The sequence below is a fragment of the Hippopotamus amphibius genome, chromosome 9, assembly GCF_030028045.1.
Source record: "Hippopotamus amphibius kiboko isolate mHipAmp2 chromosome 9, mHipAmp2.hap2, whole genome shotgun sequence".
NCBI lineage: Eukaryota > Metazoa > Chordata > Mammalia > Artiodactyla > Hippopotamidae > Hippopotamus > Hippopotamus amphibius.
In genome coordinates, this window is record NC_080194.1 from 117996518 (window position 1) to 118281449 (window position 284932).

At 45.6% G+C, this 284932-nt stretch overlaps 10 protein-coding genes and 1 long non-coding RNA gene across 26 annotated transcripts in view; 4 read left to right on the top strand and 7 right to left on the bottom strand.

Moving 5' to 3' along the window:
• Positions 1-3281: 3281 nt before the first annotated feature.
• Positions 3282-86149, bottom strand: COG7 (component of oligomeric golgi complex 7). Of its 2 annotated transcripts, XM_057748326.1 has the most exons (18): positions 85782-85911; positions 81241-81400; positions 80493-80641; positions 80086-80202; positions 76722-76890; positions 61885-61967; positions 60987-61109; positions 49978-50176; positions 45888-46015; positions 44771-44925; positions 40411-40527; positions 38282-38347; positions 32694-32880; positions 30955-31095; positions 26062-26145; positions 22555-22669; positions 6269-6412; positions 3282-3587 (listed from the first exon to the last, which is right to left on the bottom strand). In XM_057748326.1, exons 3-18 carry the CDS (start codon positions 80613-80615, stop codon positions 3421-3423), a joined length of 2118 nt encoding a protein of 705 aa, XP_057604309.1. In that variant the 5' UTR covers positions 80616-80641; positions 81241-81400; positions 85782-85911; the 3' UTR covers positions 3282-3420. The 2 variants fall into 2 exon arrangements, with proteins under 2 accessions (XP_057604309.1, XP_057604308.1); XM_057748325.1 differs by lacking the exon at positions 81241-81400 and having other exon boundaries at positions 85782-86149.
• Positions 86150-86190: 41 nt separating this feature from the next.
• On the top strand, positions 86191-90899 carry LOC130860297 (uncharacterized). The gene is made up of 3 exons (XR_009055400.1): positions 86191-86239; positions 86786-86904; positions 90880-90899. It is a non-coding gene; the product is annotated as an uncharacterized LOC130860297 (long non-coding RNA).
• Positions 90900-96273: 5374 nt separating this feature from the next.
• GGA2 (golgi associated, gamma adaptin ear containing, ARF binding protein 2) lies at positions 96274-127173 on the bottom strand. 2 transcript variants are annotated; one of them, XM_057695226.1, is made up of 17 exons: positions 127010-127173; positions 119984-120068; positions 119153-119228; positions 118175-118273; positions 115916-116039; positions 114577-114680; positions 113126-113206; positions 112456-112593; positions 111522-111603; positions 108751-108876; positions 107870-107992; positions 107544-107572; positions 107009-107142; positions 105094-105251; positions 102256-102425; positions 101180-101290; positions 96274-100670 (listed from the first exon to the last, which is right to left on the bottom strand). In XM_057695226.1, exons 1-17 carry the CDS (start codon positions 127107-127109, stop codon positions 100560-100562), a joined length of 1851 nt encoding a protein of 616 aa, XP_057551209.1. In that variant the 5' UTR covers positions 127110-127173; the 3' UTR covers positions 96274-100559. The 2 variants fall into 2 exon arrangements, with proteins under 2 accessions (XP_057551209.1, XP_057551210.1); XM_057695227.1 differs by lacking the exon at positions 127010-127173 and adding an exon at positions 120172-120297.
• Positions 127174-133417: 6244 nt separating this feature from the next.
• On the bottom strand, positions 133418-159107 carry EARS2 (glutamyl-tRNA synthetase 2, mitochondrial). 6 transcript variants are annotated; one of them, XR_009047457.1, is made up of 10 exons: positions 158832-159107; positions 156196-156351; positions 151649-151838; positions 149034-149506; positions 147839-147947; positions 145218-145371; positions 144970-145100; positions 138866-139001; positions 138188-138414; positions 133418-137395 (listed from the first exon to the last, which is right to left on the bottom strand). XR_009047457.1 is itself a non-coding variant. In XM_057695229.1 (9 exons), the coding sequence occupies exons 1-9, from the start codon at positions 158968-158970 to the stop codon at positions 138331-138333; spliced, it is 1572 nt and encodes a 523-aa protein (XP_057551212.1). In that variant the 5' UTR covers positions 158971-159107; the 3' UTR covers positions 133419-138330. The 6 variants fall into 6 exon arrangements, 1 of the variants encoding a protein (XP_057551212.1); XR_009047458.1 differs by adding an exon at positions 157466-157556 and having other exon boundaries at positions 133418-138414; positions 138707-139001; positions 158832-158937; XR_009047455.1 differs by having other exon boundaries at positions 133418-138414; positions 138707-139001.
• A 43-nt stretch (positions 159108-159150) lies between these two features.
• Positions 159151-170617, top strand: UBFD1 (ubiquitin family domain containing 1). 5 transcript variants are annotated; one of them, XM_057695230.1, is made up of 8 exons: positions 159151-159398; positions 159583-159912; positions 160796-161004; positions 163571-163636; positions 163785-163890; positions 167708-167790; positions 169039-169118; positions 170236-170617. In XM_057695230.1, exons 1-8 carry the CDS (start codon positions 159374-159376, stop codon positions 170375-170377), a joined length of 1041 nt encoding a protein of 346 aa, XP_057551213.1. In that variant the 5' UTR covers positions 159151-159373; the 3' UTR covers positions 170378-170617. The 5 variants fall into 5 exon arrangements, 4 of the variants coding, with proteins under 4 accessions (XP_057551213.1, XP_057551215.1, XP_057551216.1 ...); XR_009047460.1 differs by having other exon boundaries at positions 159152-159398; positions 169039-169190; positions 170236-170360; XM_057695232.1 differs by lacking the exon at positions 169039-169118 and having other exon boundaries at positions 159153-159398.
• Positions 170618-181155: 10538 nt separating this feature from the next.
• On the bottom strand, positions 181156-189802 carry NDUFAB1 (NADH:ubiquinone oxidoreductase subunit AB1). The gene is made up of 5 exons (XM_057695632.1): positions 189615-189802; positions 184150-184272; positions 183226-183313; positions 182102-182201; positions 181156-181316 (listed from the first exon to the last, which is right to left on the bottom strand). Exons 1-4 carry the CDS (start codon positions 189780-189782, stop codon positions 182110-182112), a joined length of 471 nt encoding a protein of 156 aa, XP_057551615.1. The 5' UTR covers positions 189783-189802; the 3' UTR covers positions 181156-181316; positions 182102-182109.
• Positions 189803-193852: 4050 nt separating this feature from the next.
• On the bottom strand, positions 193853-218235 carry PALB2 (partner and localizer of BRCA2). Of its 4 annotated transcripts, XM_057747725.1 has the most exons (13): positions 218023-218235; positions 216175-216234; positions 215935-216037; positions 211929-213392; positions 208970-209799; positions 208541-208612; positions 206665-206826; positions 205490-205575; positions 205075-205236; positions 203916-204032; positions 199420-199507; positions 196683-196831; positions 193853-194352 (listed from the first exon to the last, which is right to left on the bottom strand). In XM_057747725.1, the coding sequence occupies exons 1-13, from the start codon at positions 218095-218097 to the stop codon at positions 194145-194147; spliced, it is 3576 nt and encodes a 1191-aa protein (XP_057603708.1). In that variant the 5' UTR covers positions 218098-218235; the 3' UTR covers positions 193853-194144. The 4 variants fall into 4 exon arrangements, with proteins under 4 accessions (XP_057603708.1, XP_057603709.1, XP_057603710.1 ...); XM_057747726.1 differs by lacking the exons at positions 193853-194352; positions 196683-196831; positions 199420-199507; positions 203916-204032; positions 205490-205575 and having other exon boundaries at positions 205081-205236; XM_057747727.1 differs by lacking the exons at positions 193853-194352; positions 196683-196831; positions 199420-199507; ... (1 more) ...; positions 205490-205575; positions 206665-206826 and having other exon boundaries at positions 205081-205236.
• Positions 218236-218346: 111 nt separating this feature from the next.
• DCTN5 (dynactin subunit 5) lies at positions 218347-242199 on the top strand. The gene is made up of 6 exons (XM_057747729.1): positions 218347-218504; positions 219267-219335; positions 229507-229625; positions 233649-233760; positions 237576-237678; positions 240832-242199. The coding sequence occupies exons 1-6, from the start codon at positions 218457-218459 to the stop codon at positions 240927-240929; spliced, it is 549 nt and encodes a 182-aa protein (XP_057603712.1). The 5' UTR covers positions 218347-218456; the 3' UTR covers positions 240930-242199.
• Positions 224896-225988, bottom strand: LOC130860021 (mitochondrial import receptor subunit TOM22 homolog). The gene has a single exon (XM_057747730.1). It carries the CDS (start codon positions 225972-225974, stop codon positions 225552-225554), a length of 423 nt encoding a protein of 140 aa, XP_057603713.1. The 5' UTR covers positions 225975-225988; the 3' UTR covers positions 224896-225551.
• Positions 242200-254462: 12263 nt separating the features above from the next.
• Positions 254463-264680, top strand: PLK1 (polo like kinase 1). The gene is made up of 10 exons (XM_057695051.1): positions 254463-255017; positions 255714-255882; positions 256640-256784; positions 257763-257856; positions 259199-259418; positions 262095-262250; positions 263239-263316; positions 263525-263679; positions 263781-263963; positions 264167-264680. The coding sequence occupies exons 1-10, from the start codon at positions 254610-254612 to the stop codon at positions 264371-264373; spliced, it is 1815 nt and encodes a 604-aa protein (XP_057551034.1). The 5' UTR covers positions 254463-254609; the 3' UTR covers positions 264374-264680.
• Positions 264623-284932, bottom strand: part of ERN2 (endoplasmic reticulum to nucleus signaling 2) — a 21020-nt gene continuing 710 nt past the window's right edge. Inside the window, exons 2-22 of one of the 2 annotated variants that reach the window (XM_057695050.1) lie at positions 283821-283926; positions 283432-283465; positions 283131-283203; positions 278544-278616; positions 278298-278405; positions 277910-278011; positions 276749-277013; positions 274464-274542; positions 274222-274369; positions 274004-274125; positions 273166-273321; positions 272728-272896; positions 268342-268426; positions 268014-268203; positions 267824-267923; positions 267535-267734; positions 266110-266260; positions 265892-266019; positions 265239-265362; positions 265088-265155; positions 264623-265003 (exon numbers count right to left, since the gene is read on the bottom strand). In XM_057695050.1, the coding sequence (XP_057551033.1) occupies positions 264791-265003; positions 265088-265155; positions 265239-265362; positions 265892-266019; positions 266110-266260; positions 267535-267734; positions 267824-267923; positions 268014-268203; positions 268342-268426; positions 272728-272896; positions 273166-273321; positions 274004-274125; positions 274222-274369; positions 274464-274542; positions 276749-277013; positions 277910-278011; positions 278298-278405; positions 278544-278616; positions 283131-283203; positions 283432-283465; positions 283821-283926 (2694 nt within the window). In that variant the 3' untranslated portion in view covers positions 264623-264790. The remainder of the gene's footprint in view (positions 265004-265087; positions 265156-265238; positions 265363-265891; positions 266020-266109; positions 266261-267534; positions 267735-267823; positions 267924-268013; positions 268204-268341; positions 268427-272727; positions 272897-273165; positions 273322-274003; positions 274126-274221; positions 274370-274463; positions 274543-276748; positions 277014-277909; positions 278012-278297; positions 278406-278543; positions 278617-283130; positions 283204-283431; positions 283466-283820; positions 283927-284932) is intronic. The other variant, XM_057695049.1, reaches the window with a different exon arrangement.

A 284932-nucleotide genomic window follows, 5' to 3' on the forward strand; every position in this document is an offset into this window, starting at 1 on the left:
GTCAGGCGCGTCTGCACGCTGGAGTCACAATTCTTGGTAATTATGACACTTACTGCTGAGACTAGGACTTTTATTGTTAGCAATGGTGGTTGCCACCCCCTCACTATTATCAGTTGTTGTTTTTAAACACACACTGGGTATATTGCATCAAACACCACACGCCGGGCACCAGGCCGCGTACTTTCAGTCTTATTTCATTGAGTTTTCATAACCACTGAGAAATGTGACCATCCCGTTTTACAAGTAAATAAATTGAGGCTTGGAGAGGTAGAGTAAGGGACTAGACTAGATTGCTATTTCAGTAAGTGACAAAGGCGCGACTCCAGCCTCACCCTCTTGCCGCCAGTTCCTCAGAGGAGCCCCGGGCTTTCACATTTATTATCTCATCTGAGGCTATGGGGCAGCCAGAGCAATGATTATCATCTCACTCCCTCTGCCAGCCCTTTGGTCGCAAGTTACTTTGAACTGCAGAGAAAGAGGGAATTTTCTGGTTCTTGTAATTAAAGCCCAGGGATTTCAAGCACGGCTGTATCCAGGGGTGCAGCTACTGGCTTTACTTTCTTCTGTGTTGATATCCCTCTCAAATAGTTTCCCTCCATGCGCTACTTTTTCCTCCATAGTCCCCGACGCCAGTCCCTCAGCTCAGCAACCACGGTAGGAAGGACGCTTTTCCTTCACAGCGTCCCAGCAAAGGCCCCGAGAATGAGGCTCATCTGGATCCGCCTGGGTCACGTGCTCATTCTGAACCGATCACTGTGACGGGAGGATGGGAGATGCGGCCTGGCCAGCCTGGGGGGAATCTACGGCAGGCGGCCCCTTACAGACTCCTGTGAGAGGTTTTTCTGAGAGACATATCGAAGCAGGAGCGGGAAGGAGCTGCCGGCCCCCAGAGCTACTTGTAGACGGGCGACGGCGACCAGGCTGACGGGAGCATCCGTTGCTACCCCTCTCTTGGGGAGTATTGAGGGCTGGGGTAAAGATGGATGATGGCCCCACCTCTGAAAGCAGGCTCTGGGTCCAGAAGACAGGCCTTCCTCTCCCCTCTGGATCTAGAGGAGAGAAGGGCTGTCCTATTCCTACTCTGGGGTCCCATTATAGCCTTTTAGGACTGAAAAATTAGGCTAGCAGGGCCAAAATGCCCAGGAAATGGCATCCTTTAATTCCCACCTCTACTCCCCAAAGGGAAGACAGATGACAGATACTGGAGGACTACGAAATTAGCATCTATTGTGCACTTACTACATGCTGTTGCCCCCACTGTGTCTCAGCGGCTCTTCAAATAACCCTGAGTTAGGCACCATCGTGAACCCTGTTTTTCGGATTAGGAAATGAGGCTCAGAGAGGTGAAAGACTTTCCCAAGGTCACGCAGCTGGAAGGCAGCAAACCCGGGGATCAAGCCCAAGCCTGTCCTAGTGGCTCTCACCGACACTGGCACAGAGGTCGCTGCAAAGAGGTTTCCACTTCAAAGCAGCACTTTTCACCTTCCAGGTTTCCAGCTCCCACTTCAAGGCAGGAGCCAGGCTCGACCCCTGCATAGGACAGTCTGTGATCCACCACGAGAAACCAAAATATTTTTCTTGGTGACCATTCGCAGCTGATGCTTTTTCGGGGCCAGCCAAACTGGTTCCAAAGATGTGGGGACAGAATGTGTGGGAATCCCTGGGTGACAGACACAGAGAGACACGGCCCTGGCAGCCCTGGTTCAGAGGCCACGGTCACGGCAGTGCGCCTCCGTGGGGCTGGCACGAGCCGGCCAACCCAGCTGGGATTAGGTGAAGCCAGTGTTCCCGGGCTTGCTCCGCACCCCAGCCCTGCCCCGCGGTGGCTGAGTGACTCTGGGCAAACCCCTGAGACCGCTCCAAACCGCAGCTCCTTTGTGTGTGAAACGGGGCTCGTATCCTCGGGCTCCAAGGCCGCTGTGAGGCGTGGGTGGGAGACAAGTAAAGCTTGTCCAGGCCTGGAACACAGTGCCCTTCCATTCAAAAGGACCTCCTGAGAGACGCAGCTGCCTCCCCTTCTCCCAGTCTGTTCAGGCGGCAAGAACTCCTGCACGGTCTAAGCCAGGGTTTCTCTGCCGGAGGTGATTTTTGCCTCTGGGATCACGTCTGGGGACACTGTTGGTTGTCACAGCTCGGGCAGTACCACTGGCACCCAGCGGATGGAGCTGAGGGATGCTGCCAAACATCCCACCGTGCACAGGACGCCCTGCGACAGGGCCGTCCAGCCCAGACATCGGCGGTGCTGAGGCTGAGGAAGCCTGGCGGACGTCAGTCCCGTTCCCGCGCTCCCAGCCTCACGTGCAGAAGGGGGATGCCTGGTGACCTGGCATGGCCAGTGAGGCCTAGGAGGTAGCCACGGGGGGCTCTGGGAAGGCATCTGCTTCCCCACTGGGAGGGGCAACAGAACGGCTGCCCAGCCACGCCCTCTCTGCCTCCTTCCTCTCTGAACGCGGATGCCGGACCTACAGCTGAGGGAGTCTCCCTGTGAGGATGAGGCACTAGGCCCACAAGGGGAAGGTCAAGATCACAGACAGGCTGGTCCTGACTCAGTCCAGCCACTAAATCAGTGCCTGTAACCACCACCACTTGACTTTCTGTTATTGAGAAAAATCAGTTCCTATTTGTTTAAATAACTCAAATGACATTATTCTGTTACTTATAGTCAAGTACAATCTTAACAGATACAGAAGCTATTGGCAAAAAAATCCCTGATAGAATCTACATCATCCTGTGGGTTGTAAAAAAGGAAAAGCGAAAAGCCAAAGTCCTTACCATGCCCTGCAGGACCCTCTACGACCCACACCCCTTTCCTCTCTGACCTTGTCTCCTAATTTCCACTTCCGCTGCTGACCCTGGACGTGCCCAGGGCCTGGTCTGCCTTTGCCCTCTGCCTGAACACGCCTCCGTAGCTCTTTGCCACAAGACTCTCATCCTTTAGGTCCCGGGGTTGCCCGCCCAGCTTTTCCAAGGCTGCCAACACCTGACACCCTCTTTGCCCCCAGCACTAACATTGGGCATGATCTCTGTCGGTTTACCTGCCAATTCTCCCTCCCTCCCTTTTCCACGGACAGCCTCCTTCCCAGCTGAATCCCCAGTGCAGACAGCACAGTACATGGGAAGCACCCGAATATTCACTGAGGAAAGAGAACAGCCTTCTTTCATTTCACAGTATTTATTAATTGCACTTTCACGATGGGATCATTTAAAAAAATCATCTGAAAATTCCTCCCTAATAAATAATATACCTCTAATTTACAGTCTTTTTCTTTTTTTTTTTTTTGATTACAGAAATGAACCAAGTCTTTGTGAAACAAATTCTGCCCAATCCCAGGCAGATGTTTAAAGCAAATCCATTCTGGAGAGTTCTATGGCCCCATCAACTCCGGCCCTGACCCCTCTCGTCAGCCGGGTGCGCGGGGGTCAGTCGTCCACACTCCGCATGGCGGCCACCGTGCTGGTGAGGCGACGGGGCAGGCCTTTGCTGACCTGCCTGTAATCCTCGGGTTTGGCCTTCAAGAGCGTCACGATGTTCTGGAGGCTGCGGGACGGCTGCAGGCCCAGGGCGTCCATCACGTTGATCAGGTAGTCTGTGGGGTGGGAGCCGATGCACACAGATCGACAGACTCAGCGCCACGCGGACGAGCCCCAGAGGCCTCCCCCGGTAAGAGACAGCACGTGCGCCCAAGCCCCCAGACGCCGGCTGCCAGGTCTGCCCTCAGCCCGCAGGCCTTCACTCTGAAGGTTTTTCCAAGGGGGTCAAACCTGACTGTGAGATCAGCCCAGGTCCAGGAATCCTAATTTCATAAAGGAGCTGCCAACATCGCCACGTCCCCACCACTCCCACCGCACACTCAGCTCTCCAGCCCGACCAGCGGACCTCAGCTGAAGCCCTGCACTGGGGACGCCTGGCTTCCTGGCCCTGCTCCCCAGTGGCCCCCACTGACCAGGTGGAAAGCCCAAGGGATCAGGAGACACAGGGCTTTTCTAAGCAGCTCCTGAAGACCTCCCAACACAAGCTCCTGCAGGGGGGACTCGGAAGGTGCTGGGGGCGAGGCCTGGTGTAACGCAGGTTCCTACACCTCCCAGATAACCTGCTGGGGTACCAGTCAGGGCAGATTCCTGAGCCCACCCCCAGGCCAAGTCGATGAGAGCTTCTAAGAGAGGGTCTGAGGCTCCTGTGCTTCTGAAAAGCATCACCACCCCCGCTTTCTAACCGGCAGGCAAGCTTGGGTGGCACCGGCAGAGTGGAGGAGAAACCGGGTTTCCGCGGTCAGGGTGACCTCAGGGACTCCTTCCACCTCTCGAGTCTCTACTTCCACCTGTGGATGTAGTTAGTACCCATCGGGCAGCATTGTTCCAGTGACGAAGTGGGACAAGGACTGTGAACACGCCCGACGTGACGCAGGTGGTAACTGGGTGCTCCTTTCCTTCCTCCTTCCCGGGCAGCACGGCTGGCCGAGCCCGGAGGGGCGCTCTCCGTCTCCTCCCTCTCCCTGCTCTGAGGGTCTGGGAGACGCCTCACCCAGCAGGTCCCTCCCTGCTAGCTGACCACCACCTGCGTTAATCTCTCCTACCCAACCAGGCTGGAGCTCCAGGCACAGCTCTGTCTTCCCTGTGTTTTCTTTCTGAGGCCTGGCTCAAGGCAGAGCCCGCAGGAGATGCCTGCTCTAACTTGGCTGCCTGACTCACGTCCCACTTGGACGAGCTGCTTCCCAGGAAGGGCGCCACCAACCAGTCAGGCACCTGCCTCCGGCACACGTTCACCTATCAACCTGTGAGCTCCCCTCGACTGTAGGCCAGGACCTGCGGAGTGGCAGACCATGACCTACCATGACATCTTCTATTCAGACAGCGGGAGTGCTTTTGGTTTTGTTACGTTTTAACGCTTCATCTGAGCATCTTTAAGGTGGCCACGCGCTGCTACAGACCTCGCCGCTCTCCACTGTGTTACCACCTGGCAGCTTCCTGGCCCCTACTCCCTCACAGCGTAAGCTCAGGGAGCACAGGAACGGTCCAAACCTCTCTTGTTGTTTCTCATCTCCTAGCACAATGGCTGGCACATAACAGGTGCTCAGTCAACGCTGAGTGAGGGAACAGATGGATCTGGACAGGAGCTTAACAGGGAGGGAGACGTGATGTGGACAAGTGAACTCTAGGGGCCGCCCCCAATCTCACTCACTAGTTCCACCGGTTCTCTCCCCAGTGCTCCGCCCATGCTAACAGGGACCACCGATGAACTCTGGACTCTCTCATCTCTTCTCTGAACACGTGCCCAGTGAGACGACGAAGGCTGGCTGCTGCTCTGTAACTGCTGAGAGCTGACCAGGAAGGAGCACAGTGTGGGGGGTCGGGGCAGCTGGGTTCCAGGCCTGGCTCCATCGTTCACTGTGCCGGGACCCAGAGGAAAGCGCCTCACTTCTATTTCTTCTTCGGCAAAACAAGAGGCTGGCCTGGCCCTGTGGTCAGCCAGGTCAAAGCTCTGGCCGAGCCCCCAGCGAGCTAATCTTTAAGGCTCCCACCACCCTCTCCGTTGACTGCTCCAAGAGCTGCCTCCGGCTAAAGAACAGGCCGGTCAATGGAATGCTACCAAGAGGCTGGGGAGACGCCCTGACCACCTGCCTGCAGCACCCCAACCTCAGAGCACCCCGGGGCAGCAACGCCTCCAGGGACGTGTGCCAGCGGCAGCAGGTGGGCACCCGCCCCCCTGACCTGGGAGGCAGGGAGGTACTCGGATGGAGACCATGGGGTGACCCTGGCCGGGTGGCCCCCATTTCCTTATCAGTGTGAAGGCAGGAGTGCTGAGCTCACAGGGGAGCTCTGAGGATTGTGTAAGACAGTGGGTGCGAGTCCCTGGCTCAGCACCTGGCGTGCCCCGTGCACAGTGAGCGCTTAACCGACGTCAGTTTGCAAGGTGACTGTGCTGATGAGCAGAAGGCAAGGCGGGGCAAGGCGGCAGCACTCGAGTCTGCCGCACTCATCCCAGCGCGTCTCACGAAAGCTCCCCGTAATGGCTCTCAGCCTCGGCAGCGATCAGAATCCCCAGGGACATCTGTCACAGTAATGGGTGTCTAGGCTTCGATCCAGACTTATGACGTCAGAATCTCCAGGGGCGGGGCCTGGAGAACCTGCATTTTTAACAAAGCTTCATAGACAAACCCAGAGCTGAAGCTGAGAGGAGACCTGGATGACCTTCCGGGAGGGTAGGGGGCCTGTCGGATGCCGTGGGCCAGAGCTGACCCCCCGCCCCCTGCCTGTCCCGGGGACCCACCAATGTCGGTGGCCAGCTGCTTGGTGGAGTGCGGGGTGAGCGCGGGGATCTGCAGGATCGCGTCACAGTAGGTCTGCATCGTGGCTCTGGCGATCGAGCCCAGCCAGTTGTCAGCCATGTTGTCCAGCTCGGGCAGTTCATCCCCTGGAGAGGGAAAGAAGGTCACCAAAGAAACAGAACCTTCAGGGAAAACCAACAGCTCTTACGGGGCTCTTCGGGGTGACCGGACCCATGACAGGTGCCACATGTATACACAGACTACAGTCTCAATGGGCAACCAACAACATCTTAGGTCAACTGGTACTGACTCAGTACCATGAGGGTTCAGAAAAGAAAGCAATTAGGTGAGGCACGACAAGCTCCAGGGTCTCAAAGGCTGGGGGCGGATGTAGCCGCGCAGGCCAGGAGGAGCTCTGCAGACAGAGTGAGAGGGAGGGGAGCCCACGCTACACGTGAGAGGGTGGAGAGCTGACGCAGCCCAGCAGGAGACAGACGGCAGTGCTCGAGGCACAGGCAGCACACAAGAACCGAGACATGGGTTCAAGACCAACTCTGCCACTAATGAGCCAGGTGCTGCCTGCCTGGTTCCTTCATTGGTAAAATGGAGATAACCTGAGTCCTGGCTTTTCAGGGCTGCTGTGAGAATAACACGGGGCCCTCGGCATGGGGCCTGCCGCACGCTTAGTGCCACGTGCATGGTAGCTGTCGGTGTCAGAATGACTATGGGGTGGGGGGAAGAGTATGCACAGGGAGCGGTGGGAAATGTGTCAGGGGACTGGGCTGGGTCGTGGAGGGCACCCTGAGGACCATGTGCACCCCATGTGGTAGGAAACAGGCGATGACTATAGGTTCCCCGCAGGACTGGGACAAGACGAGTTCGTGTGGGGAGGGCCCGCCAGGCTGGGGTGAAGGAGGGAGATGCAGCAGCCAGCCGGGCGCGAGAGACACGGGCCTGATTCCTGAAGGCAAGAGGGACACCTGACAGCAGGAGTGGAAAGAAAGGTAGAAATAGGAGCAACATTTTTTAAAAATTATGGGACCAAGCAATGGAAAATTAGGAGAAAATCAGCAAAATGCTACTACCACCACCACTAATAATAATAATAACAGAGACTATACAGTTACTTGTAAACACCATCTGCTCAGAGAGGAGCCCAAAGGGCACGTGGGAAAATGGCAACACCAGTGAGTGCAATGGTGGGACGACGTGAACTCTTTTCTTTCAAAATTGTGACCTGTTTTACATAGAGCATCTGTACAACAAATACAAACCAGAAAGCTAAAAACCAAAACAGGCTAAACACAAATGAGGACAAGGTGGGGCTTCCCTGGCGGTGCAGTGGTTAAGAATCCACCTGCCAATGCAGGGGACATGGGTTCAAGCCCTGGTCTGGAAAGATCCCACATGCCACAGGGCAACTAGACCCGTGCACCACAACTACTGAGCCTGAACTCTAGAGCCTTCGAGGCACAACTACTGAGCCCTCGTGCCAGAACTACTGAAGCCCGTGTGCCTAGAGCCTGTACTCCAGCAATAAGAGAAGCCACTGCAATGAGATGCCTGTGCACTGCAACAAAGAGTAGCCCCCGCTCGCCACAACTAGAGAAAGCCCATGCACAGCAATGAAGACCCAATGCAGCCAAAAATAAAATAAAACAAACAAACAAAAATGAGAACAAGGACAATAATGTGTGATCTAGCATTTCCACCTTGGAAGCTGACAACTGGGCTGGCTATAGTGTGGCCAGAAATGGAGCTGGGAGGGAGGCTGGTTTGGGGGATAAACCTTCTCACTGACTCTGACTCAGAAAGGGCTGAACCTAACAGGCCAGAGCACCAAATACCTAGATTCTAGGGTTACTGGATAGAGATGAAAGCTGATAGAAAAGGATGAGAGGGAGACATGAAGATGAGTAAGAGACTGAGGCTGGTGCCCTGGGAGACACTCCAAGTCGGGGGAAGAGGAGCCCAGAGACACAGACATATGGACACGGAGGGCGCTGGGCAGTCGTGTGTGAATCGCATAAGTCCCATTTGTGGAGACCCCACTGGGTCTGGCGCTGTCCGGGGTGGACAAAGACAGCCCTCAACGAGGTCGGTGCTGCAGCAACTGCACATTCGAAGACCAGTGGGATCCCACAACCAGGAGCAAGTGCCTGTGCTTCACTTGGACAGATGGGCAGTTTCGCAAATGCATGCGAGGAAAGAGAGCATTCCGTGCAGAGAGAGCAAAACTTGTTTTTAAAAAGTGCCCATGGTAAACAGGGCACACGTGAGATGACTCTGTTTGTGAAGAAGTGCGTGTACATGCAGACCTGCAGAGAAAAGCACATGGGGAGAACAGTCCCTCGGATGCTACCAGCGACTATCTCAGGGAGCAGAGTTTTAATCCAAACCTTTTTAATTTTAAAAATGAAGAAAAAATCCTTCTGAGTGGCTGGCATGTGAGCATGTGGGACACAGGAGAGCCAGAAAGGGAGGCAATGAGGCTGCAGGTGCTCCCTGGGCAGGACTCAGAAGGGTCCCCAACACCAGGCCGGGAGGGGTTTGGACTTTGTCCTGTAAGGTCTAAGGGGCCACCAGAGGTTTTTAAGTGGGCAGGGAATCATTAGTCAGAGAGTGAGGGCAAGAACCAGGGAAGAGAAGCGAGACAGATAAAACGCAGGGAAGAAAAGAAATCTGAGAGGGGTGTCAAAAGGCCAGGCTGCTACTTTTGCCAAGGCTGCACTGTATCTTAGACACCATAAGTAGTGTCTGGTGCACCTACCCTTAGCTGTAATGCTTTCGTTTTTTTATACTCTAATATGTTTTTGCATCTTATGCTGTCTTTCTTTAAAATAATGCTCTTCAACATTTAATGCATTTATATATTTTTAAATGTCAAATCACAGTATAAGATTCACAATGATAAACGATAGGACCACTTCTTTTTAAATAAAATTTCTACTCCTTGGTCAAAAAAAAAAAAAGGGCAGGCTGGGCTTGGCAACACTTGAGCCTTTGTGTTGACTTTGGCAATGGCCTGGACACAACCACTTTCAAGTCGGCAGATGGTGGCCCCTTCCTGAGCCACAGTCCTCGCAGGGCTGGCTCTTCCCGAGGACCCACCACGCAGCAGCAGTTATTCACAGAGGCTGCACCTGCTCATCGGATGACCTGCCGGGACCAGGAGCTGCGCCCTCTGCCTGTAATCCAGGCCAGAGAGAGTGGGGGAGCCCCCCGGGGCCCAGCGCCCACACCTGGGCAGCACCTCCCCTCAGTGCCCAGAATCACGCCTCCGTGGCAGCTCCGGCTACCTCCAAAGATCTTCCAGCTCCACTGCGGCCAAATCTGGTAACTCCAGCGAGGAAGAGGACCATGACACGTGGAGACTGGAGTTTTCCTGCAAATGCCTCTGCTCTAACCCACTGTGTTTGTGAGCCTTGGACACATCACTTGACAATTCCTGGAGTTCAATTTCCTCACGGGAAAAAGACATGCAATGATTTGTAAATCTTCCTCCTACTTATCGTTATTCTAAGCCAAAAAGTTCCTATTGGCTGTCTAATCTGCTTCATAAAACTTTCAATGTTAAAATGGTAGAAAACTAGAACTAGTGCAAACTATTACATACAGGATGGCTAAGCAATGAGGTCCTGCTACTGTAGAGCACAGGGAACTATATATTCAATCTCCTGTGACAAACCATAATGGAAAAGAATACGAAAAAGAATGTATGTATGTATAACTGAAATCAGTTTGCTGTACACCAGAAACTAGCACAACATTATAAATCAACTGACTTAAAAAATACTAAAAAATAAAAAATAAAAGAATAAAAAATAAGTAAATCAACTGTACTTCAATAAAATTTTTTAAAAAGAAACAAAACAAACTAGAACTAGAATGCTAGTTCACTGGGTAACTCTTTGCAAGTTTCTGTCTGCTTGAAAATTTTCAAAATAAAATGTTGAATGAAAGGTAAAAACAAAAAAAATGACCCAGAACAGCCGCTTCTTGTTGTTGTTATGTTTTCAACCATCGTTACAATGTCACTTTATGGCTGGGAGGTTTTCCCTCGTTAACAACGCTCAACCCAGAGCCTAGCTCATAGTAAACAATAAGCATTCTTTTCTGGCTAATTATATTCCTTTTATTTATTTGTAATTATTTATTACTAAACATTTCTTAAGTGAGTGAATGAATGAATGAGTGAGCAAATGAAAATAATCACATATTCACTAAATCTACTAAATCTCTCTATATATTTATCTGCAGTGGAACAATAAGACAGTATGCTCTTCCTGCTGTAAGGCAGGAAGACAATAAACACAGCACCACATTTTCTTGCCAAGAATTTGAACCTGAATTTAACGCTTGTCAGCAAGAGATATATAACGAAGTATTTACAGATGAAATACCATGATGCCTGGGATTTGATTTAAGTACTCTAGGAAAAAATGTGAGCAGAATATATGAAACAAGAAGCCTGTTCTTAAAGCCAGGTGATGAGTGTCTGGGGTTTCATGGTACTGTTCTCACTACTTTTGTGTGTGTGTGTGTGTGAGAAAAGTTCTGTGAAAAGTTAAAAATTTTTTTTTAATTTAAAAAGTATATTAAGCAGTTGGGCTTCTCTGGTGGCTCAGTGCTTAAGAGCCCGCCTGCCAATGCAGGGGACACGAGTTCGAGCCCTGGGCTGGGAAGATCCCACATGTCGCGGAGCAACTAAGCCCGTGTGCCACAACTACTGAGCCTGAGCTCTAGAGACTGTGAGACACAACTACTGAAGCCTGTGCGCCTAGAGCCTGTGTTGTGCAACAAGAGAAGCCACTGCAATGAGAAGACCATGCACCACAACGAAGAGTAGGCCCTGCTCACCGCAACTAGAGAAAGCTCATGCGTAGCAACGAAGACCCAACGCAGCCAATAAATAAATAAATAAATAAAATTTTTTAAAGTATATTAGCCAAAAGATGAAAATAAAAATCACTTAGAGCCCTTGGGTCCAAGATGGCGGCACAGGAAGACCCTGAACTCACCTCTTCCCCCGACATACGACATCCACAGCTACATATGAAATAACCCCCACTGAATAAGAACTGAAAACTAGCTGAACAGCTTCCTCCACAGCAAGCGGGAAGAGGGCCATATGGAGATGGGGAGGAGGCAGAGATGCAGCCTCACCAAAACCCTCACACAATAGGGCAGGATCTCACCGGCAGAGCCCCTCCCTGAGGAGCGAGGGGTCTGTCTGTGCCCCACTTCGGACATCCCAAATCTGGGACCCGTGCCAGCCAGACGACGCCCCCAAAACATCCGACTTTGAAACCAATGGGGTTTATGTGCAGGGGACCCAGGGGTGTGTGGAGATCTGAGATACTCCTGTTGAGGAGTTTGTGTACAGACATCCTGGGAACCAGCGCAAAGGCAGCAGTTTGAGAGGTGACTGGATTCTATGCAAAAGAGATTCAGTTGCTAATCTTAAAGCACCTGTCAGCGGGGCAGGGAGTATCTGGGACTGTCCTCGGGGACAAAGGTGCTGGAAAACACCATTTTGCAATCTCCCTCTCCCTCGGGGGGCAGGCGGGCATGCTCAGATGTGGCCTTGAGAAAGCTGAGGGTGCGCCCCACTCCACGCTCTCCTCCCACATCACTGAAAGCACAGGTGTGCCCTGCCCTCAGCTCTCCTTCCCAACCTTGTGACACAGGTGGGCAAGTGCAGTCCACACAGGGCACGCCCGACAACCAGAGGGGCTGTGCTCCTGGGCCCCACAGGACCGTAACAATCAGAAAGCCGGTTCCGGGCAGGATACCACACCCAGGACACTACACAGCAGATTGAGACACATCTCCTGTCTGCACGTGAAACAGGTTCATTTAACTGTCCCAGAGCTTCAACCTGAGGGACAGGCTTCAGGTGTGCCATACACCTAAGGGCTACAGAGGTGCTCTCAGGGAAGCAGGCAGGGAGGCACCATGCTTGAACCCTCCCTTGGCCTCACCACTGCTCACTGGTCCCTCCCAGCAAGGAGCTTATATACTCATCTGAAGGCCCAATTCTTGAAACTGTTGCCCAAGAGACACCTCCAGATCTCCCGGTCTGGGGGTCAGTCAGGTCTACGAATTGTACTCCTACAGGACTGTATACATCTGTGTACTTTAAAAGCTGCTGCCTGAGGATCTGGCTTCCAATCAGCCTGAATCTGGGTGCTGGATGAGATCATTCCCTTTGGAACACTGACAGGTCTTGGTACATCCTCAACAACTGGGGTCTATCAAGAATGAACCAGGCTGGGGCTTCCCTGGTGGCCCAGTGGTTAAGAATCTGCCTGCCAATGCAGGGGACAGGGGTTCGATCCCTGGTCTGGGAAGATCCCACAGGCCCGTGGGGCAACTAAGCCCGTGCGCCACAACTACTGAGCCTGTGCTCTAGAGCCCGCAAGCCGCAACTACTGAGCCCACATGCCATAACTACTGAAGCCTGTGAGCCTAGAGCCCGTGCTCTGCAACAAGGGAAGCCACTGCAATGAGAAGTCCATGCACCACAATGAAGAGCAGTCCCTGCTCCCCGCAACTAGAGAAAGCCAGTGTACAGCAACGAAGACCTAATGCAGAAAATAAAGAAATAAATAAATAAAATTTTTTAAAAAAAGATTAAAAAAAGAAAAAGAATAAACAAGGCTACTTGGACAATCACAAAGGTTTGAGAGACAACCAAGAGCTAGGGAAAAATTGAATGATAAGGCTCATCTCCTACACAAGGCCACTCCTTCAAGACTGAGAGAGGTGACTCTTCTGTCTATTACATAGAAGCCAAAACAGAGTCAAGCAGAATGAGGAAACAGAGGAATATTTTCCAAATGAAAGAGTAAGATAATACCTGAGAAAAACACCTTAATGAAACAGAGATAAGTAATCTACCTGATAAAGAGTTCAAACTTATGGTTGTAAAGATGCTCACCCAACTTGGGCAAAGAATCAATGAACACAGTGAGAACATCAACAGAAAGACAGAAAATATAAGAAGGTACCAAACAGAAATTACAGAGCTGAAGAATACAATAAGAGAATTGAAAAACACATTAGAGGAGTTCAACCGCAGACTAGATGAAGTAAAAGAACAAATCACTGACCTGGAAGACAGTGCAATGGAACTCATTCAAACAGATCAGCAAAAAGAAAAAAGAATTTTAAAAAGTGAAGATAATTTAAGAGACCTATGAGACAACATCAAGTAGAATAACATTTGCATTATAGGGGTCCCAGAAGGAGAAGAGAGAGAGAAATGGGCAGAAAATTTATTCGAAGAAATAATGGCTAAAAACTTCCCTAACCTGTGGAAGGAAACAGACATCGAGGTCTAGGACACACAGAGTTCCAAACAAGATGAACCCAAAGAGATCCACACCAAGATACATTATAATTAAAATGTCAAAAGTTAAGGAGAGAATCTTAAAAGCAGCAAGAAAAAACAACTTATACCTGCAAGGAAACCACTGTAAGATTATCAGCTGATTTTTTGTTTTTAATCAGCTGACGTTTCAACAGAGACTCTGAAAGCCAGAGGGACTGGCATGTTATATTCAAAGAGCTGAAAGGAAAAAACTTCCAACCAAGAATACTCTACCAGGCAAGGCCATCATTCAGAATTGAAAGAGAGATAAGGAGTTTTCAAGACAAGCAAAAGTTAAAGGAGTTCATCACCACTAAACCAGGCTTATAAGAAATATTAAAGGGTCTTCTTTAAGCTGAAAAGAAAAGATACTAACTAATAATGAGAAAACATGAAAATAAAAATCTCTCTGGTGAAAGGTGAATATATAGTAAAGGTAGTCGATTAACCACTTATAAAGCTAATAAAAAGAAAAAAGTAGTAAAATTAACTTTACAATAATTAGTTAAGGGATACTCAAAATAAAAAGATGCAAAATATGACATCAAAAACATTTAATGTGATGGGGGGAGTAAAAATGTAGAGTTCTTAAAATGCGTTCAAATTTAAGTTGCTACCAACTGAAAATATACTGCCATATGTGTGTGTGTGTGTGTGTGTGTGTGTGTGTGTATACTGCCATATATATATAGAGAGAGAGACAGACAGACAGACACACTTATATGTGAACCTCATGGTAACCACAAAGCAAAAACCTACAGTAGATTCATAAAAGATAATGAGAAAGGAATCTAAACATAATACTAAAGACATTCACAAAACCACAAGGGAGGAGAAAAAGAGAAGAAGGAACAGAGAGGAACTACAAAACAGCCAGAAAACTGAACAAAACAGCAATAAGTTCAAACCTATTAATGATTACTTTAAATGTAAATGGACTAAACTCTCTAATTGAAAGACAGAGTGGCTGAGTGGATAAAAAAGAAGCAAGACTTACCTATGTTTCCTACAAGAGACTCATTTCAGATCTAAGGACACACAGAGACTTAAAGTGAAGGGATAGAAAAAGATCTTCCATGCAAATGGAAATGGAAAGAAAGCCAGTGTAGCTGTACTTATATCAGACAAAATAGACTTTAAAATAAAGAATACAATAAAAAACAAAGAATGTCATTACATAATGATTAAGGGATCAGTCCCTCAAGAGGATGTAACATTTGTAAACATTTATGCATCCAATACAGAAGCACCTAAATATATAAAACAAATAATAACAGATCTAAAGGGAGAAACTGACAGCAATATAATAATAGTAGGAGGCTTTAATATCCCACTTACATCATTGGATAGATAATCCAGACAGAAGATCAAGAACATATCAGCCTTAAATGACACATTAGACTAGATGGCTATCTATAAAACATTCCAGCCAAGAAGTAGCAGGATACACATTCTTCTGAAGTGTACATGGAACATTCTCCAGGACAGATCACATGTTAGGCCCCAAAACAACGCAGTAAATTTAAGAAGACTGAAATCATATCAAGCATCTTTTCCAATCACAATGGTATGACACTAGAAATCAAGAAGAAAACTGGAAAAATCACAAATATGTGGAGATTAAACAACATGCTACTGAACGACCAATGGGTTAATGAAGAAATTATAAGGGAAATCAAAAATACCTTGAAACAAATGAAAATGGAAATACAACCACCCCAAATTTAAGGAATGCAGCAAAAGCAGCTCTAAGCAGGAAGTTCGTAACAATACAGACTTACCTCAAGAAACAAGAAAATTTTCAAATAAATAATCTAACTTAACACCTAAAAGAACTAGAAAAAAGAAGAATAAATGAAGCCCAAAGTTGGTATAAGGAAGTAAATAATAAAGATCAGAGTGGAAATAAGTGAAATAGAAACTAAAAAGACAACAGAAAAGATCAATAAAACTAAGAGCTGGTTCTTTGAAAGGATAAACAAAATTGACAAACCTTTAGCTAGACTCATCAAGGAAAAAAAGAGAGATGGCTCAAATAAGTAAAATCAGAAATGAAAGAGGAGAATGATACCACAGAAATAAAAAGGATCTTAAAAGACTGCTATGAACAATTATACACCAAAAAACTGGACAACACAGAAGAAATGGATAACTTCCTAGAAACATACAATCTTCTAAGATTGACTCATGAAGAAATAGTAAACCTGAATAGACCAATTACATAAGGAGATTGAATCAGTAACAAAAAAACCTCCCAACAAACATAAGTCCAGGACAATACAGCTTCACTGGTGAATTCTACCAAATATTCAAAGATTTAATATATATCCATCTCAAACTCTTCCAAAACATTGAAGAGGTGGGAATGTTTCCAAACTTAATTTACAAGAATAGCATTATTCTGATATCAAAATGAGGAAAGACAGCACAAAAAAATAAAATTACAGGCCAATATCCCTGATGAACATAGATGCCAAAATTCTCAACAAAAATATTAGCAAATGAAATTCAACAATACATTAAAAAGCATATAACCAATAAAAAGATTATTGATGAGATTTAAAAAATTGCATTAAAAAGATCATACACCTTGATCAAGTGGGATTTATACCAGGGTTACAATATTCACAAATCAATGTGATATACCACATTGCCAAAATGAAAGATTAAAAATCATAGGATCATCTCAATAGATGCAGAAAAAGCATTTGACAAAATTCAACATCCATTTATGATAAAAACTCTCAACAAAGTGAGTATAGGCTGAGTACCTCAACATAATAAGGACCATATATGACAAAGCCACAACTAACATCATAATCCTTGATGAAAAGCTGAAACTTTCTCCTCTAAGATGAGGAACAAGACAAGGATGCCCACTCTTGCCCCTTTTATTCAACTTAGTATTGGTAGTCCTAGTCATGGCAATTAGGCAGAAAAAAGAAATAAAAGGCATCCAAACAGGAAAGGAAGAAGTAAAACCGTCACTATTTGCAGATGACATGATTCTATATACAGAAAACACTAAAAGACTCCAGCAAAAACCTCTTAGAACGAATAAATGAATTCAGTAAAGTTGCAGGATACAAAAGCAATATACAGAATATTGATTGGGTTTCTGTACACTAATAACAAACTACCAGAAAGTGAAATTAGCATAGAAATCCCATTTACAATTGCATCAAAAAGAAAAAAATATCTAGGAGTAAATTTAACCAAGGAAGTGAACCACCTGTATACTGAAAACTGTAAGACACTGATGGAAGAAATTTTAAAAGACACAAATAAATGAACAGATATTCCATGCTCATGAACTGGAAAAATTAATATTGTTAAAATGTCCATACAACCCAAAGCAATCTACAGATTCAATGCAATCCCTATCAAAATTTCAATGGCATTTTTTGCAGAATTAGAAGAAATAATTATAAAATTTGTATGAAACCACTAAAGACCCTAAAGAACCAAAACAATCTTGAGAAAGAAGAACAAAGTTGGAGATATCACACTTCATGATTTCAAACTATATTACAAAGCTACAGTAATCAAAACAGTATGGCGACTTTCCTGGTGGTGCAGTGGTTAAGAATCCACCTGCCAATGCAGGGGACAAGGGTTCGATCCCTGGTCCGGAAAGATCCCACATGCTGCAGAGCAATTATGCCCATGCACCACAACTACTGAGCACTCTAGAGCCCATGAGCCACAACTACTGAGGCCTGCGTGCCCCAGAGCTCACACACCACAACTACTGAAGCCCATACACTCTAGGGCTTGTGTGCCACAACTACTGAAGCCCATGCATCTAGAGCCCATGCTCCACAACAAAAGAAGCCACTGCAATGAGTAGCAGCCTCCACACTGCAATGAAGATTAGTCCCTGCTCGCAGCAACTAGAGAAAGCCAGCGTGAAGCAAAGGAGACCCAACACAGCCTAAAAAAAAAAAAAAAAAAAAAAAGACATACGCACCCTTATGTTCATCACAGCATTATTTACAACAGCCAAGATTTGGAAATAACCTAAGTGTCCACCAATGGATGAATGGATAAAGAATATGTGGTATGAGGCTTCCTAGGTGGTGCAGTGGTTAAGAATCTGCCTGCCAATGCAGGGGACAAGGGTTTGATCCCTGCTCTAGGAAGATCCCACATGCTGCAGAGCAACTAAGCCCGTGTGCCACAACTATTGAGCCTGAGCTTTAGAACCCATGAGTCACAACTATTGAGCACATGTGCCGCAATTACTGAAGCCCACACGCCTAGAGCCCATGCTCCACACAAGAGAAGCCATGGCAATGAGGAGCCCATGCACCACAAGGAAGAGTAGCCCCCACTCCCTGCAACTAGAGAAAGCCTGCGCGGAGCAACGAAGACCCAACACAGCCAATAAATAAATAAATAAATAAATTAATTAATTAATTAAAAAAAAAGATGTGGTACATATACACAATGGAATACTACTCAGTCATAAAAAAGAGAAATCCTGCCATTTTAACAACAGGCCCTTGAGGGTATTATGCTCAGTGAGGCAAGTCAGTCAGAAAGACCAGTACTGTATGATTTCACTTATATATGGAATCTAAAAACCAAAACAAACGAACAAACGAAACAAAACTCACAGATAGAGAACAGATTGATGGTTATCTGAGGGGAAGAGAGTTAAGGGAGTAAGCAAAATGGGTGAAGGGGGTCAATTGTATGGTGACAGATGGTAACTAGACTTCTTGTGGTGATCACTTTGTAGTGTATACATATATCAGATTATTATGCTGTACACCTGAAACTAGTATATGTTAATATTATGTCAATAAATATATATATAGAAAAATTGAATTTAAAAGAATCACATAAACTCATTGCCCTTCAATAACTATTACTAGTATTTCAGTTTACATATATTTTTAACATACAATGGAGAAATATATTCTAATTTTAAAATTTCAGACAGTACAGAAATATAGTGAGTAAAAACTAACCAAACTTCACATCTTTCCTCCCACTCCCTGCCCAGAGATGGCCACTGATACCAGTTTGGTACGTATTCTGCCAGACCTGTTTTCAATGCTTTTACATGCATATGCAAACAAAGAAATACACAGGGTGGGTTTTTTTCAAAACATAAATAATACTGTATGTATTATTCTGCATCTTGCTTTTTTGTCTTAATAAAAGATCTTTTTGTCTTAATGTAAGATCCATATTTTTGAAGATCTTATTGCTAAGTACAAATAGTTCTACCTCTTATAAAAAAAGTCAGAAAGAAATTTTCTACATCATGGATACATCACAATATACTTATCTATTCCCTGAGTAACAGATATTTGGGTTTTCTAATTTTTTGCCATTACAAACAGTTCTGCCAGGAACCTCCTCATGTGTACCTCTGTGGGCACATAAACTTGGATTTCTCTAGAATGGGCATCTAGAAGAAGAACTGCTGGGTCAAAAAGGATGGGTTTACTTTCACTCTCGATAGAAACCACCATCCAACAACTTTTATCAATTTAACCTCCTAGGGTCTTATCTTTGGTTTTCTTCTTTGTTTAAATCATGAGATCTGTCACATACATGGTAGAATATATAAAACACATTAACGTGTTTTACAGGACGACTCTAAAGCCAATGCCACTGCAACCACCTCTGTGTTCAAGAAAAAGGCCACTGCCAGGACCCCAAAGCCCTCACATGCCCCTGCAAGCACATGCAGCAGGATCCCAGGTGCTCTGCTCTGCAGCCTCTTCCCACGTATGCAGCTCCCAGCTAGCCTTCTGGCTTTGGCTGTTCAGATTCTTTCTGTCTTATTTCTTTTGCTCAGTCACGTGACTGTGAGAATCATCCATGCCATTATGGAGAGCTACAGCTTGTCCACTTTTTTTTTTTTTTTTTTTAGCTTGTCCACTTTTAATACTGCTACTGTTTCATCCCATGACTGTACCATAATGTAGGTGTCCACTTTACTGCTGATGGACATTCGGGTTGCTTCCAGTTTGGAGCTATTACCAAGTCACCACAAATATCCTTCTAGATATATATGGGGGCACATACGGAAGAGGTTCTAGGATATATATCGGGGAGTAAAACTGATAGGCCAGAGGGTATACACACTGTCACTTTTACTAGAAAATGCCAAACTGTTTCCAAAGTGAATATACGAATTGCTAGTGGTGGTGAACGTTCTCTAGTCTTTTTTTTTCGGCCTTGCCTCAGTGGCTTGCGGGATCTTAGTTCCCCAACCAGGGATCGAACCCATGCCCTTGGCAGTGAAAGCTTGGAGTCCTAACCGCTGGATCACCAGGGAAGTAGCCCAGTCTTTTCTCCTTACACTTATATGCAAAGTGGTTTTTTTTTTTTAAAGGGACTCACACTGCATACATTATTTTATAACCATTCTTCACACTCAATATGCTGAGACTATATGTATGTCATTAAATATTTTTCATAATATCATTTTAATGGCTGTATAGCATTTCACTATACGAATGTACCAAAAAATTTTTAATCAAAATTTCTACAGTTTCACATTTATTTTTCTTTTTAATGTTTTGCTTTTATAAACAATGCTGGGGATTTCCATAGTGGTCCAGTGGCTAAGACTCCGTGCTCCCAATGCAGGGGGCCCAGCTTCAATCCCTGGTCAGGGAAGTAGATCCCACGTTCATGCCACAACTGAGACTTTGCATGCCACAACTAAAGAACCTGCACATGGCAACAAAGATCCCATGAAGATCCGATGTGCCACAACTAAGACCTGGAGCAGCCAAAATAAATAATAAATAAATAAATTAATTAATTAAAATTTTTTTTAAAAAACAATGCTGGGATGAACATTCATGGAGTTACACTCATGGTTATTTTATTAGCATAATTATCTAGCAGTAGAATTCCTGATCTAAAAGGCACATCTCTAAGGCTTTGATCTTATGCCAAATAGCCCTTCAGAAATTCAAACTGTACAATTTAAACTCTTTTCCTCCATCTTAACAATATTAAGCATGAACACTTAAAATACATGCATGTATTTATATAGTCAATCTGATAGGTATAAAATGATCTATCCTACTTTCATTTGCAGCTCTTTGAGGATTACTGACATTAAACATTTCTTTATATGTTTTAGCTTATTTGAATGCTTTCATGTTGTTTACTCATTTTTCTGTGGGTATGCATCTTTTTCTTACTGTTTTGTAAGAACTTTCATAAAATGAGGATATTAACCGTCATCTATCATATATGTTGCTTTTTTCCCCATTTTATCATTTACCTTTCAATTTCCTTTACAGTTTCTTTTTTTTTTCATATTTAGTTTTTATTTACTCGTACTTGGCTGCCCTCGGTCTCAGTTGCAGCAGGCAGGATCTTCTTTGCCACGTGCAGGATTTTCATTGTGGCATGTGAGATCTTCTAGTTGTGGCATGTGGTATCTTTAGTTGAGGCATGTGAACTCTTAGCTGTGGCATGTGAGATCTAGTTCCCTGACCAGGGATTGAACCCACGCCTCCTGTATTGGGAGCGTGGAGTCTTAGCCACTGGACCACCAGGTAAATCCCCTCTTTTACAGTTTCTATCCTTCATTTCAAAAAGTCTTCCCTTCCCTATCCCTAAGATTAATTAATACTCACTCATAGTTTAGCTTAGCAGGTTTCACATTTTAAACTTGAATTTTAAATAGAATTATTTTTTTTCAAAAATTATGTGAGTACCATTAATATTTATAATCCTATGAAACTTATGGAGATTTTATGTGTGTTACTTTTACAAACAATTTATGGAAATTTGACAACAATCCCTGTTCTCTGTGGGATAAAAATCTTGAAGTTTTGATTCAACCAAATGTGCTGATTATACGGGACAATTCCTCTTTTCTCTTCATTAATTTTCCTTTTTGATTTATCAAAGCCTAAATGAGAGGTATAAGATATTCTCAGTACTAATGTGGTTTTGTCATCATATGTCTGCCAGCTTCTGTATATACTTCAGTGCTGTGTTCCTGGACACAGAAGGGTACCTGACTACTATAGGTTCACTGTGGAATCCACCTGTTATCAACATAAAGAATCATTTAGTTCCATTTATTATCTTTTGATTTGATTCAAGTTCTTTAACAGTGATGCACTCACCTTGTTTTCTTTTTATTTGTATCTACGTGAGATGCCTCTTAGCAACCCTTTATTTTTAACCTTTTGATGTGATTTTATTTTCCATGTGGTACCTTCTCTTGAGCTGCAGAATCCTTTACATACCAAGTGATTTTTTTTCTGTCTGTTCAGTCTCACAGAGGGAGGCCTATAATGCCAATGTTAGGGAGAAGATGATTTTTAATCAGAGAGTATGTGTCCCTGTTCAAATCCGTGAGGCCCAAACAATGGGAAAAAGGAGAAGTGTTAACGTATTGGATTTTTTTTACCTTGCGAGTTTAGAGACCCAAGAGTCTTGGGGAGTTGGAAGCTCGCTACAGCCAGAGGCATTTGGACAGGAAGTGTTAACCTCTACGCTTAAGAGTTTATTTTTGGCCTGACAAGAAAAACTCTTATGAGGTGCACTTCGCTTGACAGGTGGCCCACACAGACGGGGAGCAGAGAGAGAACAGCTGGCGGGCCCCTTGCCCTGTGAGCTCCCTTCTATCACCAACGAGTGCCTACCACCCCAGGGCCCACCTGCCGCCACCTCCTAGCTGACAGCACTGGGGGAGGGGGTTCACCCAGGGACTCTGCACACGGTGAGCCTTCCCTACTCCGCACTGTCCTGCAGATGTCCCTCAGAGGGTGCGAGAAGAGGACCCCAATCTTCCTCAGTCACTGTTGTGCACTCTGACAGTGTGGCGTGTGGAGGGCGGGTGTGCGGAGGGTAAGGCGCTACAGGGGCTGTGCGATCGCATCCGAGCCCACTGCTCCTTTCTCTGCAGGTCTCTCTTACCTTGCTCAGGAGGAAACGGCAGCTTTCCGGCGTGCAGGGCCAGCTCCAACGCCGAGTCCTCCTGAGTCACGAATGGCTCAAGGTTCAGTGGGAGGGACATGACGTACTGCCCAATCTGAAACAAGAGCAACCACGGTCAGCCCGACGCTGACATGCGTGGCGGTGATCATTTCATGCGGTACGTTCGTGTGACGGCAAACGGCTGACAGACGCAACCGCGTGGCAGCCCCAGGTCTGACCTTCCCTGTGTGTGGTAATACCGGTGAGGCAACATCTGAAAAAAAACCACCAGTAGTTTGCATGTAGATCACAGGTTCCTCCTTCTCGCTAATGGCCTCCATATTTTTGGAATGCATTCAGTGCGAGCTCAACCTCAAATGAGTAATGGATACCGGAGTGCTCTGTAAAATTTAAAGCGCTTGTGTAAATATAAGTTATTAGTTCTGTTCACAGATGAAAAACTAGCAAGATGCTGATGTCAACGCGTGCGGGGTCAAGCAAGAATTTCAATCCTGTCTTCTGGCTTTGGAGCTGGGTCTCTGCCTTCTAGATGATTTAACCAGGCGAAGGAATGAATTTCATTGGGGAAAAAAGCACTTTATGATTATAAATTAATCTGGAGGGAAAACTGTATGTTTTCATAATACAAACTCTAGAAAACAAGCCTTCTTGGTTGGGGAGGAATCACAAAGGGAGGGTCACAAGACACTTGGATGACCCGCAAGTAATCCAGGGTTTGTCATGCGTTTGTCAGATACACATGACTGTTACGGACACGTTTCAGACGCCTGTTTCCACTACAGCTCACAACCGTTTAGTATTTTAAGGGAAGTACATGTTTTGTTTCAAAATGAGGTTGATTTTCAGGTGGCGACAACATAGTATATATTTTCTTAGAAAGGTACTGCTGCCTACTGTTGCTTTTTTTGGTTCCACATGGACTCCACAATTATTCCAACTGAGAGTTGGTACTGATTCCGCAAGATGAAGTCCGAGGACGATTAGAGAAAAATACATCTTCTCCATCTGGCCTCACATATACCTGTACGATGGCAGGCGTCCAGAAGTTAAGACAGACTCCCAAAGCCTACTAGCCCAGAGGACTACAGGATAAACATACCTCCATTTCTAAACATTTAATGTGGTCCACTGTGCTAACAAAAAATTGTTAGTTTGGTCTCCCTTTAAAGAGGTACGTACACAGATGGTAAAATAAATTAAGTTAGAACCTTTTCCTTTCATGTACTTAGCGCAATCTTTCACTCAAGTGGTCACTTACCCACAACCACTGTATATTTCAGCTTGAAATGGTAACAAATTCATCATTTTTCCCCAAGGCTGAAGGAAGAGGATGCTGACTTCCGGGGTTAGAATTTCTCCATTCTAATTCCACTCAGCAAGCACTTCCTGAATGCCTGCCAGGTGCAGAGACTGCAGGCATATTTCTGTATTTGGTACCCCTTTCATCTGTAGCCGTAACCTCTTGGCTAGATCCACAAACCCAGTTTTACTCGAAATAAAGAATCATCATCAATATGCCTTGCGTCTATGTTGTTTTATTTTTGCAAAGGATTTTCTCCTATTTATAATGCTGACACAGCTCTGTGTGGGTGAGGGCAGTCACCAACAAGGCACAGTGTTGGTGCAAGTTTCCAATAATCTGACATCTCAAACTTCAATTCATTGGCCTTAGACTGTGGGGACTGCTGTGGTTCCTAGAGATTCCACAATGCCAGGTTTCTCTTGGGGGTTCTGTCTGTATTTATTTCTTGGAAATCAATGTGGGAAGGGATGCTTCCCTTCACACCTGCAGATGTTTGTCTATTATTCTCACATATTCAATAAATATTCCTTGATGTTCTGTCTGGGTGGGCGCAGTGACTCAGGAAAAATGAACAACGCTGTGGTCAGAAGGACCTGGATTGGATCCTGGCTCCACCACTGTGTGACGCTGGGCAACTTACATAATCTGTCGGGGCCTGGGTTTCATCATCTCTGAAATGAGGGTGATCTCACACTTACTTCAAAGGGCTGTGGCCAGGATGAAATCAACACTGTGTGAGACATACAGAAAGCGCCTGGCATCCTAATAGAGCAGCCGCTGGGTAAATGGCTTCCCCGCCCCACGCCCATGCCCCAGAGCCTCGGTGCTCCCGACTGTGAAACACGGCTGCCACCAATCGGCTCACAAAGTTGCTGTTAAGATAAAATTCGGTCTATACTGTGCACTATCTCACGGCCCCGTAAGAACCCAGCACTGCCTCTGCCTGCAGTGCGTGTTCAACAGGTGTTCAGTTCCTGAGCTGAGGTCATCAGGCCCCAGGTACGATACCTACCTGGCCTGGAAACTCATCCTCGCCTTCCTTACTCCTCTATATTTAAAATCAACTTGATAACCTGTCAAGTCCCTTCTAAGCAACATCGTTTCTGCAATCAACTTAGATTGCAATGCACAGGTCTCAATTCTAAAAATAAGATTACTCTCATTGGTTGTAAAGACCAACCCACATTTTTAGTTTCATCTGTCCAGGATGTTGAATAATGTCCTGAAAAACAGAGGAAAACAACTGCTGTTTTGGACTTGACGCTGCTTGATGAACAGAGAGCGGAAGGCCGTCCTCCTTGCTACCCACCAGTGGGATCACTCACACTTCCTCTAACTGTACAATACCTTAAAATGTCTTTGCATCTATTACAACAGTCATAACTTACATAGGGGTGGGTTCTAAAGTGCGAGCTCAAGGCAGAAATCACCTATCTCAAATTCTCCCCTGCAAATCACAGAACTCTCCCATGGTGCGAGGAAGACACGGTTGGAGTCTATCACTCCTGTGCAGTATTTCTTATGCTCACTGACATTTAAGAGCAACGGAGCCGGACTGCAGGAAGGGGAATGAAAGGAAAGGCCATGAGCAGGTGTCTGGGTGACAATCAGCTCCCAGGGGTGAAAGGTGAATGGGGCAAAGGACTCCAAGTGCCCCTGCTCCCCTGAAGGGCTTATTCTGTTCTTTGTTACTACTCAGCCTGTATAAGTATAATTCTTCTTACGAGATTCACATGCTGCTGTGAAATTAAACATGACAGCACAGGCCTGGCACACAGTAGGTGCTCGTTACATGTTTTCCGAATTTGAATTCAGAACTACAGACACACTGTGCCTCTGAAAAGTCACAGGGAATCTGGCCACCTGCGTCCTGCCTTCCCAAGTCAGAACCTCCTGCTGGGCTCATGCTCTGATGCGCTCAGGTACCGGCCACACCTCATACTGAGAGGGATGGGGGGAGGGCTGGGAATGTGCTAGGCTCTGAAATCGGCATGTATTTCATCAGCTGATTTAAGGAAATCAGCTGCATTTCCTTAGAGTCCTGGATCTGGATGGAGACTTATCCGAAAGCAAAGGTCCAGACAGAACCCACGCAGCCAGGATCCCTTTACCCCAAAGGGCCAGGCAAGATAAGGTCTAGGACACTGTGACCAGTGCCGAGAAAAGCGCACAGAGGCTCTTACGTTGCTGATGTACTCGAGAGGGGTGAGGCTGAAGGTGGGCAGGTCCTCAGTCAGGGTCTCTCCAATGCCAGCAGTGCTCCAGCTCTAGGGGAGGAAGGAGAGGGAGCCATCAGCGGCACAGTGCCCAGGCAGCACGGCAAAGCACCACGTGCTGGAAGATACACAAAGAACCTAGCGCCCACCGCAGGCGCTGTCTCTGCTCAGAGCTGGCCTTCGGAATCATCACCACGCGGCAGACCAGGGATTTCTCTTCTTTAAGTCATCACCTTGAAGCCCGCCACAGAGAAAGTACTCCTCTCTCTGCATCCTTTCAGACCCACAAAGCAGGAAATCCCACCTTCTCCACTTAACTATTCAATGGGAACCAATCTCTTCTGTTTTCACCCCCTCAAAACATGAAAGGAAGAGTTGGATATTCTTGTTCTGAGTTTCTCTACTGGGTGGGGGGGACAACAGCTTAAACAGCTGCTGGCACAGGAGGCCTCACCACCTCCTGGGTCGTCAGTCAGCACTCTGAAGAGACCAGGACCCCCTGAAATCCTCCACAGAGACCATATGTGAGTCGGAAGCCCTGTCTGGTTGCAGGAATATCCGAACCACATTCACCAACACTGCTTTTACTAAGTTAAAGCTGCTGCTTTTAGTCTACCTGCTTTCTGGATCTGTGTCTCAATTGATTCAGAACTCAAAGGGAAAGGGATGAGAAGCAACCTCCAAACTCCGCCAGTGGTCCCTCTGTCCTTTTCAGGACCCCATTAGGAGACCTGCAGCACCAACACGACGACAACATCACCGTGCGACACAACGATGACATCACCGTGGGAGCCTTCCCGGCCTCCTCTACAGAGTTCGGCCAATCACTGGCGCACACGTGCTTACACAGGTCAGCCTGGCACACCTCCGCACAGAAATCTGGTTTCCTAATTCCTACCTGAGTCACCCGAAAGCCAGCCTGGAAAACAAGGCCCTTTCTGGCTGGACTCCTGGAGTGACTCCCGAGGTCACGTGGTAGCTGCTCTCTGCAGCCACGTGATGCCCGATCTGGTTGCTTGATCCTTTAAGTAGCTTTGCGGGAATGTCATGACCACGTCCACCCCCGGGCTGCCAGCCCAGGCCTAGCCTCCGCTGCCCTCCCCACGCTCTCTAGCATCAACTCGACTCTAACTCTCCTGCTCTAGACAAAGCCTTTTCTTCCCCACCCTGCCCCTATAGTTTTCTAAACACCTTGTTCTTTCTTGAGAACCTGCTCTCATTTCAAAATATCCTACCTTTTTTCAGTGAACGCCCACCCCTCGGGGAAGGAACACGCGGCTCACGCACGTGCACTGAGTGCCCCTGCTCTACAGTGCCCTGGGCCGGGCTCCGCAGGGAGGAGACAAGAAATGGCAACCTTGGTTCTTGCTCTCCGTGGGGAACCAAGACCCCCGACATACTCCCGCCCTATACCCCCTACACCTACAAACACACACACGCTTCCACTTCAAGAGTTCTCAGTGGCAGATGTCAGATTTTATACAATAAGAGTTCCGAGGAGCAAGAACCCAGGGTGGCTAGAGAAGGGGCTGGCCACCGGATGAATGAGGTGCAGAGAGGGAAGGCTGGAAAGAGAATGCAGAGCTGTGAACACCAGGCTAAGAAAAGGGAAAATGAGAGAGAGAGGGAAGAGGGAGGGGAGGAGGGAGGGAAAGAAAGAGAGAGAGATGGAAAGGCAACCTGTACAGTTCAAAAGAGACGTGAAAGACATTTCCACTGATCCCAATGTACAGAAGTAATCGGATCCTGATTCATGACATTTATAAGACAACTGGAAATTTGAACACTAACTGATGATATGAAGGTATTGTTTTTAATTGTATTTTTTAGGGATGACTACGGTACTGTGATTATCTTTAGAGTTCTTATTTTAGGTGAGGCGGTCTATGTGAAATGGGATGGCCAGGAGTTGATCGTTGTCAAAGCAGGGTGATGAGGACACAGAGTTTATTACATTCTTCCCTCTACTCTCACATGTGTGTGAAAATGTCCACAGCAAAAAGTTGTTTAAAATAGACTAACACACTGAGTGTGGGGAGCCAGCTAAGGGGTCTGAATGCGGAGAGACGAAATCAGAGAGGTGCTTTACGAGCGTTCATGCAGCAACTCTGAGAAGGACTGTGGGTGGAGAGGCAGATGAAAAGCCCAAGAAACAATTTGCAGATGACGAGAACCTAAACCCGGGCAGTGGCCATGGAAACAGAGGGAGACAGATTTGAAAAGAAGGAACAATGCAACCTGGTGGCAAAGTCTCGGCAAAGACGGGCACGGCGAGGGAGCAGAGGTGGTGAAGGCCAGGGAGGCAGAGAAGGGGGAGGCCAGAAGCAGGGGCTGAGCAGCGGGGAAAGAGCACATCACTGGAGTGCCTCTAAAGGACAAGCACCGTGGGCTGCAGGCCCTGGGGAAGGCTTCACGGAGGAGGCAGGAGGAGCGGAGGGCAGAGGGAAAGAAGAACCAGCGAGGAAAAGTACTTTGGAATAAGGGTGAGTCAGAGCGGACCGGTGAGGGAGGGCCTGAAACAGCAGGCAGAGAGGGTGGACCTGAAGAAGAGGCCGACAGGGAAATGGTGCAGATTCTTTTTCAATTTAAAATCTCCTTCAAAGGGGCTTTTCTAACCATCCGTCACCAGGTAACGAAGGTAAACTTCAACAATCTTTGAAAGGGACTATAGTGTTGGCTTATATTCTTGCACTGTGCAAGGGCAACACAATTTACCAGCAAACATTAAAAACAAACATTTAATGACCAGGGTTTGATTTTTAAATCCTTAAGGCCAAAGTGTTTGCCTTCGTATTGTGTGCTTTCACGTCAGCACTCTGGGAGAATTCCTCCTGATCTCCAAAACTACCTGCGCCCGTGCCCAGCGCCCGTGCCCAGCACCCGAGCCGCGGTGGTGAGGCCTGAACGAGACAGTGAGGTCAGACAACCGAGCACCGGGCAGCACAGTGAGCGTGGAACGCGGACGTAGAGGGGAGAGGACGGCGGGAGGCCCGGCTCAGTGGAGGAGACGACGAAACAACCGACAGGATTACGGTTTCAGAACAGGTCACGATTGTAACCTGTGACAGAATAAAAATCATAAAAAGCACCAAATCTGGGAGGAGGGTGGGGAAGGAAGATGAGAGAGGTAAGGAATGCTAAGCCCATCGGCTTTCAGGGCAGGTGAATCAATGGCAATGTCTATCTAAAACGGAGATGTGATGAACAGAAATCAAAAAATCAACACTCCCATCTATCGGTAGTTTTCATAATCTTTCTTAATCTTGGAGAGATCTTCTAGGAACTAATATCTTTCGTGGTGAAGAAACTATTATCTCAAGTTCAATCATTCCTTTGGTTTCGTTTATCTTCTTTTTCTAGTCAAATTCAAATAAAATTTATATTGTACACATTTTATTTTTTTTTGAAAAACAGCATGTGTAGTACAATTCCACTTCTTTCCATGGCTCACCTATCTACCAATGCCCACCCAGTCTTCAGCAGGACCAGATGTCTGGCTTGATGATTTCTGGATGGTGGGACTCTGAAGGGGTTTATTGCTTTTTTTATTTTGTACTTTCCTATATCGCTTGAATTTCTGAAAATGAATATGTGTAATTTTTATTTTTAAAAACTGTCATTATGGTGTATCCCCCCCCCAAAAAAAAAAAAAACTGTCATTAATCTTAAGAATCATAGAAAAAAAGAAAATCACCACTTATTAAGCATCTACTCTGTGACAGGGGCTGTGCTAAATTTTACCATGTACACAATCTCATTTAATCCTCACATATCCGTATGGTAAGAACTCCTGTATCTCCATTCTAAAGATAAGGAGATGAGGCTCACAGAGGTAACAGCCTCAGCCATGTGATCCAACTAGACCACATGTTGGAGTGCCCGGGTACAGCTACATCACATCACTTCTGCTAGGATGTAACAGTAGTGGCCACCACGCCACCAACCCGACACACACCCCTGCCCCCGCCCATGCTGGAAATGCAAAATCTGGTTAGAGGAGATCTCAGGGCGTTTTGCACAAGACTTGACCAGATCATACAGTGTACAAGCAAGTGGCCCCTGGCTGCTGACCTGGTACACTTTCCAGAGGGTAGCAAAAATCAAAGGACTTCCTTAAAGCATCTCTTGCTTAGTAAAGGCCCATAACTGGATCTTTCCCCAAAGACTATCTTTTAAAAAAGCCCAATCCAGATAGACTTAAGGAGTCAGTGTGAGAAAAATTAATCAGGGGACTGTCTCAGAAATCTGAAAGTCATGAGATCTGGACCTGGGGAAAGTCAGAGCTGGTAGAGCAAACAGGACTGATATGCAATTCCTTGAAAAGGAACAAGGACAACCAGAAAAGAGAAGAGGGTGCAAGGCAAGGAAAGGGAGCCGTTCTAAGGACAGTCAAATAGAAAGAGTCTCAAGGACAGAAAAGAGCAAAACCCTTCAAACTCCCCTCAAAAACACCGGCTCAAATCTGGTAAGGCACGCTCCTGAGTGAAGTTCCAGAACCGAGTCTCCACAAACGTCCGGCAGGAAGACCACTCAGCCTCATCAGACAAGCAGCTCCTCTGAGCGTCCCCGGCTACACGGTGGCACATGATCTCCCTTACGCCTCCCTGAGAGGGCACAGCGAAGCTGCTCCGAACACTGAAAGGTCATCAAGCAAACGTAATAATTCCAAGGAACAGCTTGAAAACACAGCATCACAGTAACTACCATGAAGATAAGGCAGTCTCGCTGCGCAATGCATGAGTGGCAGGGATTTCTAGCCTAGGAGAGTCAGAAGCGGCACCTCCTAAAGCTCGGGAAGGGGGTACTGGGCCTAGGGCGGGGGGGTGAAGGGGCACGTTTTCCAGTTGGTGGGAAACTTACATCCATCTTGGAAATGAGGAGCAGCTGCTGTTTGATGCGCAGGAAGACGGAATCGAAAGCCAGCTGGTGGGCCTGCTGGTTAAGCCGAGTCAGGGCCGCTCGAGACGCTGACAGCAGGTTGTGGTTGCTTGACCCTTTTTCCTAAGACAGGAAAATGCAGAAGGCAGGTTGTCAGGCCCAAAGTCCAACCAAGGTATTAGCTAAACATTTTGAAAAGCCACTGAAAGGAAAATAGTAAGAGGGTTCTCTACAACAGTGGTTTCCAAACCTGGCTGTGCCCCCAGAACCCCCGGAGAACACACTGAGTGACAGATACCCAGGTTCTATCACGGAACTACCGAGTCTGGAATCAGTGGCGTTCTGGAGCCCAGGAAATTACTGATATATTTTAAATTCACTTTCCCAGGTGATCCTGATGCTTGTTTAAGCTAATATAAGCTCATGGATTGGTAGTTTAGGAAAAATTAACCTGTGACTGTCCCTCAAGGATAGAGGAAGAAGGGAAAAATGATCAGAAGTGTCATGTAGAAACAAGAGTGATGGCCAGAGCCCTGATTTCCAGTGAGGTCAGGTCAATTACACTCAGCCGTACACCAGGGTACGCGCCACCTGTGTGAGTCCCAAGGTATTCCAAACAGCCTGAGAAAATACAGGGGTGGAAAATGTAACCTTAGTTTTGCTATTATAGGTGAACTGATTACAGCAAACAGACAGAAATCAGATCAGCAATAAAGATAAACAGAGCTGCTTTAACGTAATTACAGAAGCATGGATGAATGGCCTGAACTTGCAGAATGGCTTCAAGAAGTGTTTGTCAAGTTCAAATGCAGCCAGTTGGTGAGTTGAGGTGCACAGGGATGGGGGAGACCCTGGAGGGCAATGCTGAGGCCTCAGGCACATCCTGAGGCACAGTGTGTGGTCACCTCCAGAGCTAGTGGCCCATTAGGATCTCTGCAGGTTGAATGTGCTGCTGTGGGAACAGCCCTATCTCCTCTGCTTATCACCAAGAGGGTGAGGTTCAAGTCAGACTGCAGGTGGGGGGTGATTCTGGAAAGGATGCTGTGGCCCTCTAAGAATGCTGGGGCCATTGCCAGAGAGTGAGTGGCTCCTTCCATTTGTTGAGAGGCCCCCCGTCCCTGGACCCCAAAGCTCAAAGTCAAGGGCAGCTTTGTGGTAGACAAACTAAGAGTTTAAATCAAAGGCACAGCCAGGAGGGAACACTGATCCCCACGTCCTCGTGTTGCCACGTGGAGGAACCTGCCCTCGAGGGGTGCTCCTGGCTCCTCTCCACCCTCGCTCCTCCCCTGGCTCCTGGGGTGTGGTCCACCTTCCCAGGTCCTGCCCACCCCCAGGCAGCACACGTTCTGGTCCCCTCTCTGCCGTTCAGTACGGGGGGGCTGTCCCTGCGTGGGGGCCAGGCCCGTCCAGCTCTGCCCGTCCTGCCGACGAGCCTGGCTCTGGAAAGAGGAAGAGTGAGCGCCTGTGGCTGCAGAGTGAGCGCCACCTTCTGCAGCCTACCTATGCCAGTCACAAAGCCCCGTTTAGCCAGCTCCTGCAGCTGGGTTCCAGTTGGTTTGGCCCCAGTTTACTTGATGAGCTTCTTAAAACCCCAACATAAATGAGACGGAGACAGACCCCAGGGCCCACACACACAGGGGCAGAAAGCCTGGGTTAGGGAAAGGGTGAGTGACAAGGGAAAAGCTTTCATTTGCAAGAATGCCACCACTCTGGCCTCATACCTTGAGGGTATAAAGTATTTCCATTAAACTGCCATATTCAGCCGGGCTATCTTTCTGGAGGTAATTATACTCTTGCCAAGGGTTCCTGGCAGGGCTCTTCTTGTCTGTCAAGATGCTGTCCTGAAAACCGGTCAGGCTCCGAGGGCTGTAGGAGTCAGAGAGATACTTCCCAGCTGTCGACAAAATCCTGTAATGAAAGTGATGACTATTACGCCCTGAGCTATTTGTATGGAATTTCCTTCCTGGAGCATTCAGACTGCTCCTCACTAAATCCGAAGATGTCCTTAGGAGGCACATTGATTTGGGGTCCATTTTATAAGGAAATGGAGATGTCCTTCATCCTTTAGGAGGGAGCTGGACCTCAGGTGCACAATAAACACCAGGGGTTATTTTATTTTTATTTTTTTAATAAATAAATTTATTTATTTATTGGCTGTGTTGGGTCTTCGTTGTTGCGCATGGGCTTTCTCTAGTTGTGGCGAGTGGGGGCTACTCTGCTGTGTGCGGGATTTTCATTGTGGTGGCTTCTCTTGCTGTGGAGCACGGGCTCTAGGCATGCGGGCTTCAGTAGCTGCGGCACGAGGGCTCAGCAGTTGTGGCTCGTGGGCTCTCAAGCACAGGCTCAGTAGTTGTGGCTCACGGGCTTAGTTGCTCCGCGGCATGCGGGATCTTCCTGAACCAGGGATCAAACCCACCTCCCCTGCATTGGCAGGCGAATTCTTAACTACTGTGCCACCAGGGAAGTCCCCCAGGTGTTTTGTATTTCCTATTTAACACTCGCTCTAACAGAATATGCCACCTTCCTAATGTAACGCACAGCCTATGTGGCAGCTGTCAATTCACTACAATCTGGAATACTGTGCACTTTCTATATATGAGCTATATGAGCATCACTTTCTGGGATAGTCAAAGCCTGGGGAGCCACCAGCACCGCAGTCACAAAGGCACTAGACATGGCAGTCTGGTCCCTGGAGAACAGTGACGGCAGCCCGTTGCACGCCTCTGCCCACAGGACTCACACTCACACACCCTGGGCTCACGTGGGGCTTGTGTTCATCAGCACCGTAAAGTTTACTTCTGCGATTTAGAGAGCTCTACTGGGAGAAGCTGGTGCTCTCCTGAGAAAGAACAATGCCTGGAGGAGGTTCTAGGGGAGGATCAACCTCTAGCGCTGCTCGAGGAGTAGAATCCCTGTCTCCAACGAGAATGACCTCCCTTGATGGATGCTGAAAATCCTCACTCTGTTCCTCCTTAGCCCAATTCACCATTCAGCCTGTTCATTTAAATGTGTACAGAACTCTATGAACCTGTGTAGCCAGGAGACTAGACACTGTAATAACTCCAACTGCACCTAATTCCCCAACCCCTGCTTTACCATAATTTCTTATGAAAAAGATCACTACAGTCATGGCAGCTGGTAGGCACTCTTTGAAAACAAATCCCATGAGTTTGTCAAGAAACGCCTGTACTTGCAAACAAACCCTGGGCACAGGATCTTTCTCCGGAACCGCTACTGACACAAGTAGCCACCTGCCTCCAGCACCAAGGTCAAGTTACGACTCTCCCTGGTGCTTATGCCTACAGGTAGTTTTGGTTGGGTCTTTCCTCTGTGAAGCCGTGGCCGGTGCCTGCCTCAGCCTTCCTTCCAAGTCGTCACTATTTTCTGTCTAGATCACAGTCCTCTTCCTGTCCAAGCTCCACTTAATCTGTCCTCCTAAGGGTTACTGGAATGATCTTTCTAAAAGGCAAATCTGATTTTGTCTTTTTCCTAAAGACCCCTCAGGGCCCCCCCCCCCCAAATAAAACTAAAAATGCACGGCACGACATGCAGGGCCCTCCATCACTGGAGCCCCCATATCCTCACAAACATTCCCGCTACCATGCCAACCGCCCTCAGCCCAGCCCACACACCATGCTTCACGCCCTTGCTCCCACACTCCCTTGATCTGAAATGCTCTCCCCTCCTCGGTACACCCGGGAAAATCCTAGTCCTTCTTCAAGGACCCCTCCCAGGGGCATCTCCTCTGCCTAATCTTCCCCCGCAGGGACTGTATTCTGACCTCACCAGCCTTCAGCTCTCTTACACATTTATCACGTTGTCCCATTCATCTCCCACTAGATGGGGAGGCTAAAACACAGAGTGCTCTTCATCTCCGAATTCCGAGCACTTAGCACGCTGCCGGGCACATAGCAGGTGCTCCATAATTATTTTTTGAATAACAGGTGACCCTGAGTTTGGTGAGCAGGAAGTTGAGAGCTGAGCTTCCGTCTCTGCTCTCCAGGAAGTCAGCTCTTCTTCTCGGGGTTACTGCAATACGTGTCTCAGTCTCAGGCAGCCAGGGGCAAGTGGCATCAGTCTGCCATTCAAGCTCAAGAAAAACCGTTATGTCGGGAATGTTCTGAGTATTAAAGACTACAGTTTGGGACTTCCCTGGCGGTCCAGTGGTTAAGACTTCGCCTTCCAATGCAGGGGGTGTGGGTTTGATCCCTGGCCAGGGAGCTAAGATCCCACGTGCCTGGTGGCCAAAAAATCCAAAACATAAAACAGAAGCAATATTGTAACAAATTCAACAAAGACTTTAAAAATGGTCCACATTAAAAAATCTTTAAAAAAAATTACAGTTTAAAATGTCAGAATCGTGTGCTCTATAATAAAAACCATATCTAATATTTTTAAACGTTGGAATAAATATAGCTCCAACCCTAAGGAACTGATGGCATTTTCCCCCAGCCTCCTCTTCATCCAGTCACCATTGGATGATGTCAGCATTAGAATCTGATTTTCTGTTATATGTATTTCCTAGTATTGTGAACTAAACCACACTGAAATGAACACTTGATTTCCTCCTTCATTGAGAAACACTGTCTCATCATTGCAATGGGCTCTAAGCTAGGTCTTGGCGATATCAGAGATTAAACAGAGCCTGCCCTCAAGAAGCTCAGACATTAACAGGAGAGTCCATGGTACACCAGTGCTGTGCGACCTGCTGGGCCAGGAGAAGGCAGTGAATACACGCAGCAGAGGGAGAGACTAACATTCCAATTCCACCTCCTTCCTCAACGCAGCTCCTTTCCTGAAAAAGCTGCTGCCCACTCCTCAGCCATGGAAACGTGTACATTTATTTTGGATTCCCCAAGCCTCACTGTCCCACTGTCCTAGCGAAAATGCCACTGCTCCAGAAATAAGTGGTGGGACACCGTAAAAGTACAGAGGAGCCATGGCACCCTCCCTGCATGTCACCCAAGTTCAAGAGAAATCCCTCGGGTGACACCCAACTCGACCTTGCTTTACTCAGCCCATAAATCGCAAAACAATCCCTGTCTGCAAACAGGTGATCTTAAAAGCCCGGTAGCCAATGTCACGCTTGTCGCTGAAGTGATCTGGAGTGTTTCGAGCTACTGCCTCTGCCACCCGAGGGGAGCAGTCCTGAGTCGCAGTCTGGGTCTGCAGGTGAAATTGACAGGGAGATAAGACAAGCTTTATCAGTGGCAGCCACACGCATGGGCTCCCTGATGGGAACACAGATGATGACTGTTACTCTTTCCCTTCCAGGCTCAGTGCTTCCAGAATGACGTCACCTCTGAAAAAGGCTCCCTTGGATACACCCAATCTGTTCTCATCTTACACCCACGCTCAGGCCAGGCTCTCAGCCTCTCTGGGCTGCAAAATGCAGTGAGAGGGGCTCACCCTTCATCTATCATGCCTCCATTCACCTTCTTCACCAGATCCTTCCTGCCCCTTTAGAATGTAATGTTCATCTTCACGAAAAGATTAAGGCAAGTCTATGTGTTCTGATATGGGAAGACGTCTGACATATATGTAGAGAAACCCAAGACTGAGGACGGACACTCATCTGTGAGGAAGGACAGGGTGGAGGTGACACTCACACCCTCGGGATGACTCAGCCGATGTCCAGGTTCAAATCACTGCCTCTTAGTTGCATCACCTCAGGCACAGCTATTTTCACAAATAATTTCTTTTACTTAAAAAGTTAGTACCTGTGCCCTTTGGATATATGCAGTTTATTGTATGTCAATTGTATGTCAATAAAAATTCTTAAAGAAAAAAAAAGTTACTACCTGTGCCAAATTCTATGCCTCAATGTCTCCTCATGTGTAAAAATGGGAGTAAGAATAGTAGCTACCTCTTTGGATGCCCTGGGAGGATTAACGAGTTAATTCACATGAAGTCCTCAATGTCAGAGTTCAATAAACGTGATGGGGGCAGAGGGCTGTTAATGTTTCTTCTGAGGAATTTTTGGGTGAGTAGATTTTCAGTTTTTAATACTTTGTACACTTGTGAACTTTTAGTTTTTGCAATGAGCTGGGCCCAGGCTGTAATTACTACTGTAATTAAGAAAATGATAAGCTACATGCCTTTCTTTTACCTATGAAAATGTCAAATTTTCACCTTTTCTTAGGGGCGCTTCTGTGTGTGTGTGTGTGTGTATACACACACGTGCATATGAATGTGAGCATAAGTGTGTGTGGAAGGGGATGCTTACTTCATCATTTGCACTATCTACAGACAGTCCACTGTATGCCTATGGTGCTCTGGTTTTATTCATCCAAGAAGTCACATAACCTCCACGCTGGGCTGTTTGGGAGTCACGAACAGCAACAGCTGCCCATTCCGACCGCCACCCCGACCCCCGCAAGCTTCCCCATAATGAGAACCACTGTGAGAAATCTTGGGACTTGAAAGCAATCCGTAGGTTCAGAAATAAAAGGAGACAAAGAGGGGCGAGAAGAAGAAATAACCAACTCAGAGCCCTGACCCCGCGGCCAATCTGACCTCCTTCCCCAGCAGCTCAGCCCTACCATCCACCCAGTCCCGAGGCCTCAGCTTGCTCTTCACGTTGCACCACGGCCAGAACCTCCCTCCTGCAGAGTGACTTCAGGAGAACCAAGAGTTATCCCAGAAGGAGGTGGAGGGACTGCAGTTAGGCCCTCACACCACTGTAGGAAACAGACGTCTTCCCCTGAACGCCGCAGAACAGAGAAACCAGCAGCCCAAGGGAATGAGAGATTCCGCGGAAAGGAAGAAAGAAGAGCATTTGGGAAGCTGAAGCCCTTTGAGGGGAAAACAGGTCTGAATGGGGTCACTTCGGGGCAATGTAAAAGCTCCGGCAGGTATGAGAATGGAGAAAGGGGCAGAAGGGACCCGCGATGGCAGCACAGACGCCTGCTGCAGAACCCAGGAGGCAGGCTGGCTGGGTTCATCCCCATTCTGTGGGCTGGCCCAGGGGACTCCACCACCGCCTATGACGCCACTTCTATGGCAGAATTTATTTCCATTTCCAATAACTGACTTACAAACATGCAGTGGGAACCCAGCCCACTCATAACTTGAAGACAACAAGTGCTGTTTCTTTGTGCAGGCTGAAACGTCCATATCTCATGAAAATTATGTGCCCGTTGCCAAGCAGGTCAGAGCCTTACTCCTTTTAAGTGCTCAATAAATGTTGAATGGTGACAATACTGACACCCCGTATCCTAGGCGCAGAGAGTCCTCGAGCTCTGCTGTGAACCCTCTCAAGATCTTCCCCGACCCAGAGCCCCGGGACCCGCCCACAGCCCGCTCCTACCTGTTTGCTAGCTGCTGCTCAAAGTCCCCACACTGCCGCAGGAGCTCTCCGCAGGTGGCTATTATCCTAAGCAAAACAAAAAGCACTTCAAGTTCAAGCATCTGGAATGCTGATATTTACAGGACAAACATTGTCTCATTCATAAAAATTCTAACTATGTACCCCTTTCAGTGGCGTCCTGGGTTGTGGGAAAGCAGTTAACCATTTGAGGGCCTACCTGAAACGTTGCACCCGTTAGCAATTCATGTAGGAGGGAAACGCTGGTCCCTCTGAATGTCCGCCCTTCCTGGGTCTCTCTGCTGTGAATCACAGTGCTACCCACCACCATCTCGAGTAACTTCACATCTCCAGAACTACTGAGCTTGCTTTTGGGCTTTGTCCTTAAGAAAAGAGGTTGGAGGGAATTCCCTGGCGGTCCAGTGGTTAAGACTCTGCACTCCTACCGCAAGGGGCACGGGTTCAATCCCCGGTCTGGGAACTAAGATCCCACAAGCCACGTGGCACAGCCAAAACAAACAAAACAAACAAAAAACAAACAAAGTGGGTTGGAAGTTCTTCGTATCTAAAATTTAAAAACCCAAATTCATTATTTAATGTTTAAGAGCTGCCTGCTATTTGCCAGGTTAGAGAAAAACTGTTTTGATGCTAGAATTGTTTCTCTCTGATCACATGAAAGGCAGATGAAGATTAATCCATTTGTTTCTCAGAGATAAGCCTGAATGATCATCATTTCTGTACTTAATAATCCTTTAATTTTCAAGTAATTCTATGCTAGGCCTCAAACTCCAGCCACGGAGTCCTTCAACACCAAACTATAATGTGAGGACAAATCTAAGGATTAAAAACATCTCAGGTCTGGTTAACTTTTAACTTTCCCTAAAAGGCCTATCATCACCAGGATATCTAGGCATTCCATCATAAGAGAGGTTTATGAGAAAGTGAAGTATTCCACTCACATCAGGTACAACAAAACAGCCTTGTGCATAATATTTCCTGGTGTACCAAGCCGCCACAGCTGATAAGGGATGTTAGCATCTAGAGCATTAAATTTCATCAAAAAATAAACGTTCAATTCGGAGCCCATGAGGAATACTCCAAATGGTCCTGGGAGGCCCTGGGTTTACCCTGATTAAAGACAGCTTTTGGAGGGTCTGGATCTAGGCACCCTGCATATACCACCTAGGCCGGCAGTCAGGCAAGAAATGTAAGTGGGGGAGAGCAGCTTGCCTTTTCAGAATGTCTGTCTGCACAGAATGGCTGCAAGGAAGAGAAACCGCTGAACTGCTTTTTATCTCAAGGGCGGCAGCACAGCTGTGAGACCACAGAGCAGTGCGAGCACAAGCGAGGGCACACACCTAGGCAGCCGGAGGCTTCGGGTCATGGCCTTGGGACCACGCAGGCGCAGTGCTCCCAGAGCTTCCGATTTTTTTTTTTTTTTGGCCACTCCATCTGGCATGCAGGATCTTAGGGATCGAACCCGTGCCCCCTGCAGTGGAAGCACGGAGTCCTAACCACTAGACTGCCAGGGAGTTCCCTCAGGCTGGACATATCAAGGGCCAAACTGCTCAGGCCACTGCCAATCATACTCCCACCAGACCTCAGGGCTTAGGGAGACAGGGTGTCTACCTAGTGGCCCACAGGTCACACAGGTTATCCCGGAAACTGTCTGCTGACAATGACTTGGAAGCGTTACCTCAAGGCCTTTCACGGAACTCTTACATGGCTCTCTGCAGGCCAAAGAGCATTGCCTTACCATTCAGTGCTATGGCACGTAGATCCAGAAACAGGATCCAATCAGCTGTGCATTTTCTAAAATAAAAACTCTAGCTTATTTTAGGTCTGTAAAAATGATAGGCAAAGGGGGAAAAAAAAAATCTCAAACCAAGCATAAAAAACTTAAGTCACCAAAGGAGATGAGTTCATAAAGAACTTTTAAAAATATTTTAAGAGCAAGAGGGGCCTTTTTGGTGTTGGTTTGGTTTGGTTTTTTTGCGTATTGGCTTGTTTTCAGTTTAGAGTATTTGCTTTAAAAAAAAAAAAAAACAGTGAAAGAGAGAAAAAAAAAAAAACCCTTACAACACATTTATCATTTTTATATACTACATTATGCATGTTTACCCCTACTTTACCTAACGGAATTCTGAAAAGCCGTCCAATCTTCTTGAAAAAGGGAGCTGAGAGGAATATCATCCAGCCTGTACTTCTTCCGTATTGAGTGGAGGGTACTGGTGAAATCAGACACATACCTACGGGGAAAGAAAGACAGGACAGTGGTGTCATCATAAACTCCTCAGACCTAGAGACACCTGGGATTACACAGCTTTGGACAAACTGCTAATGACTTTGAGAGCACCTTCAGAGGCTATCCTACCACGGGTTGTCACTACTTATAAAGCTCTGACCATGAAAAGGTCTCCTCTATGTGGCAGGACTGTCTTTCTCACCTGGCACAGCAGCTCTAAGAGATGCTCAAGATGAGGGGGAAGGGAACAGCCACCAAGACCAAGACTCTGTGACCAACCAGGTGAGAGATGATGCTGGTAAATTATTCCCTCATCCTCATAGAGGCGCTGCTTTGGAAGCTGATTCAGAAAACTGTTTTAGGGGCTTCCCTGGTGGCGCAGTGGTTGAGAATCCGCTTGCCAATGCAGGGGACAAGGATTTGATCCCTGGTCCGGGAAGATCCTACATACTGCAGAGCAACTAAGTCTGTGCGCCACAATTTCTGAGCCCACGTGCTGCAACTACTGAAGCCCAAGCACCTAGAGCCCGTGCTCTGCAACAAGAGAAGCCACCGTAATGAGAAGCCTGTGCACTGCAATGAAGGGTAGCCCTTACTCGCCGCAACCAGAGAAAGCCAGCGTGCAGCAACAAAGACCCAACGCAGCCAAAAAACAAAACAAAACAAAAACAAAAAAGAAACCAAAAAACACAAGACAAAAAAACCAAGACTGTTTTAAAACATCATGTGGAGAGAAAGGTCATTCAGAGAAGTAGGTGGAGGGAACTTCACTGAGGACGAAGGCCGCTGCTGCTCCCTTCACACAGGCCTGAAAAGCTACAAAACCAAAATGCCATTGACAGCACCTTGCCTCTGCACTGAGAGAGGTGACAGCTTTCCTTGGGGTAGGGGTAGGGGCCTCAAGACAAACTAACAGGGGGCAGTTGAAGAACATAACTGTGCATTAGCTGAAGGACATTAAACAAGAAGAACACCCGGTCCAATGCTCGAGCTCCGAAGACGCTTCTGACAGAGTCCCCGGACAGTAAGCAGTGGCCGAGCATTGGGGGTGGGGGTGGGGGGCTGACTGTTTAGCCATAGTGGGACTCGCACATGATGTGTGTATCACATCACGTTTTTATGGCATTCGTACCAAAACCTTTCGATTCTCACAATACATGTTTCCAAGTGTCTCTACCATGTAAGAGCTGCTGCATTAGGTGCTTTAATTATATGCTTTCACTCAATACTCACAACCACCATGGAAAGGAGATATTATCACCATCAGTTTACTCAAATAAAAGATACCAAGACTCAGAAAGGCGCACTAACCCACCCAAGGTCCCAGCTAGTGAGTGCCTGAGCCAGGATCTGAGCCCAGGTGGCTCCAGGTCCAGGGCCCAGGCTCCCGTCACAGCTGTAACGCCCCTCACCCTGCAACACACCGTCAGCGGCTGTATTCTACGGCTTCAGCCCAGTCCAAGTTAGGCCAATCTCCTCCTGCCCCACCTGCGTCCTCCAACCTCCCTACCCCTGCCTTCCTGAATGCCATCCCCAAAACCTCCCCACTCCTGAACAAGGTCCCACTTGAACCCTGGGCAAGTTAGTGTCACCCTCGTTTCCCTGACTAATTTTATAAACATCAGCTGTCTTGGCAGCTTCTAAACCTTCCCTTCTAGAGCAGTGACTTGGTTTCATCATATATCCTTTTGTACAGTTTGAATTTTTAATATGAATTTGTATTACTTTTTAAAATGAAGTAATTGAAGTAACCAACAGAAGAACTAAAAGTGAAAATATCACCAACAAGAACTGGGAGGGGAGGGGATAAGAAAGAGGACCAGCCTCAAGGAGGATCAGTTCCTCACTTTTCAGAGTTGAGTCAAGACATAATAGTAAGAGGTGATAAACAAAAAAAAATCTTTAAAGTCTGGAGAAAAGACTGAAAAGACTAAAAGCAAAATGTTTAAAACTTGTGACTCCCGAGGAGAAGGACTAAGGATGGGCAGGAAAGGAGGAAGACTCTCACCTTTTTACACCTTTTCGTATTTAAATATATATATATTTCTAAAAGCATTACTTTTTTTATTTTATAATAAAAGTTTTAGATCTCAAAACAAAGTTATTTTATCCACAAACTCCCGGTTGATGGCAGAGAGGTAAATTTTATTTGATTAAAATTGCTGTTGATGTTTCTCTTTCTGGGGGACACGTCTGGGCTCACCTGGCTCCCCCTCGTCTCAGGCAGGGCACGTGACCTCACAGCCCTCAGTGCCTTCCCGTGAGCTGCCCTGGGAAGTGCAGACTGCCCGTGGCAGTGACCAACAGCACTGGGTCCAAGGGCCCTCAGAGCTCACAGGGGCATGCTGAGTATTTCTGGAATGATAAGAGCTCCCTAAACCTGCAGCAGCAAAAGAGCATTCAGTTCAATACGAGGAATTTCTTGAGACTTGGGGTAACTTCATTCTAGAACAAGATGTCTTGGAGAGCCTAAGAATGTATTTGTCTATTAAGCTACAGACTGAAGCATCTAACCTCCCGAGGGCCCTGACACCTCAATTACACAGGTCAGAGAATCCAGCCTTAAATTGATTTCTTTTTCTTTTTTCTATGTAAAACTTCATTTTGGCTCCCCCTTCTTTCTTTCTTTTAACAGCTTTATTGTGATTTAATTCACATATCACACAATTCAAAGGTTTTTAGGGGGGCTTCCCTGGTGGCACAGGGGTTAAGAATCCGCCTGCCAATGCAGGGGACACAGGTTCGATCCCCGGTCCAGGAAGACTCCACATGCCATGGAGTAACTAAGCGCGTGTGCCACAACTACTGAAGCCCCCGTGCCTAGAGCCTGTTTCACAATAAGAGAAGCTACTGCAATGAGAAGCCTGCGCACCGCAATGAAGAGTAGCCCCCACTCTCTGCAACTACAGGTAGCCCGCACATAACAAGGAAGACCCAACACAGCCAATAAATATTAATTAATTATTTTTAAAAAGGTTTTTAGGGTAGTCACAAAAACCAGTTGTGCAGCCATCACCACAATCAACTTAACAACCATTTTCATCATCCCGAAAAGAAACCCCATAACTTTTAGTGGTCATCTGCCATCTCCTCCAGATGCTCCCCTCTCGCCAGCCCTAGGCAGCCACTCATCTATTTTCTCTCTCTATAGATGTGCCTGTTCTGGACATTTCCTATAGATGGACTCATACAACAAGTGGTCTTTTGTTACTGGCTTCTTTCACTTAGCATGATTTTATATATTTTTTTATTTTATATTTTTAATTACATTTTAAATGTACATTAATTTATATTTTTAATTTTTAAAAAATCAGAAAATAACAAATAAAGCTAAATCCCCTATGACCACCACCTTCGTCTCTCCTCATCTCCCCAAAGATAACCAGTCTTTTGCGTGTGTTGCCTAACCTTCCATGTGAGGGCTCAGCAAACTTCTTCTGTTAAGGTCCAGGTATTTTAGGCTTTGAGAGTCACAAGGTCTCTGTCCTAACTACTCAGCTCTAACTTCATAGTGAGAATTTTCAGGCCATAGGTAAGTGAATGGGCATGGTGATAAGTTTTACAAAAACTTTCACCAAAACAGACTTGGCTCATGAGCTAGAGTTTGCTGACCTCTCTGCTACAGGAATACATGATGCGTTTTAAAGTAACAAAAAAGATCCAGAACAGGAATTGGCACTCCTGTTTTTTTGTAAATGAAGTTTTAATGGAACAAAGCCACATCCACTCACGTATGTGTTGTCTCTGGCTGCTCTTGTGTTACTAGGGCAGTGCACTACGAAAGTCTCCACTGACTCCAAGGCCCTTGGCAGAAATCTGCTGAACCCTGCTACAGAAAATAGACTCTATGTTTTGTATATTCCTTTCACACACTGTATGAGACTGTATACAGTAATCTGCAACCTTTCATTCACTCAACAGTATGTGTTGAGATCTATCCAGGTTGTTACGTGTGAATCTAATTAACGCCTTAACTGCCACATAGGGAACTCCCCTCGTACGAATTTACCATATCTTATTTGGCCATTTCCAAACTGATGGACATTCAGCTTGCTTCCAATGCTCCACCATTACAAATGTGCCACAATGTTCTTAACATCCTTAAGAACACCCCCTTGGGCTCAGGTGTAAGTGCCTCTCCAGGGTTCATGGCAGGAATAGCAGGGATAACAGGACACACACATTTTCATTTGGAAGAGACATCGTTCTGCAATGAGGCGGGCCCCAGCCCCACACCCCAGCCTTACTTGGCAAAGAGGGATTTCAGGGCCGTCAGCAGGCTACAGGCTCCCAGGCCGTGGGTGAACTTGATGCATCTGTCGACGGCTGCAGAAGCCAGGCCAAACAGCTTGTTCACAGAGTGGCTCAGCTCCTGCACACAGTCAATGATCTCCCCGTGTTCCTGGTTGGCAAAGAGAGACAAAAAAAATCTGCCTCAGACAGAAGAACAAGTGAATAGACAACATTAAGTTGGGGAGAGCTCCAAACCTCCCTCATTCATGGTAAAAACACTTAACAGGTACATCAGAAATGCAGTCCCAAACTGTGACAGCTCTTTAAGAGCCTGACCTAGGGAAGAACAGTCTAAGTGGCCAGTGAAATCACAGAAACAAACTCCTGGCCAAAAAAGCATGATCAAATCCTTACATTTATCCTTATATTTTTCATCTCTTTCTTCTTTTTCTGTGATTAAGACGGTATCTCTCTCTCTCTCTGGCTCTCTAGCTAGGGTTTGAATTCTCCACGTCACACAGTCCAAAAGAATGTAGTGAAAGGAAAATGCTTCCTTCCAGGGCAAGAACATAACTGAGCGGAACGGACTTTCTAGGCACATCCTTAGAAAATGGGAAAATGGCAGGAGGCAGCAGATTTTAACTACTGTAAGATCTATTCTTAGATGTCAACTCACGTCACGCTAGACAACCTTAATATCTGCAATGGAAATTCCCCTCTGGTGCCCACCTGGTGAACCTGGCCCTAGAGCACCTTCCAGGAAGGTTCAGCCCGTGTCCATTTGCATTTGCCTTAAACAAAAGACTGCATAATAATGACTGAGTCAGGGAGATAATCAACTTACAGATAATCAACTTACTCTCGAGAAGATTTAAGCCTCTGAGTTTTGCTAGGCCTTTAATGGGGATTTTAAATAAAAAAAAACTGGTAGCACATCTGTGGTTTCATTTTACACTGGGATTACAAGAGCCCAGGAAGCACTTACTGCTCATTGTTTGCACACCTGTTTCCACTCTTTGCATTCCTGATGCCACCTCTCACCTTCTCCGATGCATCCCACCCACCCCCAACCACAGCAGCCTGGCAAACGGAAAGATTCCTAAATGGCCAAGGCCAGCACTACGGCATTACCAAAGGCACCGCGCTGATCTGGATAAGGAGGTTCCTCTCTTCCATGTCGCCATACTTGAGCTGGTAGGGTTTGTACGGACCATACACGGCATCCACCAGCTCCGTGACTTTCACTAGGTTTTGCTCATCTTCAAGGAATCGGAAATTAAAAGCAATAATGAACAAGGAATCGGAAATTAACGGCTGGAAAACAACAGGTGAAAGGAATGCTCCTGGCACTTCTGCAATTTCATGTCAGGGGCAACTACTTTCTGTTCATCTGCTTTTACCAGTCACAGAAGGTGCAACGATCATGTCAGCAAATATTTTGATAGATTTCAGCTTTGTGTATTATTTGCCTAAAGCACTATTTAAGATACCGATCCTCTTAATCCCACAACACGTCATAGTCAAGAACCTCCTCAAGTGATAACCCTCTTCGGGGTCAAGTTCAAGAACTGCTACAGAGGAAAGGCTCTGCGGAAAGACCGTTTTCCACCTGGAGCCTTCCCAGGATTTTACAGAATCAGGATACCCCATACACTAGGCATTCCAAAAATCCCTATATTCAATGACGTAAAAATATTAATGTGCGTATTCTATGGCACAGCAATTCAACTCCTAAGAATTATCTCTTCAGTTGGAATCCAAAATCTTTTCCATAGACTACAAGGTTCTGCATCACTTGACCTTGGGAGGTGAAAGAGGGTGGTAGTTAAGGGTGAAGGCTCTTCTACTGAAGCTCTACGGCTTCCTCGTTAGGTGACTGTGTACAAATGACTTAGCTTTTCAATGTCTGTTTCCTCAACTATAAAATGAGGTTGATAATGGCATCAATTTTATAAGGCGTAACTGGAGATTATGTAAAAGAGTATGTGTCTAGCATGTGTAAGCACTTAATAAATGCCAGCTACCCTTATTAGGACTCCTACAGCCTCAGCCTCCTTCACTATTCCCCTAGCCTCCAGCCTTCTTTCAGTTCCTCAGAAGCTCCCCTCTGGCCACCTGCCGCTGCTTCTGTCTGAACAACCTTGTTCTTCCCTAACCCTCTTCATCTGGTTCACGGCTAGTCTTCCTTCAGTACTCACTCAGCTCAAGCCTGCTAGTCTCAATCATCTTTATTTGCTCAGAACCATTTTGCTGTTCATCAAAGTACTCACCTCACTTTGTAAGTATACACTCATTAGTGTGATTATTTGGTTGTTTCCCACTGGAATGTACATTGTATGAGAGCAGGGACTGTCTGGTTTTGCTTAGCACAGCATCCTCAGCATCCAGCACTCTAGAACTAGTCCATTTGTAGCTGAATGAATAAATACATTTTGACCTATTCATAACAGGGTCATGAAAAATAATTGTAGGACTTTCCTGGTGGTGCAGTGGTTAAGAATCTGCCTGCCAATGCAGGGGACACAGGTTCGATCCCTGGTCTGGGAAGATTCCACATGCTACAGAGCAACTAAGCCCGTGCGCCACAACTACTGAGCCTGCGCTCTAGAGCCTGCGAGCCACAACTACCGATGAGCACATGCTCCACAACTACTGAAGCCTGTGGGCCTACAGCTCGTGCTTTGCAACAAGAGAAGCCACTGCAGTGAGAAGCCCGAGCACCACAATGAAGAGTAGCCCCTGCTCCCTGCAACTACAGAAAGCCCCTACGCAGCAAAGAAGACCCACACAGCCAATAAAAATAAATAAATTAAGTAATAAAAAAAAAGATACAGCCTAGTGCTAGTGAGGGGGAATGAACAGCCTCATTTACTACTGATGGACATGAAAACAGGTAGAAACTTTCTAAAAAGCAGAATGTGACAAACATCTTTAAGTTTTTCATTTATTAGCAATTGTAATTTTCAAATTTATCCCAAGGAATAATCAAAGTTGGGATCCAAAATTAATGTGTAAGATTGTTCATCAAAGTTTTATTTATAATCATGGATTAAAAAATTAAAGTAAGGGCTTCCTAGGTGGCGCAGTAGTTAAGAATCCGCCAGCCAATGTAGGGGACACAGGTTCGATCCCTGCTTCAGGAAGACCCCACATGCTGCAGAGCAACAAAGCCCGTGTGCCACAACTACTGAGCCTATGCTTTAGGGCCCGTAAGCCACAACTATTGAGCCCACATGCCGCAACTACTGAAGCCCATGTGCCAAGAGCCTGTGCTCCACAACAAGAGAAGCCACGGCAATGAGGAGCCCACACACCGCTAAGAATAGCCCCCACTCACCGCAACTAGAGAAAGCCCATGTGCAGCAACGAAAACCCAACACAGCCAATAAATAAATTAATTAATTAAAAAAAATTAAAGTAAGCCATAGTTATCAAATGGTCATTAAAAACCAAGTCTTAGGAATATATTTAATGATATTAAAAAATGCTCATTATATTAATTTGGGCAAAAAAGACTATAAGATCATATAAACTAATATTTTTAAATGTGTATGTGCATATACAATTATACGTGTAAATATTTATATGTGCATATATTTTATATATACTTGTGAAAATGTATACTTATATTTGAATTACTGGGAGGAAATAAAATGTTCCCATGGCTCTCTCTGAGTCATGAGATTATGGCTCATTTTTATTCTTTTTTATTTTTATTTTTGGGTGTGTTTCCAAAGTACTTTTAAATTAAAAAATGCATATATTTTTTTGAAAACCTCGATAGGAATCATTAAAAATCTAACAGCTGGGGGCTTCCTAGGTGGCACAGTGGTTAAGAATCCGCCTGCCAATGCAGGGGACACGGGTTCGATCCCTGCTCCAGGAAGATCCCACATGCTGCAGAGCAACTAAGCCCGTGCGCCACAACTGTTGAGCCTGCACTTTACAGCCCGTGAGCCACAACTATTGAGCCCATGTGCTGCAACTACTGAAGCCTGTGCGCCTAGAGCCCGTGCTCCGCAACAAGAGAAGCCACGGCAATGAGGAGCCCGCGCACCACGACAAAGAGTAGCCCACGCTCGCCGCAACTGAAGAAAGCCCGCGCACAGCAAAAAACACCCAACATAGGCAATAAAATAAATAAACAAATTTATTAAAAAAAAAAATCTAATGGCTGACCTCCATGGCTGACTAACAAAGCACGTTCTGCATCTGATTCTTCAGAGGGTGGCTCTCTCTTCTTCAATACTGCCCATCACCAGTGGGAGGAAAGCAACCTGCTCCTCGCCCTGCCTTCATTCCTCTCTGCTCCCGCAGGACGCTCAGCCTACTCTTCAGCCACGAGGACAACAGCACCCAGGTCCCTTGGAAGCCACCCACAACCACTGTGCCTCTCCCACAACCAAGGCCTGACCAGTGAGTGTGCCAAAAACACCGATGAATCATCAGGAACTCGAACGATAAACACACTCCCAGGAATGTACGAGGAAATTATACACGAGGTAATTAAAGAGAACAACTATTAAATAAACCAAATCAGTGACACACAACAGCTAAACGGCAGAAGCAGGCCTTCCTAAAGCAATTTCCTGATTTGACAGCAGCATTCTTCATGAGGTCTGTATGACTTACAAGTGTATGATGCTTTTAACATAGATGGGAAACAGCTAGGGAAATGCAACACACCACGCACTGTTTGCCCGAATGGGAAAAAGGAAAATGGAAAAGGAGTGCTTTGCTCTCAGATGGCAGCTGGGGAAAGCCCATTTTCCCTACAGCCACTCTTAGTCCTAATACAGCACCTCTGCCCTTAAAAGCTTGCTGTTGTCCTATCAAAAAAAAAGCTCCTCTAATCCATTTGTTCTCTTAACTTACTTTTTAGGTTGACTTGCCCGAGGTTCTGTAATGCCTTGAAAGGAAGAGGACACTAATGTCTACCTGCCTTTTAGCTTCTAAGCCCCCGCAGAAGTGTCTAGCACTTCCCCCACAGTGTGTGAAGCACCCAGGCAGCACTGGAGCTAGACAAACATGTTAAGCAACGATTATTTCCACATGGCAATGTTTTCACGGAAAAGGTGTTCATATCTGTTAGGAAGGAAAACACTGATCTCTTCCATTTCTGTAAAATCAGTCACTGGAAAAGGCAAACAAACCCAGGTCCCAGAAGCTTCAAAAAGAGCAAGTAAAGACAAGCCAGAGAGCCGGGAGGAGGGATGTTTACGTGCGTGGGGCAGCAGTGCCATCTCCAACCCCTTGGCGAAGTGGGCGGTGGCGTCGTAGAACTCCAGCAGCTTGACGAGTTCCAGCTCGGGCCCTGCCCTCTCCACTCCGGAGCTGAGGCAGACGGGCAGGGAGGGCACCAGGGCACCCAGGGCCTGACTCAGCAGCACAGTCACCACCTCGTGGGGGTTCTTGAAAACCTGCAGGGAAGGAGAGGCATGTGCATCAGCACACAGGAGCACATCTTCTAAAGAAGCAGACTCCTGGATCACTCAAGAGAATCCCTCCGAGATCAACTTGATGACTGCTGATGACCTAGAGGGGTGGGGTAGGGAGGGTGGGAGGGAGGCTCAATAGGGAGGGGATATGGGGATATACGTATAAATGCAGCTGATTCGCTTTGCTGTACAGTGGAAACTGGCACAACAATGTAAAGCTATTATACTCCAGTAAAGATGGAATGAATACATACATACATAAATACAGGTGCTTATTGCTATGGAAAAAAAAAAGAAAAAAATCCCTCCGAGCTGGGAAGTGGTCTAGTCAAGAGCTATAAGCCCGAAGCTTTCCCCAGCACCAATGTGAAGACGCTCAGAAAGCCAAGTAAACTAGCAACACTTGCACCTCGTCCAGAACAACTGGCTACATCGTGCCTTTTGCTGGTCCCAAATACCTATTTTCAAATCTATCACATGTAGCATTTAGATGGTCACCAAAAATTGGCTAGAGATAAGACGGTGAAGATGAAATGCAGAAACTGGAAGGGTGTGGGTGGTGGGGAACAGACAGACTTAAAGAAGAGCAATTCACCGAGTCAGCTGGAGGATCTTTAAGCATATCTGCAGACCAGCCTGCAGCCACCTCTCCCCTTGACACAGATCTTCAGTAACAGGGATGTATCTGCTATTCTAAAGACCACTGGGAATACCGCGTCCAGAACCTTTTAGAGTACAGATTCACTCAGTCATTAAGAGACTTTTTTCCCCCTTCTACATACTATGGATATCTTGGACCAAACTTGAAAAATGTACATGGTACATTAAGAGTGAGGTTCTCAGAGACCTCCAGTGTTGCTTAAATGCTTTTTTATTATAATGTAACTTAAATATGTACAAATATGAAACAAGATATGACTGTTCTTATGCAACACTAAGGCCAAAAAGAAAGTGTAACTTTAAAAATTATAAAATCAATAAATTCACATTTTTATTAGAAAATATCTTGAGATGAAGGAAAATGAAAACCAAAACATATAGGATACAGCAAAAGCAGTGCAAAGGAGAAAATTTATAGCTATAAATGCATACATTAAAAAAGCAGAAATATCTCAAATCAATAACCTAAACTATACACATTAAGGGCCCAGAAAAGGAAGAAAATAAACCCAAAACCAGCAGAAGAAAGGATATAATGAAGATTAGAGCAGAGGTAAATGAAACAGAGAACAGAAAATCACTGAAGAAAATCAATACAACTAGAAGTTGATTCTTTTAAAAGATTAACAAAATGTCAAACATTTTATGCACTGACTAAAAAAAGATATTAGACCCAAATCACTAAGATTGGATATGAAGCTGAGGACATTTACTACCAGTTTTACAGAAATTAAAAGAGAATATTATGAACAGTTATATGCTAACAAACTGGATAACCTAAATAAAATGGACAAAAATTCCTAGAAATACAATTTACCAGAAATGACTCAAGAAGAAACAGAAAATCTGAATAACTAGTAAGGAGACAGACTCAGTAGTCAAAAATCTCCCAACAAAGAAAAACCAAGAACCAGGTGGCTTCACTGGTAAATTCTACCAAGCATTAAAAGAATTAATACCAATCCTTCTCAGGGACTTTCCTGGTGGCACAGTGGTTAAGAATCCGCCTGCCAACGCAGGGGACATGGGTTCGAGCCCTGGTCCAGGAAGATCCCACATGCTGTGGAGCAACTAAGTCCATGCGCCACAACTACTGAGCCTGTGCTCTGGAGCCTGCAAGCCACAACTACTGAGCCTGCATGCCACAGCTGCTGAAGCTCACACACTGCAACTATTGAAGGCTTTGCACCTAGAGCCCGTGCTCTGCAACAAGAAAAGCCACCAAACTGAGAAGCCCATGCACCGCAACAAAGAGTAGCCTCCACTCGCCACAACTAGAGAAAAGCCTGCGCACAGCAACAAAGATCCAATGCAGCCAAAATAAATAAATAAATTTTTAAAAAATACAAGTAAACTGAATTTAGCAGCATATTAAAAGGATTACACACCCTGACCAAGTGAGATTGATCTCCAGAATGAATGGTTCAACATACCAAACTAGTCAGTGTAATACACTATATTAACAGAATGAAGGGGAAAAAAAATATGGTCACCTCGATTAATGCAGAAAAAGCATCTGACAAAATTCAACACCCTTTTCATAACTGAAAAAAACACAATAAACTAGGAATAGAAAGGAACCTCCTTAACATGATAAAGGCCAAATCAGAAAAACCATCATATTCAATAGTGAAAGATCAAAAGCCTTTCCCCTAAGACTTGGAACAAGACAAGGGTGCCTGCTTTTGCCACTTTATTCAACATAATTCTGGAAGTTCTAGCCTGAAGAACTGGACAAGAAAAAGTAATAAAAGGCATCTAAATTGGAAAGGAAAAAGTAACGTTATCTCTTTTCACAAATGATGTAATCTTGTATGTAGAAAATCCTAACAAATTTAAAAAAAAAAAGAAACCTTTAGAGTTAATAAACAAATTCAACAAAGTTGCAAGATGGAAAATCAGCAAGCAAAAATCACTTGCATTTCTACATTAGCAATTTTATTCAAACAATCTGAAAAGGAAATTTAAAAATTATCCCATTTATAATAGCAAGAAAAAGAATAAAGCATTTAGAAAATAAATGTAGGGCTTCCTAGGTGGCGCAGTGGTTAAGAATCCGCCTGCCGATGCAGGGGACACGGGTTCGATCCCTGCTCCAGGAAGATCCTACATGCCGTGGAGCAACTAAGTCCGTGTGCCACAACTATTCAGCCTGCTCTTTAGAGCCCGTGAGCCACAACTAGTGAGCCCATGTGCTGCAACTACTGAAGCCCACGCGCCTAGAGCCGTGCTCCACAACAAGAGAAGCCATGGCAATAAGGAGCCCGCGCACCACAACGAAGAGTAGCCCCCACTCAACGCAACTAAAAGAAAGCCCGCGCACAGCAAAAAAAGACCCAACACAGTCAATAAAATAAATTAATTAATTAATTAAAAAAAAGAAAATAAATGTAACTAAGGAACAGAAATACTTGTACACTGAAAATGACAAAACACTGCTGAAAGAAATTAAAGAATACACACAAAAAAATGGAGACATGCCATGTTCATGGACTGAAAGACTTAATATTGTTAAGATGGTAATACTACCCAAAGCCATCTACATATTCAATGCAATCTCCATTAAAATCCCAAAGGTGTTTTCTGGAGAAAAAGGAAAACCCATCCTAAAATTCATATGGAATTTCAGGGAACCCTAAATAGCAAAAACAATACTGAAAAAGAAGAACATTGGCTATCTCACACTTTCCAATTTCAAAACTTACATAAAGCTATAATAGTCAAAACAGTGTGGTACTTGCTTAAGGACAGACATATAGCCCAATAGAATGGAATACAGAGACCAGAAATACACATATGTGATCAGATGATTTTCAACAAGGGTGCCAAAACCATTCAGTGGGTAAAGGACAGTCTTTTCAACAAATGGTGCTCAGAAAACTGAACAGACACATGCAAAAGAAAAAAAGAAAAAAGTTGAACCCTTACCTTATACCATATACAAAAATTAACTCAAAATTAATCAGACCTAAATGTTAAAAGTAAACTATAAAATTCTTAGAAGAAAACATAGGCCAAAATTCTCATGATCTTGGATTTGGCAACAGTTGGACCCCATATCTGCAAGTTCCACATCCACAGATTCAACCAGCTGCAGATCAAAAATATTCAGGGGGGAAAAAAAACCCTCCAGAAAGTTCTGAAGAGCAAAACTTGAATTTACTGCATACCAGCAATTATTTACATTGTATTAAGTATTATAAGTAATCTAGAGATGATTTAAAGTACATAGGAGGCTGTGCATAGGTTGTATGCAAATACAGCACCGTTTTATATAAGGGACTTCAGCATCCATGGATCTTTGGTATCCATGGTGGCGGGCAGTTCCTGGATCAATTCCTTGCAGATACCAAGGGATGACTATAGTTTCTTAAGTATGACACCAGAAGCACAGGCAACAAAAGAAAAAAATAGATAAATTGGACTACATCAAAATTTAAAATGTGTTTAATCAAAGAACATTACAAATAAAGTGAAAAGACAACCAATGGAATGGGAGAAAATATCTGCAAATCATATAACTGACAAGGGATTAATATCCAGAACATATAAAGAACTCCTATAACTCAACAGCATAAAACCAGAGACTTCCCTGGTGGCGCAGTGGTTAAGAATCCACCTGCCCATGCAGGGGACACGGGTTTGAGCCCTGGTCTAGGAAGATCCCACATGCCTCGGAGCAACTAAGCCTGTGAGCCACAACTACTGAGCCTGAGCTCTAGAGCCCAAGAGCCACAACTACTGAGCCTGAGTGCCACAACTACTGAAGCCCATGTGCCTATAGCTAGTGCTCTGCAACAAGAGAAGCCACTGCAATGAGAAGTCTGAGCACCGCAATGAACAGTAGCCCCCGCTCGCCCCAACTAAAGAAAGCCCACGTGCAGCAATGAAAACCCAACTCAGCCAATAACAATAAATTAATTAAAACAACAACAGTATAAAACCAAACACTACAATTCAAAAATGGGCAAAAAACTGTAATAGACATTTCTCCAAAGAAGATAACACAAATGGCTGATAAGTATGTGAAAAGATGTTCAACATCATTAGCCATTAGGGAAACACAAGGCAAAACCTCCAAGAGATACCGTTTCACACATACTAGAATGGCTATTATCAAAAAAATGGAAACTAACAAATGTTGACAAGGATGTAAGGAAACTGGAATTCTTATGCATTGGTGATGGCAATGTAAAATGGTCCAGCTGCTATGGAAAATATTTTGGCAGTTCCTCAAAATGTTAAACACAGGATTATGATATGATCAGGCAATTCCACTCGTAGGTATATACCCAAAAGAATTGAAAACAGGGACCCAAAGAGATATTTGCACTCCCATGTTCAGAGCAGCATTACTCACAACAGCCAAAAGGTGGAAGCAATTCAAGTGTTTATCAACAAATGAATGGATAAACAAAATATGGTAAATACATACAACAGATTATTCAGCCATAAAAAATGAATGAAAATTCGGATACATGCAGACTTCTCTGGTGGCGCAGTGGTTAAGAATCCGCCTGCCAGTGCAGGGGATACAGGTTCAAGCCCTGCTCTGGGAAGATCCCACATGCCGTGGAGCAACTAAGCCCGTGCACCACAACTAAGCCTGCGCCCTAGAGCCCACATGCTGCAACTACTGAAGCCCACGCGTGCTCTAGGGGTCCTCGTGCCACAACTACTGAGCCCTTGTGCTGCAACTACTAAAGCCGGCATGCCTAGAGCCCACACTCCACAAGAAGAGAAGCCACTGCCCTGAGAAGCCTGTGCACCACAACGAAGAGGAGCCCCAATCACTGAAACTAGAGAAAAGCCTGGGCACAGCAAGGAAGACCCAACACAGCCAATAAATACATAAACAAGTATTTTTTTTTAATTCTGATAGATGCTAAACATGGATGATCCTTGCAAACATTGTGTTAAGTGAAATCAGCCAAACACAAAAGGACAAATACTGTATGGCCCTACTTAGAGGAGGTATCTAGATTAGGAAAATCACGAGGGGATGGAGGAGGGCAAAATGGGGAGTTATTACTTAATGGGTACATAGTTTCTGTTTGGGGTGATGAAAAAGTTCTGAAAATAGCAGTGCTAGTTAAGCAACATTGTGAATGCACTTAATACTACTTGACCATATACTTAAAAATGGCTAAAATGGTAAATTTTATGTAGATTTTACTACACACAAAAATTTAAGTATAAAACCAATAAAATCCAAAATAACAGGACTGATGAAGATATTTACTGCAACTAAACTGCCTTTTCATCAATAATTTCATCTGACTGCTACGGCACAGGTTCTTTTGAGTTCAGCCTGCCTATACTTCGTTGTGGTGTGTGATGAGAATTTTTACACTGCTTCTATCTCTACTCAAACTACAAACTACTCGAAAAACAACAAGTTGGCGACGGCATTAAACAGTACTCACTTGGTACCAGCACTTACTTCAAGTAGGTATTAAGTCTGTCTGTTTTTTCATTGGCCCCCAACAGAATGGGTGTATCAATGTGACTATCAACACAAATGCACCCACTGAAACCACACAGCAGGAAGGCGGTCATGTACATGATCCAAAATATGCTTACATTTTTTCTTAGGTTATTATCAAAATAGAAGACAAAATTTTAAAATTCTCATAGAGAATTCATAGAAGTTCAGTGAACACCCGTTTAGTTTAACGAACATCACTGGTGGAATCTGAGAGAAAGAAACAGGAAATTCGAATCTAACCCAACAAATACTGAAACGACCAATTTATATTTCCTGAGCCACAGCTTCCAGCCATCTACTGGATGTCACCATCAAGCTGAGCCACACTCACGTGGAATTTAAAAGCGTCCTAAATTGGAATCCATTATTTTCCTGCTGACCTCCCCAGACCTGTTTCTCTCGACTTCCTTATTTCTGTCAGCAGCATTTCCATTCAAGCAGAATAAAAATCTCCCTTTTCACTTTCCTTTCTCTCTGTCCCTTTATCAGTTACCAGGTCCTAACAATTGTTCATTTTTTAATTGGATGCTTTTTGCTACATTACCATCACCATCCTAGACCAAACACAGCTTCCTACCTGTCTTCAGTCATTCCTCATGAATTCACCCTACTTACCACCACCAAATTCATTATTTTTAAATGTTATTTAGAATTTTTCTTACATTTTAAATGTTTAAGCATTGCAAGATTCAACAGTTAATGTTTCGCCACAACTGCTTTCCTTCTACTTCTCTCTAAACCACTGGAAAGGTAATCACAGATATCATGACACGTCACCCCTAAATATCTCAGCATGCATCTCTTAAGAATAAGGCCAGCCTCCTACATTACGACACTGCAGCTAATCAAACATAACCTTGATGTAATACTTTTACCTGCTACTGTCCATGTTCAAATTTCCCCAACTGTTCTTTTCATGTCCTTGATAGCTTTTTTTGTCATAATCCAGGATCATGAAATTACATTTAGTTGTCTTTTTGTCCCCTTTAATCTAAACAATTCCCTGACTTTTTTTCTTTCATGACACTGATATTTTTGAAGAGTCCAGGACAGTTGTTTTGGAAAGTGGTCTTTGATTTGGATTTGTCAGCATGTTTCCCCTTGATAAGACTTTTTGGCAGAGAAACGACATAGGTGATATTCTGACCCCAAAGGCATACGGCCATCATTCTCTCTCTTGCTCCAGACGCCCACCATCTTCTAGAGAAAGCCTAACTCCAGTCTTGCATTCAATGTTCCTCCATCGTATGCTCCCACTCCCTCCACACAAAGCGGCACCAGTACAAACCCTCCTCTGTCTCCATCCAGTGTATTCCCCCCACGATCCCCCAAACATAAGAGAATCATAGAGATCTTTACATACCACCCAGTTCGACCTCCTGACTTGACAAAACAAACATTTTACTACGAGAAAGGATGGGACCAGAAGAGAAAATGAAAACTATTCTTATCTAGAAATAGAAATCCTGGACTCCTCTCCTTGTATTGTGAGAAAGGACTGGACAATGAGCATCTACTTCACTCTCATCTCCTACTTAAACCACCTGGGGCAGAGGGTGGGGGGTGGGAAGAATTAGACTAAACGACTGCGTACCAAAGAGTTCGCATTGGTTGGTCAGCTGAAACTATCAGCTATAATCATCACAGTTTCAGGTCCCTTATGCTCAAAGGTGTCCCCTTTCCTTTAAAGTGATCTGGCAAAAGGGGTGCTCTGGCCATTGGCCAAAGAACAACCTAAAAGTTCAAAGACTGTAAGACCAAAACCTAACAACTAGGGCCACAGAATTAACCCAAACAGTACATGCAAAAACAATCTGACCTTACCTTACACTCTACACAAAAATCACTTCAAGATGGGCCACAGAACTAAATGTAAAAGCTCAACAAGCTTCTAGAAGAAAACAGAGAAGAATATCTTTGCAACTTGGGGGCTGGTGATGGTTTCTGAGGACAGGGAAAGCAATAACCATAAAAGAAAAAAAATGATAAAATCAAGTTCACCAAAATCAACACTTCTACTCAAGCCACAGACTGGAAGGAAATATCTACAAAATATCTCTGATGAAGAACTTATATCCAGAATATATAAAGAACTTCTGTAACTCAATAATAAAAAGGCAAATTACCCAACTTTTTAAAATGGGCAGAAGACCAGAACAGCTCCTTCACAAAGGAAGATATACAAATGGCCAATAAGCACATGAAAAGGTGTTCAACATCCTAAGTGAACAGGGAAATGCAAATTAAAACCACAGTGAGATACTACAACACATCCACCAGAATGGCTGAGACTAAAAGGTGACAACTCCTAATGCTGGCGAGGACGTGCAGCAAGCACGCACTTGCGTTGTGGGAGTGGAAAAAGCACTACCACTTTGGAAAAGCGCCGATTTCTTATAAATCTAAACACAGACCTACTCTATAACCCAGCAGTTCCACTCCCATGTCTTCACCCAAGAGATATGAATGTGTGCTGTCCAAAAAAAACCTTATAGAACAAGATGTTCAGAGCAGCTTTGCTTATAATTGCACCAAATGGGAAATAGCACAAGTGTCCGTCAGTAAAAGGCTCAATAAACAAAACTGTGGTATATCCACACCATCTAAGAGTGTTCAGTAATAAAAAGGGACAAGCTACTGATACACACAACAACCGAATAAACCTCCACAAACATGCTGAATGAAAGAAGCCTCACCAAAAGAACACACACCATATGATTCCACTTAAGTGACATTCTAAAACAAGCTAAACTAATTTACAGTGGGAAAAAAATCAAACAGTGGTTGCCTTCAGGGATGTTGATACCAAGACTGAAGGAGAAGTAACACAAGAGAACTTTCTAGGGTGATCGTCATGTTCTGTATCTTGGTAGGGGATTAGGTTAGACAGCATTTGTCAAAACTAATCAAATGGCATATTTAAGATCATTGCATTTCACAACTTTACCTTAAAAAAAATCTCTGTAAATAAATATTGAACTCTAGTTAATAATATGTATGTTCTGAAGTGAATGATATTTGCAACTTACTTTGAAGTGAATCAAAAAATAAGATGAGTCAATGAACAGACACACATGGATAGATGGATAGATTTGTGATAAAGTAAAGATACCAAAATGTTCAGTGTAGAACACAGGAGGTGGGTACAAGGGTTTTCGCTGTACAATTCTTTCAAATTTTTTTGTATCTTGGAAACTTTTCATACTACAATACTAGGGAAAGGGACTTCCCTAGTGGTCCAGTGGTTAAGACTGTACTTCCACTGCAGTGGGCACGGGTTCAATCCCTGGTCAGGGCACTAAGATCCCACATGCCACATGGCGCAGCCAAAAAATAAAAAATAAAACTAAATCCTGGGGGAAAAAATCTTCAGAGACACATTCACCCTGGCGCTCTTGGTTTCTTCTGCACTATGCTGAGCTTCAGGAGATGACGGTCACCTATCACGCTCACAATCTGAAAAGAAAATGGGCCATGGGACAAAAGTATGAATTAGCATAAACTTACGTCTTACAAAACTTGGGGTGAGGTCTGAGTAGAAGTGTGAGAAGTCGAAATCCTTTTTCCAAGATGCTGAAGGGCATTTGTGCACATGGGCATGAACTGTTTTTATCTTCGATGATGTAAGCAGTGGGTGAGTCAAGGACACAGAAATGAGTGCGGAGGGACAGCATCATTGAAAACCGAGGATTACATAAAAAACGGAAAACTTCTACAAGAAGCTTTCATTTTGTTTGTTTTGGGTTTTGTTTTGTTTTGTCTGAATGAGGTTGGTTCAAGGAGAAAGAAAAGAGGATGGAGAAGAGCATTTCAACCACCTTGAATGACATGACCCTGTATGAGGAATTCTCTCCAATTACAGTTGAGTTCATTCCAGCAAATGACTGACCAACCTTTGAAGGGTGATTCACAACTAATTCTGAAAAAAATATAAGCCACACTATAAACAGGCCCCGTCAGTCATTACTCAGACATAAGACAGCCTTTTCCCCTTCTCAAGAGAAGATCTAGTACACCTCCTGGCATCAAGACAAGGGACCAAAAAAAAAAAAAAAAAAAAAAAGACAAGGGACCAATGGTTCATACCCTTTAAGGCCGAAAATGCCTGGAGACTTTAGGAAAGTAAATGATGAAAAGTTTCTGAAAGTAAATGAAATGAAGTTCCTCTGTCTCACCTCTCCCCTAAATCAGAGGATGCCTTTAAAATTATACCGTTCCTCTAACTCTCCCTATATTGTGAGAACAAGGGGAACTAACTTTAGGCCCGGGTAAATTTTACCCAAAGTTAAGATAAAAACAGCCTTGTTCACTCAAGCACCACCTGACCAAGGGCCTCTTGCTTTTAGATCAGAAGATAACGGCCTCCAGGAATTCCACAGGCTCCCTTGCTGAACAAGCAACATTGTCACATTAGATTCTATTTAAGATATAGATAAGACTGATAAGAAGAGTTTGAACCTAAAGATTTTCCTGCCTTGGGTTTGGAAGCTTATCTTTTAACCCCTTTGGTGATAGCAGCACCTGGCGAGGTTCTCCCAGCAGGGCTCCGGGTGCTCTGCAGGCAAGAGGGCCCGCTCCCAAGGCCGCCACCCTCTCTCTCAGCACCACGGGTGCTGTTCTCCCTGAACCCACATGAGCTGTTACCTGAGTAGCCCACTGGATTTGCGTGTGCCAAGCACTGAGCAAGGCGTCGTAGAGTCCAGTGAGCTGCCGGTCCAGGGGCAGGTCAGTCTGGCACAGCTCCTGCCAGGCTGCTAAAAGCTGCACCTGCAGAGGGAGAACAAAGGAGGCCTTACTGCGTCTGCGGAGGCATGCTGCCTGCTACAACTGCTCTTCCCCCTACCACAGCAAGCGATTTAACACTGCCTACTCTCCCGGGCAATTGGGTACCCACGGACGACCATTCACTTCAAAAAAGGCAGAAAAAAAAATTTACAGTCACCTGCTCCGATCACCATCCAGAGCTTGAATCCGTTGCCCTCCTAAGTGATCCTCTCTCCTTTTAGCTTGCCCCAAAAGCATGCCAATGTACTCAGCATGCTACCATGCTTCTGAATAGACCTCAGAGGTGGGTGTGAATACGTATTTTAGCTTCATGTCCTAACACTACTGCTTAAAAGACACATGGGCACTGGACTTGAAGGAACTAAGTTAGCCCAGGAAGTTGTCAAGATTTTCAGTAACCTCATTTCAATAAACCTAGAAAACAGATAAAATTCTTAAGGCTTGCTGAAGGCATAATAAACCTTATGACACAAATCTCCCTTAAAAGACAAAAACAGGAAAAATTAAAACTCTTCAATCTGTAAAGGAATCCCAGCTATAAATACAAATGAGGCTGAAAACGGATGACTTTTTCCAACTTGCAGTTAAATGAATCCACAGGCTGGGCCAAGAGCACCCCCTACTGCCTCATTGAAAGAGAGAGGCCCGAGGGCATGGAGGCAAGTATTTTTACCTTTGAGTACTAGGATTCGAAACTAGGATTCTGCAGCCCAGTCCTACAAACACTGCACAATGATCATTACTCACAGCTTCTCACCTTGTGACACTTGTAGTAGTATGCAAGAAGTTGGGGCATCCGGTCAATTTCAGTAAAAACCTTCACAAACATTTTGGACTGATCTAAAGAAGAACAATGGAAAACACGTACATACTGTTACCAGGTTTTCTGTTGCAGCCAAGAGAAAGAAGTTGGTGGGATAAATGTGGATTACACGTGAGCTAGTATTCAGAAGTTGCTAGCGAGGCGATGAATTAACCCATGCATGGAGGTCATAAATATGAAAAGCAAGTAAAGGGAAGGGTACAACACGTAACTCAATCAGACACTACGAGCCCTGGCTCACTGAGAATCTTGCATTGATAGGGCATCTCTGATAGAGCTCAGGTCACATGATAGCAAGGTAATCCTTACATGTGAATAGAAAGAAAGAGTTAGCATCGGGGCTGGGACCGGGGGTGGGGCTGGCCTGCAAACACCGGATGAGGCTGTCACTCTCGGGGTCCTACGTACGCAGGCAGGACGAGCGCCTCCTGCAACTTCGTGCTTTTGGCAACTCACCTGCCTCATCTCGCCCTGGCCCTGACGAGAGTCATAAAACGTCAGTGACAGAAAGGCATCTAGAATAACCATCAGTCAACCTCATCATACAGGCAAGGAAACTGCAGCCCAGGGAGCTCCAGTCACTTGCAGGTCAACGGCAGAACGGCTAATCGCGGTACAGGCTGAACCGTACGCTGCTGCTGGCACTCAACTATTTCTGACCTACAAAAACGGCAGTTTCGTAGGACTCGATCTAATGTTTACACGATCTAAAAAATGCTGAGACAAGCAGACCTTCTGTCAGGTGCCAAGAACAAATCATGCTCTTTACTGCCCCAGGGCCTTTGTACTTACTGCCTCTGGGATGATCTTCTGCCTCTCCCTGTGGCTCTCGCCTCATCAGAAGGGCCTTTCCCAATCAGCCAAGTGAAATTAGGTTCCTCTGGCTATTTCCTAGCACATCGTCCCCTTCTTAGAACTAATCACAACCTGTATTATTCTACTTAGTTACGTGTATAATAGTTTGTCTTTCTCAACCTTGGAAATATAAGCTCCATGAGGGCCGTGACCTTTCCTGTCTTGTCTCACTGTTCATAGAAATTAGCACAGCACACGATAGGCACACACAAAAGGCACTAAATTAATGATTGTTTTAAATAGCACTGTTTTTCAGCATTATAAGAAGCATGCTGGTGATGGGAAAAACGGAAAACAGAGAATACGTATGAAGAAAGCACTGCCTGCGATCCTGCCACCCTCTGTTAACCACTGCCAGCATTTTGGTGGACTGTCAGAGAATCTTTTTAGAGTGAAACTGTTACAATGTGCACTAGTCTAAACATATAGTCCCAATTTTTAAAAACTTCTACCCAACAGAGTAGAATTTGTTATTTCTTGATACAAATAATAAAGCAGAATTGGCCAATATAGCAAATCCATTCAGTAAAAGCACTGTAAAAACTTAAAAGTAACAACATATGGATCTCTTGCCCTTATAGAGGAACTCAAGTTTTTCAAGGTCAGCACATTAAATTGAACAGACAAATCTGTAAAACTGAGGAAAGTTCCTGATTTGGACAATAGAAAGAAACAGGAAGCCTATTTTGGCAACCAGAGAGGGACTTCTAAGCTCTTGCCAATACAACCAATTCAAAAACACCAGTGAGCACCCACTGGTACAGGGCTGCCTGCCGGGTACTGCAGGGTCGCGTGGTGGACTTGTTATTCTGGCCACCCCCTACCTGCTACCCTTCTCCTGCTAACGGAACTCTGGACTTTGTCTGGGGAATCACACCCCTGCCTCCCACTCTCCTAGATCGAAATGTTTCCCGTGGAGCTGACTCCACTCGCAGCTCTGGGATGTCACCCAGGCCTGGCGAACCGGGGTGTCAAATTCACCTAATCAAAGTAATTGAATCAGAGGTGCCAAAGCTACACATCAAATGAAACCAAGATCAATCCTGGGACCTCTTCTTGAGCTGTGAGCACAGTGGCCTAGAACCGCAATGGCCACCACATGAAGAATGTCCCTGGAAGGAAAGCCAACACAAAGAAAGACACAGCCAAGAAATGCAAGAGAGAGACACTGGGTTCTAAGGACATAGTTTGTGCTCCTGGATCAAGCCAGGCCTACAGCAACTCTATCCCTGAACTTCCCAGTGCCATAAACCAATACAATCTCTTTTTCCTTTAGGCCAGTTTGAATTGGGTTTTTGTCACCTGCCACCAAAAGAATCTCAAATTGACACAGGTCTCATGTGAATAAGATGTGGTCCCCTAGTCTCTACCTCATATACCCAAAGTGCAATATATGGCCAGTGGGTTATTGTTTCATATCAATAACTGACTTTTAATAATAAACAAACAGTATAACAGTCAAAAAGCACCAAAAGGTAGCAACCTGGGCATTGACAATTAAGAAATAAAGAGCCCCCCAAAAGTCACTTACTGTTGCTCTTACATGTGATTTCACATTTTATTTAGACGTAAGAAAGTACTTCTCACAAAGTGCTCTGGACACAGCAGATATGTCATAATTATATGTTAAGTAAAATAGATACATAGAAAAAAAAACTTTCTTAAATCTGTCCCTAAAATATTCCCCCCGCACTGTCTCAGTCTGCACAACTGCACCCCATTTCCGCCCAGGTGTAGACAGCGGGCGCCACGCTCTGCGGCGTGTGCCGAGAGCTGCCCTTCACTTGGCCCACTCCCTGTTGCTCATTTTCCCTGGGGAAAGAGAACACCTCGTTGAATGTACAGGTAAATATAAATAGCGGTGAGGAGAATATCTAGGGTCTTGGAGGTACAGAGTAGGTGATAAACGTCAAAGTCACCGTGGATAAGCTAGTCTACTTTTCACTCACAGAATTTCTTCCAAAGCTTCTCTGTTTATGTAAGCTCACTTGTAACCTTGGTGCAACCCTCTGAAGTGAGAAGACAGTGAAACAGCCAAGGGAATAAATGAGATCACAAAGCTGGAGGGGCCCAGACATCTCTTGGTCAGGTTCCTGAGACATCATCTAACTCCTATGACTTGTCCAAAATGACAGCTGACAGATGGCAAGATTTCAAATCTGAGCTCTAGCAAAGGATTCCAGGAGCTTTCCTGTCCAGAGCAGAGAGAGAGGCCCCAAAAGGAAAGTCTTTGGGGAACAGGGGGAACCTGGAAGAAAGCATTACTCCCAAGACAGGGCATTTGGAAAGAAATCAGGGAGTATGGAAAGCTGGAAGAATGACAAGGGACAAAAAGGTGATTAGAAACTTCAGGATAAACGTGAAGCTGAATAGGAAAGGGATTTCAACCCTAGTGCTTGACCTGACTCTGCAAAAATCAACGATTTACAAAACTGTGATAATATAAATCATTATGTTTATTGATATAATATATAATATTTATTGATTCAATTAAAATAATGATATAGGAGGATAACGGGGAGGGAAGAGAGGCGTGGTATGAAAGCTAGGTCCTTAGCTGAACAATAGAAGTCGACAGACAATGCCTAAAATTGAAACATGAAGAAATAAATTAATAAGTTTATTATGCAGAGACATGAAGTGAGATACCACAGGAAAACAGCTCTAAGCGTTAAAAGTGGTGACCTTCTGGGATAAGGACTGGGTAGAGAAAGAGGACGTTATTTTTCCCTCTTAGACCTTCAGTACTATTTAACTTCTTCAGCATTGTAGATGATGGGAAAATTTTTAACTAAATTCAAGGAAAAAAAAAAAAAAAAACCACCAATGAACTCATTTGTGGGTCTGGTCTTCCAAATTGTAGATTAGCTACATCTGAGCTACACAACTTTTTAGAAATGATGCAGCTTTCATTTAAACAGAATTTTCAGGAGTTCTTTATTGGCCTCTTAGGAATTATTCCCTTTGGGCTCCTGTAAGAGCTACGAGTCTTGAATGAGAGCTCCAAGAGAAAGGAAGCAGTGTTCACTGAATGCGTCCTCTGGATCAGGAGCTGCGCACCTGTCTTGTTTAATCCTCCCAAGAATCGTATAGTGCGTATCCTACACTCATTTTACTGAGCAGGAAGTAGAGGTCTCTGTTAACATGCAGCAGATCAAAGATCTAAAACTAGGTCTGCCCATCTTCAAAGTCAACAGTCCTTCCACTCTGCCACACTCCACAGCAGACTAAGAAATTGTTAACAGCGACAAAATCACTCCCTGAATAGAAACTCCTTACTCTGTTCAACGCAAACTATGCTCTGTCCCCACCTTCCTTTCCAGCCTCACCTTTGACCATTTCCCAATGTTCATTTCACTAAAATGGGTTTAATTATTATTCCTCAAACAGTCCCTGAGTTTCCTCATTTCTATACCATTCCAGTGTATGTTACTCCCTCTGCCCCAAATGCCTTTCCTCACCGATCAAAATCTTAGTTCCATGAGAAAATGCCCATGCTGCATTGCTAACTGGGAGCAAAACAGATACAAAACTGCATATATTCAATGTATATACTTTCCTTAAGAGATATATGTATATAAAGGGGGAAAAAACTGGAAGAAAATACTAACAGTCATCTCTGGGTGGTGAGTTTACTGGTATATCATTTTCTTTTTTATAATTTTCTCCATTTTTCTGATTCTTAATAACCTATATGTGTATTATTTTGTAATCAGAAACAATTTAAAATTGTTTTAATTCCTCTCTTTCAAGGTTCTGCACATGTATTAGCTCTTTCATAAAACTTCCTCCATGTTCCTTCATCTTTTCCTTCATCCTGGGGATGCCTAGGGCAGTTTTCACATTCCATCTTGTAATAAAATTACCTGTGTACTTGTTTTCTCCCAGCCTCGCCTTCAGCCAAGGTTTAAGGTCCTTGAAGGATAGCAATCTTATCTTTTTCATTTTTGTATTCCCTGCCATTCCTCACGTAGTTAATACTTTAAAATGATATTTACAATTTACGCCTTTGAAAATTCCTACGTTGATTATACCAGATGGGAACTATAAAAAAAAGCAAGCAAACTGAACTACTGTACATTCCCATAGCTAATGGTTTGAGGAATAAAATAATTATTTGCTAAACATCAGCATTCTATACATAGCAACGGACTCTATGGGTCTAGTATCAAGTACTATCTTACATATTTCCCTAAGGACAGAGGAAATGACTAAACAAAGCACTTGCTTCCAGGCTTACTGATGAAAAGACAGGGAGGCAGTTTCACCAGTCTCCCAATACACTGCAGCACCTCTGACTCCCATCTGCCGCCTTCTGGCCAAAACATAGATGCCATAGCCTTAGAATTAAATTTAAAAGAAGGAAAGGAAAACCACACACACACACACACACACACACACACACACACACACGAAACCCTGAGCTAAGCGGTGCCCAATCTTTTTATATCTGCTTTATTTCCCTTCATTTCTGGAATGTCCAATAAGCTTCTGAGAAGGAAAAGCTGTAACAGCAACCACTGTGGAGATGACCCAGTTAAACTCCAGAGACCTGCCAGTAGATCTCACTGTAATGGGCAGGAATCCAGGAGTTAAAAAAATGACTATTTGCTTTTAAAATGCTTACCATTTTCATAAGGTCAGTAAATAAATGAGTATCTCTGCCATATGTAAAATTAGGCTCCAAAAAGTTGCTTCAATTTATCAACTGAATTCATTGGTTGCATAAAATGAACTAGGCATGTATATTTGAAGATTGTGGGTAATGTGCTGGGGATGTACTAATTTATCACATTTCCCTTTAAAAACTGTTAGATAAAGAAGCACGTTGGCCTTATAGGAAAGATGACGCCGATATCATCTTTCCGATCACACTGGTATAAAACTGAAAATCAACAGAAGAAAGAAAGCTGGAAAACTCACAAATATGTGGAAATTAAATAACACACTCCTAAACAATCAATGGGTCAGAGAAGATAACACAAAAGAAATTAGAAAATGACAAATGAAAACAAAACCTAACATACCAAAACCTATGGGATGCCACAGAAACAGCTGTAAGAGCTCATTTATAGCTGTACATGCTTACATTAAAAAAGAAGAAAGATCTCAAGTCAACAACCCAAACTCTACATCTCATAGAACTAGGGGAAAAAAAACAAACAAATTAAACCCAAAGTTAGCAAAAGGGAAGAAATAATAAAGAGCAGAGCAAAGTAAAATAGAGAATACAGAAACAAAACAAAAATCAATAAAACCAAGGGTTGAAAAGATTCTTTGAAAAGATGAACAAAATTGATAAACCTTTACTTAGATTCACTAAGGAAAAGGAAGAGGACATCAATAAATAAAATCAGAAATGAAAATGGAAAGGGGATATCACTACTAATTTTACTGAAATAAAAAGAATTACAAGGGACTTCCCTGGTGGTCCAGAAGTAAAGAATCTGCCTTGCAATGCAGAGGACACAGGTTCAATCCCTGGTCAGGGAACTAAGATCCCACATGCTGCGGGGCAACTAAACCCACACGCCACAACTACAGAGCCCATGCACCCTGGAGCCTGAGCACCACAACTAGAGAGAGAAAAACCCACACATGCCACAACTATAGAGAAGCCTGCGCACCACAACGAAAAATCCCACATGCCACAACTGACCCAATGCAGCCAAAAAAAAAAAAAAAATTATAAGAAAGCACTATGGACAGTAATATGCCAACAAATTGGATAAATCAGATGAAATGAACAAATTCCTAGAAATACCAAGTCTGAATCATGAAGAAACAGGAACTCTGAATAGACCTACAACTAATAATTAAATCAGTAATCAAAAACCTCTCAACAAAGAAAAGCAAACCAGATGGCTTCAGTAATTCTACCAAATGCTTAGAGAAGAATTAACACCAATACTTCTCAAACTCTCCCAAAAAACTGAAGAGCAGTGAACATTCCCTAATTCATTCTATGAGGCCAGCACTACCTTAACACAAAGCCAGACAAAGACATTACAAGAAAAGAAACCTACAGATCAATATCCCTGATGCGTATTAACACAAAATTCCTCAACAAAATACTAGCAAATCGAATTCAACACATTTAAAAAGGATCACACCCTATGACCAAGTGGGATGTACTCTGATGCAAGGAAGGTTCAACATATAAAAATCAGTGAATGTAATACACCACATTAACAGAACGAAGGAAAAATACCCACCCGATCACCTCAGCTGATGCAGGAAAGGCATCTGATAAAATTCAATACTTCATGACAAAAACACTCCAAAAACTAGGAATAGGAGCAAGCAACCTCAACACAATAAGGGTTGTATATGAAAAGTCCCCAGCTAACATAATACTCAATGGTGAAAGACTATTTCAAACCTTTCCTCTGATATCAGGAATGAGACAAGAATCCCCACTTTCGCAATTTCTATTCAACTTAGTAATGGATATTCTAGCCAGAACAATTAGACAAGAAAAAGAAGCAAAAAGCATTCAAATGGAAAAGGAAGAAGGAAAAATATCTTTGTTTGCAGACCATATGATCTTATATATAGAAAAGATTCTATATATAAGATCTCTAACGATTCCACACATAAAAAAACAAAAACCTGTTAGAACTAATAAGTTAATGCAGTAGGATACAAAATCAACACACCAAAACTCATTTGCATTTCTATGTAATAACAATGAATAATCTGAAAAGAAAATCAGGAAAACAATTCCGTTTATAATAGCATCAAAAAGAATAGAACACTCAGAAATAAATATAATCGAGGAGCTAAAAGACTTGTACACTGAAAGTGACGAAACACTGCTGAAAGAAATTTTAAAAGACACAAATAAATAAAAAGACATGCTGTGTTCATGAATTAGAAGATTTAATATTGTTAAGATGATAAAACTACCCAAGCCATCTACAGATTCAAAGTAATCCCTTCCAAAATGGTGTTTCATGGTGTTCACTGGAGAAACAGAAAAACCCATCCTAAAATTCATATGGAATTTCAAGGGACTCTCAAATAGCCAAAACAATCTTGAAAAAGAAGGACAACATTGGTGGACTCACAATCCATGATTTCAAAAGTTACTACCAGGGCTTCCCTGGTGGCGCAGTGGTTAAGAGTCCGCCTGTCAATGCAAGGGACACGGGTTCAAGCCCTGGTCTGGAAAGATCCCACGTGCCGCAGAGCAACTAAGCCCACGCGCCACAACTACCGAGCCTGTGCTCTAGAGCCTGTGAGCCACAACTACTGAGCCCACGTGCTGCAACTACTGAAGCCTGCACACCTAGAGCCCGTGCTCCGCAACAAGAGAAGCCACCACAATAAGAAGCCCACACACTGCAATGAAGAGTAGCCCCTGCTCTCTGCGACTACAGAAAGCCCATGTGCAGCAACGAAGACACAACGCAGCCAATAAATAATAAATAAATAAACGAATAATCACATTCTTAAAAAAACAAAACAAAACAGAAGTTACTACCAAGCTGCAGTAATCAAAACTAGGTGGTACTGGCATAAGGACAGACATATATATAGCCTAATGGAATAGAATAGAGAACCTAGAAAAAACCTTCACATACACGGTCAAATGATTTTCAACAAGGATGTCAAGACCATTCAATGGGAAAAGGACAGTCCTTTTAACAAATATACTTAGGAAAAAAAAATGATGCTCAGAAAACTGGAAGTCCACATGCAAAAGAAAGAAGTTGGACCCTTATTCTGTACCATATACAAAAATTAACTTATAATGGATAGATCAAAATCCTAAATGTAAGAGCTAAAACTATAAAACTCTTAGGAAAAAAAACAAAACAAAACAGGGGAAAAGCCTCACGACCTTCGATTTAAATTTGAAATTTAAAAAAACTTTTTTTTAAAAGAGAGAGCATTTCAAAAGATTTCCCCAATGAAAGAGGAAAAAATTTTAGCAACAACTGCTTCACATTCTCAGGGAAATTACACAAGGTTTTCTTCAATAGGATCTAAGGTATCACAATGAGATATAAAGGGAGGCTGGCAGAGCTAAGAAAAAAAATTAGGAAGTAAATGATACGATGAATTAAAAATTAATTAGAAGAACAAAGAGCAGAACAGATACTTTAGAAAATGCTATTGGTCAAACCGAAGACAAACTTTTGAAAAATAACAGACTAAGGAGGAGAGGAGATTGTTGGCAAAGAGCCAAAATAGACCAGCGTGAACATACATGTGGAGGGGGAGAAGGAGCGCTAATGAACAGATAGCTGATGTTCTCAAAGATGAAACAGAAAACAAATGAAAAGAAGAAAACGTCTTTTAAGAAAGAAATTTTCTGGTACTGATAAACCCAGTGGCAGGGCAAGAATAAAGATGCAGATGTAGAGAACGGACTTGAGGACACAGGGTAGGGGGCAAAGGGGAAGCTGGGATGAAGTGAGAGAGTAGCATTGACATATATACACTACCAAATGTAAAATAGATAGCTAGTGGGAAGCTGCTGCATAACACGGGGAGATCAGCTCGATGATGGGTGATGACCTAGAGGGGTGGGACAGGGAGAGCAGGAGGGAGTCGCAGGAAGGAGGGGATATGGGGATAAGTGTATAAACACAGCTGATTCACTTTGTTGTACAGCAAAAACTGGCACAACAGTGTACAGCAATTATACTCCAATAAAGAGCTAAAAAAAAAGAAATTTTCTAGAAATGAAGAAAAATATGAATTTGCAGATAAAAAAGATACACTACATTCCAGAAAAAGTTAAAAATTCTCAAAGCTGAAAAATAACCTAGTAAAGTAACTAACTACAAGATAAAAGAAAGACTCCCATAAGCCAGAAGTCAGCAAACTATGACCCAAGTTATCAGCTGTTCTTGTAAATCAAACTTTATTGGAACACAGTGAAGCTCATTCATTTGCACATGAGTTTTCGTGCCACAAGTACAGAATTAAGTATTTGTGCTAGAGATCATATGGCCCACAAAGCCCCCAAATTTATTATCTGGCCCTTTACAGAAAATGTCTGCCCATCCTTATTTTAACTATTCAAGGAAAATAAGCTACCTATAAAGAAAAAATTAAGCCGGCCAGTCTCATACTGAACAGCAGAATATAGCTGGCAGAAGACAAGGAAGCAACATCTCTAGATTTCTCAAGGAAAAATAGTATGAACCAACAATTCCAAAAGCAGGCACTGTTTTCTACATGGAAAAGCAATAGAAAGACATTCTTTACTGTATAAATACCAAGGATACACATATTCTCTCCATGGCCTTCCTGAGGGGGGGAAAAAAATCTACTTAAAAATAGAATCCTGTCAATGAAGAGAAGCCTCAAAATAAACAATTAACAGGTAATTCTCTGGTGGTCCAGTGGCTGGGACTCCGTGCTCTCACTGCCGAGGGCCCGGGTTCCATCCCTGGCCGGGGAACTAGGATCTCGCGGGCCCTGTGGCAGGGCCAAAAAAAAAAAAAAAAAAAAAGAATTAACAAATGGGGAACATGTGGGATGAAAAGTCTGGAAATGAGACTGAGTCCACTTAAATATGATATTAAGCATAGACAACCATGGCAATTTTTGGTTATAAAACAGTTACATAAAAATATTACAAAATATAAAAATTTTATAATGTTTAAATTTTAGAGAGGAAAACTACATGATAAAAAACAATTATTAATTTGATAATATACCGTGAAAAAAAATCCTAGACTATACAATATCCTAGAATAGGGCAGGGGGAGGGTGAAGGGTGGGAAGCAGGGAGGGGAGTGTAAATGCACTACTGGAGGGAATCAGATGTTGTTTCATTTATGAGGCTGATAAACTGAGTAAAAAAATTAGTTTATTATTTGAGGTCATAAATCACTGGTAAAACTGAAAAGTTATATATCTTTCAAGTGATCTGTGAGGAAAATAAAAAACACAAAGAAAACATAGCAAGGGACTTCCCTGGTGGTCCAGTGGGTAAGACTCCGTGCTCCCACTGCAGGGGGCCCGGGTTCAATCCCTAGTCAGGGAACTAGATCGCGCATGCAAGCCACAACTAAGAAGTCTGCATGGGACAACGAAGATCCGGCATGCCGCAACTAAGACCCGGCGCAGCCTAAATAAATAAATAAATATATATTAAAGAAAAAAAAGAAAGAAAATTATCATTGAAGAAAAAAAAAGATGATTAAGGTCGTAAAAAAAAATACAAGACTGGAAATTTCTGTTAAAAAATAGCCTAACTGGGATAAAGTCACTGATTAAGAAAGAAGTACCAGGAGTAGATCAAAAAATACAATTCAACTGTGTGCCATCTCCAACAGACAAACCTAAAATAAAACACCTCAGAAAGTTTGAGGGTTAAGACAAAACAGGCAAAGACATGGTAAAGCAAATACAAACAAAAAGAAGGCAGAGGTCCTCATACTTATACCCAAGTTGAACTGCAGACAAAGCCTTCAATGGGGCCATGGCAATATTTGATAAAAATGCTATTTAAATCCTAATAGTAAGAAAGAATGAAACCGTCCAAATTGTTTTTATGAAGCCAACACAATCACGATACTAAAATCTAACAAAGATATTCGCTTACAGGACCTCAATTTTAAAATTCTAAGTAAAATATCAGGGGAATTCCCTGGTGGTCCAGTGGTTAGGACTCTGCGCTTTCACTTCTTTGGGCCCAGGTTCAATCCCTGGTCAGGGAACTAAGATTCCACAAAGCCTCGCAGCATGGCCAAAAAAAAAAAAAAAAAAGGTAAAACATCAGCAAATACCTAGTAGTATATTTACACACACACACACACACACACACACACACAAGGTGAGCAAATGGGGCTTGTTCTTAAATTGCAAGAGTGATGTAAAATTAGGAATGCTATTAATATGATTTGCCATATTGGTAGGTCAGAGGAAATGAAAATAACACATTTAATCTTGATAGATGCTAAAAGGTCATTTAATAAAATTTGAAAATATTTATCTTTTTAAAATTACCTAACGAGATAGTATCACGTACTGAGATTAGTTTCTGTCTCTGGAGTCACTGAACAGCACAGGGATTATAACAGAGATGACGCGCTCCTGGGAACAGACATACAGAACTCTCCAGGGCTGAGTTCCAACAGGGCCCCATTTTGGTGTGACTTCACCACGAAGGCAAGGGAGGCCAAACCTTCAGCAGGCCTTGACTATCGAGAGAAATGGAGTGGGAAGAAGTCATCTTTGAAGGGAAGACAGTGTTACTGTTTGGAATGAGGAGCTTAAGCTGCTCTCACCCACAATGAAAACTCAACTATCCAGAGGGTCATCTCCAAGGGTTCCGCACTGTATGGGTACAGAGGATGACTCTATGTCCCATCCGGCCCAGGACAGTCTTGGTTTACACCTGTTGTCCCAGCTGCATTATTGAAAGTACACCCTTTCCCCTCAAAAGCATCCTAGTTTAATAATAAGTTATATGGTCAAACTCAGCATACTGAAATTTTGTAACATTTTTAGTATGATAAGAATTCACGTGTGCACATCTGCATAATCATATTTAATTATCTAGCTATAGACTTTTTTTTTTAATTATTAAAGCCTAGGCTCACCCATCCTAAGACAAAATAAAACATCAATCAGAACTCTTAAAGATAGCAGCACTTCTCATTGCTGCATTATTTACAATAGCCAAGATATATGACCAGCTTAAATGCCCATCAAGGGGTGAATGGATAGAGAAGATGTGATAGGGACTTCTCTGGTGGCTCGGTGGTTAACACTCCGTGCTCCCAGTGCAGGGGGCCTGGGTTAGCTCCCTGGTCAGGGAACTAGGTCCCACATGCATGCCACGACTAACAGTTCACATGCTGCAACGAAGACCCGGTACGACCAAAATCAATAAATAAATGTTTTTAAAAAATTAAAAAGAAGATGTGATATGTATAGCGGAATACTACTCAGCCATAAAATAAAAAGACGAAACCGTGCCATTTGCGACAACGTGGATAGACCTTGAGAGTGTCAGGCTTAGTGAAATAACTCAGATGGAGAAAGACAAATAACATTTCACTCAAATGTGGAATATAAAAAAATGAACAAACCAAACCAAATAAAACCACTCAGATACAGAGAAGAGAGTCGTGGTTACCAGAGGGGATAGGACAGGAGGAGGGCAAAATGAGTAAAGGGGATCGACTGGATGGTGATGGACGGAAACTAAAGTTTTGGTGGTGAGCATGCTGTAGTGTATACAGAAGTAGAAATACCAGGTTTACACAAGAAATGTATGTAATGTTATCAACCAATGTTACCTCAAAAAAAAAAATAAATTGTTAAATAAACAGAGAAAGAAAAAAGAAATCAGAACTTCTTATGACTTAATTTCATCATCGGAAATGTACTACCATATAAACAAAATGGATGCAACATCTCAGGAGCCAAGGGAAGAAAGCATTCTCAGAACAGGTGGGAGTAAAAAACATTGTTAACTGTTGTTGACAGTGAGAAATAGAGAAGCATAAAGTGATATCAGGCCTTTCGGTTTGGTGATGACACAGTTGTTGGAGACCTTCAACAGAACAGGTTCAGGAGAACGTTAACCCCAGAGTAGAAGGGCTTGCCCGATATATGAGCAAGAGTGCAGGAAGCAGGGCAGTGGATACGGACTAAATTCTGCCAGTACAGACAGTGGTGAAGGTGAGGAAACAGCTTTATTGCTGCTGCTTCTTGTTGAACCAATTTTTGTGGATGAAATGGAAAGAGAGAGTTAGATAAACTTATTTGTTGAAAAAAAAAAACCACTGGAAAATAACATAGCATCATAATGGTCTTGATCAGGGTCAAAACTCATCAAATGGTACACTTAAGATTTGTACATTTTTCTAAATGTAAACTTTACCTCAAAAAAAGAAAGAATCATAAACCAACACTGAACTCTAGTTATGGATAAGAAGGCCAAAGTGTTTAGGAGTGAAGCGTACTGAGGTCTGCAACTTACTCTGAAATATATTAAAAAACAAGATGGATGGGACATCCCTGGTGGTGCAGTAGTTACGAATCCGCCTGCTCCCCACTGTAATAATCAATGCTGTGAATGTAACCACTGTCTATTTCTACCGGTGTCCTTCAGAACCATTCTGTTCTAATTCATTCACTAGCCTAGCTACAACACTAGCTCCCAGCTTCAAGGCAGCTTCTTAGGCAAAGCTAAATTAACAACAGAGTTGAGGGCAGTACTTTCTAAAATTACTTTCAATTTAATAACTTGAGATGGATTGAGGATGTGCTTGTTTTATGTGATTTTTTTTGTAGTGAATGATACAAATCAAAGTGGACAATAAAACATCCAAACACAGAAGAAAAAAAAAAAAAAGAATCCACCTGCCAAGGCAGGAGACATGGGTTCGAGCCCTGGTCCAGGAAGATCCCACCTGCTGCGGAGCAACCAAGCCTGTGTGCCACAACTACTGAGCCCTTGTGCCACAACTACTGAAGCCCATGCGCCTAGAGCCTATGCTCCACAACAAGAGAAGCCACCACAATGAGAAGCCCACGCACTGCAAGGAAGAGTAGCGCCTGTTCTCTGCAACTAGAGAAAGCCCGTGTGCAGTAATGAAGACCCAAAGTGGCCAATAAAAATAAATTGATTAATTAATTAATTAAAATAAATAAATAAATAAGATGGATGGATAGAGAGGTGGACAGGTGGGTAGACTCGTGATAAAGCGATTGTGGCAAATGCTAATGCTAGGATCTAGACGGTGTGTTCACTGACAGCTATTTCAACTTTTCTGTATTTTGAAACAGTTCATATAAAATGTTGAAGAAAAGGCAACCACCATACTGACTTCCAATCTACAAAATTCAATCAATATTAAGACATTCTAAAGACTGAAGGTTCGGAAAGCCTCATCTTCATGGAGAGGTGTCCAGAGAGACGAGAAACGGCCAGCACTCACCGACTGACTGTGCGGTGAATGCAGCTACAATCTGGGGGCTGGCCAAGGCCTCCAGCCTGTTCTTCAGCGCCTCCAAGTGCACACATTTTTCTGAGTAGTCTGGTGTATCGACAAGCATCGTTAAGCTGTTCTGCATACCTGTGAGCTTGGCAGAAATTACAGTGATGTCCTATAAAAAGACCATAGTAGAGGATATTTATGTTAAAACATCCCTGCTACTTCAATTAAGAATGGCCAAAATACATGAAAAAACAATTGATAAAATAAGAACATGGCTCATAAACGTATTATGTCTACAATTATTAGTGTTCAAATAAAAGCAAACTAAAACAAGGAAGTGCCATTTTCCTCCTAACAAATTGGGAAAACTTCTGAAGGATTATAGCAGCTATTGCTGGGAAGGGCGCAAAGGAAAAAGTCTGTCTGAATTTATATTCTTTCTGGAGGGCAATTCAGCATTACACATCAACAGCCTTAAAAATGTTTGCATCCTGACACACTTGGTATGTCCTCTTCTAGAAATCTGTCTAATGAGATAACCAGAGGGACACAGAGATATTAATGCATTTAATTAGTTAATGTGATTTCAGTGTTGTAATAACAAAAACCTGGAAGGAACTAAAATCTTCCATAATAACGAATAAAATATAGATTATTGGACACTCATAATGGCAATGTGGACTATTGGGCAACCATTAAAAATCATGTTTTGAGGGACTTCCCTGGTGGTCCCATGGTTAAGAATCCACCTTCCAATGTAGGGGATGTGGGTTTGATCCCTGGTTGGGGAACTAAGGTCCCACATGACTAGAGCCTGCACACCACAACTACAGAGAAGCCCGAGTGCCACAATGAAGAGCCTGCATGCCACAACAAAAGATCCCGCATGCTGCAACTAAGACCTGACGCAGCCCCCAAAATAAATAAATAAATAAATAAATAATCTTTTAAATTATGTTTTGAAAATTATTAATTACACAGCAAAATATTTACAACTTAGCATTAGGTGAAATAAACAAGAAAAAACATACAAACACTAGAATATATATAAATGGGTATACCTATAATATACGCATATATATAAAATATATACAAAAGTATAAATTTTACGAATAAATAGAAAAATACATAATAGACATAAAAAACATTACTGGGGCACAGGAATAGGATCGTGTTATTCTCTTCCTTGTATTTTTCTCAATTTTCCAACTCTTCTAAGACACATAAATTATGTTTATATTAGGAAAAGAAATGCTGTTCAAAAAAAGGATGAGGAGAGCAACGAGTAACTATATTTCATTTCAGCATTCGACAGGGGCCTGTGACGTGCCAGACACCGTATCAGACGTTCGAGACACAAAGACGAGGAGGGTCAGAGTGCGGCCCCCCAGTGTGCAGTGTCCTGGGGCAGAAAGGTTACCACGCAGTTTAGGAGGATGAGGAGGGTTACAGGAGCACAGATGCGGAGGGGACCGCGGATTCCGCCTACAAGCAGCCAGCAGGCGGAGCTGTGAGAGGAGGGGACCCGCAGCTGGGCCCCGAGCGGAGAGCGGAGGCCCACGGTGCCCTAAAGAAAAGGAGAGGAAGGACAGCTCAGGCAGGGAAGCAGGGAGGAGAGGGGATGCGTGTCAAGAGTCTGGAGCAGGCAGAGGCAGAAATCACCTGGAGGGAGTGGCCGGAGGAGCAGCTGAAGGCACAGGCCGCACACAACCCTGTGGGGAAGGGCAGGCTCCGGCCTGTGAGTGGGCTTAGAACTTACCTGACAGAAAATGGGAAATCGGTACAGGTTAAAATGCGGAGGGGGGGGCGTGAGGGACAGGGAAATGCCACATGCCAATCTATGCTTTAGAAGATCCCCCTGGTGGGGGGATGTGGGGGAGGAGGGGTTGGGGTGGGATGAACTGGGAGATTGAGATTGCCATACATACATTACTAGTAAGAAAACATATATAAAATGGTAGCTTTAAATATATGCAGTTTATTGTATGTCAATTATATCCCAATAAAAGTTCTTAAAAAAAAAAAAGATGAACCCCCCCTCCCCCCGCCCCAGGTCACATGTAGGGGGATAAACTGGGGTGGGGGAGGGCCTTGGCGGCAAGGACGCCGGTGGACGGCTGCTGCAACGGTCTAGGAGCAAAATGATTGGAAAGCCTGCCCAAGGTGGTGGCAGATGGACAGAAAGAACAGATGACCGAACAGGAAGATGGGGGGATGGGGAGAAGGGGGCAGGTGAGGACCACTGAGGTTTCCAGGTAGATACCTGCATGGAAAATGACATATAAACCAAGAGAGGGAGGCCAGAGGAGCAAATGGGGAGTGGCTTTGGGCAGGAATAATAGATTCCATTTTTCAAGAGCCTGGGGGAGTCCAGCTGAATGCATTTGGTCTTGCGGGCAGTTAGTTCTGAATATCAAGAGAGTTGGGAGGAGAAAAACAGGACATACCTTTTAGCTAACAGTAGTTTACCACTATTAAAATCAGAGACCATATTTAAATCCATTCCCTCTCATACACACCTTCCAGGAATTTAGCAAGATTTGCAACTGACAACTATGAAGCCTGGATCAATTAAACACGCCAAGTGCCCTGAGGGGCTCTGAAATGGAACGGGAAGGAGTATGGCTCTATTTGTTGTTCTTAAAGGTAACAATAACTGACACAGAATAGATTGGTGACTGAAAAAACAACGTGCGAAGAAGCAGTGCTACCACTTGTGGGGAAGAAAAAGGGCAAGAAACATATATGTGCATGTGTCATCTGGAAGGACAGGCACAAAGCTGAAAAGAAGGTTTGTACGTAGAAGGGAAATGAGGGGATTGGGAGGGTCAGAGCTACGAGAAAGACTTATTTTTCACTGTTTATTCCTGTTTTACTCAATTTTTCCCATGTGTATTTAGAACTTTTGAAAAACTTCTTAAAGTTTTCTTTTTAATAGCAAAAGAGATAATAAATAATTCATTTTGCTTTACAATTGAAAAAAAGCGTTTTTCATGAGACATGATCTTACTTTATCCTTATCACCATTTTCCATCCTTTGCTGCCCACGGAGGGTAAAGTAACTTGCCAAGGTCTCACAGTCCCCCCTGCCCAAGTTCCACGCTCTCATTGACTCCATTTTCTCTGCCTTTTTAAGCTTTTCCTGAAATCACGTTTGTGACTAAAAGGCTTCAGTCAAGCAGATGATACAAACTAAAGGAGGTGGAAAAACTCAGAGCAGTCTCAGTTCCTCCCCGACCTATGCCTGAACGTTTCCATGCCCAGCTGTTTACCAGCCCTTCTGATTGTGAGTGGCAGAGCTAGCTCCAAACCTCAAGTTCCTGCTTAAAGAGATGTCACAACATCCCCTAAACAAGAGACCTACTTGAGTCTTAAACGTCTCCTCAATATCAGCACTCAATGTGCTCCATTTGTCAGCTTCTTGAAGAGATTCTGCCGCCAGCTGCATTCGGGACTTCACCTGGTCGATTTCTACCAAAACCTAGAAGAGAAGTGAGGGGTCAAACACTAAGGAAGCGGCAGTTCCATGTTCTCTACCCTCCACCAGCGACTTGAAACATAAGTATGGTGGCATGCTCCTGCCTTTAGGGAGCCTCTGTGCTGACCACATAGCTAAATTGTTCGGTGGTGCTGAAGAGACGTGAGTAAGTTGAAAGAACCAAACAAAAGAGTAGTTTGAGTGCTTGGCAGAATCTTAAGTTAAGTTTGGCCTCCCACTAGGAAAGTGAACATTGTCCAAAAATAAGAGTCAACACTTAGGAGCCAAAATACCTGCATCGACTGAGATGTATCCTGTTCAAATTTTTTAATGTCCTCCTTGACAAGTATCATCTGTTCTTTCAGAAAAGATGCCTCCTGTTTAAGGGCTTCGACATCACGGAGCACTTTGGGCATGTTCTGAAGGGCCTGGTGGCTTGTTTCTGCAGCAAGAAGAACCCAAGAACCAAAGGTGAACATCGGACCACTCACCAGTGAACAACACGGATAAATCAGACGACAGGAAGCAAATTTTCCCTAAGGTGTTGCCAGCCACGCGGTTTTCCCAGCCTGTGGCAAGCAGGGGGGGTGGGAAGACCGGCGGATGGGGAGCTGGCTTCTGCTGGGACCCTGTCTTCCCCAGAACCACAGTGAGAGCTCTGTGAATAAACCACCACCCTGACCCGACATCAGCTGTCTTCTTACTGCAACTCCTTTTTTTTTTTTTTTGGCCACACCGCATGGCTTGTAGGATCTTAGGTCCCCAACTGGGGACTGAACCAAGGCCCCAACAGTGAACGCACTGAGCTCTAACCGCTGGATGGCCAGGGAACTCCCCTGCAACTCCCTTTTTGAGGAAGGAGAATGGGGGAATCTGACAGCGGTGAATGCCAGTTGTGCACCAGGTGCTTTACACACATCACATCACTTAACGTCCACAGCAGTCATTAGCAGCCACCTCCGACAGATTAGAACACGAAGGTTCAGAGAGGTTAAACAACTTGCCCAAGATTTCACAGAGCCGAAACAAAGCCTTACTTACATGTGTGGGGACCCAACGTCTGCTTTCCACGGTGTTTTCAAAATGTAGTCCACAGACCACCAGCATGAGCTGGAATGCAGTTAACATGCAGGTCCCTAGGCCACCTGCCAGGGATTCTTATTTAGCAATCCTGGTAGGAGATCAAGTGAGATCAAGGAACCTGCATTTTTTAAACAGACATCCCAAGTGGGGAATAAATTCTGCAAATCCTTGCAGACCATGAGAAAAGGAGGGTTAACAGCATAACCCTTTAGCCCTTTAAAGAGCAATTCACTGGAGAATCAACCAAAGAAGTCCAGAGGCTTCTGCCCCACCAGTGCGCTGAACGGAACCTTAACAGCTTGAAGACACCCTTCAGGAACCTGTTCACGCAGCTCTGCCATAAAAATAATGATCTGTCTCCAGCACCAACTCTGGTAAAGCTCTAAGACTAAGAAAACAAAGGCACAACAAAGATTTCTCCAAAGCACAGAGACTTCACCAATTTTTAACAGCACTGTGATGGCCCCAGCCTGGCCCCCTGCCTGCTAAGCCTCAGAGTCACTCTTGAGGACTGGCTGGTTCTCTGTGAACCTCCTTTTCTCTCTCCACAGCAACCCCCCCCCCTAAATTTAGTTCTTTCTAGCATCCATTTTAAAACTATCACCTCCTGGGGATTCCCTGGTGGTCCAGTGGTTAGGATTCCGCACTTCCACTGCAGGGGGCACACGTTCCAACCCTGGTCAGGGAACTAAGATACCACAAGCCATGTGGTCTACACATATGTATATATATGTCTCCTCCAATGGTTGCCTATGGGAGGGTAAGGGCCAAATCTCCCTGTGAAGGGGGACTGGGGCGCCTCCCAAGGTGATGGTAACATTCTACATCTTGATGGGGGGTTGAGTTAAACACTAGCTGTAGACATTGGTCAAAACCCATCAAACTTATCAGATAAGATCCCTGCATTTTGCCTTATATAAGTTTTATCTACTTAAAAAAAAAAGAGCCGTATACAAGTACTGAAGTCTAACGTTTAGGGTTCTAACTGAAATGTTTAAGGGGTGAAGTGTACTGATGTCTGCAACTTATTTTGAAATACATCAAAAAATAAGATGGACGGATGGATGGATAGAGGGATGGATAGGTTTGTGATAAAGCAAAAATGGCACACTGCTCATTGCAGAATCTAGTTAGTGGGTTGTGAATGTTCACTGCAAATTCTCTTACCATTGCTGTATGTTTGGCACCTCCAACCACAGTGGCTCAGTACAAGAATCTGCCGTCATTCTTGATTTTCTCCCCCCTCACCCCTCATTCCAATCCATCAGCAAGTTCTCCCCTTTCTTCCCCTTAAAAGTACCTTAAGTCTGGTGGGGGCAGCATGGGGGGAAAAATACCTTAAATCTACCCATTTCTCACCATCTCTACTGCCATAACCCCAGGTGAAGCCACTGTCACCTCTCTTCTGAACTACAGCCGTAGTCTCCTGAACAGGGACATAAATCAAACCATCTCCTGTTTAAAAATCTTCCACTACCACAACTAAGCCTGCCCGCAAGCCACAACTACTGAGCCCATGTGCCGCAACTACTGAAGCCCGTGTGCTCTAGGGGGCCGTGCTCCACAAGAAAAGCCACTGCAATGAGAAGCCCATGCACTGCAATGAAGAGCAGTCCCCGCCTGCCACAACTAGAGAAAGTCTGTGTGCAGCAACAAAGACCCAATGCAGCCATAAATAAATAGATAAATAATTTTCTTTTAAATCCTCTAGTATCTTCCCATTACACTCATTTTAAACCAAATCCAAAGTCTTTAATGCAACATTAAAACTACTGCATGATCTGGCCCCTGCCGACCCCTCCAACTTAAGAATAGATTTTGTTCAACACTGTATCTCTGGACCCTGGAAAATAGAGTTTGTGCCCAATAAATACCCACTGACTGAATGAATGAACAAATCGATCCTCCTATAGGGGTCCCTCAACAACTCCTGTTTGAACCTCTGCAATAACTTCTCTTCACTGCAGACTCGGGACCTTGTCGCATCGGCCACAAAAATAAAGCTTTAAAGCTCCGAAGGCTTCTCACCACCAGTGGGATGAAATCCAAATCTTTAGGATGGCCAAAAACGTCTTTCACAATTTGACCCTCATCTATTTTTCTAACTTGTCTCCAGCAGATGTTTCCCCCCACGAAAGTACAATCCTCCAATAATAATAATAACAGTAATGACTAATATTTATTGATGTTATTGATGAAGCTCTGTTTGAACTTCCTGCCTTTCCCTGGACTGGCTAGGCCTTTTTATACCCACATGCCTCTGTGTGTGTTCCTTCTCCCTTTAATACCAGAGAGGTGTAAAGTACGAGGGTGAGTCAAAAATTATCCGCACTCCGGTTATATTAAAATTTCTGTAAATGCTAAGCCAGAGTGCGGATAATTTTTGACTTACCCTCTTATAATGAATAAGAGCCTGGGATCTGGAACCAGTTGCCTGGGTTTAAATCCAGGCTCCCCATTCATTAGCAACATAATGCTGGGCAAGTTACTGCCATCAGCCTCAGTTTCTACACCTATAAAGTGGGATTAATAACTGTACCTAGCTCTAAGGATTGTTGTCGTGTTTAAATTAGATAATCATGGGACTTCCCTGGTGGCGCAGTGGTTAAGAATCTGCCTGCCAATGCAGGGGACATGGGTTTGATCCTAGGGCCGGGAAGATCCCATATGCCATGGAGCAACTGAGCCATGTGCCACAACTACTAAGCCTGTGCTCTAGAGCTCATGAATGACAACTACTGAGCACACATGCCACAACTACTGAAGCCCACGAGCCTAGATCCCATGCTCCGCAACGAGAAGCCACTGCAACGAGAAGCCTGAGCCCTGCAACGAAGAGTAGCCCCCACTCACCATAACTAGAGAAAGCCTGCACGCAGCAACGAAGACCCAACGCAGTTAGAAAGGAAGGAAGGGAGGAAGAAATCAGATAATCATGCCTGGATTTAAACCCAGGCAACTGGTTCCAGATCCCAGGCTCTTATCCATTACAGGAGGGTAAGTCAAATATTGAGGGGTGCAGGGCTGGTATTACCACCCGTTTTCTTTGGTTTTTGTTTTATTTTTTTTGGCACCACGTGGCATGCAGGATCTTAGTTCCCCGACCAGGGACTGAACCTGTGCCCCCCTGCAGTAGAACCACAGATTCTTAACCACTGGACTGCCAGTGAAGTCCCACCACCCCTGTTGAGAACCACTTAGTTAATACATATTAAGTACTTAAAATAGTGCCTACCATATACCAAGGACTCAGATATTTGCTATTATCTGATATTATTATTTAATAATGTCCTTCCCCACCTTTGCCCTGTGAGGTCTTCCTTCAAGGCCTAACACAGGGAAAGCCCTTTATGATTCTCCCAGACAAGAGGTAATTGCTTCCTTCATCCAGTTCTCAGCTCCCAGATCTACTCTCAGTAAAGCCACCATCCTGCATTGTAATTAAGCGGTTGACGCATCCTCCCCACCAGGCAGCAAGCTCCAGAAAGGTAAACTTTTCATCCCCACTACTCATTTCTTGACAGCTGCATAGTAGATGCTCCATAATTACTAAAAGATGCAAAGTACAATAAAGAATCCGCAGTGAAATAAAGCATCCCCCCGCCCCACCTTTTCTTAAACAGTGGACTCATCTATAAAACAAAGTCCTATTTACAGGACCATAAGCTCCCCGTGTGTGCAGTCTGAGCCTGTTTCCCACAGAGCCAAGCAGACAGACTGGCTGCAGTATGTACTGAATAAACACACAGTGAAGTAAATGCAGGTCGAGGAGTTAATGAAATGGTTTCTGCTGTGTATTATTTTTTATAATTCACTATTCTGGCTAATGAACCTAAAAGTCTCCTGTCAGGACAGCCCAGCTTCCTCACTGACAGAAAGACCCACTAAGACAGGGAGGGTGGGGGAGGGTTGGATTGGGAGTTTGGGATTAGCGGGTGCAAACTATTATATATAGGATGGATAAACAACAAAGTCCTACTGTATAGCACACGGAACTATATTCAATATCCTGTGATGAACCATAATGGAAAAGAATATGAAAAAGAATGTGTATATGTGTATAACTGAATCACTTTTCTGTACGGCAGAAATTACAACATCGTAAATCAACTACACTTCAATAAAATAATTTTTAAATCCATTAAAACGATGTTTCCCAGATATGTGTCATTCCTATACACCGTCTATATGCTTTTTGCCAAATGTAAGAGTCAGCTGACTATTATTTAATATTCTTAAAACTCACTCTTCTAAGTTTTAAAAGGAAACTTGACAGCACGGCCAGAGGTGGAAAACCAAGATCCCAAGCGCGCAAGTGTTGCAGAGAGGCGAGCAGCGGGCTGAGACCTTCTCCTGGATGTCCCCAGCAAGCCTGCGGGAGAACCCGGCCGGGACTCGCTCGCCCTCCACGCGAGGCGCTGACATCTGTGGCATTCACTGCCCACTACGTGCACCCCCGGGGGCCCGGGCCCGCCGAGGAGCTCTACCCGGTGGCTCACCCTCCACGGCGTGGTTCACCTCCTGGATGAACAGCTGCAGCTTCATCACCAGGGTGGCCGCGTGGCTGTCCGCCTTCCCGGCCGCCGCCTCTTTGGGGCCGGCCCTGAAGGCCGCGTTGATCCACTCCTTCACGTCGAAGTCTTCGGCCAGGAACCTGGAGAAGTCCATGGCTGCGCCGCCGCACCCCGGCGTCCAGGCCTGAAGGGCTGGCTCCGGGCGGCCACGAGGCTGCCCAAGCGGGCGGCCCTGAAAGAGCACCCGCGGGGGTCTGGGAGGCGGCGGGCCGGGATCGACTGCGCCAGCGACTGCCTCCTACACAGCCCCTCGATCCGCTCGCTGATGTGTACAGTTGAGATTGACCCTCGCCGCGCGCCGTACTTCTTCCGGAAGTAGGTGGCCGTTACTATGGTGACCGCCGGCGCTCCGAGAAATGCGGCAAGCTGGGAGCTTTCCGCGGGTACGTGCATCCCTCTCCCTCGGCTAACTTAAACGCCTTTTACGCACTTAAATGTGTCCTTTCTCTAAAGCCCCTACTTATATGAGTGCGCTTAGTCCTCACAGTTCTATCAGTACTATTATTCTCCCCCAACTTAAAGAGGAAGGACTGAGGCAGTGAAGGAAGTAGTTCAATGTCACGTAGCTGGAAAGTAGCGCTGTGTTTGAACTCCGCCAGACCTGCTACTGGAGCCTGAACTCTTTACGATACTTTACTGCCCTCGCAAAGCGGGCAGATGAATCTACATGATCTGGCCTCTAGCCCACCACTCTTCCCACTCCTCTCTCATGACTGCAGCCACGTTGACCTCCTGTCCTCGCCTGAAACACACCGCTCTGGAATTCATCAGTCTGTACTTACTGTTTCCTCTAGCTTAAAGCAATGGGACACTTCAGAAAAGACTATCTGGGAGGGCCTCCTTTGTCATAGGAACCAAATTAAAACAAACAGAAACATCCTTTGTGTACAGCTGTGCATAATTTTGCCATTTATCTGTTCTCACCCTAGGCATACTCTGATTCACTGCATATGGTAGTTCTTGAAGACCGTATAGCTAAGAACTTAAACCCGCAAATTAGGAAAGATGATACACTCGCCTGGAAGGAGCAAATTGACCAAGTTCCATGGTATGTTCAGAAGCCTTAGGCGCCTCTACAATATGCCCTTTTCCTCCCTTACGAACGGAAGCTTTTTAAAAACATTCATTACTAATTTACAGGACGTACAGTTCACTCATTTCAAGTATGCAATTCAATGAATTTTAGTAAATTTAGCAAGGTGTGCTATTTCCACAGGAACATTTCCATCAGCCAAAAAATCCCTTCCTGCCCGTTTGCACTTAATCTCTGCTCCCACCCTCAGCCCTAGGAAGTCACTAATCTGCTTTCTGTCTCTAAAAATTTGTCTTTTCTGGACATTTCAGTCACATGAAATCATATACTATGTAGTCTTTGCATCTGGCTTCTTTCACGCAGCATAAAGCTTGTTCCCTTATGTTGCTGAATGGTATCCCATTGTGTGGATATGACATTTTGTTTATCCATTTACCAGTTGATGGACATTTATGCTGTTTCTAGTTTAAGGCTATAAGAAATAATGCTGCTATGAACGGTCACTACATGTCTTTGTGTGGACACATGTTTTCATTTCTTTTGAATAGACTCTTAGGTCTGGAACTGCTAAATTGTAAAATAAATTAATGCTTAATTTTTTAAGAAACTGCTAGACATCCCCTATACCGTTTTACATTATCATCAATAACGTATGAGGGTTCCAGTTTTTCATGTGGGATGTAGTGGTAAGTCATTGTTGCCTTAATTTGCATTTCCCTAACAACCAATGATATTGAACATCTTTTCATGTGCTTATTAGCTATTCTTGTATCTTCTTTGGCAAAATATCTTTTCAAATCTTTTGCCATTTTCAGTTGGGGTTGCTTGTCTTCATATTATTGAGCTGCAAAGTTCTTTACATATTCTGTATATAATTCCTTTATTAGAGATATAGTTTGCAAATATTTTTCTCAATCTGTAGCTTGTCATTTTCTTAACGATGTCTTTTGAGGTGCAAAAGTTTTTAATTTTAATAACGTCCATTATCACGTTTTCTTTTTTATGAATTATACTTTTGATATTGTATCTAAGAAATCTTTGTTTAACCCGAAATCATAAAGAATTTCTCCTAAATCTTCTAGAAGTTTTAAAGTTTTAGCTTTTACATTTAGGTCTGTGATCCAGTTTGAATTAGTTTTTTGTGTATGATGTGAGGTAAAAGGTCTAAGTTCTTTTTTCTTTTTCTTATCGTTCTTCCTTTTCTTTTTTTTTTTCTTTGCATGCAGATGTACAATTATCTTAGGACCATTTGTTGAAGAGACTTTCCTTTCTCCACTGAATTGCCTTTAACTCTTTGTCAAAAATCAAGTGACTTATGGGAGGGGGCGGGGGGTGAAGGGGAAACTGAGACAAAGCGAGAGAGTAGCACAGACATATATATACTACCAACTGTAAAATAGTCAGTGGGAAGTTGTTGTATAACAAAGGGAGTCCAACTCGAGGATGGAAGATGCCTTAGAGGACTGGGGTGGGGAGGGTGGGGGGGACTCGAGGGGGGGGAGTCAAGGAAGGGAGGGAATACGGGGATATGTGTATAAAAACAGATGATTGAACCTGGTGTACCCCCCCAAAAAAAAAAAATCAAGTGACTTAAATGTATGGGTTTCTGGACTTTAATTCTGTTCTATCATCTATACACCTATTCTTGTACCAATACCAAACTGTCTTGATTCTGTAGTTTATAGTAAGTTTTTTAAAATAAACTTATTCATTTGTTTTATTTTTATTTATTGGCTGTGTTGGGTCTTCATTGATGCATGCGGGCTTTCTCTAGTTGAGGAGAGCAGGGGCTACTCTTCATTGCAGTGCAGTGGCTTCTCTTGTTGTGGAGCACAGGCTCTAGGCACAAGGGCTTCAGTAGTTGTGGCACTAGGGCTCATTAGTTGCGGCTCACGGGCTCTGGAGTGCAGGCTCAGTAGTTGTGGCACACAGTCTTAGCTGGTCCACAGCAGGGGTCTTCCTGGACCAGGGATCGAACCCGTGTCCCCTGCACTAGCAGGCAGGTTCTTAACCACTGTGCTACCAGGGAAGCCCTATAGTAAGTTTTGAAATTTGGTAGTATAAGTCTGGTAGTGTTTTTTTTTTAATATTTTATTTATTTATTGGCTGCATGGGGTCTTAGTTGCAGCCACACAGGATTTTCGTTGTGGCATGGGGGATCTTTCATTGTGGCATTCAGGCTCTTTGTTGTGGCACACAGGCTTCTGTCTGTGGCATGCAGGTTTTTATTTTTTTCTCTTTAGTTGTGGTGCACGGGCTCCAGAGCGCATGGGCTCTGTAGTTAGCGGCACAGGGCTCTCTAGTTGCAGCTGTCTTTATTATGCTTTCATTTTTGAAGGACACTTCTGCTGGATATAGAATTCTTTTCATATTCAGATCACTGAATATGTCATCCCATTGCCTTCTGACCTCTATTATTTCCAATGAGAAGTCAGCTATTGATCTATTACGAGCCTATTGTATGAGCCTAATGTCATTTCTCTCTTATAGCTCTCAAGATTTTATCTTTGGCTTTGGCTTTGTCTTTGAAGTTTGGCTAGCATGTGTCTGGGTATGGGTTTCTTTGTGTTTATCCTACTTGAATCTTGTTGAGTTTTATGGATGTGTAGCTTTATGTTTTTCAGCAAATTTGGGGAGGTTCTGGATATTCTTTCTTCAAATAACTTTTCTGCCACTTCCTCTAGCTTATCCTTTCGGGACTCCCATTATGTGTATGACACCTGATGGTGTCTCACAGATCTCTACAGCTCTATTTATTTTTCTTATTTTTTGTTCTTCAGATTGGATAGTTTCTGTTGACCTATCTTCAGGTTCACTGACTTTTTCTTTTGCCATCACAAGTCAGCTGTTGAGAGGTTCTGGTGAATTCTTCATTTCAAGTTGTGTACTTTTCAATTCCAGAATTTCCATTTCTGTTTTATACTGCCTTGCTATTGAGAATCAGTATTTATTTGTTGTCACAGGTTCCTATAATTCCTTAAACGTGGTTTACTTTGGTTCTTTGAACATTTATAGTAGCTACTTTGAATGCTGATTATTAAATCATCTGAAGACTTAGTTTCTATTTACTGCTTTTTCCCTCAGTATGGATCTTTCCTTCATGTTTCTTTGCATGTCATTTATTTATTTATTTATTAGCTGTGTTGGGTCTTTGTTGCTGCATGCCCGCTTTCTCTCGTTGTGGCGAGTGGGGGCTACTTTTTGTTGCAGTGCACGGGCCCTAGAGCACTTGGGCCTCAGTAGTTGTGGCATGTGGGCTCAGTAGTTGTGGCTCAAGGGCTCTAGAGTGCAGGCTCAGTAGTTGTGGCGTACAGGCTTAGTTGCTCCGCGGAATGTGAGATTTTCCCAGGGCAGGGATGGAACCCATGTCCCCTGTATGGGCAGGCGGATTCTTAACCACTGCACTACCAGAGAAGTCCCCCACATCTCATAATTTTTTATTGACAACTAGTTATTTTAAATAATATATTGTAGCAACTCTAGATTCTGGACTCCCTGAAGATTGTTCCTGTTTTTGTTTGCTTGTGTAGTAGCTTGCCTGGGGTAAACTCATGAAATTTCTCCCCTATGGTGTGTAGCTTCTGATGTCTCTATTTTTTATTTTTCTTTTAATTTTACTTTAAAATCTGACTTCCTGTGTCTACATAGCTTACAGGCAGTTAACGATCAAACTAAAGTTGGACCAAATTTCTTGAGCTAGTAGGTAGGGCTTCTGTCCTGCCGGTGGATCTGTGGGTGGGCCAGGGAGCACATTCGAAATTTCAGGTCACTTTCAAGTTGGTCCCAGCTTTCCCTTCCCACTGTGCCCCTTTGTGTTTCCTCAGCATGTGAATGCAGCCTCAGTGTCAACTAGGATTGTGTGGTTAGCTTGGGCTCTCTCTGGTCCCTGATGTACCTGTGCACAGCTTCACCCAGGAACAGGCTTTTTCTAATGATGACCACAACATCAAACTAGTAGAACTCTTCACCCTCCCCACGTGCCCTCCACAGCAATTGTCACTTCTGCTACATCATGACAAAGAAGATGCCAGTCCTACAGAGTGCATGCAAGGAAGAGGCTGGGAGTAGCCCCAGAGACTGCAAATGTTATTACTCAAACTTCAGTGGCTTTTCAAGCATAAACACTTCTCAGATTGCCATCTACCGTTGATTTCTGTATCACTGAAAGGGTTGTTTTTGTCAAATTTGTCTAGCTTCATAGCTACTTTTTGGAGAGAGGATTTTGCAGATTTCCTTCCTGGGCCATAGCCAAAAGGTCTGCCCCTGAGCCCACACTTTTTGAGACATGCCAAAACTGAGTCACCCTTCCCTAAATGGGCCTAATGCATGTCCAAGTCACCCAGACTGGCTTCACGTGGGACAGTTTTACTTCTAACCACACCTGCCCATGACAAACTCTCTTATGGACCTGTAGGTAGGAATGGCTGTTGAGGTGCGAGGACATTGAAAGGTCTGGGACCATAATCCCCGCCCTAGACTCACTGGCTCTGGGTCCTTAAATTTGGTTAATACATTTCCTTGCTACCCCATGTGTAGGGAGGTGTGCCAGCACATCATAACATGGTCCAAAGCATAATAGCCCCTGCCAGAGCTATAATACTGTTGTCTAGCAGATGAGTCTGTCCCATGGGCAGTGCACTCAACAGAAGGAAACAGCTGAAAAATAACAGGATGTGAGGAAAATGCCCAGTGATCGGAATCAAGCTGCATGCCTGCTTCACTGGCATAAACCAGGTTTTCTAGAAGAGCTAAGATGTGTGGAAGCCTCTCCATTTCTACTAGACAGATTCATAGGTTGGGGAAGAGTCCAGATTGGCTAGAGCGTAGGACCAACCCATTCACGTGAAGGAATACAGCACTAGATTTTGTATATGTTTACAGACGTTTGTGGATTAAACTAGCTTTCTCTTACACTTCCATTTTAATCCTCACAGCCTTTGGAGTTAAGGCAGGTATTATTTCTATTTTCCAAAAAGGGAAACTGAGATTCAGATGAGGCCAAGATTGCATGAGGCTATACTGTGGAGAATCTTGAATGCTGGGGAAACTGGTTTTACTTAATCCAAAAAGGTATAGGTAGAAATGACCAAAAGGTCATGATTAGAGAAGTAGTAGGGTCAGATCTGTACTTCAGGGAGATTTAGTAGAGATGAAGGTTAAGGATAAAGCCTTTAGCAGCATACCTATATTTGGAAGTTTAGGGAGGGGGAAAGAATTGGGGAAGAATCAGAAAGTCATGGGACAAGAAAGCTTCAGGAGTGTGTGGCAGACACTGCTAGTCACCTCCTGATTCTGTTCTGTTCTCCCCGGCGGGTCCATAGCCTCTCAAGATAAAGACATCTCCCAGCCTTCCTTAAAGTTGTGTGTCCATGTGACTAAGTACTGGCCACAGGGATGTGAGCAGAACCCTCATGTGGGACTTTAAGCAGATGTTCTTAAAAGGGTGGAGTATATGCTACTACTCTCCCTCTTTCCTGCTGGCTGGAAGGTGAATGTGATGACTGGAATTATAACTGTCATCTTGGACCAAGAAGTGTCCTTAGGAATGAAGTCACGCATGGCGGGTCAACAAGATTGAAGGCATCTAGGTGCCTGACCATGGACTGCACACCAATCCTGGTTTCACTTCTGGGGTTCTTGCATTTTAGAGTGTTATGGGTTGAACTGTGTGTCACCCCCTGCCCACCCCTCAGAAAAGATACAAATCCTAACCCCTAGTCCCTCCGAATGTGACCTTATTTGGCAATAGCATCACTGCAGATGAAACTAGTTAAGATGAGATCATACTGAAGCAGGGTTGAGCTCTTAATCCAACATGATCAGTGTCCTTACAAGATGGCCACGGGAGACACACACAGAGGGAGAACGCCACGTGACAATGAAGGTGGAGACTGGCGTGATGCAGCTACAAGCCAAGGAATGCCAGATTGTCGCAGGCCACCACGATTCTCCTGCAGGTTTCAGCCCCAACTCAGACTTCTAGCCTCCAGAACTGCCAGACAGTAAGTTCCTAAGTCACCCAACTTTGCCCAGGAGTGCCGGGCAGCTAATAATACAGAGATCTAAATATCTTTTTAAACCACTGTTACTTTGGGTTTTTTCCATTTCCTGCGGCTGATCCTAATCTTAACCAATATAGAGGGGCTGGTCAGATTTTATCAAATACAACCTTTTTTGCTGCCTCTGTAGATATTAGGTTATTAGTATCCTTAGCAAAATTTCATTGGTTTCCATGAGAGCAGGAGAGGTTTGGGAATGAACACAGTGACGAAATGGAAGTCACTGCAAGTTAAGGTAGTAAAAAAAAAAAGAGAAATCTCAGATGAGGCAATTTGAGGAGAAATAATAGCACCTACATTTAAAGAGTATCTATCATGTCTGGTATTTTGTTGACCACATAAAATACTCACCAAAATCTATGAAGTAGATTTTTAACATTTTTATCATTTAAGAATATAAAAACTGAAGCCAAGTTGTTAAGTGACTTGCCCAAGGTGGTAAAAAAACTAGCAACTGAACCTGACTCCGAAACCCATACCTATTTCACTCTACCACGCAGGGCTGCCAGAAACAAGGCAGGAGGAAGGGGTAGGGTTGCAGGGAAGACTTGAGCAGGCTTGGGCCCACAGGAAGGGGGCCCATGGAAGGGAGAGGCTGGAGCTACATGGAAACTATCAGGAACTTCAAGTGCCAGTTTCAACACAAAGAACTTTCAGTACAGAAGTGACTGATTGATACCATCTGCTGTCAGAAGAGAGGAGAGAGAGCTATTCTTTTTTTCTATTACACAGTTCATACTGATAATGGCATTATCGCCAAGTCATCTATATTGTTACATTAAAAAAAAAAAGCAAAGTGTGGAACAGCCCATTTGTTTAAAAATGCCTAGACTATCTCCAAGGACAGATGAGGAACTATTAATATTGTCTCCTAGAAGGGTAATTGGTTGGTGGAAAGAATTTCCACCCTTTGTTTTCATTTTAAAAAACACTGAGAATTAAAGTTTTTACAATTTAGAAAATTCAGCTAAATTTTAAAGAAGACAAATCTGTAATTCTGTGACCCAAATGTAAACACTTTTGTACATGCACACAAATACTTGACTTGTTTGGTTTTACACAACAGAATAGATTACCATAGCATCTTATGGTAAACAGATAATTGTCACAATATCCAATCTCTCCTTCTTCCTTAGGCGAGTGTGGCATCATATGCAAATATGACAATTTCTTAGCCTTCTTTGCACCTCGATGTGGCCAAACAGCCAATAATATGTGAATGCAAATATCACGCAAAACATCCAGAAAACCTTAAGAATGTCTGCAGTTTTCCTTTATTCCTGCCTCCCCTACTCCTTTCCTGTTGCCTAGACTTCAGCAGTTAAAGCCTGTAACATAATGTTGAGAAGTGCGTCCTTGGGTAGTGACTTAGGGCTGGTTGGAGTTTAGGTCCCTAATTACTTTGTGATGCTTATACCACTGTGGACTAAGAATGTCTCCGGCTACTTCCATAAACAACAAAAGATGTTGCAGCCATAAAGCCATCAACCACTGCAGCTGCCCCTGTGGTGTATGAACCCTGAGAGGAATACAGACTGGAAAAAAATACCCAGGATACTGGCCCTAGATAGTTAAGATGCTATCAAAGGCATGATTTCAGTGAGTCCAGACTCTTCCATCTTTCCCATTCACAGAAAAGCGCTAAAATCATTAACTTGAGATGTTGGTTTTTGTGATTAAAAGTGATCTTTCGATGTTCAAACACATGGCGGGAGGAGGTGGTTCCCCCCGCCCCAGCAAAAACTCCTATATATCCTGGCTCTTGCCTCCTTTTTGGAACAGTCCCTCAGAGCTATGGGTGGCTGTAACCCTGGCTAAAGTTCTCAGTAAGCCTGCCAAATAAAATTCTCAAATTTTAGGTTATGCATTTTTTTTCAGTCAACACCACAAATGGTTTTGAACTATTTCTGACTTTTCTTAAAAAAATAAATTTATTTATTGGCTGTGTTGGGTCTTCATTGCTGCACGCGGGCTTCCTCTAGTTGCGGAGAGCAGGGGCTACTCTTCATTGTGGTGCACTGGCTTCTCATGTTGTGGAGCATGGGCTCCAGTAGTTGTGGCATACAGGCTCAACAGTTGTGACACACGGGCTTAGCTGCTCTGCGGCATGTGGGATCTTCCCGGAGCTGGTATCAAACCCATGTCCCCTGCATTGGCAGGTGGATTCTTAAACCACTGCACCACCTAGGAAGTCCCAACACTTGGCTTTGTTTTAAATGAGAAAACAAACCTTTGTGTTTAAGCCACTGTTGTTATTTTCTTATTAAACATGATGCTGATTGTTTGACTCTATTAGGAATAAACAATGAATGAGAGAAAATGCCTTTCTACATCTATTGAGAACTACATCAAATAGTCCATTTGAGCTATTAATGTGGTTGCCTGAATTTCCGAAGTCTTTACACAGTGTATTCTTTCAATATGCCACTAGCTTTATTTTATTTATTTAGGCCCCACCTCGGGCTTGTGGGATCTTAGTTCCCCGACCAGTGATTGAACCAGTGTCCCCTGTAGTGGAAGCGCAGAGTCTTACCTAGTGGACTGCTGGTACAGTCCCGCCACTAGCTTTAAAATTAATTATTTTGTCCATGCATCCAAAAACAAGAATAGACTAAAAGTTATCTGCTTCAGATATTGGTGATGGGGTTATGAATTTTAGAATTACACAGCCTTGTTTACAAAATTTAACTGAATGTTTTATAGGAAGTGTGATTAGTTTCTAAGTACAGTATATTGTTATGGATTTTTTTTTTTAATTGAATTCATTTCTCCCAAATCCCATGACATTTGGTTTTATTTTTTATTCATTTAATTTTTGGCTGCATCGGGTCTTAGTAGCGGGATGCAGGATCTTTCGTGGTGAGCAGTCTCTTTATTGCAGTACGTGGGCTCCAGAGCATGGTGGCTCAGTAGTTGCCCCACAGTATGTGGAATCTTAATTCCCTGACCAGGGATCGAACCCATGTCCCTTGCATTGGAAGGCAGATTCTTAACCACTGGACCACCAGGGAAGTCCCTGTTATGGACTCCTGCCTTTGACAAGGTTTAGGCATGTGGTTTCCAATGTTCTGTTATCTTTCTATACTTAACATTTACTGCATCTCAATATTAATTTGAACCTTGCCAAAATTTAAAATATTTGCTTGCATTTATTTCATGAAGTAAACTTCAAATAGGTATGGAGACTTTCCTGGCGGTCCAGTGGTTAAGACTCCATGCTTCCACTGCAGGGGGCACGGGTTTGATCCCTGGTCAGGGAACTATGATCCCACAAGCCACGTTCCACAACCCCCAAAAAAAAAGTTATAGGTAAGTAAGGTCTGTTCATTTATTCATGTATTACAAGCCAGGTGGACAAGCAAATAGTAAATGAAATATGAGTCTCAGCTTAATCCTATGCAGTATCAGAGTCACATTTATTAACTCACTTCTCAAAACAATCCTATTATGCACTTTACAGGAAAGGAAGCAGAAGAGGACAAATTACTTGTCCCAGGTCACATGGCTAGGGGCAGTATGTGAAGCTAAAGAATGGAATTACAACTAAGGGTTGATTTAATTTCTTCAAACTGTTGGGGCTTCAGAAGACCTCAAACTTTAAAAGCCTATGTATCTGGAACGTATAACACCGCAGCATGTTTTTCCACTCTTAAAATCATAGCATTACCTCTAGGTGGGATAAAGTAACTATTCAAGAATAAAAGCAGCATGTGTACATGTTTTTAGATGCAAGCTTTCTCAGAATGAACATAGTATAATTGGGAATCCATTGGGCAAAGGGAGCAAAAGGCCTGGAGGTTTTCATTTCAGCTGACATTAAATGTGTGAAGAGATCTCTGGACCTTGGGCTCATCTTCTCCAAGGATACTTCCTGCTTATCTATTTGACCCCACCTCTTTCCAGATGAAAGAGGCCAGGCTGTTGCCTCTTAAGAAAAAATACAAAACACACCTATGACTAGCACTCTATTGTTTTCTTAGTTTAAAAACAAACAAAAAAACTAGTTAGTGGAATTTTATATTTTGGGGCTGGGTAAGCATCTTCTATATTAGATATATTTAAACAATTTGTGATTTACAAACACTGCAGTAAACACGATTTGTATGAGATTACCTTTGCTTTCAACCTTTCATGATTGATCTCCCAATTTACACTATCTCATTTTTAATGGGTAATATTCATGTTTTTGGTCATTAAATAATTTATCCTTTTTTCAACGTTTACTATCTCCACAGCCCATCTACTCTCAAAGAGTGGCTCACAGAAAGAACAGCATTTTAGCCCAATCTTAAATTCACTGAAGAGATAAAAGGAGTTAACTGCAGGTATAGTCCAAGAGATATGAGAAAACATGGCATTATCAAAACATGAAGGGACTTTCTTGTGGCTCTGGCAAACTGTGCTCTATTCTTGACAAGATGATTCCAGAAGGGTAGGGAGCATACAACATTACAGAAGGGCACTGAATGCCAGAGTAAGCAACTTGAATTTGGCTGCATAGTCTTTTAGGGCATTAAGAAGCCATTCACAATTTTTCAGCAAGGGTCAAGTGCCCAGATATGTTACAGAATTCTAGTGGTGGCAAGTATAATGGCTCAGAGGAGAACTGAGAGGCAGGCTACTGCACCATCCAAAAAAAAACAAAAGAGCCAAACCATGGCAGTGACAACGTGAATGCAGGGGGGAGGGTAAGATGTGGTACTATTTAGAAATAGACTACATGAGACAACAGTACTGAGGGGATGGAGATGAAGCAGGAATCAAACATCTATGAAGGCTCGGATAGGTGCTTTCAAATAAAAGAACACAGAAAGAGGCACTACCCTGGTGGTGCAGTGGTTAAGAATCTGCCTGCCAATGCAGGGGACACAGGTTCAACCCCTGGGCCGGGAAGATTCCACATGCCACAGAGCAACTAAGCCAATGCACCGCAACTACTGAGCCCACACGCCACAACTACTGAAGTCTGTGTGCCTAGAGCCTGTGCTCCACCACAAAGAGAAGCCACTGCAATGAGAAGCCCATGCATGCAATGAAGAGTAGCCCCTGCTCGCCACAACTATAGAAAGCCCGCGTGCAGCAACGAAGACCCAACACAACCAAAAATAAATTAATTTAAAAAATAAATGAAGGAAAGAAAAAGAACACAGAAAGAGAGGGAGGCGGCTGGGTTCTATTGCAAGCACTTGAAGTTGGAGGCAACTGTGGAACCTCCAGATAAAGATATCCATTAGACAGCTTGAAATACAGACCTGACATCAGCAAGGAGGTAGAAGCTGGAGATAAAGGTCTACCACCCATCTAGTGGTTAACTGCCCAGAATGCTTAGAAAAGACCTAAGGAGTAAACCCTATGGAAACAAATTTAAGAGACAGAGGAAAAGGAACAGTCAGAGGTAGGTGAAGAAATAGGGAGGAGCAGGACCCCGGAAGGAGGAGTTCAGGATAGGGGAAAATACTGGATCATCAGTGCCAAATCTCCACCAGACGCATTATGGATTCGTCTCTCCCCAACAGAACAGAAGACCCACAAAGGCAGGGACCTTCTATCACTGCTGCATCTGCAGAGCCTTCAACAGTGCCTGGCTCACAGTAGCTAGTCAAGAGCTACTTGTTGACGGAATAAAGGATAAGGGTTGGGTCCTCTTAAGTGGCCACTCAACTTCACAATTAGAAGGCACTGAAAACATAAACCAGGGCCACTTTCAGAATACCCAACCCCCCTACCCCCTTACCCTGCCCAACTCTACCTAAGCAGAGCACCACTGGGAGTCTGTCTCCCAGAAGACAGAAGAATGTTCACACACAGTAAGTCTACCTTTTAACTACAGGATAAAGTCTTTTCATGTGCAGGTCTCATTTACCCATTTTGATGGAAGTTCTTCATAGGTAGGCACTGTCTTTATGAGGGGCACCTCTAGGAGACTTTATGAAATAGCTAGAGCCTATAAAGGCTACATAGAATATTTGAACACAAAATTTTAGACTGAAATGAACCTTACAAGTTACACCAAATGAAGAAACCACCCCATCATACAACTGTTTTATGAGTTTTCACATTTGCTTTAAAAGTAGCAAAGCTTGATTTTTTTTACAGATCCCATCCCCACCAGAGGCTGGCAGATTTCCCACTATATGTAGAAGGTGAAAGATCAGACTGTGAAGTACCAGGTTTTGTGATAAAGAGCTCCAAACAGAGCCTTGCAGTTTCTGAGGCAGAATCCTGCCCAGAGAGGTGAGCTGCTCGGATCTCGCATCCTTTGTCAGGCCACCTCAGCCAGGCTCTCCTCACCCACACATCAGGCCAAGCAGGACCTGTAAAACACGCACAAGTGCCTAGCACGTAGTAGGTGCTAAGTATTAAATGATCATAAGCCCGCATTTTTCCTTCACACCATGACTGTAACAAGAACCCACCGCTCTTCCAGCTTCATTCAGATCCTCAGTGCTTCTCTTCACTGAAGCAGTTCTCAGGTTTCCACATCCCTTGGGAAGTCTTCCCTTACTTCAACAGAGGAGCGATCCCTTTAAGCCTGTATCTCTAAATGCAACAGGCTTTGCATCTGCCACTTACTCAAAACTCCACAAAGTATATTTGCTACACGGGTATTTATTCAATGACTTTCTATATTTAGTCACCACTTTTCATTGCTAAACTCTTTTCACATCTCATTTGCATCACAGTTCTTCATCTTGGATTGTGAAGTCAACAGCCCAGGGCGAACCTGTTAATTATGATTTACAATGACTGGCATGGTGTCACAATCAAAGAGCTCTGGGCAAATGCTTGTGGAGAAAAAGGATGAGGATGGAGATGAGGGTCCTGAGGAGGGGTCCAGACAGGCTGTCCAACCCATGGAACCTGAGGCCTGAGTAAGGCCTGGGATCTGCTTTCCCCTCTGCCCTGAAGGGTCCACCTATGGGCGATTCTAAGGCACAGCGGTGAAGGACATGATGGGCCCACCAAGCGCGGTCCTCTGGTCTAGCGGCAGCCCCTCGCCTAGGACACAGTGCAACAAGCATTCCATTTAGAAGGTCTTCCTGAACACATGCAAGCAGCATTCACTAATGGAAATGGAGACAAGGTCTTTCTTGGAAGAGAGTGTCCCAGAAGACACCCTGCCCCAAGACCAACCAGGTCCCTTTTAAGGTCCCTGAGAACAGCAGCCTGGGAGCAACCAAGACTTTCAAAGGCTGACAAGGCACAGATTGGATGAATGAAAAGATAATAGCACATGGAAAACATCAACAACAACTTTGGCTTATAAAACCTCCAACCTGAGGCAGGGACATCAGTGTCCACCAACATGCAAAACCAGATATGATCGTAGCAGGTGGTTATCAGAAATGCTTTAGCATTTCTCACACTGCCCACATCCCTCCCCCTCAACCCCCTGGCAACACACACACACACACACACACACACACACACACACACACACACACACACACACACACAACATCTGCAGAATAAGTCAGAGGATGGCATCCAGAGCCTGATGTCAGGATAGAACTCTTGGCACTCTGCACTAAATCACCGTGATTAGTCCTATGTAGACAGCAAAACTAACACTGGCCTAAGCTTGAATGGCAGGGTCTGTCCTGTGAGGAGTTAGGCTGCACCCAAGACTGCCAGGTCTGGAAAGTCTTTCACTTCTCCTACTTCGCTGAAAGGCTGTCCACCCTGGTTGAATGTCAGCTTATACCGTAACCGGATGGGCTCCTGGGCAAAGATAAAAGACGTTAAATTAGTGCGGAGCGACACAGAGACAGGCCCAGAATAAAAGCCTTTACCCACCCAGTAGTCACCAAGTAACAGTCTATGTATGTTAACTCCACCCAAGTGAGGTCTTCAAGCAACTGTATGACAGGCACACCCTGGCCTCGACCCTCTGGAGCTACAAACACCAGGGAAGCCAGGCAGACCCTTCTGGGAGCTCTCCCACATGTCTGCAGTCCTGAGGTGGAGACCAGCCATGCAGACAGACTGGCCTCACCCTGTCAGAGGGTTCTGTGGTATTAGGAAGAGTGTGTACCACCCCCTGGTCCCCAGCTGTGACAATCCGGTCAAGGATCTTTCGATAAGTCCCAAAACAAAACACTCTAGCAAGGGACATTCTAACACCATCCCAACCAAAGCCAGACCTCAATATACCTCTCTCCACCTGCCAAGCTGCCTCCCTAGAGCTCAGGGGCCCCCATTTCTCCACTACCACAGACACCAGAACATACTTTGTGTGGATTGTCAAGCAGCAGCATCTGAGAGATCACAGCTGGAGGCATCAAAGGACTGAAAGCAGGAAGCTTGGAGCTGGACGCTGGCTGTAGTTTCACTCTCATTGACTACCGGGGGAAAAATCCAACATATAAGTCATTCTAACAAACTACAGCTTTAATGAGGGAGATCAGGTGAACAGGAGACCTTGGCCTCCACCCCACCAATTGATGAAAGGATCCAAAAACCCTTCCACCCATACACAGAAGGTATCTTTAGTTGTGTGGTCAAAGGTTGGCTTCTGAGAGGCAGCATGAAGAGTGAGAGCACATCTTGGGCTGAATTCTAACTCTGCCTCTTACTAGCTCTGTGATTTGGGGCAAAATATTTAACTTTTCTGAACTCTGGATTGATAACTTATAAGACAGAGGTAATAATAGTACATGCCCTACAAAATTACCATATTAGAAAATGCATGGTTTATTTTTGTCTGCTGTGAATCCTTCCTTTCAGAACAGGCCCCCTGCCCATTTCCTGTGATTCTGGTACAGCTGTTAATCTGTGGGGAGGTACTTCCTTTGAGAAAGAAACATAATATCCAACTTGGCCAGAGTACCTCACATCCCTTAACACAAATTACTGGTCCAAGGTGTGTAAGTAACACCAACAAGGCCAATTTATGAGCACTTTCTTGGGTAATCAATATGCATGCCTCATGCCAGGGGAGTTTCCTTCTGAGATAAAAAGAGATAAGGACCATACAACTCTGGAGCTGCTGGTACCATCTTCCTGCTTTGTGGAGGGAGTCTGTGAGAGAACAGGCTCCAGAGAGGAAAAACAAAGTCAAGAGATGGAAAGTGACAGACTCTTAAGGAACTGTTTGAACCTACCTGAATCCAGCCATATCTGAAGTCAGACGTTCAGGAATCCCCAGTGAAATGAGCCAACAAAATTCCCATTTTATCTTTACACTACTTTGAGTGAAGATTCTGACCCTTCCACCTAATAGATAATGTCCCAGCAAAGGACCTGGTACTCAAAAATGACAGCCTTTATTGAGAAGTTCAAAGGAGCGGGCCAGCTGCTGACTCACCTTTGGCACAGCCACCTGAAACATGATGTCCCAGACGGGCTGGGTGGCCGTGCTCATCATGGTCAACAGGAGCACCTGCACCTCCGGGTGGCCGGGGGCCCCAGTCCGGGAAAAGTGGAGCAGAATTCTGAATCCGTTCCGGTCATACACGACAACAGGAGGCAGGCTGCCTGGTAGAGAAGGACCCGACCGAAAGGATCAGCACTACTACAAACTCCCTTGAGAGAGGAGCCATGCTGCAAAGAGAGGTACACCTCTCATCAAGTCCTGTTGCTTTTCCAGTTAGAAAAGCTCTTGGACTTAACCCCCTGCACCACCATAATCCAAGTCCTCGTTACATCTAGCTGGACTCCAATGACATTTCAAACTGATCTCTCCCCGCCATCGAAAATAAACCAAAAAACCCCACGTTTTTTTGAGCAAGAAATGATTACAATTAAGATAATGTATGAACACTATAGAAAATACAGGATATTATCACAAAGGATGAAATAAAAAACACCCTTAATACTCCCCAGAAATAAGCACTGCCAACATCTGGGCCTATATCCTTCTAGTCTGTTTTGTATGACTACATACATACACATCTCACATTTAATTTTACAAAATTGTAAAGACAGGGGGAGTCAAGGAAGGGAGGGAATATGGGGATATGTGTATAAAAACAGTTGATTGAACTTGGTGTACCCCCCCAAAAATAATAAATAAATAAATAAAAATTTAAAAAAAAAATTGTAAAGACAGTAGATCTCTTCAAATTAATTAGGTCTTGGAAATAACTAACGTGATTGTTCTAGTTTAGCTAAGAAACGATAAGTTAATTTTGGGAAAAGATACATGAGACTAATCATTAAAAAAGGAGGGAGAGTAGGGCTATTTGCATTAACAAATACTCAGGTATGTACAAAACTGCAATTCAAAACAGCATGCAGAACAGACCCAAATATGAAAATGTAACATGTCAAGAGCATATATTTGAAAATCATTGGCTGATTCAATAAACGGCAGACAACTGGCTAACCATCTGGAAAAAATTTTAATGAAGATTCTTATCTCATTCTAAACATCACTTACCAACTGCATATTATAAAAATATAGTTCAGGGACTTCCTAGGTGGCACAATGGTTAAGAATCTGCCTGCCAATACAGAGGACCCGGGTTCGAGCCCTGCTCTGGGAAGATCCAACATGCTACTGAGCAACTAAGTCCGTGCGCCACAACTATTGAGCCTGCACTCTAGGGCCTGTAAGCCACAACTGTTGAGCCCGTGAGCCACAACTACTGAGCCCATCTGCCACAACTACTGAAGCCCATGCGCCTACAGCCCGTGCTCCACAACAAGAGGAGCCCTCACACCACAATGAAGAGTAGCCTCCGCTCGCCGCAACTAGAGAAAGCCCGTGTGCAGCAACGAAGACTCAATGCAGCCAATAAACAAGTTAATTTAAAAAAATATAGTTTAACAATGAAACTGTCAAAGATTTAAAAGACTAGAAATACTCATGAGGTATGGTAGTGAGGTTATGGGGAAAAAGGCAACCTTTCTAGAAGGGAACTTTCTAACGAAGATCAAAATTTTAAATGTCTACGCCCAGCATTCCCACTTTTAAGTATACATCCTAATGAAATAACCAGGAACGTCTCAAAACTGGGTCTCCATTTTTTGCAGTGGGTTTTTCACTGTAACACTGTTTATAACAGTAAACAACTGGAAACAAATTATCCTTCAGAAAGAAACTGAATAAATGAATTACAGTACATCTATCAGTGGCAATAAATATGAATTCATTTTTTAAAAAATCAAGGTTTTGAAGAATAAGGGCATGAAACAATGCTATAGCTTATATTAAACAAAGCAGGACATAAAACAGTGTACATATACTATGCTGCCAATTTATGAAATGTATGTACACGGATAGACAAGAAAATACATTAAGACATTAACAGAACCTCCATCTCTGGGTGGTGAATGGTACAGATGATTATAATTTTCTGCTCTATTCTATCTTCTCTAAAATTATACTGAATATTATTTTTGTTTTTAATTTTGTTTTTTAAAAATTTTTTATAAAAAGTTACAAAACCACAAAGAATTCCCATATACCCTTCGACCAGCTTTTTCAAATGTTAGCATTGTATTTAGTCACAGTAAAATTATCAAAACCAGGAAATTGACACTGAACATTTACTATGTTTAAATAAAAATTAATAAAGTAAGTATGCCAAGGGCCCCCACTGCTGACTTTATTTTCTCTGCCTGGTTCCAGGGCCCTCCGTAATCTGAACTTACCACACAGAGCCACAGGAGGGCCCTGTGCCCAAGGAAGGGGCCCAGGCCCTAGACCTAAAGGCCCCATTGCCTCCTGCTCACATACCAGGGTGCTGACCACAGGCAGTCACCCCGCCCAGCTGGGTGCAGTTTCCTCTCCTCTGTAAGGGAGGTTAACATCTACTCCTCCTGCTTCAATGAGGGTCATCAAAAAGGAAGAGCAGCACCAGCCAAATTCTTCCTTTCCTTCTAACTCCACCTCTTCTGAGTTATTTCAGGTCACACTGAACATTCCCTTCTTGAATTCCAAATGAAGATCATATCCCTAAATGGACTCAAGGCCCCTAATTAAATTCCACCTGCCAATATCCTTCAGTGTCAACCCTAAGACAGAGAAAACTAAAACAAGTATTAGCTTAGAGACCACGAGCCACCCGCCTACTCTCTGTCCCCAGGCAATTTCTTCCCCCACCCATCTTCCCCAATTTAAGAGCCACCTCTACCAATCCAGAGTGGATAAAGCTGGGAATCTAACAGAGAGGGGAAAAAAGAGTGAAAATGTACTCACTGGGCTTAACAGACTCCAAAGGGACAAACACTTGAGCCAGAGGTGTATTCTGGGAAGACGGGGAAGAAGCCAATGGGCCAGCCTCCCAGGACCAACCTGGAGAGGACTTAGTACCTGGTGGCACTTCCTTGGGGATACTTTTCTGTGGAATATAATTCCTGCAAAGAAATAATAAATATCAAGACTGGCAAAAATTGTAGAGAACTCCAGGAATCTGATTAGGCTTTCTGAAGGACAAGGGAAAGAAATAAATATATATGCAGGTGTATATGTATGTATGTATGCATATATTTTATGGGTAAATGACTTTAGACAAGTAATCTAACCTATGCCTCAGTTTTCTCATCTGTAAATGGAAACAATTTAGTATCTACCTCACAGTTGTTACAAGAATTAAATGAGCAAGTGCATGAAGAGCACTGAGTGGAATGTGTGCATACAATAAGGACCCAATTATAATTAATGTTGTAGCTGTCAGGCAGTCTCTGACAATAAGTAGCTCAGTCAGATGAATTTTCCCATACATGACCACCAGAGTGATGTAAGCTAGGAAGATGACAGCACAAATTACACTGAATGCTTCGTTCATTCTTCATGATGCTGTCCATTTGGAATACAAATCAAACACATTTTTGGGAAACCAAAGTCCACACAGAAGTAACCACCAAAATTAGAATAATTACTGATCCCATGTCAAGTGGTTATAAAGAGTAAACTAGGAAGAAACCCCCTTGGGTACAAACAAGAATGACTTTCCAGCGCATCTCCATTTCCATCCAGCCCTGTGGTCTCCACCAGGGGCACAGGCTCTCAGGCTGTTTGGGGGAGGGCAAAGAGCTCCAGCCTTGCCAGAGGCAAAGAGACAGGATCTATGAACATGTGTTTATAGTCACACCTAAGAGCACCTCTACTTTTATAAATCTGTACTATAGAAACTCTTCAAGTGCCTCCAACCTGGAAGCTATGTAAATATCCACAAGAGGGAAATGATTAGATACATATAGTATATGTATATGAATTATTACTCAACTATTAGAATGAGGCAAGTTTACATAAACTGATGAAAATGTATCAAAGATAAGTGATATAAAAAACCACAGTGGAGGACTTCCTAGGTGGCGCAGTGGTTAAGAATCTGCTGGCCAATGCAGGGGACACGGGTTCGATCCCTGCTCCAGAAAGATCCCACATGCTGTGGGGCAACGAAGCCCGTGTGCCACAACTATTGAGCCTGAGCTTTACAGCCCGTGAGCCACAACCATAGAGCCCATGTGCCGCAACTACTGAAGCCCACATGCCTAGAGCCCGTGCTCCGCAACAAGAGAAGCCACGGCAATGAGGAGCTCATGCACCACAACAAAGAGTAGCCCCCGCTCGCTGCAACTAGAGAAAGCCCGCGTGCAGCAATGAAGACCCAATGCGGCCAATAAATAAATAAACTTAAAAAAAAAAACCGCACAGTGGGGTACAGTTTGTAAATTATAATCTCATTTGTGAGCCACAGTAACACATTACTAAATGTATAGAAAAAAAGCAAAGAAGGACCATTCAACATTGTCTTTAGGGAGTGATATTTGGGACTTTCTATACTGTCAATTTCTCTAGTGATCAAACTTTGCTTCAAATTACACCGAAATCAGGAAAACAAAAAACCAACCTATAAAGACCAAAAATATCATCATCATCATCTACTGCTGTTACTCCTTAAATCCCCTCTTGGAGGTCCTGGCCAAAACATGTATTTTCCTGACTCAGGATGTGGAGTAAAAGGAGCAGCACACAATGAACTTCCGGCAGAAAGGAAACAGCCTTTCAGGGAGAGCAGCAGCCCTGGGCCCCCCTGCCTGGCTTCGTGCAGCAAGCGTGAACTGCCCACAGGAGCCACTCCTCCACGCTCCTTGCCCATCAGACTCACAGAGGTCCCAGAGACGGCTGCGGGGAGAGGAGGTCCAGCAGGCTCCTTTCTGCAGAAGGGCTCTGAGCACCACCACCTGGCAGTGTGCTGGTGACGGGCTTCCTCTCTTCCTGACAGCAACTCTGACCCGCAACCTGTCAAACCAGGAATGGCTGAAGTCAGGCCAGAGTAGGAATGACCACGAGCCATGGTAACACCATGGCACAGCTCTCCTGACCCCAAAGCCCAGGCTTACTACATTTCCTGGGCAGGTGGAGAAAGGGCAAGAGGATGCAACTCCTTAGCGGACCTTTATTAAGCAGGAGCCTGGGTGCAACAGAAGAGAGTAGGAATAGAAGGAGAGCAAAAACATGTCTCCCTCCAGGAGTGCAAGCCAGACAGCAGAGGTGAGGAAGAGGCTTTGAACCTCCTAGTCCACAAGTGCCACCTGGCTATGCTGTGGCCTTCCACCCTCCCCCAGGCAGGGCTGCCCTCACGAAGGTAGGTTTGAGGGACTTCCCCTCTCCTCTGGGGCCCCTAGGAAGAGCTTCCTTACCTTGTTGGTAACTGGGGCATCACTGATTCCTGTAAGGAAGGAACAGAGTGAGATGCACATCAGTAGCTCTACCTGATACAAACTGGAGACTGATACCATGCCCATCCTTTCTAGAACATTTAGAAAGCCTAGACAAAACAAATTACCCAAAGTCATTCAACTCATTCATGGCAAATCTGAGACTGAGTACAAGGAGGACCTCTCTGAACTTCCCAGTATACCCAATTCCTTCTAAAAACAGGCATATTCTCCCCAACAGGAATGGGCGTACGCTCCCTGGGAATCAGGACCATTCTGTGCCTGCTCCCCTTAAACACCACCCTCACCTAAGGCTGCCAGGTCCTGATGCAGTAAAGATGGCGCCGCAGTCCCAGCCTGCTCAGACCCACTGTCCACCTCCAAGTCAATCAGAGGGCAGCTCTTCATGCAGCCTGTTGGATTCTGAAAGACTAGAAAACAGACAGGAAAATAAGTCAGTCAGAATAAGGGCAGTCTCTCCACTTACAGGCTATCAGTTTCCCTCAGGCCTCCTCCCAATCAAAAGACATCATATCACCCCACCCTTCAGCATAGCCCAGAAGAACCTTCCACCTCAGCTGAGTGGCTCGACTTACAGCCTTGAGTGGAATCTGAACTATGAGGTAGCCAGAGGAGCTGCCTTCCCACCCCAGCAGTCAGAGTCCTCTAACGGTCCATTCAACTTGGACAGTGGCAGAGCTGACTGCTCCAGCTCAAAGGCCTTTAAGGGTCTAACCAGGGCTAATCAGAATCATCTCGAGTGCTTGATAAAAATGCGGGTCCCAGCTCCAAGTAGCCTTGATTCAGAAGGTCCAAGAATCTGCATTTTAACCGGTATTCCAGATGATTCTGATTTAGCTAGCCTGGCACTAGGAACCCCTGAAGAAGGTCGTCCTTTTTTGGTGTGTAGCGCCCGTAAGTAAGCACTCACGAGAGGTGCAATCCACACCTGGGCACTGTATAGCACTTGCTTCTGTTTACAACCAAAGCCAGTTCCAGGCTGGCAGTCAGCCCATGATGGCACGTGGGGCAAAGACTGGCTAGATAAAACCAATTCTCAGGGAAAAGGGAAAAGAGGGCACACTCTCTCATTTCTATACCACAACCCAGAATGTTCAGGGATCCATTTCTTTCCCGGAATTTGCAGGCTGCCCCACGGCAGATGGCAGGAGAGGCTCTCTGCACATACCTCTGGAGACAGGTATGTCTCCCACAGAGCTGACCACTGTGTTCCCAAAGGTGACACGGCCCTCCATCACCTGTTTGTACAGCAGAACTCCCTGGGTGAGAAGGTCATTTGCCTGGAGGATCTCCGCTGAAGGATGAGAGAAAAATCAGAATCCCCTGGTTTAGCTACCAACAATCTCAATCTTTTTTAAGCCACTCCATAAGGCAGCTGTCGCATGGCTCCACCAGGTTCAGTATATCCAAGCCGCCTGCCCCCAGATCACGAGATCAAGTCCCTGGCAGACCCAGTCACTCAATTCCTGAACCTTAACACTTTCTTCTCAGGATGTAGGAGGAACCAAATTTTTTCACTTTCTTTGTCTTTACTGTCCAATATGATGGCCAACACTTAAAATATGGTTCTTTCAATTGAGGAACTAAAACCTTAACTTTAATTTTAATTTAAAATCAAAACTTAAAGTTATTTGGTCAATGTGGATGCAAATATTAAAAGAAACTTTTAATACTTTATTCAGTTACTGGAAAGTGTGCAGGAAACAAGCTGGTACACGAATCTACTTTTTCACGTATAAATTTTATAAAATCCAAATATAGATTAAGGATTTCTGATGAAAATCTGACATCCAAACTGACACATCCTGTAAGTATAAAACACGCAGTGGATTTCAAAACTGTCAAGAGTATCTCATGATCTGGTTTACTTGCAAGAAAACTCTCTCCTCGGGGAGAGAGAGAAAACAGCACCAGGGCCGGGGACTATGTGTAACACTGCGGGCCACAGGGCTAGGAGAGGACTGCGAGAGCCACCACCGATTCACTTCCTATCAATTTTTAAACAGGATGGAAGTTGTGAGCTAACACTAGGTTGAATTCACCAGGCAAAGTGTTTTATTTGCCATGTGCAAGGTGATTAAAATTTAAATTTCATGACCTTTGACTTCACTGCAACCAGAGAAAGTAACAGGTTTAGACAATAATTACATCACAAAACCCAGAAAACCAGATACCACGGGCCTCTTAACATCACCTGTGAAGTATTCCTGCTCTCCCCACACAGCCCCCCATTTGAACCTGAATCTGAACAAGCCTCCTGGTTCAAATTATAAGAAATCAGGAATTTCAGAAATATCAGGAATAGAGAAACATTAAATACCATGGGAGATACCATCAGAAAATTGAGATCAAGAGAAACTCTGCAAGTCAAAAGACATGTTTTTCATGCATGAAATAAAAAAGGTTGGGTGGCCATCCATTAAAAAAGACTTAAATATCAACCAATTACAAAGCATGGCTTTTCTTTCTCGTACTGGTGCATAACAAACTTAAAAAAAAGAGGGTCGGGGACTTCCCTGGTGGCGCAGTGGTTAAGACTCCAAGCTCCCAATGCAGGGGCACCAGGTTCGATCTCTGGTTAGGGAGCAAGATCTCACATGCATGCCACAACTAAGGAGCCTGCCTGCCACAACTAAGACCCAGTGTAACTAACTAAATAATTTAAAGGGGGGAAAAAAAAAAGAGGGTCAGCAAGGGATAATTAGAGAGGAAAATGCCCAGGAAAATCTGAACACTGACCATTTACTTTGAAATATTTGGAATTTGCTTAAAAATAGAATTGGGAGAACTTCCCCATCGGTCCAGTGGTTAAGACTCCGAGCTTCCACTGCAGGGGCAGGGGGTTTAATCACTAGCTGGAGAACTAAGATCCTATATGCCTCACGGCCAAAAAAAATTTTTAAATTAAAAAAAAAAATGCACAGGGATGTCCCTAGTGGCACAGTGGTTAAAAATCCGCCTGCCAATGCAGGGGGACACGGGTTTGAGCCCTGGTCCAGGAAGATTCCACATGCCGTGGAGCAACTAAGCCCGTGCACCACAACTACTGAGCCCGTGCTCTAGAGCCTGCGAGCCACAACTACTGAGCCCACATGCTGCAACTACTGAAACCTGTGCCCCACAACAAGAGAAGCCACCGCAGTGAGAAGTCCAGGCACCACAATGAACAGTAGCCCCCATTTACCACAACTAGAGAAAGCTCGTGTGCAGCAACGAACACCCAATGCAGCCAAAAATAAAATAAAAATAAATAAATCTTAAAAAAAAAAAGATAAAAAAATAATAAAAATACACAGTCAACAAATGGATATCTAATAAGGTGTCAGCCCCTGTTAAAAAAAAAAAATAGAATTGGGGGTGTAGGGGGGAGGAGGGAGGGAGAAAGCAGTACAGATAAAACAAGATCAAAAGACTGGCCACGAGTTGCTAGTTGTTAACAAAAGGTGAAGAGTACATGGGGATAAAATAAACCCCTCTACGTGTTTTGAGATTTTCCATAAAATACGTTTAAGTGTTTCAATACCTGTGTACAAGATTATAGTTCTACCCTGTGCCTTCCACTCCGCATGCCCACTTAGGCCACCCACCCAGCCCCTGAAGGCACTTTGGGCGTGCAACCTTCCAGAGCTGCCCCTCGCAGCTGCTTCTCAGACCTCTGAGAACGTCCAGCCTTTTTCCACGGCTTCAATGGCAGCCACATCCCCTTCACACCCAATCTACGTGGTAAATTTCCTCACTTTTCTATGCTTTCAGACTTGCTGCTCAGTTCTTGCTCAAGCGTGGATTCCTCTGGAAATTAGAGGAATCAACTCAGGCCACACCCTCCCCAAGACCAACCACACAATACCTAGAGGCCGCTGTCTTGTTTGTGCGTCAGCAGGAAACCGCCCCCTCTGTCTGCGCCTAGAGGTTAAGACTTACCCAGAGGTTAAGACTTACCGAGCGCGTCGTCGTCATCGGTGGTATCGCTCGCCAGCCGGAACAGGGTGGGCCGCAGCTTTTCACATCTCTCATACACGACCTACAAAACAGCTTGTTATATAAACTCTCAATAAGTGTGTTACAAAAAAAGAAAGATCTCAAGATGTGCAAATGTGGAGAAATGGGAACGCTCATACACTGCTGTCAGAAATACAAAGTGTTACAAACACGCTAGAAAATAGTTTGGCAGTTTGTTAAAGAGTTAACTACACACGTAGCCTATGACCTGGCAATCCCACACCGTTCACCCAAGAGAAAGGAAGGAAAATGTATGTACACAGCTGTTCACAGCAGCTTAATTCATAATCACCCAAAGCTGCAAACAACCCAAATATCCATCAACAGATGAATGGATGTACGTACAGCAGCACGTGCGCACACGGAGTACCACTCAGCAGTAAAAAGGAATAAACTATTGGGACTTCCCTGGCAGTCCAGTGGTTAAGACTCCACGCTCCCAATGCAGGGCGCATGGGTTTGATCCCTGGTCAGGGAACTGACACTGCACATGCCAAGGGGCGTGGCCAAAAAAATCAATAAATAAAAGGAATAAACTATTGATACACAAAGCATGAATGGTCTCAAATAATTACGCAAAGAGGGAGAAGCCAGACTAAAAAAAAAACAAAAAAACAAAGAAGGGTTAATACTGTATCATTCCATTTATATGAGAGTCTAGGAAATACACACTAATCAGAACAGAAAACAAGTCAGTGGTTGCCTGGGGATGGGGGGAGAGGGAGGAACAGAAGGGAGGGGAATGAGGAAGTTGTGTGTGGTGGGGGTGAGGGACATGTTTATTATATTGATTGTGTGACTTCCTGAAATACATGCATATTCCTAGGATGCCAGTGACACCCGTCCCACCTGCATTTATTTCTAGAAAGAGCACCTGCAAGGCCGCCTGGTCTGGCGGGGCCTGCCCGGGCTGTCGGTACATGCTCAGCATTTCCTGCAGCACCTTCACATGGCTCCGTACCTCCTCCACAGCACTGACCCTCTTGGACACCTTCTCCGATTTTTCCTGTTCCTTTTGGGAGAAAGAGGACAAAGTGATGGAGCAGAAGCTCTGGATAACGTCTGAACAAGCACCGGGAAAGGGGCGCTGCACTGTGGAGAGCTCGGGGAAGCCACTGAAACACAGAGTGGACGGAGTGTTCACTCAGTGGGTGAAGACACTCAAGGCCCGGAATTCCTGGGACAGACAATGTGGTCTCGGGAGCTGGGATTTACTCCTTTGTACCACCAGCCTTAATCCCTCCGGAAAAGAAATTCCCAAACCTGGATTCTATCCACACCAACACTGGTCACTGGGACAGAAACTAGTGTCTGTGAAATGCTTTAAGTTCCAGGACAGAAGTACTTGGGAAGCACAAGCAGTTTCTGCTTCCAGTCACCGCCTGCTACCCTTCAGGGAGCCCAGAGCTGTTCCCCGGTTCAGGGCTAGGCGACCATCCCTGCTCCCAGCCAACTGTGCACCCACAGCCTGAAGCACACACACATATACACTGTCCAGCCCCTGTCAAATGCTGGTTCTGCAGAACCCACTGGAAAATGCCCACCTCCTTGACCAAACTCTTGATCAGCCGGTTTGCAGCCTGAAGATCCTCAGGATGGTTGCTCTTCAGAAGCCTTGTCAGAAGCTGAAGAGGGAACAAGACTCAGTAAAACCAATTCCCTCTGTGTCGAGTGGCCCAGACTGACGGCACCAGCAATAGCAGAATTAGCCCTAACAACAGCTCGCACATTTTATACACATTACCTTACCCAATTCCCCCAACGACACAATCATGTAAAGATTATGACCATCCCCACAGACCACTGGTTTCTCCATGGGGTAAGGACGTGGATGTCTCTAGGGGACATCTGACAGAGTCTGCAGACATTTTTGTTGTCAAAACTGGGGATACTACTGGCATCTAACAGGTAGAGGCCAGGGATACTGCACACATCCCATCCTACAGTGCATAACAGCCTCCAACAAGAAAGCTAACTGGCCCAAAATGTCAATAGTGCCGAGGCTGTCTTGGACTGCATGCTCTGATGTGACAGACCTTGGCAATCTCGTCCACTTTATTCCCGATGCCTAGCAGAATGCTGGCACACAGGAGTCACTCACTCTTTGTTGGATGGATAGCAGGAAAGATGGAGATACCGAGTGCCAGAGAGTCTAAGCAGCTGACACAAGACTGTCTTTCTCAGAAGTCCATGCCGCACCTCCTCCCCTGCTCCTCCCACCCTCTGCAATGGTGACGCACCCGTGGGAGAGGAGCCAGAGGGAAAGCCGCCCAGAACCTAGCACAGCCCTGCTCGTTCTGCCCACAGCGAGCACCTAGATCCAAGGGGAGTACAGCTGACAGGTGCACTTGGAAGGCAGAGGGTACCAGAAGAGACCCATCCTCGGACTGGAGTCTTCCTGGTTCTACACTCACCAGACCTTGTGAGCTACCAAGAACAGTAATGACCAAAAGCAGTGCCACCTTTCACCGCACCCTGGAGTTATCCCTGGGTCTCGGCCTAGGTTTGGACCACCCTGCTTTTCCCTTCCCTCTCCTTACATCATGATGTCTGAGAAGCAACAATTCTGGGAGGCTGCAATGGAAGGAAAATGGCTGAGATCAAGCTTACTGACACCAAAAATGATCTGAGCCAACATGCAGCCAATTCTTTCCTCCCCACTCTCCCCCACCACCGACACCACACACACTGCGGATATCACCGGCCCCCCACACTACCCACTAGGGTTATCCTTCCATACCTTCTTTCCCTCAGGAACAATGAACAGACAAAGTGGAAGATACGAAGAACAGGGCACTTATTATTTGGCCTATCCATGAAGAAAACATCCAGACTGATGCTACCTTTCTCTGCTCCAGAGACAACTCACAACCCACCTCCCCACACTCTCCCCCACTTAGGTTCAGGATCAGGGGACAATGCAAGAGAGTCCCTAAAAACAAGGGGCCTGGACAGACTCCAGGTAGGCCACCAAGGTCAGGGAGAAACTCCTTACCTTTGACTTTTCTTCGTCAGCATCAAAGATGGAGCTCTTGGGCCAGGGAGAAGGTGGGGGCAAGATTTTATCCACTGGTAATTTAGGGTCTTGCTTTATGATTCCTAAAACATTCAATTCATGAACATACTGATATAGGTACCCGTTGACTACAGGAGGGTCCAGTATAAAGTCCAGAAATCCCTGGTTCCTGATGTCCCACCAGGAAAACACTATCTATGACCTTAAAGGTACAAGCCCAGCATAGGAACAAGGCTCTGTATCCTCCCTTGGGAGAATCCCTGGAGCCAGCACAAAGTCAGGAATGTCAGAGCCAACTAAATCAGAGCACAACCAGACCACAAGGCTAGTGGTCAATGGGCCTTACGCTCTACAAATACGGATCATTTTATGCAGGTACACAACCTCCCAGGGCCCAGAAATTAGTGCACAATCCCTGATACTCCTAAGAACGCTGAGTGTATGTGACAGGGAAAAAAATGGTCCATCCTGAATCCAGGCTCCTCCTTCTACAGAGCCCAAGAAAAGAGGAATATGGACCCCTAGCTTCCACACAGGACACACTCTGGGGCTCGCGACACAAGAGCAACAGGCTCCCTGTCCAAGGGCCTCGCAGAACGAGAACAGGAAAGGCCTGATGGCAGACCGAAATCCTTCTCTTCCCAGAGAAAAGCCGCACACTGCTGAGGGAAGGACACCACACCTGCTACCCTTAGAACAGTGGTGAAAACTTACTGCAGCTGGAAAGAAAGAAAAGAAAAGCCTGTGCCCCTGGGGGAGGGGCAGCAACATGTCCCAGCCCAGACCCGAGCTGGGGCTGGGACAGGACCACAAACAGGTCCCACCAAGACCGGAGACACGTGCCTGCCTAAGGCTGAGGCTTAATCAGAACAGAGCCACCACCACCACCAGGCTGAGGGTGTTGAGGAACAAATAATAAGGGTCTACTGCCAGGAAAGGCAATGGAATAAGACCCCCCTTTGAGGTGCAGAGCAAGAGGAAGATGCAAAACTGAGAGTAGAGCAGATACTGAGAGAAACTCTAACAAATCAGCCCCTGCCATAAACACACGCTAACACCAGAGGAATGTGAAACCTGGTATAGCGAGGGTAACTATGGAAACAACCATCTCGAACCCAGCTCAACTCCTGCCAACCAGAAGGAAATAGGAAATGTCTGCCCACCTCTGGGGATCAAAATCACTGTGTCAGCCTCTACTGCTGTGTCTACTAGACACAAGGTCTCCAGCTTTCACCCCAAAATGACAAAGCATACAAAAAAAGCAAGAAGGAACAACTACTGTGAAAAGGGAATGCAACACAAGTAACGGCAGTCAGACCTTGCTTCTTCAGCATCTGATAAGCATCTCGGATCTTGATGTCTTCTGGAAACCATACTGTCCAACTGAAGAGTATTTCAATGACTCTTCCTTTAACTTTTTCTGTGGTCCAGGAGCCTAGGTACTGAAGAGAATTACAGAGCTGGAAGGGACTTAGTGAGACAGGAGGGGAGGTGGCAGGGCACTACCTTTAGAGAATGACACAGCTGTTGAGGATATGACATAAACTGGTTAGAACTGATTAGGCCCAAGATGGCGTAAGATTCGACTTCCAGTAGACCTTGAGCCTCATGACTGGCTCACTGTCATCCATTAGCTAAACGACACACCCACAGGTGCCATGACAGAGAACGACCATAAAAGGCCAAAAAGAGAGTGGCGGCCCAATTCCTGAAAATCTCTGCCCCTTTCCCCAAACAGCTGGAATAATCCTCCCACTCGTTAGCCTATGAAATTACCCAGCCCATAAAAAGTCATCACCCCGTATTTCAGGGCTACTCTCACCTTTTGGAACACACTGCATCTCTAAATAAACCTGCTTTCCCACTTAGTTCTCAGGGCAGAGCCCCCTTGCCTGCCTGCTTGCATCCCTTGCAAGCGTCCTGTCTTAATAAATCTACTTCTTGCCTATCACTTTGCTGAATTCCTTCTGTGCTGAGACACAAAGAACCTGAGCTTCAGCAAGTCCTGACACCAGGTGAGTGACTTTAACTAAAAGACCCTGCGTTTGAGCCCCTGTCTGAGCTCTGGCTGGTCTGAATCCCATCCGAGTTGTGCAGTTTCACGAGCAGACTGCCCAGCCCACAGCATCACTAAAGAGAGGAGTGAGCTGCCCAAGGCTGCTGGAGAGCTGAGGCATGGCCAGAGGACAAATGACCCGGCAGCCAGTCCCAGGGCTCTTTCTGGGCTTCAAGGAGTCAACCTCCAGAGCCACTAAAATTAAATTCCACCATATATTGGCCTAGGTTAGAGCCACTGGGGACACTCATTTTTTGACTGAGGCAAGTGTAGAATAAAAATATACTTGGAATAAAAATAAGGTAAAGTGAAAGGAATTGTTGAAACTCAAATGTTTTAAATCATTATTTCTTAAAAGATCCTCTTAAGATTAAATAAAAGGATTATGGAAATAAAATATATGTATATTTGACCCTTGTCCTCAGTTCCTCCCAGTACAGAATTTCAAAGACCCTTGGCATTTCCTGAGGGATAGGAACATCTTTTCTTATTTACAATGAGCCCCCATGGTCCATACCTGACTTTATGCTAAACACTCCTGGTGGGCACTCAGTTTCAATGGAGGGGCTCCCCAAGAGGAGAGGGAGGCTGCAGATTGAATTCAATCACATGGCCAGTGATTAAATCAATCATGCCCTCAAAACTCCAGATAAAAACTCCGAAACAACTGGGTCCAGGGAGCTTTGTGATTGAACACATGGCTGTGCTGGGAGGGTGGTGTGCTCAGGTTCCACAGGAGAGCGCGTGGAAGCTCTGCACCCCCTTCACCCCCAAGACCTTGGCCCATGTATCTCTTTCATTTATATCCTTTATAATAAAAGTATATTAGTAAGTATAGTGCTTTCCTGCACTCTGTGACTCTAATGAATTATGGAACCAGGCAGAGGGGGTCAGAGGAACCTCCAAACTTGCAGTTGGTCAGGCAGAAGTGTAAGTAGCCTGGGGACCCCCAAGACTCATGACTGGTGTCTGAAGTAGGCATCGTGTAGGCAGGACTGGAGCTCTAACCTGTAGCGTCTGTCCTAACTTTGAGTACTTATTGTCAGAAATGAATTAAATCACAGGACACACAGTTGGTATCAGAATTGCTGGGAAGCAGCAAAGGAAGGCTCCGTCAACGTCAGCTACCCGAGAACGGTGTCGCTAAGACACGTACCAGGAGGACAAGGAAAGGAGGAGAGTTAAAGCTACGCCGCCACCTCTTGCTCTCTCTACCAGGAAACCTGTGCCCACCAGCTAGGCCCTCTGTGCTCGCCCGTCTAGGCCACCCATCTACAAGGCGCTTTTTAAAGGGAGAATTTGAAAACGCTGACAATCAGAGGGCAGGGATCAGCTGATGACCAGGACCATCATCCCACACCTTAGAGAGGAAAGCTTTCACTTCTCAGCTCTCACAAACCCGAGACAGGCTGGCAGGTTCTAGCCATAAGCAGGCTTGCCTCTGGACCAAGAAGGGCGACAGGAGTTTGAAAGTTGGGGGATGTGCAGAACAGTGAGCAAGGCTAAGCCCAGGGTATTCACCTTTGGGGACAACACTTTGATGAGCTCATTCAGGAAGCGGAACTTGGCCACCTCGCTGTGGAACTTCTCCCCACAGTGGTTCACACACATCTCCAGCACCTGCACAGACACAGGACCCCCATGAGAAGGGGAAACCATTGGCTCCAGGGCTCATTTCAAACCTGCTAAGTATCTGCTGGAACCATGGCTCAAGACTGAGGACACTAAAGTTTGGGAGAAAGGGTGACACTTTCAGATTAAGAAAAAAAGCCCTTGTCTGCTCTTGTTGTAACTGACAGGTTTGTGTCCAGGAAACAGCTCAATGGGGTACCCTGAGGTCACCCCACCTTTTAAGGAGACCCTCAGGGCACATGAAACTGGTCAGAGAATCACTTCCTTCTTTCTCCCAGAGGCAGAAATTGGACATGGAATACTCAAGAACTGTTAATCTATGGGTTACCTGCTGGCACTCAAGTGACAAACTGGGCCTGTAAATGGTTTCTTTGGTCCACACTATTGCTTAAGATTTCAAATTAGTCACCAACACTGAAAAATTCAGAGAATTCATAAAAAAATCTGGATTTCTGGTTTCTCTTAAACAGGAAGTTCTAGCAACAATGGGCCCAAACTTCTGCCTGGCAATAGCCAGTGGGTCCTGCACTGTCGCTGCCCTCTTCAGACTGGGCATGGGCTCTCCAGTTTTTTGGTCTCCACCTAGCAGCTCATTCACTTATGTGACCAATCTGGCCCTGTGGGCACTTGACCTTGTCAACCCTGGTCTAAAAAGGGTAAAAGGAAATAAAGCCTTCCTTTCCTTCTTGAAAAGCAGGCTCAATGCTGTTTTCCACAGAAAGATCTAGGATGGGGCAATCTGAGCCCAGAACTCCCTCCAGCCTGCTTTTTCAAGGCCAGGGAAGATGAACCTCTCCGAGGCTCTTCCCCACAGAAGTGCTACCCTCAGGACAGGAGAGCTTAGGCTAAGGGGCAAGCCAAACTCACCGTTAAGGCATAAAGAGCTTCTTTCTCTTGTGGAGACTGGATCTTGTGAGCCAGCAGCCAGGGCGCATGGGTTGAGCTAAGGGAAAACAAAGACACCTGGACTCTGGGCGGAGAAGAACACACCAGCCCGGCTGAGCACGCTCAGTAAAGTCCCCTCTCCTCCAGCAGCTCCGGTCCCAGAGCAGAGGCGGGATGTGACCGCACACGGCCAGGCACGCGCCCCTGAAGGAGGCCGACTCCCACTCACCCTGCTCACAGCTACGCCTCCAGGGCACGCCGTCCTCTCCCCAGCCAAGCCACCCCTACAACTCGCAGACCTGCGTGTAACTTGGTTGTGGGCAGCACAGACCCTATCTGTCACATGACAGCTGCTCAGACAACACTAGAGCAGAAAACGTGATCAAACTTCTTGCTCGTTTCAAAATGAATATTCAGCAACATGGAGATAAAACATCTGGATGACTGACTGGTTTCTTAAGTTCCTATCCAGACACTTGAGAAACCAAATTGAACAAAATCTTACCCTTTTCCCGCCTTTCACTCTGCTACATACCTTAGCTACATTCTATCCCTAACATTCAGAGATCTCCTCAGCAGTAGTGTTTCATAACACTACTTAAAATTTTTTAAATATAATAACTGTCAGTTACAAACTGACTGTTGTTTAGAAAATCACATAAATTTGCTATTTCTAGGAAAATAATGTACTCGGTAGATCATGGAGGGAGAGAAAAAGGAAGCAGAGCCTAGCTATGTAAAACGATCCTGAGAAACAAAGGCACGCACAGTCTGAGGTGCCTTCAGTCAAGCATGTGTTTGAAGACACCTTACCCATTGGGATCAGTGTTCACTTGGTCACAGAAATTCTGGATAGCTGACCAATCCTGTTCTGACAGGCTTGGGTCTGTGGCTTTATCTGTCAAGGAAATAAAAAATAAAGTATAATAAAGAGAAACATACACCTCTCCACACCCCTGCCCCCCAAAATATGACAACAGCTAAGGACTGTGACATCACACCTCTAGAGCATCAGACCCAGCGAGCAGACAGCTAGCTGAAGGGACAGGGTCTGTACTGCTCCTCACTGCCAGGCACAGTGGCCGGCCCATCATCGGCCTTAGTGACTGCTTGCTGACCGAATGAACAAGCAAATTGGTTAACAAGCTACTGTCCTGAAATGGGCTACATTGCCAGTGCAGGGGTTGGCCTATGTGTCCCTTCTTCATGCCCTGGTCAGGACTCCCCAGCTCTGGCCCTGCAATGAGGACAGGCACGCAACCAGTATCTGGGCGTGAGCCAGAACCTGTAAGCTTCTTAGCCATGTGACAGGAAGACTAGAACATACAACGAAGCCCTGAGCAGCTCCCACCACGTCCTCAAAGTAACAGGCCTAAATCTGAGCCTCCACTTCCTGAAATCCTCTGACCGTCCTATGTGAGAAGCTTCTCCACCTGTTAGTGGCTTATTCAGTCTGACAAGAGGACTTCTTTGCCCTCACTCCTCAAAATGCCATTTCTCTCTGCTACCTCACACATGCCCAAGAAACCCAGATCCAGTCACACCAGGGTCTCCCTGATTAGAACATTCACATTTGGATGAAATCTGAGGACATGGAGCATGAGGCGTACAGGGCACAGCCAGGAGCAGGAGCTGCCTGGAGAAAGGGGGATCATCAGGAGGCCAAATGCGAGACCACGCTCCACGGAGGGGAGGGGCAGTCCCTGACTTCCTGGAGTGAGGGGCTGGGTGCATCTTTCCTGCGCTAGATGGTGGCTGCTTCTTCCCCTCCTCCCACCGCTGCTGCCTAGAATCCCTGTCCAACAACCCAACAAAGACGCCCATTCCACATGCCCCACCCCCAGACTGAACCAGGCCACATTCTCACAAAGGAGTTGCTGAGACTGTCTTTATCCTGCCCTTTCATAACACTTGCCCTGCTCCCCACCATCCAGCCTGCCCTGGCCTACCTGCCTCTCCCATGAAGTATCTTACTGGTGCTGACAGAGAAGCTCTTTCGAGCTCTGCAAATATGTAACTCTCATGGTCATACCTCTGACACTACTCCTCTTGCCTGAACGTCCAGTTCTTTCCTCTCAAGATCCTATCCACCCTTCAAGGCCATGCTCAATTACCATCTCCTCCCAGAAGTCTCCTCCCCCTGCTCCAGCCCCTATGAATTCTCCTCCCTTCTGATTACCTAAGACTCTACCATCAACCAGAGTTTAACTTTTCCAAACTGCAGTCAAATTTAATGTCATGTGAAAGTCACATGCACCCCAGCTCAACGAGATTCAAAGGACAAGCACTCAATCCCCCATTTTCCCGCCCACCAACTCCATCCTAAGTGAAAAAAGACAACAAAGGAGAGCAAAGAAATCAGACTATCAATTTCCATATGCCCCTCACCTTCTTCCTCCTCAAAGCTCTTTCCCTATGTTCCATCCCTCAAAATGCTGCTCACCCTTCAAGTCCCAATTCAAATGCCACTTCATAAAGACTTTCTTAATCTTTTTATCTCCCACCTCCACAAAAGAGAAGCCATTTCTTCCTTCCCAGAAGGCCCACATTCTACCTGCTCTTTTAGGATGGGAATCTCCACTCATTCCTTATCAGTTACATGTCCTTGGGCTCTCTGAGCCTCAGTTTCCTCAACTATAAAATAAGGAAAATAGTACCTTCCTCATGGGAGAGCCAAGAGATTTTTAAAAGCTAGTGTCTAAAGTACTCAGTATAGCAGCAAACATTAAGTAATCAATAAAACATAGCTAATTTTAAAATAGTCTCTGCCTTCTACTTTAAAAATACGTACACATGACATTACACCTAAACTTCAAAACTTTGTTCAAAATGAAGGCAGACGCTGTATATTTCCTACAGTGCTTAGTACAATGCCTTACCCACAGGCACAAAATAATTACTCATGAAATAAACTTAAAGCAGTGATTCTCAGAGAGTCTCATTAATAATCCTATGCCATTTAAGCTTCATGAAGTTTCAGTTCACTGCAAGGTTAAGCTTGACACCTAAAAGGTATTCAGACCTCAACACATGATTCTATGACCTCGCGGCAGAGAAGAGCAGGCAGGATCCCAACTCACCATGCAGAATTCAGCTCTCTCTCTCCTCCCCTATTACAGGGTCACCAGTTTTTCCAAAGAAAGGAAGGGAAAAAACTCTACAAGGTTAAATAATGTTCTAAACCCTTAACCAAAGCAAAGCAGCAAAAAGATTTATAAAGTGTAATAAGTTTTTTTATTTGCTGTATCTTACATCATAAGGATTCCCTCAAGCTTCTTCATAGCTGCCCCCACCCCCTCTTAGTTTTTTAAGAACTTGCTGTGGGTCAGACATGATGTGCAGTGTTTTCCAAGCATCCCTTTCCTGTAACCCTCAGAACAACTGAAATTGATACTATTATCTCACCATTTTACAGATGAAGAAACTTGCCCAGCTACAAAGCTAGAAAATGACAAAAATTCAATCCCAGGTCTGCCCAATTCGAATGTTTCTCACGGCAGTTCCTTGGCAATGGCAGGGCCTCTTTTGGAAGGCTTCTCTGCCTTTCTTACCACTAAGTTATCCACTCCCTAAGGCAGGAAGAAGGCCTGTCTCATTCACCTTTCCATGCTCCAGCACCTAGAACAGTTGTCAGCATGGTATCTACTAGTGAATGAATGATTCATCTTTTGCTATGCAGTCTGGCCAGTTGGCTGGACATACCCCTGACACCAGGAGATGTCTATTCCAGATCTGAAACTGGGTCTCCAAACACCTAATCCCATCCTGTCAAGCTGTTTCAGTAGCCTCGAACAACTCCAGAGAAAATGACCCTCAGAGGACCAGTAGCTTGATCTGACCAGCCCACTGCAACCCTCCAGGTCTGTTTGACTCCAATTTGCTCCAAGGAGTGGCTATGGGCCAGACAGGGGCTGGCCAGGTAGAAACTCAAAAAAACCCTGCATTGCTTCCCCTGATCATCACAGCCCCATCAGAGCACCAAGAATGGTTATCCCAGGCACCAAGACGGTTTATTTAGCTGGCACTTGGGCAGGACTACTGCCATATATTTACTTAATAAAAGCAGCTCCCCCGACCAGAGATCGAACCCAGGCCACGGAAGTGAAAGCAGCAAGTCTTAACCACTGGACCGTCAGGGAATTCCCTGAAATGGTTCATCTAACAGTGACTAATTCAAAAGCCAAATCATCTCACATCAGCTGCCACCCAACCACCAGGGTCATGACCCTGGGCTACAGCAGCCTATGCTAGTAAGGGGAGGCCTGAGGCTGTGGGGAAGCCTTCACCTTGAGAACACTTAGAACTCACTCCCGCATGGGTGAATCCTACAGGAGGTGCACACCGCCCCCTACATCCAGCAATCATTCAACTAAGCACATGATGAAAGCCCAAGACCCACCAGAGCAATGACCTATGCTGGGCTCCAAGATAAAGAAGGAACTCAGTCCTTGAGAAGCTGGGAGAATATAAACAGATCCAGACCACTCCCACCCCCAAGGGAGGCATAAAAGTGAGGCTGGAAGATAGGACTTATCAGCTGGGAGCAGGTCCAGGGGGAAGAAGAAAGAGATTTACTGAGCACCTGACTTTAACTAAGCTACTCCTCCCAGGCAGCACTACCAGAGCTAGAGACCAAGAGGCCCCAGTGCTGCTGCCAACAGCACAAGACTCCCAACAACCCAAAGTGTCCACTAACAAGGAACTAGTTAAACAGAGCATAGCACCGCATGCAATGGGGCACACGAGGCTTTTCATTAACAAGAATGAAGCAGCTCTAAATACAGTCATGTGGAACTGCCCCAAATAAACTAAGTGGGGAGAGGAAAAGCTGCAGAATGCCCAGACGCTGCTACTTGTATTTTTAAAGCATGAGCTTCTGGTGAAACAGCTTCCCGATGTTCCTTTGGGGAATTAAGCCTCCCCAATTCTAGGTCCCATGTTCTTCCTTTCTTTTTTGGTAAAACAATATGAGTTAGTTTTCTGCCACTCCCAACTAAGAGGACAAATGATAGAGCGAACACTGTGTGCCAGGCACCATCCTAAGTGCTTCACGTATACTAACTCCTCTGATCCTCCCAAACCCAAGAGGCACATGGCTTTACATTCTGATCTTCGGAACACAGCTGCCTTGCTTGCTGAGGTAAGATCTGTCAGTGAGCTAGGCGCAGGGGTCCTCAAATCCTCCTAGAGCGACTTCCTTTTCCAACCAGCCTAGACTCACGGTGCTTTCCTTCAACTACACTCCTGTCCTCGCTACATCAGCCCCTCTACCCCTTGTCCTTCCACGAACCACCTCCACTGCACCCACAAGTCTGGTTGAAACACTTCACTTTCTCTGCTCCTACGGAGGGGCAGGGGTGGTGAGGTAGAAATCCCACAACCACAAAGGCTAAAAGATACATTTCTGAAGTCCACTCAATACTCGAAAGCCCAGACTCAGAGGATCTCAGGTGGGGAGGGGAGAGGTGAGTCTGCCCCTCTCCCCTAGGGCACACCTGGTAATGTCTGGAGGCATTTTGGTTGAGACTGGGGAGTGCGTGGCTGATATAGGTTCTAGGCCTAACTGAACAACTTTGGGACCACACTGGCCTAAAACAACTGGAGCTTACGAACCCCCCCCTCGAGCAGCCACAGTTCCCTTTCTCTCCCCTACCTGGGTCAGCCACTAGCTGGCCTCTAACTCAGCCCACTTGACTTTTGCAACTCCACTGCCTCCTAGTCAACCACCTTCTGTCCCCACCATTTAACACTAAGATAACTCAGTAACCTTTTGGTTGCCAAATTCAAAGTTCCCCCTCCTCCTTCCTCCTCCTACTCTCTCAGCAGCAAAACCACCTACCAACTATACCCTCTTTAGAGACCTGCAGCTCCCCACCCTCGGAGTTCCCCACCACCCACCCCACAACCTGTAGGCTCTGCCTTCCATCTCCAGGCTGCTTTCCCCACTTGCTTCTTCCATGTTGAGATTCTCCATGCTCCACCTGCAAACCTCTGCTCTTCCTAATACGCACAGCCTCCCTGGACAAGCTCACTGCCAATGAACTGAAGGTCCCAAGTGGAGCTCCAGCTCTTACCCTCTCTGGAGCCAACACACTGCCCAGAGAGCTTCTCTCTTTCTTTTTTCCCAATAAATTTGTTTTTTATTTTTTTATTGGCTGTGTTGGGTCTTCATTGCTGCACATGGGCTTTCTCTAGTTGTGGCAAGCGGGGGCTGTTCTTCATTGTGGTGTGCGGGCTTCTCATTGTGGTGGCCTCTCTAGTTGCAGAGCATGGGCTCTAGGCGCATGGGCTTCAGTAGTTGCGGCACATGGGCTCAACAGTTGTGGCTCACGGGCTCTAGAGCGCAGGCTCAATACTTGTGGCACACGGGCTAAGTTGCTCCGCGGCACGTGGTATCTTCCTGGGGCAGGGAACGAACCCGTGTCCCCTGCATTGGCAGGTGGATTCTTACCCACTGCGCCACCTAGGAAGTCCCAGAGAGCTTCTCTTTGTGTCACAAGCACCTCAAACTCCACAACTTCCTGAGCCTGAAACCGGGGATCCATCCTAGATTTCTCCTGGTCTCTTGCCTCTATTGTAATGCATCAAGGCTGCTGACTGTACTAGCTACTTATTTCTGCTCTCCATCCCAGTATCTTCGTCCTACTTCAGCCCCAACACACTACAAGAGCTTTTCATCTACTCTCTCTCCCTGCCACATTCCTAACCAATTCGGCTCTTTTCATGGCTGCAGGTGATGCTTTTAACAGGTGTACTTGATAGGAGGCCCAGGCTGAAAACTCCAGCATCCCCTCCCCCACTACATCAGAGACAAACTCTGAACTCCTTTCTGCAGCATACAAGACCCAAGAAGATCTCGCCCCAATTAGCCCTGCAGCCTCTTTAGGCTTTACACTCCTGCAGTACTGACCTCCTGCTTCCCAGAATGCGCCACACCTTCCTGTTCCCTCAGCTTCTGCACTCCTGCATCTGAAATGTTGTCAATTCCACTGTCCACTCAAATGCTATGACATCTGAGACAATCCCCAGGTAAACAAACCAACTCCTACCACCGCACGTTAAACCCGTCTCCCTCCCAATCTCTGTTAATGGAACAAAGTGCCGTTACTGTCCGCTTGCACCACCCACTTAAAAATGTCTTTGTGAGCAAGGACCCTGTGTTGCGCATCTCCGTACTCCCAGCATCCAGCAGAGCCCAATACACGGAGCATATGCTTTATTCTCTTGGAATCTCAAGTCCTCATCGGTAACGCAGGGACAATAACGACCCCTACGACTGCCGTGCGTCTTACAGGAGACAATACACATAAGAAGTGCGGCCAGAACCAACATGCACAAAAGGTATAAACGGCTTGTTTTGACATTAAAGACGGCGGCCAGAGAGAGCTCTTTCCCGGGGGATGGGTAGGTTGCACAACGGAGTACGTCTAAAGGTCCCCATCTTTAAAGCGGGGTTAATAACAGAAGCTGTCGCTTGGGGTCGTGATGAGGATTAGCAGTGGCTGAAAGGCTTTCTAGCACAGTGCTTCGCATAAAAGCAAAGCTCAACAGACCTTGGCCACTGTGTCGTTAACAGTGTTTATGCACCGCGACTGGGGGAGGAGGGGAGGCCGAGCGCCCAGCCTCCGTCCGCAGCCTCGGAGGATTCTCGGGACTCCTCTCGGGGCCCCTCCGGGGCGATCCTCCCACCCGCGCCGGCTCAGCCCCCTTCCCCGGGCGCCGGCCTCCCCGCGGCCAACTGCCCGCCCGCTGGCCTCAGAAGAAAGGCCCAGGGAGGCGGGAAGCCAGGCCTCACGTGGGGCGCTGGGCCAGCGCCGAGGGGCGGCCCCGGCTACTCACTGAGCCACAGCTCCAGCGCCGCCGCCGCCGGCCCCGGGGGCCCCTCGGCCGACTCGGCCCCCGCCGCGGCCCCGGCCCCAGCCGCTACCGCCGTCGCCATGGGCCCAGCCCCCGCCGCCGAGGCCCCGGCCGCCCCTGCCCTTCAGCCGCCGGCGTCTGGCGCGTTCCGGGGCTGCCGACGCGGCAGGCGAGGGCCGGCACGTGACGGGGCGTGGCCTTCAGGGCCCCGCCCCACCACGCCCCGTCTCCGCTGCGGGACCCCGGGGCTCGGCCTTGCAGACAGCCGTGCATCCCGCGCGGGTCTGGCTCGTCGGCTGGTTTTCCAGACCCGCGACCGGGTCACAGTTGGTCAAGCCAACCTCGCAAGGCCTGCCAGATAAAATAGAGGACGCCCTGTTAACTTGAGTCTCAGATAACGAATTCTTCTAGCGTTTTTACTCGAGGGGGGCTTTCCGGACCACCACCTCTGAAATGACACGCGCCGCTTCCTTCCCTACTCTGCTTTATTTTCTCCGGAATACATTACACCATGAGCGTACTATTTACTTTTTCTATCAAAGGATAATTCCACCCCCTCCCCCCCAAAAAAAGTCATGGTCCTCATACATTGTAAAATAAGCACGTGTTAAATATTTTCATTCTAATTTAAAGTGAGGGAACCAAGCAGATGTTATAATCCGTTCAAATGAGAAGTCAGAAAAAGGGCAAGTTTATACAGAATAAAGGAATGTTGGAACAGATGTGCAGATGGACACAAAACTAGCTCAGAATTAACTGGCTTGTTTTTTTTAATTATCTTTTATTTATTATTATTATTGTTATTATTATTATTTGGCCGCGCTGCAGGATCTTAGTTCCCCGACCAGGAAGCACGGAGTCGTAACCAAGGACCAGGGACTCCCCCAATTTGCATGTTTATAGGCAAGAATTATTTGCATTGCTATCGGTTATCTACAACTAACAGAGTGTAAGACACCTCCCAGACAGTGAAAGAAAGGATGGGAACTGGAAAGGTGTGCTCTCTAGACAATATGTAATTTTCCTTTGAAGGACAAAGTATACTCCATTACTTGCTTCACCCACTAACATAAGCAGGAACTTTGTACACTTCCATGTCCCCAATACCTAGGGTAATGCCTGGCGCACCAGTGCCAATAAACATTTGTTGAATGGTCAGATGAACAGTGGAAACAATGAGAGGTAGCTACTTTAAGTCCCATCCCTACCCCAAATAAACACACAACCTAAGTTTCAAAGTACATTTGCTGTGCTCCAAAATATTTACTAAATAAATATTAAGTCTATAAATTGACTTATTTCAGCTCCAAAATAAGTCGTGCCACGCACAGCCTGATCTGACAGATCCTTGCCTGTAGCACCCTCCTATTTGGACATTATCTGACTGAGCTGCTCCCTGTGTGCCAGGCTCTTTTACAGCTGTTACCTGTCTTAGTAAACTTGGGCTGCTATAAAAAAATACCACAGACTGGGTGGCCTAAACAACAGACATTTATTTCTCACTGGAGGCTGGGAAGTCCGAGGCCAACGTATTGCTGATGGGTTCCTGATGACGACCTGCTTCCAGGTTTGCAGAGGGCTGCTTTCTTGCTGTGTACTTACAGGGTGGAGAGAGAGTGCGTTTTGATATCTTCCTCTTATCAGGGCACTAATCCCATCATGAGGGCCCCTCAAGACCACATCTAAAGCTAATTATCTACCCAGCCACCCACATCAAATAGCATCACAGAGATTAGCGCTTCAGTGTGTGAATTTGAATTGGAAGGGGACACATTTCAGTCTATAACGTTATTCATGTCAGGGAAGTTTTGTATGAAGTCAGTGAAAACTACCCATTGTTTATAGCACACCCTTCTGTGTAATCGGATTTTAGTTCCTTGAGAATTATTTTGCACCCCTGTAAACTGTAAATTACTGAAAGCAATGGAAAATTATTCTTGTCTATAGACATGCAAATGATTCTGTCCCAGGAAGACACTACTCTCTTTGCTTTGGCTCCATTTTGCACATTCATTTCAATATCCCCTGTGTCTATTCTTTGGGTTCTCCTTTGAACTGGTTGTAACATCTCACCAGATTCTTCATAAGTTAAGTGAAATCTTTAACATGTGTTTACCTCTCAAAAATGCTAAACATCTGCCAACACTGGAGCTGGGTTTCCTCACTGCAACAAATACCTGCAAATGATTAGAGACTATGCCCTGCCAAGAACCACCCATCACAGTTTCTGATTCAGTAGGTCTACAGTAAAGCTCAAGAATCTTATCATTCCCCCTCCAGGTGATGCTCGAGGGACCACAACTGAAAGGTTAAGGGATAAGTGGGTGGTAAGGAAGTGCTTCAGGAGCTCAGTGTAGTGATTCGGTGCATAGGAGGTGGTTTCAGACCAAATAATCCTGCTGCCCTCAGGAGACGTTCCCTTGGCTCCCTCTTGTGTGTTTACGCAGCCCTTTCCTGCCCAAGCTCCCCTCTGCTTTCCATTTCCTTTCCTATATCATGTGTATGGCCCCGTGGTCTGTCTCTCCTTCCTGGATGAAGAGCTTTCATAAGCAGGGGCCGTGCCTATCTAATTCATCCAACTTCCGGCACTTGATAGGCACAAAATAATTGTTGGTGGAAACTGAATCCTCTGGCCCTTCTTACCCAGCTCTAAGCACCAGATGGGAGCTAACTGTACCTCTGATTGCTTCCTTCCCACTGTGTATCTTTTTGCCTGTTCTGTTTCCTCAGCTTGGAACATCCTGCCTCTGTTGTCTGTCAAACTACCCTAGGATTGGGCTGCCAGAGTTCGCTAGTAAAGATATAGGAAGCCCAGTTAAATCAGAATTTCAGACAAACAACAAATAAGTTTCAAAAATTAAGATATAGTTAACATATAATATTGTCTTAGTTTCAGGCATACAACCTGATTTGATATTTGTATATCTTGCAAAATGATCACAATATGTCTAGATAATATTCAACACTACATATCATTACAAAATTGTTTTTTTCTTCTGAGAACTTTTAAAATCTACTCTCTTAGCAACTTTCAAATATACAATGCAGTATTAACTAGAATCACCATGCTTTGTACATTGCACCCCCAGGACTTACCTATTTTATAACTGGAAGTTTGTACCTTTTGATCACCTTCACCCATTTTGCCCACCCTACACAATTATATTTTTTTTAGTATAAGTATGTCCCAAATATTGCATGGGACAATACTAAAAAATGATTCAGTTTATCTGCAATTAAAAGTAAAAAACAACAATGTGACGCCTTGAGAAGACAGCATTTCCTGACTGGCTCCCCACACCCAAGGATATCCATGTCCCAGTATCCCTTTGCTTGCCCCTCCACCACCACCTCCACACGTGCATTTTTGTAACTGTGAGTCACCTGTGAGTGATCTTTGATCACTGTGATCTCTTTGAGGCAGGAACCTCATCTTTTATTTGTTTTGTTTTTTGGGTTTTTTTTTTTTTTTTGGCTGCGTTGGGTCTTCATTGCCGCGCAGGGCTTTCTCTAGTTGTGGTGAGCAGGGGCCACTCTTCGTTGAGGTGCGTGGGCTTCCCACTGTGGTGGCCTCTCTTGCTGCGGAGCACGGGCTTTAGGTATGGGGGCTTCGGTAGTTGTGGCACACGGGCCTAGCTGCTCCTCAGCATGTGGGATCCTCCTGGACCAGGGCTTGAACCCATGTCCCCTGCATTGGCAGGCAGATTCTCAAGCACCACACCACCAGCGAAGCCCCTATTTGCTTGTGTTTTATTTTTAAAAGCTTAACACATTGAATGAAGGAATGAACAAAAACCTGTGTCCTGAGCCCCCACAATCAACAAGACTTTGTGTAATTCCTCTCCACACCCTCAGGCCTAACAGGGCCTGGCACACAGTAGGTGTTTGTCAAACGAATGAATGAAGACAGGACTGAATGGACTCAGACAAGAGGGGTTCTCTAGATAGAGAAGGCCGCTCCCCTCCTTGGCTGGGCTGTCCTACTGCTCTCAGAGTTGGGGGAGGGGTGGTAGGGGGCAGAGGGGAGGGCACTCAGACCTGGGCTGGGACCCCAACATTTTGCCCACATCTGAAGGCTACGTTGGAGATGCCTAGGGTGTGATATCAAGTTTAATGAGTGCCAAGGCAAGCTTCTAGTGCCTTCTATATTTAAAAAATGCATATCCTGTAACTCACTAATGAAAATAGTCACCACAAACGATGTGAAGTTCCTGAATACTGCAAAACAGTTCCCTAACTAAACAAAGCGACTGTGCACTTGACCGCTCACCCTGACCCCCCGATGCAATCACGTGTGTGTCTGGCCTTTCTCTCCACGATATTCACTGAGCACCTACCAAGGGAACAGGCACCATTCTCAGCACTGGGGGTCCACTGGTGGAGCAAGACAGATGAGGACCCTGTTCTCATAGACTTTACCATCTGACACAAACAAATAACTGCGGAACTAATTACTTACACAATTATTTAAGCAGTCAATTCCCACTGCGTGCTATGGAAAAGAATAGGATGCTGAGGATTCATGGCAGAGGAAGGAGACCTTCTGGGGGGAGTCAGAGGCTTTCCGAATGGAGACAGGTGACCAGGCAGAAGGGCAGAGGCGCAGATGGACAAGAGTGTTCCAGACAGAACAGCGGCATGAAGGAAGGCTTCCACGGCTGGAGACCAGAGACGGGGGCGCGTGTGGCAGGAATGAATGAAGCGAAGCAGGAAAGGTAGATGGGGTTGGGGCGGGGCTCAGGCTATAAGGACGAAACAGGGCTTTACCACGTTTCCCACCAGGGCTCCCTGCTCCTGGGCCAGCCCCACTCCAATCTCTCTTCAGCAAAGCTGCCGGAACGATCGTTCAGAAAAACACAAATCTGATCTTGTCACTCCCCTACTTAACGCATTTCAGTGGCTCCCCACCTTCCACTTCGTGAAGACCCACTCCTTCGCGAACAGACCCCTACTTGGTCCGGGAATCCAGGGAAGAGCTGGCCCCACCCCCAGCTCTGGGTCCTGACTGATCTAGGGGGACTCCCCACCCACTTGCCCAGAAGGGATGGCTTCAAGAATGGGGAAGTCACGAGGCGGGCGGTGGTGGTGGAGAAAAGTTTCCTTGCTTTCAGGGAGGGAGCCACAGAAAGCCATGAGCTCTCTGACAATATGAAGGAGGAAGTGCAGAGGCCCGAACATTTCAGGCAGCCAATTGTGAATGAAGAGAACCAGCCCCAGGCTGTTGCTGATGCTGGGGCCAAATAGAGCCAAGAGAGGGAAAGAGCCCAAGTCCTCACTGAGGTCACTGAACGCTTAATTAACCAACCCCAGAGCCTGCCATACCCCTGAACTTCCTGCTTTGAGGGATACTAAAGCTTCCTATTTAAGCTGGTTTGAATCTGGATGTTTTGATATTTGCATCAGATGCACCTTGATACCCTTAACTTGGCAAAGAAGGGCTGTTTGGATTTCCCCTCTGCCTGGTTTCTCAGCCATTTCTCCAACTTCCTCAACTCCTACCCTTGGCTCCAATCATGCCCAGCTTGGTGAAATTCTTTTTCATCCCTTTGGAATACCCTTCCAAGCCCCACTGATCTGGAAACTCCTACTTATCCCTCAGAACCCAGTTCAAAGGTCACTTCATCTGTAAAGCCCTCTGACACCCATGAACATGAACCCATGAACTTCCCTCTCTGGTATCTGCTCTCACCCAGAAAGTCCTCATCTTCTAAGTATTTATTATTATGGTCCCTGGGAAGGTAGGGAATTTTATCATAAGACAAAAATATTAACTAATCCATTAGACAATTTCTAATTTAGGTCCCATTAAACATCCCTCTATGTTGAACTATTACATCTATCTCACTCTTCACTTCAAAGTCTTTGTCAAAGGCCAGTCTCTCACAGATAGCTGGATTCAATGCAATTTACAGGCAATAGATCAAACAGCTAACTACAACTGCAGATCTTGCAGAAGAGACATGATTCCCCAGTCAACGAAAGTGAAACTGGGAAACTGTCTGGTAGAGTGGGACCATCTGATGATTGCCACTTCTGAAGAAACTGACCTGAGTGATGAAGGCCTCAAACATTTTTTTCATCATGAGAATTTTTTTTGGTAATAAATTTATTTATTTATTTCTTGGCTACATTGGGTCTTTGTTGCTGCTCACGGGCTTTTCTCTAGTTATGACGAGCAGAGGCTACTCTTCATTGTGGTGCACGGGCTTCTCGTCACAGTGGCTTCTCTTATTGTGGAACACAGGCTCTAGGGGCACGAGCTTCAGGAAACACGGGCTCTTGCGGCACAAGGGCTCAGTAGTTGTAACACATGGGCTTAGCTGCTCCACAGCATGTGGGATCTTCCCAGACCAGGGACTGAACCTGTGTCCCCTGCATTGGCAGGCGGATTCTTAACCACTGTGCCACCAGGGACGTCCTCATCATGAGCTCTTTACCTGACTCCCTATTATGTGTCAAGCAATGTGCCAGGTGCTATGGTTACAACCAAGAGTAAGAAAAACTTATTGCCTGGCTCAATCTTATCTTCTTCACAGTAAGAGAGACAATAAACATGTACAAATACACTACGTGATTCCATTTAGTAATAAGCATTATGAGGGAAAAAATAAGCCAGGATAAAGGCAATACGAATGAGATTGCAAAGTTGGCTATAGAAAAAATAGTAATTTTCTGGCAAGGGTACTCTCTAAACTCCACAGAAAGAGAATGTGCTCAGGACTTCCCTGGTGGCCCAGTGGTTAAGAATCTGCCTGCCAATGCAGGGGACATGGGTTCGATCCCTGGTCTGGGAAGATCCCACATGCCATGAAGCAGCTAAGCCTGTGTGCCACAACTACTGAGCCTGTGCTCTAGAGCCTGCAAGCCACAACTACTGAGCCCACGAGCACAAGTACTGAAGCCTGGGTGCCTAGAACCCATGCTCTGCAACAAGAGAAGCCACCACAATGAGAAGCCCGCACACTGCAACAGAGAGTAACCCCCGCTCACCACAACTAGAGAAAGCAACAAAGACAGAATGCAGCCCCCCGCTCCCCCCAAAAAAAAGAAAAAAGAAAGAGAATATGCTCAGGGGGAGGAATAGCGCTCTCCGTCACTAGAGTGGGTCTCCTGCAGCCATGATGGTATTACATGATTCTGTCCCACTGGCCACAGTTGATTGGACCAGGGGTAGACAGCTGACCCAAGCCAGGCCAATCAGATTCTTTCCTGCTATTCTGGACATGGAATACTAATTATTGAATTGGTAGTGTAGCAGAGGGGAGATGATGAGCTTTAGGGCTGGGGTAGTTGCTGGACATGTATAGAGATAAGAGAAAGCCAGCCTGCAGAAGGAAGATGAGAGGAGCAGACACCAAGACAGAAAGGAAGGTTAGAAACTGGAGATTCAGAGGGAACAAAGGTGAGTATGTAGGATCCTAATGGGTTTCTGGGTACAGATTTCACTCTCTTGTAAGGTCCAGCTGGGAGTCCTGCCCTTGGAATCTGTGAGTCCTAATTCTTCCAGTAAATTCCTTTCATGGTTTAAGTTAGTCTGAGTGTGTTTCTATGTTTTGCAACCAAGATCATCATTTCTTTTTTTCTTTTTTTTACTGTGGACCATTTTTAAAGTCTTTATTGAATTTGTTACAATATTGCTTCTGTTTTATGTTTTTTTGGCTTTTTGGCAGCAAGGCACATGGGATCTTAGCTCCCCGACCAGGGATCAAACCCACACCCCCTGCACTGGAAGGCAAAGACTTAACCACTGGACTACCAGGGAAGTCCCCAAGATCATCATTTCTTTTTTTTTTTTTTTTTTTTTTTTAAGATCATCATTTCTAAGACTGAAAATACTGGTGATGAGGATGAGGGTAACAGAGAACATCTGTTGAGAGGCGGTACCGTTTTAAGAGCCTTACATACGTCATCTATTTTGATTCTTACAATTTGTTGAGACAGATATAATTGTTTTCCCCATTTTACAGATGAGGAAACTGAGCTCCAGAAGTTACACAGTGAGTAAATAACAGAACTAGGTTTTGAGTCTAGACAGTTGGCCTCCATGGCCTTCACCACTTCACTATTCTCCAAAAAGACCCTGGGGGTTGAGGTTATTTAAACACCGGGGACTTGAGGTTATTTAAAATCTGTGACGTCCTTTCATACAACCCTTCTGATCCTGAGAAAAACCCCAGAGCAGAGGATACATGCTCCTCAGACAATTCACTCCAACTGAGGAAGCGGCCACAGCTTTACTAACTCAGCAGTCTGATCACTCACTTTGCTAGAATGGTCACATTCCTTAACCGAGAGCTAGAGTTTCTCATAAGCATACTTGATGTCTTAGAAGCAGAGGCTCTGATGTCGCTCAATAGTCAAGAGTTGAGGTTGGACTCTGGGTTGTCAGAAGCCTCAGGCTAAAACCTCAGAGGAGTTGATCAACTTTCCTGAGCCCCAGTTTCCCTATCTAAAACACAGAAACAAAAACAACAACAACAATAATAATGGCTCTCTTGTGGGGTTGTGAAGATTCAAAGAGATGATGGATTAAAGTGTGTACCAGCATGATCTGAAACCCGGAAGTGGTTAAGGCTCATGTAAATGCACAAGAAACTGCAAGCATTATTATTCTGTGTCCCCTTTAGTGCAATACCTGTTGTTTTTATCATTGCCCCTTCTTCTGGGAAAAGCACCCTACTTCTCCTTGGGAACTTTTCCTCTGTTGGATATAATCCCTGAGGAACCACTATTCCTGGACGAGGAATGGTAACATGATCTCAGTTAGCCCAACCAGGCACTCTCTTCTCAGAATCTGAATCTTTCTTTAGCTGAGTCATCCAAAACTGAACAGGAAAAATACAGAGAAACCACAACAGAAAATAATTAAAAGTTCATGTGTTCCGACTGAAGAACATAGACAAGACGGGCCATGAGTTCCTGCTGCCTGGTTCCTGTCTTTTCCAAGACCTGGTTCTTTGGCTTTCCCATAGATTCTTTGACTTTCTCACAAACTTAAACTCCCATAAACTTAAAGTCTTCAATAAACCTAAGTTAGACAGAGTTGGTTTCCACTGCTTGTCATCAAAGAACTTTATTTGGTATACTTTTCAAGCAAAGATTAGGTGTCTATGAAACAACAAATTCTTTAATCCCCTTCCTCTACTCCCCTGGACAAGGAGAATGTATTAGCAATCTATTGCTGGGTAACAAATTACCCCAGAGCCAAGTGGCTTTAAACAATAAATGTTTATTATCTTATAATTGTGTGTCTGAAATTCAGGAGCAACTTTGCTTAGTGGTTCTGGCTCAGAATCTTTCAAGAAGGCTGCAGTCAGCACTATTTACAACAGCCAGGACATGGAAGCAACCTAAATGGCCATCACCATGGACAAAGAAGATGTGGATGGATAAAGATGTGGTACATATATACAATGGAATATTACTCAGCCATAAAAAACCAAAATTGTGCCATTTGTAGAGACTTGGATGGACCTAAAGACTGTCATACAGAGTGAAGTCAAAAAGAGAAAAACATATATTGTAATATATTATATGTTAACACATATATGTGAAATCTAGAAAAATGGTACAGATGAACTTATTTGCAAAGCAGAAATAGAGACACAGACACAGAGGACAAATGTATGGATACCAAGCGGGAAAGGGGGGTGGGATGAACTGGGAGATTGGGATTGACACATATACATTATTATGTATAAAATAGATAACTAATGAGAACCTAGCATAAAGCACAAGGAACTCTACTCAGTGCTTTGTGGTGACTTAAATGGGAAGGAAATCCAAGAAAGACAGGATAAATGTATACATATAGCTGATTCACTCTGCTGTACAGCAGAAACTAACACAATATTCTAAAGCAACTATGCTTCAATTAAAAAAAAAAAGAAGAAGGCTGCAGTCAACTGTCCGCCAGCGTTGCAGTCATCTGAAGGCTTGACTGGGGATAGAAGACCGACTTCCAAGATGGCCAGTTTACACAGCTGTTGTCAGGAGGCCTCCGATCCCTGTCTGAGTGCCTTCACAATGTGGAAGCTGGCTTCCCGTGGAGTAAGGGATCCAAGGGAACAAGACGGAAGCCATGACACACCACACAGAAGTCAGCCCCGTTCAGTGTGAATGCCAGGAGGCACCGATGACTGGGGGCCACACCAGGGAAGCCTAGAAGCCCTGTCGGGGGCCTTTGTAGCCAGCCACCACCCTCCTTTCACGTCAGTTATTCCTACCCACCCCAAGAAGAACATCTCATTTCAGAGACCCTCAGACAGTGATTTACAAATAATGGGTGGAAGGAGGAGGCGAATATGAAGAAAAAGGTGCAGAATAGGCAGGGTGAAGGTCTCCAGTCCAAGGACCAGGCCTGGAGAACTGGAAAAGAGGAAGAGACAACCTTTAGGGAAGGGAGACACAGGCTGCTCTAAGTCCAAGGACAAAGAGTCGCATAAAACCTAAGTGTTTCCCTTGGCAGATGAGCAGGTTCTCCCTTACAAGCCCCAAAGGAAGTCAGGTGAGGCAATTCAGGCCTGCGTGTCAATCACTGCTCCAAAGTCAAACTGGGCCTGAGAACCGGGACCCAGGAGTCCAGGCCGCTGCCAAGCTGTTATGCACAGGCTGAATCGTGTTCCTCTCAGAACTCATGGGCTGAAGCCCTAACCTCCTAGGACTTCAGGATGTGACTGAATTTGCAGGCAGGGCCTTTAAAGCAGTGACTGAGCTCAAACTGGGCCGTTAGGGTGGGCTTTAACCCAATCTGACTGGTGTCCTCTTAAGAAGAGGGCATGTGGACAGATACTGAGGGCACACACAGAGGGAAGCCCACGTGAGCAGAGAGCAAAAAGGCAGCCGCCTGGAAGCCCAGGAGAGAGGCCTCAGGAGAAAGGAAACCTGATGACACCTTGATCTTGGACTGCCAGCCTCCAGAACGGTGAGACAACCATTTTCTGTCGTTTAAGCCACCCGTCTGTGGTATTGTGTCACGGCAGCCCGAGCAGATTAGAACACGAGCCGTGACTATCCTGTGAAGCAGCTCCTAACCTCAGCTGTGTACTGTGGTGTCAGAACCAGACGTGAGGCCTTCCTCTCCAGAGTCAGGGAGGTGAGAGGGGCTGGGCGCCAGGGCCAGCTGATGAGGACGGGCCTGCCACGGAGCCATGAACGCACCTGTGCACCCAGAGGCTGTGTCCGCTCTTGGTTCCTTCCTCAAGATTCCGACGGCCCCAGGCCTCCTGCTCCTCCCCTCTGAGGGCAGGTCCCATGAGTACGTACGGCTCCTGTGGCCACCTCCTCTGTCCTGCACACTCTCTCTAGCTGGAAAGCACCTTCCGTACTCGTTCCCGCACTTCCTTTGATCCCAGGGACAACATCATCTCAGCTACCGGAGGTCCTTGCTAAGAACAAAAAGAGAAAACACTGCCTTAAACTGCCTGAGGAATGAACACCCAGCCTCGGTCTGCAGAAGTTACGCCCCAGGTCAACCCCAGCACTGCTGCCTGCATCCCAAGGAGCAGAGTCTGCATTTCTGGGCTTTAATTTCTGAGGCTGAGGATGGGTCCCAGGAGCCTGCTCTTCCTGGGTTGTGGTGTCCATTACCCCCAATCAACTGCCAACTCCATGAAGGCGGAGAGCATGTGTGTTTCACTCACTACTGTCTCCACGGTACATAGCATGGTTCTTACGCACGGTAAGTCATCAGTAGGTACTGTCTGTTGAATGAAGGGGAGTGGTCATGTTTCATTCATCTTTGTAGCCCCCAAACTGAGCTTCGTGTTGCTGGTGAATGTTAGTTGAGTGGATAAATGAAGGCTCCAGGGCACAGTCCAGCCCAGCTGCCCATCTCACCAGCTGTCCACTGAGGGCCACTCGGAGAAGCTTCATCACGTTACTGTGTTTGGTGCCTTCCAGACCTTCTGACAGCTTCTTCAGTTCTCCATTCAGCACGTCCTGAGTTAAGCTCGTACCGGGTCCTTCTAAAAGCCTAAAAGAGGGCCAGTCTATAAGGGGCCAGCACGGGCCAGTGGCAAGTGGGTGGAAGGGACGACTTCAGAAGATTACCCAACAGCTACAATATAAACTAACAGCACAACCAATGTTCAAGCCTGCCTGGGGTTGGGGGGAGATCTACTACCCCCATCCCCAACCTACTTGGGGAAGAAACAATAACCAAGGCGCTACAAACACAGAGAATCCAAGCAAGTGGGCATAAAATAGGGAAACTAAGAAGATACCATAAGAGGACTTACTAATTACTACCTGTGTCATGTAATCCTCATGCCTCCGTTTTCTCACCTGTAAAGTGGGGATAGTGATAGTGTCTGCACCTCACAGGGCAACAGTGGGGCTAAGTTAAAACTTGTAAAGCACTAAGTACTTGCCTGAACAGATGGTAAGTACTTGAAAGTATGAGATTTATATTTCAATAAAAAGTTACATATTAGCGAATACTTATGACACCTAAGAGCTCAGAGACATCTGAGGATCGGATTGTAAGAGGATCTAAAAAGCAATTCAGAAATGCATTAGACATAGGACGAAAGAATGGAGCCCTCTGGGAAATGATCCAAAATACAGCTTCAAGACTGCTGGGGGCCTTGAAGCAGTTACAGAGGATGGACCATCGCCCCTCTGCTTCCCATAAGAATATGGGAGTAAAATCTCCGAAGGGGGAATGAAACAGGAGGGGAGCGGGCAGGGCACAACCTTTGAAAGAATGACATTGCCCGAGGACATAACATAAACTGATTAGAACCAAATGGCTCCAAGATGGCAGACAAGTCAACTTCCAGGTGCCATGACAGTTCCAAGGCTGACCATGAGGATCAAGAAGTGGGCGTGGCCCAATTCTGGAATACTCCGCCCACTCATTAGCCTATGAAATGACCCACTCTTACAGAAACTGACAACCCCCATAAACTGCTGCCTTTGTCACCTTCTGAGATGGCCCACTGTCTGCAGAGTGTGTTTCTCTCTAGATAAATCTCTAAATAAACTTCTTACCTATCAAAAAAAAAAAAAAAAAAAAAAGACTGCTGGGGGATGCAGCAGAGAACAGCAGAAAGAAGGAACTCAGGAGACCCCAGCTCCAGTAACGGCCCTGCTGCCAACTTGCTACAACCATTCTTTGCCCACAAATGAAACACCTAAGGAGCTACGATGGGCCAGCAACCACTCCCCACTTTCCTGGCAGCCCAGCTGAGACCCTCTCTCAAAGGCATATTTGAGCAATCAGTCAGAGCGGGACTTGCAAAAACTTCGTCCCAGTCCTGATTCTGACTCAGAGCAAGAGACGGGAGCAGGGCGGGGGAGTCATTCCACACGGAAGGCAGACCAAGGCTGGAGATCTTCACTAGTGCAGACGATCCTCGACACCAACCCTGACACCGCCTGCTCCCGAAAGGGCGCAGACACTCCATTCCCCTCATCAGCGCAGGGTGGAGGGCTATGGGCTCAGGGACTGGGTTCATGAGCAACTGGAACAAACAGCCTTTTAGTGCAGATTTCCTTACTCACTCCAGCACTTGAGCAATTCAGTTTCAATTTGAGAAATGTAATAATTCTTATCGCATCTTAAAACTGGACCACGTGATTGCTGTTATTTGTGAAATGGAGAAGAGGAAATATTGAAAATGTAAAATGCAATGTGGCTTGCAGCAACATGGATGGACCTGGAGATTATCATACGAAGCAAAGTCAGTCAGAATGACAAATACCATATGATATCAGTTATATGTGGAATCTAAAATACGACACAAATGAACATATCTACAAAGCAGAAACAGACTCACAGATATAGAGAACAGACCTGTGGTTGCCAAGGTGGTTAGGGTAGGTGGGGAGGGATGGATTGGGAGTTTGGGATTAGCAGATGCAAACTATTATATATAGGATGGATATAAAACAAGGTCCTACTGTATAGCACAGGGAACTATACTCAATATCCTGTGATAAACCATAATGGAAAAGACTACAAAAAAGTATATATATGGGGGCTTCCCTGGTGGTGCAGTGGTTAAGAATCTGCCTGCCAACACAGGGGATACGGGTTCGATCCCTAGTCTGGGAATATCCCACATGCCGAGGAGCAACTTAGCCCACATGCCATAACTACTGAGCCCGCATGCTGCAACTACTGAAGCCCTCGCGCCTAGAGCCCATGCTCCACAACAAGAGAAGCCCCCGCAATGAGACCACAACAAAGAGTAGCCCCCACTCTCCGCAACTAGAGAAAGCCTGCGCGTAGCAACGAAGATCCAATGCAGCCAAAAATAAAATTTAAAAAAAAAAAAAAAATTAAAAAAAAAAAAAAAAAAAAAAGAGTCCGCCTGCCAATGCAGGGGACACAGGGTTCAATCCCTGGGCTGGAAGATCCCACATGCCACGGAGCAACTAAGCCCGTGTGCTGCAACTACTGAAGCCTGTGCACCTAGAGCCTGTGCTCCACAACAAGAGAAGCCCCCGCAATGAGACCACAACAAAGAGTAGCCCCCACTCTCCGCAACTAGAGAAAGCCTGCGCGTAGCAACGAAGATCCAATGCAGCCAAAAATAAAATTTAAAAAAAAAAAAAAAATTAAAAAAAAAAAAAAAAAAAAAAAGAGTCCGCCTGCCAATGCAGGGGACACAGGGTTCAATCCCTGGGCTGGAAGATCCCACATGCCACGGAGCAACTAAGCCCGTGTGCTGCAACTACTGAAGCCTGTGCACCTAGAGCCTGTGCTCCACAACAGGAGAAGACACTGCAATAAGAAACCCGCGCACTGCAACGAAGAACAGCCCTCGCTCGTCACAACTAGAGAAAGCCTGTGCACAGCAACAAAGACCCAATACAGCCAAAAATAAAATAATAAATCTCAAAAAAAAAAAAAAGTATACATATAAATGAATCACTTTGCTGTACAGCAGAAATTAACACAACACTGTAAATCACACATACTTCAAAAAAAAAATGTGATGGGGGAAAAATCCAAACATACTCTTCAATGTCACTGTGGGGAAGCAGGTGGCCGAGGAGCTGGCGAAAGAGTGACAGGCCCCACTCGGCCAGCACTGGCAGCAGGAACATATTCGAGCTGGCCCCGGCCTTGGCATGGGCACAGAGGGAAGCTTCTAAATATTTGGGCATCAGCTTTCGTGCCATGAGTGGGAGCCCCAGAGCATCTCTAAAATCTAATCCCATGGCAGGGGTGGGGAGCTGAGACATTAGCCCAGTGAACTAGAACTAACAGCCTCATGTGGAATATCCGAAATTAAGGGAATATTATTGTTAATAATACCTCTTGGGAATTTATCCTGGACATTTACTTGCAAAGGTGCTTAATTATGTCTATTCAAGGTCGTTCACTGCGGCATTGTTTGTAACAGCAAAATTTGGAAGCAATCCAAATGTCCATCAATGGCAGGTGAGTTAAATAAATCATGGTAAAGTGGTATAATAAAGGAATAGGTGTAGCTGAGAAAAGAATTAGGATGCTCTCTAAGCCTTGGACAGATCTAAAGATAAATTGTTAAATGAAAAACAAGCAGAAAAACCACAAAAAGACACTTAGGGAAATATAGCCATTATTTTGTAAACTTTAAATGGAGTATAATGTATAAAAATATTGAGTCACTATGTTGTACATTTGGAACATAATATTATAAATCAACCACACTGCAATGAAAAAGTAAAAATAAAACAAAAATCCCACCCAAAGACAAAAGTGTTATTGTATTGTACATTTTCTTTTTTTTGGCTGTGCTGCATGGCTTGCAGGATCTTAGTTTCCGCACCAGGACTGAACCTGGGTCCTTGGCAATGAAAGCACTGAGTCCTAACCACTGGACCGCCAGGGAATTCCCTATACTGTATCTTTTGTGTAAAAAAGGTGAAAAATAAGGATTATTTAGATATAACTAAGAATAGTAGTAACATCCAGAGAAGTTCTGGAATTGGGCAGATTGGGCACAAGGATTAAAAATGGGACTCCCGATATATACCTTTTGAAATAATTTCTAGGTTTTAAACTTAGAGGTTCAAGAGGTTTGAATGTATTAACAACAATTAAATTTTAAATTCAAAAAATTAGAAGAATGGAGTTGTATACATATTTCCTTCAATACATGGACATTTCACAAATGAAACTGTTTGGGACTGTTTTTCTGTTGGGGGCTAGGGAGGAGGGGAGGATTATTTTTTGCTTTAAACCCTCTTGTACCATTTGCATTTTTGCCACATTACTTGTATTCTTATCTCTTCAAAATGTATGCTTTAATAATATAGTGATGGCTTCCTGTTATCAGGAGCTTCCCAAGTACTGTACGGCAAGGAGAAGCAACAGCGAATATGATTGGACATACAGCCTCTGGCCCCAGCTAGCTTGAGTTTCAATCTCTGCTCCTCCGATATACTAGCTGTATTATTTTAGACAAGTTCCTTAACCTCTCTGTGCCTTCATTTTCTCGTCTGTAAAATGGGGATAACAACACTGGTTCCTTTATTAGGTTGCTGTAAAGTTAAGTGTATACACACACAGGACACATACATGAGTATGTATCTAGTCTATTGAGTGTTTTATATAACATAGCACACTGTAGGCACACGTGTAAGCGAACACACGAGTGTTTGCTATTACTCTCTAATTTAATCCTTACAACAAAGCTGGGAGGTAAGTAAAATGGACATTTGTGGGGTCTGCGGCTCAGCCTCCACTCCCCTTGCTCCTGATACCAGTGCCCTAACTCTCCCTGTGGAATTACCCGGCTCCATCCTCGGCCCACGTGCTTCGGCTAAGGGTCCATTCAGGGCCCCGCATATGACCTAACCTAAGCTGGTCAGCATATCACATTCTCCAGGTCTCGGTGACTTGTTTGGAGACAGAAAAACCAGGCCCGTCAGGCCCCATCAGAGTGAATCTCAGAACAGGGCTGGAGTCGGAGGCTGAGGTTCTGTCGTCTTACCACCGCAGTGGAGACTGTGAGAGAGGCTGCTTACGACCCCCAGTATCCTTTCTCCCTCTCCTGTGTACGAACACAATTTCCACCTGGACAGCTGGCCACCGAGGTAAAAACTACATTTTCCAGACTCCCTTGTAGCTTGGCGTGGCCCTAAGATAAGCGTTCGGTCCAGCGAGTGGAAACGAGTCAGGTCCCTAAGGGGAAGGAGCATCCCGTACCCCTCTCCCTTTCCTCCTTCCTCTTCTAGCTGAACTGTGAGCCCCCACGGACCATCCAGACAGGAGCAAAACCTAGGGATGGCAGGACTCTCGAGACGTGGAGAAGGCTGTTCAGCCCCGAACTGCCTACTCTGACTGTAGGTGAGGGTGAAATGCGCTGGTTTTGTCTGATGAGGAATCCCACACTCCTCTACCTAATGCAGAACCTCTGCAGAATGTGCAGCAGGCACAGAGGGGTGTGAGGCAGGAAGTCAAAGAGACAGAGGGAGAAAGTAGGCCTTCGTTCCATACGGCCCCTGCATTAAGCTGGGCCTCGAGCTGGTCCTTCCCCTAGCCTCTGTGATCGTACAGACCAGTCATTCCCCTCTTACTTAAGCCAGCTTTGGCTGCACTTTGTGCCCGCATAATCTAAAGAGTTCTGCTACTGTTAACAAGGCCTAGTATCACCTCCACTCTACAGGTGAGGAAATGGAGGCTCAAAGATGTGCAGGAAGTTGGACAAACTGAAGTCAGCTGGGCAGGTGAACGAACTGGGCCAGTGAGGGGTGGCATTAGAATGGAACCCAGGTGGGTCCAATCTCAGAGCCAGAAACACTGCCTCTTCCGGGGACAGCCCGGGCTCCTCGGGGTAAGTCCTTCTGCCAAGAGAGCCAGGAGTGATCATCTCCCCGAGAGCCTCTCACTAGCGCTGGGGCTGTACTGAGGGCCTGACAGCCAAGCCCTGGAGTGAAGGGGACCCTGGGAGGGAGAGAGGGAAAGAGGGGCAGAGCCCCGAGCTCAGCCTGTGGGAACTCACCCCAGCACACGCTTGGCAATGACGTCCACATTCTCTGAGATGGCGTCCAGCTGCGCTCGACTCACGGCAGGGCGAGTCCATAGGTAGGAGTGCACTGGGGAGATCAAATCCTGCAGGCGGCAAAAGTGACCCTGGGGGAAGAGACGCTCACTGAATGCACTGGGATGGGGCGCTGACACAGCGGAAGGAGAGGGGGGGAGTGAGGCACCACCAGCCCCCTGGGTCTCCCTGAGCTCCCGACCCCACACCTGTCTCAGCAGGATAATCCTCTCCACGTAGGCTGCGTCCAGCACCTTCCTGTCCTGAAGCTGGCTCCCGAACGCCTCCTCCACGAGGGCCTGCAGCTTCCCCACCAGCTGGCGTCGCTGGGTCCCATCACTCACCAGCCGGCAGAGGTGCAGCCTGCAGGAGAAACCAAGGGACCATCCCACTGCAGGCATCTCCAGCCCAGTCCACCCTCGTCCCCAGGAGAGCGGGTGGGATCTGAAGAATGACACCTGCCGGGGGCTGCCCCCCCTCCAGCCCGGATGCAGCAGAGGGGAGGCTGCCGAAGGCCTGCCCGTCCCTCTGCTCCCCGGGGCCTCGCACCTGGCCCACTGCCCTCCCCTGAGCTACCTGCCCCTAGACAGGCCCGAGTTTGCAAAGCAGAACCTGGGGGTGCCTGCCTCCTTGCACAGTTCGAAGCCTGGGGCTCTGGCACAGAAGGGCAGGGGTCAAGAATATGGATTTCTAGGATTTCGGGCCACGGGAAGTTCAGAGGACAGGGTCGTCTGAATTTAGGGCTCACAGTTAAAAAGCTCAAGGTTTCCCGTCAGGTCAAATTTTCTCCTTTTCAGAATTCTTCTAAGCACCTTGTTCCCTCCTTCAGAAGCAGCAAAGCTTCTAAGCCTCCAAACCAGGCCCCGTCAGTCCTCGGCCCCTGGGCTGCCCTCACGCTCTCCCCCGCAGGACGGGAGGGACCCCAGAGAGCGAGCAGCGCGGGGCTGAGGGCCGTCTTGCAGGCGCTTGGCCCTCTGTCCCCGGTGTGGAAGAAAGGCAGGCAGCAAGGACGGGGGACCATCCTGTGGGCTCTGAGGGCGGATAGGCCTGTGAGCGGAGCCAGCCCTGACAGGTGTCTGCAGCCAGGTACACAACCACTGGGAGCTCAGTGCGCTCATCTGTCACTGCGGGGACAACGGCGGCCTCCCTCACAGGGTGCTGGGCAGAGTGAACGAGGCGCTGCCTGTAAAGCACGGAGCCCCAGGCCTGCGTGACTGCCACACCCGGCATCTGGCCCCAAATCCTCATTTTCTAAAATGAATGAAGAGAAATCACAAGAAATTAGTACTGAAATTGTTTCGAGGACCTTCTTAATAGCTAGATGAGACAACGGCAAGAAAAAAAGTCAAGAGACCTTAGTGACCATGCTTGAGATGATCCACATAAGGTCCAGGGCCTGGGACACAGCAAGTGCTAGATAAACCTCCACTGCACCACCAGTACTGCTGTGACAGCTACTATCACTATCTGTACTGCTGTTACTGAAATAATCACTGCAGTGGCTTGATTACAAAAACACCTAAAGAGACCAGCTTCAGCTGCACTCAACCTGTGGAGATCAATCGCAAGCAAAAGCCCACTGCCGCCTCCTTCCACTCCCCCTCATGCTTTGGGGAGGGCTGGAATGGGTCACAAAGTATTTCCCTTGTTCTGGCCCCAGTTCCCCCGGGGATATCACTTTCTCCATGATAAGAAAGGTAGAGAACAAGCTGCATTCAAACTGCATGCTATGTGCTCCTGAACGCCCCACTCAAGGGATGCCCACCAGGACTTCCTAGGTGGCACAATGGTTAAGAATCCGCCTGCCAATGCAGGGGACATGGGTTCGATCCCTGTTCCAGGAAGATCCCACATGCTGTGGAGCAACTAAGCCCGTGTGCCACAACTATTGAGCCAATGTGCTGCAACTGCTGAAGCCCACACGCCTAAAGCCCGTGCTCCCCAACAAGAGAAGCCATGGCAATGAGGAGCTCGCACACCACAATGTAGAGTAGCCCCTGCCTGCCACAACTAGACAAAGCCCGTGTGCAGCAACGAAGACCCAACACAGCGATAAATAAATAAAGCAATAAATAAATAAATAAATAAAAAAGAAAAAGAGATGCCCATCATTACTGTGTGAACTTGAACTTGGGCTTATTATTTAACTTCTTGACATCTTGCTCTCCTCATATGCACAACAGCGCAAAATCATACAACTGACCTTAGGTCTGATGGGGGAAGTAAATGAAGTAACGTCCTGAGACGCCTACAGTCGGTGTGAATCCCCTGGGTTCACGTGAGCAAAGCACCGCGGAGAGCCTGTGCCCACCCCAGCGCTCTAGACAAGGCTCTGAGGAATCCCTGCCCTCTAGGCGCGGACCTGTCCGCTGGCTTTCCCCGCCAACGCCCTCAGACTGCGACATGGCAACAGGGATCTGAAATGTAACTGCGGTTGGAGGTTTCAGAGGGAAAAGCTACTTGAAATGTAAAACAGATGCCCTGAGACAGCGTTCACTCACTGTGTTGGCTGGGTGGGGGAGGGGCCGATCCGGAATAATGGTGACCACAAAAACCAATCCTGCCACTTTACTGAGCACTTTCTATATGCAAAACAGTTTGAGGCGTAATTTAACTGAATTGTCACACAAGGCGAGTACTGTTATTAGCCCCATTTTAGAGAAGAGGAAACAAAAGGCTCAAAGAGGTGGTCACACAGCACTAGGCACCTGAGCCCACAGTCAAAATCCAGTGTGCGTGACTCCAGAGCCCACTAGACACTCTGCCGTGGGGACCCAGCCTCAGTAGGTGAGCCCTCTTCTCCCGGAAGCACTCCAGACTCCCCGCTCACCTGTTGAATTCCGCGAGCTTCTCCAGGTCCAGCAGGGCTGAGTGGCAGGTGACGCGAGTCAGGTCAAACTGTGTGATCAGCTCTGGCAAGGTCCTGCCCATCTGGTTCTCTGCAAGGGAGGCAGGCCCAGCTGCTCAGCATCCCACCCCCACCCCCTCCCCCCGCCATTCCACTTTCAAACACAAGGGAGGCTGCCCAAACAGATTCGACTTCTAGTTATTTTATATATCAAGGGCCTGAATAAGCTTTCATTTGCAGAAAGGGTTCTGTCGCTAAGGGAAAAAAAGCCTTGAAAACAACCCAGCTATATCAACCCTCACTGCCCTCAAAGACTTGAGCTGCAAGATCCTGATTCGATCCTGGTTTTGGATGGGGTCTGTGCAGGAGTCTGTTTCACAGGCTTCCTGGGGGATTCCACAGTGCGGCCAGAGTGAGAACAGCTGCGCGGGAGCTGGTTCTCAAGAGTGGCGGCCCCATCCCGCACAGTCAGGGGGCACCCTGGTCAGGCTCGAGCCTCTGCCACGTCCCTCACTGGCTCTGTGACTTCGGCATGTTAATCAACTTCTTTGAGCCTCCCAAGCATCTAACAAACAGTGAGGATAATAAATACCTCTCAAGGATACTTTAAGCCTTCAATGAGATAAGAGCAGAAAAAGCAGGAAGCAGACTATCTATGGCCACATTTTCAGAAATCGCCCCCCACCGCCACCAAAGAGGTCATCCTATTTTGTGCGTCATCAAGATGTGGCCCCTAAGTCTTGGGCCAGCTTGGAACAAACTGGTGTCATAGTAATACGGATAAGACTGTCAGGGTACATACTTGCACTACTATTAATAATGTAACTGCAATAATCAAAGAATCTGTAACTTCTGTGCTTATTGTCTGGCAGATACTGTGCTGGTACCTCATAGTCAGGAACTCAGTGAACCCTAACTTAACCCTGTGACGTAGACACTTATCCCCATTCTACAGATGAGGCAACCGAGGCTCCTAGATCATAAGCTCCTCGAGGGCAGGGATTACGTCTACCTTGTTCACTGTTGTAGCCCCAGCAGGTAACAGTGTCTGGCTCAATAAACACTTGTCGCATAAGAGAAGGAACTTGTGTAAGATCACACAGCCGGGACTGAAGGCCAGGTGGCCCTGGCTCCTTACTGCCATGGTTCTGCCAGGACCTGCCAGGGGAGTGGGTACCTGCAAACCCCGAGCCGCAGTTGGTGATGATGTCCAGCAAGGCGTCCGGCAGGAAGCCGGCGGCAGCAAAGTGCTCCAAGAAGATGTCCCCCTGCCTCTTGGACAGCTTGCTGCCATCCCTGTTGAGGAGCAGGGGCAGGTGGGCAAAGTGGGGGGGCTGCCAGCCCAGGGCCTGGTAGAGAAGCAGGTGCTTGGAGGTGGAGGCCAGCCACTCGCAGCCCCGCAGCACGTGGCTGACGCGCATGTGGTGGTCGTCCACCACGCAGGCCAGGTGGTACGTGGGGAAGCCATCGCTCTTCAGGATGACCGGGTCCCCCTCCACGCGGGCCACCTCGTGCCGATTCCAGCCATACACCAAGTCCTGGAAGGCTGGCGCCGCCCCTTCCAGGCGGAAGCGAATGGCAGGCTTGGGGTCCTTGGCCAGCTTCTGGGCCACCTGCGCCTGGCTCAGGCTGCGGCACCGATTGTCATACCTGTTGGGAAGCAAAGTAACCAACAGTTACTAAGAGCACTGGTGACGACAGGCACGAGCCCTGCCTTTGTCTCTGATAACTATATGACCTTGGGCAAGTCACTGACCTCTTTCAGCTGTTTCTTCCTTCTTGAATGGGGATAATAAGGCTATTGTGTGGGAGAACTGAGATAACACAGCACAGCAGACGCAAGCCTGTTTCCCTGCTTCCTTGCTAGTGAGGAAATGTCAAGTGTCACCCAAGGGGGTGAATCATGACTGGTATTGCCAATCGTGCAATCCCATTCCTCTAGACCACAGACCCGTCCAGGTGGGACCATTCTAGTCTCTGAGATTTAAAAAAAAGTATGCTGGGGGGGCGGGGCAGGGAAAGACGAAGGCTCTGGGAAAGATTTTCTCTCCACGTGAGAGTGAGAGCAAGCCGCAAGCTGCTGCAGCCGCTTGTAACTGATGAGGGCGGGGGGTGCAAGGGAAGCAGAAACACACCAAAACAGAGGCCCGCCTTCTCAAAGCTGCTGGTTTCATCCTGGGGTCACCTGCCTCCAGACTCCTGCAGAATGAGAAGATAAACGTCTACGTGGTTTATGCTTTGGCTACTCAAAATGTGGTCTGTGGACTCCCAGCGCCAGCCTCACCTGGGAGCTTGTCAGATACACAGCGTCTCAGGCCCCACCCCAGATCTGGTAAACCAGAAGCTGCCCGTTCACTAGATCCTCAGGTGATTCTTCTGCACATTAAAGTATGAGAAGCTCTGGTTTGTCCCTTTTAAACAAAGTATTTGTTACTTGCTTCCAAACATGTCCTAACCGATACACACACGTAACACTTGTAAGCACCGTCCTTGACACTGAGCTAAGTGTTCAATCATAAACGGCTGCGTGGGTTCCAGGATAGGGCATAATCACAATTTTGAAAAATAACCTCTGCCAATGGGGCAAGTAGACTGTTTATGATTTAAAAAGCCACGCTGCAGCGAATGTCGTGACCTTGTACGAACATCCAAGCCCTTGTCCAAAGAGTTCACTGACACTGGAACTTGACTGTTATGATGCTGATGGGAGTACAAGCTGGCAGAGGGCTACTAGACAGTATCCAAGCTGCAAATTGACCCCGCAATCCCAGATCTAGGGAGGTAACCAACAAACACTCTGCACATGTGCAAAATGATGTATGTCAACACTGTTCAGCACCACCCTCTTTTTTTTTTTATAACAAAAAGTTAGCGATAACAGATACGTTCATTAGTAAGGAACTGATGAAGTGAGTGGTGATATAGCCCTGCGACGGAATACTACGCAAACATGAGAAAATCTGTGGACTCATACAGGCTGATCCTCTGATGGTAAGTGGGATCTGTAAGCTGTGTGACACGTATCTCGCGGGCTACCATTTGAGCGAGGAAGAAGGGAAACAGCAAGCGTTCATCAGCGTACGCAGCGCGTGTCTCTGGAGGAGAGAGACATCGGAAAGTTCTAATACCAACTATCTCTGGAGAGGGAATCAGGTAGCGAGAGTCAGGGCTGGGAGAGATCTTTACATATACATCTTTCTGGGCACGAGACAAATTTTACTAATTCGAGATAAATAATTTACATGACTTTACATGCCTGAAGCCCAATGTGGCAGGCAGAGCTGACACGGCCCCAGTGATCCCCGCCTCCGGTGTTTTTGCCTTGTGTCCTCCCCGTCCTTGAGTGTGGGCTGGACCTAGTGACCTTCTTCTGATGCACAGAGTACAACACAGCCATGAGCGGTCACGTCCCCGATTAGGTTATGCAGAGGCTGCAGCTTCCACCTTCCTTGCTCTCCCTGGCTCGCCCTGAGGAAAGCCAGATGCCAAGCTGTGAGCTGTCCTGCAGAGAGGCCCACGTGGCCAGGAACCGATGTCTCCAGGCAACAGCCTCGGAGAGGGACGGAGGCAGATCCTCCGAGAGTCCAGCCTCGAGGTAACCGCAAGCCTGGCCAAGACCTTGATGCAGCTTTGAGAGCAACCCTGAGCCACAGGAGCTAGCTAAGCTGTGGCCAGACTCCTGACCTGTGGGAAACCCTGAGATAAGGCAGCTGGGGGTAATTTGTTATGCAGCAAGAGCTAACGAACACAGCCACCCCTGGGGAGGCACCCATGACAGGCTGCGGCTCTCACCGGGGTGTCTGGTGGTTCCTAAGGGCCTCCCTCTTCAGGAGCTCCAGTCGCTGGGGTGAGCAGAAACACGGGTACGCAGCGCCACTCTTCAGTAGAGCTTCGGTGGCCTGGGCATAGAGCGCGAGTCGCTGAGACTGCAGGTAGGGCCCTACAGGACCTCCCCGGCGGGGGCTCTCATCAGGGGGGATGCCTGGAACACAGGCAGAGAGAATAACCAAATGATAATAACTACAGCACACACGGCATGGGTTCCCAGGCACTAAGCGCTTTACATGTGTAGCAAAGCTTTTTTTTTTTTAAATCTCACAAGAATCCATGAGGCCGTTACTCATATGATTTCCCTTTTCCAGATGGAGAGTTAAAGCACAGAGAGGTTAACACTCAAGGTCACGTGGCTGGTGGATATGGTGTCGGACGGCAGTGCACTGGCTCCATGGTCCACATCCTCACCTGCACGTCCTCTCCCTCCATCCTTGCCCCGGGGAGGGAGAAACCAGCCCAGGCCTGGAACAGCGGACTCAGGAGAAGAAGCATGGTTCAGGGACAGCCTGTCCAGTCTGCTGGACTCCTGGCTCTGCCCCTGACTGGCTGTGACAAGGGATAGTGCCATGCCCCTGCCACGCTGCTTTCATGCTCTGTGATCTCTGTTAAGGCTCAAAACCACCCCACCCGGGGGGTGCTGTTATCACCCCCATTCAGGGGGGCACAGAGGGGCTGTGTTACATCACCTGGCCAAGGATCAAAGTCATGCTAGCTGGCTCCAAGTCCATGCTCTTCACCACCCGGTGGACTGCCTCTTGCATTCCTTAGCCTTTCTAAGCCTCGGTTGCCTTCTCTGAAAAGTGGCACTAAGAGCCTAAGGGCAGGACTCCCCTGGTGGTCCAGTGGTTAAGACTCCAGACTTCAAATGCAGGGGACATGGGTTTGACCCCCGGTTGGGGAAGATCCCACATGCCACGTGGCAAGGCGGACCAAAAAAAAAAAAGGTTCTACCATGCAGAGTGACCAAGATTTAAATGCACCAGTGCCTACACAGTGCTTAGCCCAATGGTTCCATGTAGAACAGCTGCAAAATATGCTGTTAGAGCAAATGTGATCTATTATAAACCAAACCCCCAACCCAAGGGCAGGTTTCCTCAGGTCACAAAGAATAGATTTAACTTATAAACGCTTTCGGGGGGGGGGGGGCAAAGAAGAGCTGAATGATGGCATTTCTGTCCTCAAATGGCTTTCAAATGAGTTACGAAGATAAAGATAGGGTCAACCCTCCACACCCGACGTCCCACAATCTCTGAAGGCAGAGGGGCCTGGGTTCAAACGCACTGGCCAGCTCTGAGGCTGGGCAAGACACCTTTCAGAGCCTCTGTGTCCTCCTTTATAAAAGAAGGAAACAAACATTTACTTTCTCTCGAGGGTCATCTCGAGGCTGGAACGGGACACCTATAGAAAGGCTGGGTGCCTTGCCTGGCACGTCTCAGTGCTCAGTAGATCTTTGCTGTGCCTATTATTGGTACCGTTGGTATTGATATTTCTTTATTTGTTAGACAAAGAAGGTTGGATTAGGTGCATCTGGGGTTCCTTCCTGATCTAACCTTAATGTGACCAGCATTTGGAATGCTCCAGGGTTTAAAAGCGACTCCACTAGGAGAACTGAAAACAGGTTCACATAAAAAATGGTACATAGGGACTTCCCTGGTGGCCAATGGTTAAGAATCCACCTGCCAATGCAGGGGACACGGTTCAATCCTTGATCCAGGAAGATCCCACATGCCGTGGAGCAGCTAAGCCCGTGTGCCACGACTACTGAGCTGGTGCTCAAGAGCCCGCGAGCCACAACTACTGAGCCTCCACGCCTAGAGCCCGTGCTCTGCAACAAGAGAAGCCACCGCACTGAGAAGCCTGCACACCACAACTAAGAGTGGCGCCTGCTCAAAGCAACTAGAGAAAGCCTGTGTGCAGCATCAAAGACCCAACGCAGCCAAGAATGAATAAATAACAAATGAAATTTTAAAAAAATTACTCATTAAAAATAAAACCAATACATAAATGTTCATAGCAGCTTTACTCATCACAGACAAGTATCAACAGAAACAATCCAAACGCCCATCCACCAATGGATGGATAAGTGAAAAAGTGGTGTTTCCATACAATGAATATCGTTTGGTCATAAAAAGGAAATAAGAACTGGTTAATGCTACAACATATACGCACCTTATGCTAAGTATAAGCCAATCATAAAATGAAATGTTCCAAATAGGCAAATGACAGAGACAGAAAGTAGGTGAGTGGCTGCCAGGGGCAGGAGGGAAGGAGGAACAGGGAGCGCCTGCTGATCAGTTTGGGGTTTCATTGCAGGGTGATGGAAATGTTCTGGAATTAGAGAGTGGTGACGGATACACAACACAATGAATACACTAAAGACCACTTTGAAATGGTCAATTTCACATCATATAAATTAGATGTTGACTCACGAAGCAAGAAGCTGCAGACGTCAGCCACCTGGGGTTTGGGTCCCTGCCCGCTGCCTCACCAGAAGGCTCACACGGTCGTGCGGAGCTGGGGGCTCCACCGTGCAGGACGCATCAGGCAGTCTTGCTCACCACCCCACCCTCATGCCTAGCACAGTCGGTGCCTGACATGTGGCAGGTGCTCCACGCCACGTGGCCAATCACGGGCTCCTGCCAGCCTCCCTGTCCTCACGTCTCCAGGTCCTTTGCTCTCCTCACAGTGCTTGGGCCACACTGGCTTCCTTGCTGTTCCTCAAATACACCCAGCACTAAGCTTCCGCCGGGCCTTTGCATCTGCTATTCCTGCTGCTTTGAGCATTCTACCCCTAGGCAACCTTGGGGCTGGCCCCTCATTGCATGCAAGTCTCTGCTTTCCCGTCCTGTCCCTGGGGAAGTCTGCCCTGTCTCCAAGAGCACCTCTCCCTGCTAGTTCCCTCACCTGCTACCCTTCTCTCCACATCATTTCTCATCATTTAATACCGTAGTAAGAATGAATTTAACTGTTTTTTATCTGTCTTCCCCTACTTACTGAGTGCAGGGTCTTGCTTCCATGCTTGAACACTACCTGGACCACAATAAGTGACTTTAGTGCATGAATCCTATTTTTTTTTTAATTGATTAATTTACTTATTGGCTGCATTGGGTCTTCGTTGCTGCATGTGGGCTTTCTCTAGTTGTGGCGAGCAGGGGCTACTCTTTATCGCGGTGCACAGGCTTCTCAGTACAGTGACTTCTCTTGTTGCAGAGCACAGGCTGTAGGCACACTGGCTTCAGTAGTTGTGGCTAGAAGGCTCAATAGTTGCGGCTCACGGGCTCTAGAGCACAGACTCAGTAATTGTGGTGCATGGGCTTAGCTGCTCTGCAGCATGTGGGATCTTCCCGGCCCAGGGATCGAACCCGTGTCCCTTGCATTGGCAGGCAGACTCTTAACCACTGAGTCACCAGGGAAGTCCCAGTGCATGAATTCTTTTATTCAACTAATCTTGACTGAGCTTCTGCCACAACCTTCTACAACAGAGGACAGAAATGATATCAGTTTTTGCCCTTCAGGAACCCAGACTTTAGTTAATGACTTACCTGAAATTGGTATATATTTCTCAAGACAGTCTTGGTGTTTTTGGCATTTTTCCCTTGGGGAGCTTAACTAGTGACACCTGCTCCAACAGGTAGACAGCTATTGACCCAGGGAACACACACATTCCTCCTTGTCCTCCCTGAGCTTAGCTGGCTTCAGGATTAAACTTCCCTTAAAGAGACTGACAACAGGCTGCGCATGTTTTGTTTGGCTCATGCAATGTGGTTCAAAAAAAAAAAAAAAATCTGAGCTCAGATTTAACAATGAGAAGTAGTCATTAAAAACAAAACAGACAAACTGAGACGAAGCGAGAGAGTAGCACAGACATATATATACTACCAACTGTTAAATAGATAGTCAGTGGGAAGTTGTTGTATAACAAAGGGAGTCCAACTCGAGGATGGAAGATGCCTTAGAGGACTGGGGCGGGGAGGGTGGGGGGGACTCGAGGAGCGGGGGAGTCAAGGAAGGGAGGGAATACGGGGATATGTGTATAAAAACAGATGATTGAACTTGTTGTACCCCCAAAAAATAATAAATAAATTAAAAAAAAAAAAAAAAGACAAAAATCCCTGGAGTTCCGGCTCCTCCCGGAAATCAGAAAATTGCTGAGCTGGGCCAGGATTCCCACATGGCAACGAGGGCTGGTGCTTTCTCGGGCTCACCACAGCCCTGGAGACTCCCAGGCCATCTCCCACTTGGCCTGTGTTTCCTGCCTGCTCCCAGTAGGAAGTGAGATTCTGAGATAAAAACGAGAATCTCAGAACAGGCTCAGAGTGTGTGTGTCCCCCCCTACCTGCTGGAACTTCAGCATGTTTCCAGGTGGTACCTGCCACCCCAGGCAGCACGAATGTACCCATTCCTCCAGGGACTCCACGTTCTCCACCCTGGGCCACATGAGAAGACCTCCAGACTCCTTTTCCTGCTCCTTCCCTGGGGAAGGGTCCTCTCCCTGCCAGCCTCACCTGCCCACTCCAGCATGTCCTCAATATTCTCTGCTGCCCCAGGCACAAGGCGGGTCTGATCCGTGTCCTCCAGCCTCAGGATGAAGCTCCCTCGGTGCTTCTTGGCAAAGATGTAGTTGTATAAGGCAGTGCGGAGGCCGCCCAGGTGCAAGAAGCCTGGCGGAAGAAGGGAACAGCACAGACAAGATGAGGAAGACGAAAGGCAAGTAAGTTCTGCTTGTGACAGAAGGTCTCAGGGAACATCAAAGCCCGAGAACTAGCTCTGCCTGTCCCATCTTTCTAGCCGGCACCCAGGCAGTCAGGTTGCCACAGAAGAGGACTGGGGTGGTTGACTCATTTACCCTCATCCTGGAAGTGGAAGAACACCCAAGTTTTGGAGCATGTCATCTTGTAAAACAGCTCCAACTCTCCCCAACTGCACCCATCATTCTACTTTGAGAAGCAGTTATTCAGTGAAGCCACATCACAGGTGCATTTTTTTTAAATGTACAATTTCATATTTTTTCCTTATTAGTAACGTATATATGGCAATCCCAATCTCTCAATTCATCCCCCGCCCCACCGCCCACTTTCCCCACTTGGTGTCCACTTGGTGTACATTTAACTTATGCTAATTCAATGAAGTCCTCTGCCAAAAAATAAAAAAAAATTATTAAAAATACTGTGAAATTACCTTTTGCCAATATCCTCTACGCACTGTACGTGACTATCCACATCATACATTTTCAATTTTGTCTACCTGACACTTTAAGTGCCAGCTTTAGATGTTAACTGAAAGTAATATTCGGTTCCATTGTATTTCTCTTCACCCAAGTTTAAACTCTTAATGTTTTATTTCTGCATCATTCCCAACGTAAAAGTTAAAGTCAACAGTTTTCCCAGGGCTGTCATTTCCCCCCTTACCCTGCCTTCTCTGGGCCAGGCCACGGCCCTGTCTCCACAATGAACTCATCTGCATATCCAAGTACAGGAGACAACATGGGATAGGAAATGTTCCTCTGGAGTCAGGCAGACTCCAGCTCAACACTGATTATGTAAGTGACCTTCAGCTAGTTATTGCAAGGCCACCACAAACCCCCAGGTCCCCAAGATAGAAGACAGGGGTCCAGTAGTTGAAAGCAAGACCTGTTCTATCAAATAGACCATGACTCAAATTGTGCTACCCCTTGGGCACTCTACTTGACTTCTGTGTGCTTCAATTTCCTAATTTGTTAGAGAGATTAACAACAAAAAATAGAAACCTTCCTTGCAAGGTTGCTGTGAGGCATACCTGCTGACCAGAATACACTGTTAATTTTAGCTATTATAATCATCTACATTCTTCTATCTGTACTCAACAGCCTTTCCAATATGGGCTTCTCCTGCAAATCAGCAAGGAAACAAGAATTAAAATCACCATAACAGAAGCTTCTGCTTATTAAGTGCTTTCCATGAGTATCAGACCTTGCCAAGTGCCTCAGCTGCATTAGCTGAAACGAAGAGGCAGGTACTATTACCAGCCCTGTTTGACAGATAGTAAAACCCAGAGGTTCAGAGAGGGTAAATAATTTGCTCAAGCCATACAGGAAGTGGCAAAGCCAGAAATTTGGGCCCAGACAATCCCAGGCCTTGGCACCCAAAGACAGCTTGTCTGCAAACTGTTGGCAGTTCCCAACCAAGTAAGTACAGAAATAGCAAGTACATGTTTAGAAATTTATAGCAATTTGACAGAGTAATTTTACATCCGTTGACTCTAATAAAGTCTCATATTTTGTATGCTTTTAAGAGTTTCCTTTTTCTAATAATTTCTTTACATTGATTTTATAAAAGTATCAATCCATAATTGACTGGAAATCAGAAACCAGTTCTTTCACCGGGGTGGTTTGAGAAGCACGCTCTACACTATACTGCCTGCCAAGAAAGAGCCTTGTCACTCTGCGCAGCTGGGATCTTATCACAATGACCTTTGCGACCCTGGAGTTCAGAATGCTTGGTGTGAAGGCAAGGAGGTTGCCTCCTCGAGAAAAGAATTTGGGGAACTGGTGCGGAGGCCCTGACAAGATCTCCACTAGGGTGTACAATGGACCGCTGCCCCACTCTCTGGTTTGCTAGGCTCCAACACCAACCACAGGGCCTTTGTACCTCCAATTTCTTCTTTCTATAGGCTTCACATACCTAGCTCTTTCTCGTGATTTGGTTCTCAACTCTTATGTCACCTCCTCAGCAAGGCACTCTTGAGCATCCTAGCCAAGCTGAGTCCCCTACTTTGCTTCATTTCCCGCATAACACACGTGACTGTTTAAAACTACAGTTAGTTTTATACGTGTTTGCCGCGGCCACTACAGTGAAAGCTTCTTGGAAGCGGAGGCCGTTACTTTCCCCATGACCACTGTATCCCAGAGCCTAGAACATCTTGTACTCAATACACATTTACTGTATGCACAAAAAAAGAAAGGGACGCCTAAAATGGTACAATAAATACGAAATTCCTGGCAATGCGAAAAATTTCCGCTCGTAAACCTATTTCTGCCTCTGTATAATGAGGTCGCACTGCCCGCCCAGTCTGGCTCCACCGGAAGAGATTCGTTCGGAAAGTTCAGGGAGGCGGGCAAGAGACGGTGGGCCTCTGCCTGCAGCGTCACGTCCGCCAAGGTTACCTGTGGGGCTGGGGGCGAACCGCACTCGCACCGCAGCCCCGGGATCAGTGCCCAGGCTGACCTCGCGCCGTCCCACGGGGCGGCCCAAGGCCGCCGGAGGCCTCCCGGGAAGCAGCAACCTCTTCAGGAGCACCGCCATGTGGGGTGGAATCGCACACGTGGGCTTCTCCGAGCATCACTTCCGGAGACTCCTCCCAGCCAATCCGCTTCCGCCACAGCGGGCGCAACCCCGCCTCTTAAAGGCGCAGGCCTCCTAGCCTGCAAGCCCACGCCCCCCTTGCACCGCTGCGGCCCCACTCGGCCTCTAGGGGGCAGAGTACCGCGAGAGGGCGATTTCACGGGCCCGCCCCCCTCGGTTCCCGAAAGCTAAAGCGTGGCAGGGGCCGGGCCGGGGGAAGCGGAGGAGGCGGGTCTCCATAGAAACCTCCACCTGTTTCCGGCGAGGCTGTGAGCGATTAGGGGCTGCTGCGGGGGCCAATCTCAGCCCGCTCGCCTTTTCCCGGCGGCCTCTGCGGGAGCGGTGGGTGTTGTACACAATCATCATGGCGGCGGCCGGAGCCCCGGATGGTGAGTGTGGAGCGGGTGGTGGGCGGCCGGGTCGGGCCGAGGTGAAGCGGCCGCTCCTGGGGGATGCGGGCTGGCGCGGGGAGGGGAGTATCCTGGCTCCGGAGCGGCGGTCCGGCTGCGCCCAGGCAGAGTCCGGTCCCAGGCCCAGCCCGCGGCGAGCGCCCACCCCCTAACCCCCTTGCAGGCATGGAGGAGCCTGGCATGGACACGGAGGCCGAGACCGTGGCGACCGAGGCGCCCGCGCGGCCGCTCAACTGCGTGGAGGCCGAAGCCGCGGCGGGGGCGACGGCCGCGGACTCCTGCGCCGCGCGAGGCAGCCTGCAGCCGGCCCCGGCCCAGCCCCCTGGAGACCCCGCGGCCCAGGCCTCGGTCAGCAACGGCGAGGATGCGGGCGGCGGCGCGGGTCGGGAGCTGGTGGACCTGAAGATCATCTGGAACAAGACTAAGCACGACGTGAAGTTCCCCCTGGACAGCACTGGCTCCGAGCTCAAACAGAAGATTCACTCGATTACAGGTAAGCCCCGTGGCGCTGACAGAATTCCCTACCTCCCCTGCCTGGTGTTTCCGCTGCGCTCGGCACCGCGCTGGCCGCTTTCCTTGCGTTCACTCTCTCAGTGCTCACAAAACAGTCCTCCCAAGTAGTGATGTGCCCATTATTCAGATGGGGAAAATAACATCCAAAATCAGAGCTAGTCAGTGGCTGAGCTGGGATTTAGGCCCAGCTCTGACTCTTCGGCCCAAGTTCGTGCTTCTAACATCGCTCATAAAAACACCTAAGGGCACTGTTAAATTTACAGCTCCTGGGCCCATCCCCCCGGAGATTTTGATTCAGTGAGTCTGGAATGTGGCCAGGAATTATTTTTAGCAAGTGTCTTAGGTAATTCTAATAAGGGCAATTTTTAGGAAACACTGCCGTTGGTTGTCATGCTCGCCCCTTCACAGATGCTCCTATTACCTAGTTTTATCTTATTTACCACACTTTGCCATCTGAAATGATTTGCTTTTTAAACTTTTTTCATGTATCTTGTAAGCTTCATAAAAACAGAAACCTTATCGGTTTCTATATCCTTGAGGCTTATGGACTCTCCTTTAATATTTGAGTCACCAGGCGGTTAGAAACAACTTGGAGGGAATGATAGCTGGTGTATATTGATCAGTTACTGAATACTAGGTGCTGCACTAAGTGCGCCATCTTTGTCCGATCTCTTAGTCCTTAAAACAAGCCCATGCAGGAGGAACAGTGGTCATCACTCTTAAGAAGTTCTGGAGCCTCAGAGAGGTTGTGAATTGCCCCAACGCACAAAAGTAATTGGCGATAGAGCAGTATTCACTTTCGGGTCTGTTGTGCATGAGTGTTCTTCATTTTTTCCTTTCACTGTCCTCTGCCTTTTCCCAAGGTCTCCCGCCTGCCATGCAGAAAGTCATGTATAAGGGACTTGTCCCTGAGGATAAGACGTTGAGAGAAATAAAAGTGACCAGCGGGGCCAAGATCATGGTGGTTGGCTCCACGATAAATGATGTTTTAGCAGTAAACACGCCCAAAGATGCTGCCCAACAGGACGCAAAGGCCGAAGAGAACAAGAAGGAGCCTCTCTGCAGGCAGAAAGTGAGTCTGTCATGTGGTTGTTGGTCCTGGGAAGTGTGAGGCTTTGTCCTCTCGAGCCTAGGCTGGTTGTATCCTTTCTAGAATAAGCTCCTTTCCGGACAGGGCCCATGATGGAAATTTATGGCAGCAGTTGGGTGCGGCTGGCTGTTGAGTGGAGGTGACAACCACCTGAGATTTGCATCTTTGTCTCATCTGGCGGGTCAGTGTGTCTCAAGTCTATCTACTTTAGGATAAGGCCTTTGTAAAGGCAGGCTTCAGACCAGGTATTGAAAGGAAGCAGATGTGGGTTTCTCTCCTATTTAGTGCCAGAGAAAACTGCCACTGTTAGAATCAACCCTCCATTTTGTACAAGTGCTTACGTTTGTTTTTTAGCTTGTGGCTTCCCCCAAGTCAACAAGCACTTTTCTGGATGGGCACGGAAATCAATAGCTTTCAGACGTTCCTCTAAAACTGACTGTTTCAGGAACCCAAATGAAGCTGACTAGGAAGATAAGTTTGCCGATTTTCCCCCCTTCTTGGTCCGTGAAATGGGGGCCTAATTTTTTTTACATGCTCTGTTGCTCATTTTGGATGGAAGAGATCCAGCCTTGTTTTGTGTTCATTGTAGCCATTCAAATTCTTCTTTGTAATTGGGAAAAGTGTGTTTCACTATAGGAGGTACTGGTTGGAAGAACCGTCACTTGTGATCTTAACAGTCAGGAAACCCACTTGTAGTTATGTAGCGTTCCAGGAGCCTAGATATTCTGAAGGCAACCTGTATCCTGAGGAGAGTAGGCCAGCTTGAGCCAACGTCAATTTTAGTGACCTTAGGCACCAAGGCCATGGCCAACAGTGTGAGAAGGACACAGTTTTGTGGTACAGGTCCATAATCCCTCATATGTGCTTCCAGCGCCCCAAGACTCTGAAAACCAAGAGTGTTTTTAGGAAGTTAGCAGCAAAACCTAACCAGAATTAGTGTGAATAGCCATGTTTTGTCCTAGAAACGTTAACATGTTTGGTGACGAGGTGCTACCCTAGACCCCACAGGGGATATTATGTAGTGTATTTTAAAACTGTATTACGTTATAGAGTCCTTAAAAGTTTTAGACTTTATGAAGTACAAAGTATTTGCCTATAGGGTTTCAGATAAGGGGTTGTAAGGCTATATTAACATCTAAAATGTGTTTATTTGGACACTTTTGCCTCCAATATGGGGTGGTAATGTCTTGTAACCACTTGAGTTCATTTCCATTTTCCTGTCTTCCTCTGCCACAATGTATGAAATTGTCAAGTAGGAATATGTCAGATGTGAATGAGCCTTCCCACTGGTCACGCCCTTGGAGCATAACATGCCTCTTAAATACAGGTTTTGAGTTACTCATGGTAGCTTAACAGGCTTAGAACTGTTCTCCACCATGAAGGGAAAATGCTCCAAAAGGTGCTTGTGAGGTGTGAATCCAGTTAAGCTTCTAATCCCCGCAGCTTTGTTCCATTGATGCCGGTTACGGGGCATAACGTGGCCTAATGAGAGGCACCCATTCTCGGGGCTTTTCGTCAGCTTGCTCAAGAATGTGGGGCTGATACTAGAGTGACCTTCTGCTTGTAGTTCAGCAGTGTTGAGTGTATTCCTACCACAGGGTTTCCACCATGCCAGTGAGGGTTTGAGCTGGCTCATAGCCACCTGGTCCTTAAATTCAGTTACATGTGTACTTTCTCCTTACTCATTACCCCACAGTTCTCGCTTGACCAGACAGCGAGTGTACCTATAAATCTACAGATGGAGAGGAGACAAGGTTCAGGCATTTGGACCAGACAGAAGCAGTTTTAGCGGGGCATGAGCTTAATTAGAACTAATGAGCTGCTTCAAACTGCTGAGGTGGGAGTGGGGTTGGAGACTTCTTAATGTCAGGCTGTGCAGTAATCAGCATTTCTCTTTGGAAATACGGCTCTTGAGCTTTCTGTGTAGCTGGGTTTGAGGGTGGGGTGGTGGGGAAGATTTCTGCCGTTGGCTGTCTCCATTTGTTGAAGAAATGCCCCTTCTAGGCAGCTGAGCTGATTATCAGCATCCTTATAGGTTTCTTTGAAGTTTAAATTGACAGAAACGGCTGTCCCTTGTACCTGCCAGGAGAGCAGGCACCCTTTGTGGCTCTCTTTAGCTTGACATTTAGTCCTTTCTGTGGTGATTTCGGGGGAGGGGAGGAGGAAGTAGGGTTTATTTGAATTAGCAGTCTGGAAATCCTGATTGCTGTAGAGCTTTGATGTCTGATATGGTAGCCAGGTGTGGCCTTTTAAAATTCAGTAATATTAAGAATTCAGTTCCTCACTCATGCTAGCCACATTTCAAGTATTTAATAGCCACAAGTGGCTCATGGCTACTGTTTTAAACGGCACAGATACAGAATATTTCCCTCACTGAAATTTCTGCTGGACAGCACTGCTCCATAGTATCAAAGGACCCATAATCTAGTCAGGAAAAGCTTTTGAACCAAAACATTGAAGCTTTCTTCATCCTCTTTTTCAAAGAGGTAGTAGTAACAGACTAAAATGCAGTCAGCTGTTTCATTTAATTATCTCTTCTGACTTATAGCAACACAGGAAAGTGTTGGATAAAGGAAAACCTGAAGATGTGATGCCGTCTGTTAAGGGCGCCCAGGTAAGCCGAATTCCTTTGTGAGCATTCCGAAAAGGAACCACACTCACCTTCTGACTTCTTGAGGTTCCTGCAGTCACATCCCCTCTTCTTTTTCTGTCTTGCCTTGTTTCTGGTTCTTCCTTCTCTTACCACGCTCTTGTGCCTCCAGGAGCGCCTGCCCGCTGTACCCTTATCCGGCATGTACAATAAGTCCGGAGGGAAAGTGAGACTTACCTTTAAGCTAGAACAGGACCAGCTGTGGATTGGCACTAAAGGTACGGACTGCGCTCGCGTCTTCCTGGCTCCTGCCTCAGGCACCCAGCAGGGCTCGGGCCTGGGTACAGTTCCGCTCCTCATTCTGAAATCTCTTTCTCCACTGTGCTTTGCGTGCTCCTGGCTCCTGATTTTGTTTTTTAATGCTCGCCTTCTCTCTGGACCCTCTTCCCTCACTCTTTTCAGTCTGATCTCAGGGCCAGTCTGTCAAACATTGGCTCTTCAGTTGCAGCCAAAACCAGAGGTTCCAAATGTGTGGCTTAAGGGCCAGGTCTGGTCCACAGACAAGGCTTTTATGAGTTCACATACACTCTGTGAAAATCAGGAGATGCACTGGATCTGTTTTTTTTGTTTGTTTTTGGTTTTTGGGTTTTTTTTTTTTTTTTTTTTTTTGGCTTCTCTTGAAAAGAGCCAAAGGTGTAGCCATTCTGGACCTGGTTTTCACATGGCAGCAATCAGCCAGAGCGGAGCAGTCGTTTTCGGTGGTCCATGCTGTGGTCCTCCCTGCCTCATTTATCTTCTCTTGCAGCCAGCTGTGTTTGTTACGTCACCTGCCTGGCCCCTGCAGGTCAGAGTCTGCCCTGTAGTAGGGACTTGCCTCTCCTTCCTTCCCTGGTTGCCCTCTGCTCCCCCCCACCTACCCTGCCTGTGAGTCAGGCTTGCTCTTTGCTGGAAAGTGTCTCTGACTGTCCTCCCTCTCTCTTCCCCCAGATGGTTCAGAGGCTTGTCAGTTACATTCCAGAATTACCTGTGTCCCTTTCTTTGCCGCTCTGTTGTGCCAGTTGACTCCTAATGTCTCTAAACTTGCTCTGTTAAAGCAAGGTAACCTATCATCCCTGCCCCATCTGGAATCTCTTTTGTCCTGCCCATCTTCCATACTAGTTTTTCCTCACTGGTTCCTGTGCTCAAAAACCTTGGGCTCTTTAAGGCTAAGTTCATTCAAATGCCTAAACGTAGTCTCCAGTATTCTGAATGATGAGGCCCAGTTTAAATTTTTGACCTAGCATCCTGCCCCACGTGCCCTGTTGTGTCCTGCGTACTTGAGCTGCATCACTCCCTGAGCGTCCCACTGTGCTTCGCACAGCTCACATCTTTGCTCGTGCTGTGCCCTTACCCGGAATGCCTGGTTCCCCATTCGTTGTTAACAAAATCTCCTGAGGTCCCACTTGTGTGCTCTCCTGATGAAGTCTTGCCTGATATCTCCCCCACCCTCCGAATGAATTGCTGTCGCTTCTGTTCACAGAGCGCCCCGTTATGTCCCCAGAGCGCTCATTACTCTCTGACTTGTCTGTCCCCCGTTAGATTCCTGGAGGGAACCGAACATGACTCATTCACCTGTTTCTGACCAGCACTGTAGGTTGTCAGTGTTCGAGGTGTAAATGGTAAAGAGAAGTCTAGGAGATCTCATTGCCTGAGATGAGTCTGAGGTTTCAGGGACAGGCCATTTAGTATGGTTCTGCTTAAAATGGGACCAAAGTTTTATGGGAAATAATTGGAGCAGGGGTGATGGGGAGTGAGATTTTAATCATCTAAAATATGAAAAGTTCCTTGTTTTCATTCCTATCCTGATTCTTAAAATGAACGAAGACTGAAACAGCCAAAATGCTTGAGTTTTCTAACAATTTTATGATTCCTTGCTATAGTCTTCGTTTCACTTTCGACTCTTAACTGCATGGGCAGAGCAAATTGTGCATCATATTTAAGGGCTTTCCCAGTATTCCCAAGGGCCTTTGAACTCTTTAGTAGGTCGTTCTCTTCTACAGAGCCTGTCGCGTCACCGGTTTTCTTTAATTGTGGGCTGCTTTGCCTCTGTCGGGTCCTCGTGTATTGATGACCTTGCAGGTGATTTTGCTTAGTTTTCCATCATTGCATTGACTTGCTGAGACCCTGCCTCTCCCTAGGCTTGCACTTTCACTCGGGCAACCTAATGGGAGGCCGGGGCCAAGGCTGCTGGCCCAGAGGATGGGTGGAGGCAGGGGAGCTGGACGAGGACTAACTGTGTTAAGTGTTTGGTTCTTCAGGGAGTGTTTTCAGGTGATGAAGTTGTATAGGAAACAACGTTGTAACTGCAGGGGATAATGAGAAGCTCCTGTACGTGTGTTAGAGGTTGTATTTCAGCTTGTAGGAGCAGGCACTTTTCTGTTTTGGTACAAAGGCAGCGCTTTAGAAGAATCTCGGTCAGGGCTTCAGAGCTGTTGAGAGCCTCGTTACTCACCAGCCTTGTTAAAGAGTCTGGCCATGAACATTCATGTCTTCAAGGGTTGACCAAAGCTGAGACTTCCATTCCCACCCAGACTGCTGTGTCAGTGTACCTTTCTTCTTGTGAGCCCAGGAGTCCTGTCACCTGAGTGTCCTAAGCAGTAGGAGGACAGCTTGTTCTGGGAGTTGGCTACCAGCCACTGGCTTCATCTTTCTGCTGAAAGGACCATCCTAGCTGTTAGTTGGCCTCTTTCTTGATGGGGTGCTTTACTGAGTGGTGCTCAAGGGCTCCTCTCGCAGCTTACCCTGTCTGTGGTAGCGTGTGTAGGAGGTAGTACTGACAGCCTCAGGCCCAGTGCAGCGAGAGGAATGAGCTCTAGGCAGGAACTGGGACCTGTGACCACGTGAAGCTGCCACGGGGGAGCATGTGCCCTGTTTGTAGGCAACTCAAGTCTCTAATCTAGCTGATTGCTGTCACTCAGGAATGTGGGCCCAGAATTGTTGAGTCTTCTGTATTTTCAAGAGAAGCCAGAAGTCCATATTTTTGTGTGAAATCTCTGGACAATTCAAAATGGCCAGTGTTTAAAAAAGTTTCCATCTTAAAGACACGTGCTGGTCAGGTCCTGCCTGTGGGTCACTGTTTTAGAGTCACTGAAAGTCAAAATCTGAATAAACATCTTCAGGTCCTTTCTCCCCACCCCCATTTTTCAGAGACCAAGGCCCACAGGGTGGAAATAACATGTCTCAGGTCACAACTAGTGACACGCCAGGGCTCTAGGTTCCTGGTTTGTTTTGTCACTTTATTTTCCAGACTTTGCTTTCTGCAAAGCTGCAGTGAGTTTTTTCCAGCTTGGTTTCACCACTTGCTGAGAGTTCCTCCCTGTCCCTGAGGCATCTGCTGCTTCTGGGCAGTGGTTTTGTTGCACAGGCGCCCCCCCCTCTCCTGCCAGCACCTCCTGTACTGCTGCACTCGGCTCACCTCCAGTCTCATCTCACTCCAGGCATCCCTCGCTGCCTCCTTTTTCTTACATGCCATCCTTAAACTTGCTGCAGAATGTCTTCTGACCCCATGTAATAACTGGCGTTTTGAGTGTTAGTCATAAGAGAATGTTCTCAGAATACGTCACGTGTGTGTATTTGGAGGGGTGGGGGACCAGGGGAGGGAATGGGGGGCGGGAGGGCGAGTGAGCAGGATCAGGGTCTTAAAGCCCCAAGCAGCCCCCTTCCTGTACGAGCCACGGGGGCGTGCGGTCACCTCTTCTTGGGCCCCTTGACTATCCCGGGCGCCAGAGACCTCAGCCAGGGCTGGGCTTGGCAGTAAGGGTGCAGAGGAATTTCCTGGGTATTTGTGAATCATCAGACATTACAGAGTAACAGCAGGCAAGCTGTACCTGTGCTCTCAGAAACCTTTAATATACCTCTGCCAAGTCCTGTCCCCCATTTGCTCCCGAGAAGTTCCCGACTCCCAAGCAGGGCTTGAGGTGCACTGACCAGAAGATCCGTCCCTTCTTCCCTAGAGGGTGGGGGTAGCTCCCCCAAGCTTGCAGCCCTGAGAGACGGCTGAGGCACAGGAGTAGAGCAGGGGGCCTTTAATAATCACTGTAATCCCTCTCGACTTAGAGCGGACTGAGAAATTGCCCATGGGTTCCATTAAAAATGTGGTCAGTGAGCCTATCGAAGGACACGAAGACTACCACATGATGGTAAGTAGCCGGCGTGGCCCAGCCCTCGCTAGACTCCTGCTGCTGCTCCTCCAGCAGGGAGTGGATTTTTCACTGAGGAGAAAACTCAGTGTTCAGAAGATGCACAGTGTTAAGACCCTTATGTTGTCTTCCCATTCTTAGAACGTAATCCGTGACCTGTTATTCCTTGTTCTGTTTATTTTGCAAACCGCTCTCCGCACCTCCCTCACCCCTGCCTTCCAGCAGTTTAAAGGGGATACATTTTTATCTCGTTTGCATCTCTCATATCTGTAATATTTTGTTTGTAGACCAGGAAAATAAATATAAAGAGGAGGTTAATGGCTTGTGGGTCTTCATTTTAAGTTTTGTCTTGCGTATGAAACAAAACCTCCCACTAGCCTTGGCGTCTGTGAGGGCACCAGGCTGTCGCCTTCTGCAGTGGTGTTGCTTATTCCGGGGGCAGCCATCGAGTGGCAGAGGACTCCGCGGGGAGGATGGGGTCTGTGACCTGGTTAAGTGTGGAGTTGTGCTTTAAAGAGAGCAGCTGCTCTTTCCCGGACAGCATGTCTGGAGGCATCCTCCAAGCCTGTGGAACAGAGCAAGGGTTCTGTGACAAGATGCCCTGAGCAGCTGAGGCAGACCCCTTCCGTTTTCCCAGCACTGTTGAAGGGGCCACTTTAAAAATGAAGTACAGCCACCTCACTCCAAAGTTGCTGTGACAGGGACCTGAGCTGAGCAGTGATAGGGTGCGGGCAGGGCTGCCTGCCGTGCTTGATCTGCGGAGGCGACAGTGCTGTAGCCATGTCAGCCCCATCCTGGGGAGGAGCAGCCGCTAGCAGTTTGACCTGCGGGTTGGTATACAAAGTTCATGGCACAGGGAGGTGTTGGAAGCACGGGGAAGGAGGGGCATCTCGAGGCGTGGCAGTTCTCTCTGGGCAGATGGCAAGTGCCCTGGCTCTAGGAAGGCAGCCCGTCTGTCCCCTGTGCCACCCTGTCGGGGTCTGTCAGCTCTGGTGCTGCACCAGGCAGGGGTTGGCAGTGCAGCCCTGGGTGCACGGCTCACGGGAGGCCTCCTCCAAGCAGTGGTGACCACAACACAGGGCTCCTTTCAGGCCCTCGGTGGCCCTTCTGCCGCTAGGCTGTCTGTAAGTCTTTAAAGATTGCAGGTGATTTGTTTTGCCTGCTCAGTTATTTTTTCTGTTTTAAAAGTTGGATTTTAATATTTTCAGCTGGGCCCCTTCACTCCCTTTTGAAAATTTGTCTCACCAGTTTGACCCGGTAGGGTTTGCAGCCTGGGGAGAAGGATTTCAGACAAGTAGAGTGAACCATTTTGGACATCTTTTAAGGAGGTGATGTGGACGGCTAATGCGTTTGTATTTAGTTTAAATGCTGATTTCTCTCTGGAGTCACTGCTGGCAGAGGTGGGTTCTAATCGCCCCCTTTCTTTTCTAAACACCATGAAGTAGCACCTTGGCCTTTGTCTTAATGAAAGTGTTTATTTTCCTCTTTGCAGATTCCATTTCACTAGCTAGATTCACAGGTCACCTTAGAGAAATGTTAAAAAGTACAGAAAAGGACCATGAGTACTAGAACAAACCCATATATCCATCACCAAGAAATGACTATTGTAAATATTTTGTAACTTGTTTTCCATCTTGCTTTAAATAAAAGAAAATATACCAACAGTGAATGTCCCCATTGTCTTCCCCTCCCCCATTGCCATCATCATGATTTATCATGCGGATCCTTCCACCTCTCTATGCGTTTATTTTCACATATATCCATGACCAAGATACAGTATTGTTTTGTGTTTTTTCAGTTTTCATAAATGGTATCATGGTATGTATCGTTCTGCAACTTGCTTTTTTTGGTTCAACATTATGATCTGTCTGTATTAACTCTAGATCCAGTTCATACTTTTTTTAAAAGTAAATCCAGTATTCATATGAGTAGGTCACTTTTAATTTTGCGTTCGCTTACTGATGGATATGTAGGTTGTTTCCAGGTTTTTATCATTTCTGACAGCGCTGCTTTGTACATTCATGTCTGTTTCCTTGTGCATGTGTGACAGTTTTCCTAGGGCAGTGGTTCTCAAACTGGTCTCTGGGTCAGCAGTATTACATCACCTGGGAACTTGTTAGAAGTGCACATCCTCAGGCCGCACCCCAACTCTGGCATCAGGAGCTCTAAGGGCTGGAGCCCTGCAGTCTGTTCTGACAAGCCCCCCAGCTGGCTCTGCTGCACGCGCGAGTTCGGGAACCACCGCTTTAGGATCGGCTATGCCTAACTCTCCCACCTTTTTATGTTTTATCTACTCATTTATTTTTGACATGTGCACAGTTTTGTTTTTTTCCCCCCCTTCCCTTTTTAATTAATTCACTTCTCAGCCCTCCCCGTGTTTGTTGTGCTGCCTGCTCAGTCTCCCGACCTCTGAAGTACCGCTTGGTTTTCCTTTTTCCCTTCCAGGCGTTTCAGTTGGGCCCCACGGAAGCCTCTTACTACTGGGTGTACTGGGTTCCAACTCAATATGTGGATGCAATCAAAGACACTGTGCTGGGGAAATGGCAGTATTTTTGAAAGCACTTTCACCTCTGGCCCAGGAGACTGACCCAAAGTGAAGGACATTGCTGGGAGAGGCCTGCAGCATCCCTGGATTTCAGAGTTCTGGAACTTTGTTCAAAAAAAATCTATATCCAATCTAAGGTGATGTGGTGACTGAAGCCAGAGGTGATGTACTTTCACCATTAGCTTAATTTTAACTTAAAATCACCGGTTCCCTTTCTTGCAGTCAGCTTCATACCATTTTTAAAAGTCAATACGGTGGAAATCAATAAATCTGAGTTCTGAACATGTTGTGTGGAATACTCTTAAGTGTATTTGAGAGTAGATCTACCAATTTTGTTTAGAAAGGAATGATTGAAAGCTTTCTGGTTTCTTTCGTTTTTAAAGTGATTTCACCTGAAGTATTTTCATAAATCTTTGGTTGCAAACATTTGGACTGCGTTGTGATGAGTTGGGGTGGGTTTTTTTTTCCTTTTTCATATGAAATTGTATGCAAAATGTGGGGGTTGGTAAGCCATATTTCTCTGTCCATTGATTCAGAATGAATTCTTTCCCTTTTTATTCTCTCACTTCCTAGATTGGAGTTTTTGTTTTAAAAACCCAAAGATGTCAGTTCCTCCTTTTGTACCTCATCACCACTTCCTCCCCTGGCCTCCCTCCCGCCACGCTGCTGCTCGTGAATGCGAGGTGGGAGAGGAAGGGCTGTGGGTCTGGTCGGGGGCCCTCACACTGGCCGTGGTGTTTGTGGAGCAGCGGAGTGTGTCGCAGTGATTCCTGCCTGAACATCTAGCCCTGTGGGCCCTGATCTCTGGGGAGATCTGCTGCTGCTTTGACGGTTGTCTGCAGCCCTCACTGATTCGACTTTGAGGCCCAGCCTGGCACAGGTGTGCCGACGAAGGCCTCTGAGAAGAGCCAGGTGGAAGCCAGTTATACAGCCATATAGCCACAGACCCAGATCCTTCTTTCTTTAGAAGTTTTGAGAATTCCTTCAGCAGTCCAATGATTCTTTCAATTACGCGTTTCCATTTGGTCCTTTGGCTCATGCATTATGTTCAAGTGTCCTTCATCCCAGGTTCAGAGATGCTGCCTTTCTCAAGAAGAAGACATCTGACCTAGTGGGTTGGCCAATGTATTTAAACATTGAAAATGGGATAAATAGCTTTCGTGATTAGCTCTCCCTCTTCTGGTTTTAGCCCTTGTGTTCTTGTCCACGTGAAGTCCTGTCGTTTCTCCCGAAGGCTTGGTCGTGACTGGAACGAGGGACGGTCTCTTGGTGAATGATACCCTTTGTGCTGTTTGCCGTTGCTCTGCTGCTGGCTTTGCGATTCTCCTCTCACTGGTGCAGGCCCTCACAGTAAGGTTTGGCGAGAGACGTTCCAAACTTCACATTCTGGATTCTAGACTGTTACCCCTCATTCTGTGAAATGTATTAGCATGTGTTCGCCTAAGATGACTATTCCTTGTGAGCCAGTTTATGGTGATATTCTGCACCCTTTCCTTCTAAGCTGTAGTTCAGGACTCCAGCCCATCCAGACAGACTCTCGCTTTTCACGGTGTAGTCAATGCCAAGTTATGCATCTGGGCAGGAAAATCTACTCTTGCTTTTTTGGGGGGCGTAAGTACATATGGGAAGTGTAGCATCCAAGAAACTGCCTGTTTATCATCCCTTGAAAAAGGAGCAGTAACTGTAACTTTTCTGTCCTCGTTGGCTCGCAGTTCCTGGAGAAAAGAGTGCTTCTTTGCTACTTGTTGAAGCCTCCCTCTGCCGTTGCCAGGCCTGCAGAGGAAGATGGTCACGTAGCAGGCAGAGCGTCATCTCAGTTTGAATACTGATGTTTCTGTTGGCCAGCGTCTCTGCCCCGGAGACTTGTCCTGACAGTGCCACATGTCCGTTTTTGCTCTCTCGAAGCAGGCCCCTCCGTCCCCCGACTGGCCGCGTGGGGCTACTCTCCGAGGCCCTTCCCGCCAGGTCTCCTCACTTGCCCCGCTCATGCGGCTGCCCGTGCCACCCGACGCCCCTTCCTCCCGGTGACAGCGTGTGTCCCGTCGTCTCCCTGCTCCCTGAGGGCCAAACCGCTTCTCACTCAGGCTGGTGTCATCTCAAGACAGGACCAAAGCCTGTGTGAGCCTCTTTATTTTAAGTAAAATGGTGCTTTTTCCTTACTTGGAGATATATATAAATAATGTAAATGACATCTTTTCTTATGGACCTGTTTTGAGTGTTGCTTTCCAGAGCTCACTAAATCTGCTGGAACCATCTTGGGCTCTGGCTCCCGACTGCGTGCAGACCTTGCTAGAAGCCCTGGAGAGCAGCAGGCGTGGCACCAGGAGGAGTGGTGTAGAGCCATGCCTGGGTCCCAGCAGTATTCGCTAGTTTGTCACTCGGCCGCGTGAGTGGTCTCTCCGTCATCTTCCTATGGTCCAGAATGTACTGACTACATCTGTGTTAGCAGGCTGAGATACTCTCCCCCCTCTGGTAGCCTCATGGTGTTCATTTTTCCCTCAGGATTCTTTCTGCGCAGAGCCCTCGCTGTGGCCCAGGACACGCAGGGGTGGCCGGGGCTGCCACGTCGCTGCGCCTCCTGCAGGGCTGCTTTCTCTCCTGGAGGCCGTGCCGGCGGTCTTCCTGCCGGGCTGCACTGCCTCGCAGACTGCATGCTTTTCCTTCCCTCCCTGAGGCGACTTGGCAGAATAGCGACGAGATGGTCCCTGCTGCCACCTGGCTCCTCAGCTCTGTTTTAGTCGGTCTGGTCAGGAAATTTAGAAAGACAGTCCCGAGATGTGCGTGAACTCTTTGGTATTAAGTATTTTAACTGATGATGGGCCTTTTGCAAGTAGCATTAGCTCTTTTTAAATGAAGTCAAACTGAGCTAAGGATGCACTTTCTCCTGAGTTGCTGCTTTACATTGCGGGGGACAAGGAGACTCACTTTGCCACGTCTCTGAAAAGTTGCCGTATTTCAGCCGGAAGGGGCTGGCTTTCTTCTTGCTCTCACTTTAACCACGTGCCTGGAGGAGCGGTCCTGGGCTCTGGCACTTGGCCCGCGCTCTTCGCCGGCATCAGGGAAGGGAATGGGATGGACCCCAGGTGCCAAGGGCCATGCAAGAGCGGCTTGCTTCCCACCCCGTCCTCTGAGGGATGCCTCTTTCTCTTCTCGCCTCTGCTCATGCCTGTTGTCTTGGAAGAGGATGGTCCCTTTGTCTTAAGGCTTTGTGAAAACGTCATCTGCAGTTAGGACTGGCACCTGTTTTCTTTTTTAATGGGGCCTCGTGGCCTTTCTGAAGTTACAGGTGGTCAGGAGCCCTCCAACGCGTAGGACATCTGGTAAATTTACCTGCCAGGCTGGGTGGTTCTACTGCTTTCTGAATTTCTAAGAATCTTTCTTTTTCTTTCTTAACGAGTTCTGCCGAATTATTTGACAATATACATAAGTACCATGTTTTCCTTGTGGTGTACGCTCTGTTCTGGTTTTTGTTTTTAATCAAATGCCTGTTTGGGAGGAGATGAACGTATTTAGTCTATTAGATTTGCGCTGCTGGATTTTTTTTTAAAGTGTAACCTTGACTAGCTGTCTTATTGTTTATCCTGTAAGATTAGTCTATCAATTAAAGTTTGATAATTAATTGCGTCTCCTTTTCCTTCCAATTCTTCACGCGCCTCATCTTTGCTGGGGATTGACCAACATTTGGAACTGGGCCCAGAGCCATTTTTGGCCAGCTGTGGTGTACCATGTTACCATCTTACTTATTTGGCTTATAAATATATCCAAATTTGTTCCTGCTGGAAATAGTTGCTAAAAGGGTTTGATTTGACTTACTCTGTTAGTCAAACTACCAACTTGTCAGCCACATCCTTGTTAGGGCCATTCTCCTTTGCCTGACCTGGCCTCCGGGTGTTGGAGGGGAAGCTGCCTCCCAGTCCTTATACCTCCTGACTAGTGCCTCGTGTGACTTCAGTCTTCGAGGACACATTTGATGAAACACTGAGATGGAGCTGCAGCTGTAGTCGCAAGCTACAAAGACCGAGGAGGAGGGAGGGAGATCTGTTACCAAAAATGGGACAAAAGCAGAATCCTTGGCATAAAGAGTGACTGCAGTTTGTCAGAACTGGTTTTGACCCAGCACCACTCCCATTGGACCCTCTCTTCTCTTCCCCCTATTATGTAAATATTCCTGAAGGTTCTGTCGTCACTGCCCCCTTCCTGGCTCTTTTCCACTTTCCCAGTACCTCCTAATCCTAAAACAACATTGTTAGATTCTTAAGGCTCTGACTGTTATATAGGAGAGAGGGAGGGATGGGTGGGGCTGTGCTACATGCTGTACGTTGCCTGCTGTCCACGTAGTGAATCTTCTGTCTGCGCAGAGGCTACTTCTGGATTCTGTCCCAGTTCTGAACCATTATTGCAGGCACTTTAAGACAAATAGGATGAATGACCCTCCTCAGATGGAGAATGAGATAAACTCCAGTCTGAATATTTTACCATATTTGAGGGGGAGATATCTTGGCATTTTCTCAACTAGTGGGTAGCTAACAGAACACTTTCTACAACAGGGACCCCACAAAACAGACTGTCACTAGGACAAGAGGCAAGGACTTCTTCCTACTTTTGCCCGAGGCAGTCTGTCTAGCCCATCCTGGCTGTAGGAAGTTGACGTGCTTTCCTTCCACCCTGGAGGCCTCTGCCAACACCACTGGGCTGCTTTCAGCTGGGATTAACCTCTGGCTCTGCCAGTTTATCAAGGCTATTTTTGTTCTGAAGCCTTGTTTAGCCTATCTTATTCTACTGGTGGAACCTTTCCTACTCTTCATCCCATTTTATAACTCCTAATTTTCAAGTGTCTTCTATTTTTACCACTTTCCTCTATCTCTGATTTTAATACCTTGCTGTCTTCCCTTTTTTTTTTGGAAATTTTCAAACCTATAAAAAGTTGAAAAATGCTAGTGACCACCTCATGCTTTTACCTGGGTTCACCAGTTGCTAAAAGATGAACTCCGTTTGCTTTCTCTTGACACACATACTTTATTTTGCTGAAGCGTTTGACAGGCATGCAGACAGCATGACACTTCACCTGTGGATACTTAAGCAGCATCTCCGAAGAATAAGGCCATTGTTATACTTTAGCACGACACAGTTACCTCACCTAAGAAAACTAATATCAATTCAGTAATATCTAATATACAGATGATATTAGTAATATCATGTAATATATCTTCTAGGACTGTTCTTTCCAATCAATAATCCTTTATGTTTTTGAGTCTTTCTGTCTTGTATTTTTAAAGAACTTTTATTGAGATATAACTGACATACAATAAACTGCATATATTTAAAGTGTAAAATTTGATACTTTTTTTCTTATTAGTAATATATATATGGCAATCCCAATCTCCCAATTCATCCCCCCCACCTCCACTTTCCCCACTTGGTGTCCATATGTTTGTTTTCTACATCTGTGTCTCTGTTTCTGCCTTGCAAACTGGTTGATCTGTACCATTTTTCTGTATTCCGCATATATGCATTAATATACAATATTTTTTTCTCTCTTACTTTACTCTGTATGACAATCTCTGGGTCCATCTATGTCTCCACAAATGTCCCAATTTCGTTCCTTTTTACGGCTGAGCAATATTCCATTATATATATGTACCACATCTTCTTTAGCCCTTCATCTGTTGATGGACATTTAGGTTGCTTGTATTTTTTTAAATACCGTTTTTAACTTTTCTGTTGTTGCTAGTCTTGGCTTTTCTCACTCAAGTAATCTTCTCCCATATGTTTTTAATCTTAATTTTCATCGTGATCCCTGCTCTCTTCTTCCCTTCCCATCGTGAGTCTTGTACTGTTCGTTGTTGTGGCTTCTGGAGCTGTGGTTCAGGAGGAGGTCGTCAGGGAACTGGTGCCCCCACCAGGCAGGGTCCCCTTGTCCTCTGATCACTCTGGCTTCCTTCCCACATCTAAGTCTGAGACTTACGGGCTCCAGGGGGTCCATGACTGAGGACTTGGTTATTGGTGACAAACCCAATTCACGTGAATTACACAAGAGGATTTAGCTCATGTCACCAGAAAATCCAGAGTGTCAGACCTAGGTCTGTGTAGGTGCTCAAGTCACGTCAGGCGCCTGGTCCTCCAGCTCCTGGCTCTGCTTTGTTCTCTGTTGACTTAGCTTCTACCAGACTAGCAACCCCAAAGGAAAGGGAATTGCTTTCTTCCCCAAGAATTCCAGAGTAGAAATACCACACAGGAATCTTATTGGCTTGTTACTCTACCCTCCACAAACACGATAACCTTAGCATCCGAAGCATGTATTAGTTGACTTCTGTTCATTGTGAGTCTGGGGCTTTCAGGTGATACTCCAGACTGTAGAAAACAGGAGCCATGGAAGACTATCCAGCAGGGTTTTGTACCTCTTGCTATGTGCCAGGTAAATTACTTGGAAAGGACCTTCTTTAGGGCTCCAGCCTTGGTGAAGGATGGGTGCCTCTTCTGGACCCTCTCTCCATGGGGGATTTGCTCAAAATACTCTGGAAGGCTTGTAACATCAGCTCCTTCACTGAGTGTGTCCATTGGGTCAGATGATGTACATGTGTTATTTTATCACCACTCTACCACGTCCCTCTTGTCAGCCCCACTTTACCCACCGGAGGAAACTTAGGCTTAGAGAAATGACTTAGCCAAGGTCATATGCCTGTCAATGACCAAGGCTGTGATTCAGAGCCCAGAGTTGCCCAACACCAGAGTCTGTGCTCTTAGATGCTTGTCTTATTGTTGAGAACTTAAGAAAGAACTCAGCTACTTTGTTTTTGTTTGTTTTGCTTTCATATTTTTTCTTCTCTCCGGTTTAGTTTTATGTCTTAAGGGCACTAACTTGTGTTTGTGATTGTTTTTAAACTTCAAACCTTGACCTTTATTGCTTGGCTACCATTTAAAAAATTGACAGTAATATATGCACTTGATAGGGACATTTCAAGTGGTAGGTAAGTCTCTTGCATTTCCCCCAGCTTCTCCACCCGAATTGTGTCCTCCCCCACCAAGGAAGCAGAAGTCACTTTAGGCTTAAGCACCAAGAGGTCATCGCATGAGCAGAAGGTCAGTCGTGCCCATGTAAATCCCTTATCAGAGGGAGGGGGGATCCACAGTGGAGACTTCACAGCAGGAGGGAACAGGCCCAGGGGAAGCACCTGACGAACACTCTGACTCCAGCCCAGCATTTTTCTTGAGTTCTGGCTCATTATTTGTCATCTACTTGGGTATCCCACAAATAAACTCATTGTCCCAAATTGAAGTTATATCCCTCTTTTTATTTTTTTAAAACTTTTTGGCCACACGGCAGCATGCAGAATCTTATTTCCCTGACCAGGGATCAAACCCAGGCCCCCTGCAGTGGAAGCACAGTCTTAACCACTGGACCGCCAGGAAGGTCCCTAATCCCTCTTCAGCCTGAGCCCCTTCTATTTCCTGTTTCAGACAGCACTCATCCAGTACCAGTAGCCCAAGCTGTAAACTTGAGAGGTACCCAAGACTCACTTCCTTTGTCATCTGACCAAGTGCTGCTATTTTTACCCCCAGAATATTTTTGCAGTCCATCTCTTTTTATCCCAGCCTTCAAATCTGCATCTTTTTCTTGGGTTCTTCTAGTAACCAGCACACTCATCCCCTTCAGTCCACCCTTTGCTGCCAACCACTGAGCTCAAGTATAGCTGACTGTGTTTCTGCGGAAAATCCTACACCCACTGCCAACACATTCCTTACCAGATAGGCCCTCCTTCATGACTTGATTCCAGCCACAGCTTTAACCCCAGGCCACCCCACCCATGAGTTCATGCTCCGGCCATATCCCTGCCTGAACAAATGGTGTTAGGCCTGTCTGTGCACACATGGTACTTCCGTGTCTCCTACCCTTGCCACGGGGCTGCCCCCGGCGTAGCCTTAGAAACTCTTTTGCTCAGGCTTCTCTGCCCGGCGAATGCCTTTCCCAAGCCTCAGCTCTGTTTTCACGGATTCTTTAATATTTTTGTTTTTCATCTGTTACACAAAATATGGTCTTTATAATTTAGAAAATACTGATTCACAAAAGTAAGCCACTGTGTTTGTACCACGTGGAGGTAATCTTTAACATTTTGGTATGTGTTTTATGGAAATGGAATCATGCTGTTTATAGTCCGTTTTCACTTAAAACACCAGTCTTCCATCGTGTAAAACTGGTTCTGTTTAACCAGTCCCATATTGTTGGGTATCTGGATGTATGCCATCAATATACTTGTTACATATATCATGTTGAATTTTCTCCCCTTTATTTTGACAAATTTCTAACAGGATAGTTGACAGTAGTACAATGAACACACGTATACATGCATATACCTGTCAGCTAGTCACCATTTGTTAACATTTTTCCTACTGTTTCTTTTTTTTCTGAACCATTTGAAAGTCAGCTGCAGACATCTTCATGCTTCGCTCCTAAGTATATACCTCCTCAGAATAAGGTTAGTTTATTACATAATACTGATTATATCTAAGAAATTTAACAGTCTTACCACCTCTGTAGAGTCCAACTGTCCTCAAAATGTCTTGATTTTTTTCCCCCAAACCTTTCAAGCTTCACATTTCCCATGAAGTTTAACTTAGTTACCGTGTCCTTTTTGTCCCATATCATTGGGTTTTTTAAAGTTCCACCTTCTGGAGCTGTTTCCTCATGATCAGTTCTTTCAAGGATGCCACAGGGGCTTCCCTGGTGGCACAATGGTTAAGAATGCACCTGACCCACCTGCCAATGCAGGGGACATGGGTTTGAGCCCTGGTCAGGGAAGATCCCACATGCCATGGAACAACTAAGCCCATGTGCCACAACTACTGAGGCTGCACTCTAGAGTCCACAAGCCACAACTACTGAGCCCTCGTGCTGCAACTCCTGAAGCCCACACACCTAGAGCCTGTGCTCTGCAATGAGAAGCCCTCGCGCCACAATGAACAGTAGCACCCACTTGACACAACTAGAGAAAGCCCTCACATAGCAACGAAGACCCAACCCAGCCAAAAAAACCCCAGAGGTGACATATCCTCAGTTCATCATGTCAGGAGTATCAATGCTTGTGTTATCATATTGGTGATGCTGCATGTGAAACATCATGTGGATTTTAACTGTCTCCCTTATTCGACGGTGAGCTTCCTGAGAGCAGAGACAGCATTCACCCTTGTGTACTGAGGGCCTGCTGGTGGGAGGGGGGGGGTGCTCCACACGCGGCGAGCACAGCACTGTTTCACTGGGTCCATGAGTACACTGGCTGTTTGGAGACAGAGAAGATCGATGGGGCCAGACACAGGGCATGACAGGCCTCCCAACCACCCTCTCACAAAGGGACCTGCCTATAGCACACACTGATCCTCAAGGCGCTCGTGTATGCACGCAATCCCATTTATTCTAATGCACACACTTTGGAATGCTACATTTGGCCAGTTTGCTGCCCATGGACAGTGGCACAAGGTCTCTCAGGGAACCTTCCAGCAAGTTTTTAGAACAAAAAGGCCTTTGCTGTTGTTTGAACACCCAGACCTTAAATAGCATTATCAATGAACAATGTGTGTGATTCAGTGAGTTTTCTTCCTCATTCTGGCTCCTCTGGGGCTTAGAAAAGCTACAGGATGATGTGAGTGGTCTGTTTCACTGCAGGTGTGTAGTTCAGATGGTGGCAAAGCAATCACGTTAGTGCAGCACTGCCAGACTTCATGATCTCAGGCAGCAACAAACACAGATGCAACTTTTGGCAAAATGTGTAGCTGCCATGGGGGTTAAAATATCCAGAAGGAACTTTACCCCAGATGTTAAATTATGGTACATTGCAATCAAAGGCGTCCTGTGCAGCCTGTTTTGTGGCCTGCTGGACCTCCAGTGCCTAACGAGCACTCAAGTTATTTATGGGATAAATGCAGTTGTGAAAATGAACGAGGCAGTGCCCTATGCTCCAATCTGGCAGTTTTCCAAGAATACCTTGTTAAGTATTAATAAAAAACGCAGCATAAATAACGAGTGCTTCCTGTTACTGAAAAAAGCGGGAAATACGGCTGCCTATGTTGTCTCTAGTAATTCTAGAGTGACACAGAAGGAACTGGCAACACTGGGTACCAACAGGAAGGAGAAGGTGAGTGTGGCCCAAACCCCAGACCCGCCTGCAGAATCCTGCCGCCTCACCCCTCAGCCATTAGATTCTTTGCCGGCTGAGGGTCACTCAGCTCAGTCTCTCCACCTCTGTAACGCTACTTCCTCCTTAACTACAAGACCTCGGTCTCCTGCCTCCTACAAACTGGAAGTTTCGGTAATAGCAGAGCAAGTATTTTATGATAGGTCTCTCAAGTTAAATCTCATCAAGAGCTAGGCAACTGCCTACATTAATTCCACAGACCTAACGCAGTGCTAGGAATAAAAGGAGCAGAGTTCATACTTACTGACATATGACAGATGGATACAATGTAACCCTCTAGGAGGAAAGAGAACCTTTTATCCTTCAAAGTTATTAACTTTCATTAATTCAGAAATGGATCCTTAGGACAGGAATGAAAAATCAGTCCCACACACTGGTGTCAGCTGATACATGAATAATCAGTAATGGAGGCACAAATATTTTTGAGGCAAAACATCCTTTTATCACTCATTCATTCCTCAAACTGAAGGTGATGGGAGAGGAACTTACTTCAAGTACCCTGCTGGAAGTCATATTTCTGATATGCATGAATACCAATGACAAATCAGACAAATCTTTAAAATTGCTAAGCAATGTCAATGTAAAAAAGGCACTTTATAAGCATAATTAAAAAACTGAAGACTGAGAAAAATGTTGGTTTTATAGATTTACTTTCAAAGGGCAAAAACACTTAAGACAATTTAAATACAAGTCTAAACAGAATTACTCTGTCAAAGTCAGCAATGATGCAGAAATGCGGTCTCACTTCCGGACACTCAACAGCATCTTCTGAGTCCTCAGTGAAGAAAAGGGGTCTGGCAAAAGATAAGCTCAATGTTTCTCTCTGGTGTTACTGACTTTAAGTGATAATCTTTTAGGTGTTAAATCCAGGGTAACTAAAGTTATAGACACTAATAAAATGTTTTATTTTAAAAGTCTGATCGCTTGATTATTCTACAGCCTAAAGAACAATAGCTAATATTTATTAAGAGCCTTCTTTATAGCAAGCATTGTATTAAGTGATTTACACACAATATTCAATTTTACCTTCACAAAAGCCCCAGGTAGGTTCTATCATTATCCTCATTTTATTGAATACATATGAGGAAAGTGAGGCTTACAGAGGCTAAGCAGCCTGCCTGCCCAAGATCACAGGCTTGTGAAAAACTCAGATGTCTTGATGCCAGAGTCCATCCTCTTACCCATGAGGCCTCTCCTGCCTAATTAAGAGCCAGGCCATCTCAGCTTCCTGGACAGCAGGCTGGGCAGACCTTGGGTGGGTAACTGAGGGAGGCAGAGGTCTCTGCTTCTGGGTTACCTTGCTCAGTTTTTTGTACAAGGATGCTTTTACGAGGAGGGCTGACAATCAAGAGAGTCCTGTCCAGGAATGAACTGCTGTTAACACCTCTGGAGGAGAAAGATGCACACTAGGGCTGGCCCCCTGGAGTGGCAGATAACCAGAAGGCACCTGCATTTTGTAACCAGTGAAACTGTCAAGCACTTCCATTTTTCCATTTCTTCCCAAGTCTTGTCTTTATCGAAGCACCACAGAGAAATTAATTCTATGGGAGAATGTAATTCTGTAAGTCAAGTTATTTACCCGATATTTTACTCATATACATCCTTCTTGTCTGCAATGTAATCTACAATTTCCTGTGGGCACATCAACTTCTCCGCATCTGTATCAGGAATTTCAAACCCTGAAAGTAAAATTTACAACAATGTGTGAGTGCAGAAAATGCAAATCCTTTAGAACTGAAAGCATCTAACACTTCAGCAACACCCATAAGTACATCAAAAATTTCCAGCAATCTTGAATCCCATTTAAGTTGTGAACCTGTTATGTTCCAGACAATGTATTTTTAGATATAATTCACATATTAGAAAACTCCCCAATTTAAAGTGCAAAATTCAGTGGCTTTTAGGATATTCACAAGGTTGTGCACCATCACCATTATCTAATTCCAGAACATTTTCATTACCCCAAAAAAGAATACCTTGTAGCCCTAACCGATACCATCCCTCTATAGTTAGCATAATCTCTGAGGAACTGCAATTAAGTTCTGCTGTCTAGGAAGGCACAGATTCCCCTGGCTTCCATTCAGGCAGTTCACCTCCAAAATGAGCTGTGGAACCTTGTAAAGGTCTCATTTGCACAACTAACCATTCCAGACGAGCATAACTTGGTGTGCAAGGGGCGGCACTGCAGGAAACCAAGGTGTGTGTGCACACACATGTCCTATCCTCGGCACACCCAGCACTTTTCTAGACACAGACATTTAGGCCTAGCTCACGGGGGGTGGGGGTGCACCAAGGTGTCATCAGCTGCTCCACAGGTGAGGCTATGCCCTCCATCTTGGAGCCCCACCTCAAGAATCTTAGTGCCACGATCCCCTAGGCTGCATCTGGTCACTCAGCCCAGGGTACTACACTGGGCACTCTGCCAGACCTGCAGTAAGTGCTTTCCAAATAAGCGCACTGTCCCTAATACTGACTTCACCTGATAGTAAGCAGGTGTGGGGGGAGGGGGAGGGGCACTGCTATTGCAAATCCCAGACTCCCAGCATTTCTTTGCATTTATTCCACCTAAATCAAGAGCCACAATAGGCAGACCCAAGACTCAGCCAGTGTGTTAAAGAGTTAAGTTAAAAAAGGTGCACAACAGTATTTACCAGTTGTTTTTTAAAAAGGGTGGAAGATAGAGACCACAGATTCAATTATTACCAAATTCGTCTTCCATGGCCATGATAATCTCCACTTGGTCCAAACTGTCTAAGCCCAAGTCTTTCATAAAATGGGAATTTACTGAGAGCTGCAAGAAAAGAACACCAAATGCAAAATTCAGTCTGTGAGAGCATTTGCTTCTCAAGATAACTGAACGGTGACATGTCACTTTTTCATTATATAGAAGTTTTTTTTTTAATATAAAGAGGCCACATTTTACACATAAAGACCCATAACTAACGTTATACATTTAACCAGTGGCAACACACACTTGGTGTGCTTTATATGTTAACCTTATTTTGAAATGGTTAGCAATATATGTAAAGCTAATGATGGATTCACTTGATGTATTTTACGATGATCTTTGATCACTGTTCTGAATGACATCTGAGAGTCTGGTTTTTCTTGCTGCCTTACTGACCACTAAGACATCACACCTTAGAAGTGACATTCTGCTCCCTCAAAAGAATAGCACACAGTGTCTATTATCACCCTGTCTTTAATTTAGACCTCAAGATCAGCAGGAAGAATTCTTCAAAAACCACATCAAAAACAAACTATGCTACCCACACCACAGATTCAATTATTAAAGGAGGAATGTTTTAAGGTACCACAGTGAGAAAAATTCCAAGAGTTAAGTTAAAAAAAGGTGCACAACAGTATTTACCAGTTGTTTTTTAAAAAGGGTGGAAGATATAGACCACACAGTACATATACTATACATACCTGTACTTGTATATATATGCCCTTCCATATGCATTGAGCATCTCTGGAAAGATACTCAAGAAGTCAGGTCAACCTCCCAGAAGGAGAACTGGATGTCTTTGGGTGACCTTTTACTGAATGTCCTTTAAACCCTTTGGATTTTGTACCAGGTGATTAAATACTCATTTAAAGAAAAATCATTTAAACCGCATCAATTACCTTTTCTGGGTCAATCTTGTCATAGAGTTTCAAGACATAAAGAACACGGTCCTTGATTCCCTCTAATGTCAAAGGGGGCGCATCACTATACTGGCGGCACAGCTGTGTAACTCCACCTGGAACCTAGAACAAGGGAGGAGGGAAGCACTGTTGTTGAGCCCAGAATGCCTCCAAATAAAGGCACTGGCCTACAGGTGTCTTCCGTGGGGTTAGCAAACCCACCTCATCTGATTCCAACTGTGGCCATTAGGCCTCGGCCTAATGCTGGGCAGTGTCAGAAGCCCCAGCAATTCAACAACATAAAAGTGGATCTCCTTTCCTCTAAGAGCCAGGACTGGCCCCCTTCTCTCTCCTGTTCAGCCCTCAGGCTTTGGACATTTGTTCCGCTCAGTAACCCTGCCACTAAAATCACCTATGGTCTGCAGAAGAGCCTAAGGCTTCTCATGGCATGTCAAGCAGCCCACTGCCTCTGTAAGGCACTGCCACCTTTAATACCCAAGTCAAAATAATTCATGCAAAGAGCTGTCACGGTAAAATGAAAGGCAGCTCACACTGAGAACCATACACTGGAAGGGTCTAATTTGGCCCAATCAGTAATTACACTGACTGTGGCTAAGAAAAATGAAGCCAGTACCAACCCAAAGAAGAGGATGACAGAGCCCAACAGGCATTACATGCCAATCTATTTCCCTTCCAGGCGGGTCTGCCTTGTTGCCACCAACTAAATAATGAGCCATTCTGATCTCTGCCATGATGGAATAATATCTCAAATCTATCTGATGTCAGCCCACTTGGTATTCAACTAGGTATTAGGGTCTTGACTGGATTCCTTCACCAAATGTGGAAGGGGCTCCAAGTCACAGATCAGTGGACGTAACACCGTGGAACGTATGATGCACAAGAGGAGAAAATGAGACAGCCGCAGTTCTCACTACAGGAAATCCCTAATCTGAACTGGTTGGTTCACCTTCGAAAGTTGATTTTAAGTCTGCAGTTTGGAGTTCCTATGGCACAGAAACCCACAGAAAGTAGGTTTGCTTGTTGGGGTTAAGGTCCTCCAGAGTCTCAAAGGTCTATGAAAAATCATAATAAAAAACACTGCCAAATGAACCAAATCAGTATACACCTGTTTAAGAAACATTTATCTTGCAAAAAAAAAAATGTATCAGGTATTGAAATCCGGTTTAAACAGCAAGCTAAAGAGAGTACATGAAGTTTAACGAATATTCCAAAGAATATTTCTGGGTACTTTCAGAGTTTTAGAGCACTTGTTCTATTTTGTCTAAACTTATGGTCTCCTTTCCTTTCCGATTACAGCATGGGTTAAGGATACCTCTGCTCGGGGAATGTCGCCAGCCTACTTATCACAATGACTAGAAGAGGTTTCCAAGCCACAAATAAAAGCGAACAAGCAGAAAGGACTACAGAGAAAGGGGGAGAAGACATGAGTTAATATTGGTAATGACAGAAAAGAAACCTGAGGTGGAAGGATCTAACAAAGGCCTCATCTGTGTGCATAGCAAGAAGTGGTATGAGGTGGAATTATCATTGGGGAGAGGCAGGGAAGGCTGACATGGGCATGGCACCCAAGGGAAAGGAAGAGGCTGATGAGGGCATGTTCGTACTCAGATACCCAAGCAGCCCAGTAGGTGTCAGCACTGACTCCAGCAGCACTGGCAAGTGCCTACAGGGGCCAGCTGTGTACCTTATGATTAAATGAGCTTAAAGGGAGCTCCACCTGGAGACCACATGCCAGTCATGCCTGCGATGGGCTCATCAGGAGGCAGGAAGGTGTAGCAGGTGAGAACTCAGACCCTGGAACAAGAAAGTACCCTGGCACTAGCTCTTTGTTACTAAGCTGTTTGGCCTTGGGCAAGTTATTTAACCTCTTTATGCCTCAGTTTCCTTATCTGTAAAATGGGCATAAACAACAGTACCCAAGTTCACAGGATTGTTGTAAGGCATCAATGAGATAACAAAACATAAAGGACTTAGAACACTGCCTGGCACATACCCAGTAAGTGCTATTTAGGCCTACCTAGTAGGATCAGGATGACAGTGACCTGCCAGTTTGAGAGTCTGGCAGTAGTGTAGCCCCTAGGTACTTGATTTGATTCCTTCCCTCTCACAACACCCCCCCAACCCCCACCCCCCCACTTCTGGTCTCTTTACTGATTTTCTATCAGTATGTCAGGCTATAGTACTGCCTTAAGCACTTTACATACGTCAGTCACCTCCTTTAGAGCTAATAATAACCCCATTTTACAGATAAGGAAACTGAGAAAGAAAGGTTAGGTATCTTGCCCCAGGTCTCCCAGAATGGCCTCCTGGAGAGTCTTGTTTCCCCTCTACTGCTGGATCTCAGCCATTAAAAGAAAAAAAAGATATAGAATGGACAAGCACTTCTGAAAAGTGTCCCCAACAGCCAACATTGTTTCCAGTGTTAATTATTCTTCCCCAAGATCTACAATTAACAATTACATGCAACAAAATCACCTCCCACAGACATCAGATAAGGCTCTGTCTGCAGGAAAAGAATGACTACCCTGTGGTCTAGCAGAAATAAACCTGACTACAGTAGTTTCCATTAACATCCATCTTACCTCCAATGGGGTCCATCTCTAAGGGAAACTCAGAGGAACCTAGATAGCTTTAAAGACCATCTCATCAAACTACCCCCTGGACAGCTCTACCCAGATAGCACAGACATTCAACATCAGTTTGGAAATAAATTGTTTACCTGTCTCCAAAACACCTGCTCGCAGACCTCTGTTCCTCCTCTGCCAGCTGGGGCTCTAGCCAAAAACCTTAGAGCCAACCTCCACTATTCCCATTCCCTCACCATCATGTTGACTGGGTCACCCAGCCCAGCTGATTGGGAGGAAAGGTCTCAAACACTCCTTCAACAAACCGCATTTAATCTTTACTCCCTGTCACCTAGACAGAGAACATCCACATTCCTCACTGGGGCATACAGTGCCCTTAAATATATCTGCCTTCCCACTTCAACCTGGGTCTCTCTCTTCCACAGGCACCTGAGGGTAAAATCTTAGTGCCGCACTCTTCCTGGCCTCTGCCTGTGCCATCACATCCTGCCCCGAATGCTTGAGAAACTGCTGCCTTCAAGACCAAGCTCACTGGGGGTTTTAATTAAGCCCCTCTTCTTGCTTCTGCACTGTACATACATATGTCCTCACACGTGGCAATATCTTGCCTTTACCTATTACCTGCCTGTCTCAGCAGCCTTTGAGCTTTACCTTATTTGCCAAGCACTGTGAGGTGGGCTGGATCCACAAAGATAAATAAAACATAACCTCTACTCTCAGAGAAGCCTATGGTCTAATGGAAAAGACCAATCCAAACAAATCATATCAATTACAATAAAAACGTGGCAAGAGTCGAGACAGGTATCTGTAGGCTGTTTCAGTAACAAAAGCTGTCATTCAGTCCTTGAGAGGCAGACTTGCAATCAGCCAGGAAAAGGAAGGGGACAGATTTTTCAAGCAGGGAAGGACAGACCAAGAAAAGGAAACGAGGATTTCAGGAGGGAAAACCTGATGGAACAGAAGAGATAGGACAAGCAAAGCTTCAGATGAGAGGAACAAGGGCTGGAGGGTGACTGGCTTACAGGCAATAACAGAAAGTGAAGAGACAGGTCAGGGAGAGTGTGTGGTTAGAGAGCTCTGGACCTTACCAACATTTAAGGATTTGGTAAAGAAAGTTCCCAGCAAGGTAGAGAAAGACATGAACCAAGAGAAAATAGTGTCAGAACAGCCTAGGGAAGACAGCACAGCAAGGAATAAGCTGGCAAGGTTAACACAGAGCTGCCAAGTGTTCGGTGAAGACATGAACTGGTGTCCTTCTTTTGTATCCATCTCTGTATCCCTCAACAGCTATGGTAAGGTCTGGCACACAGTCCCTCAGTATCTTTGAATGAACAAGTATTCACTTTCCACTTCAATCCACAAAGGATATAAGGTGGCTAAATGGGAGCACTCACTCAAAATCACTTTGTAAATATAAAGAAAATGGTTTTTCTGCTGTACACATAAACCACACAGAGGCAGTGGAACACCTCCGAACACCCTGCTATTCAAGCCATGCACCAAGCACCAGCAGTAGCAAGATCTTCTGGAAACCCACTGAAAATGCAGACCCTCAAGCCCCTTTCCAGAATCCATGTTTTAACACAGGTGCTCTGCATGCACAATCAGTCTGAATAGCAGTGCTCTACGAATATTACTTTGCCTCTCAGCTTAACACTAAAGTTGGTCTCAGGAATAAAACAGCAAGTATGCACACCGCTCTTTTTAACTCAACTTCAAAGTGACACTTTTAACCTTTTGAGTCATCGACAGGACAATGTCCCCTGAATGAATCCACTATACTGTCAGTAAATCTTGTCACCGGCTGCACCAAAGAACCACTGGCAACTTTTAAAAACAGATGACCAAGCCCCACCTCTAGAGATTCTAATTGATCTGGCCCAGGCACCCCTGGTTTTTGCTCTAATATCTTAGTCAAGGTTGAAACCACAATTACATTAAGTCCTGGAGTTTGAGAAGGGAATTCTCAACTTAACCTTGGGAGTCTATCCTACCTGAAGACAATCGTTCTTAATCTTGATGTGCTTCAGGATCACCTGGGGAACTTAAAAAACAACAAACATGTCAGTGCCTCATCCCAGAGGGGTAAATCGGATGGGGAGGGGGAGAAAGCCCACAACGGATTTAGTGTTCTCTCTCTTTTAAGCTACCCAGGTGACTTGAATGTGCGGCTAGGGTTACGAATCACTGACCTAAGGTGAGTTTCAGTCTCAAAAAGGTTTCATCAGATAAAAAAAAAAAAAGTAGCCATTTCTTGTTTCCTATCCTTATGTCCAGGAGACCCAGAAACAGGCAAAAGGGGCCACAGGAAGAAATCTGCGGAAAGAACTGCTGTGGAGAAGGCTGTAGGCCAGGATGTCTTCCTCTTTGCACTGTCATTAGTTTCTCCCTAGCAAGCAATCGCGGTATTTATCGTTACCACTGCGACTAATAGCGACCAGGATTTTGAGAGCTTACCAAGCACCGCACTCGGTACTCCACCTATCTGATCTCCTCTAAACCTCGTTGAAACTCCACAAGGTAGAGACCAGTATCCTAATTTTACGGTTCAGACTGAGGCTTAGCGAGGTTTCAAGACTTGTCCAAAGTTCCGCCAAGTGGCAGCCAGCATTCGAACCCAAGGGTGTTTGACTGGAAGGTCTGTGCTGTTGCCCGCAATCACTAGGTCACCCGAGTCCCGCCAGGGGTCAACCAAGCACCGTTAGGCAGTGGTACGGAGAACGAGCAGGTGTCCCCCGGTCACCCCCGCCAACAGCAGCCCCAGCAGCCGCGGCCCCGCTGCCTGGCCCCTCCTCCCCCACCCCGAGCGGGCCCGACGCCTGACCCCAGCCAAGCCCCCACAAAGTCACCGCGAGTCACCTGCGCGAGCACCGAGGCCGGCTGCGGAGCCCCAGGTCTCGTCTGGGCCCCCGCGGGGAACAGGGTGGTGCTGAGCGGCCGGGCCGCGGCCAGCGTGGGGAGCCTGGGCAGCGGCGCGAAGGCCGCGGGGAGTCGGCGGACACACACGCAAAGGACACGAGCCGCCATGGCTACGCCGACCCAGGATGCACTGCGCCGCGCCCTCGGGTCCAGTACCCTCTTGCGTTCCGCGCAGGCGACGCACAGAGCGGCGCTGTGGGGAGCCGCCGGCGGTGGCGGCCCCTGGCGGCTCCTGGCTGCACTGCGCCCTCTGGGCACGTGGTCCCGCCCTCCAGGTCCAGAGGCGAATGGCTGCTGGAGCAGAGCTGAAATGGCGCAGGTGTTGACTTTCCCTAAACACTAATCACTGACCCAAGAAAGGAACTTATTTTTATTTATTCTCTGAAATTTATGAAATACATTTATTTAAAACTTTTGATGCCAGGAGTTCCGTGGCGGTCCAGTGGTTAGAACTCCGCACTCTTACTGCCCAGGCCCGCGTTGGATTCCTGGTTGGTGAACTAAAAATCTCAGAAACTGCCTGGGGCGGCCAAAAACAGAAAAACAGACAAAAAAACAGTTTCGATGCCCCATTCTTCCATAGGTATTAAACTTATTTAATAGGTCAAAACAGTATAAAATAAGAATGTGAAAATAACAGTTGATGTAAATGCATAACTAATACATGTGGGAATTATGATAAAAACAATACACATATTTTAAAACGATAATGTATAAATAATATAGCTGACAGAAATGTGTAAGTAGGAGAAAGTTTAAACGTGCTAATGCATTCATACTTCTCAACAGGGAAATCCAAACGTATAGGTAAAAAAAAAAAGAACACTGGCTCCAAACTCTGCCCACTGCCTGGATGAACAATTCAACAATGCCTTCAGCTTTACTTCAGTTGCTTCTTACTTTTGTTAAATTCAAGTAAAATGAAATGCAGTGCCTTTAATTTAAAATAGAATGCATACTGTGATCCCACTGTTGTCATTTCTATTTATGTATTCATTAAAATATTCAGGATCTGTTATGTGCTGGTTGTTGAGACTCCAGCAGTGAGCAAGCCAGACTGGCAGTCTATTTTCAGATTTTACATTCCAGTGGGAAAATATACAATAAACAAAGAAAAAATACACCCCCCCTCTCCTGGCAAAAAGAAAAACAAAAAACAAAAACCCTCCAGGAGGTAGTGGTAAGTACAATGAAGAACAATAGAGCAGGGAAGGCGATAGTGAGGGCTGTGCAGGGCATGTATTCTAGACAGGGTGGTCTCTGAAGGCCTCTCTTTGCAGGTGATACTTGTGCCAAGACTCTCATCCATCAGGGGGGATGGAAAAGAAACCCCCAGGAATCACCCTGCTGCTGGTCATGCGGACCAGAGTCTCTATGGCTATGCTAGCAGTCCAGCCCAGGCTTCTCCTGCATCCTGATTTCATCTCCACCACTTCACTGCTTATTAAGCAATTGGAAGAGCAATTGTATCACCTCTTTGGAATGGTCACTGAATAAACGGCCAAGTTCCACCTCCAGTAGCAGCCTTCCATTTCTGCAGAAAACTGGCACCAAAAATCTAATTGGAGTCATAGGATTAGGGCCAATAATATGTGCTTAAGTCACCAGTGACACAATAGCCTCTGATTATGCCTTCTTGGCCATGTTCTGTGGCAGACTCATGGGACAGATCTATGATGGTCTTAGAAGAGGGAGCATTCAGGAAGAGCTTGATAGCCTACAAAGTCCACATTTGGGACCCTCTCTTCCCATAACCTCTCTGTATTTCTGTGTTACATTTTTTTTTAATTTATTTATTTTATTTTTTACTTATTGGCGGCACTGGGTCTTTGTTGCTGCGCGCCGGCTTTCTATAGTTGCAGAGAGCTGGGGCTACTCTTCATTGCAGTGCGTGGGCTTCTTATTGTGTTAGTTTCTGCTGTACAGCAAAGTAAATCAGTTATACATATACATAAATCCACTCTTTTTTAGATTCTTTTCTCATATAGGTCATTACAGAGTATGGAGTAGAGTTCCCTGTGCTATACAGTAGGTCCCCATTAGTTATCTACTTTATATATAGTAGTGTGTATATGTCAATTCCATTCTCCCAATTTATCCCTCCCTGCCTCCTTTCCCCCTTGGTAACCGTGTTTGTTTTCTACAAGTGTGACTTTCTGTTTTGTAAATAAGTTCATTTGTCCTATTCACCCTTTAATCCATTCATATCTAGATTCTACTTGACCTCCCACCCCCACCACTAAAACTTTTCGTAAACCCCACCACTACATATTAATTTAAGTTCAATAGATAGAACCTCTCTGGCCGCTCCTTTTCTGCCTTCCTCATGGCTCTATTTCCTCACTCATCATTTAAACATTGGTTCTGGGCAGCTGTCCTTGACCCATTCTTGACTTTAAACATACAAGTTTTCAGAACTGATTCACTCCAGAGGGTTTTTTTGGTGTGTTTTTGTTTTGTTTTCTTTAAGATTTATCTATTTATTATTTATTTATTTTTGGCTGCATTGGGTCTTCATTGCTGTGGACAGGCTTTCTCTAGTTGTGGTGAGCACGGGCTACTCTTCGTAGCGGTGCACGGCTTTCTCATTGCAGTGGCTTCCCGTTGTGGAGCACGGGCTCTACACACGCCTTCAGTAGTTGTGGCACGTGGGCTCAGTAGTTGTGGCTCGAGGGCTCTAGAGTGCAGGCTCAGTAGTTGTGGTGCATGGGCCTATTTGCTCTGTGGCATGTGGAATCTTCCCGGCCCAGGGATCGAACCCGTATCCCCTGCATTGGCAGGTGGACCCTCAACTGCTGCACCACCAGGGAAGCCCTAAGTTGTCATTCTTCATGAAGGTTTTCTTAAACCATCCCCCACCGCCCCATGTTATGCTTGCTCATTTGAGCTTCCACAGAAACACTATGAACACATCCTTTCAATTTAAAACACAGTATTTAAATTAAATCACTGACCTGTGCACTTCTGAAGGGTGGGGGCCTCACAGCAATCATTTTCACACTTACTACGTCAAATACGTACTCAGTGTTTGTTCTGTGGTTACAGATTTAGACCTACTCAGCTTTCTTAACTCTTAAAATGAAGATAACATGTTTCCCAGGGTTCCTGAATAAATTCAATCTTTGTGAAAACCCCTCTATTACCTATGATGTGCTTGCAAAGTATTAACTCATTTGAGGTTAGAGATAGTGAGAACAGAATTAGTATAGGAAAGTTAAATCTTTCATGGAAATGTATTAAAGAGTAGTAATGGGACTTCCTAGGTGGCGCAGTGGTAAAGAATCCACCTGCCAATGCAGGCAACACGGGTTCGAGCCCTGCTCTGGGAAGATTCCACATGCCACGGAGCAACTAAACCCATGTGCCACAACTACTGAGCCTGTGCTCTAGAGCCCATGAGCCACAGCTATTGAGCCCATGTGCCGCAACTACTGAAGCCCACGCGCCTAGGGCCCGTGCTCCACAACAAGAGAAGCCACTACAGTGAGGAGCCTGCGCACCACAATGAAGAGTAGCCCTCACTCGCAGCAACTAGAGAAAGCCTGTGTGCAGCAAAGAAGACCCAACGCAGCCAATAAATAAATAAAATAAATAAATAAATTAAAAAGAAAAAGAGTAGTAATGAAGTCAGCAAAACCCACTCTAGCAATATCATAAAAAGGTATCTTTAAAAGAGAAGTAATGGTGCAATTAGTTACCTTATATAGATCATGAATACATACTCTCAATATACTCGAGAAAATCAGGCAAATAAATACTTGTAGATTAGGATGAAGTTTCCAATGATACCAACAGATTAGGGCTTCAAAAACTGCCGTCTCTCAAACCACTTAGGCAAAGGTGAAGATAATGTACTCAAGTACAGCTGTATTGTTGAGGCTAAGTAACTCGTGAAAACGCAGGCACTGGTCTCAAGGATGCGTGTGAGAATGAAAAAGAACAACAGCATTTCTAAATTAGCATTTCAATAGGTTTTGTATTAATTTTAGTAGGTACGTGAAAAGAAAGTATTGTAAGTAGTGTAAAAAGTATATTACATATTAGTATACTGAATTAACTGAAATTTACTTTTACTATGCAAGCATCATTGACTAAATATTCTAGTTGTAAAATAATTAGTTCTTGTTTCTGAAAATGGTCTTTATAGGATAGGAAAAAAATATGCCAATCAGAATGTATCAAAATAAATATTTATTAACATTTGAAGCTTTCTGTACATACACCTTTAAAAGCAAATGTGCAAATGTGAGGAATTACAAAAATCAACCTAAAATCCCCTTCTCCCAAAGTAAGTACAAATGAACATTCAAGATTAGTTGTGCCCCTACCATCGGAGTAAAAAGTCTGTCTGAATCAATACAAGTAATTATATTAAATGACTTTCAAATAGTCTCCTTCCTAGTAACAACCCCCAAAAGTACTAAGAAGCCAAAAACATCCGGAACACTGTTTCCACCTTATCCGAACTTATTAGTAACGGTACACAAATATATTTCCGTCTTTTTGTCCAGCCAACAAATGAGAATCTGTACCTGACCATTTAACAAAAGACCAATTCTGGTCAGAGACAGGTGGAAGGAGAGCAGTGCAATGACCCAGAAGTAAGTCCCAAATGGCAATGGTTCCAGAAGTCAGTACTGCTGCTGCAAAATGATCTTTCACGTCGCCTTCCAGGAACCTAACAGCAAGCAGAGAAGAGACAATTCAAATCACGTATCAAACAAACAGACAAAAGTATTAAAAGTAAAACCATTAAAAATTCTGGTTTATTGCAAGGGCCAAGCAAGGGCAACAGGTGGCTTGTGCTCAAAAACCCGAACTCACTAGTTTTCTCTTCTAAATTCCATGAGATGAGACACAGTAATGCTTCCTACAGTACTGGCACCAAATAGGCTTTCGAGATTTACTAAACAAATGGGTTTGAAAAGTGACAAAGGAAATGCTTGACCAAGTAGTTATCTGTATACTCAACTGCTAGGCCAATGACTATGGTTCTCTCTTTATATCCAAGAAAACACCTGCTATGCAAGCACATACTTCAGATGAGAGTTCTGAGGTTCTTGCTGAGATAAGAGCATTTGCAGAAATGCCACAGCTGGCTATGCACATAGGGAGAGAGACTTTTATCTATTTTCTATTTTTTAAATATTTATTTATCTGGGCTGCTCTGGGTCTTAGTTGCGGCATGTGGAATTCTTCATTTCCGCATGCATGTGGGATCCAGTCCCCTGACCAGCGACTGAACCTGGCCCCCCTGTATTGGGAGAACAAAGTCTTACCTGCTGAACCACCAGGGAAGTCCCAGGAGAGGGACTTCTAGAGCATGTATCATCTAGCAAGCTTTGCACAAGATCCAAAGAAACACGGACATATACATTGTAACTATCAAGGTTCCTTATCCTTGTGAGCTACTAAAGCTAAACTTTGTGATCCTGATTTACTAGGTCTATTTTTTTTCAAACACTGATAAAGGCAGTCTCTAGAAAGGATACGTTTAGATGTTACTTGATTCACCTAATAATAACAGCACTACTTCAGAGCTTCACATGGCTCAGAAAACTGCTGGGATGCCAATAACTGTGGCACTGGTAAATAGATTTTCTCATCAGTCAACAGATAAATATTTATCAAAAGATAAATATCAGAGTTTCCCTGGTGTCACAGTGGTTAAGAACCTGCCTGCCAATGCAGGGGACATGGGTTCAATCCCTGCTACAGGAAGATCCCATATGCTGCGGAACAACTAAGCCTGTGAACCACAACTACTGAGCCCGTGTGCCGCAACTACTGAAGCCCATGTGCCTAGAGCCCATGCTCCACAACAAGAGAAGTCACCACAAGGAGGAGCACATGCACCACAATGAAGAGTAGCCCCCACTCGCCACAACTAGAGAAAGCCCATGTGCAGCAACGAAGACCCAATGCAGCCAATAAATAAATAAGTAAATTTACAAAAAAAAAAAATCAATATGAACTGCCTACATGACTGAGGGTCAGTCAAGATTTCAAAGTAAAGATATCTTTGTAAGTACATTTAAAACTTCTTTAATTTAGGTTTTATGGAAAGAATGTAAATTATTGTTTTTTTAATTTTTTTTTAACATTTATTATTTACTATTTATTTATTTTTGGCTGTGTTGGGTCTTTGTTGCTTCGCACGGGCTTTCTCTAGTTGTGGCGAGCAGGGGCTACTCTTCATTGCAGTGCACAGGCTTCTCATTGCAGTAGTTTCTTCTGTTGCGGAGCATGGGCTCTGGGTGCACAGGCTTCAGTAGTTGTGGCACATGGGCTCAGTAGTTGTGGCTCGCAGGCTCTAGAGCACAGGCTCAGTAGTTGTGGCACACGGGCTTAGTTGCTCCACGGCATGTGGGATCTTCCCGGCCCAGGGATCAAACCCCATGTCCCCTGCATTGGCAGGCAGATTCTTAACCACTGAGCCACCAGCAAAGCCCCAGAATTAATTTTTTACAAAGCCACTTTAAATATTAAACAATATAAATAATATAAATGCACAAACTTCCAGTTAAAAAATAAGTTCTGGGGATGCACTGCACACTGTGATGAACATAAAAAACATATATATTATTTATTCATTATTTACCAAATATAACATTCAAAAAATGATGTTTGAAGTGTGTAGATTTTCTGGTATATAGTCATATACAAGGTATGGAATAATTATATAACTGTAATTATAATAAGTTTTTTTGTAGAGAATATTAATTACTTTGTATTTGAGCTGTTTTCGGTATGGGAAAAAACAGAGCTTGAGTGCACATAAAACACCTAGCCAGTGCCACACTGGCGGCGATCACGGGACGTAGGGAATCTGAGGTTTGACTCAGATCTACTAAACTTCATACTTCATCCTACTCTTAACATTCTTTACCAGGATCTGTAGTATTTCATGTTTCCATTCATGTCAGTGACACAAAAATATCTGGTTTCTGCATTTGCACAAATACTTCTCAAAATGTGACACGCATTAAACGGTAACCACACACTTGCCTTCCAGCCTGCCCTTGAGGAAGGCAGTAGAGCATCACGCCCACACTCAGGGTGGTCTTTGGGTTAATCACAATCAGCTGAAATACAGGGCTTCCTGACAACTCACTCTCTTTGGCACAAGGGTGACTCAGAACAACAAACAGGAGCCCCTGATTAAGGAGAAAAATTAATAACCAAATAAATCATCAAGAGCATATGGGGAAAAAAGAAAGCATTGGCAGACACAAAACTAAAGAATTACAGGAACGGTCAACAGGCTCTTAAGTCTCCAGGATTCAATCCCTGGCTCACTCTTTTCCAGGCAGAACTGTTGAGGGTATCACTGAGCTGGACTTCTGGCTTCTCCAGCACAGGGCTTCCCGTGACTTTACAGTCAGTCTTTGCAGGCATGAATCTAGCTGACTTAGCAGCTTCCTCCACTTTAGAGCCTACTAACATCTCATGGCATCCATTTGGGGAAATGCTGGCATAAGAAAAGAGGGCATGTAAACACATGGAGGGAGTCCTCAAACTAGAAATGTTCATCTGTAAGTTGGTTTTGGAAAATTTGGAATACATTTTCCCATAAAAACAATCTTTTAAGTGGCGACTGGACTTTCAGGCTAGTTTGCAATAGCCTATTTATTTATACAGTAAAAATGACCCAAATCATTCCCACCATCACCTATGGTTGTTTCTGTGGGAAGATGTGTTACAGAACTCTCCTGGCTTTAAAATTAATGTTCTAATAATAACATTACTGTGTATGAAAATATGTCATATATACATGTATATACACATATATGTATGTTATATGTTAGAAGTAATTATTCTGGGGGTAATATGGGGAAAATTAATTATAGGGCCATCTTAGGATTAATAACATTCATCTCTCTTTTTTTAAAATAAATAAATAAATAAATAAATTTATTTATTTATTTTACTGGCTGTGTTGGGTCTTTTTTGCTGTGCGTGGGCTTTCTTTTAGTTGCAGTGAGTGGGGGCTACTCTTCATTGTGGTGTGCGGGCTCCTCATTGCCGTGGCTTCTCTTGTTGTGGAGCATGGGCTCTAGGTGCGTGGGCTTCAGTAGTTGCAGCACATGGGCTCAATAGTTGTGGCTCACAGGCTCCAAAGTGCAGGCTCAATAGTTGTGGTGCACGGGCTTAGCTGCTCCGTGGCACGTGGGATCTTCCTGGAGCAGGGATCAAACCCGTGTCCCCTGCATTGGCAGGTGGATTCTTAACCACTCTGCCACCTAGGAAGCCCAATAACATTCATTTCTAATTCATACATTTCTAGAATGACTGAATTCTTATAATGAGAATGAATCACCTTTATAATTAAAAAACAACCAAGAGTCAAAAAATGTTACATGCTGTCCACTTAACTAGGGGTTGGCAAACTATTGTCTACAGGTCAAATCTGGTTCAGTGCCTATCTCTGTATGGCTCCTGAGCTAACAGTGGTTTCTGTATTTTGAAATGGTTGGAAAAAAGACACAGGAAATACACTTTGTGCCACGTGAAAATTACATGAAATCCAAGTTTCAGAAAGTTTTATTGTCCAAAGAGTTCTTTGGAACATAGCTACACGATTTCTTTGTGTGTTCCCTCTGGCTTGTTTGGGGCTGTAGGGGCAGAGGAGAGTAGCTGCAACAGAGACCACGTGTGGCCTGCAAAGCTGAAAATATTTACTCCCTGGCCCTTTACAGAAAAAGTTTGCCATTTCCTGTACTGAACTATTAACTGTTATTCCTGGAGTTTGGCTTCATGGAGAAATTTTACTTCTTATCTTCTACACTGCTGTGTTAAATGTGTTAATATCAAATAGGTATTAATGTTGTAATAAAAATGTAAAATTATTTAAATACCTAGTAGGTATGTTTAATCATTCCAGAAATAAATTCAACCCTTTCATTGTAGGATGAAAAAAGTTAGCACTGAGATAATGTGATAAATTATCTAAGATCACACAACATTTTTTTTTGTGGCATACGGGATCTTAGTTTCCCGACCAGGGATCGAACTCTTGCCCCCTGCAGTGGAAGCAAGGAGTCTTAGCCACTGGGCAGCTAGGAAAGTCCCTAAGATCACCCAACTTTTGAGTTCGTTTCCACAGATGCTGCTAGGCTAGGGAAAGATGCATCCTTTGTGTTCAGAGCCTCCGGGTGCTGACGCTGTCGGGTTGTCAGTCTCCACACAGAGCTGAGCCGGCTGCTTGTGCCTCTGCTCGTGGCTCCACAGTGGACACTCAGGCAATTATCCCTGACTCCTAGACAAATACCTTCAACCTGTTCAGATGTTAAAACTGGACTGTAAGCCAAGTCTATTAACACAGTGGCTAAGAAGCTGTGTTTGTTTCCATATGAGAATACTAAAGCCTCAGAGGAAAACATGTCTAGGACCATTTACTCATCCTTCCTAAGGGCATTCATTCACATCACAAATCATTCATGGCAAGGCGGTCGGGAGCCAAGTCTGATAACAGGCATACTATTTCTAGGTACAAATTCACAGCTGGAAATCACGGTTTGCCCATAAGTCATACAGCCAGAAATTTTACCCAGTCATATGGTACCATCACTTATTTTCACTGATAAATTTTAAGAAAGAACAAACACTGCTAACCAATTTTGAAAAAAATAGGCACCAGGAAAGGTCAGGTAATTACTAGTTACTAAGTTATTGCTGTCACTCAGTGAGGCCAATAGGAACACACAAAGTAGACACAAAGTGGTCCCAGCAGATCATTACTTACCATTTCAGAATAAGCTTTGTGACAGATGGAAGCTTGGTAGGAATCACCAATGTGCATCTTTTTCAGGAGTTGACCCGTTTTTAAATTCCTTGGACACCAAAAATAAATAAGTCATAATATTCTTTCAGCAAACTGGCTTTTACATAATGTTTTCTGATTTATCCCAGCCTCCTTTAGGAGGTGACCAAGGGAAAAAAGCAAGGGACACAGTACCTTACTTTTGTTTAGCCACCAATTTGGCTAAAAATAAAACTACAGTTTAACGTTGCCAACAGTGTAATTTAATAGTTTAGCTTTAGTTCGAATCGGCTATGCCACTAGGGCTAAATCTTTTCTCATTCCACGAGAAAAGTCTTCCATGGCCTCATTTTCCTTGTACTGAAATTAGGCACATGGCGTAGCTCTATCATTATGACTTTATCACCCTTCTTATTATGCTTAAATTTTCCATGGAAAACAATAGCCAGGAAACCAAATTTGGTTAGGGGAGAGACTACACCTAAAACAGACTTATAATTACGTCTCTATGATATATGTTTATACGAGAGCTAGACCAAGATAATGGAGAGAGAAGAGAAGACTGAGATGGGGTAAAAAAATGGAAAATGGAAGACAGGAGAGGGTGAAAATAAAGAAGGAGAAAAGAAAGTTTGTTGGCACCACTCCTTAGTTTACTGAGGATTTGTGACACTGATTAGCTGCTCTACCATGTGACTCTAACTGATGAGAAACTTCCAGCTGGCTCCCCATTATCCACAAGATAAAGTCTGAGTTCTTTTTCATGGTACTCATAACCCTGATGAATTGAGTGCTGCAACACCATATGACTCACTGCTCCCTTACCTGAAATCTTCTCACTGTCCGTACAACACACTCCTGGCTCTATATCCCTGTTCAGGCTATCCCTTCCGACGCGCTCCGCGTTACTAATTCTCATCCCTGTTGTTGACAATGCCCAGCCATCCCTTAAGGCCTAGATTATGTCCCACCCCCTCCCAGCTGTGCGAGCTCAATTCAGACTCCATCACTCCTCCGTCTGCACCAGCCCACAGAAATCTCCTCTCCTCCAATTCCCTATAGTACTATCCATAGGCCTCACTTTTTATTTAATATATACTGTAATATATAGGGTATAATATATTCATTCAACAAATACTTCCTAAGTTTCTATGCATGAGGTACTGTGTATAAAAACTGAAGAAGGAAAACTAAATTCTCATGTATATATGCAAGCTTTTCCTCACATAAGGAACACCAGAATGATTTATCCCTCACAGAGGTTAGTACTAGTTCTATATTCAGTAATTGCACTTTCCTCAAATCCCAAAGCACTTTGTTCAAATCTTTCTCTCTCTGACCTTGTATGAATTGTAAAGGAATTATATACTTTGAATTGCAAAGCAATCTTATTTCTCTACTAGATTTTAGGGGCCTTGGGACCAGAATTTACATCTGATTCATATCTGCATCTCTCAGAGAGAATGGTACCTACATAGACTCAAACACCTAGTAAATGATTGAAAGATGGGTGCCTAGTTAATATACCTTGATCAAGATTAAATAGTTAGACCTTCAGCAATAATTTCAAAAAGGGCTGTTGAACCTTGATTATAACAGATGTCTAACACTTTAGCCATCTAACGAATCAGGTCAATAAGGAAGGTGAACAACTACTATATGTAAATATAAAGTTATACAGAGCCCAAAAGGTAAATGATAGCTTTTGATAGACATGTATGAGTAACTACTCTAAGCAAGGAGCTAAGACAGATGTTGATAATAGATATAAGATACAGTACCTATCTTCAAGGACTTTCATGATACAAGGTTAGCATGTGCTAAGTTAAAAATAAGGGCAATATGAACTCAGAGGAGGAAACATCAATCAGGGTTAAGGTGCTACAACAGAACTTAAGCCTACTGTGGGGCTGAATATACCCCTTAAACTTAGAACTTAAACTAATACTTAAACACTAAGTATAAAGGTCCCTTCCCAGCCTCAAATTCCATTGTGATCCCTTATGTATGAAATGCCAAAAGGCTATTGTTAGAAGAAGGGGGGAACTGAGGGATGGAATGAAAAAAGGGAGTGAAGGAATAGGGAATACGTGGAGAGGAATTTTTGTAATGATGCATTAGGGAAATGAAAGCTGCAAAAAGCAAAATGGGCCCCCACTGAAGGTTTTATTTTGCGGGGGGGGGGGGGTCAGGTCAGAGGATTGGGAGGATGAATATTTATAAAGTGATAATATAAAAGATGATCTACAGGTTGAATATTGATTGATGGCAAGAAGACCAATTACTAGATTATATTCATACTTCAGGAACCAAACAATGAAGGTCCAAACTACAGAAATAGCAAAAAGAATAGAAAAGATAACTTTTATAAACAACATTGTCCTCAAATAAGACCTATGTGCAGAAACCCTAAGGAAGGGCCTAAAGTGGAAACCTGCTCCTCTAAGACAGCAGGACTTCTGAAAACAGAGTCTTCTGGCAGGTTAGGTCATGGTCAAATTCCAGAGGCTCCTTGGTGGGGAGGTGACAAAGTTTCTCTCAGGGGTCATGCTTTCCTACTTTATTCCTAGAGGGTTAGGACTGGACAGTGCAGAACAGGCAAGTAGCAGTGACACTAACATCTTAACTTTCACCAAGACCCATTCTGGCCCCAAGGGAATAGTCAGTGGCGAGGGCTTCTGAGAAAAAAAAGATCAATCTATTCTCCTACTACGAATTAACCTTGCAAGTGCCTGTGGCCAGGTGTGGTTCTCCCCCAGTGTCAGGAAAGAGAGGTGGCTAGGGACTCTTCAACTTCAGTTCCCTATCACAAATCTGTTGATTTGAATCCTGTAATCAAACGTGTTTTATATATCTAGTAATTTTGGATTGTATCCTAGACTTTATGAATGACACATCACATAAACTCAGCAGTTTTTTTAAAAATATGAATTTATTTAATTTTTGGCTGTATTGGGTCAGTCGCTGCACGCAGGCTTCGCTAGTTGCAGCGAGTGGGAGCCACTCTTCATTGTGGTGTGCAGGCTTCTCATTGCGGTGGCTTCTCTTGTTGTAGAGCACAGGCTCTAGGTGCACAGGCTTCAGTAGTTGTGGCACATGGGTCAATAGTTGTGGCTTGTGGGCTCTAGAGTACAAGCTCAGTAGTTGTGGCGCACGGGCTTAGTTGCTCCATGGCATGTGGGATCTTCCTGGACCAGGGCTCAAACCCATGTCCCCTGCGTTGGCAGGCGGATTCTTAACCACTGTGCCTCCAGGGAAGTCCCAAACTCTGCATTCTATTAGGTTCCTCTGAAGAATGTTGATTTTTTTCCCCTAGTAAATAGTGAAATTGGCTAAACTCAAATTCCGAACGCCAAAAACCCAGTTCAGTTCTTTTTGCTTTGCCTGGGCTGCTTCAAGTCTGTCCTGCATACATGCAGTTTAAAGGTCAGCCAGATATTTAGGTAGAGAATAATATAGCGAGAGTTTAGGGCTCCTTCTCTGGCTCTCTACTTTTTGGGACTTTTCTTCTTCTCTTTCTACTTGCTGTAGTCACCTTGATCTCTGTCCTTTGGTCCCTTAAGCCAGCAAGACAGAATGTTTTCTATCAGGCTTTTAATAACCAAGTGTGCAGGGACTTCCCTGGTGGTCCAGTGGTAAAGAATCCATCTGGCAATGCAGGGGACACAAGTTCGATCCCTGGTTGGGGAACTAAGATTCCACATGCCTTGGGGTAACTAAGCCCATGAGCCACAGCTACAGAGCTCACACACCTCAACTAGAAAAGCCCGCTCGCCGTAACTACAGAGCCTACATGCCCTGCAGCCTGCACACAACTAGAGAAGAGAAAACCTGCATGCCACAACAAAGAGCCTGTGCACTGCAACAAAAGATCCCACACGCTGCAACGAGGACCCAACACAACCAAAAAAAAAGATAAGATACATTAAAAAAAAACCATAACCGAGTGTGCAAACTGGGGCAACTTCCTTCAGCATATTTTTTTTCTTGCTCTCTAGTGCTTTCAGATAGTTGATTTTTATATTTTGTGCAGAGTTTATAGGTATTTGAAGTAGGAGAATTAGTCTAAGGAAGCTACTCAGCCATTAATCAGAATCAGTACTTTTTTTGGGGGCGGGGGGGGGGGGGGGTGCCGGTTTGGCCTTGCCATGCACCATGTGGGATGGTTCTCTGACCAGGAATCAAACGTTGGTCTCCACAGTGCAAGTGTCGAATCCTAACCTCTAGCCAACAAGGGAACTCCCCAGCAATAGATTTTTGACAACAAAAAAAGATGCGTTTATTTTAAAATAGTCTACTTGAACTGTCTGAATTAATATGATGCTCTTGTTAAGATAAGTATATAGCATTTGACAGTAAAAAAACAAAAACTCAATCATATTTACAGAGTCTCTTACTTAATCTTAATAACCCTGTGAAATTAGAGGTATATCCTTATATTACAGATGAGGAACTGAGGTCCTCGAGGGAAAGCTTACCAAATAACAATGCTGTTCATTATAGTGGTACCAAGCAGAGCTTCCTGCATCCCTTGAACCTCCGCAAAAGTTAGTATAGTCTCTTCAGGGGGCATCAAAAACTGCTTTTCTTTGCTTCTGCATTAAGAATAGTATTAAAAATCAGCACTTTCTACCAAAGCAGTTTCTAAGCAGCTCTTCTACATACTATTGAACATTAACCTAATACCAGAAAAAAAATTTCAATCAGAAAACACGTGTATTCTAAACTTTCTACAATGAACATATGTTGCTTTCACATCATCTACCTGGATATACTGCAAGCACCTCAGATTCATCACATCCAAAGTTAAACTCACCAGCTCTCTCTTCAAACCTCGTGTTTCTTTCTGCATTGCTACCTCAGCTAACTGTTCCACCACCTACCCAGGGGAGCAACCCAGAAACCTGGACTTTATCCTTGCGTCCTTCCTATTTACTCAATCACCAAGTCCTACTGACTTTATCATCTCCTCTCTCTTAAATCCATCTGTTTCCCCCCCATCTCCACTAACGCTTTCCTAATTTAAGCAAACATTTACCTCTTGCCTATTTTACTGCAACAGGTCATGGATAAATATGACAAACAAGGTCCATGCCCTCTGTTATTAGGAAAGACATATAAATAATCACAATAAAGTGTAATGAGTGTGTGACAGACACAGAGGATGCTATGAGTTCCGTTTTTAGCATGTTGAATTTGAGGCATCCACGAGATGTCTAATAAATAGGCATGCAGGTCTTGAGGTTGAGAAAGAGCTCAGAGTTAGAAATATATGTTTGCAAGTAGCCAGCATCCAGATGGTACCTGAAGTAATGGAGACCAAGTGTGTGAAACCAGAAAAGGGTATAGGATCTTGAGGTATTTGTAATATTTAAAGGACACACAGAGATGTTAAAGGAGAATGAGGAGAGAACAAACTATACTTGCTGAGCCTTTCTGCTCCACTGCCTTCTTCCCTGCCAGGTCTGGCTCCACCTCCCTAAACTGCTTCTACGTTATAGCCCAGTATTGAGGCAAAACCTGCTATACTACACATATGGCAGAGAAAACCAGATGCTACTGATTCAACTTTCTCCGAAATCCTGTGATAAGATCATTGTTGATCTAACAGTTAAAATCAACCAGTGCTTTTCTTACCCTCCATCTTCTGCCAACGTCATGATTTCTACTTGCTGATCACATAGGGTCCCACTGCTACTGACTAGCCTCCTCTTTGTCAAGCCGAGCACAGCTTTTATGTTTCCGGAACTCAGGAGCACTTGTTTTTCACTTCTACCATCAGGAGAACAAAGTAGTGCCCTAAACCAAATAGAAGGAAAAATGTGGAGAGGTCGGGAGTAAGTCTTTAATACTAAAGAATTAGGTTCAAAGTTTAAAAGGAAACTTCAGTCAGAGATGTCATTGATAGTTTTGTCTGTCTGTTTTTTAATAAATCTCTCTTTAGACCTAACTTTAGATTCTTTCAAGACGCAAGACTAGGTTATAACTTGCACTCAAAACAAGCCGAGAAAGATCAAGGGAAAGAAAACACCACCCCTTGAGAATTACTCACCTGATTTCTCTGATTTCCAAATTTCCCAAAGCCACACACACAAGATTATAAACATCAGGCACTAGAACTATCTGTAATACTGGGACCTAAATAAAGCAAAGCAGCCAAAAATTATATTTGGTTGTTTCATCTTTAATTAATCTAAAATTTCCAAGATGTGTCGCATTCCTTTCTAGTGTTACTGTACCAGGATAGCTTCCAACATTTCAGCAAGCGTGAAAAGGTTCAGCAAACACCCACTTTGTATAAGCTTAAATCCAAATGAACTATGCGCATAACAGTGTCTACTACGGCACTGAAATAAATTACATAAATTAATCAAATGCTGGCATGTGGACAAGGGGAACACTATGTAGCCGTTTAAAATGTTTATTCACTGAAAAAATAATTATTGAGCGCCACTCTGCAAAGCACAGTGCTAGAAGCTGGGGGTATCCTGGAGAATAAGAATGAAATTTGGTAAGAACTGTCTAAAGAATTCTCACCACGCCAAAAAAAAAAAGGAAACTGTGAAGTGATGGATGTGTTCATTAACTTAATTATGGACATACTTTCACAATGTGTATGTATATCAAATCATATTGTATGCTTCAAATATAGTACAATTTTGTCAGTTATACCTCAATAAAGCTGGAAAAATAAAATTCAAAATAAATAAATAAATATGAAGAATATGTAGAAACCAGGAAAACATGTTTATACAATAAGAAAAGGCAGGCTTAAACATTTTAGGCACACCAAGATTTCAACCATGTAAGATACGTACGAAGGCAGATAAGGGCAGAAGAAAGTATATAGAGAAAAAAAGCAGAAATAACATTTTGCTGAGAGGTAAGGAACATAAGTATCAGCAAGTTTACAAGCCAGAATAGACATGAAGTTCCAGGCTTCTCCACCAGGTCTAGCGTAAAAATCCATCTCTGGATAAACATGTGATAAAGCAAATAAAGCGCAATGTGAATTGTAGAGTCTAGATGCTGGGTGTATGGGTGCCCCCTGCACCACTTTTCTGTATGTTTGAAATTTTTCATAATAAATGCTGGGGAAAAAAAAAACCTCATCTCTCTGCTCTGTCTTGCATAGTCATAGATCCCATATTTTTTGGTAAGCTACACATCTATATTACCATGCAAATGACTGCAAAGATCTCTTTCAGCTATAAGATTCTGACTTACCTCTGTGAAGTGCCAGGAATAAATTTTTGCCCACTGCCAAGTATCCAGAGGTTTCCAAAGAGAAACTACGTATTCACAAGCAGTTATGATACACCGCTCTTTGAAACCAGCTGTTTCCCACCACATGGCACTCACATCCACAGAACAGGAACCTGAAGGATTCTGACACAGAATGGCAACAGCAGTTACGTTAAAGGGATTCTTGGGGGCTGTTTATTACAAAGAGTAAATATGGAAAGTAATGGATTACAAGGATTAGATGAAATACCAAGTAAATCTAATTAAAATTTTACGCAGGTCAAATGAAAGAGCTTCGTGGGTCTTAAGTAACTACAAAAATTGCCCATACACACTTACAATGATAGATTTAAAAACATATAGCTCCAGACTGGAATAGACTCAGATTTAACTGCAAGAAAATAGACCATAAGAACTAACTGGAACATTAGTTTCCTAAGAATCTTTGGAAATGAAACATTCTGATGAAGAACCCACAGGTTGAAAGGGAATAAAACTGAAACAACATACTATTTCTAAACGAACATGCAGAATGTGGTGGCCGAAGCAGTATTCACCACCCCTCCCAAACAAAACCAAAACCAAAACCTATAATTATTAAAGGTATTTATAAAGTAAGCAAGCAGCTCAAGAAGTTAGTAAAAGAACAATGAAATAAGCACAATGAAAAATGGAAGGAATTACTAAGGATAAAAACAGAAGAAAAAAGAGAAACAGGAAACAAAAAACTCAATTAACAATCAACACAACCAAAAACTAATGTTTTTTTGGAAGACCTAAAGGATGGACAAGCCTCTTAGGTCTGATACAGAAAAAAAATACTTTTATACAGAAATGGGGAGTGAGAATAGAGAGGCATATACACAGGCCAAAAAACTATAAGAATAAAAAATAACTTTTTACCTACAAATTTGAAAATCTGAATGAAATGGATGATTCCTTTAAGAAACTAAGGTATTAAAATAGATTCATGAATAGCTTCGAAACAACATAGGTATTATTATACCTCTTTTAAAGAAAAGGAATCTGGGGCTCAGAGGCTTAATGATTTGTCCCATATCACACAGCCAGTGATGTGCAGAAACACTTTATGTGGATTTAAAGCTCTTTCTTCTATACCAGTTGTTCTCAACTGGGGGCGACTTTGCAACCCTCCTCTGGGGGACAGTTAGCAATATCTGGAGACACTGCTGTTCATCACTACTGGGAAGGAGGTGTTACTGGTAGAGACCAGGGCTGTTGCTAAATACCATACAATGTGCAGGACAGTCCCCTATAACAGAGAATTATCCAGCCCCCAATGTCAACAGTACTGAGATTGAAAAACCCTGCTCTACACCATCCTACTTCAAGTATAAAAAGTTAACCAGGACAAGGGTCTAATCTACTTCTCAGGATTTACCAAAATATCATTAACAGAATATTATAATTTATATTTCTCAGAACTATATATATCGCATAGCATATGAAAATTAACCATTTGCTATGTCATAATCTAGAACTGCTACCCCCTTTCTTATCAATCACCATACGTGATTCTTCTAGAAATATTACATCATTTGGATAGGAGAGTCATGAATGACCCCTCTCTCTCTCTGTCAAAATGCCTGATTTAAAATTTAGATATGAAGGAGACTTAAGTTTTTCTTGGCAACAGCTTGACATGTGAACTCCTTCAGAAGATCTCAAAATATATACACAGGTAAATATTGTGAAAAACAAAGAACTTAAATCTGTCTTTTTGAATCTATTCTATCAAGTCTTTTTAATGATCAAATTCTTCTGAATTATCCTATCAATCCATCACATTTTTCACATGTAAGACATAAGGCGTATTACAAGTTAACAGTCTTCTGACCTTTAACTTTGAAGCCAATTGTAGGGTGCCTGGGTTTAAGCTATCACAAGCAGGAACGTCTGCTATTTCAGTCTGTGGAAACAAAAGTCACATCATTAATTTACACTTTATATATATCTGCCTGCATCGCTCACTTATCAAACTATTTCCTGTGTTTTATTTTCTATGGTAACAGCAGCAAAGCTCCAAATGCAACTGCTTCATTGATAACAAAGAGAATAAGATCCCTTATATTTAAATATATACATATTTTAATTAATCCTAATTTCCCCAGAATGAGCTTACAGTTCACAGTGAAGTCATATCAAAGAAACATGTTAAAACATTCTTAAACACCGAGGTACTCATGTGTAAGGTGGGCACGCTGTCCGTATTCACTAAGACACTTCATTCCTTCGGAGAAGATTTCACACAGGAAGTGGTCTGTACCTGTTCAGTGGAATGTTTCCGTGATTCCTGGCATGTGTTTCCACGGAGCTGATTTTCTCTGCAGGTGAATAACTCGATGGGTAGAGGTGCTGCTTGGGGACCAGAACCGCAGTCACGGGAAGGCTGTCCTTTCCCTCCTGCCACATGCAGGCTGCTATCTAATTTTGGTGGGCTGCTCCCGCTGTCGCGTTCTTTATGATCCTTAGCAAGGCTGACTGTGGCTTTTAAGTGAGAAAGCTGGGGTGGAGAGCAAGTCTGTCCAACCAATTCCGCAGACACCTTTTGTCTGTGGGCTTGGGAGCCAAAAGCCGGAGTAGAGCCTAAGACGGGGAAAGCGGGAGAGCACAGGTCTGCTGTCGGTCTGTCATTATCATCAGACGCAACAGTATTTAAAGGAGTGAAAAGTAAAATGGATGAAGAAAGGTCCTTCTCCTGAGGCTGGCTTTTTTGGCTTGGCATTTTAGGATGTGCCTTTCCTGGCAGAATAATCCATTCCTCTTCCCCATCCTCCTTTTCTATGGTGATTTGTTTAGGGGTCGGTTCCTCCACAATACAATTTACCCCTTTAAGATGCCCTTCTCCATACATTTTTGATCCAAAAGGCTCCACTGGTTTTTCTGAGCAGGACTGCAGTTTTTCAAGCTTAAGAGGCCCGAAGTCTTCATCAGGTAACTGAAAGTCCGTGATTTTGAGAAAAGACGACAGATGCTTTAAACTTAGCATTTCATTCTTATGAAATGGAGCCCTGAAAGCATCATCATCCAAAGACAAATACGCGTAATTTCTGTAAGAAAGGGATTCCTCCTCTTTTTGACAATGACCTTCCTTCTCTAAAACAGAAAGCAACAAGAACAATATTCAACAAGAGACATTAATTCCCAAAAAAGAGTGAGCTTCTAAACTCCAATACAGTGCAGTGTGCATTACTTTTCTCACCCATGACTCTGAAATCTCAGCGAACAGTTCAAAAAATCAGCCATAGGTTAGTGGTTACCTAGCAGCTCTCCTTCTGCAGGACCAAAATCAGTGTGGCACTGATAGCACTAGCTGGCAGGGAGACGGGATCGAGGCCCAGTTCTGCCACTGATTTGCTGTTACCTTGGGCAAGTCAACTCACTTCATTTTCCCTTGTCCTTCCTATGGGAACTGGACTAAGAATCTCTAAAGTCCTTTCTGATCCAGAACTTTGATTCCAACAGGCTACCGGAGCACAGTCTACAAAATGCTGGCCCTTCTCATGGAAGAAAACTTAGTCCTCTTTTCAAGCAAAGAGTAATTTACTAGACTTAAAGCAACAGGAATTCTATACCACTCAAAGTGTAGCTGCATCCAACACCTAATAAACAGATAAGAAAGCTGTGGTACGTGTATATAATGGAATATTATTCAGCCACAAACTGATACAAGCTACAGTGTGGGTATATCTCAAAAACTAGCTAAGGAAAAGCAGCCAGACACAAAATGTCACATATTGTATAATTCCATTAATATGAAATACCCAAATAAGTAAATCCACAGAGATAGAATACAGATAGGTGGTTGCCAGAGACTTAGGGGGAGAGGAAATGGGTAGAAACAGCTTAACGGGTATGGGATTTCCCTCTGGGGTGATGAAAATGTTTTGGAACTAGACGGGGGTCATGGTGACACAACACTGTGAATGTACTAAATGCCGCTGAATTGTTCATTTAATTTAAAAAGGTTAACTTTATGTTACATGAAGGTCATCTCAAGAAAAAAAAAATTTTTAATGGACCTGCAGGTTACTGAAATCACATCCGATTATCTCAAAGTATACAAAACAACACTTCAAGTTTATTATTAGCTTGCCCTACTTTCCAATTCCTTTGTTTTCTTGTTGGCTTAAAAGATGATGATAAAAAAGTTATGATTATTGTTTCTAAATTAATGAATGAATTGTAGCTCATAGACCAAAGCCTGTGTCCAATGGTATAGAGCAGCTGGCTGCCTGTTTTGTAAATAACATTTTGTTGAGACACAACCACATTTATATATTATCTATGGTTACTTTCACACTATATTCAAGTAGCTGTGGCTGGGCACAAAGACTGTATTTCCTTTCTGGCCCTTTTCAGAAAGTCTGCTGAGTAAACTAGAGTGAATGATCTATATTTCATGTTCAGTTTATCAGATATAACTCCTGAGTAAACGAACAAAGTTTAAATTAGGGACTTCCCTGGTGGTCCTGTGAGTAAGACTGCGCTCTCAATGCAGGGGGCCCGGGTTCCATCCCTGGTCGGGGAACTAGATCCCACATGCATGCCACAACTAAGAGTTTGCATACCGCAACTAAGAAGCCCACATGCTGCAACAAAGATCCCTCGTGCCTCAACTAAGACCTAGCACAGCCAAAATAAATAAAAATAATTTTTTAAAAAAAAGTTTAAATTATAACATGTCACTTGATATGCCCCAAAATCTTGTATCCTACAGACCTCAGAGAGACTCTATTAGATATTTTACCCCCAAAAGTGGCTCAGGCCTATTGCATTTTATTACACAATCATTCCTCAGAGAGTTTGTCAGTGGACTCTTAACTCAGATACAGATTTCATTTTATTTCAAAAACACTTCCTGTATTAGTTACTTCTCCCCATGGTTAAAAGATTGTATTGTACCTGAATAAACACTAATTTTAGGTAAACATGCAATATATTCTCCTTCTCAGTATCAACTGTTTCAACCGTATTTGTGAGCCCTGGCACCCTTTAGCTAGGTCTGAATCCTGGCTCTGCCAGTTTGAAGACACACTGATCTCCTTGCCTTAGTTTCCTCATCTGTAAAGTGAGGATAAAAATAGATTCGACCTCATGTAGGGTTGCTGTGATGATTCAATGGGTTCGTCTCTATAGAACATTTAGAAAGTGCCAAGCACATAGTGTTAGCTACCACCACCACCACCACCCACACCTCAATTTACCTTTAACTCTCTTCTTACCGTGAATAATTGCTTTTTCATTCTGATCTTTGTGCAAGGCAACTTCTTCCCTGGACCTATCAACACCTGATGTGCCAGAAGTTGGCAAAAGCAGTTCATGATGATCTAACAGAGGGGTGCAGACTGACTTTCTTTTTCCTTTGTATTTTCTACCAGATGGCTGGGTAACCGCCTTCCTAGAAAAGTCATCTTTAGTGGGGCCAGCGGTAGGGGTGACTTCAGTTAATGAGAGAAGTTTCTGAGGACTTTTTGAACTTGGTTGCTCCACATATGTATCAGACATCTTAATTTCACTTTGGTTAGCTTCTTCGTTGGAAACATTTAACTTTTTAGCAGATTTCTTATTTTTATTTTTAAACCCCTTTTTTCTGACGCCCAAATGACTTTGAATTACAGCCTCCAGTGCTACTTTCCTCTGGCAATTTGACATGTGTCGTGTTGTTCTAACGTAATATTCTGCAGGATATAGAAGGCCTTCAAGCATTGTGCAAGAATGTGTTCGATTTTCTGTAGAAATACCAGAAGTTACTTCTAGGCTAAGACTCTCAGATTGACTTAGAACTTCTTTTTCCAGACTTTCACTTCTACCACCAAGAGCATTATTGGGAGACTTAAAAGACATCTCTGTGTGATTTTGTTCTTTTGAGTTTTGGCTTTCATTTGTCACTAAGTTATCGTAAGTGACTTCATTTACAGGACATGAATTATCTGCCTCCAAGTCAGGACTTCTAGGCAGCTGACCACATGCACTTATAGCTTTGTTTACCTCTGGGTTATCTGTAAAGACAGTCATTTTTTTGTTTTGTGCCTCTAGGTTTACAGGCGAAGCAGGGCTAATGTTTTTTAAACTGTGCGTAGTAAGTTCACAGTTACTTTTAGGAGGCTTATGTTCCAGATGCTGACCACTACTGCTGACTGATGGAGCACACAAAGGAAGAGCAGTCACCCTGGCAAAGTTACCCCCTCTGAAGAGTGCATCAATATCTCTTTGTGGTCTGGCGTTTGGTAGAATTAATACACTCCCTACATTAGTTTCTGTAACCGGTGCGGCAGAATCGAGAATGTCAGGCTGAGGACTTGAAAGGTAAGTTCTTGTTTCAGTTACAGGTGTCCTAGGATTTTCTCTATTGACTTCTTCCTGTTCCTTTAGTCTTTTCCCAGAGAGTATGAGCAAATCAGTGTCAAAGAAAGATTCTCTCTCTTGTGAAAAAAATGTTCTCTCCTGCTTCTTTCTTCTCCCTAGCAGCGTACTCTGCCTTTTACCATCAGGACCGTTGACCCTATAGGGAAAATGCTCTTGGATATCATCTGATCTTTGCATGCAAGATCCTTCCACTGGGACACGTCCAGGGCTAAAGGACTCAGGCTCAATATCAAGTGTGATAGGTGTCTTTTCTCCAGTTTCTTCATCAACATCGGTGTGGATTTGTAACGTGTCACAAGGAGATACTTTATTTTTAGGTTCTAAGAAGAAAAAATTATAGTTAATATTTTCCTTTTAAAATGAAAAAGCAACTACCCATATTTATTTTTAAATATTAAATATAAATACTACCAAACATCTATTTAAATGAGAATCAACGGTATTTCATTCAGGCAGATCAAAGTCCAAGTTTTTAATAATCTGATGAACTACAATAATATTAAGTAAAAGTAACAAAAATGGCACTGTGCTGGAAAAATGATTTTTAAACTAAAAGATTATCTATTCTTTATTGCAATCAGCTTTTCTTAGTTTTTTTTCTTTCAGCTTCACTGAAGTACAAATGACAAATAAAAATTGTGCACATTTAACGTGATGCTTTGACATACGTATATATTGTGAAATGTTGCCACAATCAAGCTAACATATCCATCATTTCAGATAGTTACGATTTTTTGTGTGTGATGAGAACACTTAAGTTCAGCTCCCTTAGCAAACATCAAGTATACAATACAGTATTATTCCTTTTTTTTTTTTTTTTGGCCACGCGGCACGCAGGATCCTAATTCCCTGACCAGGGATCAAACCCACACCCCCCTGTAGTGGAAATGCAGAATCTTAACCACTGGCCCACCAGGGAAGTCCCTACAATACAGTATTATTAACTATTGTCACTATGCTGTACATTAGATCTCCAGAATTCATTTATTCTGTATAACTGCCATTCTGTACTCTTTGACCAACATCTCCCCATTTCCCCCATGTCACCTCATTTTTTACTTCATGTCTTTTTTTTGGCTCAAGTAATTTTCATACCACTTTCTTTTTTTTTTTTTTTGGCCACACCATGTGGCATGTGGGAATCTCAGTTCCCTGATCAGGGATTGAACTCGTGCCCCCTGCATTGGAAGTGCAGAGCCTTAATCACTGGACCACCAGGGAATTCCTTCATACCTCTTTTCTACTTCATTAACCTCCAGTTTTATGATTATAAATTACCTGACTTCTAACATGACAAATGACCATTTTTTTTTGTTTTTTTTTAAATTTTATTTATTTATTTATTATTTTTTGGGGGGGTACACCAAGTTCAATCATCTGTTTTTATACACATATCCCCGTATTCCCTCCCTTCCTTGACTCCCCCCCGCCTCGAGTCCTCCCCACCCTCCCCACCCCAGTCCTCTAAGGCATCTTCCATCCTCAAGTTGGACTCCCTTTGTTATACTACAACTTCCCACTGACTATCTATTTTACAGTTGGTAGTATATATATGTCTGTGCTACTCTCTCGCTTCGTCTCAGCTTCCCCTTCACCCCCCGCCCCCTCCCAAACCTCGAGTTCTCCAGTCCATTCTCTGTATCTGCGTCCTTGTTCTTGTCACTGAGTTCATCAGTACCAGACCATTGTTTTTTATTAAAGTATTCCTAGCCAGACCTTTTTCCTTGTGCATATATACTTAAACATCTTTCCAATATTTAAGCAATAAATATAATTTCCAAAAGTTAAGAAAGGAAAAGAGCAACTAAATAAGCAATCCAACTGAAGTACAGTTTATTGCTCATAGAATGGGAGAAAATATTTACAAATCATGTATCTGATAAGGGTCTGATAGCTAGAATATATGAAGAATCCTTACAACTCATCAATAAAAAGACAAATAACCCATTAAAATATTGGCAAGGACTTGAATAGATATTTCTCCAAAGAAGATATACAAATGGCCAACAAGCACACAAAAAGATGTTCAATACCATGAGTCACTAGGAAATGCAAATCAAAACGACAATTAGATACCACTTCATATCTACCAGAATGGTTATAATTTCAAAAATAGAAAATTACAATATTAGCAAAGATGTAGAGAGATTGGAACCCTTCTGCATTGTTGTGGGAATGTAAAATGGTACAGCCACTGTAGAAAACAGTTTGGCAGCTCCTCAAAAAGTTAAATATAGAATTACTGTATGACCCAGAAATTCCACTCCTAGGTACATACCTTAAAGAACTGAAAATATATGTCCACGCAAACACTAGTATGTGAATGTTCACAGCAGCATAATGGCCAAAATTCATAATAGCCAAAAAGTAGAAACAACCCAAATGTCCATTAACTGACAAACGGATATAGAAATTATGGTACATCTATACAATGGAATCTAATTCAGCTGCAAAAAGGAATGAGGTACTGATGCATGCTTAGATGAATGTATAGATGGATGGATGACAGTTGAAAACTTTACACTAAGTGAAAGAAGATAGTCACAAAAGGCCACATATTGTATGGTTCCATTTATATGAAATGTCCAGAATAGGAAAATCCACAGAGACAAAAAGATTAATAGTTGCCCAGGGGTTAAGCGTAGGATGGGTACAGGGTTTCTTTTAGAGGTGGTGAAAATGCTCTGTAATTAGATAGTGACTAGGTTATACAATTTTTTGAATATACAAAGAACCACCGAACCGTACACTTTAGAGTCTACTGCTAGTTTTCCTCTTCTGACTGTAAGAAAAAAAAAACCACAGTCAATTTACCTGGAAAATGAATAATAAAGCAAGTATAAGTGAATGGGCCAGCTTTACCTGCGTGGGTTAGCTGTGTTGAAACTTCCTGCTGGAGTGAGGAATCTTGTCCTTCGACTGTTCTCTTAATGGAATTCTTAACCTTCTCGGCTCGTTGGGCACGCTAGAGAAAACAAAAGCAGCTCAAGAAACAACTTTACAAAAAGGAAATAAGTTTTTGTTAAAAGCTTTATTAAATGAAGAGCTATTTTTATATACTTTGTACCACAACACCAATTTAAGAGAATGAGAATCACTTACCTGAAGGCGGGCCAGTGTCTTGCTGTATTCCCTTTTCAAGAATGCTAATTTTTCCTTCAACTGGAAGAAGAAAAACACCAAACAAAACTGAGCAGGTGGAAAGGAGGCATCAGAGAGAAGGGATGCAGTGCCTATCAGACACAAGTATGCAGTGCTCAGCAGGTCCCTCAGCTAGAGGCAGTGGAGGAAGCGGGCACTGACTCATTCTACTTTCAGTTCTCACAAAACAGCGAGCTCTCTAACATCTCAGCATCTCTGCATAAGTTGTTCCTATCACCTGGAGCATTTCCTCCCCAACTCACTTTGCTAATTTCTACTGACTCCTCAGCTTAGATTTTTATTTCCCTGGGGTAAACTTCTAGGTCCTTCTCCAAATCCAAGTTACGCATTCCCCTTCTCCTCTGTGCTTGCTTTATCACCGTACTTATTACACATATTGTCTGTTTACTTCTCTGTCTCCCCCCATCTCACTGTGAGATCTTGAAGGTAGCAGAGGCTGTCATCCTCCGACAGCCTTTCGACTAATGAATCAACTGTTGGTTCAGGTAACTCCAGCACCTAGATCGATAACTGATACCCACTGTGTATCAGTTATCGTTTCAGGTGCTAGATATACAGAGTGGTCAAGGCCCCTGCTCCTGGGCAGCTTACATATAGTGAGGGATACAGATAATAAACGAGAAAACAAATAAACAACCTAGACAAACAGAGAGAGTGTCTGAGCTACAGGACTCTTTAGACACAGTGGCCAGGAAGGCACTTCTGAGGACTACCATTTGAGTCCAGACCTGAAGGAGGAAAGAGCTAGCTCTGGGAAGATCAGAAGGAAAGCAATTTGTCTAAGATCACACAATTTACAAATGGCATGACTCACACCCATGCAGTCTGCGCTCTTCACCTCTATGCCAAACTGCTTCTCACAGCTCCCTACTTATCACCATTCTTATCAACATCTGGGAATTCGCCTGTTGACTTGCAAATGACCTTTGTCACCCCCACAGCAAGGCAGGCCAAGGCAGGCAGGGATAAGAGGACTGACGAGTTACTGTGAACCAAGAGTTTAACACGATGCTTGGAAGAGCCAGCACAAGATACATTCGAGTTAACAACATTCGCTGGCACACGTACAAGTAGGCATGTATAAGGATATTCAGGGCAGCACTGTTATGGAAACAAAAGCCGCAAACAACCTAAAAGGCTCTCGACGGAGTAATATGTAAAGACAAGATGGCACTGCCATACTACAGGATACTATACAGAACTTTGAAAATAAGGTAGGTACACATGGACTCATGTGGGTGTTACACACGCAGGAGGAAAACGGAAGTTGCAGAACCATCCGGATCATGCCATTTGTGAACATTCACCTTTCCAAAAGAAAACATATTACTTTTAGGTGGTAAAGAATAGAACCGCACCCCTCCACACCCCCACCTCCCGCCCATCACGCGAGCGTACACACACACACACACACACACACGCGCGCACAGAAATATCTGAAGTCCAGATTAAGAGGTTTACTTAAGGGGGTGGACTGGGGGAAGCCAAGATTAAGAGCGTGCAGGGTGGGGTGGGGTGGGGAGGGTGTCAAAGGGGACTTCAGCTTTATCTGTAGTTTTACACTTTGCACTCTTGCATTTCTGCTGTAAAGAAACTTTGTTCTTTAAACGCCACTACGGGACCACAGCGCTCTTCCACACTTTCACTTCCTGTGCCCCCTCCATCCAGAGAAGAGCGCAGGCTAGAAGTCACCGTCGCCCTCGGACGGTTGAGGAAACAAAGACAGCCCTAAAATCCTGGGAAAGGGGGGTCAAAGTTCTGAGTCAACCCTTCCCGCATCCCCGGCACCTTTTCCTTCTCCTCACAGCTGAGGGGCTTTCCAGGAGGCTCTTCCATCTGGCCGGCAGCCAACAAAAAGAGCATCCGTCGCCGGCCCCGGGCCTGCGAACACGAGGAAGCCCGGCTGGCCGTAAGCCCCCCGAGGCGCCCGGGGAAAGTACGGGATGCCCCCCCACCCCAGCACAGGCTCCGCGGGCCCACGCGGGCCGGGCGCGCCAACCACCCCGGCCAATGACAGCCGCCGCTCGGCCCGCGCACGCGCAGCCAGAGACGCAGCAGAGCAATGGAGCGAGGCCACCTAGCGGAGAGCCGAGCTATGGATGAGACTACAGACTGCCGAGAGCGGAAGTGGAGGAGCCGCCGGAAGTAGCCAGCGTCTCCGGCCGACAGACGGGCTGACAGTCCCTGACGGGAGTCGGAGCTACGCCGAGGAGTTGGTGGCCATGGAGCTGGGCGAGCTGCTCTACAACAAGTCCGAGTACATCGAGACGGTGCGCGTGTCCAGACATCTGCCCTCCCCTCTCTAGGCCTGCGTCCCCTGAGGCCGCCGTCTCCATCCTGTCCCTGCCCCACCCCGGGTACCTCTGGCATTTAGTCCGAGATGACCTAATGAGAGTTCACGTACGGTCTGGCTTTGTTTGCTTATTGCTTGCATGGCCAGTTTAGGCTTTAAAGAAAAATTTATTCCTGATTTCCTCGTAGAGATAAAATGCCTTCCAGAAAGCAGGACCAGTCTCCTTCATCCTGATATTAATTACAGCTCTGGGCTTCAGGCCTTTTAAAAGCTTTAAAAAAAAAAAACAAAAAACACGAACGTGTCATAATTTACTACTACGTGCTAAAGACTGTTAGGTTCTTTATAGTTAATACATGGTGTGTGTGAATTGCTCGAAACAGGGTTAGTGTTCAATCAGCATTACTCATTATTTTTTCATTGAATTCTCACAACTCTGTGATATTGCTAAAGCCATCATCCTGGTTTTAAGGCTGTAAAACCGAAGCCTAGAAATGAGAGTTAGGCTGTAGACATACCACATCCAATTTCTGGATCTGTCCCTTGAATCCCTAGTTTCCTAACTCATCCTTGCTTTTTTTTTTTTTTTTTTTTTTTTTTTGATATCCTGGACTTATTCCATTGCAGACTACACCCCATTTCAAGTCCTTTTCTCTCCAATGTGAGCTTTCTTGTTGGAAACCTGTAGCGCAGAACCCACTCAGTTTGCTCACCTTGGTTTTCTGCTCTTTCCTTTCAGGCATCTGGGAACAAAGTTAGTCGCCAGTCTGTATTGTGTGGAAGTCAGAACATCGTCCTCAATGGCAAGGTAAGGGACAGAGCCAGCTCCAGGATGCATATTTATACTTACTTTGCACTAATCATCACATTAGCAGGGCAAATGGACTGCTGTGTCTCCCGTTTATTGCTGTATATTCTAAAATTCTCTGTCTTTTTTTAATTCTCCAAATTGGATTTTTTGAATACAAAAAAGATGAAGTAAAAAGAGTCAGCAGAAAACCCTTTTTCTGGTAGTCCAGGAACAAAATACAATGGCATCCAGAACTGAAATTATTACACAGTATTGTAGTGTGTCCTGTATTACTGGACACAGAACGTAAATAGGCAACAGAGTATTTTAGTATAGAAACTAAAGTGATACTTATGTAATTATCTGTTTACTAATTAATGACCAATATTAGCTGAGACTTAAAATTAATGTGAGAGTTGGGAAAGATAACTAAAATATGAAAAGCATTTGAAAAATGAAATGTGCAAGGCTCAGAATCTTGTAGTCTGAATACATTGAAATAGCAGAGAGATGAGTATAAACCTGGGATGATAATGGAACCAGAACTTCAGAACCAGAGAAAATATCAAGATATATTTGAGCTTGACAAACACCATAGTTTCTTCCTGCCATTAGGGACACTCAGTTTTCCTTGAAATATTACATCTCTAACTTCTAGAGATAAAATAATCTCACTGTAATCAAGAGATCACAGATATTTTCAGTAGAGACACGATTACTGTTTCTGTTACCCCATCATACCATGAGATTTAATGGAAAAGGAATATAATTTGGTAGTTAGATATAATTAGTAATTATAGATACACTGTTTCAGTGCAGAATTAGCAAGTATGTGGGGTTTTTTTGAAATTCTTCAGCTAATTCCAAAACATTTTCTGTGATTTTGTAGGAAGGATGTGTGTGTGTGTGTATAAAGTATCTATGATGAAATTTGCCATTTTAACCATTTTCAAGTATACAGTTCATTGACATTAGTTACATTCACAGTGTTGTGCAATCATCAGCACTATATCTATTTCCAGAATTTTTTCATTACTCAGAAACTCTGAACCCATTAAGGAATAACTCTCATTCCCTTTTCCTTCCAGACCCTGCTAACCTCAATCTACTTTCTGTCTCTATGAATGTGCCTATTCTAGATAGGTCATTTAAGTGGAATCATGTAAGACTTGTCCTTATTTGGGCTGGCTTATTGAACTTAGCATAATGTTTTCAAGGCTCATCCATGTTCTAGCATGTGTCAGAATTTTATTGCTTTTCACGACTGAATAATATTCCATTGTATATATGTACCTTTTGTTTATCTGTTGATGAACATGTGGATTGTTTCTGCCTTTCCAGTGTTGTGAGTAATGTTGCAGTGAACAATTGACATACAAGGATATATTCGAGTAACTGTTTTCAGTTATTTTTGTATACACCTAGGGGTGTGGTGGCTAGGTCATATGGTAGTTCTATTTTTCAGCTTTGTGAGGAACTGCCAAATTGCACCATTTTACATTCCCACCGCAATGCAGTGGGAATCCTCATTTTTCTTTCAGATGTGGATATGAAAGGTATTCAATATTTCATTGTGTTTTTTTAAATTATTTTTTATTGGAGTATCATTGATTTACAATGTTGTGTTAGTTTCTGCTGTACAGCAAAGTGAGTCAGCCATCTGCATACACATAGCCACTCTCTTCTAGACTCCATTCCCATGTAGGTCATTACAGAGCACCGACTAGAGCTCCCTGTGCTATGCAATAGGTCCTTATTAGTTATCTATTATTTATACTAGTGTGATTTGCATTTCCCTAATGTCTAATGATGATGAACATCTTTTATCTTATTGGCTATTTGCATATCTTTGGGGGAATGTCTCTTCAGTCCTTTGACCATTTTAAAATCGTGTTGTCATTTTGTTGTTGAGTTGTAGGTGTTCTTTATATATTCTAGATATTAAATCCTTATCAGATTTATGATTGCAAATATTTTCTACCATTCTGTAGATTGTAGATTACATTCTTGATAATGTTCTTTGATACACAAGAGTTTTTAATTTTGATGAAGTCCAATTTATCTATTTTTTCTTTTGTTGCTTTTTTGTGTCATAGATCTAAGAATCCTTGCCAAACCCAAGATCTTGAAGATTTACTCATATGTTTTCTTCTAAGAGTTTTACAGTTTTAGCACTTGTATGTAAATGGCTGTTGATCCCTTTTGAGTTAATTTTTGTATATGATGTGAGGTTGGGGTCCTAATTAATTTTTGAGGGTGTGGAAATCTACTTGTCCCAGCACCATTTGCTGAAGAGATTGTTCTTTCCCCATTGAATGGTCTTGTCATCCTTATAGAAAATCATCTGGCCACAGAGGTATGGGTTACTTTCTGGACTCTGAATTCTATTTTGTAGTTGAAATATTTGTCCTTATGCCAGTTCTACACTGTTTTGGTTACTGTAGGCTTGATATCATCAGGAAATAAGAGTTTTCCAACTTCTTTTTCAAGATTGTTTTGGTTATTTGGGGCCCTCTGTTTCTTTTTTGAAAGGTGTTTTATTTGGCAATATTTGGTGTACACAGAAGACTGGTGTGCAATATATATCTTACGAAACATAAAAATTAAGTCAACACCATGAACGCACCATTGAACGGAAGAACTGGAACATAATCAATGCATAATAATACAGTACCACCTGAAGTTCCTCTCCCATTTCTTTCCTCTACCTCCTTCCAAGAGGATACCACTATTCTGAATTTTTTGTCTTATAAATTCTTTTTCTTTTTTTTTCATTTTTAAAATAAATTTTATTTATTTATTTCTTGGCTGCATTGGGTCTTCATTGCTACGCGCGGGCTTTCTCTAGTTGCAGGGAGCGGGGGACTACTCTTCGTTGCAGGTCACGGGCTTCTCATTGCAGTGGCTTCTCTTGTTGTGGAGCACAGGCTCTAGGTGTGCTGGCTTCAGTAGTTGTGGCATGTGGGCTCAATAGTTGTGGCTCGCAGGCTCCAGAGCACAGGCTCAGTAGTTGTGGTGCATGGGCTCAGTAGTTGTGGCACATGGGCTTAGTTGCTTCGAGGCATGTGGGATCTTCCCAGCCCAGGGATCGAACCCATGTCGCCTGCATTGGCAGGTGGATTCTTAACCACTGCGCCATCAGGGAAGCCCTAAATTCTTTATTTCTCAAAAAAAAATTTTGACTGTGTGTGTATTTCTAAATAATGTATATTGCTTCGCTTTACTTGGTTTTCTGTGACTTACTATTTTTACACTCATTTATTCTAATAATGACAATAGAAAACATTGTATTACACTTAGTAAGTAACGTTCTCAGCTCAGTTTCTAAGTTTCATTGTGGTTTATGCATTTCCACTGCTATGTACAATTCCGTTTATCTGTCTCCTATGGGTAGTTCTTTCATTTGCAGTTTTTTGTTGTTATGAACAATCTGCTTTCGTTTCCAGCCCCTGGCCCTCTCAGAGCTTTGACATTTCTGTTTTCCTGAGCCCTTACGTCAGGTATCACGGTGCCTGCAGGAAGAGACAGATGTCAGATGAGTAAAGAGGATTGGGTGTGAACCAGAGAGGGTGGTGGGGCCTGGTGAAGTGGAGAATACAGGACCTAGCTAAGCTCGAGCTGATTGTTGCCATGTGGGAATGCAGACCTGTACTTCCAGAGCTTCTGATTTTCTCAAAACAAACTGGAAATCTGGATTTATTAAAATGTAAAATGTCCTACTATTCACATAATAGCATCTAATTTAAATGCTAAAAATGGCTGCAAGGGCCAAAGAAAACAGTTTGTAGGTGCAGCCCTCAGACCTCCAACTTGCCACCTCTGCCTTGTCCTTGTTGAGTTCAAAGAACTCTGCTTTAATACTGTTTTCCTCGCTGTAAGGTCTTTTAGGAACCTCCTTTCATTTTAACACCCTGTTGCCTCTATTTTTAATCTGACTTCTCTTCTTTAGCTCCATTCTTTATGAGATAGGAAACTAGGGTTTGAATCCCTCTTGCTAAATTTCTTTGACCATCTGTGATATCATTTCCTTCTTATGTTTTTCATGTGTTTGCTCCCTTGGTGGGAGTGTAATTTAGACTGACTGAGGGACTTATATGGGTTTTCTTTATTTCCAGATTAAGATTGTTATCTTTACTTAAAACACAATAAAACAATAACAGCCGTTACCAAATACTCAGAACTCGTGGTATTCTGTTTTCTTCCAAAAGAAAAGGAAGTCATTTTCTCTGATTGTGGATGGAAACACAAACTGAAAACAATGATTGAAGTAAATTATGGATCTCATGTGAAAGAATTACGTACTAGAAATAGACATCTCTCTAAGCTTGAAGAAGATGGCTTTTAAAAACCAAGAGAGGAATTTTCTGGCAGTCCAGTGGTTAGGATTTGGCGCTTTCACTGCCGGGGCCTGGGTTCGATCCCTGGGCAGGCAACTAAGATCCCACAAACTTTGTGGCACAGCCAAAAAAAAAACAGCAACAAAAAACCCCCAAACCAGGAGGAACTATAATACTTTACAATCAGTAGCAGATGTGAAAGTTTCTTTTTACCGAAAGAGATTTTATAGACTGAACACATGCAGGTCAGATTGGTAAAGTCTTCCAGGTATGAGCCCATTTCTTTTTTTTTTTCTTTAAGAACTTTTATTGACATACAATAAACTGCATGTATTTAAAGTGTACAATTGGATATTTTCTTCTTCTTACTAATGTATATATGACAATCCCAATCTCCCAATACACTCCCCCCCCCTCCGCTTTCCCCACTTGGTGTCCATATGTTTGTTCTCTACATCTGTGTCTCTGTTTCTGCCTTGCAGACCGGTTGATTTGTACCATTTTTCTATATTCCGCATATATGTGTTAATATACGATATTTATTTTTCTCTTTCTGACTCACTTCACTCTATATGACAGTCTCTAGGTCCATCCATGTCTCTACAAATGTCCCAATTTTGTTCCTTTTTATGGCTGAGTAATATTCCATTGTATATATGTACCACATCTTTTTTATCCATTCATCTATGGATGGACATTTAGGTTGCTTCCATGTCCTGGCTATTGTAAATAGTGCTGCAATGAACATTGGAGTGCATGTGTCTTTGTGAATTATGCTGTTCTCTGGGTATATGCCCAGGAGTGGGATTGCTGGGTCATATGGTAACTCTATTTTTAGTTTTTTTTTTTTTTTTTCCTTACAAGTCCTTTATTAGTTTTGTTTGTTTTTTGGCCATGCTGCACTGCATATGGGACCTTAGTTCCCCAACCAGGGATCGAACATGTGTCCCCTGCAGTGGAAGCAGAGTCCTAACCACTGGACAACCAGAGAATTCCACCTTTATAATTTTATAATATCATTGTAAACTGTGTACTGAAAGCAATTGCCTGAACTCAGGTTCTTGACCAAAGATGAATTTTTCTTACCTTTGTGAATTTAACTAACTTAGGCCTGAGGGGTCAATCAGTGTAAAATAGTGATGCTGGCTTAGGTAAGAGGAAATATGAGGGGCCATTTTCTTTGCTCTTCTAAAAATGGTTTAAGTAATTTCAAGATACGTATCACAAGCACTTGGAAGACATTTGGTTGGAATTATTTTTAATATTTAAATACAAAAAGTGAGCACTGACTTTTTTTTCTTTTAGACACACACACGTCTAACAGCTGAAATATGCAGAGGAAATGAGCTCCTGCTCTGTCCTCCACAGCCCCCATCTTGTGGTTGAAGCTGCTGCCAGCCCTCCCTCCATCCTTTCTAACATACATAGACATTCACAGTGACTGCTTTACAGTACAGCTGTAATGCATTTTGTATTTTATCTTGTGTGCATGTCCCTCCCCAACATCTCCATTCTTAAAAACCAAACAGTCGTTAATAGTCAGGGATGCGTCCTTCCTGATGGCATCAATTCCTACCCCTCAGTGGGATAGTGAGGAGATCTTCGGTCCAGAAGATAATTTAGTGAAAGGGGTGGGATGGCCAGAGCTGGAGTAACCGTCTGCATTGCTGCACTCTGGTATCAGAGTGAGGACAGAAGAAATAAGTCGGGACAGCGTGGAGGGCACTGTTGCTAGTGAGGAGTCTCCATGAGACAATGTGAGGAGAATTCTCCCCACCAGATTTAGATAGATCAATGTGCCAAAGTTAAAAAAAAAAAATCCAATAATCAGCAGTTCAAACACTATTGAATTTTCAAACTTCTCCCACCAAGACAGGTCAAACATAGCAGTAACAATCTAGATCTTTCCAGGAAGTGAAGGTAGAGCCCCAGGCATTCCTCCTGACAGCCCTGTATTAGGCCCTAGAAGTATCTGCCGTTGCTGCAGCTGCTGCTGTTGCTCCATCTGCAACTTCTCAGTCTCAAAGACGACCGGAAGAACGAGGATCATGAAGGAAGTGGTTCCAATCCACAAGGCTGCCCTGGAAAACCTGTACATTTTTTGAGCCACGAAGAGGGAGAGATCAAAAGTGGCTCCAGCCGCGGACCGGACCCTCTCCGGGAACATCTCCGTCAGACCCCACAGTCTCTCCGACAGGGTCTCGTCTAGCTCCTCGTCGTCTTCCTCCTCCAGCTCCTCCTCTGGCTTCTCGGCATCGCCCTTCGGAAGCAATTCGTCCGGGCACAGGGGCGCCCCAGGGCCAGCGGCGGCGGCAGCCATGGCTGTGGGGGACACCGGAAGCGGAAAAGAACTATTTTTAGTTTTTTAAGGAACCTCTGTACTGTTCTCCATAGTGGCTGTATCAACTGACATTCCCACCAACAGTGTAAGAGCGTTCCCTTTTCTCCACACCCTCTCCAGCATTTACTGTTTGCAGATTTTCTGATGATGCCCATTCTAACCGGTGTGAGGTGATACCTCATTGTAGTTTTGATTTGTGTTTCTATAATAACTAGTGATGTTGAGCATATTTTCATGTGCCTCTTGGCCATCTGTGTGTCTTCTTTGGAGAAATGCCTGTTTAGGTCTTCTGCCCATTTTTCGATTGGGTTGTTTGTTTTTTTTGATGTTGAGCTGCATGAACTGTTTATATATTTTGGAGATTAATCCTTTGTCTGTTGATTCGTTTGCAAACATTTTCTCCCATTCTGAGGATTGTCTTTTCGTCTTGCTTATAGTTTCCTTTGCTGTACAGAAGCTTAGAAGTTTCATTAGGTCCCACTTATTTTTTTTGTTTGTTTTTTTTGTTTGTTTTTTTGGCACATGGGCTTAGTTGCTCTGTGGCATATGGGATCTTCCTGGAGCAGGGATCGAACCCGTGTCCCCTGCACTGGCAGGCAGATTCTTAACCACTGCGCCACCTAGGAAGCCCCCACTTATTTATTTTTGTTTTTATTTCCATTATGCTAGGGAGCAGATCAAAAAAGATCTTGCTGTGATTTATGTCAAAGAATGTTCTTCCTATGTTTTCCTCTAGGAGTTTTATAGTGTCTGACCTTACATTTAGGTCTTTAATCCACTTTGAGTTTATTTTTGTGTATGGTGTTAGGAAGTGTTCTAATTTCATTCTTTTACATGTAGCTGTCCAGTTTTCCCAGCACTACTTATTGAAGAGGCTGCCTTTTCTCCATTGTATATCCTTGTCTCCTTTGACATAGATTAGTTGACCATAGTTTATCTCTGTGAGTCCATTTCTTTTTAAGAATCTTCTCAAAGCCTGGTGTTCTGGCTAGTGATTTACCTAAATTCACCTCTATTTGGGGTGTTCCCATCTACCTCTCTAGCCTGAGCTTCTGTCTTGGGCCCCAGACCTTTATTTACTACTGCCTGTTGGTCATCCCACAGATTCCTTCAAGTCAGCATTTCAAAATTGAATTTATCATCTAATTCCTGGAATTGCTCACCCTGTCCTAGATTCTCTTTCTCTTACCCAACATCTAAACAATGACCGAGTCATATAGAATCTCTTCTTTTTTTTTATTTTTAAATATTTTATAATGGAACATTAAAAAATCATTTTTATTGAGGTATATTACATACAATAAAATGTACCCATTTTAAATATGCAGTTTGACAAGTTTTGGCTGATGTGGACATCTGTGCAAGTAGTACCAGAGTCAAGATGTAAAATATTTCCATCACTCTAGATTCCTTGTGTCCCTCTGCAGTCAGGCCTTCTAGCTTTGCCCAGGTAACCTATGTGAAACTAGTATAGGTTAGTTTTGCATCTTCTAGAGTTTCCTGTAATTGGAATCAACTTTTTTTAAAAAATACATCTTTATTGAAGTATACCTGCTTTACAGTGTTGTGTTAGTTTCTGCTGTACAACAAAGTGAACCAGCTATATTTATACATATATCCCCATATCCCCTCCCTCCCATCCTCCCTGTCCCACCCCTCTGGGTCATCACAGAGCACCGAGCTGATCTCCCTGTGCTCTGCAGCAGCTTCCCCCAGCTATCTATTTTACATTTGGTAGTGTATATATGTCAGTGCTACTCTCTCACTTCATTCCAGTTCTTCTTCCCCCCATCCGTGTCCTCAAGTCTGTGGAATCATGTACCTTTTTTTTTTTTGAGTCAGGCTTCTTTCACTCAGCACAGTGTTTTTGAGATTTATTCATGTTGTTGGATATATTCATGGATTAGTAGTTCATTACTTTTTATAGATAAGCAGTGTTTTTATGGAACTTTTAGGACACATATAAGAGTAGAGAGAACATATAATGAGTCCCTGTGTACTCCTTCACCAGCTTCTACAATTAGTAATATTCTGGCATTCTTTCTTCATCTCTATACTCACCTGCTAAATTCAAACCAATTTTGGAGTAGAGTGGAATATTTTAAATCAAACTGCAAGCATAATATTATTCCACCCATAAAAATTTCAATATATATCACTAATACTTAAAGACTTTAAAAATGTATTGAGGACCCTTATTATAATGTATTTTTTTTAAATTTAATCATTCCCTAATATCATCTAATCCTCAGTCCATGTTCAGTCTTTCTAGTATCTTAAGATCTCTTTGTATAGTTGGCATGTTCAAATCAGGATCCAAACAAGGTGAAACACACATTACTGTTTGGTTGATGTGTCTCTTAAGTGTCTTTGAATCTGTAACAGTTCTCTTTCCCTGCCTCCTTTTTCTCCACATACCATTTATATGTCGCAGAAAGTGGCTTACTGTCCTGCAGGATTTTCAGATTTCTGAATTTGGCTGATTCTGTTTACACAGTGTTGTTTAATGTGCTCTCTGTCCCCCTCTCCTTCCTCTAAATTGGTAGTCAGATCTAAAGATTTGCTCAGATTCCTCTACCTCCTATTTATTTCTCTTTTCCTGAAGCACAGCTGTTGCCTTAGGTAAGGCCTAGCATCTCTTCTCACCTTGATCCATCAAAAGGGCCACTTCCTCTCCAGTCTTACCTGCCTCCGTTTAGGCTCCAGACTGCTTCCAGAGTGATATTTCTAAAATGAAGATTCAGTTATGTTAATCCTCTGCTTAAAATCTTTTGTTGATTCCTTATATCCGCTAGGGAAAAAAGTCTAAACTCATATATTCAGTGTATATAATTCCTCATGATCTGGTCCCTTGCTTACTTTCCCAGCTGCCACCCCACCCATGCACACTTTATTTTTTTAAACATTATTTATTCAACACACATTTCAAGAATGCCTGCTCTTTACCAAGTGTGGGGCATTAATTCCCCCCAGTTTCTGGGCTGTCTTATTCAGCCCCTCCTGGCAACCTCTGGGGAAGCAAGATATCACACCCTGCTGTGTAGCACTTAATCTGAGCCCAGAAATTGGGATAGGAAGCAGAATGTCAATGAGTCCATCCCTGGAGCATGAAGTTGGAGGTAGTCAGTAGTGTTAGGAGATCAGACAAAGGTGGGAGCAGCCAGGGCTGTCCCTGAGCAAGCAGCCAAGGCTTGGGGGCAGGTGGAGCCGAGTGCATCTGAGGAGGTGCACAGACCAGGTCTACTACAGGTATTCTCAATAAATGTTTGTCCGTCCATTGAGTCCTGTTCATGGGATAATAAGGGAAAGCTTATGACGTACTGAGACTATCTTGAACTGCAGTCAACATTATGAGGGCAGTTCTCTTTACCTTAAAAGTTATCCCTTTTGACAGAACATGTGATTCAGTCGAGCATAGCATAGCTCTTAATGTGTCTTGTTTCCTACTCTTTTTTTTTTGTTATGTTTTAAGCGTTGGTAGTAGCTTTTTAAAATATGCTTTGTTTTATAGACCATTGTGATGAACGACTGTATTATCCGAGGGGATCTGGCAAATGTAAGAGTTGGACGTCATTGTGTTGTGAAAAGTCGGAGTGTCATAAGGCCACCATTCAAGAAATTCAGCAAAGGGTATGTAATTTAGTGACCTGTTTCAGTCTGCAGCAAGATGCTGCTGCTGGTGGTGATATCCATGTGTTGAGTTGTGGGGAAGGAGCAGGTCTACACTACTATTTGGGACACCAAGTAAGAATTCACTGTAATGAACACAACTCTGGTGGTGGTTGTCTTAGTCTAGTTGGTGGTTAGGTGCCAGCAACAATCCACTTAAGCTGGCGAAAGCACAGGGGATTCTGATTAAAGAGACACAGGACTATTTGATGGAATTTAAGGGTAGGAAAAGGGGCCAGGCTTCACAAGGGACTAGAACCTGGAATTGTATAGCTAGCCAGAATCAAGACCACTAGTCTGTCTGTCTAGGGCTCTGTCACCGAGGTTATACTGTTTCTTAACTGTCCTTCATGCTGCACTTTTTTTTTTTTTTAAGATTTATTATTTTTTAAATTTATTTATTTTTGGCTGCGTTGGGTCTTCGTTGCTGCGTGTGGGCTTTCTCTAGTTGTGGCGAGCAGGGGCTACTCTTCGTTGCAGTGCGTGGGCTTCTCAGTGCGGTGGCGCCTCTTGTTGCAGAGCACGGGGTCTAGGTGCACGGGCTTCAGTAGTTGCAGCGCTTGGGCTCACTAGTTGTGGCTCGTGGGCTTAGTTGCTCTGCAGCATGTGGGATCTTCGTGGACCAGGGCTGGAACCCGTGTCCCCTGCGTTGGCAGGTGGATTCTCAACCACTGCGCCACCAGGGAGGTCCCCTCTCTGCACTTCTGCTTCCCTCTTTTTTTCTTTCATCTTTATCTTCCCTCTTTTCTCACGGAGCCAGCCTTGCTGCCTCAGCCCTTTATATACATCACTTCTCCATTTAGGCTTCCAACGGATACCAACCAGAGATTTTAGGTCCTATTAACAAAATCTTGGGAGAGGGAATCTGATTGGCTCAGTTTGAGTTAAGTGCCCACCCCCGGTCTAAACAGCTTTGACCCAAAGGGCAGGGTCAAGTTAGGCCCACTGATCTCTCAGTAGGAATAAGGATGGTCTAAGAAAGGGCGTGGACAGGACAGGAAAACCGACCACTATGCTGGTGATATGGTGGTATTCTGTTTGCCCCTCTCTCTCTGTGCCCTCCTAGCTCCTACCCATGGCTCCATCTGCTTTTTTTTTTTCCTTTAAGAACTTTTATTGAGATACAGTTGACGTGCAATAAACTGCATATATTTAAAGTGTACAATTTGATATTTTTTTTCTTATTAGTAATGTATATATGGCAATCCCCCCATCTCCCAATTCATTTCCCCCCCAACCCTCCCCCCCACTTTCCCCACTTGATGTCTATATGTCTGTTCTCTACATCTGTGTCTCTATTTCTGCCTTGCAAACTGGTTGATTTGTACCATTTTCCTATATTCGCTCCATCTGCTTTTCATCCAATAATTCAGCAAGCCTTTATTGAGTGCTTTCCTTATGCCAGTCACTAGATTATAAGCTGGACTTATAAAGATGGATAAAATAAGGTCTCAAAACCTAGTGTTAGAAGTAAAACAAACTAGTGAATGTAACAAAAAAGAAACAGACTCACAGATATATAGAACAAACTGGTGGTTACCAGTGGGAAGGAGGGCAAGATAGGGGTAGGGGATTAGGAGGTACAAACTACTACATATAAAAGAAATAAACTACAAGGATATCTTGTACAGCACAGGGAACATAGCTAATATTTTACAATAACTATAAATCAAGGAGACTCCCCTGTCGGTCCAGTGGTTAAGAATCTGCGCTTCCACTGTAGGGGTTGAGGGTTTGATCCCTGGTCAGGGATCTGAGATCCCGTGTACTGCATGGTGCAGCCAAAAAAAAAACTATAAATGGAGTATAACCTTTAAAAATTGTGAATCACTATATTGTACATCTGAAACTTAAATGATAGTGGAAATCGACTACAGCTCAATTAAAAAAACAACAATCTAGTGGTGGAAATAATTAAATATTATTATTTAATATTTAATTAGCTACTATAAAATGTGATGCTATAACATGAGAGCCACTATATAATAGGATACTCCTGTCACTGGGGTATGAACATGGTTAGGGAGGAACAGACAAGAGGGCAGCTAACTCAGACTATCATACTTAGGTGTATATCATGGAGGAATCGTCCTGTGTTTCCCATAGTGATGTTGGGCTCTAGGCTTTCATTATGTACAGGAATTGGAGCAGGGAGTCATTGTAAATCATGTCAAATTCAAATGCAAACATTTGCTCATTAGCTCAGAAGTCTTTTTTTTTTCCCCCTGGCCGTGCTGCATGGCATGTGGGATCTTATTTCCCCGACCAAGGATCGAACCCGCACCCCCTGCAGTTGAAGCACGGAGTCTTAACCACTGGGCCGCCAGGGAAGTCCCTCAGAAGACTTTTGAGGGGTTAAGACTTCCCTGGTGGTCCAGTGGGTAAGACTGCTTGCCCAATGCAGGGGGTCTGGGTTCAATCCTTTAGTCAGAGAACTAGATCCTGCATGCATGCTGCAACTAAGAGTGCGCATGCTGCAACCGAGAAGTCTGCATGCGGCAACTAAGAAGCCTGTGTGCCGCAACTAAAAGATCCCGCGTGCTGCAACAAAGGTCCTGTGTGCTGCAACAAAGATCCAGCACAGCCAAAATAAATAAATAAATGAGTTTTTCTTTTTTTAAAAGAAGACTGTTGAAGGGAAACCAGAAAACCGTGTGATGCCCTTTCATGGTTTCATGCAGTGACTGATGTTCTGCTAGAATTTTGACTCCACCTCCTGAGAAAGGCATTACTGGGCTGGATATGGTCCAGGAAGAGGACTGAGAATGAACAAGGAGCTATTGGAGAATGGAGGGATGTGTAAATTAGAATAGTCCACATGAGAAATGTAGAAATATGAAAGTATAAATAGCAACACATGAATAAAAGATGAATGTCGATTTCCTCCCCTTTATATCTCAGTACCAGGAGCAGCTAATAGTATCAAGTTTGGAGTTTTTAATTTAAAATTAAGGAGTTAATAGTACTTATGTAGTCTATAAGATCAAGGAATCCTTTGCCACACAAGGGGTCCAGACTAAAAATGCAAATGAATTAAGGAAGATTTAAGTAAATTATAGGTCTGTGGAGGACAGGTATCATCTCTGACAAACTATTCCTGACAAAATAGAACACAGGACTGGAAAGAGCCAGTGAGAATCCAGCTGCTTTATGTTAGTTCTAGTCCAAATATTTTATATCCCAAGGTACCAAAATTTCTTATAAATATGATCACAGACTACTGTCAGTGACATTTGTGGAGTCCTGGAGAATAGGAACGATGTCACAGTCTGGAGGAAGCCTACTAACTCCTTAAGTCTTGGCTTAAATGTCACTTTCAATTAAGCTTTTACCAAACCTCCAGTCTGGGTAAAGTCTCTTTGTTATATCCTCTCATACTGTGTTATTTTTCCTCTGTGGCACTTATCACAGCTGTAACTAATTGCTTATTTAATCATTTATTTAACCCCTTTTTTCTTCTCTTGGTAAGCTTCATGGGCAGGATCGCGTCCCTCAGGCTCGCCATCATATTCCCCAGTTCCTGACATAGACTCTGGCATATAGTAGACACTCAATAAAACCAGTCAATATATAAATTTTTAGCGTGTTGGGAATTATATGCCAGGAACCTTACATCAGTCCCCTGAAGCATTATGGAACAGGTTAATAAAAATGTAATCTGTGGGCATTTTCAGAGGAGGCAGGACTGAGCAAAACAGTCATTCATTTTTATTTGGTACCAGGTTTTTTAGCTTTGAAAGTCTTGCCCTTACTGTTTTGCTATTTCCTTGCACATTTGCTTGGTCTAATGTTTCTGATTTCGATTTAGTAGTCACATGCATGTTCTTCAACACTATAGAATTGCTAGGAGGATTCTTTCCTTGCTAGGAGCAGACTTATTAAGACAAGATGATGGAGTTGAGATTATGATCTTTAGTTCTATGAACCTTGACCAAAAGTACATCACCTTGACCTTTCTTTGTTCCTCTTCTTTTTCTTCTATAGCGTTGCATTTTTTCCTTTACATATTGGGGACCATGTCTTTATTGAGGAAGATTGTGTGGTCAACGCAGCTCAGATTGGCTCTTATGTTCACGTTGGCAAGAACTGTGTGATTGTGAGTATGGTGACTTGGCTGGCTGAGCAGCCTCACTCCCCCTCTACTCCTGTCCCTCACATCAGTGGGTTTCTGCTTCTGTCATCAAGCAGGGTAGAAATCCTTTCTGGTCTGCTGGTCTACCAGAATTATTATTGTATTTGGAGATTTTCCTAGGCATTAATAATCATGGCTAACCTTTATGGAGCCTCTTCCACATGATGTTAAACTCTTCCCTTTGATTATTTCATTTAATCCTCACAACCATCCAAGGGCGGTAGGTACTATTAGCGCTGTTTTCAGGTGAGGAGACTGAAGACCTTCGCTATTAGGGGATTTGACAAGGCTAGTAAATAGTAGTGCAGGGATTTGAGCCCTAGAGGTATGAATAGCCATGCCTCTATGTGGCCTACCTGTTGCCTCACCTCAGGAATCATACAGTCTAGTGGGGTGAGGGGATCCTGAAGGGTGCATAGAAATTGGCTCATAGACGAGAGGAGAATGAGTGTTTCAGGGAAGAGATTGGCACGTGTAAGAGTCAGAGTCATCAAAGGGCATGATGTTAAGGGAGTTGCATGTAGTTGAGGGTGCCGGGCGTGCCAGGTGCAAGGGGGCCCCTCACTCAGCAGAACCTGTAAGACCCTGGTCCACAGGTGCCTGGACATCAGTTTGTTTAACCCAACCAAGGCTTCTCAAGGCTGAATTTCTTGGTATTTCATAGATGAAGAGGTTGACTTCAGTTAGGATTTCTGAGACCATCCTGAGTAAGAATGTTAATGATCAGACCCAAACTGCCTAAATTTTCAGGGAAAGTGTTTCTTACATTTTATATTTGTCCCTCAGATTCTGGGGAAAGCCAGGACCCCTTTCATGCTTTTAAATGGCCACTCCCCTTAATACAGAGTCAGTTCTCTGCTCTGGATAAGACTCGGACCCTAAGGTATCGGAAAACCTGCAGAAACCATACAGTCACATTCCAGGAGCCATGAGAGCAAAGGTAGACAGTGCAATGGAGAACCCCAGTGCTGAGAAAAGCATTCCAGTCTGACTTGTTACTCAGAACTAAGGGGAGTAGTTTTGCCAAATATTCTCCTCCAGAGAAGTTCCTTAGCATGTATTAGAGACAGAACATCTGTGGTTCAGCCTGACGTTGAGGAAAAGGAGAAGAAATCCATCCTCTCCCCTCACTCTGACTGTTTGACCAAAGCTGGCTTCCCAAGCCACAGCTGAGTTTTTCTAATATTTTCCTCCGCAACATGAAGACATTGCCATAGTAGCCTGGTCCTTTAGCCCCAGAGCCAAATGTCTGGATGGTTAAAATCCAAATGCTGTTCCCACTGCTTCGGGAATTCTACTCCTATTGTTAGATGCTCTGCTTTTTGTATCACTTTTCAATACATCAATTCATGGTATTGTCATTGTTTAGTATTGGCAATACTTATTTGCTGAGCCTTTACAAATTCTCAAGTAATCTCACGAGAAAGAGCTTTTGAGAATCTCACAGCTAGCAGGAACTCTTTTTAGAGTCCAGCTGTCCCCATAACACACGAATCTCCTGTAGCATCTCATGTGGTAGTGTAACTTCTGCTTGGATTATGTGAAGGTGTGGTTCTTAATCAGAATTGCCCAAATGTCTGCAGAAAAAGCCTAACAAGCAATATTCATAGGCACTGTTACCATGCCATGAGTTTTACATTTATCTCTAGTCTTGACAGCATCCCTGCAGGCGTGGTTTTATATGCTGTTTCACAGGATTTAAGCAACTTGCTAAGTAAATTGCATAAGGAGAGATGAGTAGCTGTAATAGTAGCAACATGTAGTTCTTAACTCCTTCTTGGAAAGTTCTCCAGAAAAGAATAAAGAAGTAGTTTCAGCTTTTTACCTCCTTAGCTATTGCTAACCCATTCATGCCTAAGAAGTACCTGCATTTCTTATTTTGCTGCTATATAATTGATCAGTTTACCCAGAATTCTCTGAATCCCAGTTGAGCACATTTCTTTGGGTGGGCAGAATGGCCAACTCTAGACGAGCAGGTGCCCTCAGGCTGTGTGGTGGCTGGTGGTGAGAAGGTTCATTTCCACTGCTCTTCGTTTCCAGGGCCCTCTGTCTACGGGTGCCTATCTGTGACTGTACCCTGCCACATGCAGCACATTGTTTTCTTTTATTCAGTGCCCCATGTGCTTAGTCTGAGTTATTAGGAGCTTAGGCATCATAGGACATCTTTAAGTTAATTTGGGAGTTACCGGGGAGCTGGCCAGCTACCTGATTTTTGATATTGCCAATAACAGGTAATTCATGGAAGAAAACTTTCCAAGCAAAAATGAAGAACTACAGTCATAACTTGCTTCTGACTTAAAGATGTTGCCCAATTTGGCTGTTATCCACCCAGCTAGAGATAACGTAGTTAGCCACTGAAGAAATTCAGACCTTAGCGGTATAAGCTTTTTAAAAATTTCATTTGACAATCTACCCAGGAGTTCCAGGACATACATAAGAGTTAGGTATTTAACACTGGGGTAAGATTTGGACACAGCGAAATGAAAGTGTCTTTCATATTCTTTGGAAAAATCCAAGATCTAGGTGGGTTAGCATTATCCTGGTGTTTGTTGGGTGTTACACATCCTCAGCCAGGTACGTTTTATCAGATCATCTGACCAGAACACAAGTGAGCTTATAGGCCTGGATGATATAAATGCAATCGGTAAAGACTGAAACTTTCATTTACTCAGCAAGTTGTCTGAGACATAACTTTAACTGAAAGTTAGAACAGAAGGCTCTCTGTTCCCTTAGTCCGTGAAGCAGATGAATCTCCCAGAACTTATTTCTTGCCCCCAAAATGCCATGGGTGATGGCAGAATTGAAAAGTGATGACAGTGGATAAAGTCAAGCATGATGTCCAGCCTAAACCTTCTAATAACTAGCACTTACCCATGGGAGGACAAATGAACTAATAACTTCATATCCAAAAGAATGTGCCAAGACTTGCCCAGTTGGAATTGACAAAAGAACAAACAGACCTTAAACTGGTAGGTACAGAATGAATGTACTGGCTAATATGGACCAAGAGTACAGAAGTAGATCCAAATTTTTTACACAAGTGGCTCCAGGGGTTCAGTTGATGTCATGAGAATCTCCTTCCCTCCCCCCCGCCCCCCACCCCGCACTGGGAGGCTCTCAGTCAGGTCTTTTCCTCATGGAAACCAGTGGTTGGTCCAGGATTCTGTCCTGTCCTCTAGAAACCCCACTGGAAAGAGCTTCTTTTCCCAGTAGTCCCAGCAGAAGCTCTGACTTTGAGATTCATCATCTGCTTGTATGCCAGTTCCCTAAACCAGTGGCTGTGGCCAGGCTTGGGGTTTAGAGTTTGGGATGGGAGGTGAAACACATGGACTGAAATGGGGCTGGGGAGGTATCCAAGGGAAACATAGGTTCTGCTACCAGAAGAAAGGGAAATGGATGTTGGCCAAGCAAAACAATGACATCCACTAAATTAAAAAAAAAGAAAGAAAGAAAATTAAGCAATTCTTGAAGATTGAATTTCATTTAGTCTGAAATGCCTAAGATAACCGGAACTGTCCCTAGTGTGTGCGTGTGCGCGCGCGCGCACACACACACACACACACACACACACACACACACACACACACACTCATGTTTCTACCTCCTGCTCGTCAGGTACCACCTGCAGTAGGGAACTGTGGCCAAACCTCTTGTCACTGTCCATGACTATTATATGATATCATGAATGGAGAAAATATAAATATATTCCACACAACAGACAAGACAACTTTGACTCCCATTTCCTGATCTGTTTCCTATTAACAAGATTTTAATTTCAGGGACGCCGGTGTGTGTTGAAAGACTGTTGCAAAATTCTCGACAACACAGTGTTACCCCCAGAAACCGTGGTCCCACCGTTCACCGTCTTCTCAGGCTGCCCAGGTAACCTCGGGTGTTGATTATTAAAACTCGATTTGTTTTCTTTCACGAAAGTAATGCGTGAGATTTCTGTCTCTAACAGTATGTTGATCTAGCTAACTTAAACATTCTCCTGGTACAGAGTACTTAAAAACGCTGTCTAAAATATAGCTAGTGTCTTTTTACATGCATTGTTGGATTCACAAGAAAATTATTAAGGTTCAGAAGCAAAGAGGAAACTAAATTCAGACTTAGAAGTGTGCTTCAATTGATGCTGTCTTCATAGTAGCATGGTTTAGGATTTGATGCTCATGTGGGGATGAGAGGTAAAGCCTCTCACCCACACATGGCAGAGAGATGCTCTCGAAGGGTTATCCCTCAGTAAAAAGTTGATGGAGGACAACTCTGCCACCAGCACAGGAAAAGTACAGAGAAGCATGTCTCTCTTGGCCTGGGCTCCGGGTGGAAAAAAAGTCTCTCCAGAGAATTCTGTGGCCTTACCCTCACATTGGTTGGGGTTTGAACTTATACTGAAAAGTTACCATAAAACATGTTCTAAGACCAGCGAGAGCTCTAAGACACCTGAGAGAAGCAAATACATTATCTCTTGACCTTGGCTGACAGAATGCCCACAGGCAAAGCCCTCATGAGCTCAGAGTTCCACACAAACATGTGAGGAGGCAAAAGCAATCCATGCTCATCCTAGAAAGCTTGGAAAACACCGAAAAGCAAGAAGGAAACCTCACATTCCCCAGCCCCACCTCAAGATAGTCTCTTTTTTTCTACATGTTGTTTTACACAGGGGAAATCAGGTAGCACCCACGAAGGCACATCACAGATTCACAGATGGAGGATGATATGAAGAGAGAGATTTGACAGTATATGATATGTAACCACTGGGTGGTTTAATTGTTTTTCCAATTAAAAAAAAATCTCATTACTCAGATCATTGAATACAAATTTCAGAGATGCACAAAATCATCCACTAAGATTCTTTGGGGAGGAAATGGGCCATTCTGCTCTTTCATGCATCTCTGCATTTGCAGAGGAGGAAGAGACTTTTATCTAGTAATTCTCCCCATATTGAGTTCCCACTGTGGAAGAGCTTAATAGTTCTTAGCAAGAGCTAGATCAGAACAGTCTTGGTGATTGTTTTAGTGGTTGTGAGACAGGCATCTGATCTGAGGTGAGAAGTGTATTGCTGGCGAAATATCTTAATCTCTTTTAACTTATTCAAGGCCCTGAGAACCAATTTATGGTCTTTGAGCACTGATGGCAGTGGCCCGCAAGTACTGCTAGGTATTTGAAATCTGGGTAAACACTGTGTGGAGGTTCTGCCTGGGACCTTAGAGATAATTGTATAGGTGAGGAGACTGAGGCCTAGAGAGGTTGAGTTAGGGAGGAAGCTTTGACAAGCATATAAGACTCCTTATTTATTTATTTATTTATTTATTTATTTATTTATTAAAAAAATTTTTTTTTTCTTTGGCCACTGGGTTTATGGGATCTCAGTTCCCCAGCCAGGGATTGAACCCGGGCCATAGCAGTGAAAACGCTGAATCCTAACCACTAGACCACCAGGGCACTCCCAGGACTCCTTATTTAGAGTCCACTGATAGGTTACTTCCCGTTTATTTTGTGTGGTTTCACAAACAAATGCTAACCATCTAGATACTGCTATAAGAGGCGTAGGGTTGCAAGAAAACTAGCATATTTTTGGAAGCCTCCACAGCATGAAACTGAGTCAAAATGAAAGGCAAACCATCCAGAAAGGATCTGGGTTAGGAACCAAGAACTCAGATGTCCACAGGACCAGGCAGGTCATGTAAATGATTGAAGTAGTACCCTATCATAGCTGTTTAAGAATATCAGGCATGATATCATGAGAACTTCTGGTGTTTGATGAGGAGCTAAAAATCTGAATTTTTGTATGATGTTTATGAATTTTTAATTGAGTACTAATTTTTTTTAGTAGATTAAATACTGTACAGACTAAACGTATAGTTGGAAATCTAACATGGGCTGCTAGTTTGTAAAAGGTGCCTGTAAGAATTGTGTATCTTTTAAGACCATTTTTTCTATCCTAGTTTCTCTCTCTCTCTATATGTGTATATATATACAGGAGCATATGTGTGTGTTTTTATGTGCGTATGAGTGTATATATAGATATGTGTGTTTATGTATGTATATATGTTTGTGTATATAATATGAAACTGTTTTTACATATATAAACAGAATTATACTCTCTGTTCTGTTAGGAAACTTGCTTCCTTAACAGTATATCTTGGGCATCTTTTCCTATCAGTGTGGAGAGATTCACCTCATTCCTTTTAATAGTTACATAGTTTTCATTGCATAAATGTCCCACAATATAACTAATCATCCTCTGGTATAATGGATTTTATTTATATTTTATAAAGAAGTTGTACCTGTTTCTTCATGATTAGAAACTTTGCTACATTGATGCTTTTGTACATATATTGTGCGGTTGGGCAAGATTATCTGTGGAATAAATTCTTAGAAGTTGGATTATCAGGTCACAGGGTATGAACTTTTAGAAGTTTTGCTAGATATTCCCAAATTGCTCTTCAAGCGGTTGTAGGAATATGCACTTCCACCTATAGTGTGTGAGAGCGCCTTTTTCCTAGAAATTCTTAAATAAGATCGCCCCATCTTTTATCTTCCTACAGGACGTTTCTGTTCTGCTCCCATCTGTGATTTGAACATATCTAGCATGTTCGGGCCTTGGATTCAGTTTCATTGTATGAATAGCAGGGCAGTTTCTTCCCTCGAGAGCTCCCACCTTGACTTGCCCAGCAGGCGTCACCCTAGAATCCAGTGTATGGACGAATTCTTGCTGGAAACAACCTCTAATGTAGTCAGATTTGCCTTAACTCTTCAGGTTGTGCAATAATGTGCTAACCTCTTTTACCTGGAATATATTTCTGCATTTTGGAAACAGTATTATTTGTTTCCCTCACACACACAAATTCACATCATCTTGAAGATGTGGTCAGTAGAAATACTCTGTTAGCACCAAAGATGGAAAACCTATGTATTTGTATTTAGACATTCATGGCTAAAGAAAGGGGCCTTCTCGGGGTTTCAGGAGAAGTCAGAGCTGCATGTGGGCCTCCCTCCAGCTCCTTGTGGTTGACCAGGTCTTTCTTTCCCCAGGACTTTTCTCAGGGGAGCTCCCAGAATGTACCCAGGAGCTGATGATTGATGTCACCAAGAGCTACTACCAGAAGTTTTTGCCGTTGACACAGGTCTAATGTCTCCACCTTGTGTCTCAAATTCACTTAAGCTCTAATATGAACTTGGGGACGAAGTGAGCCGTCAGCATCTACAAAGAGCTCTTGTGTCTTTGACACCTCTCACCCTCTTTTTTTTTTTTTTTGGTTTAATTTTTTAGAATTTCTCAATCCTCCCAGGCTCTAAGTTCTTAAGACTTTAATAACAGAACGTCTGGAGGAGTCGTCTCCAAATGCTGTGCGTAAACCGTATCTATTAACAGTCACTCTGTACCATTCTGTGTGGAACACAGACTCATCTGTTCCCAGCACTCCCACCCCTTGGTCCTGTGGGTGGCTGGATGGAGCAGGGCACTCTGTCCCAGCAGGGAGGTTGTGACACTCGTGTGCCGCCTGTGGCCATGAGCTACCACAGTGAGCATTGCTCACAGGGACCACTCTCAGCGTCCCTGCTGCTCACACTTTTGGCCTGTTGCCACGACTGCTCATAATCTGGAAAAAAAGTGTTTTGTGACTTTTCAGAGCCCAGATTCCTGTTGGCTACTGAAATGTGAAGGGAGGATGGTTAGTATTTCTTTTCTTTCCAGAATGACCTGAACTGTCATTTTAATCCAGAGTGACTAATAAAAGACTTCCTAGCATTCTATTCTAGGGCCTTGGCTTTCACTAAAAGGGGGGTCCTTAGCATCCAGATTTTATTTTTGCAGAGTCCTAGGTTTAAGTCTCTCACGTGGATGGACTAGTCTGGCAGCTACGCCTTGCCTCACGGTGTTTGGGGGCAGCAGTATATACCTTATTTCACTGGAGATGTAGCATTTGTGACACTTGCTTCCTGGCCTAGAACCATTCAACCCACCCTGTGTTTGCCATAAACCTCACAGTTCAGACCAAAATATCTGTAATTGGGCCCACTCTCATATGTACATGGGGGCCTCTTAAAATTATTCTGGGGGCACAGAGTCCTGAGGAATAAATGAAGTTGCCAATGCTGTTCTTCTGGGTAATAGCACAGCCCTTCCTGTTCTGCTCTGGCCTCTTGGTTTAGTAGGAAGACATAGAAGTGAAGGCCTGAGAAGGTTGGCCTTGCTCAAAGCTCTGATGCTGCTGTGAATGGGGTCGGACAGTTCAGCCTCGTAGGTTAGGATCGAGCAGCCACTGTCTTGACTTAATATCTGGTTATGGGGTTTGCAAGAAGAGCTGTATGTAGTCATCTCTGCTCGTTCAGTGTAAAACTGCTTTCTGATTTGTCATTTTTTATGTTTGTACATTAAAAGATTGACACGTGAAACAAGTCATTCGAAGGTGATCACTGTCCACCTCCAGCAATGGCAGCTTCTTTTCCTTGGGCACTTCACAGTGTGCCTGGTGCCCTCCTGCGGACTTTATATTCACTTGCCTACCTAGGGCTCACAACAGCCCTTTAAGCTGGACGTTATTCCCACATTACAGATGAGGAAAAAATTCAAAGATATTAGATGACTTGGTCCAGGCTTTGTGGTAAAGAAGTGGCTGACCCAGCATCACACGCATGTCTGCATGTCTGTCTGGCTCTGCAGCTCAGGCTCTTCAGCTCTGCCTCGGTAAGATGGGGCATTCTGCTGTGTCCTGTCTGATACCAGCAGTCTGGGATGGTTGCAGCTTTTGGGGGAGCCATATCCCCCAGCTCCCTTCTCCTTTCGTGCCACAAAAAAAGGTGAATCTTGGAGCTGACAGAGCTTAGATGTGCCCTAGGCTAACCTCTTGCTCCCTAGAGAAATCTTCCAGGGCATGTCTGGCAGATTCCCTTCCAGCCTGTGTTTGAATACCTCTAAAAGGAAGGTTGCCATTTTATGGGGCTGTCCATTTTCTTTTTTAATTTATTTGTTCATCAAGATATAAATAACATATAAGCTTTTGGCCGTCCATTTTTGTTGGTGAGCAACCAAAATTAAAAGAAAGTGGGGTGTTTTTTTTTCTGAGTCTTTTAAAAATCTGTAATTTGAGTACGTTTCTAAAAAATCCAATCTGGTTAGTAAAGAAGGGACATACAATGAAGTAGATTTTCCCAATCCAGAATCCAGTCCCATGTTCTACTTCCCAGAGGCAATCACTCAGAACAGTTTTCGATCTGTCCTACCAGTAGTTGTTCTGCGCTTGGCACGAGCTGATATACATGTACACACCAACCTCTGTATTCATACAGATGCGAGCCCATGCTAGATGTGCTGTCCTGCCCCTTGCTGCTTTTACTTCACAATATCTTAGAGATTGTTCCATTTTGGTACAGACAGGTGATAAAAATAGCAATCGTTCACATTTATGGTGTTTACCATGTACCAGGTATTCTTCTGAGTTCTTTACCTTTGTTAACTCCTTTAATCCTCAAAAGAACCATGAGGTAGGTCCAGTTTTCCTCCCCAAGGAAGAGAGGTGGAGTAAATTGCCTGCACTTCTGCAGCCAAGGTGATGGTGGATTCAGACATGCTGGCCCTGCAACCTGTACTTTGAATCATCATGCAGGAATCCCTCCATGTTCTAATACCTCTCATTGGCCCAAATTGGATCATGTGGCCAGCCCTTGCTGTAGGGAAAGCATTTTCAGGCAGGCAGGGAAAAGGGGGTTGGGAACGGGTGCTAGTGACCTGTCCGGAAGCCTCGCGCCCCCTCTGAGAAGACCGTCTCCTTGCTATGGGCCCTGTTGTCTCACAGCTACACTTGTGAACTGACTAGTTAAATGGGAGTGGGTTTCTTGGGAGGATTGTCCTGCTTGCAGCCATTAAGTGGTGTTTTACAGTTCTGTCCCACATGGTTGGCACTCTATAAAGGAATACACAGACTAGGTTAGATAAAAATCCAATTAGAATGCTTTGTTGCAAGTGGCAGAAATCCAGCTTGAACCAGTTTAAGCAAAGAAAAGGGGTTTTATTGGCTTGCACAATGAATCGCGGAAAAGACTAGCTTGAGAAGCAATGTAACATGAACCCTCGCAAGTTACTTAATCTCTCTGTGCCCTCCCATCGTAAGCTGTACAGTGGGAATGACAGTAGCACACAGAGTTGGAATAGATTAAATGAGGTATGACATGCAAACATTATGGGCAGTTCATGGCACTTAGAAGCACCCCATGGGTGACAGCTTATCATTGCAGTGACAACTATTTCCAGAGATTTAAACCCTGTCAGGGCTCTTTGCTTTTATCTTTTTCACCTTCACATTAGTAGAGGTATAGGTTGGGCTGCGGTAACATAGAACCATCAAAATACAGAAGATGATTTGAGTATGAGAGAGAAGGTTATTTCTCACTCACCTAACAGTGCAGGGATGGCAGGTGGTGCAGGGGAGGTAGGAGGCTGGGCTCCACAACATCATCAGGCACCCAGGTTCCTACTGTCTTGTCACATGGCCACATTTAGCTGCAAGGGAGGCAGTAAATTTAGTGTCTAGCTGAGCAGCCAAAACTCTGAGGAAGGAGGTTCTGGCAGGAAAAAGAAGAGAGAGAGAGTGGACATTGGGAGACAGTGAGTAGGCTCTCCCAGGCCTGTGTGTTGTCTTCCTTTTCTTCTGCTGCAAGTGGGCTTTCTCCATGCACTGGAGCACATGGCAGCTGACAGCTCCAGACTTGCATCCTCCCAGCTTGGTAACCCTGAAAGAAAGGTTTCTTCTCTCCAGTTGTATTTTGGAAAATTCCAGAGAAAGGTTCTCACTGGTTTGTCGTGAGCCCACTGTGGCCAAGAGTGTGTGACCCTGTGATTAACCTGACCTGGGTCATGACCTTTCTTCCATCCCCCCCATTGTGGAGAAACAGCAGACCCATTTCCAAAACAGGGTGCTAGGAGGACAAAAACAACGGCTACTACAAGTAGTAAACGAGTCTTTAATTATGGATTGATACTGTTTGAAAGTGTGTTGACAGTGGTATTTATCCTAGGAAAAGACAGCTGGACTCTGTCTCCATGGTGGCTCTCACCCCAGGGACAATCTGTCACCAGACAATTACTTTATAACCCCAGAGAAGAAAGTCTCTTTGTTCTCAGAATACTCCCAGAAGAGCGGGCAGATGGAAGAGACCTTGGTTGGGACTCTTTCCAGTTGGCTTAGGGCAGAGAGGGGATTATTGGCTCACGTAGCTGATAGGGCCACGTCTAGAGCTGCCTTTGTTCTGGATCCCAGCACTCATGGCAGCATCAGCAGGGACCTGTCTGTCTTCAGCTCTTGGCTCTGCTTTCCTTTGAGTTGGCTTCATTTTCTAGGCTTCACAGTGTGACCCTGAAGCTCCAGTTATTGGTAGAAAGAGTTCCCCTTCTCTGATTAACCCCTGGACCTGGCTCTCACTGGTGCAGATGGGAAGTGTCCAGCCTCAAGTAACCACAGTGGCCAGGAAGATGGAATACACTGATTGGCTGGGCCTGGGGCACGTACCCACATGGACTGAGAGTTGGTGCCTGGTGGCTGTGGTGGGCGGTGATTTTCCCAGAACAGGAGATTAATGGATAAATGGGAGCTGGGCAGGAAGCATCACCAGGTGTCTACTTCAGACCTTTTCCCCTTCTCGGATGCCTTCCTTGCCCAGCCTTATCCCCTGCCCTGTCTCTCATTACTCTTGGTCTTGGGGAGTACCTGCTGAGGGGTTCCTGGGCCTGGATTGGGGGCACAGAGAAGATGTTGCTTAGCCAAAGTGGGGAGTTCAACAAAGAGCCATTTGGAGGATGCTTGTCTGCCAGGAACTGCTTCCTCACGGGCCAAATAGCACCTTGTGGAGGGGCCCTTGTCAAGGTCTCAGTGGAATTCTGGTTATGTGCCTGTGCCCTTGTCTGAGCCCACGCTAGCTGTGAGCTCCTGAGGAGGCAGGCGTGAGCCTTTGTGTATCTGGCACCTACTTCATGGGACGACACCCTGAATGTGAGTCCCCCTCCCCGTGGTCCCCACTCTACCCCAGGTGAGTCTCATGTTGCAGGATCCTGGGTGCAGGGAACAAGGCTGAACTGTTGACTTGTGAGCCTCCTGTTGATGGATGCTGTTTCACATGGCTACACAGGGCCTTGTGGTTGGTTGGGATCTGTGGTGGCTTCTGAATTAGTCACTTCTACACGAGAAAGTTCACTCAGAGCCGAGGCTACAGTTCCTTTCTTAGTCACTGTCGCCCCTCTGGGGGATGGCAGACCTGAAATGAGTCAGACAAACATTGCTCCTATTAATGCACCCTTGGAAGTTTCTCAGCTACAAAGCAGGGATCTTGGTGGCTAGGGAAGCCTCCCTTGGTGTCTTGATCTGGCTGGTGAGAGCCCACAGGGTGTCCAGAACATGGAGCTCCAGCCACGTCCTGACTCACCCTCGGCCATTTGCCAGGATAGGTTGCATCTGACAAAACTAGATGGTAGCTCTGGGTGGTCACATCTAGCTGGCTGATCTCCTAGGGGTAGCTGCTGTGGAGCCGCAAGCCCTCTGAAATGGCATTGGCAGTGTTGGAACAATGTGTTCAGAGGCCTGGTTATTTCAGAACAGGTGTCAGCAAAACATCCTGCCAGCTTGGACCAGTTCCCATAAGTCCATGATCACTGAAACACTTCTAGATCCCCAGTGGTGGGGCTGTGCTTTTGTAGAATGTGTACTTGCTGCCCTTTAGGGCTAGGAAGGGGGGCCCCTGACCACAGGCTACGCCACTCATTTATTCATTTAACAAATACTTACCAAGCCACTACTGAGTGTCAGGCACTGGCCTAGTGGAGAAGAAGATGGAGCCAGTCCCTGCCCGTAGGGATCTTACAGCTTAGCCCAGGAAATAAGACAGAGTTCTCTGATGGAGGCCTGAGGGGCCCTTCTTGAGAATCACCATAGTGGTCAAGAGTGTGGATGCTAGGGGTGGCAGATCGAATCTCAGCCCTGCTGTTTTCTAGCATTGTGACTTTGGGCAAGTTATCTCACCTTGCAGAACCTCAGATTTCTCATCCTTAAATTGGGAAAGATGCATGGGGGTTGTTATGTTACTCAGGGTAAGCATTCAGTAAATGGTAGTTACAGCTACTGTTATTAAGAATGTTACACCTTATAGTATACTGGGTGTACTGTACTATTATGTATACCTTGTACTATTGATACTATTAGAAAGTAAAACTTTATTGTATAAGGTGCAGCATTCCTAAATTTTTTTTTAATTTAAAGTGAAATTAAAACTGTCTTTCCCTTTATAACAGTTCACACAAAGAGGAGATGGGGAAAAGAAATCACCCATCCTTGCTTTGCATCTGTGGGGTGCCAGACACTTATTAGAAAACATTTACTCCTCCCAACTGTCAAAAAAGTAGGGATTTTTTTTTAATTGGGGTATACAGTGTTGTGTTAGTTTCTACTGTATAGCAAAGTGGAGTTCCCTGTGCTCTACAGCAGGTTCTCATTAGTTATTTTATTCATAGTAGTGTATATATGTCAATCCCAATCTCCCGATTCATCCCACCCCCCAAAAATTAGGGTTTTTACAACCTGTTATCCAGACGAGGGAGCTGATCTTAAGAAAAGTTAAGTAAATTTGCCCAGTGTCACACAGCTAATAAATGGCTGAGCTGGACAAAGCCAGATCTTATCTGGCTGCAAAGTCCATGTTTTATGCAGCAAAGCACTTGTCCCTGAGGACTGCACTTTCTGCCCTGTCGGTTAGTCCTGTGCTTTAAGTATTTGCTGGCAGGTTGGCCACACCTGCTTTCATTATGGGCTCTGACCCAGACCCTGAAGTGAAAAGAGTAGCATAGGACATCCTGCTTCCCCGAGGAGACTAGCTTGTTCTATATCTCCAAGGCCGTTGGACATCAGGCAGATGGTTCGTCCATATGAAAATCGTTCAAGAGAAACACAGGAGTGGAGTCCACACCTCTAGCTTTCGGACCTTAGGTCTGATGCCCGTGGATTTTCTTGGCACTGCCAACTTGTCTTTTCAGCTGCATTCATCTCAGCCTTTGGTGTCTGCTGGGTGCACTTGCTGATTTTGATGGAAGTAGCAAGAGCCTGAGGAAGCAGGATGGCCAGAGGAGAGGGGAGAGCAAGGAAATATGAGAGGCCCAGGAACTGAAAGGCCTGTTGAAGACCCTGAGCTCCCTGGGAATAGGTACAGCTTCTTTTTATTTCAGTAGTAGTAATAATAATAATAATATTTACAGCAACAACCACCACCATGTGCTTGGTACTGTTTGAAATACTGTCCTCATAGAATCTCTTCACAAAAACCTTAGGAGGTAGGCATGTCATCTCCTAGATGGAATGCTAGGAGATGGGCACTGTAATTATCACGATTTTATAGACCTGGAAATTGAGGCACAGAGAGGTTAAGTCACTTGCCTGAAGTCACACAGCATTTGAACCCAGGGTTCTTTAGTCCATGAGTTTAACCAACACGTCATATTGCTTTTTGGTAGGAGTGAGTGAGTGAGTGAGTGAGCGAGCAAGTGTGCCAGATGAGTCTGGGATTTGGTTCTTGCCATAACAAGGCCCTGAGAGGCAGTGTGCAGACAGGTGTGCTTTGGAGTCAGCAGAGTTGAGTTGTAATTCAGGCTCTGCTACCTCCTGGCTACATGACCTTGGGCAGGTAACCTAATGTAGAAGTGCCCATTTCCACAGCTTCAAGTGGGAATAGTAATCCTTTTCTCCTAGGGTCTATGTGTGGCTTAAATGAGATCATCTCTGTAAAGCTCTTAGCCCCATGCCTGGTGTACAGTAAGTCCATAGGGCTCACTGTCAGTATTATTATTACTGGTGCCGTGCAGGTAGAGTGTATTAACCTGGCACACTTGCAGCTGTTTAAAGTTGAAAGTCCTTGTTGACAAGGACTAGAAGGGAATATGAAAACAGCTGTTAAAGGATGAAAGGGAATTAAAGTTTCTTCAGTGCTTCATCAGTTTTTAGTAAATGTTCCTAAATGGAATAAATAAAGCTTACATTGCAGTGGGTGCTCAACAGGCCTTTGAAGGTATGAATGAAGAACACTCTAATTTTTTTAATTAAAAAAAAAATTTTTGGCTGCACCGCACAGCTTGCAGGACCCTAGTTCCCCGACCAGAGATTGAACCCACACCCTCAGCAGTGAAAGCATAGAGTCCCAACCGCTGGATCACCAGGGAATTCCCTAACTTTTTTTTTAATTGGTTGAATCCTTTGCTTAAAAATCATTCCTTATGATAGTGGATACCCTTTGGGGGCTTGTTATTGAAAGGGGGCCCATGCAGAAAAGAGTTAACACAGCAGGCCTGTAATGATAACCCTATAAATGCTGGATTTACTGCTAGGGGTTTGAGTAAATTTGCAGTCAGTGAAAAAGGGAAGTTTTTAAAAATGGCTTTGTATTTTGTGGCTATTGTGTCTGGATATACAATAAAATTGATTTAAAATGTTACATGCTTGTAATTTCATAAATGCTAGAGGAACCATCTCAAACATGCAGAAATTAAATTAAGAAGGTATTGCTGGGGTACAGCTTCCTTGTTTTTTCCATCAATGGGTGGGTTGGAATTCAAATACTTTGGGTATTAGGACCAGAACAAGTCTGTGTAACTGATGATTTTTGCTATGATTTGTGTCTGTTGGAGCCTCTGGAAAGAGGGTGACAACATGAAAAGAGAGGCAAGTTCTGGATGGAAATACACATTTAGATTTTGAAAATAACAGTTAAATTGTTAATAAGCCCTTGTTGAAATCAAATGTCTGACCCTTAGAGGCTGATGGCTGTTCAGTTTGATGTACGTGTTTTTGACTGGGTCACTTTGGATTCCGAGACTGACAAGATAAAAAGGAAGCCTTGCTTGTCGCTTGGACTTGGACCGTGGCCATTCGGCATTGCAGCACACCTTTGCTGCTGCTGAAGAAAAGCTCCCGGCTTGATTGGAATCCCAGATTCACTGATCCTAATTGCCTGGACCTGACCCTGGCTGTCATGCGCTGTTTCAGCCTCAGCAGGAGCTGTGCTGAACTGAAAGCAGACCCGGGCTTTGGGAACAGGAATCAGACCCTGGAACCACTGGAGATTTAGGACCCCTTCTGTGGATCTCTAAGTGATGAAAACATACATTGTGGATGCTGGCTGCACCAACTGGGTCACCTACATATGCCCATAGGAAAGGGCCTGTTCTCGGATGGGACCACCTAAAATCAGGCTGCTGATCAGCTCTTTACATCTGATGCAGAGGCTAATTGTATCCTACCTTATGATCCCTGCCAAAACCTGCAAGTTGGAGGAGGGCACATCATAGGGACTCTGACCCCTCCACCTGTTGTGTTTTGTTTTTTTTTTTAATTGGCTGCATTGGGTCTTTGTTGCTGTGCACAGGCTTTCTCTGGTTGCGGCAAGCGGGGGCTACTCTTCTTTGTGGTGCACAGGCTTCTCATTGCGGTGGCTTCTCTTGTAGAGCATGGGCTTTAGGCACGTGGGCTTCAGTAGTTGTGGCACAAGGGCTCAGTGGTTGTGGCACACGGGCTCAGTTGCTCCACGGCATGTGGGATCTTCCTGGACCAGGGATCGAACCCGTGTGCCCTGCACTGGGGGATTCTTAACCACTGTGCCACCAAGAAAGCCCCCCCTCCATCCGCTTTTGACAGATCAGACTCTGGGCCTTCTCTGGGAGGTGGCTCACTGCTGTTGATTTGTGTGTTTGGTGTTCTCGATTAGCTGCAACTTACTACAATGGGCTGACAGCCTTCTACCTCCTACTTTTCCCTCTGTACACACACCTTAGTAAGGTAGATTGATTATGCAGATGTAGCTGTCTCTGAAACGCATCGATCTTTTCTAGGCTGCCTCTGGATAAAAGGGGTGGGAGGTTATATAAACCCACTTTGAAATTTTTTAAATTCAAGATTTCATCCTCTGTTAGTTCACCAGGGCTGCCGTAACAAAATAGCACAGACCGGATGGCTTTAACGATAGAAATTTTCGCAGAGTTCTAGAGGCTAGAAGTCTAAGAGCAGGAGTTGGCACGTTTCTCCTAAGGCCTCTCTCCTTGGCTTCCAGCTGGCAGCCTTCTCACTGTGTCTTCACACAGTTGCCCCTCTGTCTGTGAGTGTCTGTGTCTTAATCTCTCCTTATAAGAACACCAGTCATATTGGATTAGGGCCCACCCAAATGACCTCGTTTTACTTTAATCACCTCTTTAAAGACCATATCTCCAAATACAGCCACATTCTGTACTGGGCGTTAGGGCTTCAATATATAAAACACAGTTCAGCCCATGACATATTCTGATCCATTCCTGTTTATCTTTCTAGTTAAATTGTATTAAAATATTTATCTGCAAAAACACTTCTGTGCCCCTTGCATACAGCCCTTCTGGGTGAAAGGCCTGGTTGAGAATAAGAAATGTTTGAAAAAATGTAAAGTTAGGATTGCTGATCTGCGGGGCATGCTGATTTTGTAACAATGAGAAAAAACAAAAACCTGGCACCTAGGGGCTTGGGGAAAGGGGGTCAGCATTTATGATCTTTGTTTCTCAGAACTATCCTGGAAGCTTTCCCCTCTTCCTGAAGGAAAGCTCCCAGTGCTGCCTTTCCATGCATGAGGGCGCTTTGAGTTCAGATGGCCGAGCCTGTGATCCCTTCAGTGCTGAGTGTGTGACAATAGAAGGGGCCTGGTTCCTGCACTCTCCATACAGAACAACTTTAAGTGTCTTCCACACTCACAAGATGGATGACCTTGTGGCATGGGCAAGCAAAACTGTTTGGAACTCACTGTTTTCAGGCAATCCCTCGGAAACTAAGAACTGGATGAACTTTTCAGACTGGACTGGAAACCCTGGGTCAGGAAGCCCCACGGTAGGAGGCTACACTGGGGGTGGGGGTGGTATTCCTGATAACCTGTACTGCCTAACAAGTGCCTCACTGGAGGTCTCCTAACATTGTACACTCGTTCCCAGTGATCACATGTACCTTCTGGGACTGTACTTCATCTGTGTGCCCTATCACCCTGCTGCCTGAACCCTGGAAGGCTTCAGGTCAGCTTGAATTTACTGGCCACAGCTGTGCTGTACCTGAGTCAGTGCCCTGGGCCAGGTAAAAACGAGTCATGCAGAAACTAAGGAGGCGGCCCCTTGACTTTCTAAGATAGACTTTTATGGTTAATGGGATTTACTTTAACTGGCTAAATCCAGGCCCCGTCACAGGTATAACTGAGATCCATATTGCATGTTGGTCTCACCCTTTTGTATGGGGTCCTACTGATAATAATCTTGCTCTAAAGTAGTCTTGACCAAGGGCCAAGGAGGTGGTCGGGGCAGAAGAGAGCTAACTAATAAAGCAGGCCTGAGACTGCTCTCCTGAGAAAGGCCTGCTTGCAAGGTCGGCCCTGGCTGGCATCTAGGTTCTTGGATTTCAGGAGAGTTCTCACTGTTCCGTAAATGGTAAGAGTTGCTCGCAGGGCCTAAACTGTGCAAGCAGTGTGGTGGATGCTGCATACCTGCTTCCCTTTCAGGAATGTGGGGTTGTGGTGTGTGCCAGGCAGAGGGTGCCTACGTGACCAGCCCCCAGAAAAGCCCTGGGCGCTGAGTCTCTCCTGCGCTTCCCTGGTAGATAACATTTCACACATCGTGTCACTCATTGATGCAGGAATTAAGTGTGTCCTGTGTGACTCCACTGGGAGAAGACGCCGGGAAGCTTGTGCCTGGTTTCCGCTGGATTTTGCCCTGTGCACTTTTTTCCTTCACTGATTTTGCTTTCTAGCCTTTCGCTGTAGTAAATCATAGCCATCTGTGGGCAGGACCATATGCTGACTCCTGTGGGTCTCCTAGTGAATCATTGAACTGGGAGCGGGTAGTCTTGAGGAACCCCAGCGCAGGGCACAAGGGGGACTTCTGGGGTGTTGGTCATGTTCTCTTTCAGTCCGGGTGCTGTTTACATGGGCTGTGTTCAGTTTGTGATAATTCACTGAGCTGTCCAATTAAGATATGTATAAGGAGTTCCCTGGGAGTTCAGTGGTTAAGACTCTGCTCCCAGTGCAGGGGGCCCAGATTCGATCCCTAGTCAGGGAACTAGATCCCACAGGCCACAACTAAGAGCCCGCATGCCAAAACTAACAGATCCTACACTGCGCAACGAAGGTCCCACATGCCGCAACTAAGACCCGACGCAGCCAAATAAATAAATGAATAAATATTTTTAAAAAATTTTTTAAAAAGGTATGTATACTTTTTTTGGTACATAGATTCAACTTTATAAAAAGATAAAACAATAATTGCACACCACAGGCATTAAAAAAATAATTTTATTATTTATTTATTTTTTTTTTTTGGCCACACTGCACAGCATGCAGAACTTCCCAACCAGGGATGCAACCCATGCCCCCTGTAGTGGAAGTGTGGAGTCTTAACCACTGGACCGCCAGGGAAGTCCAATAACAATTTTAAAAAATAACTTCCTTTTAGTTAGAAAACATTTTAATCACTCTCTTTTACCAGGCATTGCACTGAAAGCTGGGGATACAGGGTGGGAAAGAGGTCTTCATTGCCTCTCAGTTTATGGGGAGTCAGGTAAAGAGATACTTGTAATATGGTTGACCTTTGCTGAGTCCTAGCAAAGACATCATAGGACGCTAAAGGGCTTCTAACTTGGGTAGTTCTCAGGATTGCCACTCAGTTATCTACAGAAGCCACACAGACGAATGGGCAAAGGCGGGGTAGCAGGGAACTTTGACAAACCAGGAAGGTGAGTAGGCATAGAGTTGCCACAGCTAATAGATTTTCTTAAGGAAAAGCCACAAATCTGAATTTTTATGTGAGCTCTCTTTATTTTTAAGTCCTGTAAATGAATCCAAATTTTTTAAAAAAGTGGGAGGCCAAACAAAACACCTCTGCAGGCCAAATTTGGCCTTAGCCTACTATTTTGCCAGGTATTCTGCCAACCAGCCATCCTTCCCTCTTACCAAATAATTGAGGGTCCACTATTTTAGGCACTGGGAAGTAGAGCAGTGAGCCAGCCAGACAACGTTCTTGCAGAATGGCTTGGGGGGGGGGGGGGGGGGGGGCTCTGGTACTGTGCTTCTCAAACTTCAGTATGTGTAGGAATCTGGGTAAATGCTGAATTGGGAGGTCTGCGTTGAGGCCTGAAGCCGTGCCTTTCTAACAAGCTCCCAGGTGATGGTGATGCTGGTGGTCCCTGCTGTTATTTGAAGGAGAAGAGTAGGGAGTTTGTCTTGAAGATGTATATGCCTGGCAAGCATCCTCTTTTTACTGAGATTTTAGTTTATTGGGATGACTTGGAAGAGAGTTGATGACTTTGGAGGCGAGTACTAGGGCTCTCCCAAGCTATCTCTTAGCACTGCCAGGTCGCTGAACTAGAAGGCTGGGTGCGGGGGTGAAGGTGCTAAGAAAACTTCCTGGAGGAGGTGCTCGGGAACTGCAGGAGCTTCCCCGGCCGCCGAGAAAGGGAGAAACCCTGAACTCCCCTTCTCCTGGGCCTGGGTCTCAGCATCCCCACACTGGGTTTGGTTTCCTAGGCATCCCACGTGTCTCCGGTCCACGAGTCCCTGTCAATCAAGCTTCTCCCCCAGGGGCTGGCTACGGGTTTAAAGGCGGCTGCAGGGCAGAGCGCTCCCAGAGTGCCGCGCGGCGGGCGGGTTTGGATTTTAAATCCCCACGGCCAATCAGTAGCGCGTAGGCTTTTGTAACGTTCCCGGCGCCGCGTTTGAATTCGAGGAGGGGCAGAGCTGTGCCAAGCCTCTGCCCAGACCCTTCTAAGTCCGCTAGCAACTCCGGGAACATGAGTGCGGCGGCAACTGCAGGGAAGCTGGCGCGGGCACCAGCCGACCCAGGGAAAGCTGGGGTCCCCGGAGTTGCAGCTCCCGGGGCCCCGCCGGTCGCCCCGCCGGCGAAAGAGATCCCGGAGGTCCTAGTGGACCCGCGCAGCCGGCGGCGCTATCTGCGGGGTCGCTTTCTGGGAAAGGGTGGCTTTGCGAAGTGCTTCGAGATCTCGGACGCGGACACTAAGGAGGTGTTTGCGGGCAAGATCGTGCCAAAGTCGCTATTGCTCAAGCCGCACCAAAAGGAGAAGATGTCCATGGAGATATCCATTCACCGCAGCCTCGCTCACCAGCACGTCGTCGGCTTCCACGGCTTTTTCGAGGACAACGACTTTGTGTTCGTGGTGTTGGAGCTCTGCCGCCGGAGGGTGAGTGTCGCTGCTGAGGGACTAGAGCTGCCCTGGGGACCGGGGTCGGGGCGCCCGCACCCGGAGCTGCTGGGAAAGGGGCGCCCCACGGCTCAGAGCTGCTGGGGAGGAGATTCTGGAAACCTCGAACTGGGGATGGAGGTCTCAAGGAGAGAGAGGGTGCTTGGCCCTTGGGGCTTCTAGGAAGGGGGGTTCCGGTGCAGTGGGGCAGGTCAGGTTGCTTCCAGGGAAGGCTCCCGGACGCTAGGAGTTAGGCGAAGTGGGGGAGGTGCGGGTCTCGGGAGAACCCTGTTGATGGACGCCAGGGCTTCCGGAGTTGCTAGGTGAGGGGTGCTGTGGATCCGGACCTTCCGGAGTGGAGTTGGGTTAGGCAGAGGGTAGTTGGAGCCCGGCTTCGGAGCTTCCGGGGAGGAGAGGGGTCAGGAAAGCGAAGAAGAGGCTGGGGGCGGGGATACTGGGAACTGAGCTTCTGGAGTGAACTGAGAGAGGGGACCCGGTAAGGGACTTGGGAGGGAGCTGGTGCGAGTGCGGGTGCTCTGAATGGTTGTGACCTGGGTTAGGGGAGAGTCTAGATCGTAGTTGTCCCGGGGAAGGAATGGGGGGTAGGGCCCTGGGCTGCCTTTACCCAGTGACACCCCCCTCCCTGCCTTGAGCCTGAGTACCGACTCCCCACTCCTCCTTTCCTCCCCCGCCCAGTCCCTCCTGGAGCTGCACAAGCGGAGGAAAGCACTCACCGAGCCCGAAGCCCGCTACTACCTGCGGCAGATCGTCCTCGGCTGCCAGTACCTGCACCGAAACCGAGTTATTCACAGAGACCTCAAGCTGGGCAACCTCTTCCTGAACGAGGATCTGGAGGTGAAAATAGGTGAGGAGCTGGGCCTACAAGGGCACTTGACACGGCGCTAAATGGGAAAGAGGAGGTGCTTCGAGAGAGGAAATCCGGAAGGAGACAAGGGAGTGGGGAAGAGGATGGTAGGAAGTCTGGGCTGTTGATTGCCTCTAAAAGCCTCTCTTTAGTACAGAAATTTAAAACAAAGAGCCAAAAGCCAGTGTCTTGCCCGAAAATGCATTTTTGGGTGTGTGTGCTCTCCTATACAGTTTTTGGGGTTTTTTTTAAGAATTTGAATTTTTCACCTTTTTTAATTGGGCGGCTTGATGGAAAATTTTGAATTTGGAGCACCTTTTAAACGATTGGGAGCTCCAGCAGCACAGGGGCAGCTCTATGCTGGACTGAAGAGCCGCTGTTCCTTTTAGATGCCCTCTGGTTTGCCCCAGTACCCACCCCCCCCAATCACTTCCTCTCAAACTTGGCAAGTAGCCATCTTGACATTTACTTGCTTCATCCCTGAAGGCATTTGACTTTTGCTTTCCCTAACAATTCCTTTTTAGAAGCAAAGCCCTCCTTTCTAAGGGGAGGGGTGAGGAGGGTCTCTGGGAGGCCCCTCCCGGACAGGCTTGGTGGGAGGATTCCTGAGCAAGGCAAGCCTTGCTGCACACAAGAACTAGAGGCTTGATGGATCACACAACCCTGGTTCTTGATGGTTACACCTGAACCAGCTGTCTGCATTGACACATGACAGAGGCTAGCATCTGAGTCCCCCCTCTTCCTCCCTCTGTCCCAGGGGATTTTGGACTGGCAACCAAAGTCGAATATGATGGGGAACGGAAGAAGACCCTGTGCGGGACTCCTAATTACATAGCTCCTGAGGTGCTGAGCAAGAAAGGGCACAGTTTCGAGGTGGACGTGTGGTCCATTGGGTGCATCATGTAAGTTGGGAGTTGTCTCAGGACCCACCCAGCCTCAGCAGGGGCCTTTTTGGACATCTCACCTGACAGACCTTATCCTGTAGACCATCCTGCCTTTGGAAAGGCTGCTCCAGAGGACAGATTGCCCCAAGAGGATGCCTCATTGCCGTATCTTTTCTTCTCACTGGTATATCCTGTAGGATTCCTGCAGCCCGGGCCATGGGTCCAGGGAGTGGGGGAGGGAAGGTCTCAACAAACCTGCTCTGGTCCCTTGTTCAAGTGTGGCAGACCAGCAGCAGCATCACCTAGGCACTTGTTAGAAACGCAGAATCTCAGGGCCCAGGCTGACTGGATCAGAATCCGGATTTTTAAGATGCTTGAGCTTTTCCATGCACAATAAAGTATTAGCACCACTGATCTAGAAAGCAGCATTGGGTGGGAAGAATTAGGCCAGGAGTTATAGCTGGTAGGAGGAGGTCCTGTGGTCTGTCTGGATCAAGGCCATCAGAGGTGGGTGGGTGGTGGGCAGAGAGTTGGACCTGTTCAGGTTGTCACCCTGGGTACTGGAGAGTTAGAACTGTGTTGTCGTAATGGCTTTCCTGCTTCTTAGCAGTGGAACTTTTTCAAATGAAAACTTGCTGCTTTAGGTACAGAACTATTAACTGTGCAGCTGCCTCTGTAGGAACAGGCAGCCCACCTGCTTTGACTGTTTTGTGTTGGCTGGCAGCGTCTGGGGCCCTAGATTAGTGCAGGCTATAGCGGAAAAGTCAGTGGCCCGTGAGAACCCTGTCTCATCACCTGTATTCTACTGAGGGCTCCTCCCTGCCAGTGACCTGGCTCCTGGGACTGCTCAGTGGATTTGTGGACTGTCCCCTGGGGCCCCAGAGTCATAGCGAATGTCCAGAAGATGTCTGACTTCCCTTCTGGCCCTGAGAGGATTCCTCCTGCATCTGGGTTTTGGTGGGGAGCCTTGGGCCAAATCCCTCCTTGTGCTTACAGGTATACCTTGTTAGTGGGCAAGCCACCTTTTGAGACCTCTTGCCTAAAAGAGACCTACCTCCGGATCAAGAAGAATGAGTACAGTATTCCCAAGGTGACTAAAAACACTTTAAGTTTAAATTTATTTTATTTAACTTTCCACCCCAAAGCTATATGAGCCCAGCCACATCCTGGGGACAGAGGTGGTTCAATCCCACCCCTAGGGTGGCTGTAAGAGCTTCGGAGGGTCCTTGTCTAAAATTGCATACAGAACTTGATATACGTGCACAAAAGCCTGTTTTCTTCAGGAGAGTCTGTAGGTTCTCAAAGGTTGGGCAGATAACCCAAAAGGTGTGTAAAACAGAGAGAGAGAGCGCGGAAAGAGAGGAGGAGGCAGGCGGAGAAGTGCTGCTTAAGCCTTGGAAGTAGACAGTCTTGATTCAGATGGGCTCTACCACTTAGCAGCCAGATTACAATGGACACATGGCCTGAATCTTCTGAGCTGCAGTTTCCCAGCTATGAAATGGAGTCCCTGCCCCAGAGCACCGTGCGTACAGTAAGCGCTCACAGAATTGTGAACAGCTGTGAAGCAAAGTGGCGTGCTTTCGCAGCCGCCGGTGTGAGTGCATTGAGAGGGGTAGCCTGTAGCAGTCAGGCACACGGCTGCTTTCCAGTTTGGTGTCTTTGCCTTGTGCGAAGCCAGGAGCCTCCATGAGGACAGATGGACGGAATCTGTCGCAAAGGGTCAGTTACTGGACAGAGCACAGAGTGGTTCTGAGTGGGGGTGTTGCAGCCGCCTGTGCCTTGGTATAGGTGCTGGCTCTCCCACTCACTAGGGGTGTGTTCTTAGGCACTTAACCTCTCTGTGCCTCAGTTTCCTTATCTGCAGAAGAGGGATGGTAATAGAGATCTTCACCACTTGGGTGTTTCTGTGAGGGTTAAATGAATTAATATACATGCAGGGCTTAGAATATCTTGCTGGTACATAGTAAGTGCATAGTTGTTGCTGGGCTATTACTCTGACCTGCTCTGGGTTGGATCTCTTCACCAGGGCTTCAAGCTCGGTGCTGTGTCCCCATTTTATAGATGAGGATACAAAGGCCCAGCAAGTAGGGTTAGTTGTCACAGCTGGTATTAAGGGACAGAACTGGGACTTAAACCAGGTCCTTATGACTTCCAAGCCTGTGTTCTCAAGTGCTGCTCTAGTGGTGAGCAACTTGAATTACGCAAGAGCAAATTTTGGGGGAAGATGACCTCAAGAGGAAGGAAAAGTGGTCACTCTCCCAACTTAGGCTGACACTTGGCAACTCAGTAAAGCTGCTAGCGGAAACTTGGCATGTTTATAGCCGTTGAACGTGGCAGGGTCAAGGCCGAGTTGGGGGCTGCAGTTTCTTTGCGGCAGTGCTGTGCTTGGGTCCCCGTCACATCCTGCTTATGGCCCTCCCTCTCTGCTCCAGCACATCAACCCCGTGGCCGCCTCCCTCATCAAGAAGATGCTTCAGACAGATCCCACTGCCCGTCCAACCATTCACGAGCTGCTCAATGACGAGTTTTTCACCTCTGGCTATATCCCTGCCCGCCTCCCCATCACCTGCCTCACCATTCCTCCGAGGTTTTCAATTGCTCCCAGCAGCCTGGACCCCAGCAGCCGGAAGCCTCTCACCGTCCTCAATAAAGGTAAACCAGTGTCTGGGTAGACAGCAGACTCCAAGAGAGCCTAGGCCTCAGGTGTGCAGTAGGACAGGCTCCAATCCTTGAATCCATGGTGTCCCCATCCTCGTGTGGCAAAATGCCCTTCGCCGCAGCCCTGTCAGGAAAGACAGACCTTACCATGGTTGAATCAGACCTGCCATGCCCCAAAAGAAGAGAGTGGCTGAACACCATGCCTGAAAAATTCTTATTTAAAAAAATTGCCTGTATCACCTTGCATGGTTGATTAGAAAAAAAAAATGCTGAAAAATGTCAGAGCTCAGTGCAGTGGGACCCCCACATCCCCACGAGACTCGGCACTTATCAAGATTTGTTGTGTTTGCTCCATCATTCCTTTTTTGTTCCTTTGAAGTATTTTTGAAGTCAGTCCCAGACATCTTGCCATTTTACCCCCATAAACATCAGTATGCATCTCTTTAAAAGGGTGGACATTTTTGTACAAAACCACATCCCATTGTTTGGGTTGTCATTGTTTCTGGGTCTCCCTAGAGAACAGAATTAGGACATACATGATTGGGGGAGGGGGAGTAATTTATGCTGCTATTTCTGATTCACGTTTTTTGAACACTTTATTTTGATATTATTTCAAATTATGAAAATATAAGAATAGACGAAAACCACCTGTATCTCGTACCCCCTTTTCTCTACCAATTAACATTTTTCTTCATTTACTTTCTCTCTCATTATATATATCTAAATTTTTTTCCCCAAACCATCTGATAATAAGTGGTACATATTCTGGCCTTTACTACTTAATACTTCAGTGTGTATTTCCTAAAAACTATTCTTTTACATAACCACAGCACAGGATACAGGTATCAAGTTCAGGAAATTTAACATTGACTCAGACTTGTCTTACAGCAATCTTTTTCTCCACTGTGAAGTTACTACTTTAATTTTCTTTTGGTAATATATGTGTCCGATTTAAATATAATAATATAGGATTTTTACTTCTTTAATTTTATACTTGTATTTCTTTTCCCTTGCACTGAAAACCTTGTTTCCTTACATTATATACATGAATTTTCAACACCTATAAAATATGTTATGAAATGATGTTTATTTTCTTGAAGTTCTATTTTGTATTTCTCTATGTGGATATAGCACCAATTTAATATATGAGTTCATTTGCTTCAGTTATAATACTGCTATTTTAAAGATTACTTTTTTACTTTGGCTTTAATTTTTGATATTTTCACTGGTTATGTTACTGTTTCCTTTGACTGGTGAGCACTTGGTTAAGGTGGGACCTCCATTGCAGAATTACTGTTTTTCCTTTGTGATTAATTAATACCTTATGGGGAGCTACTTTGAGAGGATTCTATTTCTTCTCAGACTTTAGCCCACTGATTTTAGCATCTGTAGTGGATCCTGCCTGCAGCAGTTATTACTGTAATATTCTAATGGTGATTTTTCTCTTTTTCTTGTTCCTTCTACATCCATTAATTGGAGTTCTTCTGTAAGAAAGAGCTGTCCCTTCTCTCCCATTTCTTTATTTGGTTATTTGTGTCAGTATAGATTCATGGATATTTATTCTTGGAGCTATAATGTAATATTGTTATTTTAAGGATTGCTATTTTTTTTCTTTTGGTATTAATTTTTGAACGTAAAGCATTGTTCGAAACTTACCCAAAAGTAGAGTGAAGTTTCTTTGGAATACGTAAGTCTCCATTTGTTCATCCTCTGTTTTCAGTGATTATCAACATTTGCCCATACTTGTTTTTATCTTTTCCACCTTCTTCCCCTTTTTTTGCTAGAGTTTTGTTTTGTTTTTTGGCCATGCTGAGTGGCTTGCAAGATCTTAGTTCCCCAAGCAGGGATCAAACCCAGGCCCCTGCAGTGAAAGTGTGAAGTCCTAACCCCTGGACCACCAGGGAGGTCCCTTGCCAGAGTTTTTAAAGCAAGTCCCAAATATGTTGTTATTTCACACTTAAGTCCTTACTACAGCATAGATTTTTTAAAATTGAAAATTCAGGTCTTTAAATAGCTAAAGAATTTCATATTACAGAAGGAGAACTAGCACGTTAGTGGGGAGAGAATTTAACATTTAAGTATAAAGACAATAAAAATCATCCATGCTTCTACCACCCAAATATAACCGATATTAAATTTCAGTGTGTATTGTTTCAGATTTCAGTCACATATAAGTACATAAAGCACATTTTAGGGTGGGAAAAAATCTCTTACATTTTCATTAAATGCCTGCTTAATCCATCTTGCTGATGGCTTGCAATTTACTGAGCCCTCCCATTTTCCTGGATGCAGAAGATGCTTTTAATTCTTGGATTGAAGCCGGGCAGCTCCAAGCTGCTCGTGCCTTTGAGCTGTCTCCCTGAGTGACCACAGGTGCCCTGCAGGGCCCGACATTGGGTTAAAGGTCTGAGCATTTGAAGCTCTATGGCTATGTGTGGCCATGAAGCCTTCCTATAGGGCTAGCGTAGCCCTGGAGGTACCACTGAGTAAGTTCCAGGTGCTGTCACATGAGCGGGCAGCTGCTGCTCTCATAACCTGGCACTTACCTAAAGCAGCAGCAGCACAAAGAGCTTTTCTCTGGGAGCAATACCAGCTGTGGCCGGGGGTCCCGCGCCCTCCCAACCTGCAGCCTTTGTGCCCAGCTCATGGCCATGCCTCCTCTCCTTCCAGGCATGGAGAACCCCATGGCCGAGCGTCCCCGGGAGAAAGAGGAGCCGGCGGTGCGGGAGGCCAGCGAGGCAGTGGACTGCCATCTCGGCGACATGCTGCAGCAGCTGCACAGCGTCAACGCCTCGAAGCCCTCCGAGCGGGGGCTGGTGAGGCAAGGTGGGCACTGCGGGCCGGGGCGCCTAGAGAGGGCAGCCAGGTCAGCCCCAGAGTGCCGGGGGTGTGTCCCTGGCCCCATCATGCCTTTACTTCCCCCATTTCCTGTACGTTACAGTCCAAACAAGGTAGCCTGCTGGCCCAGGCCCTCTGTGCTCGGGCCCCTTCCTTCTTTTTCTGACTCATCTGTTCTGTCCCCACAAGTGCCCCACTTTCCAGCACTTCCGTATATGCCACCTGTGTACATTTGCACGCACTGTCTCCTCTGCTCAGGGGATTCCTCTGTAGCCTTTAAGATAGTGGAAACAACAGACGCCGATGTACTTCAGCCTCAGGGCCTTTGTTCGCTCTGTTCCTTTCTCTTGGCACACGCTTCCTCCAGATCCCTACATGCTTCACACTCACCGCCTTCGTGCAGCATCACCTCCAGGAGCATCTCCCTGTCCCCCACTCCTCTCACCTGCTTTGTTTCTCCACAACACTTCTCATCGAACATAGTCTAAAGTTCCCATGTTTGTTTATTGTATTTAAAAAGGAGGGATCATTACATGCACAGAACATAACATCGTCACATGTCTGGGATTGTCTGTCTTCTCACAATTTGTTAATCACTCCAACTCACTGAATCTCACCGTGTAGAAGTAACTTACATGTTTTGCACATATTTGCTTTGGTTGGCCTCTGTCCCTAGAGCCAGGATGCAGGCTCGGAGAGGGCTGCGTTCTGTCACTGCTCACGGCCTGTGACAGCGCCTGGCACACAGTGGGTTTTCGATAAGTGGGTCAGCTGAGTGCATGAGTGGAGTCAGCACCCTGCACTGTAACTTTCTGCTTCAGTGCTGCCTGGCTAAGCTCACTGCTGGCAGAGGCCCTGCTTTGCGCTTCTCTGGGCCCCCAGGCCTCTTGACCAAGCTCCCTGGTGTGGGCCTCCCGAGTGGACCAGAGGGGAAGAGCCTGGTCCTGACCAATCATCTTGTCTGTTTCTGTCCCAGAGGAGGCTGAGGATCCCGCCTGCATCCCCATCTTCTGGGTCAGCAAGTGGGTGGACTATTCGGACAAGTACGGCCTCGGTAGGTCTCTCCCAGGTGGGTGGGTGGGTGGGTGGCTCAGGTGCGGCCTAGCAACCCTTTGAGTTGTTACAGGCTCTTGCCTTTCTTGGCTCCCGGGTCCTCTTCTCTCAACACTCCTGTCTCCATCCCAGGCCTCCTAGCTCCAGCTCCCAATGCCCCCCCTGCTCCCCCGTCCCCCTTTCTGAGGTCTCCCTCCACCTGCCACTAGGGTATCAGCTGTGTGACAACAGCGTGGGGGTGCTCTTCAATGACTCAACACGCCTTATCCTCTACAACGACGGCGACAGCCTGCAGTACATCGAGCGCGACGGCACAGAGTCCTACCTCACCGTCAGCTCCCATCCCAACTCCTTGATAAAGAAGGTGAGTGCCGGCGGGCCCACGTGGCCCAGTGTTGCCAGGAGTGAGGGCCGTGCCCGGGGACAGGCTCTAACTCTGGATGCCCTCCCTCACTGTCCAACCAGATCACCCTCCTCAAGTATTTCCGAAACTACATGAGCGAGCACTTGCTGAAGGCAGGTGCCAACATCACGCCCCGGGAAGGCGATGAGCTAGCCCGGCTGCCCTACCTGCGCACCTGGTTTCGCACCCGCAGCGCCATCATCCTGCACCTCAGCAACGGCTCCGTGCAGATCAACTTCTTCCAGGTGAGCTGGGGGGTTCCCTGTGCCTCTCAGTGGCCCATGGAGTTGGGTGGGGAGTGGGAGGCAGGCAGTAGACGGGAGTAAAATGCCCCCTCTCCCTCCACCAGCTGGGATATCTTCCTTCTCCCGCGAACACACACAAGCAGCTGGGAGCTTCCATCCCCGATAACCCCGTCCACCCATCCCCTCCCCTCCTCCCATCACAGGACCACACCAAACTCATCCTGTGCCCACTGATGGCCGCCGTGACCTACATCGACGAGAAGCGGGACTTCCGCACGTACCGCCTGAGCCTCCTGGAGGAGTACGGCTGCTCCAAGGAGCTGGCCAGCCGGCTGCGCTACGCCCGCACCATGGTGGACAAGCTGCTGAGCTCACGCTCAGCCACCAACCGCCTCAAGGCCTCCTCGTAGCCCCCCACCCCCACCCCCCTGGACTGGCGCCTTTCTTCCCCCCACCAGCACCTTGGCCCACACTGGTTAGCTCCTGTGGTGCTGTTTTAGAGTGTGTCCCCCGGCCCTGGGGGCTGGGGCAAGAGCTACACCATCCCTGCAGGTGGGGGCTGCTATGTAAGTTATTTTTGTACATGTTCTGGTGTGGGTTCTGTGGCCTCTTCCCCTTCCCTCTCAGCCCCACCATATGAATTGTACAGAATATTGCTATTGAATTCGGGACGGTCCTTTTCTTGCCTTTATACACATTAAACATATGTGAATCTTCCTTTTCTTGTGTTCCCTGAGGGGCGCCTGGCCCCCGGGCTCCGGCCACGCTGCTGCTCCGGTGTCCCCGGCGGCCCAGCCTCTTGCGGGTGTTTTCCACGCTGGGCCAGCTCAGCTCCCGGCCGCCCCCGGGCTCGGTCCCTGGGCCCCTGAGGCGGGCAGGTAGTAGGGCAGGAAGAGGCTCTGGGAGGCGCAGCTCCGCATGGCGTGGTGCGTGTGCAGCAGCAGCCGCGGGAAGCGGCCTGTGAAGTACTGGACGAAGCTGCCAGGGAGGGGACCCAGCGCTTGCTGCACCTCGTCCGGGAGCTCCCTGTAGTGATGCTTCTGGAGGGATCGGAGCGGAGAGCCCGGGCTCAGCTGGACCAGGCCTCCCCGCTCCCTGGGCCCCTCCCGAGCCCCGGGACACACCTTGTTCCTCACTGCACGGAGCAGGTCTCGCACTGACGTCCCCTTATACGACCGGAATCTGCGCAGATCTGTGGACAGGGAGGTGGTCGGCACAGCCGCCCCCGCTGGGCTCCGCCCCTGGCCTCCCAGGCCACCTGAGTCTGGCCTCTACCTGTCTGCAGCGGCACCGAGATGTGCCTGCGCCAGTCACCCCGGACCACCTCGGAGCCTCCCGCCTCCAGCGCCGTCACCAGCGGCCCCTGCTCAGGCTCCTTCTCCAGCCAGTCGCTGACATCCTAGGACCCACAGAGCCCCTGAGCCTCCTGACCGGGGTCGGAGGCCACTTGCCAGGAGAGCCCTATGGCTGGGGGAGGGGAGCAGCCTGGCTGCTCAGTGTAGGGTAAGGAGTATCACCTCCTGCGGAGTGCAGCTTCTCTGTGCTGTGCATAGTCTAATCCCACCTGTGACGGAGATGCTGTTTCCGTTTTACAGATGTGCAAACAAGCTCCAGGGGCTCAAGGTCACAGAAGTGGAATGGGCTGTCTGGCACGGGTATGGCATGAGAGACGACTAGGGCTGAAAGGAACGGGGTGTATTCTCACTCGAGGGGCAGCTGGGCTGGGGAAGTGGTGGTGAGGAGACTGTGCAGCGGCAAGAGGGCAGCGTTCAGGAATCTGGGCTCTGCCATGGTTTAGATAAGGAGCTGGGCTGCCTCGAACAGGTAGGCGAGTCTCCTATCCCCCAGCCAACCTGGCGTCCCCTTTCTTATTGCTCAGGACCCAAACACGGGACTTCCTGGGAATGCTCCCCACATCTCCTCCTGACCTGGAAGAACTGGAGCTGCTTGGCTCTGCTCCAAAAGAAGGGGTGGGCCAACACCTGGTGAGCAGAGGGGCGAGCCTGCGGCGGGGGGCTCAGCATGGCCTCCACCAGGTTCCGGGCAACGACTTTGTCTGTAGGGGCAAGAGGGAGGGATGGCTTCAGGCCCGCCCAGCCTCTCTGCCCTGCTTCCTCCCTCCCCTGTCAGCCCAGGGCCCCCTCACCATGGGCCTCTTCCTCCAGGTGAGCCAGGCAGGGAGCCCCCGCGAGGATGTTTGCCTGGCGATAAAAAAGACTCTCTCCGAAGGGGTGGCTGCCACCAGAAAGCACATAGTAGAACACGCAGCCTGCAGAGAAGATGTCCACTGCGCTGGTCTGGGGGCAAGAGGGACCAGCATGAGGAGGAAGTCTCTGCTCCAGGAAGTCTGTCTGGCTCCATTCTCCCCTGGGCTGGTGCGGCAGCTGGGGCTCTGGTTCAGACAGGAACTCAGGGATACTTCCCAAGAGCCATCTTCTTGGCCCTAGATCCCCTCCCCTCTAGACTGTTGAGAGGGACCTGTGATTTTTCATCCGGAATCTTTGCCCCTACTGAGCCGCTAGTTTAGGTTTCCAAGCATCATTCCTTCAGGTCTGGTGGTGAAGCTGGCCACCCACGAGGCAATAAAGCAGCAACGAGGACCGTATGATCTGACACCGGCCCTGTCCGCACACGGCCTCTGGCACTGAGCTCCAGCTGGTTGCCTCCAGGGGACTTTCTGGTGGCAGAGCTTTGATTTTCCAAGAGAATCCAGAAATTTAGACTTTTATGTGCAATTTCTCAGAAGTTAAAATATTGACTGCTAATTAAAAAAAAAAAAAATCAAAACCTGCCTAGGCTCCAAACATCAGTGCTTTGGTCTTTGGGCCTCCAGGTTGCCACTTCTAGCTTTCTCTCAACTTTAGGGTGGGGGGTGGCTTTGCCTGGTGACCGTCCTTGTGTGTTACTCTCATCCATGCCTGTGACACCACCCCATCCCACCACACACACACACTAACTCAAAAATCTATAATCCTGGGGTCTCCAACTCATATGTCTCCGGGGGTCAGACACAGCTCTGTGCTTCAGTTATGTTAGCTCATCTGATGCTTCCCAAACCCTCCACGTCTGGGTGGCTCTCCACGCTGGCTATGTGTTAAGATCACTGGGGGTCCGTTACTGGGTGTAGGGCCGGGGGACCTGAAAGTTCCCCAGTGATTCTGCAGCACAGGAGAGATGAAAACTATTTTCTAGTTCAGAGGTTCCCCAACCTCGGTACTATTGACATTTTGGACCAGGTAATTCTTCATCCTGGGGGACCATCCAGTGCATTGTAGGATGTTTCGCAAGCATCCCTGGCCTCTGCCCGTTAGATGGCAGTAGCAAGCCTCCCTTCCCCTGCCGAGTGTGACAGCCAGAAATGTCTCCAGACATTGCCCAATGATGGCAAAAATCATCCCTGGTTGAGAACCACTGCCCTAGGTAAGAAGGGGGGAGTTATCCCCACTTTACAGATGAGGAAACAGGCTTGGAGGAGTGACTGAAGGTAAAACAGCAGGTGATTTGGAGCCCTGACAGGAGAGGCCCTGGACAGGGAGGGATTCCTATGGACTGGGGCGGCAGGAGGACTCACAGGGCTGTCTGGGGGCAGGAGCTGCAGGAGCTCGGGCGCCATCCAGCCTTCTGTGCCGGGGATGCCCGAACGGAGGCTGAAGCTGCAGCGGCCGGCGGGCAGCTTCTTGCAGAGGCCAAAGTCTGAGAGGACCACTCTGCCTCGGCCCTGGCTGTCGGGCTCCGCGATGAGGACGTTGCCTGGCTTCAGGTCCCGGTGCACTGTGAGAGCAGAGCAGTGCAGAGCTGAGCTGAGCTGAGAGCTGAGTGGGGAGCCAGGGGCTTGGATGGAGGGCGGGAGGGGCCGGTACCTATGTGTAAGGAATGCAGGTGGGCTAGGCCCGCCATCAGCTGCTGCAGCGCCATCCCAGGCTCGAGGCCCCAGCTGTCCGGCTCCGGGTGCTCCACGTACTGGGAAGCAGCAAGGGACGGAGCGTCACCCCGCAGCCCAGGCACCCCCCACCCCCCGCCCCCCCATCGGTCCCTGAGCACAGGCCTCACCTCCCGCAGCGAGGCCCTGCAGAGCTCCAGGGCGATGTAGTGGAACTGGGGTCCCCGCTCAGTGCAGAAGTAGCGGAGCACGTTGGGGTGCCTGTCCGACTCCTGCAGCAGCTGCACCTCCCGCCGGACCAGGCCATAGCACTCACGGAGGAGCCGCTTGACAGCCACTGCCCGCCCCTCGAACTGTCCCCTGGGAGGTGGTGAGCGGAGGTCCAGAGGGCAGACGAAGGGGAAGGTTAGGAACTGTACCCAACTCGGGGGTTTTTTGAAAGAAAGGCTCTGCAAGGGCCAGTGACCATCTCCAGCCCAGCTCCTGGTTGCCACTCACCGGAAAACAAAAGTACCTCCTGCCCCGCGGCCCAGCACATCCTTGGGGTTGAAGGAAATCTTTCCCACCACGGTGAGCTGCTCGGCTGCAGGGGGAGGAGAGGGGGTATCTCAGGAGCCTCTGCCCACGGCCACCACCCTGCCCAGTCCCCCCGCCCCCACTTCGACTGCTCTCTGGCCTCCCCTTTCCACACGCTGCCTGGTGCCAGACTGCCCAGGTTCAATATCTCGTGCTATTACTTACACCGTGTGAGTTTGGGCAAGTGACACCTGCTGTGCCCTGGTTTTCTCATCTGTAAAATGGGGCTATGTCAAGGATCCCGCATAATCTCATTGAGAGGAGTAACAGAAGAAAGGGTGGGGGAGAGGTTTGCTCTGCCATCCTCTTTTATCATGCCTCTCTCTTTTGGCATTTTCTGGCAGGTTTCTTTCCTTTACCCACCTCCACCAGGTATAATAAACCCTTTTAATTGAGGAATTAGCTTCAAACAGGAAGGTGAGTTTTGGCAGCCAGAAGCACGATGAGGGTGGATGCTGTCCAGAAAAGACTGTCCTGGAAGGAGGGTGAGGTGCAGTGGACATTTGGATGCCGAGCTGTCCCAGAGTTAGTTCTAGGGCAGCGGGGAGCCCCTGGAAGGCCTTGGTTTCCGGTTAAGAAGGGCATGGTTGGCTCAGGCGAGCAGAGGACTTGGACAGTTACTGCTCTTCCTTTTGGGTCACTTGCAAGAGACCCCCTCACAATGACCCAGGTGTGTCTGGGCAGGTTGCACCCTGCTCATCTCCAAGGGGCCCCATGCTCACAGCTATGTGTGTCTGGCGCCCCTAGAGTCGTGTGCCCCTCCATGGCCCTGAGAACACTCTCCTTAGGAAGAGCTGCCAGCTTCAGTCTCTCTAATCAGCTCTGGGAAAAGCAAATGAAAATCAGCATCAGGGATCAGTGAGGAAAGTATTGGGCTGCCCCTCAGCACTGGTCTGGGTTTTCTGCTTAAACAGTCACTCTCATCTGCTGACGAGACGCAAGCGGTAACCGAAATTCGTACACCCTGGACTCTCGGGAGTGGGGGCCCGGGGCCTTGCTGGAAGCACGTCACCCACAGGTAAGATGGGCCTGTCTCTCCGGCAGCTCAGAGGGAAGGGACAGAGCTGCTGGCAAGCCTGTTTGAACAAGCCCTGCTCAGCCGGCTCCAGGTGAGGGTCCCTGAGCACTTCTGGCCCCTCTTCTGTACCACTGGCTTGGTTCTGCTGGGTTTCCCGTCTCTTGCACGTCTGCCTTCCCTGCTCTGGATGCCCTTGGCATGAGGTAAACACTCGTTACGTGCTTTCTGGGTTAGATTCAGAATCTAGACTCAGGAGCACCGTCAGTGCTGCGATGGAGGCCAGACTTCTGGCCTTGAATGCAGAAATAACGAGCTGGGAGGCTCCGTCTGCACACACTTATGCACCATCATTTGCTCAGCCTTCTGTGTCAGGATGATGGAGAAGGAGCGAGTGCAGGAGAGAAGTTCTAAAGTAATCCAAAGTTGTCACAGGACGGGGCAGCAGTGTACAGTCAGAATTCCCTCTGAGAACCCGAAGAATATGGGATGCACTGTGTTGCTTCTTTTACACGTGTTGGGAAACCATTAAAGTCTGTCACCTACCTTCATGCGTGTTGCCAAAATGCAAACAGAGGTACCATCCCAGAGGTGACCTGCCTTTGAGTTCCTGGCTTTGTGAGTCTGGGGTGGGGGTTCCATGAGGCTTTCTGCCTTCATTTCCTCTTCCATAAAATCAGCATTATGATAGTATCCACCTCACAGAAATGTTGTGAATATCACAGGAGTTCAGACAAGCACAGCATTTAGAACAGTGCCCCGGTACACAGTAAGCGCTATATAAATGTTAGCTCTCGGTGTGAGCTGTGGTTCAGGATTGACGGCGCCCACGTGGTGCTGAATGTACCATGTAGCTGGGGGTCCTGGAGGACACCCAACTAAGCACGTATAGATGGATTTGTGGAGGTTAAATGAGAGGCGGACGGGCCTCCACTGTAGATTTCGTGAACCATAAAAGGTCCCAAGGAACGTTCCTCTCCCTGCACCAAGAGGAGGACCAAGACTTCCAAGGTCAGAGTTCCTGATATAGATGTCGTAGGAACAGGTTAGGGGCTGCCACAAGGTGCCGGTGTGGAGGGCTTTTTTGGAGAGCGATTCTCACAGCTTTTCTGCCATCTGCCACATTCGTTTATTTGACTCTCCCTGCACTAGAGATTTTGATACACTGGACTCCAAACTGCTGCATATTGGATGGGCAAGCCCTAGCCTATTAACTCTGTCTGTTCCTCACACCTCCTCCACACATATTCACTCCATATATATTTACTGAGTTGAGAAGGGCTATTTAAGAATCTCCAGTGGCCAGTGTCCGTCTCTGACTCAACAGATATTCCCTGAGCCGTGCTCTGGGTTGAGATTGCAGCAATAAGCAAGGCAGGCTTAGCCCAAGCACCTGTTGGCCAGTTTTCCACAGTCCCCACCACTCCCTATTCTCTCTCCTATGTGGCTCCTTCACGTGTCTACTTTACCCACCTGACCTACCCATGAGAGTGAGTTTGCAACCCTCCTTTCACCTTGCAGAATGCGTACCCTGCTTTCTCTCATCTCTGAAGCTTCTCCTGTGCTGTTAGTGCCACCTGGGCTGCCCTTGCTCCAGTCCTCCCTGTTCACCCGGGGAATTCCTTCTTCACCTTGGAATCACAGCCTGGACCTCACTTTGAGGACACGTCCCACGCCCCCACATCTGAGCTGCATGCCCCTCCTCTGCCCTTCCTATAGCTCCCTGTATCCCCGCCACCCCCACATCACGGCATTTATCACAGCGCCTAATGACAGCCTGTCCTTTCCAGGCTTTGCCTAGAGGTTGTGAAAACACCAAAGTAAAGTTTATTAAACCTTTAAACAAAGAAAGTAAAAGAAATAGAAAGGTTTCTTTTAAATTACAGAGGGAATCTAGTATTATATAGAGATTGTTACCACTGAGTTTTGTAACAAAGGTACCAAGCTCTAGGTGGGTGTCGCATTTTCTTGGATTCTTGTCCTGAAGCACTGATATCACTTTATTTTCTTATAAGTGGGTAAAGAAGTTTGGGTATTTTATATAACAAGGTGGCCTGGAGGAGGCAGGGCTGGGATTCAACATCCTCTTTCCTCCTTCTCTGAGGATTATTGGTATCTACAGACTTGCAAGGGGACTGAGGAGACGTCTGGGGAAGGAACTCCATCCCGTCAGTGACTGGGGTCTGGTCAACCGTGGTCGTGAGGGATGCTTGAAGGATGATGGTGGGAGGAATGGCAAGGGCAAGGTCCTTTGACAAGAACCACCTGGGACAAGGTGGAGTCTGGGTCGTCTGGGGAAAGACTTGGCTCGAGTCAGAAGGTCCAAGGAGATGAGTGTTTCAGGGTGCAATAGGGTGAATGTTACTTGGACCACCCAGAGCCGGTAAACGGACTGGAACTGCAACCCTCAGGGCTCAGGCAGCGCTGCAGTGGGGGGCTCTCTACTGCTGCTTCTGCCTGCATCCTCAGTGCAGGGAGGTAAACGCAAGGCGGGGCTTTGGGAGCAGTATGGGAGCAGCATGCCAAGCGTGGGGCGGACTTCACGCCGAGCTAAGGGCACAGCAGAGTGGCTCCGAGGCAGGAAGCAGCGGTTTGAACAGTGACAGGAGGAGCCAGCAGCAGTTCACACAAAGGAATGAGGCCAGCCCATCCCGGAGCCAAAGAAGCGAGAGGGAAATAGCCTCGACTGACCAATAAAAGCACATGGAAGTTCCCCTGGGGCATCCCACAGATTCCAGAGGAAGCTTGAAAGGGCTTGTTTATAGGATGAAATTGAGAAAAGGGAAGAGAAATGTTGAAAAAATAAAAAGTCCTAAAGAGTAAAGGAACCAAATGGTACCTAGGGGATTTACTATTATTGTTACCAAATATGATGTTATTTTAACAGAAATATTAATAACATCACGTAGTCTGATTTAATAACAAGGGTGATGGTAACCTCTCATAATGAGCTGATGTAATGGGGTGGGTGTTATTATTACCATTTGACAGATGAGAAAACTGAAGTTCAGAGGAGTTAAGCAATTCATCAATGTTAACAGTTAGTGGAGTTAGATCTATACCCAGTTCTATCTGCAGCCAGGGTCCTTGAACATAACGACAACAGTAAAAATAACGGCAAACCTTTCTAGAGGGCTCAACTACATAGCAGGCACTGTTCAGAGTTCTCTCCTACTAACTCATTTAGGCTTGGCTATCCCACTGTAGTGGGTTCTAATAAACCGACTTTGAAGTCAAACCTGCCCCTCTCTTTTCCGTCCCTGACTTTGTCTTTCCTGTTCATGTAAGCTCACCTTCAGGGTCTTCGAGTGGCTGGTCTTGCTCTGGGGGGTTTTGAAGCCTCTTCCGGCTCTGTGGGGTGGCCCCCAAGGGCTGGGACTGAGCATCCTGTGAGATGTGAGAAGAGCCTGCAGGTGCCAGGGGAGCCTGTTTCCGCTGATTCTCTGCCAGCTGCTGTTGCTGCTGCTGAAACATGGAGGCCTAAGCGGGCTCGGCCTTGGCCAGCCCCTGCCCCACGATGGGCCCAGAAGCTGTGCCTGAGATGGCCTGTCCCTGGAGCATTGGCATAAAGAGCACACTATCAAGGGCTCTGGGAGCTGCTAAGAGGAAGGCAGAGGGCAGAACTAGATCTGGGGGAGGGAGAAAGTTGCCAAGCGGTCTTGGAGAGGAGAAGCAGAGTTCCCCCCAAGAAGATGGTAAGATGGACCTGAGGGCAGGGGTGATGAGCTTACCTGCCTCATCAGGAAGAGAATCCATCCTCCCAGGAGGAGAGCCGTAAGGCTGGCTGTCCACAGGTCTTGGGGTCCTAGTCCTGGATACAGGTCTGGGGTTTTCTCTTCAGGATGCAGCTCCAGGTTCGAAGGTTCCTCCTGGCTCGGGGTCGGGAGCTGGGGACAAAGAGCCTCTCACTCTTAGCAGCCTCTCCCACTGTGCAACCCCTAATCCTTTTTCTTCACCCAGTATAGGGTTGGGCTTAGCTGAAGGGGTGACCAGTGAGTGGGCTATATTGTGGGAAATATGGCTCTCTCCATGGTGCTGAAACATTATGGTGCCCCAGGAGATTGGTCTTTCAAATCTAGCTGAGCACCAGCATCTCCTGGGCTGTCACTAAAAAATTACAGACATTCTTGGGGCATCACCAAAAAATTCAGATATCCACCTCCAGAGATCCTGAATTCAGTGGGTTTTTCTAATGAACAACCAGATTTGAGAACTATGTCTTTGGGTCACGCCTATTCCTTCGAAACTTGAACTACTAGTGACTCTTGTCCCATCCTCTCCCAGGAGGGCATGCTTTTATAGTTTTTCTGTTTTCATTTTCTCACTTGATAAATATTTTGTAACATTTAAACTGAAGAGGAATGAAGAAAACTGTGACCCATGTTTCATAATTTAGGTAGCCAATAACTTTTTGACACTTCTAACACTTTTCTGGCAGTAACAACAAAAAAGATTTTCTTCCAAGAAATGGTGAGGTCAATTGAGCCACCCCCAAATGTTACTCCTAGAAGCCTGAGGAAAAGGTCCAAAGGCTGCCCACCCCATGCCCTCTGCCCCTCCAGCACTGACCTCCAAGGAGAGAGCTGGGGCCTGGGTGGTCTCTGAGGGTCTGGTCCCAGAAGTCCCACTCCCTGGGGTGGGATGGACTCTTAGCATGGTGGTGTGCAGGACTGGGGGTGGCTCATGGTGTCCTGAAGGGCAGGGAAAAGTCAGTGAGTTGAAGGTGATCTCAGCCTTCCAGCTCAGAAGCTTTATCTATTCAAAATTTGAGCAGAGGGGGGTCTCACCAATGAGAAGCCACTGGCTAGGGAGGGCAACACTGCCTGAGGGGTATCTGACAGCAGTGCTAGGTGAGCCCTCTTGCTCTCCTGAGACTTGGAGTGTCACCTCATCTGTGGTGGGGCCATCCATGGGGGCCAGGGTCACTCCACGAGGCTATGGCAGAAGATGGAGAGTCATGAGTGGTGGTGGGTGGGGTTTCTCTCTGGCTCCACCCCATCTTTCCAGCCCCTCAGAGGCCCCTTCTCACCACTAGGGCCACCCCTGTGTGAACCAGTGCTTTAGAGACATAGAAGCCAGTTTCATCCTTCCCCACATACAGCGTCATCCTAAGTGGGGGAGAGGAAAAGGGGAGAAGAATGAATGACGGTGGTGAGTAGTTTCCATCACCATAGTACCCATGTCCTTGTATTGTTCCCGTCCACACTGACTCTGGGCTGGGCCATGGGACTTGCTTTGGCCAGTGAGACAATAGCAAATGTGACACAAACAGAGGCTTGAGAAATGCCTTGTGCATTGGAGCTTGCCCTCTCATGGGGTTCTCTGGAACCCTGAGACCACCAAGGGAGGAAACCCAGGCTAGTGTGTAAGGGCATGAGAGACCTTATTTAATACCCCATAGGCCAAATAGTCCACCAACGACAAGACAGATGAGTGAAGCTCTTCTAGATTGTCCAGGCTCAGCCAAGCCACCAGCTGGCTGCCCACACCAGAAAGCCACCCAGCTGACCCACAGAATCTTGAAAAATAATAAATGTTTTTTGTTTTGAAGCTCTAAATTCTGGGGGTGATTTGTTATATAGCAAAAGCTAACTGATACAAACTCTATAGTCACTGTTTCTAAATCTATTTCTAGCCCAGACCTCTTCCAAGTGCTCAATTTTCTGAAACTGAATTCATCACCTCATTCCTTACCTGCTCCTCCTCCTCCCCACTTCCTCCCCTACTTCCTCCTCCCCTTCCTCCTCCTCCCCATTTCCTTTCCCCTTCCCCCTCCCCCCACACCATTTCCTTCTCCAGTGCTCCCTACTTTTGAAAACAACAGCACTCACATGCTTCTAGAAACCTGAGCGTAATCATTGACTCCTTGCTCACAATCAGCAAACTCTAATCACCAAATTCGTACTGGTTTTTCCTCTTGTATCTCTTACCCTCCACTTATTTCCACCTCTAGTGTCTCTGCCCTGGTCCAAAGTGTCTTCATCTCTTGCTTGAACTAATGCAATATGCTGTGCCCACTTCCTCCCCATAGCTCTAAGATACTCTTCACACTGCAGCCAGTTATCTTTCTGAAATGAAAATATCATCAAATCGCTTCTTTGCCTAAAATCCTCCAGTGGCTTCTCCTTAGCCTTGTCCCAAACCCTTTAAATCAGCGGTCCTCAACCCCTGGACTGTGGACCAGTACCAGTCTATGGCCGCACAGCAGGAGGTGAGCAGCTGGCAGGCGAGGCTTCATCTGTATTACAGCCGCTCCCCATCGCTTGCCTTACTGCCTAAGCTCTGCCTCCTGTCAGCAGTGTGGTGAGTTGCATTGATATAATTATTTCATTATATATTACAATGTAATAATGACAGAAATAAAGTGCACAATAAATGTGATGTGCTTGAATCATCCCGAAACCATCTGTGGAAAAATTGTCTTCCATGAAACCGGTCCCTGGTGCCAAAAAGGTTGAGGACTGCTACTTTAAATGATCCTATAAGATCCCTGTTTAACAGCCTCAGACCTTATTCTCTACTCAGAGCTGTGCTCCAGCCTTATTTATTTTGTTAATTTAATCTGTTCCCTGGTTGCCATGATTTCTCACTCTCTTGTTTTCTTTTCATCCTTTAGGTTTCAACTTATATGTCCCTTCGTCTAGGAAGCTTTCTATGACTGCTTCCCGCCCCCAGTCTCAATTTAGGTGCCCTTCTTATACATTCCAATGACACCCTATACTTCTCTCTTCTCATCCTTTATCATACAATATTATGATTACCTCTTTACACACCTGTCTCCCCCACTAGATGCTGAGATTTCTGTAGGTGGGAACACTGGCTGTATTACTGTACTCCCAGAACCTAGCAAGTGATTGCTACGTAGCAAGCGCTCAACTAATATTAGTAGAATGAACTGAATGAGTGAATAGTCTCTGATTTTCTCAGCCTATCTCCTGGCTCCTCAAGATGGGGACACTAATGTATTTGGTGTTGCAAGGAAGGGTCACATTAAAGTTTTTAACAATCGATAAACACATAGGACCTACCAAGCAGAACAGGTGCCAGCTGTAGCACTGGGGTGGAGACATGGAGGCCCCACCTAGGTCAGATTTTACCTTATCAGTTGCTGAACAGTGGGGCCATCTAGGGCATCCTGGGAGCACATGGAGGTGGTGGTACAGGGCACTGGTTATCTACCAAACTGTTTTGAAATATTTTGACCCCTGGTTCAGCTGTACTGGTGTGTCAGGGTTGAACATCACACCTGCCCACTGGACCTGGGCTGCAACACTTCCAGAAGCTCCTCCCCAGTCCCCAGGTGTGGGCACTTACAGCAGCTGGGTGTCTAAGGCAGAGAAGTGAGTAGCCGTGTCCTGGGGGTCTGAGGCGGGCAGTCGGATGTGGCCCCAGCGGAGGGCGAGGAAGTGCAGGGTGTCCCGAGCCAGTGTGAGATGGGGTAGCTGGCGCAGGCTCTCCTGGTGCCACATGTAGATGCCCACCACGGGTTCACCCAAGTCCTGGGTCCAGAGCACCACCCCGCTTCCTGGGTCCACTGTTAGCAGCAGGCCCATGCCACAGGATGCCAGGTGGCTCACATCTGCCAAGAAAGATGGCTGCAGAGATGTGGGCAGGGAGCTCTGACCTGAGGCATCTCAGAGCATCTTGAGGTGAGGAAGCTGCTCTGAGGCTGTGCTGGCAGGAGGCCCACTAGAGGTCAGGTGAGATCACCTGGACGGTAACCAGGACATGGGAAGGGCATAGGGTCATTTTGATCAGGGTCAACTGGGCAGCTGTGTAAGACATAGGGAGTCAGTCAGGGTCATCCAAAGGCGACTCAGGTGTGTGAATCCGTCCTTGTCACTTAGGATGTGGGGTAGTCTGTCACGGTCTGGCTGCTGGTCAATCAGACATGTGGGTAACATGTGAGTCATTTACAATGTGAAGGGCGTCAGTCAGGGGTCCTGTGGGTGTCACCTGTGATGTGTCAAGGTCATCTGCATGAGTTCTTCTGTGGAATCAGGGTGGAGCCAGGGTCTGAGGGGTGGCTTAGGGCACCTTCGGGGTCACTCAGCCATGTGGGAAGGACGGTTATAATATCAAGGTGGGGGTGAGTCTGGGGGAGGTCACTTAGGTTCATCTGTCAGGGGTCATTCAACATTGGGATCAGTTAGGACATGCGGGGACTGCTCAGGGTGTGTGGGGGTTGCTTGGGGTCACTCAGGACATGGGGAGCACGCAGAGTGACCTGGCTGGGCTCACTGGGACTGTGGAGGAGTTAGGACATTAAGAGCTGCTCAAGGTACAGGAGGGTCAGGCTGGGTGTTGAGGGGGGTCACTTAGGGCTGTCCGTCAAGGGTGTGTCATTCAGTACATGGGGTCCCTCAGGAGGCCAGGCAGGTCTGAATGTGGTGGGGCTTGCTTGTGGGTACCACTCAGGGTGCCCTGAGCTGGGGACCTTGCTCCAAGGTGGGGCCAGAGAGGGGAGGCACTCACATTTCCCAGGCGAGCCATCCACAGGGGGCGCTGAGTAGCGGCGGTAGGTGGTGTTCCAGTGTAGGGCTGGCGCCCTGGGGTCGTGCATCGTGACCGTGTACTCTGGGGACGCCCAGAAGCAGGGTTACCAGGAACACCCACGTGATGCTCCTCCACCCCCACCCAGGGGCGGGGTCTTCCTGAGCACCCAGCCTGGAGGCCAGAGTCTGTGAGCATCAGGATGGCAGACACCAGGTGTCCCCAGCTCCTTGTTCAGTGCTCAGTGAAACGTTTGTTGACTGACAGAGTGATTGACTGGCCAGGACTCAACGTGGATACAATTGCCAGGCTTAAGCAGAGCAAAAGGGGGGCTGTCCAGAGCTTGGGGAGCAGCTGGGGCCTGACTCACGTGTCCGGCCAATGTAGAGGCGGGGGGTAGAGGGTCGCTCTGTGGTCAGTGTCATCTGTGTCTTCCCTGACTCAGGGTCCACCACAAACCAGGCATCCTGCTTCCGGCCTGTGGGGGTGGGAAGTGTGTCCACTCTAAAGATCCTGGAGAGGGTGTGCAGCCTGACCATGCTATGCCCAGCTGGCCCATCCTGACCTAGGTATCTGCCCCTCCTGGACCAGGACCACAGGCTGGAGAGATGCTTACCTGTATAGAAGACACCATCAGAGCTGCGACACGGGGAGGCGTGAACCAGCTCGGGGATGGTGAACGGCAGTCTCTGGGGAGCAGAGAGAGCAGAGAAACACATAAAACCTATGCGTTAGGTACAATTGTTATCACACCCATTTCCAGAGAGGCTAAGTAACTTGGCTATTGTCACACAGCTGCTAAGCAGCAGAGTCAAGCCTTGAACCCAGACAGTCAGTTTCCAGAACCCACACACTTCAGCACCATTTTTTTAGATTCCACGTATATGCATTAGCATATGGTATTTGTTTTTCTCTTTCTGGCTTACTTCACTCTGTATGACAGACGCTAGGTCCATCCACCTCACTACAAATAACTCAACTTTGTTCCTTTTTATGTCTGAGTGATATTCCATTGTATATATGTGCCACATCTTCTTTATCCATTCATCTGTTGATGGACATTTAGATTGCTTCCATGTCCTGGCTGTTGTAAATAGTGCTGCAATGAACACTGTGGTACATGTTTCTTTTTGAATTATGGTTTTCTCTGGGTATATGCCTAGTCGTGGGATTGCTGGGTCATATGGTAGCAGAACCCACACACTTCACTACTCTGCTACATGACCTCTTAAGGAGCTGCAGAGAATCCCACCCCCAGATGCCACCTGATCATGTGATCCCGGCCTGACCACCTCAGAAACACTTGCAGAGACTTGAAAACTTCAGTGGCCATGACAACCTCAGAGAGGCTGGGGAACTCGTCCAGATTAAAGGACACCCAGTAGACATGAGGACCAAATGCAAGGGGTGATCTTGGTTCAGGTTCTGGACTGGAAACAATAAAGCACACCATTGGGACACGAAAAAATTAATATGGAGTGTGGATTAGGTAACACTATCACATCAATGTTACATCTTCTGATTTTGATAGTTTACATTTAGGCTATGTAGGAGAAAGTCCTTGTTTTAGGAATACACAATGACACTTTAGGAGCAAAGGGGCGTAATGTCTGCAACTCCTTCCCAAATAGTTCAGAAAAAGAAATTTTATATATGCATGTGTAATATTTATCTATTAAGAGAGAATGATAAAGTGAAGTAATAAGATATTAAAAATTGGTGATCTGGGTAAAGGGAATAAAGAATTACTCTGTACTATCCTTGCATTTTTTCCTTATGTTTGAAATTATATCAAAGTGAAAAAAAGATCCTCAAACTCCACATACAGAGCTCTTGCCAGACAGCACCCCAGGCACAAGCAAGTGCTGAAGGAAAGAGAGTTAGGGCTTCCCGGGGGCTCAGTCAGGACGGACAACAAAAGAAGTCAACACAAACTACAGTTGGTGTGTATGGTTAGTGCTGTGATAGGGGAGCACATGAAGTTGTGGGTACCTGATGCAGACGTGGGGGACTGAAGATGGAGTGATGGAAGAACTTCAGTTGTCCTTTCATTCATTCATCCATTCAACTGTTTAATGAGCAACTATTACTAGCCAGGTGCTGGGACCCAGTTATAACTGAGACTGACCAAGTGCCTTTCTGCACAGAGTTACATTTCTGGTGTGCGAGTAATAATAAAGAAACAAGGGACTTCCCTGGTGGCGCAGTGGTTAAGAATCTGCCTGCCAATGCAGGGGGCACGGGTTCAATCCCTGGTCTGGGAAGATCCCACATGCCACAGAGCAACTAAGCCCGTGCACCACAACTACTGAGCCTGCACTCTAGAGCCCGAGAGCCACAGCTACTGAAGCCCAAGAGCCTAGAGCCTGTACTTCGCAACAAGACAAGACACCTCAATGAGAAGCCCACACGTCACATCAAAGAGTAGCCCCCACTTGCCACAACTAGAGAAAGCTCGTGCACAGCAACGAAGACCCAATGCAGCCAAAAATAAACAAATAAACAAACAAATAAATAAATTTATTTTAAAAAAAAGAAAAACCCCACACAAACTATAATGCCAGGTAGTGGTAAATGTTATTAAAACAAACAAATGCAGAGAGCTAGGACAGAGAGTGATTTGAGATGCTATTTCACGTAGAGTGGCTAGGGAGTAAGAACCCAAGCCAAGGGAGGAGTGAGCCTCAGAGACACGTGGAGGTAGAGGGCTCTGGGCAGAGAGACAGAATGCTGAGGCCACCAGCAGGGCCACCTGCAAACTGGCCTGTTTGAGATACAGCAAGGAGGCCAGTGCACTGGGAGTGGGGCTGGAGAGGGGCAGAGAGGCTGGAAGTGAGGTCGGCTGCAGGCAGGATCACAGATTGGGAAGGAGTTTGGATGTTAAATTGGGACTCAAGGGGTGAGTAGGAAACAGCTGATGGGAACGGGAGTATGTCTCACAAATATTCTGGTTCTTCTTTTGGGCTCCTGGTGGGATTATATTTCTTTTCCGGCTTAAAGTGGGCACAGCCATGAGACTTGCTTTAGCCAAAGGGAGGAAGCAGAAGGGACCATGTCCACAAGGACACTACAAGAGCCAGTATATGCTTCACCTTGTTCCCCTTTTCTGCTTTGGTGACTGAGATGCCTGGGTTGAGATGGAGCATCTAACAGCTTGGGTCTCCAGGAGACCACAGTGTACAGAGCCCCCGGGGGACCAACGTGGGTCACACGGTGTAAGCAAGAAAGCAAGCTCTGTGGAGACACGGAGTTTTGTGTGCTGCTACTGCAGCACGCTGTGGCCAATCCTGACTGAGCTGGCGAAACAGAGGCAGAATGGAGGGTTCCAGACTGTGCGGACAAGCTGGGTGAAGCCCCAGAGCTGGCAGATTCAATAAATTGATTGGTGTGAGTGTGTGCAGGTATGTGCGTGTGTGCGCGCATGGGTGCCTCGGGTGAGCGAAGAGACTGCAGAAGTGAGCTGGTCCTGCTGTGCTTTGTCAGGGCGACTGGACTTTATCCCAGGTGCAGGGGGAGTGATGTGATTGACAACCACACCTGCCCCATGAGACCCGATGACGACCCCTGGAGCTGGATGGGACTGGAGGTCCGGTCTCCACCCGGCTCTCTCCCCAGGGAGACATACTTGTTTGGATTCCATCAGTGGGCGCCCTGTGCTCTGGCTTTGTCCAGGGCTGGGATGTGGGGAGGGGACGGGATCAGGGTGAGTGTTCCCTGGTCTCCTCTCCACAGAGTCATCGTAGGCGGGCTATGTCCTTCCCCAAAGGCCTCAGCTCCGGCCAGGTGGCCCTCCCCTCAAGCCCCCCCTGGATCCTGCCCCCCGCTCTGAGCTTAGGGCTGATAAACGGCATCCCACAGGATGGGCCATAGGACACAGCACCCTGCCCCCAGCTTTGTAAGTAACCCCATTAATAAAACCTCCTCAAGCTCTCCCATGGCGGTGTGCCCCCTCTTTGCTGGGAACTTGCCTGCTTACACACTAACATTTCTCACCAATTCAGTTTCCTAAATCTCATACGTTCAAGCGTCCTGGCAGGCCTCCCACGGCACAGTCCCTGCCTGACGCTGCACTTGGCCACGTGACCAGCGTTGGCCAACGCGAATTTAGCAAATGCGATACGGTTGGCTCTCCCTTTTCGTGGGTTCCGCACCCGCAGATTCAGTCAAATGCAGATTGAAAATATGTGGGAAAGAAAAGTTCCAGAAAGTTTCAAAGAGCAAAACTTGAATTTGCCAGCACACCTGGCAACTATTTACATACCATTTACATTGTGTTAGATATTATAAGTAATCTAGAGATGGTTTAAGGTATATGGGAGGGGGACGTCCCTGGTGGTCCACTGGGCAAGACTCCACGCTCCCAATCCCGCATGCATGCCACAACTAAGAATCCACATGCCACAACTAAGAAGTCCACATGCAGCAACTAAAAATCCCGTGTGCTGCAACTAAGACCTGGCATAGCCTAAATAAATAAATATTAAAAGAATAAAGTATATGGGATGATGCATGTAAATTACATGCAAATACCATGCCATTTTATATAAGGGACTTGAGCATCCTTGGATTTTGGTGATGGGAGACTATTGGCCTGTGGATACCAAGGGATGACTATATAAGCAAAGCTTGAAAAGTGCTCTGCATTGGCCTGGTTCCCTTGTTGATACCATGTGAACAAGCCCAGGCTTTCCTGTTAAAAGATGAGAGATCCCTGGCCCAGTTGCCCCCATCAAAAGCCAGCCAACTACCAAGCAGCTTTCAGAAAGAGAGCCAGCTGACTGGCAGTGGACCACAGATGCTTCAGCAAGTTCAGTCAAGACCACCCAGCTGAGTCCAGCCTAAACTGTCATCCCACAAAATTAGGGGTTAAACTGTTTGCATTTTAAGTTTGAGTTTTGGGGTGATTTGTTATTTAGCACAAGCTAACTGATACATAGGTTTCCCCTTAAAACCCTCAGAGTCCCCTGGAGAAGGCCCCGTGATGCCCTCAGAGGTCTGACAGTCAGCCTGCTCTGCAGATGCAACCAGAGTCTCCCCACCACCCCCTTTCAACAGACCCCTCCAGACAGCCTTCCCCTAGTGCTCTCAGATTAATCCTCTGCAGAACACTTGGATTCTGACCACCCAGCACCACCCCCCCACCAGTGCTCTGGCTCCCAGAAGCCCTGACCCTCACCCATCCCAAGCACTGTAGGAAGCACACCATTAATCCCTGTTGTTTCTGCGTCCCCAAGATGTACAGGCTGCCGTCAGCTGGGTCTGAGAGAAAGGCTGTCCTGCGGGGCAGAGAGGAACAGGGGAAGGTTGGGTGCATGCCCCCTGCTTCCAAGAGGGCCCCTTCCCTCCAACTTCCCCCACCAGCAGGAGCCCACCCTCGTGAGAGGCACCACAGAGCTTCAGACCCAAATCTCTTCCCTTACTTTCAGCCTACCTGCCCCTCCAGGCAACTATGGCATCCCCATTTCCCAGCTGCCCGCTGCTTGAAAGACCACAGGTCCACTTACTCTGTGACGTACATTGGCCCCTGGATGATGGGATCTGTAGGGACAGGGACATGGGCATGAGTAGCCCCCTGCAGGCACCCCGTTGAAAGGCGTACCTCATATTGATGCTTACTGTGTGCAGACACCAGGCCAAGCATTTTTCACGAGTGTAATGTTATCCTCCCAAGAACTCTGTGAGGAAGGGTTACCCTTGGCCCCATTTTACAGGTGAGGACATTGAGGCTTAGCAAGGTGAAGTGACTTTCCCAAAGCCACACAGCTGGTAAATGGTAAAGCTGCCTGCAGACACCTGCTTATTGGATTCTAGACCCCATGGTCTTATCCTCCACACCAAGGTGACCTCCCCCAATGTGAGATCCAAGGAGGGAGGAGTGACTGCCCTTGCTAACCGTCTTTCAGCGTCCACTTCAAGTCCCCTGTCTGCTTGCTCAGTGCGTGGAGACTTCCATCGAGGGTGGACACGAACAGGAGGTTCTCCGGCGTGAAGGTCTGAACCTGCAGTGGAAACAAAGTCACCTCTTCTGAGAGGCCCCGGGACCACCCTAGTGCTTGCTCCAGGCAGGGCTGGCTGTGACTCCCCTTACCCCAGAGGGCAACAGAGAAAGAAGGAAGGATGATTGGGGAAGCTGCTGGCTCCACCCACGGAGTTCCATGACCCTAGAGGGGGGTCACGCTGGGAGCTGGGGGGCCTGGCTCCTTTGCAAAAGGACTTCAGTGACCCTTACAGCCTCCCTAAGAGATTGGTGCTATTCTCACCATTCTACAGGTGAAGGTGACTAAGGCTCAGGAAGGTTAGGTAATTAGCCTAGAGCCATACAGATAAATGGCAGAACTGGGACTTGAACCACTGTCTCTCTGGTTCCAGTGCCTGGTCCCTTTCTCCTTTGCCTCACTGTCTGCCTCTCTTGGGATGACCCATTCTGCCTCCCCAAACCGGCCCAGCTGCTTTTGGTGCCAGGCTCCAGCGGGCCCCCTGGACCAACGCTGGGGGTGGCCAAGGGAGGGAGGGCTGGTGCTGCCCTTGCGTCAGGCCCCTGCTGGGCTAACTCACCTGCTCCAGCCCTTCCTTGAGCAAACAGGGTGGGGCTGAGCTCCTAGCAGGAACCCTAACATCCGGGTGGCCTAGCCGCGCCCCTGCAAAGGCCACATCCTGCTCCAGGACCCTCAGATTTGGGGCCAAGCCAATGGTTTTGGAGTAGTCAAGAAGCTGCCTTCTGGCCCTCTCTTTCCCTGGCCTGTTTTATGATCTGCAGTATGGCAGGAGGGAGAGTGGTCTGGAGAAGAAGCTGCAGACTGATTGCCCACAGTTGAGTTTTGCTTGACCATCCATCATGTTTAAAATTTTACTTATAATTAGCTATCAATTTTAAAAAATTGGAAAGATTTCACTTTAAAAAAAATCAAGATTTCTCATTTTTCTCATGTCTAGTTTTTTTTTTTTTCTCATTTTTTCTGGAAACACCTGATCTGGCCACACTGTGCTCACTTTCCACTTGGCAAC

Excerpts from the sequence above, each read along its gene's own strand:
- UBFD1 (XM_057695230.1), top strand. The coding sequence starts at position 159,374 with ATGGCGGCGGCCGGAGCCCCGGATG. Across the intron at positions 161,005-163,570 it reads AGCCTCTCTGCAGGCAGAAA|CAACACAGGAAAGTGTTGGA; the intron begins GTGAGTCTGTCA and ends TCTGACTTATAG. Across the intron at positions 167,791-169,038 it reads ACGAAGACTACCACATGATG|TTTGACCCGGTAGGGTTTGC; the intron begins GTAAGTAGCCGG and ends TTGTCTCACCAG.
- NDUFAB1 (XM_057695632.1), bottom strand. The coding sequence starts at position 189,782 with ATGGCGGCTCGTGTCCTTTGCGTGTGTGTCCGCCGACTCCCCGCGGCC. Across the intron at positions 184,273-189,614 it reads CGGCCTCGGTGCTCGCGCAG|GTTCCAGGTGGAGTTACACA; the intron begins GTGACTCGCGGT and ends CCCTTGTTCTAG. Across the intron at positions 183,314-184,149 it reads ACAAGATTGACCCAGAAAAG|CTCTCAGTAAATTCCCATTT; the intron begins GTAATTGATGCG and ends CTTTTCTTGCAG.
- COG7 (XM_057748325.1), bottom strand. The coding sequence starts at position 85,950 with ATGGACTTCTCCAGGTTCCTGGCCGAAGACTTCGACGTGAAGGAGTGG. Across the intron at positions 80,642-85,781 it reads GGTGAACCACGCCGTGGAGG|AAACAAGCCACCAGGCCCTT; the intron begins GTGAGCCACCGG and ends TTCTTGCTGCAG. Across the intron at positions 32,881-38,281 it reads GAGCAGCAGCTAGCAAACAG|GATTTTGTCGACAGCTGGGA; the intron begins GTAGGAGCGGGC and ends CTTTCATTACAG.
- GGA2 (XM_057695226.1), bottom strand. The coding sequence starts at position 127,109 with ATGGCGACGGCGGTAGCGGCTGGGGCCGGGGCCGCGGCGGGGGCCGAG. Across the intron at positions 120,069-127,009 it reads GGCGCTGGAGCTGTGGCTCA|ATAAAGCCACAGACCCAAGC; the intron begins GTGAGTAGCCGG and ends TTTCCTTGACAG. Across the intron at positions 116,040-118,174 it reads TCAAAGTGTTGTCCCCAAAG|TACCTAGGCTCCTGGACCAC; the intron begins GTGAATACCCTG and ends AATTCTCTTCAG.
- EARS2 (XM_057695229.1), bottom strand. The coding sequence starts at position 158,970 with ATGGCGGTGCTCCTGAAGAGGTTGCTGCTTCCCGGGAGGCCTCCGGCG. Across the intron at positions 145,372-147,838 it reads AAGCTCGCGGAATTCAACAG|GCTGCACCTCTGCCGGCTGG; the intron begins GTGAGCGGGGAG and ends TTTCTCCTGCAG. Across the intron at positions 139,002-144,969 it reads ATTGCCAAGCGTGTGCTGGG|GCTTTTAGAAGGACCCGGTA; the intron begins GTGAGTTCCCAC and ends GCCCTCTTTTAG.
- PALB2 (XM_057747725.1), bottom strand. The coding sequence starts at position 218,097 with ATGCTCTTTTTGTTGGCTGCCGGCCAGATGGAAGAGCCTCCTGGAAAG. Across the intron at positions 206,827-208,540 it reads AATTGGCTTCAAAGTTAAAG|AATCCTTCAGGTTCCTGTTC; the intron begins GTCAGAAGACTG and ends ATTCTGTGTCAG. Across the intron at positions 204,033-205,074 it reads ACGTTGGCAGAAGATGGAGG|AAGCAAAGAAAAGCAGTTTT; the intron begins GTAAGAAAAGCA and ends TTCTTAATGCAG.
- PLK1 (XM_057695051.1), top strand. The coding sequence starts at position 254,610 with ATGAGTGCGGCGGCAACTGCAGGGAAGCTGGCGCGGGCACCAGCCGAC. Across the intron at positions 262,251-263,238 it reads GCGGGGGCTGGTGAGGCAAG|AGGAGGCTGAGGATCCCGCC; the intron begins GTGGGCACTGCG and ends TTTCTGTCCCAG. Across the intron at positions 263,964-264,166 it reads TGCAGATCAACTTCTTCCAG|GACCACACCAAACTCATCCT; the intron begins GTGAGCTGGGGG and ends CTCCCATCACAG.
- LOC130860021 (XM_057747730.1), bottom strand. The coding sequence starts at position 225,974 with ATGGCTGCCGCCGCCGCTGGCCCTGGGGCGCCCCTGTGCCCGGACGAA.
- DCTN5 (XM_057747729.1), top strand. The coding sequence starts at position 218,457 with ATGGAGCTGGGCGAGCTGCTCTACAACAAGTCCGAGTACATCGAGACG. Across the intron at positions 219,336-229,506 it reads ACATCGTCCTCAATGGCAAG|ACCATTGTGATGAACGACTG; the intron begins GTAAGGGACAGA and ends TTTGTTTTATAG. Across the intron at positions 233,761-237,575 it reads TTGGCAAGAACTGTGTGATT|GGACGCCGGTGTGTGTTGAA; the intron begins GTGAGTATGGTG and ends TTTTAATTTCAG.